This window comes from Pleurodeles waltl, chromosome 11 (genome assembly GCF_031143425.1).
Source record: "Pleurodeles waltl isolate 20211129_DDA chromosome 11, aPleWal1.hap1.20221129, whole genome shotgun sequence".
Classification (NCBI taxonomy): Eukaryota; Metazoa; Chordata; class Amphibia; order Caudata; family Salamandridae; genus Pleurodeles; species Pleurodeles waltl.
In genome coordinates this window covers 495,611,304-495,899,661 of record NC_090450.1, presented here as the reverse complement: position 1 = coordinate 495,899,661, position 288,358 = coordinate 495,611,304, and the positions used below count along the sequence as shown (strand labels likewise).

Below are 288,358 nucleotides of genomic sequence, written 5' to 3'. Positions count from 1 at the left end.
TTTAACTGGTAAAATGGTCATTAAATTTCTTTCCATATTTTTAAAGAAACATGTTTTAGTAACACAGTTGTCATCAGTTTTTCACAAAAATACAAAAAATAAATAAAAAATCAGCAATTATAAACAACATAACTCTTTACAATATCAATAAAAACGATTACTTAATCACAAAAGAGTTCTATCCATTCTAAACCATGGAGTTAACATTGTCTGAACATTGGTTTCCTCTGGTTCTTGATAAAATAGAATCAAAAATCATAATCAACAATCAGATACTTCGTCCAATTTGGCACTTTCAGGTTGACTTCCCAGATTAAATACTGCCTTGAGTAACATATATGAAAAATATTAACTGGTAACATTCTATGATCAGAAGATATAGGTATGATGAGTTTACGGCATGCCACAATTTCTGCAAAGGATAGTTGACAACAATACGTCGTTCAATATCTCTAATTAGATCTATATAACCAACACAACCTCCTGGATGTACACTCAGATCAGGCCACAAAAATCCCATGGAATGAAAAGACATCTAGTCACATGATCATCAACATATGACTGGCACTGGGGTATGGTCCCAGAATACCTATTTCAGCAATATCCTGCACCAAGAACATTATTTTAAATACAGTGACAACCAAAATATATACATGTTAAATATACATCGGTAAAACAGGATTAGGCATAACTCTAAAAAACCTCAATTGCCTTGAACCTCTACACAATTCCCAAACATTAGAGACAATAATAATAATAATAATAATAATACAGATAAAGTCCAGGAAACATATTTTACTGATTAGGTTCCTTTCACCGAGGCCATTCACACATAGAGCGTGATCTAGTAGTGAATGGTAACAGAAATCTTCCAATTTCTAGAGAAAATGCAAAAGGCACTTAAAAATGCACCCTTAGAAATTCCACCTGTGTGCTTTCATACTGAATGAAATACCACCTGAGGATTCCTTGGAGGAAATTCCACCTGTGTGTTTTTATATGGAAGGAAACACCACCTGAGCATTCCTATGATGGAGGAAATTTCAACTATGTTTACCACTTCTCTAAAAATCATACGGTTTTCCATTCCTACCCAACTTCAGGACACCTTTAGTGGTCAAAGTAAAATAAATATTATTTTCTTGCTTTTGTGGCATATCCATCCTTGGTGTCCTGTATGACTTTTGCAACATACTGGATAGGGATAGTCTTCATATTCTCTGTTTCTCCATGTACTGGCTTCAAGGTTAATTTCTCAGGCGCTCTATGAGTAAAACAACAGCACTTTTACTTCCCAACTAACATTTCATGTGAATGGAATGTGAAAGAATTGACATGTTAGCAGTAAAAGAAAACAATTTTTCCACATTCATGAGGTCTGAGGTCAAGCAGCCCAACAGGACAAATGTAAGCAGAATAAAAATGGCACACTTTATTCAGATTAATGAAAACATATAAACTTCTCAAATACAAAACTATTAGCAGTCTTTTTTGTTTAACTTCATGTTACAGTAAATGCAAAACTAAATAACATATTAGTATTCATTCATTCATTTTTACTTTATTTCGGTAAGTAAAAACATACCATAAAAGTACAATACACAACAAATTGTGAAAAAACACTAAGAATAGAAGCGCAATAAAATGGATAAAAAATTGCAAAAAAGTTAAAATCATGGCAAAATAAACATAGAGTATTTTTCTCCAGTAATAAAAAGTTCCTCTCAACAGGTGACCAATTCCCAAAATCCATTAATAATCAATAATGTGGAAAAGCAGTGCCTATAATGCCACACAATGTCAACTAATATCATGCATCAGAGTTCAATAAATATGCATAAATAGATCTAAAAATCAGCTACCCAATCTTGTTCTTTAAAATTGCTAATCTAAGACGCCAGATTGATTCAAAGAATTTTGCCACTGGATAGACTATGTAAACGGATGGATCAGATTTAAGAACTCTCTCAGCATGTAAACAGGTCCTAACACCTATTCGTTTACATAGAGGACTAATCCAAAGGGCTCTTTGTTTATTATATGCACGACAGTGGAAAAGAACATGTGAAACAGACTACGTATTAGTACATGTCAGTAAATATGGCGAGGTACTACACTTTTCATCGTTAACGCTTGACGTTTATCTATTTTTGTTATTAAATTAATTAATGTTTCTGGTATAATTACTCTCTGTAAATGTCAGGATCAATATAAAATCAAATCAATGTTTAAATTTCAATTAATATAGTTATACTGCATACATTTAAACTCTTACTATGGTGAATGCACCTCGATATGGACTTTTAAGTGCATCACGTCAATTGTTGTGTTGTAACTTTATACATTGATAGGTCAATATGGTCACATACAGATCCATATTTGTGACATCAATGGTAGCTGCTGCTCTGGTCCCCCAACACAAATTAGATTACAATCTCTCATATCAATGCGACAGACCACAAACTCTGTGGTTGATCCAGGTAAGGTCTTCTGGACTCCTCTAACTGCTCAATGTAAGTGTAATATATTTTTCACCTATTTTCAAGTTCTATTTCCTCTTTTCTTCTCCCATTCTCTACTCTCTTCACTTTCACTCTTTGGTATAGCTTGAAAGATCTAAATACAGATTTTGGTGTATTTTTTTAACATTTCTAGGCTAGGAAAACCCTTTTTAAAAAAAGCATGTTCTGATGTAAGTGGAGGTGGGGACCGTTTAATCATTTCTGCTAATTTCTCATGTTTCAGGACCTCATCCCTGGTGTGATGCTGCTACATTCAAGTAACCAGAAGACGTGCCAGGGCCATTAAAAGGCAATCCATTGAAGCACAGATGGTCATCATGCACAAATTGAGACCCATATTTACCAAGCTTTTGCTCTGCCCATGCACCACGCAAGCGATGCAAGGGCAATGCAAAACCTAAATGAGATTTATCAAGCCACACAATGCACCCCTGTGTGACCTGATAAATCTAGAGTAATGCAAGGCAGCGCAAATCACTCTGCAGCAGGGAGGCATGCCATTGGTGGAGCATGGGTGTTCCCACATGTCCACCCATGCATTCTGACACATTCCCAGATTTAACAACACTGGTAGATCTGGGAATGCGTCTGAATTGTATGTCTCCCCACCAGAGGCGCAACAAGGGAAATATATCTATTAGTCTTTGTTTTCACTTTCTAATTGTGCTGTATACTGCAGCAAACTTAGAATGAGGAAAATGCGTCTGAGGACAGTTTTTGTGCAGGAAGGTGCCCCTTCTAGCACAAAAACAATCTTTATGCACCAGCGCAGGCAGGGATCAGGAATCCGCCATATATAATGAAGTATATGGTGCATTCCAGCCTTCTCTCTTTCACGCAGCACAGCAAGGTGGCTTGCTGCATTGCGTGAATATTGATAAGTATGAAAAATAGTTTTGAAGAGTGGGGAGTTCTTAATTGTCAACTATGAGACAAGTATCACAAGAGTTTGCTTCAATGTAACCTAAGATCTCTGTCTCCATGACTGGCTGAGTCATAGTGCTTTTCTGCATTGTGGGAGGTTGGAGGCAACACAAAGAGAGGGTGGCTCATCAGGCAACATGGGCAGAGGCTAAGTCAAAGGGCAAAACAGGAAACAGAGAGTTGGAGGGAGGGGCTTGGAGCAAGCGCCCAATGGAGAGTGAGAAGGACAGGCTGGGGCAAGCAGACAGACAAGAGAGAGACAGAGGGGCAGGAGGGAGGGGCTGGGCACATGCAGACAGACAGCGGAGCATTGGTGGATGGGAGGAGCATTGAGTATGGCATGTACATGAAGGAACCAGCTCAAAATGACAGTGGTCCTGATGTAGAACTCGGCGAACGGGTTACTCCATTTCAATGGTAATGGATATCCCTTCCTCCGAAATCTAAATCCCATAGGACATAATAGGATTTAGACTTCTTGCGGATGGGATGTCTGTCACCGTTGTGATGGAGAAACACGTCTGCCAAGTTCTAAATTGGGCCCACAGTCTTGAGGGGTGCTTAAACATAAATAAACAGTTGCACCGAAAATAATGATCAGTGTGAGGACGCAAGTAATGCATCCATGCTCCAGAGCCGTAGTGCTCAAAGTACAGCCCGGGGTCACATGCATCCCTGCTGACCTTCATATGTGCGCCCGGCTAAAAGACTGCAATGGGCTGCTGTTTTCTTCAGAAAGCAAGAACATTCAAAAGTATGCCAAATACACGGGAAAGTGTTTATTTAAAGGCTAACTTACGAAAAAGAAAAGCAAATAAGGTGCCCTGCAAAACGTAACTATAGCAACACAGTAATTTTTTAATGCATCTTGCAACAAATGTGTAAAAATATAAATATGTTAAAGTCTCTTCGATATTCAAAAATTGTGTTTCATTTACACGGAGAAGTGCCACATCTTAATACAGCAGAATAAATAAGTGTGTTCAGGAGTATTTTATTTAAAACTCACCCTTTTCAAAAATGAGTGTAGAAATATTTCTGCAGCTTCACACCCTCAATGCAATGCCAATAGTGAACCAAGAGGCAAGTCAGTTGCCACATGGATCCCTCTGGGTGGTCAGGGTTGTTAATATACATGGACAACATTATAGTTTATTAAAACAAACACAAGAGATTTGTAGAGCATATATTATGAACTCAAGTATTTCAAGGTGCACTTACATGTCATAATGAAGAAAAAGGAGGCATAATGAAATTAGGCATTTGCCTAAGAGCAAACAATTAGGTCAAATGGGGAAGCTGGGATTGACCCTAGATCTTCTGGTTTCACATTGTTCAATTCTATTTTATATCAATTCAGTTCAATTAGCAAGTTGCCTCCTTTTTACACTTGCCTTGCCCAAGGTAGCAGCAGCAACCAGAAAGGCATCTCCCTAGGTGGGGTAGAGGGATAGTGATTCAAATTCAGAATAACACAGCATTGTCAAATCTATGGCTCTTCTAGAGACTAGAGGCTTAATTTAGAAGGTGATATAAAAAGAAAGTTTCAAAATAACTCCATGACTCATTGGCCGCACTATCTATGTGATTTGCATCCCCGAAGCCCACTTTAACCCTCCACAAAGCCCCACTCCCACCGTGCTGCCATTAATGAGGCCCATGGACACACCACAGACCATGGCTTGTAACCCCTCTGGAATTATTTGGGAGTACCTTTGCCCCAGAGGAAGGAGAAGCACATGAATAGGAAGGAAGCCTACAGCGGATGACCAATAAGAAGCAAGAATATGGGTTTGGCAATGAAGCCAACCAATGATAAGTCATTGGTGAACTCCAAGCCCTCTATTATAAAACAAAGAGGTTTTGAAGAGACAGTGAATGCACTACCTACATGAGACTGAAAGGTGATGAATAGAATGCCTTAGCCAATTACTATTAATCATCCTCTTAACCACTGTCTTTATTGTTTAGTTAATAAAAACCAGAACAATCTTACAAAATCAATATATTCTTCAAAATCATACATACTAATTCATCATAAAAAAAACTGAAATCAGCCAATAGAATAAATGAAACCAGTCTCTAGTAAAATGACCATACATAGTACTCTTGCTTACGATTCAGAGTCTTTATTAAATGGGGACATTTAATAGACATCATGATGCCATGGACCATCATTGTAGCTGTTCCAGCAGTTCATTTTCTGTTTTTGTTATACCTTTTTACTATTCTCGACCTTTACATCTGCAACTGAGCTTGTTCCAATTACCTGAGCTCACCATATAAACTGTCCAAGAGCCTTGTTTCAGTTATTCCTGCTTGATTTTCAGGGCCTTTTTGTGTATCAGAAATAATTTAATCAGTTTGCAGTTTAATTGAGTGCTGTCCAGTCTCAGCTCACGGGTATTAGAAGAGGTAGCGTAGGGCACGGGGGATCAGAGGGGAGTTGGAAATAGTAATTATAGTTTTAAAAAATGTGAAAATAAACTTACCTGCGCGCCGTGCTCGTCCGCCACTCCTCCGTCTTCTGCTGCAGGCACAGGCTCAAAGCCTGCCTGCCTGCTGCCAATCCTGGCACTGCTCAAAGCAGCATCAGGATTGGCTGGGAGCGCCAGCCAGGGCACTCCCAGGCAGACTGTGAGCCTGTGCAAGCTCTCTCTAGCCTGGCAACTGTGTTGCTGGGCTGGAGAAAGCCTACTACGCATGTGTGTTTGACCGGCCCGAGAAGGCCAGCTAAACGTATATATGCAGTGAGGGGGAGTGCTGTACACTCCCCCTCACTGCTCGGCACCCCCGTGCCCCCCACCTCCTTTAAAAGAAAACCATAATAAACAAAGTTTATTATGGTTTTCTTTTAAAGGTTGTGCAGCTACCCCTGCCGCAGCTGGCGGGGAGACAACACTCCTCCGCCCTAATGGAGGAGCCGCCCCTGATGTTGTCTGCATTGAGGCTTTTGATTACTTCCGACCTACAAGTCTGTATACCTCTGGCCAAAAAGCTTTTTTTAAGTAAGTTGACCTGGGCTTGCATTAGCAGTGGGCAGATGCAGATTAGGTGTATACACCACTGGAAAATCCTTTCAGTAACAATCCATTGCATCATTCTCAAGATTTTGTATGCCATTACAAGACAGGACCAAACAATTTAACAATGAGGCCACACAAGAACACAGAGATTGCTGATGCATTTTTGGTTTAGCTTCAGTGACTATGCAAAGTAAGGTCAGACCGATATTTAGGAGTACATGAGACACAAGGAAACAAGCACAAAGTGATGCATGAAAATTATCTGGGGTTGTTGGTACTCATGCAACAGAAAGGAAACAAGCAATTTTGAATTGACTACTCCTTTATGAGGTTAGGTGTCAAGACTGACTTGCACCTGGTAGCTCCATAACGGAACAGACATGCTTAAAAACAATAGATTAGAATGCTACTCGGAGGAGTTCCTTATGGTTAAAAAGCATTTAATTAAACACATCCTTCCATCATTTTTTAGTAGTTTTTGAGGTGTCTCTACGGTGCCTGCTGGCATCAAGTAGATGAGTAAGGGCATCTGCAGTGGGAGAAATTTACTAATGGATTTAAGACTCCAACCCATGGTAGCATCGTCTATTCAAGAGTTAAAAACATGTAATGACTCTAATTACACAAATTATTTTATAAGGTTTGCTCAATCTTTTCACACGTGTGAACCTTCCAGAGTCTGCAATTCGTTGCAAATTGGCTTGTAGTTTGTCACTAACATTTGATGGCTAGAAGGAAAAGAATCGGTAGAGCTTTCTCCACAAATGGAAATGTATCCGTTTGCAGAGTTGGATTGTGGCCGCAATTAGGCCCAGGCAGTCAAAAGAGTGGGCCACATTCACAGATTGCAATCTTTCACAAAAGACTGTTTAGTTAGGAGCATGGACTTAATGTTGGTACACATTTGCAGTACTAAAAGTATTTGAAACTTTATAGGGCCAGTAACTTTTGTCAAGACTGACTGGAAACAAAATTATTCTACATTATTCTCTTGCGTGCTCTTGGAACATTTCTCACCCAAAGATCCCCTGAGAGCCCTCTTAATCTTTAGGCCTTTTACACTCACCCATTGCATTTTAGATATGCACAGTACTTGTACACTACTTGAGAGGTCCTGTAGTGTTCAGAGACTGGCGAAAGACGCATCATTATTTTTGTTTTCCTTCCAGGCAGTATTGTGCATAAGTTCAAACAAATGGAATGATGTCACTGTGTAAATGAAAAAAATAAATGTACATGGTGTCACTTTCCACACATACATGCAGTTTTATACAGCATAAACCTGACCCAGGAGTGTTGGAGAGCTTTACAAGAGCACCAGATAACATTACTTTCTTTGGAGGCTCAGGTGAATTATGTGATTTGCCCAGGATCACAGAATGCTGAGCTGATGCTGGGACTTAAACCTGGTTTCCCAGTTTCAAAGTCTGCTAAGGCCACAACCTCTCCCTGTTGACTGCAGGAACGGATATGAGGCAGGCAAAGAAGAACAGCAGAGACTAATTTATCCCACCCTGTTCCATGGAGCGGAGCGGACAAAAATCAACTGCGAAGTTCCCTCTCTGCCTCTCACCAACTCTCACCACACAACTCTCACGTCCTCTCCCCTGCCCCAGTCCTCTGCAAAGCAAGTGATAACTGCATCCCATCTGGAGCTCTGTCACACCTGGAGAGAGTCGGAGTGGGCATGCTGTGACAGCTGGAGCAGCCCCATTGTCATTCTGACTCTGACAATTATCCGGGTGCCCTGACTTCATTTGCATGGAGACAGATTCAGTATATGTATATGAAAGCTATTATAAAAGCCTTTCACGCTGTTCACTTGGGTGTGCCTGAGAGGGCCAAAGCAGGCTTCATTAATAGACTGAAAAAATGGCCCATTAACTGACCTTAGGCACAGGCTATCGGCAGATGCCCGATTGCCTGCCTTGTCAATCCAAGGCTGTCTGTTTGCTTAATTAGTAATGACTGAGTTGGTGACTTAGGCCCTTATTAGGAGTTTGGCGGGCGGAAAAGGCTGCCCGCCAAATTCCCGCAGGTCAGGATACCACCAGTGCAGTCTCCTTCCTGCTGGCCCTATTATGAGTTTTCCCCTGGGCCAGCTGGCGGAAACACAGTTTCCACCCCATGGCCCAGGGGGAAACGCACAACATTGATGTAGGCTTGTAATACAGCCGGCGGAAATGCTGTTGTGCATCGGGTGCACCAGCACTCGTCGCGCAAATCGATTTGCGCAATGGGCCTGGCCTGGGGTTCCATATACTGGCCATGCCAAGTGCCCCCGGCACCCCGTCTCCGACCACCCTTTACATGGTGATGAAACTGCCATGTAAACGCCGGTGGAGAGAGGGGTCGTAATCCCCAGTTCAGCGCTGCTTTCAGCACGTCCCTGGCAGATTCGGACCACTGGCAGTCAGGCCGTCTGGTGGCCGAAAAGTGGGGGAACCGGCAGTCTGACTGTGGTGCTTTCGCAATGGTCATAATGTTGCGGCCAGACCGCCGCTTCAGCAGCACTCCGACCGCAACCGTGACCCTGGCGGTTTGGTGACCGGCAGGGTCATAATGAGACCCTTAATGTGTCCATATTTAGGCCCAGAATTAGAAAGCTCTAACACCATATTAGCACCATTTTTTTAAGCTAATGTGGCATTAGGCTTCAAAAATCGCTGCGTCATATTCACAATGTGGCACCACTTTGAGTCCCTTTGCACCACATTATGCATGTGCTGTGCATAATGTATGCAAAGGGGGCATGACCCCCTTGGGGCGACCTCAAAAATAAGCAGTGGAATCTAGGAGATTCCACTATGTCATTTTTTGAGGCTACTTTTAACTTCTTCTCAGAGCAGGCATTAAAAGGAAGCACACCATTGGTTACGGTGGGCCCCTATGTACTGTTCAGGGTTAGCGCCAAAATTTTAGCACTAACCCTGAACAGTACATCAATAGAGTAAAAAAAAAAAATTGGCACTATTGTCCCCTACCCTGCGTCAGGGTGTGTCATATTTTTAAATACAACACACATATGGTGGGGGTAGGGAGAACTAAGGGGTGCAAGAAAAGTGGCCCAGCACTGGGTGCAGCGCCACTTTTCTTAAATCTTCCCTGATTCTCTTCCCTTATCTCAGTGTTTCTCCCTAATTTCGCGTAAGGTCCTACGACTCCCATCATCCCTCCCACGTGTTTCGAAGTCTTTTCAGGGAGACATGAGGAGCACCCTAAATAACCGTGTAAAACGACTTAAACATTTGTTATTTCCATGCAATGATTGATACCATGCATACGTTTGCATTAATTCATAACATATGGCTCTACGTATTCATCAGAAACTTGTTTTGCAAACACATTTGATTATGTTTCACTGAACATCATTTAGTTAATTTCTTTGTTAAACCTACACTTCTATATTTTTATGCTCCGGAAAGCAGGATTTGCAGGTTGCTTTAGTGAAACCCAAATTGTGCCGAAATCGCATGCAGTCCTTTTACCGGAAATATCATTTTCCAAGCCTTTTCGAATTTAAACTTCAGTTTAAAGCTTCTTCGACTGGGCTCCAGTTCTTTGCAACATCGTTGTCAGATGTCCTGCTTAAAGCTAAATGACACTAGAATACTCCAATTGGGGTGACTGTTTCATCTTAAAACCTTCTCGTCTGACTTTCATAGCAATAAGAATCGGTGGACAAGCAGGCCTGACTTAAAATCCCCTCGCCTCAGGTGACCACCAGTAGGAGCCAAGATCACCAACCTTGAAGTTAGGAAGTGCTAAAAGAGAAATCCAAGAGTTAAGCCTTCTCCTTCCATACATCAGGGTGTGGAGTGACACCAGGAAAGTGTGAAACTACAAAATCGAATGCACCGCTGGCACGGCTTTTGGTAAAAATAAAATCAGCCATAGTATGGAGCCTCGTGTAACAATGGGAATTTTTTCACTGATGGTGAGGGCCATGAGCTCATTGCCACTGCTGAGAAACCGCTCACCTTCTACCCACATCCACCGGAAGTCCTGTAGTTTAGAGCAGGACCTTTGGAGATCAGGAAATTGATAGACCAAGACTACATACAGCACACGCTGGAAGTTCCTACCCTTACTACATTACATTTTGGAGGTGGAAAGCCCGATGATCTAATAAAACTCCAGATATGCAACATGTTTGAGTGCCATAGGTTGGCAGATTCTACTGTTGTCTTTCTCTTATGCATGTTGCGTCCGTGAATATTAAATCATCTCTTATTTCTACATATTTCTGTAAAAAGACCGGGACATCCTCATTAATTTCTCTATATGTGATCCATAGATCAATGATAGGCATCCAGTGAGTAAATGGATGCCAGTGTAGCACCGATAGTGCTGGATTCGTGATCCTACTGATGTACATGTAATATAAGTCTTGTCATATTCTCTTTACATTAGGTGTGACAGTGCTACTTGGCGTAACCCAATTGCATTGTTCAGTTTAGAAAGATGTAGAGCAACCCAGGATTATGAGCAACCTGTATGGAAGTTTCAATGTACAAAGCGAAGATATGACTACCAATTTGATCTGTGGCACGAGAGAAGGGCTCCAGTATAACTCTGAATTATGGGCTAGTAACTGGCTGGTATTTGTGCATAACTTGGATCTAGCAATCAATTCAAAACACGCTGCGCTGAACTCTAGTCCTCATAAAAACTTTGGAGGCTTTAGGTTTTGAATGAATCACATTTGTCAAGCTTTCAAATGCAAGTAATTGTTGACATAGGGAGCAGACATTGACATCATCAGGATATTTTGAGCCTGAGGAGAATTTGGGCTTCATCCGCATTGTTGTAGCAGTACAGCTGAATAAGTTGATGATCACTTGCAGAGGCTAAGTTAATCTTTAAACAGTAGGGTCCATATTTATGAAAGGTTTTCATCAACTTATGGCTGTATTTATAGGCCCTTAGCACCACCAGAGCGTCTCTTTTAGTGACGTTCCAGTGGCGCTAAGCACAGCGCCATATTACAAGGTGGTGTTAAGCCACTTTTTGTGGCTTAATGCCACCTTGAAAATACAGCCCCTTCCCACGCAGCACTGTGCGTGGAAGGGGTGTGCAATGGGTGTTGCTGTGTGTTTGCCACAGCAACATCCATTGTTTTTTGATGCTGCCTCAGATTTATGAACTCTCATAAACCTGAGGCATCACCAAAATCTAACGCCACCCCCAAGGGTGGTGTTAGCAAGGCGCAACGAGGAGGAATACTTTTATTTCTCGTAGTTTTTTTGCTTTTTCTATCCGTGCGTTATTTTATGACGCAAAAGGGGCGCAAGCTTACAAAATATAATTGTATTTTGTAAGTTTGCACCGTTTTTGCGTCAAAAAATGATGCAAATGTGGTGCTAAAAAGTATAAATATGGGCCTTTGTGACTTTCAAGTGAGATAGGATATGACCCAGGCCAAATTCAATTTTTGGATTTCCTTTAGACACAGCCTTTTGGTAAGGATACTGAGAGGCCCAGTAACATCAAAGGATATTTTCAAATTGTTTCACCTTGTTACAGGGATTGGTTGCTTGGATAACTCAAGGAAAAACCTCTAATTAATGGGAATTAAAGCTTTTCAAGCTAGGTTGAACCTTTGAGAAATACATGTCTTTCACACTTTTCAAGGTTGAATCTATGTGAGGAAGATTTTTCAATGATCTTGCATTTTTGACACACATAGCTCTTGCACTTTCACTCAATTCCTTTGTCCTGAGAAGCCACATGAGTTGATGTTAAAAGTGAACCTAGTTAGAATCTCAGTTTTAAACCTGGAATCGTTCACCCTGACAATCTTAATAATTTTCAGTGAGTCTCACTCAGTAGCAATGCCATAAACAGATGTTAAATGCTTTTCATGTTTCATTTGATCTTAAACCATCTGGCATTGAGAATGTTTTGAAATCCTTCCCATTTCTGCAGGCCCCCACCCTCTAGGACAATAAATGGGAATCTTATCAAGACTGAAATGTTTGTGAGACTCTAGTAATCTCGATAATCTCTACTTTGTTTTTGTGAATTACAGTGCTCAGTAGCTTATGAAGCTGTTGCAAGCCGTAAATGGCTGATGTAGCCACAGACGAATGATAGAATGGGAAGCAGCAGGGAAATCTTCAATGAATGCACCACAGATGTGCTTTAGGTTTAGCTGCGGGAACAAAAGCAAACAAACACAAATGATGGACAGATCTGAGAACCAATCAAACATTCACCCCCAGTCACAAATCTTGGCTTGATCCATCAATTCTTTTGCTCACTAGGCCACTCCAGTTATATGCAAATCAGTCTTGACCATTTTCCAGAGGAACAATCCAGCCCGAACTGCCAGGCCAGATCCTCCCTGGACCAAAAACAAGCATTCTGGAACCAGTTGAAGCCTATCACACTTCATCAGCCAGACTAGCTTGCACCCAGTATCATAGTTAGCCTGGGACCCACATCTGGGCATACTCGGCGCACTTAGGGCTACATAAAAAAAACACACACAAATTATGGAGGGAATGCTGAACCAATCAAACAATCCCCCCAGTCATAAATCTTGGTTTTATCCCTCAATTCTTTTGCTCACTCCATCAACCTTGATTGGACCCAGCCATATTCAAATCAGTCTTGACGCTGTTCCCCATGAGAACATTCCAACACAAAGTGCCAGACCAGGTCCTCCCTGGAGCAGAAACAAGCATCCTGGGACTAGTTTCAGGGTATCAGCCTTCATCAGCCAGAATAGATTAAATCCAGGTGCATTATGAGCCCGGGACCAATGTCTGGTCGTACCCAGTGTACTTAGGGCAACAAAGGCAAACAAACACAAATGATGAACAGAATGTCGAACCAGTGAAACATTCATTCCCAGTCATAGATGTGGTTTAATCCATGAATTCTTTTGCTCACCACGGCACCCCAGTTGGGACCCAGCCATATGCAAATCAGTCTCGACCTATTTCCAATGGGAACAGTCCAGCCCAAACTGCCAGGCCATGTCCTCCCTGAACCAGCACCAAGCATCCTGGGTCTGGTCTCAGATTATCACTGTTCATGAGCCAGCCTAGCTTGAATCCAGTGACATAGTGAGCCCGGGACTCACGTCTGGACATATCCAGCAGATTTAGGACCATATTTATACTTTTTTTGTGCCACATTTGCATCATTTTCTGACACAAAAGCGATGCAAACTTACAAAATATAATTGTATTTTGTAAGTTTGTGCCGCTTTTGCGTCAAAAAATGATGCAAATGCGGCACAAAAAAGTATAAATATGGGCCTTAGGGTGACAAAAGCAAACAAACACAAATGATGGACGGAATGCTGAAACAATCAAATATTTTTCTCCCAAGTCACAGATCTGGGTGTAATCCAACAATTCTTTTGCTCACCAACCCACCTGAGGTTGGACCCAGCCATACATAAATCAATCTTGACCCTGGTCCCTATGGGAATAGTCCATTCCAAACTGCCTGGCCAGGTCCTCTCTGGACTGGAAACAAGCCTTCTAAGACTAGTGTCAAGGTATTACCCTTCATCTGCCGGGCTAGCTTGAATCCAGTGGCATAGTGCGCCGGGACCCACGTCTAGGAATACCTGACACACTTAGGGCAACAAAAGCAAACAAACACAATTGATAGACGGAATGCGGAACCAATCAAACAGTCATCTCCACTCACAGATCTGGGTTTAATCCATCAATTCTTTTGCTCACCATGCCACCCAAGCTTGAACCCAACAATATACAAAGCACTCTTGACTCAATTCCCCATGGCTCTGTGGAAACAGTCCAGCCCAAACTGCCAGAGCAGGTCCTCCCTTGACCAAAAACAAGTTTCCTGGGATCAGTTTCAGAATACACACTCTTCATCAGTCAAGCTATCTTGAATCCAGTGGCATAGTAGGCACGGGACCCACGTCTAGGCATACCCGGCACATTTTGGATGACAAAAACAAGCAAACACAAATGATGGACAGAATGCTGAACTAATCAAACATTCACCCCCAGTCACAGATCTAGGTTTAATCCTTCAGTTCTTTTGCTCATCTGGTCACCACAGTTTCGACCCAGCCATATGCAAATTATTTTTGATTCTGTTCCCCATGAGATTAATCCAGCCCAAACTGCCAGGCCAAGTTCTCCATAGATCAGAAATGAACATCCTGGGACCGTTTTCAGAGTATCATCCTTCATCACCCAGGCTAGCTTGAATTCAGTGGCATAGTGGGTCCGAGACCCACGTCTGGGTATATCTGGCGCACTTAGGGTGACAAAAGCAAACAAACACAAATGATGGATGGAGCACTAAAACAATCAAACATTTTTCTCCTCAGTCACAGATCTGGGTTTAATCCATCATTTTTTTTGCTCATCACACCACCCCAGTTTGGACCAAGACATTTGCAAATCAGTCTTGACCCTGTTTTCTGTGGGAACAGTCCAGCCCAAACTGCCAGGCCAGGTCTGCCCTGGACTGGAAACATGCATCTTCGGCCTGGTTTTAGGATATCATTCATCATCAGCTAGGCTCGCTTGAATCTAGTGGTACAGTGAGCCCTGGACCCACAACTGGGCATACCCGGTACACTTAGGGTGACAAAAGCAAACAAACACATATGATGGACGGAATTCTGAACCAATCAAACATTTAACCCCAGTCACAGATCTCGGTTTAATCCATCAATTGTTTTGCTCAGCAAAGCACCCCCAGTTTGGACCCAGTCATATGCAAAAAAAAAAACAGTCTTGATCCTGTCCCCCAGGAGAACAGTCCAGCCTAAACTGCCAGGACAGGTCTTCCCTGGACCGGAAACAAGCATCCTGGGACCAGTTTCCGGCTATCACCCTTCATCAGTGATGCTAGCTTAAATACAATGTCATAGTGAGCAAGGGACCCACGTCTGGGCATATCCAGTACACTTAGGGTGACAAAAACAAACAAACACAAATGATGGATGGAACACTAAAACAATCAAATATTTTTCTCCCCGGTCACAGAGATATGCTTAATCCATCAATCAATTATTTTGCTCACCACATCACCCTAGTTTGGAATCAGCCTTATGCACATCAGTCTTGACCGTATTCCCTATGGGAACAGCCTAGCCCAAACTGCCAGGCCAAGTCCACCCTGGACCAGAAACAACCAACCTGTGACAGGATTCAGGGTATCACCCTTCTTCAACCAGTTTAATTTGAATCCAGTGGCATAGTGAGCCCGGGACCCCGTCTGGGTATACTCGGCGCACTTAGGGTGACAAAAGCAAACAAACACAAATGATGGATGGAGCGCTAAAACAATCAAACATTTTTCTCCCCAGTCACAGATCTGGGTTTAATTCATCAATTCATTTTGCTCATCACACCAACCCAGTTTGGATCCAGCATATGTAAATCAGTCTTGTCCCTGTTTTCTATGAGAAAAGGCCAGCCCAAACTGCCAGACCATGTCCTCACTGCACTGTAAACAAACATTCTGGGTCTGGTTTCAGGGTATCACCCTTCATCAGCCATGCTAGCTTGAACCCAGTGGCATAGTGAACCTGGGACCCACATCTGGGTATACCTGGTACACTGAGGGCAACAAAAGCAAACAAACACAAATGATGGACAGAGTGTAAAAATCAATCAAAATGTCACCCCCAGTAAGAGATCTGAGTTCAATCTATCATTTTTTTTGCTCACCACATCACCCCAGTTTGGACCCAGCCATATGCACATCAGCCTTGACCCTATTCCCCATGTGAACAGTTCAGCTGAAACTGCCAGGCCAGGTCAGCCTTAGACCGGAAACATGCACATTAGGCCTGGTTACAGAATATCACCCTTCATCAGCTAGTCTAGCGTGAATCCAGTGGTACAGTGACCCCGGGACCCACGACTGGGTATACCCGGTACACTTAGGGTGACAAAAGCAAACAAACACATATGATGGACGGAATGCTGAACCAATCAGACATTCACCCCCAGTCACAGATCTGGGTTTAATCCATTAATTTTTTTGCTAAGCAAAGCACCCCCATTTTGGACCCAGCCACATGCAAAACAGTGTTGATCCTGTCCCCCAGGAGAACAGTCCAGCCTAAACTGCCAGGACAGGTCTTCCCCGGACCGGAATCAAGCATCTTGGGCCCAGTTTCAGGCTATCACCCTTCATCAGTGATGATAGTTTAACTACAATGGCATAGTGAGCAAGGCACCCATGTCTGGGAATACCCAGTACACCTAGGATGACAAAAGCAAACAAACACATATGATGGATGGAATGCGGAACTAATCAAACCTTCACCCCAGTCACAGATCTGGGTTTAATCTACCAATTTTTTGGTCACAACGCCACCCTAGTTTTGACCCTGTTCCCTATGAGAACAGACCAGCCTAAATTGTCAGGCCAAATCCTCCCCGAACCAGAAACAAGCATCCCGAAACAGGTTTCAGGGTATCACCCTTCTTCAACCAGGCTAGCTTGAATCCAATGGCATGGTGAGCCCGGGACCCACATCTGGGCACACCCAGCGCAGTTAGGATGACTAAAGCAAACAAATGCAAATGATGAACAGAATGCCAAACAAACCAAACATTCAACCCCAGTAAAACATATGGGTCTAATCATCCAATTCATTTGCTCACCATGCACCCCAGTTTGGACCCAGCCAGATGCAAAACAATCTTAACCCTGTTCTTCATGAGAACAGTCCAGCTCAAACTGCTAGGCGAGATCTCCCCAAGAACATTGGGTCTGGTTTCAGATTATTATTGTTCATGAGCAGGACTATCTTGAATCCAGTAGTATAGTGAGCAAGAGACCCATGTCTGGGCATACCCTGCACACTTAGGGTGACAAAAGCAAACAAACACAAATGATGGATGTAACGCTGAAACAATCAAATATGTATATCCCCAGTCACAGATCTGGGATTAATCCATCAATCAATTCTTTTGCTCACCACATCACCACAGTTTGGACCCAGCCATATCCAAATCAGTCTTGACCCTGTTCCCCGTGGGAACAATCCAGCCCAAATTTCCAGGTCACGTCCGCCCTGGACTGGAAACATGCATCCGGGGCCCGGTTTCAGGGTATCATCCTTATTCAGCCACGCTACCTTGAATCCATTCGCATAGAGAGCCCGATACCCATGTCTGGGCATACCCCGTACACTTAGGGCAACAAAAGCAAACAAACACATGTGATGGACAGAACGCTGAACCAAAAAAAAAGTCACCCCCAGTCAGAGATCTTAGCTTAAACCATCAATTTATTTGCTCAACACACCACCCCCAGTTTGGACCCAGCCATTTACACATCAGTTTTGACCCTGTTCCCTCGGGGAACAGCTCAGCCCAAACTGCCAGGTCAAGTCCTCCCTAGACCAAAAACAAGCATCCTGTGACAGGTTTCAGAGTATCACCTTCTTCAGCCAGGCTATCTTGAATCCAGTGACATAGTGAGCCCAGGACCCACGTCTGGGTGTACCCAGTGCACTTAGGGTGACAAAAGCAAACAAACACAAACAATGGACGGAGCACCAAAACAAACAAACATTTTTCACCCCAATCACAGATCTGGGGTTAATCCATCAATTCTTTTGCTCATCACACCACCCCAGTTTGGACCCAGGAATATGTGAATCAGTTTTGATCCTGTTTTCTATGGGAACAGTCCAGCCCAAACTGCCAGGCCAGGCCCTACCTGGGCCGGAAACAAACATTCAGGGTCTGGTTTCAGGGAATCACCCTTCCTCAACCATGCTAGCTTGAATCCAGGGGCATAGTGAGCCCGGGACCCACGTCTGGGTATACTAGGCACACTTAGGATAAAAGCAAACAAGCACAACTGATGGACGGGATGCAAAACCAATCAAAATTTCACACCCATTAAGAGATCTGGGTTTAATCTATCAATTGTTTTGCTCACCACATCAACCCAAGTTGGTCTCAGGCATATGCAAATCGGTCTTGACCCTGTTCCCCGTGGGAACATTCCAGCCGCAACTGCCAGGCCAGGTCCACCCTGGACTTGAAACATGCATTCTGGGCCTGGTTTCAGGGTATCACTCTTCATCAGCCAGGCTAGCTTGAATCCAGTGGTACAGTGAGCCTGGAACCCACGACTGGGCATACCATGGAACACTTAGGGTGACAAAAGCAAACAAACACATATGATGGACAGAATACTGAAACAGTCAAACATTCACCCCCCATTCACAGATCTGGGTTTAATCCATAAATTCTTCTTCTCACCACACCACCCCAGTTTAGACTCAGCCATTTGCACATGAGTCTTGACCCTTTTCCGTATGGGAGCAGCCCAGCCCAAAATACTAGGCCAAGTCCTCTCTGGAACATAAACAAGCATCCTGGAGCAGACTTTAGGGCATCACCCTTCTTCAGCCAGGCTAAGTTGAATTCAGTGGCATGGTGAGCACGGGACACACGTCTGGGCGTACCCAGCACACTTATGGTGACAAAAGCAAACAAACACAAATGATGAATAGAATTCCAAACCAATCAAACATTCACCCCAGTCACAGATCTGGGGTTAATCCATGTGTTATTTTGCTCACCTACCAGTAAGAGATCTGGGTTTAGACCATCAATTATTTTGCTCACCACATCACCCCATTTTGGATCCAGCCATATGCAAATCAGTCTTGACCCTGTTCTCCTGTGGGAACAGATCAGCAGAAACTGGCAGGCCAGGTCCACCCTGGACTGGAAAAATGCACCTGGAACTTAGATTCAGGGTATAACCTTTCATCAGCAATGCTAGTTTGAATCCAGTGGCATAGTGAGCCCGGGACCTAAGTCTGGCCATACCCAGTACACTTAGGGTGACAAAAGCAAACAAACACATGTGATGGATGGAATACTGAACCAATCAAACATTCCTCCCCAGTCACAGAACTGGGCTTCATCCTTTTAATTTGTTTGCTCACCATGCAACCCCAGTTTGGACACAGTCATATGCAAATCAATCTTGACTCTGTCCCCCATGGGAACAGTCCAGCCCAAAACACCAGGCCAGGTCCTCCCTGAACTTGAATCAAGCACCCGGGGACTGATTTCAGATGTTCACCGTTCATCAGCCAGGCTAGCTTAAATCCAATAGCATAGTGAGTCCGAGACCCACTTCTGGGCATACCAGACGCACTTAGGGGAACAAAAGCAAACAAACACAATTGATGGATTGAATGCAGGACCAATCAAACATTAACCCCACCACAGATCTGGGTTTAATGCATCAATTATTTTGCTCACCATGCCCCTCCCCTCCCAGTTTGGACCTAGCCATATGCAAATCAGTCTTGACTCTGTTCCCCATCAGTCCAAACTGCCAGGCTAGGTCCACCCTGGGCCTGAAACAAGCATCCTGGGACCAGTTTCAGGGTATCACCCTTCATCAGCCAGGCTAGCTTGAGTCCAGTGCCGGAATGAGCCCGGGACCCACATATGGGCTTAATTCTGAAATGTATTCTTTGTTTGGTTAGCGTGTTTTTTTCTTTTCGGTGCATTTCAAGGCATTGGTAGCTAAGACAATGCAATATAAAATATTAATTTTACCGATAGTAAGGCCTGAGAAGAGAAAATCTTTGCATGAATGTGTAGATTTAATGAGCAGCTGAAGACTTCTATTCATTTAGTACCCGAACTCTCAAGGTCGCTGAGACTGTTTGAGTTCTGTGGGATAGAAAACATGGGTGATGATACAGTTTACGAGATGGACCCGACAATCATTGGTCACTTGAGAAAAGGGAGCAATACCATCATAACATTGATGTTGAAGGTTCTGTTCATGTTAAATAATGCTTGCATTGTTAGAAGCTGGCGGATTCCCTTTGAGTTTCAAGGGATATAGACCTCTCTGCATTCTTTACTCTTGCAAATTGTAAGGCTTTATGCTAAACACTTATTCCTTTTGGAAGGCTTCTAATGATGTATTAACTATGCTGACACCTTCTCTCATTCCCAACCTGCCCTTAGAAACTCTTCCAATTGCCTTGAGCTTTTAGTCCAACCATCGTCAAGATTTTTTACCAAACCATCCTCATTTTTTTCTTAGAACACTGATTAGATGCCTTTAGAATTATTTTGTGTTTAAGAAGGAGAGACAATTTCTTTATGGAGCTTCTGTTTCCAAATCTCAGCTTCTGTATTGCTGTGCTTGTCATTGCTCTATATCTCAATCAATTGAGACTGAACCTAATCAATCAATCAATCAATCACGATATTTATAAAGCGCGCTATGTACCCGTCAGGGTTTCGAGGCGCTGGGGGGAAGGGGGGGGGTGTCGGTGTGCTGCAGTTAGCGGTCGAAGAGCCAGGTTTTGAGGAGTCTCCTGAAGGCGAGGAGGTCCTGGGTCTGGCGTAGAGATGTGGGGAGAGAGTTCCAGGACTTGGCGGCGAGGAAGGAGAAGGATCTGCCGCCGCAGGTCTTGCGCTGGATTCGGGGGGCGACGGCGAGGGCGAGGTTGGCGGATCGAAGTTGACGTGTGGGAGCGTAGAAATTGAGTCTGGAGTTGAGGTAGGAGGGTCCGGCGTTGTGAAGTGCCTTGTGAGCGTGGGTGAGGAGTTTAAAGGTGATCCTCTTCTCCACCGGGAGCTAGTGGAGTTCCCTCAGGTGAGGGGAGATGTGACATCGGCGGGGTATGTCGAGGATCAGTCGGGCGGAGGCATTTTGGATACGCTGGAGTCGTTTGATGTCTTTGGTTGGGATGCCTGTGTAGAGTGAGTTGCCGTAGTCAAGTCTGCTGCTGACGAGGGCTTGGGTCACCATCTTTCTGGTCTCTGTTGGAATCCACTTGAAGATTCTGCGGAGCATGCGGAGGGTGTTGAAACAGGAGGAGGAGACGGTGCTGACCTGTTTGGACATGGTGAGTGCAGAGTCCAGGATGAAGCCGAGGTTTCTTGCGTGGCTGGCAAGGGTGGGTGGGGGTCCGAGGTCGGCGGGCCACCATGAGTCGTTCCAGGCCGAAGGAGAGCGCCCGAGGATGAGGATTTCCGTCTTGTCGGAGTTGAGTTTCAGGCGACTGTTGTTCATCCATTCGGCGATGGATTTTAGTCCTTCGTGGAGGTATGTTTTGGCGGTGAGTGGGTCTTTGGTCAGGGAGAGGATGAGCTGGGTGTCGTCGGCGTAGGAGATGATGCTGAGGTGATGCTGGCGGGCCAGTTTTGCGAGGGGGGCCATGTAGACATTGAACAAAGTAGGGCTGAGGGAGGATCCTTGGGGGACGCCGCAGATGAGGTTGGTGGCTTTGGAGCGAAAGGGGGAGAGTCGGACTTTCTGAGTTCTGTCGGAGAGAAAGGATGAGATCCAGTGGAGGGCTTTGTCTTGGATGCCGGCTTCCTGGAGGCGGGTCAGTAGGGTGCGGTGGCAGACTGTGTCAAAAGCGGCTGATAGGTCGAGGAGGATGAGGGCCGAGGTTTCGCCGTTGTCCATTTGATGTCTGATGTCATCTGTGGCGGCGAGGAGAGCAGTCTCCGTGCTGTGGTTTCGTCTGAATCCGGATTGTGAGGGGTCCAGGATGGAGTTGTCTTCGAGGAAGTGGGTGAGTTGTGTGTTGACGATCTTCTCGATGACTTTTGCTGGAAAAGGGAGGAGAGAGATCGGACGGAAGTTTTTGAGATCGTTGGGGTCGGCCTTGGGTTTCTTGAGGAGGGGTTGGATTTCAGCGTGTTTCCAGCTGTCCGGGAAGGTGGCGGAAGTGAAGGAGAGGTTGATGATCTTGCGGAGTTTGGGGGCGATGGTGGCGTTGGCTGTGTTGAAAACATGATGAGGGCATGAGTCCGTGGGGGAGCCTGAGTGGATGGTGTTCATGGTTGCCATGGTTTCTGCGTCGTCCACGTGGGTCCAGGCGGTGAGGCGGCAGTCGCGGTTGGAGACGTCGGGGGGGGGATCTGGCGGTGGGTTGGTGTTGAAGCTGTTGTGGATGGTAGCGATTTTCTGGTGGAAGAAGGTGGAGAGGTCGTCGCAGAGTTTCTGGGAGGGCGGGATGTCGTTGGCGTTGGCTTTTGGATTTGAGAGTTCTTTCACGATGCCGAAGAGTTCTTTGCAGTCGTGGGCGTTGTTCGTGATGCGTTCGGTGAAGTGGGCGCGCTTGGCGACGCGGATCCGTTGGTGGTGTTCACGGTTTGCGTCTTTGAGGGAGGCGAGGTTGTCGGGCGTGCGTTCTAGGATCCATTTCTTTTTGAGCTTCTGACAACGGCTTTTGGAGGTGGTCAGTTCGTCTGTGAACCAGGCTGGTTTTTTCTTTCCTTGGTTGGCGGTGGGCTTCTTGAGTGGGGCTAAGGTGTTGGCGCAGTCGAGGATCCATTGATGGAGGTTGATGGCGGCTGTGCTCGGGTCGGTCGCGTCGGGTGGAGGGTTTTTAACGAGGGTGCTGGTCAGTTGGTCTTGGGTGACTTTGCCCCAGCGGCGGTAGGGGGGTAGATGGATGCGGTGCTGCTCGGTAATTTTCTTATAGGAGAAATGGACGCAGTGATGGTCGGTCCAGTGGAGTTCGGAGGTGTGGCTGAAAGAGATGTGGTTGTTTGAGGTGAAGAGGGGGTCGAGGGTGTGTCCAGCGATGTGGGTGGGAGTGTTGACCAGCTGGCGGAGTCCGAGGTTGAGGAGGTTGGAGGTCAGTGCTGCGGTGTTGACGTTGTTGTTATTTTCCATGTGGTAGTTTAGGTCTCCCAGGAGGATATAATCCGGGGAAGCGAGGGCGTGGGTGCTTGCGAGGTCGGCGATGGTGTCGCTGAAGGGGGCTCTTGGTCCTGGAGGGCGGTATATGAGGGTTCCTCTGAGGGTCGTGTTGGGGTCTGTGTGGATCTGGAAGTGGAGGTGTTCGGCTGTCTTGAGGGTGTCGTCAGTGTGGGTGTGGATTTTGAGGGTAGCTTTGTGAGCGATGGCTATTCCGCCACCGATTCCGTTGGTTCGGTCTCTTCTGGTGATTTTGTAACCGTCCGGTATGGCGATGGCGATGTCCGGAGCCGAGGAGTCGTTCCACCAGGTTTCGGTCAGGAAGGCCACGTCGGGTGCAGTGGAGTCGAGCAAATCCCAGAGCTCGATGGCGTGTTTTCGTGCGGAGCGGGTGTTGATGAGGATGCAGTTCAGGTGGTTGGGGTTGAGTGATTCTATTGTTGGTTTTGTCATTCTGATGCAGGAGAAGTTGCAGGAGCGGCAGGAAAAAGGTCCTTTAGTGTGCTTCGGGGACGCCAGGAAGCACTCCGTGGAGGAGCCGGTGTTGAAAGCGCGGAGTTCGTTGGCTGAGTAGCGGACGCGGGGGCGCGAGGACCAGGGGGGGTGGCGCTGGGCGCAGTCCAGGCGCGGACGGGCGCAGACGGCCTTGCCTCTGGCGCGCCTCTGGCGCGCCAGCGGCGCGGACGCGCAGCGCCAGCCATTAAGAAGGGAGGGGGGAGGGAGGAGCAGCTGGGAGACGGGAGGCGGGAGGGAGCGGCAAATGGGGGCGCGAGGGGGGCGGGGCCGCAGGGAGGCAGCGGCAGGGATCGGGGAGCGCACAAGGGGCAAAAACACAGAAAACAAGCAAAATTAAAGGCAGTCACAATAAGAAAACCACACAATCAGAAATACAATAATGGCACAATACACGATCGGGGAGACAGCAATCAGGGGGGCACAATGGGGGCAGAAGCGCCGGCGGCGAGGCGCAGAAAAAGCAAAAAAACAACTTACAGGACGGCGGAAGCGGCACACGGGTCAAGTGAGCCCACTAGCCACCAGGGATGAGGCGCAGGAGGATGCCTGGGGGTGGAGGAGGGCCTCAAACACGCAAACGGCAGCGTGGACGGGGGACACAGGCAGGAGGCAGCAGGTTGGTGCTGCGGTCGTGGGGGGCGAGCTCAGGACCTGAAACAGGTCACAGTTCGCTCACTCGCGACGCGCAGCGCCAGCCATTAAGAAGGGAGGGGGGAGGGAGGAGCAGCTGGGAGGCGGGAGGCGGGAGGGAGCGGCAAATGGGGGCGCGAGGGGGGCGGGCCGCAGGGAGGCAGCGGCAGGGATCGGGGAGCGCACAAGGGGCAAAAACACAGAAAACGAGCAAAATTAAAGGCAGTCACAATAAGAAAACAACACAATCAGAAATACAATAATGGCACAATACACGATCGGGGAGACAGCAATCAGGGGGGCACAATGGGGGCAGAAGCGCCGGTGGCGAGGCGCAGAAAAAGCGAAAAAACAACTTACAGGACGGCGGAAGCCACACACGGGTCAAGTGAGCCCACTAGCCACCAGGGATGAGGCAACCTATAGCGATATTTCAGCTTGCCAGCTGCATTCTTGTGCCTTTTTAATATTTGAATGACATGCATATATAGTCAAATGATTATTGATTTGGAATAAGTCAACCTAATCGAAAATTCTGATTTCTGGCCCTTATTGTCGGGACAAATGAGCTTCACTGTAAATTAAATTGTTTGCTATTGTAACACTCATGTGCATCTTGACCAAAGAAAAAGGTCTGCCGGACAAGAGTGTAAATTCATGCCCCTGCGCACTCTCAGGCTTTAGGGGCCTTGCGCTGATTCACTAATTCTGACTGTGGTCTTAAACATAGATTACACCCTAAAATAGGCAGATCTAAATTTGATGCATTCATTAAAACTCCTATGGTGTGATAAATAATTAATCAGCTATTGGAGGTGGCAGAGTAATGTCAAAAGAGGAGAGTATACTTTCTACTTTTCCAGGCACTGCTAAACTTACTGCATAGATCATGATCTTATTAGTGCTCCTCTGATTAATAATACACTAAACATACAATATAAGTACAAACACCATCTAGGTTATGTGGACTTACACATTAGTGAATCACTGGAAGCCAAAGGCATTCAGAGAAGGTAGGGTGGCAGTGAGAGTCAGTCATCTCTCATGAAGGGATATATGTTTTATTGGAATTAACATACAAAGTGTGACAGGCCTAATTGTTCCTATACAGATACATACATATGACCTACAGTTTGAAAGTTTATTTTTTATTGAAACGGTTAATTGAAACCATCGCAATTCCAAAATACATAATGACATAAAACTTTGCCTTCTCATTATGTTAATGGAGACCCGTAAAAACATAAAAGCTTAAAACTAAAACATGGCATGATAAAGAGTTGTGCATAACTAAAATGTTCTCCACTGATTCCCAAACTTGGTCTTAAACTTAACTTTAGGACTTTCTTGCTACACTGCGAACACTATAATAATAGATGAGTGAAGCTGAGCGAGTATCTTAAATATTGCCTAGGGCTGTTTCCTGGCTGGAACAAAGCTTTCGGAGCTTTACTAATCATAAAATGATGGCCCTTGCACACTCGGCTTCAACTTTGTTCACTAATTCTTACTGGGCTTGTACCATGAATTTGGTCCCTGAACAAGAAAACGGGATTGAGAGTCCGCTGAGCCAGCTAACAATGGCCGGTCTACATGAGCGTAAGTTCAGTGTCTTAAAAATGTTTTTCAGATAAAATGTCCTGTGGTTTTGCAAGGCAGGGCACACACAAAAAATATGTTCTAAAGACTCTTTAGTGTACCCACACAGTCGACAGGAGTGTGGCAGGTCCTGCTGTTTCCATGAAGGGACCATATCCTTTGTTTCCATCATCCCAAAGCGGAAATGCATGAACTGATGTTTCAGCGACTGGTTGAAGGTTGCTGCTAGATATTCCTGTGCCCGTAAAGTTTTGTATGATGTTATTGTAGTCCAGGCGTGCTGTCTACTTGCCAGTTTTTGTTTGTCCGAATTTAAAGATTTCTTCTTAGTGACAGCGTTTGCCTTTCGAAAAAACTCCTTTTTGTCCGAGTTCAGGTCCCAGGCTTCTAGCAAACCTAGTGCTAAAATGCAGTTATTTAAGTGATGACCCCAGGTGCTTTTATCATTATGACACTGTTGCTCCTCAATTTCCATCCAACATAGGTTGTTTAGTGTACCTGTCTCAGCTGCGCGCATCCTCCAGCATAGTTTAATGAAGGCACATCTACTCTGAAATTCATAGTTTTTCAGACCCAATTCTAAACAAACCTGAGCTGGCGATACTGGTCGTGGTATCCGAAAGACTGTTTTGTAAGCTTTCGTCTGGACTCGATTGATAAAAACTGCCTCCTTCCTCAACATGATTTCGGCGCCATAAGTGATGGTGGGCATTAGCCGCGCTGCCATGACAGAAAGCAGGTGAGTGTATGAGGGGCAGCTCAGTTTTTGTTTTAGAACTTTAAAGCCATAGGTCAATGAGAGAGCTTTCACTTGAGCGTCAGCAAGCTGCGGCTTGATAGACAAGAGACGGTCCATGGTGAATCCCAAGTACTTACATGTGGGTGCAACCTCCACCCGGGATCCATTTCTGAACCATGAAGCAGATTTAAACTTCCTGTCAACTAGGCGGACAACCTTAGTTTTACTCAAATTCAATTCTAGGCTTTGTATTGTTATGTAAGTGTAAAATGCATCAATGCTATGCGGTAGCCCAACAGGTGTTTGGCTGAGTAGAACTGTCGTCTGCATACTGTAGCCATGCGATTCCTTTCTTGGCCAACACTGGCGGATGGCTATTTACGGGAGTTAGAGCCTCGGCTAGCTCTGCAAGATATAAGTTGAACAGCGTGGGAGCCAATACACACCCCTGTTCTCTCATGAAGGAAGAAGTGAAACCTTTCTGTTTAATGAAACATCCCTAAATGTGAATGGGTCTGGAAATTCAGTACACAATAATTAGGGGATTGCCTTGGAATATTCAATAGAATGGAAAATTATGATAGACAACATTTTAAAACAGCTAAATAAACAATCCTTGCAGATTGAAACCAAATTAGTACGGTCAAAAGATTACCCTTTCACATGAAAAATCTGACTACACAGCAGCATTTCTGGAGACAAGATAAATGAAACCAGCTGAGCCATAAAGTATGAAGAATGATAACATTGTTAGCTTGGCAATTAAGAACCAACTAAGCTGAAAATAGGATGTGTCAAGATTTAAGCAAGGAATAGATTATTTAATAAGTAAACAGGAAGAAATGACAAGTAATATTATTCACAAACTATATAGACACAGCAGGTGAGAAGAGGATATATGAGTATCTTTGTCACTTGGAAGTTTGCAGAGTGGACTCAAGTGGAAATATCTGAATCAGAAATTAGTTCACTGTTTAAAAAAGCACATTAAATCTCCTGGATCTGATGAGAGTAATATTGGATTCAGTAAAGTTAATAAAGATCTATGGGTACTTAAATTAAAAGCTCAATTTAATAAAGTACTGTTGACTGACGGGAAGAAAGCCAAAGAGCTGGTAAAAATCTGCACACTCATTTTGAAGGTAGGAAAATATCAATGATGTCTTTATCTGTAATGCTTAATTCATTATTGAAAGAAGGTATGATTTTTTTAAAATTAAACCTCCCAGCATATTCCTCATGTCACTACATATCTACATTAATACAATCTACCATTTTAGAAAGACAGTCAATCACCAACCTTTTTAGGGCACTCATGTAAGCGCTTTGACCTGTTGTAAGTATTGTGTGCGTTTAACCACGCCCATCACTTTCACTCATTCTTGGGCTTGCCTTTCAAAAATCCTTTATCATCATTAGTAAATGCTTTATGTTTATCCCTCCTTAGGTGGTTTTGTTACCGCCTTGCATATTGCTCCGTTACATGGATAATTGCATGATTACCGAAACTTTTGACTCCTTCGCGCTCATCCTCATGGCAGCCATGGTGCTTTGAATCAGCTCGCTTATGTCAACTGTTTTACTTTTCATTTTCAATTTATGTGGCAAGAAAAGTCCAGTTAGGAATTTACAACACTAATAGCACTAAATTGAGCAAATGCGAGACCCATTACATTGTAAATGCTTGTCTTTATGTGCAGTTCGATTTTTGCAATTCTGGAAAAAAACACCCTATTTCTGCTAACATGTTTGGCATATTTGTGGGATTGGAGAGAGACTATTTAAAGAACTGATACAATAGGAAACATCCTATTATTTTTGCACCACCACAGTTAAAGACTTTACTTGAAAACCAGGTAGAAGACATTTTTGGTCAGCTGGGTGGCATGATCTCACTTGGGCAGTTGTGGCAATGAACATGGGTATGCAACTAGAAAAAAGGTAGGAGCGGCTCAATAGGTCTTCTTGTGTAACAAAAATGAAAAAACAATTGTGAGTATCTTGTATTTTGTAAAAACCAGATGTGATGACACAGTTGACTTGGTTATATTGGGACATCTATGGGTCTTTCAGGGTTTAGGTCTCAATTTCATTGACACAATCAAAACTTTGAACAGTGCAGCAGAGGCAAGAAACTTCACAAAAGGGGACACATCAGACATGTTTGAAATAAAATGAAGCATAAAAGAGTAATACCCTTTGCCAATCTTCCTCCTTCATGTATTGTGAGCCTCTTGCCCATTTGCTTTTAGAGGATAATTCCTTCCCTGTTTGTGCTTAACGATTTGGGTCTTGTATGTGAACGATGTAGTAAGCATCTATATCATTAATTATTTGCCTTTTACATACTGGTATTATTACTCTTAACCTTACCTCCGTCATTACTCTAAATTTTTCCTTTATCCTTTATCTAACTCTTACCTCGACCCTTACCTTTACACTAATCCTAAAACCTCCTTTCCACCTTCTTTTGGCACTGCTTAAACCATAAACTATCCCTTGTATCACCCTTAACTTAAACCTAGGTGCAGCCCTTACCAAGACACTTACCCCAAATATATCCCTTAACTTTACCCTCAGAATAATCCTAATCCTATCCCGTATTGCAACCTTTGTCCTAAACTTAAACCTTCCTCTCAACTTCATGGTAGTAGTCCACTTACCCATTAATCTTATGTGCTTTATTTTATTTCACCCTAGTTAACGTTATAGATAGGGCTATGGTGTTGAGGTGAAAGTAAGGCCTGAGGAGAAATTGAGAAGGTAAAAGTGCACCAGTGCATTATAAATTAGGAAATGCTTTACTAACATGTACTAAATCCAAACTCTTAGTGAAGTATGGAAAGCTCTCTGGCTATGTGAAGTTGATGAGGTGAAACCAGGAGGACTGTACTGTAATGCACCTGCAACATCCATTTACGATAGATTCAGTAGATAGCTGTATATCTATATTACAAAAGCCCCAAATGTGAAGGACAGTTATGAAATAATCTATTCGGACAGCATGAGAAGTTTGAGGACTTGACAAAATCGTCCTTTAGCCCTACTTGCCGACTGCACTCTACTATGTAATTCTATTTTTGGTACAAACACTCATTAGACTTGCAAATTGAAGCATTTTGTACATATTGCAAATCATGGGGCAAATATTGCTCAATTCCAATGTGTACACACAGTAAAAGGTGCAAACCTTCACACATTTTGCACCACTCCCCAAGACCAACTTGAAATGGGGTGTAGTTCTGCACCATAATTAACAGTCCACACGCTAACACCAATTAGTGGATAAACAATTTGTGCCTGTCAAATGAAAATTAATCTCAATTGACCACAAGTAGTTATAAGTGGTGTAAGTAAATTGTTGAGTCTTTATCTGTTTCATTTTTGTTCCATTCCTCAATTCATGCAACTCAAAGTCATTTTAAGGTCTAGGCTTTGACAACTGAGCTGCCAAACAGACCTTTTGTAACAGTATACATAAAATGGGCTTTGTTTCCACCTCATTCAATCATTGGCTTTCTTCAACCATCTTCTTGCAGCCGTTGCCTCGAGAGTTTGTCAATCGTGCCTTGGCTCAGCTCAGTGGAGTATTAATTTGTCATTTAATGCTATTGGCTGCTTGGGTGTATCCTTCCACATCCATTCGTTTGCATGAGGATCTCCTTTACAGCTGATGCCATCTCCGTCCTCTCTGCTCGTTCCCACACGTATCTCTGTCTAATATGCTAATGTTGCAGGCATTAGCCTATTAAACCCAGACTTATTGACTTTGCCAGTTCTTGCTTTACCTGTTTGTAGGAATGTCCTCCTTTTTGCCCTGGTCACCCCCACACTTTTTGGACAGGTACTGGCGGTTAGTGACTCTTGGCTGTGCCCTGGGTACTGCTTACCAGTCCCAGGGCCAGTGCTCTGTGTAAAGTGGATATGCAAATTAGGCTAATTATAGTTGGCTAAGTTAACCTACCTATAAGCCCCTAGTATATGGTAGGGCTTGTAGGTTTAGGGACCACAGCATAGGTAGTGCACCCATAGGTGCGCTACTGAGGTGCCCAGGGTCATTTTAAAGGCAGGCCTGCCTTGCTGGCTGCTTTTAAATTAAAGTTATATGCAAATTCGACTTTGGAATTAAAAGTAGTTTTCCAAAGTCTTAAACTACCTTATTTTTACATGTCACCCCTAAGGTGTGCCCTCTGTGCCCCTAGGGCTGGGTGCCATGTAACTATAAGCAGGGACCTTATAAAAGTAGTTTTATAAGCCCTGGTGAGGTCAAAACAGCCAAATTCGTTTTTCCCTCCTTGTAGTGAATGGCCTTCATAGGCTAGAATTATTTTAATTTTAATTTTAAAAGTCCCCTTAAATGACAGGTACAAAGAGTTTGGTATCAAATTAATTGTTATAATAAATCCCACATCTTCCAGTTGTTGGATTTAATATAACTTGTTCAGGTAAAAAGTTTTAAACTTTACCTAAAAAGTTGCCAATTTCAGCCCTGCATTGTTTTTGCTGCTGTGCCCTGATTGGCCAGTCTCTTGCAGCCTGGCCAGGCTGCTTTGATGAGGTGTGAAGTGGCCTGGCTTCACACAAAGGGATGTGCCTGTGGGAGGGAATCTCCCCTCAGCAGATGGTGAGGCAGGAAGGGGGAGGGCTGCCAAACTGGTCTTCAAAGGCAGAGAAGGACATTTGGAGCAACCCAGCAACACCCCCACATCCTGCAACCCCAGACAACTAGGTGCCCCCTTGATTAGATTAGGAGAGGGCAGGAGAGGGGTGTGTTTATGATTTTTAGCCACACCAGTGGGTGGGCTCAGACAGATGTAACCTCCAAAAATCATTTTCAGCCATGATGGATTTTTGAAGAATGTTGCCTCCTGGGATTGATTTTTGCCACACTTCCCAGGAAGTGGTCATCACAGGGGGAAGGACCCTGCACCTGATTGGAGAATCAGGACCCCCCTGTTTTTCACCCAGGCGCAAGGATAAAACTGGCAGACCTGCACCCACACCTCAGATCCCCATCAGATTCCAACAAGGAAGAACCAAAGGAGAAGAAGGACTGCCCTGCTGGATCCCTGGCCTGCACCTGGAACCTGCACTCAGAAGGACTGCACCAGCTGCACACTTGGGCTTCACCACAAGAAGGACTTTGCCTGGCTTCAACTGGTTCCAGGAGGGACTCCCTATTTGCTACAGGTGGAAAATTGCTAACCAGAGTCCCCTGCTCCAGCTCCTGAAGAAGTCAACCAGCTGACCACTGCCCAGTGGCCAAAAAGGAGTTTGTGCCAGGTGCATTCTGGGAGTTGTAGTCCACACCCCCAAGGATCATCTCAGAGCTTCTGGACCCTTGGAGTGAGCTGTGGACCCCAAAAGAACCTTAAAAGAACATCTGGGAGAAGACACAGAAGTTTGGAGAAGTTTGGAGAACTTTTGAAAAAAAGCTCCATAGAGAGACCGACCCGCCACGGCAACTCTAGCCGGCTTGCCTCAACCGCGACCCGGCCTGATTTGCAGGTTCGTCCCGGTGAAGAAAAATCTCCAAAAAAAAGACTAAGTCCGACCGTACAAAGATGACCGGGACCTCCCAGCCGGCGTATCCGAGGAGGGCTCCAAGGACGTCGGATCAAGATCCAGGTTTACCCCGGTCGAAGGATTTTCACCTCGAAAAAACGACTAAGTCCGAAGGTAAAAATCTCCACCGAGGATTCCCGCGACGCGTATCCGGAGAAGGGTTCCAGGAGGTCGGATTGGACTGGCAGGTTTGTCCCACTGAAGAAAATCTTCAGAAAAACGACTAAGGGCCAGATGTAGCAAGGGTTTTGCGAGTCGCAAACGGCGAAAAACGCCGTTTGCGACTCGCAAAAGCCACTTTGCTATGTTGAAATGCATTTTGCGAGTCGGATCCGACTCACAAAATGCATTTCCGAATCGCAAATAGGAAGGGGTGTTCCCTTCCTATTTGCGATTCGCAATGGTATGCAATTCCATTTGTGACCGCGTATGCGGTCGCAAATGGAGTCGCAGTTACCATCCACTTGAAGTGGATGGTAACCCATTCGCAAACGGGAAGGGGTCCCCAGGGGTCCAAGGGACCACTCCCTGCCCTGAAAAAACCGAAACAAAAGGTTTCGGATTTTTTGAAATGCAGCTCGTTTTCCCTTAGGGAAAACGGGCTACATTTAAAAAAAAAAAAAAAACTGCTTTATTTAAAAGCAGGTCGCTAACATGGAGGCCTGCTGACTACAGCAGGCCTCCATGTTAGCGAGTGCCTATACTCGCAATGGGGTCGCAAACTGCGACCCACCTCATAAATATTTATGAGGTGGGTCTTTGCGACCCCATTGCGAGTTGCAGAAGGTGTCTGAGACACCTTTCTGCATAGCAAATTGCGACTTGCAATTTGCGAGTCGCACGGACTCGCAAATTGCAAGTCGCAATTTGCTTTCTTCCTGCATCTGGCCCTAAGTGCGAAGGTAAAATTTTGACCGAGGCCTCCTGCGGCCTGTAGCCGAGCCGGGCTCCATCGCGGTCAGCCTTAAACTTTGACTTTGCCCAAGTCGAGGTGCAACCAGATGACCCGATTGGCGCTTTTTGTTTCTAGGCGCTAAAAAAACAATATTTCTTTAGAAATTCGTATCTCCGGTTCCCCTTATCCGATTTTATTTGTTTTTGTGTCATTTTAAAGATAAAAATATAATCTATTTTTATGAATTATTTTATTGATTTTTAAACTCTTTCCTCTGTTTTCTGTAATTACTGTTTTGTGATATTTGAATGCTTTACACTCTGTCTCCTAAGTTAAGCCTTGACGCTCGTTGCCAAGCTACCAAGGGTTGAGCTGGGTTTAATTTACTGAGACCTAACTGGACCTAAGTGGAGGTTAGTGGCCTATTGCTAAGTGTAGGTACCTGCCTGCCCTTACCAATACCCCATTTTCCAACACTGTTATTCCAGTTCAAATCGTTTGTTTCTTCTGGGTAAAGTTAAATAGTCATCTAAAAGAAACCTGCAAAAGTAAGCTGAAATGAATTTAATATCTTCTGTACTTTAGGAAATGTATCGTTTTTCATGTCTATTTGAAACAAAATGTTTCCTTTATAGATTAAAGTGATTGACACATAACATTTTAAAGCAAACAAATTTATAGACAGTTTGTTCTGAAATGTCGACTCAGATATGCGTTTGATTACATTATGATTCCCTTCATTTGTGATTTTTTATCTCTATTGCATTTCTCACGTTTTCTCAGCTTCTTAACACAATTGGACTTGGGTGATTTAAAGGTCAATCACTAAACATTGGAACGTAGCCAGTTCAGAAAAGAGACGAGCTCTTCCTTTAGTAGGTTTAGATATGTTCAGATCTGGTCCATGATCCTTGATGTATCGTATGGTAACATTTGGATAGCACTTCATACTACTGATAAGGCCACAAAGTTCTTCGATTTGATATGGGAGCTATTCGGAGAACATGGGTGCATAGATGACACGAGGCATTTTTCATATAAGTAATCAGTATCGGAAAAACACATCCCACTTTCCATCGGGACTGTCCTAACTCTGCTCTAATTTAGGAAAGCGTTAACTACACACCTCGTCAAACAACACTGCAACACGATGCGTTAATAGTAGACTTTTGCTCCTCAAAACAGATACTTACACAAGCATTCTTACCTTCTATTCTGTAAAGCTCTTTGCTGCCTTTTCGGGCAACTTCATGCTATAGAAATACCACATACACACATACATGCATACATACATACATTCATACATACTTGCATAGTGTATTGATTGAAGTATGACCCTAAGGTTCATAAATATATTTTAAACATGATGCAGTGAACATCAGAGCAAATACGCATAAAGTGCTGCAGATAGTATGAGATAAGACAAAGCTGTGCATATATAAAATTTTTAGAAGCAGCCAATATCCTATATTCATTGCCACTGTAACATGCTTAACTTGTGGCTAAGGGTGAGTCCATAAACAGGTCTGCTATTTGGAGACCACCCAGAAGCAAAAGAAGCCTATTCTCCAGTATATACATTTAAGCAAACGAGGAATATATCATCATGTGGAGTTCACCCAAATGTAACTGAGTCCCAAACCTCTGTATGCAGTGTTAAGCAAACAAGCTATGGACTTTATATGATCCACCCAGAGGCGGCTGCGTCCCATCCAATCCTGATGCACTACTAAGCAACCAAGATAATATGAGTAAATTACAAGGATTTAGAAGTACAGCAGAATAGTAATCGCAAAGCCTAAAGAGCTTGCCTCGGTTCATCCCAGTTTATGCGTTGGTGGTTCTACCCAGAGGTGGCAGGATGGGATCAGTGTAGATGGTTTAAGAGGAGGACCAAACCAGTCCTCATTAATCAGTTACCCTGTGGGAAAATTGTATTTAGCTTTGTAAAGGGGGGCAGGGCAGATCACCAAGAAAGGACCACAGTGGAAATCTCACAGTTCAGTTTCAGGTCCAGGGCTTTTTCAAAGACTGACAGGCAGGTCCAAATAGGGAACATGCCACAGGTGGGCTTTGAAGCTAAAGAGAAGTTATGAAGTGATGACGTGGGAGAGGGTGGAGTGCCCAACTCAAGATGATGCAGGGAAGGGAGAGAAGTCAAAGGATAAGTGAGGAAAAAGATTAGAGGAAGGCCTCCATCACGTACTCGCTCCAGCAGAGCCCTCATCAGCCTAAAAGTTTAAGAAACCTCTGGGAGGGTAAGTTGCATATGATACAAATGCAAGCAACAACCCAACCGGTAAAAGAGTTCAATAACAAAGAGTCCCATTGGCAAATATCCGGAGGAGCAGTCAGCTCTGATGTGCAACCTGGAGCATGGACTTGATGGAGAAGAGAATAATATTAAAGGACTTCATTAGAGAAAAAGTGAACCTTAAAAATATTAAGGCTGAGGTAATCTTTAAATCCAGTCAGTGTTTAAGTTCTGTAATGCCCCGACTGAAACCATTAGGGCTGAGTACTCGTGAGCAATAAATAGTCAGACAATATGTATTATTCTGCCACAATATTTTGAGTGGAGCAATGGTACAATGTCTACAGAGCTTATAATGCAAGAAAGAAAGATGTGCACAGAACATGCAGTTTTGGCAAGCTAAATGTATGTATATGTAAGTCACGTGTTCACAAATAGCAAAATATTGGTCAAAAGTGGGAGCAATTATGAAGTGATATTTAAACACTGGGTAAATGTGAGTCCTCTAGTGATAGTTTCGAGTACCATAGTGGCCAGTATTATTTTATATATGATCATTTTTGCCTGGATGTTCCAATTAAAATGATGCTCTCAGAAAAATAAGCTAAAGTTATACTTTTTTGGGGGAACTCACTGGTACTGTGAACGTAAGGTTGGCATAGGTGTGTGCAGAAGGTATCTGCATATACAAATAAGAGTGTAAAACTATAGATTGTTTATTGATTATAACATTACCACGGGGAAATGTATACTTCACTTTGGATAAAGTAATTGCCGTAGAAGGGTTTGCCTGGGATCCTAGTGCAGCCTCATTTGAGTGGAGGAGACGAGTTGAAATTGAAAGCCCATTGGTTCCTTTAGCTTCTGATAAGGTATTGAAAAGTGATACGCATATTTTTAAACACATCTGCTACACAATGGATTAACATCACCAGCTAATTCACAATCAGAGGGCTAACTGATGATAAAGAGTTTTGATTGCAATCAATGTTTTGTTATTATTGAACATTCTTGTATAGCACACAGCCACATAAGGATCAAGTATATAAAACAAGCTAAGCGAATAAAAGATTTGGGGCCAGATGTAGGAAGCAGTTTGCACGTCGCAAACAGAGAATTTCACTGTTTGCGATGTGCAAAATGCACTTTGCAATGCACAAAATCCGTTTTGTGATTCGGTAACCTGGTTACCGAATCGCAAAACGGGTTTGGGAGTCGCAATTAGGAAGGGGTGTCCCCTTCCTAATTGCGAGTCGCAGTGCAATGCAGGATTGCTTTGTGACCACGAACGCGGTTGCAAGCCAATCGCAGTTTGCACCCTTTTGAATGGCACTGCAAACATTTTTTCAGAGCAGGGAATGGTCCTATGGACCACACCCTGCTCTGAAAAAATGAAACAAAAACGTTTCATTTTTCGTTTTTGTAATGCATCTCGTTTTCCTCTAAGGAAAACGGGCTGTATTACAAAAAAAAAAAAAACTGCTTTATTAAAAAGCAGTCACAGACATGGTGGTCTGCTGTCCGCAGCAGGCCACCATCCCTGTGAATGCCGCCACTCGCAAGGGGGTCGCAAATTGTGACCCACCTCATGAATATTCATGAGGTGGGCCTTTGCGACCCCCTTGTGAGTCGCAGATGGTGCCAGGGACACCATCCAACATTCCGAATTGCGACTCGCAAATTGCGAGTCGCTCTGACTCGCAATTTGCGGGTCGCAATTCGGAATATTGCTACATCTGGCCCCCGAATGAATAATAGTCAACATCAATGAACAGAATGAGGGATGGATATATTTGAGAGAAGAGTGAAGAAAGAGAGATATTGGATGAAACGAAAGGTAAATGTTTTTGTTACTTTCACTGATGTAACTCTGGAAATATTCTCCCATCTTCACTTCCGCAATATGCTTAAGGAGCGGCATAATTAAGTCCTCGCCCCTTTCATATGCAACATATATACTTAAGGTGTGTTTAACGGTTTTCAGATGTGTGCAATTTATTAAACATTTGCAGTAAGTGGTTGCATATTTCCTTTTAATGTGAGACACTTTTATATTTAGCTTGTTGGGAAGGGGATTATTGGTAAGGGCAGGTAAGTACCTACACTTAGCAATAGGCCACTAACCCCTACTAGGTCCATTTAGGTCTCAATAAATTAACCCCAGCTCAACCCTTGGTAGACTGGCAATGAGCAACAAGGCTTTTCTTAGGAGACAGAGGCCCTCATTACAACCCTGGCGGTCCAAGACTGCCAGGGCTGTTCTGGAGGAAGCACCGTCAACAGGCAGGCGGTGCTTCCCAGGGCATTACGACGAGGCGAAAGCGCCGCAGTCGCACTCCCGGGGCTGGCGGTTTTCCGCCACAATGGCCCCGGCGGATGTAATCCGCCAGGGCAGCGCTGCTTGCAGCGCTGCCCAGGGGATTACGAGTCCCCCTACCGCCAGCCTTTTCCTGGCGGTTTGAACCGCCAGGAAAAGGCTGGCGGTACGGGGAGTCGCAGGGCCCAGTGCAGCTTTTCACTGTCTGCTATTTTCACTGTCTGCACCCAACACACGGCCGCAATACCGCTGGCTCCATTTGGAGTCCACTCCTGTGTTGCAGCCGAGATCCCCGCTGGGCCGGCGGGCGGAAGCTAGGTTTCCGCTCAGCGGGATCTCCAAATTGCCGCGGCCAGAGTGTGTAAAGCATTCAAATATCACAAAACAATAATAAAATAAAACACAGGAAATAGTTTAAAAATCCAAAATCAATTTATAAATATAGAAAATATTTTTATCTTTAATTTCACATGAAAATGAATAAAATCGGATAAGGGGAACTGGAGATATGAATTCTTAAAGAATAAATGTTGTTTGCACCTAGAAACTGGAAGCGCCACTTGGGATATCTGGTCACACCTCGACCGAGGAAAGTCAAAATTTGAGGCCAACTGCGATGGAGCCCTGCTTGGCTGCAGCAAGCGGGAAACCTCAATCAAAAGTTTACCTTTGGACTTAGGGCCTGATTACAACTTTGGAGGACGGTGTTAAACCGTCCCAAAAGTGACGGATATACCACCTACCGTATTACGAGTTCCATAGGATATAATGGACTCGTAATACGGTAGGTGGTATATCCGCCACTTTTGGGACGGTTTAACACCGTCCTCCAAAGTTGTAATCAGGCCCTTAGTCTTTTTTTCAGGACGAGTTTCTCACCGGGACGAAGTCGCAGATTGGATCCAACCTTCCTGGAGTTCTCTTCGGATATGTGTTGCAGGAGACCCCGGTGAAGAATTCTACCTTCAGACTTAGTTGATTTTTTAAGACAGAAATCCTCATCCAGGTCGAAATTGAAATTGGATCTGACATCCCTGGAGCCCTCCTCGGATACGCTGCGTGGAAAGTCTTGGTCAACTTTTTACGTTTGAACGTTGTCACTTTTATTGAGCTTTTTCTCTCTGACGTCAGACAACCTTTCACAGCAAGCCGATTTCAAGTCGATGTCGTTGGATTGCCTTTCCAGGAGCCACTGGTTAAATCCTTGATGACTGGGGCTCTGTAGCTTTTCAGCAGTACGATCCTACAAGTCAGGCCCAGTTGCGGTCGATGTAAGCTCGCTTGATTTACGACGTCCGTTCGGTCACTTTAGGGAGCTTTTTTCTAAAAGTTGGCCAATCTTCTCCAAACTTCTGAATCTTCTTCCAGAATGTCTTTGACGTGCTGTTAGTTCACAGCTCACCCCAAGGGTCCAGAAGCTCAGATTTTCTCTTTGAGGGTTAAACTCCAACTTCCAGAATGCACCTGGCTCAAATCCAAAAAATGACCACTGGACAGTGGTCAGCTGATCGGTTTCTTCAGATTTTGATGCAAGGAACTCTGGGTATCTTTTTTCTATCTGTAGCAAACAAGGAGTCCTTTCTTGAAACAGTTGAAGCCAGGCAAAGTCCTTTTTGTGGCGAAGCCCAAGTGTGCAGCTGGTGCAGCCCTTCAGAGTGCAGTGTCCAGGTGCAGATCAGGTGTCCAGAAGGGAAGTCCTTCTTCTTCTTGTCTTGTCCCTGGTAGGGATCTGGGGTGTGGGTGCAGCTCTGCCATATTTATACTTGCTCCTGGGGTGGAAAGCGGGGGGGGGACCTCTTGACCAATCACGCGCAAGCCATCACCCTCTTAGATGACCACTTCCTGGGAAATGTGGCAAAAATCAATCTCAGGGAGCAACATTCCTCAAAAATCCAAAATGGCAGAAATTCAATTTTGGAGGTTTGGTCTGGCTGAGCCCACCCACTTGTGTGGCCCTTAACACATTCCTCTCCAGCGCTCTCCTAATCTTATCAGGGTGGCACCTAGCTGTCTGGGTTTGCAGGAAATGGGGGAGGTCCAGAGCTGCCCCAAATGTCTTTCCCTCCTTTGAAGTCCAGTTTGGCTGCTCTCCCCCGTCCTGTTTCACCATCTGCTGAGGCAGATCTCTTTCCCCAGGCACTTACTTTGTCCTCAGCCCAGGCCACTTCACACCCCATCGAGACAGCCTGGCCATGCGTCCACCTCCTGTGCAGCAATAGAGGATAGTCCTGCAACCCTTCCCTCCTTTTATTGGCCAACTCTGAAAACAGCAGCATCCTCTTGCTGAGGAAAGTGCACTTTTTCATGAAAATGAGAAGCTCAGAATGATCTTTAAAATGTAAAATAAACCATAAACTGGACAAGACGTCCACGGACTATGAAGGAAATCCAGCCTCATTGATAGGTGTGCCAAGTCCACAGTCTCATGAGAAAGAACTTGAAATTGGTGGGCTAAAAAAAGGTACGTTTGTCTCAAGAACACTTTTAATTTTAATGTGGTGCGAGGAACCACCTAAGTGGGCTATTTTATGTTGAGAAAGTTTCAATTTTTAAATATATGCAACCCCAAAATGGGTCGGTTGTCTGTGAAATATTTGGTGAGGCAGCATTCTCTGCAGAACTCAAATGCTACCAATATTCAGTGGCTATGACAATTAGGCCAAGGGCTCGATACTTTGAAGAACATAGACCTTATTGTGTCCTTTTCAACAGTTTGCATAAGCCTCAAACCATGGGCCACAAACGTATGGGGGTCCATGCTTTTTATGGTCGGCAGACCACTCAACGAGTTAGCAGACCTTGCAACAGAGACATTTGTTTTACTTTTCTAGGGGGATCCCTTGGGAGTCCCATCTCTTAATCCTGGGGGTAAAGGTGTATTTATCTTTCTCCTACATATCGTCATTCTGTAATGGTGGAAACAAAATATTTTTTTCTCTTGCAGCCAGACAATCAGACAGCTCTGGTCCGTTTTGAGCCCACAGACCCGAATTGGACAGCGGGATCTCCTTCATCCAATGAGGTTTATTTGATTTTTAAAATTTAGGTCTCTGGACGATCACTGAACCTAAGTTCGAGGACCTTCTGTAAACTAATGGTTCAGATATCTCTAACTTGATTGAGAAGTAGACTCAATTCGAGGACTTCAAAAACTAATTTCCTTAAACTTACTGAATGGACTTACACCAATACAAGCAAATGCATTTCCATGAGTAAAGTTTTACTTTCATGTCAAGTTCAGTGTAATTCCATTCAACTGCTTTTTTTGTAGCTCTATCAAAAGCTTCCTGGGAGATTTGAAATGGAAATGCCACTTTTTTGACTGTGCCTCTTTTTCTGTCCACCGTTTGACGAATCTGCATGAAACTTACAATGTCAAACCCAAATCAGAGGAGTACTTTTTATGAAAGTATTATGCAAATTCATTAGAAGGCGCCAAAGTTAATAGCAACATAAAAAATGGCTTTCCAACGTAAAGTCAGACCTAACCATAACTACAAAGGCACTATCATCGCTTGAGTGTATATATAAGGAGAATAGAGAAGCAAAAGTGTCTTTACTCCCAAGAATGATTTTAACATCTTGGCATTCATTTCGAGTGAACCTTTATTTGTGATGAGGCTGGTAACAGGAGTTACCAAACCATTGGAATTCTGGCTTTATCAGAAAAAGCACTGCTCAGTGGAATTTTACCGAAAGATTTTTGTATTGCTTCAGAACTTCAATAGCAACGCATCTGAAAATAAAACTCTTCAATTGTTAGGCCTGAAAGTAAATATACTGAAAAATGAACAATTCTCACAGTGTTTGTTCTAAAATATATTGACTTAAGGACAGAGTGAAAGTAGTTAAAGAGTTAATGGTCTGTAGTACCTTTACAGGGCAAAGTGATTAGGAGTATGGGAACATGGACTAAGGGCATAGGGTTTAGGGTCTAGCTTTAAGGATTAAGGGTCAGAGGAACAGGGTAGTGGATCTGAGGGATAGGCATTACGATTTTAACAGTAAATGTTTAGGAATTAATGATTAAAGTATAATTTAAGAATAGATTTTTTTAATTGTATGGTGATACAAGTTATGAATAAGAGAAAAGTGTTAAATGCATAGGTATTAGGCTATAGGGTATAGAGTAAAGGGTTTGGTTAATGGGGTACGTAAGGGTTATGGATTAGGGGTATGGTGTTAAGGGTTTGGGGTACAGGATTATGGGTTTGGAGCATAGAGTTAAGTGTTAAACATGTGGGAAATAGTGTTAAAGGTTCTGGGTACAGGTTAAGGTTGAAGGTTTTGGACTAGGGGGTTAAGGGTGGAGTGGTCAAGGGTTATGGTTATGGGTATGGGGCTAGCAGTTAGGTCATGGAGATTTGTTTGTGGTAAAGGTTGTAAGGTTATAGAGTTAAGGGTTTCGGAATAGGAGTATGGATTAAGGGTAAATTGTGTAGGGTTATAGTTTAGGGGTAGAGAATTAGTGTTTTGGTATAAAGGGTTACAATTTACTGGTTTTAGGGCATAGGACATAGGGTTTATGGAGTTATCGGTTTGGGGTTTGGGGTTTAGCATTAAGGGTATACGGGTTAAACCTATGAGTTTAGAAGTTAAAAGACCGGTGTAAAGGCCTAAGGGTGCAGAGTTAAGAGTTTGCGAAATTAGGTTGTTTCAGAGGTTAATGGTTAAGTGTATAGGGTTAACACCTTTGATATCATTTGTTTAATGTAGATGTGCTGAGGTTTACAGTTATTTTATCCTCCCAAAATAAATTGAAGTGTTGCTTTTCATAGTAACAGCTAAATGTAGTTAATGTAAATTAAATGCACATCAGTTTAGAAGTGGTGTAATTAGAAGTTTGACAAATGAACTGATGCCATTTTACAGTAAAAAAATGATTTAAAAAGGTACAAAGAGATTTCACCTGCTGATAGCCGGAAAAGCCTCCAGGGGAACAGCAAGTAAAACGTGCAAATCAGCACAGTTATTCAGATTTCTGCATGTTTTTCCCTGAATGCTCATCATTTAGGGCCAGATGTAGCAAACATTTGCGAGTCGCAAATTGCCCGAATCGCAATTTGCGACCCCGCAAAAGTGGAAATGGGAGGCAAAAATCCCATTTCCGACTCACAAAATGTGACGCGAGCCATTACCGACTCGCAAAAATAGCGACCCCATTTTGCGAGTCGCAAATAGGAAGTCGCAATTTGCGAGTCGCAAACCAAATGCAATAGCCACTCGCAAATTGCGACCAGTCGCAAAAAGACCGTTTTGCACTTCCAATTTACCACTAACTCAGAGCAGGTGGTAACCAGAACCAAAGTATAAAAGGAGACCCAGAAGGAATCTGGGTTACTCAAGATGGCAGAGATATATGTGATAGGAATGGGGAGGAGAGCCCACGCTGCATAGCAGAGGAGGAGGAGGAGCCAGAGACAGGAGAAGATATACAGAACCAGGCAGACACTTTTCCAACAAACAGAGGAGGAGATATATGATAAATATAGACTCAGCAGTGCAGCAATACTAGATTTAATAGATTTACTAAATCCGCAGCTTCAACGCCAGACTGTGCGCGGCTGCGCCATCCCTACGCATGTGCAAGTGCTTTGCTCATTGCACCTCTTGGCCTCGGGTAGCTATCAGGGGGTCATTGCTGTGGCAGGTGGGGTATCCCAAAGTGCACTATCACAGTTCTTTAGAGCATTCCTAGATGCCTTACTCACACACATGTCCAGATACATATACCTACCCAGGAATGAGGCAGAAATCAACAGCACCAAGTTGGAATTCTACAGGATTGCCAACTTCCCCCATGTCATAGGGTGTGTGGACGGGACACATGTACAGATCTGCCCTCCTGCAAATCTCGAATATCTGTTCCGCAACAGGAAGTGTACCCACTCACTGAACATTCAGGTGGTATGTGACGCCCATTATGTTATCACTGACATGGTTGCCGAATTTCCAGGGAGTACACATGACTCATACATTTTCAGGCACAGTGGGATACACCAACGCCTAGAACGTGGGGAGTTTGGAGACGGATATCTCCTAGGTATAGCTGAATACACCTTGCAGACATACACACAGGTCAATGTGGAACGCATCTATGCCCAGCTAACATTGTACATTTTGTGCCAAACAGGTGACAGTGCATATGCACTACGACCATGGATACTCACCCCGTACTTAACACCCAGCAATGAGACAGAGAGGCGATACAACAATGCCCATAGGAGGACCCGAAATATCATCGAGAGGACCTTTGGACTGCTGAAGTCAAGATTCCGATGCATCCACAGAAGTGGAGGTGCCCTCCAGTATAACCCATTAACAGCATTCAAGATAGTTGGCGCATGCGCTATCCTGCACAACATTGCAACCAGACGTGGGCTACCTCTCACCCCAGAAGACCCTGATTCGGAGGATGAAGAGCAAGAGCTACCACATCGCCATCATGGGAATAGAAGCATTGCAAATCAAGGCAGACTGAGACGGGACCACATTGCAAACCAATACTTTGGAAGGTACGTGCTAACTGTCACCACACTCACTAATGTCACACACAAAGAGTCCAGGTGTGAAGTGGAACTAACAAGTGATTTAATTATGTGCACCAAACAAAACTATATACATTAACAACAGTTCAGGGGCTGTAAAAGTCCACCTGGCATGAGGACACATTGAACTCATGTGCCTCTACCCCAGGACAGTGTGGAGCTCATATTCTACGCCGGCCTCGGCCAGCATGGCTGGTGCCTGGTGTGTCAACAGTGCCCTGCCTTGCGCTTCCACTGGGCAACACCCTGGTGTCACTGGCTGAGACACTGCTGATGGTGGAGCCCTCCTCGCTGTCCTGCGACGTGTCAGCCGCGCCCCTAGCCACCTGCCGTGCCTCCATGATATCTACAGCGTGGCTGAGACGTCCCAGTCCACGTGCCACATCACTGGCAAAGTGGCCCATGTCTACTTGGAGGCTGACCGTGCGCCTTGAAAGGCCAGTAGTGTTCACTGCCAGCCTGACGATGGAGGCAGACATGCGGTCCAGCCGGTTCAGTAGCTGCCTGTCACGACGCCTTGCACCCTCTCTCTCAGTTATGAGTTCTGCCACCAGTTGTCTCATTGAGAGTGCAAGGTCGCCGACATGTGTGTTGAGTTGTTGCAGCTCTGTGTGTACCAGCTGCATACCACTGTTTTGGTTTTGCTCCATGCGCCGCATTGCCACTGATATTCTCCTTATTTCCCGTGTTTGCAGGCGCTGACCCCGTAGGAGTGCGGCCTCGGCGGGCGACATGGAGGTGTCCCCTGACTCAGCCTGCAGCTCTGGTGGTATATTTACACGTCGCCTGCGATGCAGTGGAGGCTCCGTGTCATCTACAGTGGCACTGTGGCTGGGACCAGGTGCTGGCTCACTCACCAGTATGGCAACTGGTACATCATGAGGGGACTGTGTGTGGGTGGTGCAGGTCTCTGTGGTGGCTGGTCCTGACTCCTCTGCAGGCTGGTGGCTGACCTGTGGCCCCTGGATGCTTTGGTTGGCGGTGGTGTCGTGTGGGAGACCTGTGGGACATAGGGAACACACTGTCAGTATCTACCATCTGTTATATGCTTCCTAATAAACTGTTGCCTAGCAGCTGCCTACTTGACTACATTGCCCATAATGCACCATTCTGGTTGTTGCTACTCTGAAATGGAGCAATTTTGGCTGTGCATGCTACTGTGTACAAGGTGGGTGGGGGTATGGCATATTTGGGTGTACATGCATGTCTCATGGTACTCACCGGTTGATGGTACTGGCTCTGAAGTATCCAGCTCTCCCATCCCGCACACTGCCTCTGGCTCCAAGGTCTCCTCAACTCTTTCCTCCAGGGGTGTGGGTGGCGGTACTGTGGACGGTCCCCCTCAAGTGTCCCTCATCTCCCGGAGCCGCTCTGCCGCCCTCTCCTTGGTCCGGGAGCACAGGTCATACCACCGTTTCTTTAACTCTTCTATGCTCCGGTGGCTGACACCCAGGGAGTTCACCTTGTCTTGGATTTCCGTCCAGATTCTTCGCTTCTCCACCTCTGGCACACTGAGGGCTGCCCTCCCAAAAAGTTGTTCATGGTGCTGGCAGCACTCCTCTGTCAGCACCTCCAGCTCTTTCTCTGCAAATTTCAATTTGCGCTTCCTTGGTGTCTCAGCCATGGTAGCTGCTGTTCTCTCTGTTTGCAGTGAAGCAGTTGAAAATGGGTGTGGTCCTCCCTCCTCCCAGGTGTATTTGTAAACTTCCTGGCTGTGATGTCATCATCAGGAGCCAGGAAGTGTTTTCCAGAGTGTTCTGCTGCACCTGCATTCAATTTCCAGCACAGTCGCAATTTGCGACACCCACTCGCAAATTGTGTGTTCGTTTTTAGCGCGGTCGCAAAAAGCGACCTCGCAAACAGCGGACTCGCAATCTGCGGTGCGACTTCATTTGCGAGTCGCAAATTGAAGTCGCTTTTTCTTCTTGCATGCCATTTAGCGAGTCGGAAATTGCGAGCCGCAACGACTCGCAATTTCCGACTCGCTAAATTTTTCCTTGGCCCTTATTTCGCCCCTCTGAGATTACTGGAGTCCCAGGTAATGGTAAATTTGGAGGTGGGTAAGACACACTCATAAAAAGGCACGCTCTCCTCTGGTTCACCTTCACTTAAAATGAGAGTACCTCACCTTTAGTCATACGACCATCCATCCAATAGAGCAGCTCGGGATAGAACTCTGCATCATGTACTGTTAACACCTACTGAGAATTTAGGCCATGAACTGACGGCCTCGGTGTTAGTACTTTACTCCATTTTCTGTAAACAAGCCGATCTTCACTCTCATTTGTTCTGCAAGTGAACATTGACATTCATGCACCATCAGTTTGAACCCAATCAGGACCCTTCACTCTGACATTTTTTTAGTGTCCATTCAATCTAGAACACAAAAGGCTGTCTCCAGTGCGGACACAAGATAACCCAGCTCTGTTAAGCAGGATGCATTTCGATCAATAATTAATTTCTACGCTCTGAGCTATACATTACTTTAAGGGGACAGTTCTGATGACTTTCACCCTCATATAAACATAATGGTTAGTGAGTCCCTGCAACATCAAAACGTGCCTTGATGTAAATTTTATTTTCCTGCTGAGAGCCAGGGCAGAGGTCTCATGACAGACACATTATTCCGTTCAGTCCCCGACCCTTCACAATGCCCACCGGTAATCAATACACACGTACCCTCGACTGCGCAGCGCCGCATTCTCCAGGATAGGCAAATGTTTCCTATTAGCTATTTTTTTCTTCCTTTTAGTGGAAACAACCCAAGATTGTTTAAGTTGGCGGGCAGTACAGCAACAATCAAGGCTCAGAAAAAAAGCAATGCAATGGAACATGGCCATATCGTTTTCCTTCAATTAGGAAAAGGCAGCCGAACCAGATGAACCCGCTTTCAATTAAAACATTTCGTGTGTTTGCAAATATTTCCAGCAGAACTCTCAAGTGTTTCCTATTTCAGCGAGGTTGTATTTTTTTGTTTGTATTACATTGTAAGCTGTGCTGGGATTCTGTTTTAACTGTGGTAAACACACAGCAATCACGCAGTCAACAAATGCAATACGGAGAGGAAGTTTATTTCAGAAAACAATTTCCTGCATCTTCGGCCTACTCTGCTTTCTCTGTGTATCTTATTCTTTTTATGTAGTTAGGGTTTAACTCTCCCCTGACCCACTGCCCTTTCTCACCAGAGGTTTGTGCAATAAGGCATATCTCTGGTGACCTCGGACACAGTGGGATTTGTATACATCTGACCAAGAATCAAACTTTCTTCCCAGACTGGCTCAGATGGCACTGTGGAAATCTTAGAATGCTGGATGCAGAATTATGCTATTAACAACCTTTGTACCATGCCACGTTTATGGGTTCTGTCTCTTGAGAATTATTAAACGAAGACAAAATGGCACTAAATGTTTGGAGGTTTACTTAAAGAGAAGTATTTAAACGAAATTATTTTCTTCCAGGCTGTTCTACTAGGGGTTTCTTCTAAATATTTTCATGGTACTTGGCAGACCATAATCTAAATAAACTTATTTGTAAATATAAAATTGCCTTAAGAAACAATACAACTGGACAAAACAACTGTGAAATGTCACACAATGGAAATTTGACGGATGTGCCTACCAACAAATAGGATGCCAGAGATTTGACCAGCCCCAAATTGCAAAAAGTGAGCAAAGTCATTCAGTCTAACATTGTCCATGGAGGTTCAACGAGGTTCTCCTCCAATACAAATTTTGTTAAAATGGGGCAAAATTATGCATTTTAAGGTACCACTGTTGGATAAAATTGTTAAAAGTAAATGGATTAAGAGTCAGTTTTGAAGGAGCACAAAAACATCTTCCAGAAATTTCAATGAGTTGAAAAGCAAGCCCGATCTCCTGTGTTTATTTGAAAAAATAAAAAATAAAAAATAAATAAAAGTGCTGGGTCCAAAGTTTTGCTCAGAAGCCTGCATACAGCGCCATTGATGGTTGGCTGCAGAATATCAAGGCTGTGTACTCCTGCATCCACCTTTTCTCTTTAATCCAACACACCACTCTTGCTATTTCTTTTTGACCCTGTTTTCTCCCTTTGTACTGCTATTCATATTTCTCTTTCTCCTCTTGTCCCTCTTTTTGTTTTTCTCTCAATTGCTGTGGATCAAAATCTGCTGAGGAAAATTAAGTACTGGTCCCCACAAATGAGTGCTGGTGGGCCCCACCTCAAAGTGAGCACAGCAGATCTCATCCAGAGGAGTGGAGATGTTTCATATCCCCCAACAGTGTTTAAACATAGAGGCGAAATCACGTATCATGTGAGCAAGTTCCCTAAAAAGACTGACTAAAAGCCATAACATTTAGGCTCAGTTCAAGTAATCCAGATGTGCTAATCAAAATGGTCTCTTATCATTTTTAACATCTATAAAGCATCTTTTGTTAATTTATGTTCCCTTCTTGATCCTTGCAAGAAGCTTGTTAATCATATGTTAAAACTGACAATCTACTTATAAGGGGCAGGATGATAAATTAAATGAAAAAAACATTGATCTCACAATCTCAGTCTGTAGAGAGAAGAGGTATTCTACAGGATATACAATTCATATAAACAAAGCTACCACTAATTTTCCCTAGACTTTCCATATTCAGACAATATACATTACCCATTAGGTTAAGAAAATATTACACAGTCAGCCTTCATCGAACACTGGTGTTAACAACGGCATAAACACTATCAATAAAGATCATAGAGGGCCACATGTACGAAAGGATTTAGCAGTCACAAACAGCGAATTGGGCTATTTGTGACTGCTACCTGGCCTTCCCACATAAATCAATCCTATTTTGCGAGTCAGTAACCTATTACCGACTCACAAATTAGGGTTTGCGACTCAGTATTAGGAAGGGGCGCGTTAATGTTTTGGAACCGGGATGCAGTCTCAAAACATTAGCAGTTTACCACCAATTTCAATTTGTGGTAAGCCATTTGCAAATGGGAAGGGGTTCCCAAGTGATCCTGTCCCTCAATCGCAAACAAGAAGGGGTCCTCAAGGAACTCCTTCCACTTTGTAAATGGGGGCTCCAAAATTTTTTCATACAAGGCAGTTGTCCCATGGACCACTGCCTACTCTTAAAAAATGAAAATAAACCTTTCCATTTTTGTTTTTGAAATGCACCCCATTTCCCTTTAAGGAAAGCAGACTGCATTTCAAAACAAAATTGCTTTATTTAAAAAGAAGTCACAGACAGGGTGGTCTGTTGACCGCAGCAGGCCATCATCCTGGTGAGTGCAGGCCATTCCCAATGGATTACAAATTGCGACCTGCCTCATGAATACCGATGAGGCAGGTCCCTTGCAACCCATTTGGGAATCGCAAACAGTGTCTCAGACACTGTTGTACTCGCATTGTACAACTTCATAATTGCGATTCACCAAAAGTCGCAATTAGGAAGTCGTAAATTTCAGCAATAGTACATGTGGCCTACAATGTTTTCCAATGGTCATGAAATACACATATAACAAAAGGGCCCTCTGTACATCCGTTATCAGGTTTGGGCACCATTTGTGGGTCAGATCTGTCCACCTTGTGCCACAGATGTCCTCCAGCAGCTAGGAGTGGGCACCAGGTATAGGAAGTACCCACCAGAAACAACAGGTAACCTGTAGAAACTAGGGCTTGCCACTTGATGTCTGGAGTAGCGCCATCACTCCAAGGACACTCACTGATGTCAGGGACAGTCACCGCATTTTTAGGTAGCCACCACAGTGAAGAGCTGCCCACCAGGGTTTCACTTGTGGACTCAAAATAATGGGTAGCAACCCGTGTTTAGGAAGCCCTCCTTAAGCCAAAGGTGCCCATTTTGTGCCAAGGGTGCCCATGAGAAGTAATGCATGCCCGACAGATGCCAAGGAAGGCTACTAGAAGTCACAGTTCTCAAACAGATGTGAGCGTTACCTTGCCACATTCAAGAGAAGTATCCACAATGCACACTACACATCTAGATATCCACACCCCAATACTGAGGCATATGAAGATGCACATGCAGATGTCCTTGAACAACCAGAGAATGACAGATGGTTACTTGTGAGTACAAACTCACTAACACACATGCTAACTCTTCTCTTATGTTTACACATGATTTCAATCACTGCCCACCATTTACTTGCCCACCCTGTGCTGATGGCCTAGAGGCCCTAATCATTTATTATTAAAAGTGATTTTTTCAGCTACATTATCATGTTCATTGTATGAAAACATGTTGCTTATGGTGCATGCATTAGGATAGTGTGCCTTTCTTTATATATTCATATCATGTAGAGCGTTTCACTCTTTAAGATGCCCCATTTTCTGACCCTGCCTTACAATATCTCTGCAAGAGAGAAAGGGCCAGATCAGCGGCATGGTGTGGCGCTGTGCAGCCTTTTGTGGCTCAAGAGTCAGAGGACCTACAAGCTGCAACACACTTCATTCTGACCCAAGGGAATGGTGTCACTCCAGAACACAAATGTGGACAGGCACAGAGGGACAGGCCAACAGATGAAGAGGACATGAAGCAGCGATCATGGCAGGGACAGGCACGGGCAGTGATGGCTATCTCACACTCATAACTGTCTTGTCTCAGTCTCCAGTTCTCTCCTTTTGGCTGAGCTACTCTCACAAGGGAAGTGATATGAACTTGGGAGGGGAGCTGTGATGAGCTCTTTCCAATGCTCAGGGTGAAATACTTCAACACCATGGGTACAGGCCAAATTGATGGAGTTAGAGGGGTCTCTGGCCTTGGACACAGACACTAAGCACATGAATCTGTGATGTGAATGAAGGTGTCCAACACTCACATGCTCAGCATGTGCTTGTCTGTGTGTGTGGGTGTGTCCACCACCCTTTGTATCTTTACAACTATTGTCCATCTGTCAGACTCAGCAGTGAGAGTGCAGCAGGTGCAGTGTGGTTACCTCATTTCCTCTATCTCTCCCAGTGGGATTTTAACCCAAATGTCTATCGGAAGAGTTGCCCATATGAACATCATGCTGCTGACTTCCCCACTCCATCTCTCACTCTCCCACTGAACCACAGAGGAAAAGGCACATACAGTCAAAAGCTTTAATTCACTCAGCCTCAGTGGAGACATCCGATTCCACACTGATAACATCCAAGTGTTAACATTAAACAAAAACAAAACAAACACCCTTATTTGGAGTTTGGCGGATGGGATACTCCATCACCAACTTGGCATGGCAGTTGTCCTGTCACCATATTACAAGGGCATTTTAGTCTATGATGCTTATAATACGGTAGATGGCATATCTGACACGTTTACAATGGAGTATCCTGTCCGCCAATCTCTAAATAGAGAACCAATTTGCCTCCAGTCAGAACCTAGAGCAGCATTTCAAACATATTCCCCCCTAACACACTCACTATAACCAGAGGCCACCCGAATTATGCAATTATGGTGCTAATGCATTTCTCGTGAAATGATGATTTTACCGACTCGCCCACCTGCAGCAGAATATGCCAATTTCACCTAAAAATGTTTCTTGCTCCAACGTGTAACAATTTACTACAATAAATGTGCCTCACATGATGCAGGCAGTAGCAAGCAATTAACAAATGTGAACTATTGGTGACAACTGTATTGAGGTAATAAAGTGGTTCTAACAGGTTAAAACCTTTTCCCCAGTTTGATGGCCTGATTAATGCCTGATTAATGCCTGATCTTCAGCATGAGGAAAACGTATATATCAAATGTAATTCAGACAGAGTGAAAATAATGATTATTTTGAATCATGAAAATGTTTTGCTCCATTATTCATCTAAGTTCATACTATGCCACATAGACTGTTCTCTAAAAACAGGTATTTCTAGAGTAAATTCAAAATGCAGATAGATTCAAAACAATTGTTTTTATGGTCCGATATATTTAACCTTCCAGTGCTTTCTACCGAGGCACTTATTTTTATAGATATAGAGTGTGAAATTCTGTTCTACGAGGTCGTTTATTAAAGGAAAGATTTTCTTCTAAAGACAATTGAAAGAGACACAGAATTAACTTAGCATGGAAGACCGGATCGGGGCAGAATAATAGAAGCGCACAGTTCATTACAAGTACTGTACACCTATAAGCGTGCTTTGAGTAAGGAGGGACACGTGTTGATAAAACAGGGTTCCTATGCCTCAATGCAAGAAAAAATCATTTTTTGTTAGTGAACAACATCTGCAATAGGATTTTGTGCATGCCTATACTTTTCTTTTTTAAGAACCCTTTGAATTCTATATGCAGGGCCCTGGAATTATGCGTCAGGAAAGGGTCAAATTATGCAGCAGGACTGAGTGAATTATGTGACAAGAAAAGGCAAATTATGTGGCATAATATGGCACATTTTGTAATAGTACTACTTCATAATGTCATAATTTTTTAACTTTGCAAACTTAATAATGCTGTCCACCAATTGGTTGCACCTCATTAGTACCAGTTTATCACCCAAATATAACAAGCAACAGAAAGGTGACCAGTATGGCTTTATATAGTGCCTCCCACAGCGCTGCAACGAGTGTCGCTGCTTCTTTAGTATTTTTTTAATTGTTTGAGCTATAAACAATTTTTTTTAAAAAAATTGTAGATTATGCGGCACACGATTGATTATGTGACAAGTGCAGCAAATGTATAATTATGCGAAAATCGCCTCACAGTCACATTGTTCCAGTGGCCCTAGTTATTGCACTTACTAAAAATATGAGTTAAAATGACAAAAGCATCACATACTAATGCCACAGAATGTGCCATGTAATGCTGCTTAACTTGTCTTTTCTTGCCTTTTAGTTTGTCCATTGCCACATAATTTCAGTGACCCTGAGCATAGCAAATATCAAGACCAGATTTGATGGTTCCGATAACTTATTGTTCCACTGAAGGGATCTGTGTTTGACCCCTTGGCCACAGGTTGGACCCCCAATGAATCAATTGATCCTTTCGACCACCATGGGTTGACAACATGAGTACAATTGAGTTGGCTAACAATAAACATATCTTATTCAGCACGATGGACTCAACAGCGTCATGGTCTCTAATGGAATGAAGGCTTGTATGCCCATTTATCTCCTGGTTTCAAATTAAAAACAGATAACTATCATGGTGTAGTGGACCTTGGTGTCACTGCACCTCCTCCACCATTGACAGATCGTCACAAAGGTACCCAAGGGTGAAGGTATGTTTACAAATACAAATGTTTTGTTATGTCATCAAACCGAAAACAAAGGAAACATGGAGGCGGTGGTTCTGATTTCAAGCTGAACATGGAAGGAAGCCGTAGGGTTTGATACCACGGTGGTCAAAAATCGGCAAGAACCTGTCAATGAGAGTAATGAGAGGAAAGTCCATCATTGGAGAAAAACGCAATTTTGTTAACACACTTTTCATCAGGTTTCTCAATAAGCTGAATACTTGACTCCTGAAAACTCAAAAATAGACCGCCAGAGACTCACGTGGCAGACTTACTTCATTAGCACTTTCCCGATAATGGTAGTGTCTACTTGGAACTAAATTGCAACTAAATTACCAAGCAGTATCCATCAATCCTACCTCCTGATGGAAAATTCAATAAGTTAACTTCAGTTTGTAGAAAACTGTGGTAATAGAAACTAGAATAAACATCTCCCCGGACACGATTTAGAACTCATCCGACTATACCCTGATCCCGCTATCCTCTAAGCCTAAGGACAGGTGAGAACGAAGACAATTAAGCAGGAAAGACGCCTGTCCAGATGCTGGCAGCACAATACAGAAGGTAAAACTGTAAAACAAAAAATACACATTTAAACTAGGCGGCAATAGTAAAACCACGGATACCATATGGTTTCAGATGCGTAGAAGTATTACATTGCCCAAACTCACACGCACCATGATTAATTTGTGCAAGAGGTCTGCACTCATATGGGGACCTGGACTTGGTTTTTAACATCAAACTGTGGCTCGGAATAAAGGAGAGAGGGCAACAAAGTGAAAAAGAAGCAGGAAGAGAATGCTAGAAAAGTAGGGCAAAAGAGAGAAAGCAGTAATGAAAATAAAAATTAAAAGAGCCCTGGAGTGCATGGTGGGTTAAGAAACTGTCATGACGATTGATCTACACTCGAGGGTACCTTGTATTCGGCAGCTTCAGCGCTCGGCAGTGTGACAAGACAAACAATGAGACTCTCCACTTATCTTTTTTGTACCCGTTTAGCATCGACACACACCTGAAAATCACTTCGTTAAATGAGGCGGGAAATGCTGGCATATGACACGTCTGAGAACTGATGGATTTACAAACTATTCCCATCACATTTTACCTCCGAGAGTCTGCATGTTTTTATGCTTCTTCCAAAGGTTGAGTTTATAGCTTCAGCTTTAGCAAGGAAGATATGGGGCATATTTATACTCCGTTTGCGCCGAATTTGCGTCGTTTTTTTCGACGCAAATTCGGCGCACAACTAACGCCATATTTATACTTTGGCGTTAGACGCGTCTAGCGCCAAAGTATGAGGAATGAGCGTCATTTTTTTGCGTGAACGCCTTCCTTGCGTTAATGAGATGCAAGGTAGGCGTTCCCGTCTAAAAAAATGACTGCGACGCAAATGCGTCGTATTTATACTCCCGGGCAAAAATCACGCCCGGGAGTGGGCGGGGCAAAAAACCCCGCATTTGCGCCTCTTTTTAACGCCTGGGTCAGGGCAGGCGTTAAGGGACCTGTGGGCTCAAAATGAGCCCACAGCTGCCCTCCCATGCCCCCAGGGACCCCCCCTGCCACCCTTGCCCACCCCAGGAGGACACCCAAGGATGGAGGGACCCATCCCAGGGCCATTAAGGTAAGTTCAGGTAAGTATAATTTTTTTTTTTTTTATAATTTTTTTTGGCATAGGGGGGCCTGATTTGTGCCCCCCTACATGCCACAATGCCCAATGACCATGCACAGGGGACATAAGTCCCCTGGGCATGGCCATTAGGCAAGGGGGCATGACTCCTGTCTTTACTAAGACAGGAGTCATGTAAATGGCATCTGGGCGTCGTTAAAAATGGCGCAAATCGGGTGGAGGTGATTTTTTTGCCTCAACCTGACTTGCCCCATTTAAGACGCCCTAACGCCATTTTCCCCAACGCCGGCGCTGCCTGGTGTACGTGTTTTTTTTCCACGCACACCAGGCAGCGCCGGTCTGCTAGCGCCGGCTAACGCCATTCAATAAATACGGCGCCCGCATGGCGCTTCAGAATGGCGTTAGCCGGCGCTAATCTTTTTGGCGCAAAACTGCGATAGCGCAGTTTTGCGTCAAAAAGTATAAATATGGCCCTATATTGTGCTCCATCTCGGTTTGAAGTCCAGACTTCCTCCCAGGCACACTCAATTGCAGACACTATGGGCCGTATCAAATAAAGTGAGCATTGGTGGCAGCCATCGTTTTGGGCTGACTGGTGTCTTAAGTGGTTGAAGAACTGGAGCGACCTATTTTACCCCTTTAAAATGCTTCGCACACGAAGAGGCATCTTAGAGGCCCCTAGCGCCAGCTTGCGCCACCCTAGCATTATTTTATTTACGCTACGGAGGCATTAAGGAGGTCTTTCTCACATGCCATACTTACAAAGTGGCACAATCCTTGTATTGAGCCACTTTGTAAACACTTGCCCAACATTAAGCCTATGCCAGACATAATGTATGGAAGGGGGCGTCCTAATGCAGGGAGGTCAGATAAAATGGCACAATGAAATTCACAGCAGGCGTTAAAATGATGCAACCATTTTAACTAATGGGCCTTCATGTGCTTTGCTGCACTAGCTTCAACACTTTTGACGCTAGTGCAGCAAAGTCCCACAATAGCGTAAATGTTGATGCTAATTTCCCAACGACCACCATGGTGCGCCGTATTGTAAATATGGTGCAACCATGGTGTCGTTAGATGGGGCAAGTGCGACGAAAGAAAAGTGGAGCATCGGGACCAATGCACCACTTTCTTTTAACTACGCCCATTACTTTCAAGGTATAGGAGTCTTTGGGCTGGAAATATACTTGTTGACATATCTAAAATAAACAAGTATAAAAAGAACACAGTAACATACACAGAGCAACATAACACCACAATTTAATCATAACATAGTACATCACAACAAAACAGTCAAAACAGTACACAGCACAAAAACTGCACCCCAACAAAACAAAATCACATAGTAATAATGGGGCAGAAAAAAAGCAGCACAAAAAACAAAAGAACACACCACTGGCACAACAATATGCAACAGTGTAAATGTGCACAAACATTTTTGTCGCAATTTAACACCACTAGAATCCTATTTTCCTCATAATGTGGAAAAGGTGTTTTAAAGGACATTTCTTTAATACAGCCAGTCAAGAATGTTTTGTGACCTGGCCCTAAAGCTAACTTTGCAATTGACTCTACGATTGTAAACGATATCTATAAATAAAGTTCTATAAAGACTTGCGAATTAGTAAATTATGCTTTTTAAAATTTCCTATTTTTCCTCTAATTCACTGAAGGAACTGAATTCCTCATTTAGGCCTCTATTATAGTCTGTCCTGGCAGTCACAATTATTCTTACATGGAACACCCTGCCCCTACCCCTCAGTCAGTCACCATCACTGCATCAGTTCAGGAAGTACCTTAAAACCTGGATCTTCAACTGAAGCAAAGAGAACAAACTGCCTCAGCGCCTTGAGAAGCTTACTGGTGAGTAGCTACACTTTATAAATATTGATTTGATTTGATTGGATTCTTGTAGCCTTTGCAGGTGTTAATGAAAAATTGGTGTGTTAGATATCCATAAACAAATGTAGCAGTTTTGCACACGTACAAATACACTGTCCTCAGGTACACTGAATAACTGCACCTATTATTCTTTATCCTAAAGTCACAACAACTTTTCTTTCATATATCTTTCCAAAATGTTTAGGGATGATGTGCATGCTCTACAATGAAAACCTACTATGTAGAATTGAGGCAATAAGCATTTGCAAAACAGATAGCTTGCTGTGCTTGTCCCCCACATAGCCACTGTCTTGTGCATACAAGCACGTGGCTGTCATTGAATGGATTTACTTTTCTTTCAAAGAAAAACATTAAAAGTTTGCTGCTGCCCCTGGATGTGTATGCACAATGATAATTTTTGGATGGTTTTCTTATTAATTCATTCAAAGATTGTCCTCACAACTACACACACGTGTGAGATCAATCTTTAAATAAATGTTCTCAACGTTGAAGAAAAAAATTCAAATAACATGGCTTTGCGTACATGCACATGCACGGTAGCCATATTTCAATGGTTTCTCTGTTGTTAAAAAGAATTCAAAGATGGCAACTGTGAGTATGCGAACATGCACAGCGGCAATCCTTGAACTATTTGTGTGTCTGAAAAAGCCCTTTTATAGAAGAGTTCCATAATGTACATGCACCAGAGTCAGTCAACAAGCATGTGCAGTGGCTATCTTCAAGTAGTTATTCGAAAAGAAAATTAATCAAAATTATTTTAAGAGGGCAATTCGCCGATATTGCGGCAGTTGGCATTCAGTGCTGAGGGATATGAAGGGGGTTAGAGGGCTTAAGGGGCAATAGGTTGTATTAAGGATAGAGGAGGGTAAAGAGGTGAGGGGAATAGGGAGCAGAGAGAGAAAATAACCCCTCATATACAATGCTGGGCCAGACATCAGTAGTGGAAGCAGGCCTGCCGCTCAGTCAAAACACGCTGAGCCCAAAATATCTTTATGTGAGGCAAACACAAGAATAGGGAGGAAAGACATCAAATCAAGACCAAGGTAATGTGAGCAAGTGGCTAACCTAAACTATATGCTGTGCATTGTATTGTTCACAACAGTTAACACTGTCCGTAGGCCAGAACTAAAAAAACAAAAAATAGCACCACTCAACACTCCACATCCATTTTTTCTTGCCTTTATATGAATTGTCAATTTCCATAATGGCACTTTGAATTTTGAAATCAGTTCTAAGATAATGTCTTGGTCCCTTCAGCTGTTCACTAAATATATTTTAAGATTTAAACTCCACTGTTATCTAACACGTTTTTTAACTAGCACAGTATCTACAAGATGCATGACCTCTTCATGTTATGAGCCATGGAGTTATCAGTGTATTAACTGACACTTGTGTGTATCATCATGGGGGGGGGGGCGGAAGAGCATGTGGAGTGGGTCAGTTCTTCAGATAATCCCCACCCTCAATCGTGCATGCATTGTGATTTCTGGTTACAAACCATGTGTATTCAAGGCATATATCTCTCCTACTGAAATTACTTCTGTCTCATGTCTGTAACTCCGTGCCGCATTGTCAGACTCCATTTCTTTCTTTTCGACTATCCTGGTCTACCTCTCCCAACATCAATGTCCATGTCTTTATGTCCTTTCATTGACATTTGTATTTACTTTTCCCTGTGTTGGTTTCTCACTGTTCAACAGTGTAAGAAATTGCCCTCTCTGCAGGGTCACCCCCAAACCTTTTGCCTCTTCCCCTCTTCTGCTTGTAGATTCATTTTTGTTGGCTTAGGATTCTGGGCACATTACCACTGCTAACCAGTGCTAAAGTGCATGTGGTCACTCCCCTTAATCACGGTACAATTGGTGTATCCACAATTGGCATATTTAATTTACTTGTAAGTCCCTAGTAAAGTGCACTATGTGTGTCTAGGACCTGTAATTTAAACACTACTGTGAATTGAAAATGAAGTGTAAAACAGTTGACAGAAGCAAGCCAATTCAAAGCACCACCGCTGCCAAGAGCGCAAGAGTTATTAGCTCGCTGCCTGAACATCTAGAAAGGATCACAGCTGGGTTGTAAGGCAAACCAAAACTAAAAGAGGGGCCATCACACGCTGTAACAGGAGGAAGCATGACAAAGTGGGTTGCCAACAGAAATGTTCAGGAATGGTCCCTTAGTTAATACGCCAGGGGAGGGAACTCAGCAGACAAAGGAGAGACATTTCACAAAATGCACCAATAAAAATGAAGCATTTAAGACACGTTCAACAAAGAATTAATAGCAAGCGTAGTCATGGTTAAAAGCCCACCAAGGGATTACAACAGTCTCTAAAGCACTTACGTGCTCGACCCTGAAAATGGCAAACAGCGCCATGTGTACAAAGATTTGCCACTGCTTTATTCTCTCCTTGTGCTTTCAATTTTTGGACCTCATTATGACCCTGGTTGCAGTGGCAGTCTGACCACTGCCAGAGTGGTGGTCTCACTGCTTTGGCAGAGGTCTGACTGCCACATTATAACTGTGGCGGTTGCGCCACAGTTGGACCACCAACACCATCAGTTTACCTCCGCTGGAGGGACTGGAGGTGCTGGTGGTCCTAATCCTCCCCCTCTCCGCCCGCTTTTACATGGCGCTAGCACTGCCATGTAAAGTCTGGCCCCATGTGGGCCCCTGCACTGCCCATGCACTTGGCATGGGAGTGCAGGGGCTCCCATGGCCAGCCCGTTGCGCCGTTCGCTGTCTGTCTGCAAATATGAGCCGGTGTCAATGTTGTAGGCTGTTCTCCGCTGGGCCAGTGGGCGGAAACACCATTGCCAGACACCTACCCAGTGGGGAACTTGTAATGGGGCTTGCAGACTGGGGCACTGGTGGCAACCTGACTGCTGGAGTTTGGCAGACAGCCTTTTCCGTCGGCCAAACTCATAATGACCCCCTTTATGTTAACATGACCCAACACAAACATTTGCCCTTGTGCAAGGGTGTGCGTATTCTGGTAAGCATAGGTTTTTCACAGGAAAGGTACCCTTCCAGTACAAAATGCTATGCGTAGACATAGTTTAACACTTTTCACACTTTGTGTGCGTGCTTTACAGTTCAGCATGCATGCAAAGATGGAAAATCCTGGAGAAAAAAACATTTCTCCAAGTCAAAGCCACCCTCAAGAATGTGTTTTTTTCCGTTCAAAGCCCTGTCCACAAATGTTAATGTAGAGCTTTGCATTAAAAACCATAGGTGGGTGCATGGGAACGCCCATGTACAATTCACTGTGCTCTGCCTTGACCGAAAGCAGTGCTACACTACTTGTGTTACTTTAGGCCTTGTAACAAATAAAGTTTTGCACTAGGAAGTAAACCGCAAATCAATTGTTTGCATTGGTTAGTGTCTCTTTTGTAATGCCAACCAAGTGTAAAAGTGTTAATAAATATGCCCTATGTTTCCAGATAAAAACAAGTGCAGTAAAAATATATATTTTAGTAACACACAATCAGCCAGTACCTTGTGTAAACTTTTTTTTATCAGATTTTAATAAAAGGACTCACTCCAGAATGGAGCTGATAACATCCTTACATTACATCTCAAAAACAATAAACCTTTCAAATGCCACCATGAATTAGCCTTTAGATTTGCTGATTACTCAACTGTGCATATTTACATTTCCTTCAGGTAGCTGGCACTCTGGCGTATAGGTTTGATTTTCCTGTTGCTACGTGGATCTCACTTTGCTTAACAGAACAGGAGATCTTCCCCCACTCGTTTTCTTTCACTCTGAGTCACCAGAAGGTGGTATTCATTTTTCAATGGTTGTTCTTATCTCTTTAAAAAGCATGTAAACTTGTTGTAAGAACTATATAAGGGTGGAAATGCCATTCCCAATAACACCAACCCACTTCAACTACTGAGTTCGCTTAAAATGCATTTACTGGTTGAGGAGGTGTTGTTTGTTTTTCATTGCTGCTCAAGGTGTTGCCCTCTCTCTGCCTACTCAGTCCACGTACAAGATGCCTATAAATGTTATTGACCCTGATTGGAAACTGTACAGAGCAGGATTCCCATTTAGAGACCCACTCAACACAATTATAAAAGTCCAATAAATGTGGGTAAAGGAACACCAAATCCAATTTTCAGACCAGAAAATTCTGCAGCTAAAATTACCGTCGGGAAAGGATGCATTGCAGCCAGGATCCTTCCTATGCCCCTTTCTCAAACCTCAGATAAGGCACAAGACCCCTGCCTGCCAGCATTCTCCAATCCTTCCTTCACCCTTCAAACTACCTCAGTTTGCCCCTGCCTTAAAACAGCCCACTGCACACTTTTACCACAACACCCTGTACGCTTTTGCTACTTCCTGTAAGCAATTGGTAAATGTGTGCATTAAACCCAACTGAAAAGGGGACGCAACACACACCATCATCAGGTGAATTTGGGTCCTAATAGCAATTTCCCACTCTGTGAGGTTTAACTTGTAATAGCATGACATGGGCGCGTTGTTACCACCCAGTACTCATAATTACTGATTGTGGAGTTTTCACAGCACAGTACATTACAAATTGTGATTGGGGCTATGTTGGACTACATTAAGTGCATGTGGATCGATCAGTAGGGTTAAAAGGCCTAGTTATCACATACCACCACATCTACAAAAATACAGTAGGATAATTCAGCACACAATAACTTCAACAAGAGACAGTGAATACAAGATTCCATAATATCTTGCATTTCTAGTTTTTTACATTTATTTTAGTGATTGTCTTCAGGCACTAAACACATGGCTGGTGGCAAACTCTAAAAGAAATCATGCAAAAATTATGGGTTGTGGCCTTTTTTGTAGATGGCTCGTTCTTATTGAAGGGATATCTCAGCTGACGGGCTTCTGATCTATGGCTATACTGGGAGATAGCTCAGCTATGTGAAGCCTAAACCTATCATTTATGTCTAATGAGAGGCATACCTCTCCCACCTAAAGAAACACCTCCGTGATCAGTTTCTCAGGGTGCATTGCAAGACAGATGTACAATTTGGTTTACTATATGGTTTGTGTGTTTTTTTCTCCAGGATGGTGCCAGTGCAGAGGAAGTACACTAGCACCCCCTGTGTGTAGAGTTAGCATTACTGTGTCCTGTCTCTTCAAACTAGTGTAGCTTGGCAGCAAAATGTTTGTGAAATCTTATTCTGCTGTCACAGTAAGCTTTGGTCCTTCAAAAGCAGCATACATCAGACATTGGGTTTAATAACACCCATGGAACCAGACAGAATCCAATGAATTTGCAGATTTACAAGTCTGGGAATGTGTCAAATTTCTATGCCACCTCAGGGGTGGCGTAAGAGTGACGCAACCGGGAGAAATATCTTTATTTCGCCCCATTTCTTCCTCTTTCTATCTATCCTGCATTCTAACACAAATTACAAGTAGTACTAGGCATACCAAAGGTGAGATAAACAAGACAATTACAGACAGGCTGAACACCCTTAAAGTATACAAATTCTAATTTTCTGACGATTTTCTTGAGACCCAGTCCTATAACAATTCTGTTTCTTGGGCTTGATTTATAAAAATCATTTGAAAGAGCATAACGGCTGTGCCATTATGAGTTTCAGAAATGACATGAGAATGTAATCAGTGACATATATAGTGTGTGTTCAAATGTATTCATGTAAACGTGGTGCACCAGGAAGTCATATAATGGAACGCACTGATAAGTAGAAATGTAAAAAAGTCATATGCATGTTCTGTGATTACATTTATGGATTGAAGAAATACACATGTATGCAGTATTATTCAAATATAATAATGCTATCTTGGTTAAGTGATATAGTTTCATAGTTATTCATCATTTATTGTGAAATGTGTGTATAATCATGTATTCAAATGTGCATTGAGTTCTATGTCAAGTTGGCTGTAGTTAAGGCCTGAAATGTTTTTCTGTGCTTAGCCTTCAACGTGAAGTATTGCTCCTGTTGTATATTTCTTTATTCGCATGTGCTTCTGCACAAGTCTCACATAAATGAAGATCTTATTGTTAGTCCTAGATAAACAGGTGTGGGAAGATGGGGTGCCAAGTGTGTTAACGAGGAGCCATTAATAAGAACTCCCCTCTGGATTCCTGGATTCAGGAGTGATCCAAGGTTATCCTGATGCTTGGTTGGAGAGATGAAAGGCTAATGGGAGTTGCAAATGCAAACTGTGCTCGAAAAGTGGGAAGTTACTGCTGTTGATGTCAGCTACTGAAAGTTCTGCAGAGAGTAAAGTAGTGTTTGGCTAGTTAGAAAGGCAGACTCATTTTATCCTTTGCCTAGAACATTTCAGAGGTACAGACCTCTTTAAATTACTTTGGCTGATGAGGCCTTATGCTACACACATCTTTCTTCTGTGTTCTGTAGAAGATCTACTGAGGTTTCTGTGATGCTGACACTTTTGATTCATTTCTTATTTCCACACTTTCAACATTTCTTAGGTTTCCTCTAGTCTTATTAGAATAGTTAGTTAGGTTAGGCAGGAAAATCAAGGCTTGGATTCAGAACATATCTTTAGTATTGGCACTACAAATGTTTTGTATGTCTTATGTCCTGTTTGATTTAATCTGATTCAAAGCTATAACTCACCTTTGGTGATTCTGTATTTTTGAGACTCATTTACACAAGTCTGGCTTTGGATTTGTAATAAATTGTCTGAATTTTATTACGCCTCTGAGATTTAATCTGTGGCCAAATAGGTTACATTGCAAATTGATGGAACTGTAGTAACGAGTCTCTTCTTATCACTCCTAAAAAGAGTCAGCAGACCTAGAAAATTAGTGAATGGGTTAGAAGCTTGATCACTTTCATAAGTGATATAATCCTTTCAGCCCGATTTCTTAAGACACAGTCCTCTCACAATTCTATTTCTTGGCATTGATTTATTCAGAATTTTCATAATTGATATTGTCCTTGATATCAGTTAACCTGTGTTTCTTCTACGTGTCTTTCCTCCTTCAGCAATTTGTGAGGGCTGAGATTAACAATTATACCTGAACTAATATTGTTTCATAACGATTAATAGTAATGTAACTGAATATATTCCATACAATACACCACACTGGGTTTTTAATTTCTCTTAATTCAGGGTATTTGACCAAGTAGCTCAAGTGCGACTGAGTAATTTTAAAATAGCTCCATTAATGTGGAAATTCTTGTTCAACATAAATAACTCTTTTATAAAATGTATGTACTTATTTTATACAGCATATTGTTTTTCTTCTCCAAACCGGCCAGCCAACAAAAACAATAAAAAGGTCCTGTGTTCACTTTCAAATCTGGGGAGCAGGATTAAGGTCGGATGGCAGAGGTAAACTCCTCTGCCACTCTCACTGCCTTTACTCCCTCAGCCAAACTTTACATCACACCCTGAGGCTCCACGGGGTTACCAGTAGTTGTTTGAATGTGTAATCTTCTGTTAATCAGATCAAATAAGATCACTCTGATTTCCTATGCATCCAATACTGTTAAGGTCTGTTATCAAGATTTCCTAGACAACATGTGGGAACAACCAGAGAGAACTATTAGAGTAACGCATCATCTCTCTTAGCTTACTTTCCACAGACTTTTCCACCCTGTATGATGTCACAGGAGAGCCTTCAACATTGCACAAACATTAAGGACAGTACTAGAGAGAAGAGAATTGGCAATGCACCTTGAAACCCAACTATGATTCCATTCCTTGCTTAATCTATTTAAGTAAATTCCCAAATTCAGCTCTTTAAGTATAACGCATGGTCAACAAGGTGCTTAACTGCTAACGCAGTTTTACATGTAATATAAATCAGGGCCAAGTACACAAAGCGATAGAGGGAACTCTTGCATTTTTGACAACTATTGGGAAATACTCTAGGCTGCATTCTCTTCCAAGTCAAACACTGACATTCGAATGGAAATGTAACTTTTTGCTCAAATTCAATCAAATTGCTTTGAAAACGGGCTTTGATTAGAAAAAACAGAAAGTATATAAGATCACGAGACACTGAGCACAAGCAGTAGTCACCTAACTCTGCAACTTCCGTAGGGGCGCTGTATTACATAAAGCAGGTCCCGTGAGTGCCGAGTTTAGACTTAGGGCCTGATTTAGAGTTTGGTGGAGGGGTTACTCATCACAACAGTGATGGATATCCCATCCATCAAAATCTAAATCCCGTTATACGCGCGGAATTTAGATTTTGGTTCATGAGATATCTGTCACCATTGTGACGGAGTAACCCTTTCACAAAACTCCAAATCAGGCCCTCAGTCTCTGCCACAGTTTGGTGCTGACAGATGCTTTCAGAAGTGCTTTAAATGTAAGTACAGAAGTGCTGACACTCTCTAGTCAGAGAACTGATATATTCCTGAGAAGTGCTGGTACTCTCACATTAACTCTAGTTCAGTAGAGCTGAAAAGTGCAGGTGCTCTCCCTTTCAAATTGAAGATGTGCAGATATGCAATACCGGACAGTACCTGCTCATTTGAAGCACTGGTCTTTAGCAACTACAGGGCATGAGCAGTGCTGTTTTACCACCTTAGACAGTGTTAAATGGTCGCTTGCCAAGGGAACATTAAATTAATGTGATGCTTTTAGCTGGAAATTTAGCTGCATTTGTTGATATATCTAAAAAACAACAGAACATAACACAATAAAATACACAAATCAGGATAGCAAGGCATTTAAGAGAAGATTTTGCCACTTTTCTTGCGCCCTAGTGCCCCCCTAACGCTATCATGTGTGTATTTAAAATGCGACGTACCATGGAGGTTGTCAGGGGTACTAGCGTCATAATTGTTGACACTAGTCGGTAGCTTTGCAGGATTAGCGTCAAAAAATTTGACACTAATCCTGCAAAGCACCTAGAGGACAACTGAAACCAATGTAAGACTCCTTTTAACGCCTGCTCTGAGCAAGCGTTAAAAGGGCTGAAAAAATGGTGCAAGGAAATCTATTAGATTTCCTTGTGCCATTTGTTTGCTCCCGCGTAACGAGGAAAGCCCCCTTTGCATACATTATGCCTGGTGCAGGCATAATGTGACGCAAAGAGTCACAAAGTGGCGCAATGCATGCTTTGTGCCACTTTGTATTTAATATGGCACAGCGTTTTTGGCCTTCTTATGCCACATTAGCCTAAAAAAAATGATGCTAATGTGCCATTAGAGTGGCGCAAGGCCCTCTTAAATCTGGGCCTTAATATATAAGAGGGCACATCACAGCAAAACAGTCAACATAGAAACCAACACAACTACTGCAGCACAATACAACAAAATCACTTCACAGTGATACACCACAAAAACACAGCAGCATAAAAACAACAGAACACATCACCTCAAAATCACACAATAAACATGCAGAAATGCCGTTTCCGCACATTACGACTTCCAGAATCCTGATATCATAATACGGTGGTAAACGTTGTTTAGAACAAGGACTGCCTTAACTTATGGCAAGGACATGAAATAGCGCCAATTAAAAATGTTTTATGATTCGGCCTAGTATTTCTTGTGCACGGCTGCCTGCTGTTTACAAGCATTTTACAGAATGAAAACAAATTGGGACTGTCTCCGAGGAGCATTACTTATCCAGTAAAAGTCCAATGTCAATCAGCTAATTAAGCTAAGGGTACTCGGTCACCCACTACTGATTAATTTTGGTAGGTTGCAATTGATTTTAACTGATTCAGCTCCACCCACTTTTCCTCCTAATTAAAAAAAACGGGCATGGAGCATGAGCAACATTTCAGATCTCAAACTAATGAATTACAAATCTCAGTCTTGTTTGGTGGGGACACTCTCCAATCGCTTATGAAGAATCACTAGCAACCTTATAAAGAACAATAAGTTGGAAAGCTACGTTGAGTGATTGCCATTGGTTAGACTTACTGCAAGCATTCCTCATCACCTTTTTTGTGTTTAGCGTTATACATACATCAGTGGTGTAATAATTGGTCCAGAAATACATAGCAAGTGGTGAGACACTTTCAGCCAGTCTTTGGATACCTTGTCACTCCAAAGTGCAGAAACGATGCCTCTCAAGGTGTGTAGGTGCCTTAGATAAGGTACATTTTTTAAAACATTTTTAACATCTCCCTTTGCTTTTGGCACTGTGTTCATGACTGGCGTCTTCAAGCAGCATGGACTATAAATCATAACCAATGTGGTTTATCCTTAAAATTGATCCTAAACAGTATAAGCTATTTCCTGTCTTGGGTTTTCATTTTACAAAACACCGCTTTTCTGAACCATTTAGACTAACACACCTGAAAAGTATGATCTGAAAATGGAAAGTCCAGGGATGGAGAAGGCTGTCTTAATGACATGAATTTAACAAAGTGGCTGGCTAAAGATGTCACATGAAACACATGTCTTCATGGCAAAATAAGGCCCTGATCATGAGTTCCGAGTTGGGTGTTATTAAATACAATCACTGGGTATGTAAAATAGTTCACTCTCATACTTCATTAAATTTCAACAGGTCAAGATTTCCAAAGCTGAACAGGGGCAATGTGTACAGTATTTACCAATTCATGCACATTTTGGTGTGTTAAGCACCAAAACCCACATGTTAATCCTCAAAAACACAAACAAAGTGTATCTTATCGCACATAAGATGGGGGATCATTATTTATGAGGTGTAATAAATAGCACCTCGATCCCAATGAACTTGGAAGCAGGGCCTAATATTGATGAAATCAATATAACCTCAGGCACAGATGTTCAATCAGCACATATATTTTCAACGTGAATGTTGTGACAAGGCATGGCACTGTTAAGCATGTTATTATAACTGTGATTGATTATATTTCTGACTTGCAAACGCCCTGTATTGGTACCTAAAAACATGTTCCAGATTAAGGGCCTGATATCCCATCTGCTGAAACATAAGTCTCATTATGTCCTATGGGATTTATATTTGGACAGACAGGATATCCATCACCATTGTGACAGAGTAACCCCTCCTTCACCAGAATCTAAATCAGGCCCTAAATCTTCTGCAAAGCTCCACAGTTTTCCATCTACCTGTATGAGTAGCTGATCCAGACTTGTAGTCCTGATTGTATAATCAGATCAACAGGATTACATGTCCCAGAATGCAAAGAAAAAACAGGGGACCGGATGAGCTGCTCACACCCTGAATTGTGAAACTTGGAATTTTTTCTGCAACGCCTTCTTGTCTCCACTATCCTTATTCCCCTTGGGAGATCAAAGATTTCCAGCTAAATAACTCCATAAAAAATCAAACAAATAGGCTTGTAATAATTTTGCCCCCTTCTTTTTTTTGTACAAATGAAGGCTTTTCAAGTCCTATTGGTTCAGTTGTGTGACAGGTCTTTCAGGATGTTATTTTATGTTATACAGTATTAAAATGTATACAGCGTACCTTCACCCTAAGTTTTTTTTGGCGGTAATAGGTAACAACAGTGAATGCTGGGGTGAGCGTTGCTTTACTCATTTACAGATGGAAAGCTGGTTTAAATAACCAAGTTTCTAAATCTTTCCTAAACCTCATGAAGTCATTGGTAAGGCGGTGCATGAGAGAAAGAGAGTTTCTTTTTTAAAAGTTGGAATATTCAGCATATTGGATGAAGAAGAACATTGTAATTGAGCAGGAATATAACTCTTGATTCTAGTTCGACAATTTGGAGGCTCAGATAATGAGGTGTCTTAAAGGTAATGCAGCAGACTTTGAATATAAGCCTGTTACACCGCAAGCCAGTGGAGGTCCAAAAAAGTGAGGTCCAGGTTGATTAAAAATAAGTCTGGCTGCTTGATTCTGCATAGCATAGTCTGCAAACTACTCACTTGAGTTTTCTTGGAACACTCAAGTAAAAAGAATTGGCCTAGTCCTGAAGGGATGTAATTAAAGCCATCACAACCATGATAAGCACAACATTGGTCAGGATCCCTAGTTATCTTCTTAATGTTCCAAACCATAAAGGCACAGTTGGAAATCATAGATCCTATATGGGGTTATAAAATACAACTCGTTGTCTATAATCACTCACAGACGTTTTGCAGATTGTTTTGGGGAGGGAGGCACCCTCCTTACTGATGGCCAGCTGGAAGAAGTCCAGAAATCCGCTTTGCTGTTCAATAGAACAATTTCAGTTTTTTCTGCATTATGTTTTAGAAAGTTGCTGCTCATCCAATTCCAGATGAAACACATTATGGAAAGCAAGAGAGCCATCATGTCTGGCAATGAGCTGACAATCTTCAGCGTAGTTGTAGATTCTGCTGTTCAGAAGACCCAGGGCCTGAATAAGAACTTTAAGATAAGTATTAAACTAGTGGGGAGAAAAAGAAGAGCCCTGAGAGGCCCCATACTCCAGCCATGACGCATAGGCTTTAAAAGAAACCAAATAGACTTACTGCATGCATATGGTTCCTCAGGAAAGATGTAATTCCGTCAAGAACAGAACCTCGGAGGCCAAAAGCTTCCATCTGGTCCACTAACAGGATGACCACAACTTCGTTCTTTTTCTCAGTTGCAAGTTGTGTTTCGCGGGGATCAACTAATGAGAAATAATGCTATTCAATTCATTAAAAGTCTTGTCCCTGCAGTTTTATTTGCTAGGTGACAACTTATCTTTTCACTTGACTTGATTTTACTTGCTAGGAATCCCACTACCAACACTTTGGTTTTGTCTTCAAACTTTCTAGTCCCGCAACTTGTAAATTTATTCAAAACACATTAAGGACTGTCATATAAGCATTAATTTATCAGAATGTTCGATATTGTCCAATCTCAAGAGAGGTTTATTGCAAATGTGGCAAAATGTGTAATTCCCCGTAATGTCCCCAGTAACTGTTTACAAAGCCACGGTGATACAAACAGTTCAGAAACTGCAATTTCATATTTTTTCATAACATCTTAATTTACCACTATATTTAAGTTCCACAAATCTAAAAATCTCAGGCCACAGCCAAAAGAACAATTCATTTTTTAGTGAGCTAACGTGACTGATTTTGCTCATGTTATGCAGATCTTCAGAATCAGGAATTAGACTGGCTACTTCAGTCGTATCGGCCGCAATTATCAGTCAGACAACTTGTATGGAATAATTTCATCCGCTAGCATCATCAGTCAGTTTATGAAAATACACATTTTTCTATGAAAGGCAAGATTTTCATTTTGAAAGATGTAAACCAATTCTACACAAAAGCTTGTCATTCTCAGTAAAAAGTAAAATTATTGTGCAGCATTCTATTTTTAGTAAACACATGTTTGGGGTCCAACTTGTTATTTTCAAACTCACATGTACTACTGCAACACATTGACTGATTGTGGCTTTCAAGCCCAGTTATCACTATTTTATGTCCGTGATTCTCTGAATATGCCGAAAATTTACACCACTATGAAAGGGCCAGCATTATTGTGTGGTTGGGCAGAATCATACTAAGGTTACTCACAATATGGCAATTATTATCACCATTATGCCTAGGACAGTGCAGAAAGTCACCTTTTCCTGCATTGTCATCCCAGATTTTTCCCCTTTTGCTGGACCGTATATTTGTGGTGGCTTTAGAACTCTGTATACTTTACCACTGCCAACCAGTGGTAGAGTGCCTGTGTTTCCTCTTTAATCATGGTCAAATAAACTTATACCTTATTTACACATTTAACTTGCCAGTACATCCCTAGTATACTGTGTAAAATGTGCACTCAGGGCCTTGATGTTAAGTGCCACTTCTGGACTGTAGCACCTATTGTGCCATCCCTATTGTGGCAGGGCAAACATGGTTTCACGTCTATCCCTAGTAACCTGACTGTTGCTGTGAAAACATGCACTGCGCCCTGTGAAAATAAACCCTTTTGTCAGATAAAGATCTCACTTTTAATTATTACTAAGTCACCCCTTGTAACCCATAAGGTGGAGTGCATGGCCCTTAAAAGAGGGACATGTAGAAAGTTAATGGTACATGGTACCATGTCCCTACAGTGACAAGACCCTAAATGATATTTTCAAATGAAAATACTAGTTATGTAACTCAGGAATGGAACTCACTAGAAAAACATTTAACCCAGTATCTTTAATAGTAATAAAAAGTCCCATTTAATGACAAAGTCTGATTTTTAATAAATGTTAAGATAAAGTAACGTTTAGAATGGTACCCTTTACCGGACTGAACTGTCAGAAGGATAATTAGCATAAGTCTCAGACACCTCGCAGCCTGTGCTCAGCCTTGAAAAGATGTGAAAAATGTTTGAAATGCCTCACAAGAGCAACAAATGGGCTGACCTGAATGGGTAAAGGTGGCCCCTCTGAACTCCATTGAATATCTAGGGTGGGGGTTGTGGGAATAATTGTTCACACTACAATGTCAAATCTTGCTTGACAGGTCTGTTGACCCACCCATAACACTTGGGACACACATGGAAGGGGTGGAACAGGGAGCCAAGACTATTTTAGTGTACCCACTGACTGATTGCTGGATGACCCTGATTTCTTAGTATCAGAATTCTGTCTCTAGATTTGCTGTGAGTACAGTGCCTCACTCAAACTGGATTTTGGCATTAGATGTGTGAGGACACAAGGATTACCATAATATACTCCCCACACACAGTCCCAGCCCCAGAGCCCAGGTTGAGTGTGGCAGAAAACGTTCGCCATTGTGAAAATGATTTGACACTTGGTATTTTCTGAAAATTTATTTGCAGTAGGGCAAAATGACCTATTTACAAAGTAACTAGGGTTGGCCCCAGGAGCTTTTAACCAATTGGATATGGCCTATCCAGGAGTCACGATTCATCTCTGGCGGGTTCCAGGCATAAATGTAGTACTTATAGGCACCCACTTCAGAACACTTTCTGGACCTACAGAAGATCAGAAGTGGACTCGGCCTGCTATCTGTGACCTGAAAGGAGCCTGAAGGATTCAACCAGCTCCCTCAAGCATCCAGGACAAAGTAAGGGTCAGTTGGCTGACCTTCTGTGTGGTGGCAGAGGAGACAATAGGCTGCAAGAGTCTATTTCCTGAAAGAATCCAGCTGACCAGTGGCAACTGGACCTACAGTTAGAAATGTACTCCTGCAGTGGATTGGGACTTAATCTTTGACCATGCCAAACCTGGTTGATGTACCCTTACTGCACTCAATCACTGTCAAGCTGATAGTGTGCCTAGGTCCCAGTATACCGCAACAGCTGACTATCATTGGAGCTCTCTGTTTTTTGGTTTTATTTCTACTTAAAACTTAAAAAAATTATACATTTGATTCCCATAGTTGGATTTTTGTCATTTTGATGCAACTTTGTTTATCTAAGTTAAGGCTGTCTTCTATGTGCCATAGTTTGTAAGGGGTTGAGCTCAGGTTAATTTAGTGACTTTGACCGTTTACCCTGATAAGGGTTGTGATTATTCCTTAAGGTGGCTAGACCCCACCCCAAATAATACTCTAATTTCTTATAGAGAGTAAAGGCACTGTTATGCTAGGATTAGGGATCCTCATGACATGAATGACCAGCATTATTCCATGGCTGCAAGTATACCAGGGAAATGCACCACGTTGCTATGAAGTCCCACAGCATGTCAAGAATTATCTTCATTATTCAAGTACTGCCCTCATACCAGACACCCACAATAATACATGGGTTACCAGCATTATTGTACCAGCATTACTGTACCAAGGTTGGGCATCACCACGCATGATCACAAAAATATGCCAGAAATTATCAAAATTACATAAGGGTCTGCATTATTTATATCTAACATAGGCACCATCATAAAACAAAATACCTGCAATATGCACCAGAAGTGGGTTTTCATCTCACACAGCAGTATATAGGTATACACACAAATGCACACACACGCACAGACATATCTACACATTCATATATATATATACACATATATGTAAAAAGCAGTGCAAAGTGGTGTCATATCTGCAAAGGATTTACTTTCCAGCGGAAACAGTATTTTGTGTTGGAAAGATGCCCTTTTGTCAGCACAGATTTTGCTGCACCACTTTGCAGCAATGTGGCTTAATATAGCTCGTGCTTGGGTGAATGAGTTGAAGGACCCAGATCTTTTGATACAAAGACCTTCAAAAGTCTTGAGACTGGGCTTTGCATCAAAAATAACACCTCCATAAAGCATATGCAAAGTTGTAGCAATATTTAATTTCTCACGACCTTCCACTCACTTCATGTGTGCTGCACCATACAACATACATCCAATACATGAAATGTGATTTTGTAGCAGAAGGGTATGCTTACAGAACAAGACCAATGCTAGACATCACATACACACACCTTTTCACAATGGCACTGCTTTCTCCTCCTAGCTCACCACAGCAGAGTAACTTTGGCTGCGGTCTTGTGTTGAGCTAAACCTTACTAAATCTGCCCACTGTGTGATTGGCAGTGCAGGGAACATGTTCTGTAGTCAAGACTGTTATCGCGTTTTTATCCTTCACAGGAATCAATGCTCTCCTAGATGGAGGAAATAAAGTTAAAAATGCATTACAAACCCAAGTTCAAAGTCTTGTAGACAATGCACAAAACAAAATTATAAAGATACCCAGGCCCTCATTATGAACTTGGCAGCAAACACCACCGACCGCCGTGCTGACAGCCAACAAAAGACTGCCAGTGGCAGTGGATTGCACACCGCAGTATAATGATGCCAAAAAGACATACCACCAAAAAATTGACAACCTCCACCCACCGCCAAGGCCAACGATGGCAGAAATACAGGACACATCACCCCGCCTCCACCACACATACAAACCCCCTGCCCACCAAAAAATGATGCACAAATCAGCGCAGAGGTCAGTCAATGTCGAACGACCATTGGCTGTACCGCCCACCGCGGTCAGCAATGGGAACCGCCAACAACAAATGCACACATTGGCAAATTTGAAGAGCACACACCTGACACACACCCACACCATTATAAAACAAACACATACACACCCCACAATCCTTTGCAACGCCAATAGCACAACAGATATTGACACCACAATACACATACACTGAACTAACCATCACACAAGTCACACACACAAAACCACCACCAAAATTCAAACACTGCACACCCACCATCACAAACCACAGTCTCAACCACACAACAGCACCGTCACCAACTCACCTATAACACTCCACCAACAACACACACCATGGAATCCCCTATCCAGCCCGCTTCACCAACAAGGAGCTATGGACCATGGTGTATAAAATACTCAGGGTCGAGCCACTGCTATTTAGGGCATAGGTGCAGCAGACACCCTTGGCCAAGAAGATGGAGCTATGGCACAGGATAGTCAACAAGGTCAATGCTGTGGAAAACCATCCACACACAAGGGATGACATCAGGAAGAGATGGAACAACCTGCGGGAGAAAGTGCATTCCATGCCATCACGACACAACATCGTGGTACAGAAGACTGGCAGTGGTCCCCCACCTCCTCCCCCCGAATACACCAACAGGGAGGAGAGGGATTTTGGCTGTCCTGCACCAGGAGGGCCTCACTGGACTCCCTGGAGGACTGGAATCAGGTAAGTCAACTACAATACCCTAACAGTCACCTCACCTGTAATGCCTGTATCACCCCACCCCTCTCACTACCACCATGCCCCCACCCGCTACCCAGCCCATAACACCCAGACACTCCTATCCATGTTTCCTGCATGCCCGCAACCCCCAATACAAATCACTATCCAGCCCCCTGTGCAGAGTCACCAACCCATGCATGTAATGTCAGGAGCACTACAACACCCAGAATGCACCACCATCCCCTCACTAAATGCATCAAAAAGAACACAAAGGGGCCCTGCATGTTGCTACCTGGGAATGTAACCACCAATTACTGGTGACCAGTGTTGCAAGGGACAAGAAAGTGTAGGACACCCATATCTCTATTCTCTCACACACAGGCACCACCACCCATGCCACGCAGACGGAGACGTCAAGGTATGCCAGTCCTCCACCTGAAGACAAAGGACCCACTCAGCAGAGTGCAGAGGGATGTCTGGACACAAAGAAAATCCCTGGGCCATCCCACAGTCGGAAACAGTCACCCTCCAGAAGCACCACCCAGGGCACTACTGACACCCCTAAAACTCAGCCACCACCATCTTCTGTAGCCCAAGGCCCCACACCAGTGTCTCCAGGCCATGGACTCGCTGCTCACATGTACAGAGTCCAGAGTCTCCACCCACCACCAGGCAGGATGATGAAGGGCCCAATGCCAGTGGGACTGCCAGACTTCTTCAGGGGACACAGGTACAGGTGGCTAGGGCCAGTGGGAGGGTATCAGTGGCACAGGGAGGTGGCACAAGGAGGGATGCTGATTCCCAGAAGGTCATTGATGAGATCCTGGGAGCATTCCACCATTCCCAAGACAGAATGAGCCAGATCCTGGCCACATTGGAGGAGAATCAGGGGCTGCAGGTAGCACTCCACCAGGAGGCCATGGAGCAATGGAAACAGCTCAATGTTACCATGGCCTCCATTGCACGGGTGCTGCAGCATCCAGCTTGGGTTTTCCACCCACCTGCAGGCCCCTTCCACTAGCCAGGACACTGCCCTGCCATCTATATCTGCAGCAGCTAGTGGACTGGTGGCACTGCCAGAGGACTCACAGGACACCAGCACCCCTTCCGCTGCAGCCCCTCGCAAACGTTGCCTCAGACCCAGACATCCCAGTGAAACACCAACCAAGACCAAGACCAATGCCAGGAAGTGACTCTGCCCTGAAGTGTGTCCTTTGTGTGCCACTGAGCTACATTGTTGACATGCCGCTGCCATTTCACCATCTTCCAATGGACCCATGGACTATGCCCCTGTGCTACCAACAGCTGTGGAAATGTACCTCAGTAGTTCACCATGTGCCCACTCCCTTCCACTGATACATCACTCATGTATTATCTTCAAATAAATAAACTTGTACACACACAATATCTGTCCTTATTTAATATAAGCAATCAAATGTTAATGTGTATGTATTAGCCAGTTTCCATCATAATGCCACTTATATTGCAGGGGGGCATCTAACAGACTGTAGTGTTTGAAGTATATCACACTATACATCCCATTGCTGTAACACACATTTGTTTCTTCATTCATAAAGTTGCCACATCACTGGTAAGGGACACCACAGCACCTAGTACAGACGTCACCCTGAAACAATGCAGTAAACCCATTTGCATAATAGAAAATGTACCTGAGAGTCACTGGAAGTATAGCCGGATTAGCTGGGTTCTGGAGTTGATGTCTTCTCCCTCTTCTTCTCCATCTCTCTCATCCATCCTCTGATGTGGCAGGGGTGGTTGGACAGCATCCTCCTCTTCCAGAAGTGGGATAGCTTTCCTCATAGCCACATTGTGCAGCATGCAGAAGGCCACCACTCTTTGACACTCCTTTGCAGGGACATAGCACAGGGACCCTCCAGAGAGATGCTGGCAACAAAATCTTGCCTTCAGGAGTCCTATGGTCCGTTCAGTCATCCTCCTAGTGCAACCATGTGCCTCATTATAACGGATATCTGCATCTGTCCTGGGATTTCTCACAGGTGTCAGGAGCCATTGCATGTTTGGGTAGCAAGAATCCCCTGGAAAGATGGGTGAAACAGGGTTAAAACACACACTTTCTGCTTGCATACAGCCTGCCTGCTGGTTCTCAGGACAAAGGAATCATGGACTCATCCTGGGAACCTTGGATTGACAATAGAAATGGACTGATCAGCAGATCACACCAATTAGACATTCATGGAGTGAAAGTTTTTACGATTCCTGAACACCTGTTCATTTACCCTTGGGGATATGGGGGCTATGTGGGTACCATCAATGGCACCTATCACATAGGGGATATTTGCAAAAGCATAGAATCCTGATTTGATGGTGGTAAGATCAGCCCTTTGGGGAAACTGGAAATAACTTTGCAGGTGTTGCACGAATGAATTAAAAATAATAGACAGGATGTGGCTGAACATTGGCTGAGATACACCGGCTGCCATGCTCACTGTCACTTGGAATGAGCCTGTGGTCACAAAATGTAGCTCAGATAGTACTTGCACAGTTGTAGGTATGGCATGGGGATTCCTATTAGCTGGCATCAGAACAGGTTCCTATTGTGCACAGAGTTCCAGGATTGTGGATCGATTCAGGTGGTAATTGATGATAATGTGATGTTCCTCCATGGTGGCCAGATCTACCAGGGGTCTGTAAACAGATGGGGCCCTCCCTCGCCACATGGGTCTGTTCCTATGGGGGAGGAGTAGAGACACATTAAGTTGGGACATACACTTCCATAACAAGGTTCCACTATTCATGTTGTACATGCAACACAATTGTCCCTCACACAGACACAAATAACGTGATAATCCTGTGAGGGTAATGTGTGGTGAGGTGTGTATGTTTTATTGCATCACAGTGTAGGCACACTTCCCACCATGATTCTATGAGGAGGACCAGTAATCATAACAGTACTCGACGAAGGGGAGAGGGAATGGAGCCATGGACTAGGACCCCGGCCAGACTTTAAAGGTGTGGTGGATACAAAATGGCAGCCCCCTGCCCTACAGGTAGTGTAGTGTAGGAAGTGAACTCATTCCGCTGGCGTTAGTGGTCATGGCGGTAGGCGGTGTTCACCACCGTGCACCTGATCATTGGATAACATTGCTGTCAATGGTGAAGCAGGGCTAATCATGATCACCGCCAGCGGTAACGGTGCGTAACGGTGCACACCGCCACGATATATACCGCCATTTTGCCATGCCCTTGCCACTTGACTCTTGCACCTCGGGAAGGGAAGAACTCCACTGTCTCTGCTGCTATGTCCTGACTCTGATCCTTGAGATGGCACGTGCTACAGGGGAACGAGCCCCGGCCTTCATCAAGGAGGAGCTGGAGAAGCTGGTGGACCGGGTCCTACCCCTGTATGCAAAGTTGTGTGGGTGACCAGAGGCTCAGGTGAGTTACTATGTGTCCTCCTTGAATGTGTGTGAATGTGGCGGATGCTTGTAGGTGTTTTTGTTGGCTGTGTGAATGCTTACCCGTAGTGTGTCTGGCAGTTTTTGGCTTGGCTATCGTCTATATGTATGTCTCCATGGGCTATGTCAGGTTGAACTGGCATGACATTTGTTAATGAGGCACCCACGCTGTAATCTGTATCTTTATTCTGTGTGTCCCATGCAGGTCAGTGCCCATCAGAAGAAAGGATTGTGGCAAGCCATCGCCAAGGAAGTGCCAACTTTGGGGGTCTACAACCGGCAATACACCCACTGCAGGAAGCAGTGGGAGGAACTTTGGTGCTGGGCCATGAAGACCAGAGAGGCCCAGCTGGGGACGGCCTCCCAACAAGGGAGGAATGCCCCTCAGACCCTGATCCCCCTAATGGCCCGCATTCTGGCAGTGACCTATCCAGATTTGGATGGGCGCTTGAAGGCAGCACAGCAGCCACAAAGGGGTGAGTACCAACACTGTTGTGATGCTACTATGATGAGTGCAGTTAGGTGCTATGGGGTGCATGCATTGTAGTGGCAGGCCCATAGACAGGGGTGTCCCTCCAGTCCTGCCCCCCTCTACGTCTGTGGAATAGTGTCCTTAAGCAGATATGTCTGGGAATGTAGACCTGTGAGGAGTCCCCTGTTTGGGTTATTGGTTTTAATGTAGCCTCATGGATTTGTAGATTTTTTTGTATTGGCATTGTCTCTCATTGTTTCCCATTGCAAAGTGTAGCAGAGTAGAGGGCCAGGATGGTAATGTAGTGTACTGTGGGATCATGCCTACCTGTCAAGGGCACATTCATATCATATATTGTGTCTGCTGAGGGTTAGTGCCTGAGATCGGTGGGAGTGTCTGTGTCCCAACAATATTTTTCCTTGAATTTACATACTTCCTTTGTCCCCCGTGCTCTTGTGTCCTTGTGTGCTTTAGCATCATCTGGCGAGGGAGCTGAGGCACCAGCGAGTGGGGATGCTGCAGCCCACAGGACCCAGGAGGCAGAGTCCACCGACGCCAAGGGGACCAGTGGGTTGGAGGTCAAGGGGAGTACAACGGGGAGAAAACTACCACTGGAGGGAGTGACTCCGACACCTCCTCTGATGGCAGCTCCTTAGTGGTGGCGGACCCTATGGGGCCCACCCATTCTTTGCCATCTTTTGCCACCCCCCATACCATCACTGCCCTCCCGGTAGCTCCGCACCGAGTTGCCCATGCCCGCTCACCCTGGAGGGTGGGCGTCTCCTTAGCCCCAGGCACCTCTTCTCCTGTCCCAGTCAGCCCTGCTGCCCTCACTGAGGAGGCTATTGACCTCTTGAGAAACATCACTGTAGGTCAAACAACCATTGTAAATGCCATCCAGGGGCTGGCATCTGAGATGCAGCAATGCAATGCATTCCTGGAAGGCATTCAGGGTGCCATGTCTGGCCTACAGAGATCCTTTCAGACTTTGGCCTGCTCTTTGATGGCAGCCAGAGTCCCTGGTCTTTCTGTCCCACTTCCCACCACCTCTACCCCTTCCAGCACCCCACTCCTTTCACCCATCCCAAGCACACATACAAACAGCCATGCACCCAAATCAACACACAAGAAGCACACTGAGATACACAAGCACCACATGTCCCACCACATGCAGGCACACACCCAACATACTAAAGCAGACACACCAACATCCACCTCACCCCCTATGTCCACCCCCCTCCTCCCAAAACACAGAAACGCCACACACATCCACCAAACACGTGCACACTAAACAGGCACCTGCATCCAAATCCAGCACACTAACACCTCGTACCACAACTCCCTCAACATCCACTCCCAAACCTGTCTCCAAATCCCGTCTAGCTGCACCTAGAAAGCTTTGCCTCTCCTGTGTTGACCTGTTTGAACTCACTGGCCCACCCCGGCTTGTCGCAAAACGGTCCCTTGGCCTCCAAAAGCCCTCTCCTTCCTCTTAAAAGTCCTCCCCAGTCCACCCTACCAATTCCCATGCCCCTTCCCCAGGGAGGAAGAAGGCCTGTGTTGCTCCTGGTCCCTCTGACACCCCCCAAGTCCAGGCCCACTCCTCCTCCTTTGAAGGGAAAGCCCAATCCCCGCCACCCCCTGGTCCTCATCCCTGAGGCACCTGGCTGCCCTATTGATGCCCCTTCTCAGTGGAGGTTTTATTTCATGGTGGGAGTCAAGTGTGGGCTATATTTTCCCTTCCGGAACTTGAATATGGACCTTTGGCCTTGTTTGGACATTTATTATTATTTCTTATAAATACATTTTAGTGCCCAGCAGACCTGTTGGTGCTATATTGAACTGTTGTGAAGCATTTCACTGTGGGGGTGTGGTGTGCACAGGTGTGTGCATTGGTGCAGGTATTTCTTGGCTTGTGGCTGGTAAGTACATTTTGTTAGGGTATGTACTGTATGGCTTGGGGTGGTAGGAGGCGTTGGGTGTGTGTTGCGTTGTGGGTGGAGTGGGTAGGTGTGTAATTGTGCCTTTTCCTCCCATGTGTGCTAGGCTGCGGTACTTACCGTCATCGTCTTCATCGGCGGTCACGGTCCTGGAGACATATGGCAAGGAGAAGCACTGGCATTAGTTCCAACTCTCTGTCCATGTCGGCGTCGGGGTGTTCTGTGTGCCTCTGCTGAGTGTTTCCCTTTATATGGGTCATCTCCGCCAAGCTTTGCATGGCGGTGGTTCCCGCTCTGGAACTGATGGCGGTGTGGTGTTTCAATATATGGTGGGCAGATATAGCCTTTCTGTCAGGCTGAAGATGTCCTCCGCCACCGGCGTCGGTGCCACCAAGATGGTGGTGAGTTGATGGGCCGCTGGCTGTTTCTCATCTGCTTCATTATGTGGCGGTCTAGACTGCCAACCAGTTGGCTGTAGTTGTCGCAACTGCCGGCGGGGTGGTCTTTCTCGCCAGGTTCATAATGAACACCATAGTCACCAAGAGCTGCCCTAGGCGTCGAAATAGATGTAGGTGAACTAACAATAATACAACTAAACATTAAAAAAGAATAATGCATATCATCAACAAGAATATCAGAGTTACAGAGATAATGCGTTGCTAATAGTTAATAATCATCAGTCAATTCAAATTAGCAGAGTCAAAAATCTTTAGTGATCCTACAAATTAGCAGAGTCAGAAATCTTTAGTCAACCCTACAGCTAACCAGTTCAGGGAAATACATGTGTGGGGAGAGACACATGCAGGCACAATACAAGAAGCATAAAAAGGGCAAAAATAATTTGGAAAGAGATAATCTCAGACTGCAGGTCACTAACTATGTTAAGCAAAAGAGCATTTCAAAGGTAAAGGCAGAGAGGAAGATACCTTCCCAAGGGTACAGCATTTGGGGAATATTCATCAGCAAAGCATCAGGATCAGCAAGATGTCTGCAAGTATCAAGAGCTATCTGCAAGCTGCTAGGAACTGGGGTACTGCTCCAAAGTTCAAGTGTCCATCGATATTTTAGAATTCCCAAAACATTCTGATTCAACACAGGTATAAATTCATGTCACGTTGAATTGGCAGCATCCAGTAGCAGTTGAACACCGGATCCCAGGTTGTAACAGTCCAATTCTTTCCCAGGTCTGTCATGGGAACATCTTCCATCTGTTCTGAATCCACACAGGATTGAAACAGTTGTATACAATACCAGTCTATGTTCCACAATGTTCTTCCTTCAAGGACACTATGCTACATCCTCTCTGTACTTAAACAATGGAGTCTTTTACCAACTACCTAAGCTTCTTATGAGAACATAACCTAAAAGAAAGTTCACGTTAGGAAATGAATCAACATTTCCAACAGAGTCTCAAATTACAAGCTTCAACAAGCCTCACCCATGCTAACACAAGGAAATTATAAAAATGCATTTAAGTAATATGTTTAGTAAATATATGTAATATGCAAACTTATAAATTCAGCATTATTAGTAATTCATTAATATGAAAAATAAATTTCATTTCAAACAGGAAAACTTTGTTACTGCATTTCATTAAGTACCAGAGAGAATTGCATTTTTCTCACTTTTGCACATATTTTAAACTCATGCATCATTTATTAATCTAGGAAAATTCAATATCATTTCTATATGCACCATTGGTCTACTGTCCAAATTACATTATAATATACATTTTATCCCTCTAACATCTGTTTTAATTCAAATGCCACCTACGTTGCTCTGAAATTCAAGCAAGTGTACATTTAAAATACGTCAGTGCAACTTTCTAAGTTTAGCCATTAAAACTGCTATTAACATATAACATAAACTGTCACACTCTGATGATCTTTAGGACACAAGGGGCTCTACTAAAGGTAAGACTACATCAAGACATTACCTCCCACTCTCTCACTTTCATGCGTATTAATCAGCTGTGTTACAGAGTGTACACTGTCAATCAGATGGTAAATGTGAACACAAAGCCTGTAATTGGTTTTGGAACATGGGCAAACTGTGTTCTGCTGGAGAACTGAGGGGTGTCAATTCAGGTTCAGGTTCTATAAATGAACTGTAACACACCCACAAACCACAAGAATACAAACTCTGAAAAACACCATCCCAACATTACCCTTTCCTCTCTTTCCCTCTCCTTCAACCACCAAGCAAAACAACGTTTACTCCTACCTATTAACTTCACACAATTAACCAGCAACATTGCACTCCTTCTTTTTCCTGTCTTACCTAAAACTCACAAATAAATGATGGGAATTGCTTTATGTTTACATGTCTCTCTCTGTGGCCCACAGGTTGGTGTAATTTCCCTCACCCTCTTTGAGCCTTTTCTTTGTGTGTTTCTGTCATTCTTTTATTGTGTCCCCACCTGGCCCAATTTTCAGCTTTTCGTCTATGACTTACAAACACGTTTCTCTTCTTTCTCTCCACTTGTGGTAGACATTCTTGTGTTATCATACCACTTCATTTGTAAACCATCCTTTCCTACTAAATTCTTACTGCTTAGTAGGAAAACAATAATTTATGAGCACCCTCATTCTTTTTGCTCCCACTTTATTTGCTGCCCCACTAAACTCTTTAATGACTAATAACAACTCTTTTTTATGCTCAGATATTTCCATTTGGTGGCAAATGGAAACTTGCCAAATGCCAAAAGAAGCTTCCCAGCAAGGGTACATGAGGACTGGAATTAGAAAGGTGAAAATATTGTGCATCTTTAGGTCGAGGGTGCAAGCGCTTTGCCCTGTTGTAAGTATTGTGGGCATTTATCCACACTCACCTCATGCCCATCACTTTCACTCTTTCATGGGCTTGCCTTTCAAAAATCCCTTGATTTCATTGGTATTTGCTTTACATTTGTCCCTCCTTGGGGCGGTTTTGTTACCGCCTTATAGACTGACCCTGTTACATGGATAAGTGCACGATTTCCAAAATACTTCAGCGTGAGTGAACTATTTTATTGTTTGTAACATCCTTATTGTCAGCCTGTTAGCTCTGAAAAAGTGTAATGCATTACTCCTTCAAGGGGCTAAATATATGGTTACACTGCAATACTTTCAGTCATTTTCTTTTTATGTTGTTATGCCCACTAGGGACCAACTATATGCTAACATTACCATGCTTCTTACAAATGCTATTTTCATTGTGGTGTCCTCTAGGGCCTGTTCTGAGCATTACAGTCTAATGCAAACGTTTACTTCTGATAAAGGTTTTTATTGTGTTTATATGATAATTGTATATGCTTTATTAATCTCTCCTTATTGCAATTATGACCATGATTCACGCCAACCTGCCATCCTTATTCCTCTATGACTGTTCGAACACTCTTGATATGTTTGGCTGACCCTTCTAGTTTATTTCTCTTGCTAATTGTTAGAAATGGGGTTTCTAGTTGGCTAGAGTATGCACCTCAGCCAGGCAGAACTTACCCACTCTAGTCAGGGCAAGGGAGTTACACGTCCAAGATAACCCCTGCTCACCCCCGTGGTAGCTTGGCATGAGCAGTCAGGCTTAACCCAGAGGCAATGTGTAAAGCGTTTGCACAACACACACAACACACGTGATGCAACATCCCCACCACAAACGAAACACAACACCAGATTATATGAAAATATACTGTATTGTACACCAGCCAATTATCAGACCAAACATCACATATCAGTACTATCCTGCTACCTTAGCAGTTGTCAGAACGTTACACATTAGTTACTCTGCAAACTAGCAGTAGTCACACATAACACACAGGTTACTCAGTATTCTGCAACATAAGCAGTAGCCAGGAAAACACGTATTACATCACAGCACTTGTCATAAGAATATCATAAAATGCCCATAGTAGGAACATTAGAAAACATATGGCAAGTTAGAAAAACATGTTAGCAAGCTTGTCCATAAAAGGAACATTTGCATACACATATGTAAAAACATCAAACGCAGGTAGGTAATATATGAATCAAACAAAAGTCTGTAGAAAGAACTTTGGATTGCAACTATATTGGTCCTTTAAACAGTACCTGGTTGGATGAAGGCACCTCTAGTGCCTAGAAGGCGAACAATGGTGCCCCCGGCGCTCCTATGCCCAAAACGGGGGCCTCCCTTATACTCTGGGGTCAGAGGAGGGTGACATATACCTCCTTTCTTTTATAGACAGGCCCCTCTGGGGACTGTGATTACTGGGGGCCCCCCAGGGCCTCAACCGGCCCTCACGAGGGGGGCCAAAGCCAGCAAAAACAACTTAGGGCAGGAGGGGGGCACCACGCACCCCCTCCGGTTTAATGACAGGCCCCACCCGGGAGCTTGCGATATCTGGGGGCCCCCCGGGCCTCCACTGAACCTTCCACAAAGGGGGGCCCACAATAGTGCCTGTTTTACCTAACAGCAGAAAAGGAGCGTCCTGCTCCTAACGCAGAGGCCAGGGGGAAGGGGGCACTCCCCGTGCCTTCCCCTGGTCCTGCTGTGAAGCCACAAGAAGATCGGACCCCTCCTGGGGCCCGGGCAGACACTTGCCTGCACCCGATGCGGTGCACGAGTGTTCTTCCAGCTTCCCGGGCCGCTGGGGTGATCTTATTTAAATGGGCACAATGCAGCAAGGAGACTACGAGCTCCCAAGGCTCCATAAGCACGCTGCAATCATCGCTATGGCAGCCGCAACGACGGAGAAGCACCCCTCGTGAAGAAATGGATGCAGGGTCAGGGGCCACAGCACCCTGCCCCTGGGGAGCAGAATCTTAAGACAAGGTCCTCAGGTGGAGGGCCCAGCTACAGGCCAGCACAAGGGAAAGGCAGCAAGTGGCAAGTCCTTCACAGTGACCAGGCAGGTCACAGGTCAGCACAGCAGCAGCAGTCCATGGCGGTTCCTGGTGAGTCCTTTCAGCCTTTGGTGTCCAGTTCCAAGATGATTCCAAGAGTCTCCAAATTGTGGGGAAAATTCCCCTGTACTTATAGTCAGTTCTTACAGTGTTTTACAAGGGTAGGGAGAGGAGGTTCCAGGCAGTTACAACTGGTTCTGGGAGTGCCCCCTCTCTCCTTTCAGCACAGGCTCCAAACATCAGTAGGTGGTTAACGACCCTATTGTGTGAGGCCAGGGCACAGTCTTTACAAATGCAGGTGTGCCCCGCCTCTCCCTTCTCTCAGCCCAGGAAGACTATTCAGTATGCAGATGCACCTCTGTGACACCTCCACCCTCCCTGTGTATAGGCTGTCTGAAAAGTATGCACAAAGCCCCAACTGTCACTCTGCCCAGACGTGGATTGGAGTCAAGCTGCAAAACACCAGAGTCATAAGCACAGATAAATGTGCACTTTCTAGAAGTGGCATATCTGTGATAGTAATAAAAAATACACCCACACCAGTAAGCAACATTTATTATCACCATCACAACCATACCAAACACGCCTATGCTACCCCTCATAAATCAGACAATACCCCTTACACATAAGGCAGGGCATTTCTAATGCAATCCTATGAGAAGGCAGCACTCACAGCAGTGAGACACCAAGTTAGGCTGTTTGTCACTACTAGGACAGGCCATGCAATATGGCACATGTCCTGCCTTTCTACATACATGGCACCCTGCCCATAGGGCTAGCTACGACGTACCTCAGGGGTGACATACATGTAGTAAAAGGGGAGTTCTGGGCCTGGCAAGTAAATTTAGATGCCAGGTCCCTGTGGCAGAAAACTGTGCACACAGGCCCTGCGCTAGCAGGCCTGAGACAGGTTTGAAAGTCTACTTCAGTGAGTGGCGCAAGCAGCGCGCAGGCCCATTAGTAATATTTAATTTACAGGCCCTGGGTATAGAGATACCACTGTACAAGGGACTTATAGGTAAATTAAATATGCTAATTAGGTATAAGCCAATCATCCCAACTTTAGATGGGAGAGCACCTGCACTTTAGCACTGGTCAGCAGTGATAAAGTGCTCAGAGTCCTAGAGCCAACAGCGAGAGGTCAGAAAAACCAGGAGGAAGGAGGCAAAAAGACTGGGGATGACCCTGCGTAAGGCAAAAAGTCAAACACTAATCCTCAGTGGCTGTCTTGTTTTGGGAAGTGTGTTAGCCAGCCAGCAACTCTGATGGTGGAATGGTGAAAGTGGTATTCTCTTGGAATTAGCATGGCATATTTTAATTAGGATGCTAAAAGGCAAAATTTTCATTTTTGGCTGCAGATAGAGGAAGAAGGTAAATGGCAGTGCTTTATTATATGAAGGGCCACTGGACTTATTTGGCAGGAAAAGACCAAATTATGAGGCAGAGTTGACACATAGCATTTTTCTAGTAACAAATGGGGCGATTCATGGAATTGGCCCATTTGCTACTTGAAAAATGCTTTTTGGGATGTAAAAAGCCCAAGTTACGAATCAGTAACATTCGTAATGTGGATTTTGCAGTTCGGTATTAGGAAGGAGAGTGTTCATAGTGTCCCTTCCTAATATTGAATCTGAATAGTATGTATGATTGTTTGAGACCATGAATGCAGCTGCAAAACAATCGTAGTTAACACCAATTTCAAATTAGTGGTAACCCATTCGCAAACGGGAAGGGGTCCCCACAGGACCTCTTCCCTTTTGTGAATGGTAGTGAAAATATTTTTTTAGAGCAGGCAGTAGTCCTATGGACCACGGTCTACTCTGAAAAAAATAAAATAAATCTTACAATTTTTCTTTTAGAAATGCATCCCGTTTCCTTTAAGAAAAATGGGCTGCATTTTTACAAAACTGCTTTATTCAAAAGCAGTCACAGACATGGTGGTCTGCTGTTCCCAAGAGGCCACCATCCCTGTGTGTGCTGGCCATTCCCAATGGGGTCGCAAGATGTGACCTACCTTATGAATATTAATGAGTTACGTCATCTGTGACCCCATTAGGAATAGCTAAATGTGCCTGAGACACATTTCTACATTTCATTTTGCGAATCTCTAATTGTGATTCGCAATTAATCACATTTAGAAACTCGCAAAATGAAATGGTCGTACAGCTAGGCCCTAAAGTCCTGTAAGATTGCACCTTCAGTTGGTGATTTCAGAAGACTTCAGGTGGCCATGCAGTCACCTTCAAGTAACCATTTTAGAGTCAGATACGGGGACCCTGAAAAATTCTTGAAACAAAGTCTTTTTTCATGTGCTGCAATACCAATTGATCGTTCATTTTGATAGTTCCTTGCAGTTGGTAGAGAGTCTTTTCTAAGATTAAAAACATCATATTATTGACCTGTATGAAAGGATTTCGTTAGCTACATTTAAATGTGGGTTTGGCATCTGAAGCCTGCACAATGGCATGTACTTGGATGAAGCTAAGAGCAAGGAGGAATTCCTCTTCTTTCTTTTCCCTTTTGTTAGTTTTGACCTGGGTCATGGCCATAAGTATAACATTTCATGACGCAAAGGCCCTATAGCAACAAACAACTGAATAGAGAGAATATTAGTGCTTTGTTTCATGACCATTTGACCCATGAAAAGTATTAATGCAAGTTAGAGTAATCTGTAAACTGTGTCTTCATGAATAAGGCTTTGGTAGAAAGGTGTGTAAGAGTGGAAATTATATCTTAAAATTTCTTTGAGTCCACTAAACTGTTCTTTATCCCATAGATGTTTACCTATGGGAAGAAGCTTGAATGTTTCATTGCTGATTCAAAAGCAGTTAAATGTATCACATATGTAGAATGTTCTTTGTTAAAACTTGCCATATTGACTGAAGAGGTCCTGTTGATATGAAAATTCCAAGAGATGATTCTCCAGAGTTGAAGATTATCTACAAATACTTTTCAACTTGTTTATTTATAAATTGTTATAAAAGAGTGCTCCCAGACTATGATAGGGGCAGAGTTAGAAAGTTTGCATAGACAGACCCTACTTCCAGGATCACTTTTCTTCTAATTGCAGACACTTTTGACACGTTTTGCTTATTCTATTTGCTGGTGTCTTAGATTCAATCTGAGACTGACTTTATCCAGCTTGAACTTATTACTGAGAGACTCTACTAAACTTCTCAGTGAGATATTTTGACTATTATTATATGCTTTCACATCTGAAACGAAAACCCTTAAAGAGTTTTACTGAGATATATTTTCCTGAAACTAGATGAGAATAGGGATTACATCTCTACAGGGCACACTATTTGCATTGTTACATAATTTGTTATTGATTTTAATTGATTTGATAATGAAGATATTGATTAACTAATGATTTAATAAGAAGATTTAAAATGGGATCCAAAACTCTCAATATTGACTCTTAAAAAGAAAATGTTATTGAATAAATGAGAATATTTGATGTTTTGATTTGCAGCTCTTCTCTTCTTACTTACCTCAAAGGTTCATTGCCTACAGTCCAGTACTAAGCAGACATTTTAAATGAGACAAATTAATACATTATTGATTCTAAGTCTCCGTTATAACACAGTTCTACGATGTAAAATAATACCTCATGTATTGCAATGAAAGCATGCCTTAGGATGTGGAATGAGACACCAAACTGCCAATAGAAGGAGGCAGGAGATATTTATACCTTTTGAGTCCAATATAAATGTATTGCTTTAGAAGAGTTGTAACAAACGTTCTGACAGACAGCAAAGGCCGTCAAGCCAACATTATGAAGTCAACAGCAACCCTTGAATAATAAGCTAGCATACAGATAGGTGGGACATGCATGTTTCTGAAATCTGTACCAGACAAAAACAAGAAGATTCGTAATCAGAAAATAATGACACTTACTTTTTCCTTGGTTCCTTTCTACTTGTATTCCGGTGAGGATGTTGAATGCAGCATGAAATAAGGAACAGCATATTTAATCATGCAAAAAACTAAAAAAACATGAAAGGCATCGCATGAAAGATACTCTTCAAGTGATTCACAGCATCACCAAGATACCAGGGAAAATCCAATACAGAAGAATTATGGTAACTTTGATGTGATGTTTTCAATGCCTTGTACTGTGACAAGATCCAGCCACCATGTTGAATAAGTAACTACTTGCTTTTTGTTTTTTTGATTGAATAGGGGAGACACATATGCACCTCTGCTAACATCAACTTTATTCACCTCCTGCAAGGCTTGCAAAAAGGGGTACTTAAATCACTTTCCCAAACTTGCAGCATCCCTTTCACCAGGTCGAATTGGGAACAAGTGTAAAAGCACAGTTAGAACAGACTGCAGAGGTTTGTGACTACTCAAAGTTATGTTGTTTTAGGTGATCTTCCATTGTCATTGATTATCTAATGACACTGTTGTGGTAACACGCATCCTCACCCCTAGTTGTCAGCTACAGTACTAGAAACATCTTCACATATTGATGATCTTTTGCAGTCATAACTAACACGGATCCTAACTTTGTGTTTGAGGATATGGATTTAATGTACATAATTGGTATTTTATTCTGCATGAAGAAGACTTCTGGATAGATCTGCATTATGTTTTGTGACTTAAGTCTACAGTTATCAACTGGCACAACTCCTAATTCAATGAGGGACTGAGTCTTTCAAACCAGGGATGTCCTTATTTTACCAGGACAGTTGGATCTATGCCAGATTTTGCAGACGTCTCATACGGTTAAAGGTACACATAGTGTAAATGAAAATCCCTTACATAGTAGGTGAGTGTCACAAAAATTGTGAATGAATTTGACCATTCTGGACATTTAGGGGCAGATTTATAAAATGTGGCGCTGCACTTACTGCAGCGCCACTTTTCTTGCACCTGTTAGCTCCCCCTAACGCCACCATGTGAGCACCGTATTTAAAATACGGCACAGCATGGTGGTAGTCAGTGGTACTAGCGTCATAATTTTAGACACTAGTTTGGAGTTTTGCATGATTAGTGTAAAAAATGTTGACACTTATCCTGCAAACCACCCAGTGGCCCATTGAAAACAAAGGGAGTCTCCTTTTAACGCCTGCTCTAAGCAGGTGTTAAAAATGCTGATAAAAATGACACAAAGAAATCTCTTTGATTTCTTTGAGCCATTTTTTCGATGCCCCTAGCACTGGAATGCCCCTTTGCATACATGGAACAAGGGCTTACAAAGTGGCGCAATGCAAGCATTCGCGCCACTTTGTAAATATGGCGCAACATTTTTGGCCTTCCAACGTCACATTAGCATCAAGAAACGTATGCTAATGTGGCGCTGGAATGGCGCTGGGCCCTCTTAAATCTGGGCCTTAATTTTCTTCATTGTATTCCGATCATAAGAGTTCCCAATAATATGAGAGGGGCTAAATAATGGTGCCAAGCGTGCTTGGCACCATTATTTAACACCTGAGTCAGACCAGGCGCTAGGGGACCTGGGGACCCATTTCCAAGGTTAAACACCATTGAATGGGTCCACAGGTACCCTGCTCAAGCCCCAGGACAGCCCCACCCACACCAGAGGGACACCAGGGGATGGGGCACCCCATCCCAGGTAAGCAGGGTAAGTAGAGGTAAGTATTTTTTTTATTTATTAAAGTGCCATCGGGGGCCCAACTTGGGGCCCCTGCATGGCACAGGGTGCTATGGCCATGCCCATGCCCAAGGGACACTGGTCCCCTGTGCTGGCCATTGGAGTGGTGGGCATGACGCCTGTCTTTTCTAAGACAGGAGTCATGTAGTATGGATGGTTTTGTGTCAGAAAATGACGCTCGACTGGTTAGAGGCATTTATTTTTGCCTCTAACCAGCCTAACGTCATTTTGTGGTGCAAAAGCCCCTTTCCCCATACTGCCACCCCCACCTGGCTAGCGTCATTTTTTTAATGCTAGCCTACCATTTGCACCGGCTTGCGCCATTCCATAAATATGGTACCTGCCTGGCGCTCAGGAATGGCGCAAGCCGGTGCTAAAGTATAAATATGCCCCTTAAAGTTATTGAAAAAACCTCCCCGACGCCTCGCCAGGGGTAGGAAAGAGTTTTAGAAATACCAATACAATATTGATAGTCATGAGGCACTGGGCTGATCTCTAGCACGTGTGCAGCCTTACTGGAAGAACTGGGCAATACCTGCCTCAGGGCATTCTACTCCCAGCAGTGCTGTTATAAGACTCAACAAATATTTATATTTGTCGTAAATCAAATTTGCAAAAATTGACTTTCCAACTCCTATGTAAACATGTCAAAAGCGTGTTAGCTGCCTATTACCAGATCACTAGAGTCAGGTAATGCCCTGTGAATAAACTCTCCGAGGGGAAAGGGAAAAAATCGCTAAGGTCATGACCTCGACTGCAGCCACAGCCTTCATTGCCGTGTTCATTTACAATAGGCTATGAATTTCTTATTGCCAACATCAATTTACCTTATTCTTAGTGTGACGTTGAAGGACTGGGAGCAAGTCAGCTTTCATCTCAGCTCCAGCAAACGGTTTTCTCTGGTGGCAACTAGCCAGACAAATAGAGAACACACTAACAAGGCATACGCACAATAGTCTGAGGGAATGTTTTTCTAAAATTAGGGACTCTAAACTTCAAATATGCATTGAATGAAATGTTGATTGGACGTTTTCTATTTCAAGAATGGCAACAGGTGAATAAAATCATTTTAATATAATGAATGTATTCGTATGGGACGCTTAAATTATCAAGTTATTTTAACACGTGGATGATATGACACCGGTTCCCGAACAGTGCAATTATTAAAATATGATTTGAAATACGAACACAAATTATGCTCTTAAAACTGTATCTGATAATCATCCCCAACGTTCCACTGGGCAAATAAATATTTCCCTTTCTTAACTATGTATTACTATTCACAGTGTGAAGTCTGTAGTAGTAAATTTTACCCTTCCAGCAAAACCTTACAGCATGTGGTAGCACCATGGTCCAATAAATCACACCATGATACAATAGTGAAGGGTAGATAATCTCTTTAAAAAATCCATGTAGAAATTAATTTGTCCCTAACTCTTGGTCACCAAACAATCCAGTTTTATGACAAAAACCATACAAACTTAGAGGCTGATTTATTAACATTATGCAAGCGCGCCTGGTCCTTAGTAAGTAAACTTACAAGGGGACGCGTATAGGCGGAAGAACCTTTCGGATCAAATGGATTATCCTAGCTATGTAGTAATCGATGAACATCAATTATCAATGTAAACGATCAACAACCACTAAGAGAATCATTATGCATGAGACAATAAATCAACTTTTCATGAATAACCACAACTCAATTATACGTTTTATGAATTTTTGTTTCCCTATTAGTTACAATACTAAGTCATCAGGTTAGATCAAATTTTATTCAATCCACTCAGAATTAGTTAATTAATGACCACAAATAACATAATCTAATCAGAACTTGAGAAAACATATGCTCGAATGTTTTAGCATAAGCCAACAAAAATTAATATAACAGCATTAATAGTAGAGTTCAGCAATCAGTCCGTCAATCATTTGTCACTGTCAGCGTCACCCAAAGAACCCTTACCTAACCCAGATTAGCATTTAGCATTTAGCATGTGGGACTTCATGCAAATACAATTTTGAAAACGTGAATTTAGAAAACATCTAGCTAAGAGAAAAACTATATAACAGCACAGTTGGTACATAGAAAGAAAGGCATAAAAGTTAATCAGTCACATTGTCATAGCTACCTATCCACGAAATGGATCAGCAACAAAGTCAGTCTTTGTCCTCAGGTCATCAATCGATCAGCAACGCATCAGGCTCACAAGAGCATGAGCTCAATAACAGAATCTCGAACCATGTCTCTTGACGTCATCAATTCTCTCCTCGCATCTGCCCTCGCCTCTGCCTCAATTCTCCCCCATCTGAAGTTTTAGCCCCTTGTCATGACTTTTTATTAGAGTTTTTCAGTCCATCCCCCTAATTCCAAATTGGTCAGTCAATCAGCAGATATGACGCTAACCTATAATATTAATTTTACAAATCTATGAGTTCTAATATTTCTCATCCCCAATTAGTTGATTGGTTCGTTGTACGATGCCCTCATCATCCGGCTCATCAGGTATCAAAAATGTTGCATCTTCTTCTCCAGTCAGTGCTTTTATTGCTCGAGTCCTGGGAAAGTACATCTCGTCTACTCTTCACATAATTGTTTCAATTTGATTCCATTATCTCCTGTCCGACGGTACATTGCAGAAAATTCTAGCTAAGCATATTTTAACACTGGGTGGTTCAAGGTCAGTCTATCCTCTCGACTTCTCCTTAGTATGCTCTAATAATTTAGCTTCTGCATGACGCCTGGAAAAAATCGGCAACAACTTTGGCTAAGTTAATTCTACAAATTAATGTAAAACATAGGTTATACATCTCAATATGACATATTACTACATTATTCTATTACATTTTCATTACTTCAAACATTTTTTGTTCTTTTAGTACAAGTTCGTATAAGTGGCTGACATACCCTGTGGGCACATTTTCAAAACATACACATTAATTTTTCTCTACGATTAATTTCTCCATGAACTTTTGTAAATCATAACATATAAGCATTTATTAATAATTTCTAATTAGCATATCTGCGTCAACAGTAGATAATCTGTTAAAAATATCCATGTAGAAATTAATTTGTCCCTACCTCTTGGTCACCAAACAATCCAGTTTTATGACAAAAACCATTCATACTTAGGGGCTGATTTATTAACATTATGTCCCAGGCTTACAGCACAAAAGAGACATCAGTGTTAATTTCTCATTTGGGATTTACTCCCCACCTCTAAATGGTATTTGTACTGGAAATTAGCCCTAAAGTAAGGCAAATTAGAGCTGTGGCTGCTTTGCATTGCTTTGCAGCAAGGGGGTGTACCAGGAAACAGTGGCATTCTCATGCAACCACCCATGGTTTCAGATGCAAAGTCTTCTCTACTGACATTTGTAGACAGGGCTTTATGCCAAAAAATGACACCTCTTTTACAAAAAGAGAAATGTTTCTGACTTTGCATGTGAGGTGCACATTATGTACTACACATTCAAAGATGGAAGTTTTAAAGCTTGTCCAGGCATAGTATTTTGGACTTGAACCGTAAAAACATTTAATAGACATGATGCGGACACCTTTGCACATTAGTGCAAAAGTGTGTGCAAGTTGCTAGGCAGCCTGATTGAGTGCCAGTACTTGAGAGGAGAGCAGCAGCAAAGAGCCATTTTAGATAATCACAATGTGGTTCTCTCCCTTTCACACAGCTTTGGTTGCTGCAGGGTATTGGGTGAAGTATAAGCAAACTGCCCCTTGGTGTGGTATATGTCACAGACCTCATATACGTCCATTTGTTCAAAGTAAGGCAGATCTTACAATCAATACCACCCTTCACTAGATTTAGCTGGCTGCCATGTTGATGAAAGAGCTGAAGCCACAGAATCCCAGGTCAGATCCACGGTATGAGGGTTTAAAGACAATCGGGATGTCCTTGTACAGTCCAACGTTTGAGACTTAAATGAACAGCACTCTACTTCAAAAAAGGTGCCCACTCTAGAGTGTTTGAGATGAGTTCTAGATGAAAATGTTTTTATGCTATTGGCCATCATCCCTGATCCACGATATGTAGCTTGCTTCCTCATTGGACTTGCTCCTTGTGCAACTGAACATCCACTTTGAGTTATGAAAAATAAACAGTGGTTACTCAGGTGTGTTCGTTTGAGTGGGGGAAACCAGCCTCTTCTCACTACCTGTCATGGAACCTCTGTCACTTTCTCACCTACCCTAAGTATCCATGTAGAGAATCATGATGTACACTTTTCTGACATCACCAACTGTGGCCTAACTAGAATTGTGTGAGCGTAGGAAAATGACAACTTTATTCTGTCCTCCCACACACAAGATTAAATCCATCTCTGGGGCACATGTTAATCGACTGCTTTCTAATAAATTATTGACACGTTTCCGAAAAATTTCCTGTAATTTCAGCCGGTCATGCTTGTGAGGTAATAAAAAAAAGACAGATCCCGAGTGGTGGTGCCACAATAAGACCATTAGGTAACACGCAATTTGCAAAAACCGATATCTCAATCACTTCAATTCGTTGTTTGCTGCACTGAAGGAAATTACCCATATCACTAACATCTGTTACAACTGAATTAGTCAGTCAATACTTTCTTAAAAAAAGAAAAGGGGAAAGTGATCAGATTTAAACATCTGCAATTACTCTCAAACCTGCCCACAATTGAAATCGGACTAAAATGAGAGGAAAAATATGTTATCTATAAACAAAAATAAGCTCTCTTCTTAGTTCTCAAAAGTGTTTCTGTTCTCACTTTATTAGGTCATCAAGTAAACAAGGAATAATTTCCTATTATACAGAGGTTTAAAAAACAAGGCGAAAATCCCAACATATAATATTGATAAACATGACTATTAAGAAATCTTAAGGTATCTCATCTCTTTAAGAATTCTAAGTTCTTCTCGATACTGTGTGAGACCTAGTTGCAGCAGCGTGCCTCATCTAGATCCAAAGCTGTATCCGAATGCATTGGGAGAGCTGAGTGTTTTTTATACCCATAGCTTGGAAACCTAGAGCACTTCAATAGGTGCAGATATGGACCACACCACAGATTTACGAGCTTTGATGTGTTCATATATAATCCTGGAAGGGATTACCTTCATGCGCTGCCGCAAAGGTTTTTTTTGTCATAGGATGTCAAGCCCCACCAATATCTAATGATCATTCCCCCACGTATTTTGCATTAGGTAGACTTGAGACTAGAAGTGCTGATACCTGTATCATGTAGGTTGAAGGTAATCTCAGACCTGCAAGGGTAACGATCAAAATAGGCACATGTAATCGAAGTGTTGCTCACACCCATGATGACAATGGCTGGTATGTTTTTGAGATGACTCTAAATCAAGATAACATATCTGCACTGGGAATTCCGAACAAAAAAAAGAAGTCTTGTCAAAGGGAGGGCAGAATAAATGCATATGCTGTACGTGATGTTATAATAGTATATAGCAGGATTCTCTAAATTACTTAAGGGATGCATGGGGAAGTGACTGACTGATAGGGGTTCCTTGACAATACTGATGAGAAGGTTTGGCCAGTCAGGTGAATGGACTTGATTAGCAGCACAAAAGGATGATGGACAGAGTGCTGAACAATGCAAACACTCACTTCCAGTCACAGATCTGAGTTTAATCCATCGTTATTTTGCTCGCCATGTCACCCCGGTTTGGACCCAGTCATATGCAAATCAGTCTTGATCCTGTTCCCCATGGGAACACTCCAGCCCAAACTGATGGGCCAGAGAGTGAGTGTTTGCATTGTTCAGCACTCCGTCCATCATCCTTTTGTGTTGCTAAAGTTGCCCTAAATGGGAAGGGTATGCCCAGATGTGGGTCCCGTGCTCACTGTGCCACTGGATTCAAGCTAGCCTGACTGATGAAGGGTGATACCCTGAAAACGGTCCCAGGTTGCTTGTTTCTGGTCCAGGGAGGACCTGGCTTGGAAGTTCGGGCTGGACTGTTCCTATGAGGAACAGGGTCAAGACTGATTTGCATATGGATGGTCCAAACTGGGGTGGCATGGTGAGCAAAAGAATGATGGATTAAACCCAGATCTGTGACTGGGGGTGAGTGTTTGCATTGTTCAGCACTCCGTCCATCATCCTTTTGTGTTGCTAAAGTTGCCCTAAGTGGGAAGGGTATGCCCAGACGTGGGTCCTCGTTTCCGGTCCAGGGGGGACCTGGCTTGGTATTTCGGGCTAGACTGTTCCGAGGGGGAACAGGGTCAAGACTGATTTGCATATGGCTGGGTCCAAACTCGGGTGATGGGGCAAGCTAAATAATGATGGATTAAACCCAGATCTGTGACTGGGGGTGAGAGTTTGAAAAGTTTCAACACTCCATCCATCATTTTGTTTTGTGATGTTGCTTTGTGTGCCCTAAGTGGCAGGGGTATGCCCAGACGTGGGTCCTTTGCTCGCTGCGCCACTGGATTCAAGCTAGCCTGGCTGATGAAGGGTGATACCCTGAAACCGGTCCCAGGATGCTTGTTTCCCGTTCAGGAGGACCTGGCCTAGCAGTTGGGGGCTGGACTGTTCCCATGGGGAACAGGGTCAAGACTGATTTGCATATGGCTGGGTCCAAACTGGGGTGACGTGGTGAGCAAAATAACAATGGATTAAACCCAGATCTGTGACTGGGGGTGAATGTTTGAAAAGTTTCAATACTCCGTCCATCATTTTATTTTGTTTTGTGATGTTGAATGGACTTGATTAGCCATCTTTATTTAACCTTTAACAACTTATAGGTGATGCCCAGTTGCACAAGGAGTGACCCAGTGATGAAGCATACTATAAGTCATGGGTGAGAGCTTGAATTCCTAAAACCCAAAACCCGTTCTTCTTAAGACTCACATCACAAACTCTAGGAAGGGATTTTTTAGGGTTCCAGAGGTAGTGTGCTAGTAGCACTATGTACACATGTAACACACCCTCATTTTTTTGGTTGGTTAGGTTATCTTCTGCACCTTATTTGTCCTCTTGTCCTCCTCTCCTTACACACCATTGGTTGCCTGCTTGAAGGAGATAAAATTTTATTTTGTGTGACATTTCAAGGATACTTATTGCTGTTGGTGTGATATGTGCTAAGTGATTGTACTTCACTGTCAAAGAAAATTCCTTACTGAGGATTAAGCAAAGGAATCAGAAGTCACCTGAAAAGGAAAACAACACATGAGCAAATTAACACAATTATCTAAACAGTGAAGGCATGTCTGAATCAAGCAAACATCATTTAATGCCTCTGTCTGCGAAGTAGCAAAGGTAACTGTAACATGCAGTAAAATATACACAAGCCCACGCAGGGCCCCAAGTACTTGGGGCCATATTTATACTTTAAAAATTAGCGCTGGCTAACGCCATTCTGAAGCACCATGCGGGCGCCGTATTTAATCAATGACGTTAGCCGGCGTTAGCCGCCGGCGCTGCCTGGTGTGCGTGGAAAAAAACAACGTACACCAGGCAGCGCCGGCGTAGGGGGATATGGAGCTTGGGCGCCAAAAAATGGGGCAAGTCAGGCTGAGGCAAATTTTTCGCCTCAACACGATTTGCGCCATTTTTTTCGACTCCCAACCCCCATAGAAATGACTCCTGTCTTAGCAAAGACAGGAGTCATGCCCCCTTGCCCAATGGCCATGCCCAGGGGACTTCTGTCCCCTGGGCATGGTCATTGGGCATAGTGGCATGTAGGGGGGCACAAATCAGGCCCCCCTATGCCACAAAAAAAAAAAAAAACACTTACCTGAACTTACCTCAATGTCCCTGGGATGGGTCCCTCCATCCTTAGGCGTCCTCCTGGGGTGGGCAAGGGTGACAGGGGGTTCCCTGGGGGCATGGGAGGGCATGGGAGGGCACCTCTGGGCTCCTTCCGAGCCCACAGGTCCCTTAACGCCTGCCCTGAGCAGGCGCTAAAAAACGGCGCAAAAGCGGCCGTACGTCATTTTTTTTGACCCGCCCACTCCCGGGCGTGAATTTTGCCCGGGACTGTAAATACGGCGCACATGCCTCGGAGTAACTTTTTTAGATGGGAATGCCTACCTTGCATATCATTAACGCAAAGTAGGTGTCCACGCTAAAAAATGACGCAAACTCCATGGACCTCGGCGCTAGACGCGTCTAATGCCAAAGTATAAATATGGAGTTAGTTTTGCGTCGGAATTGCGTAAAAAAAAACGACGCAATTCCGGCGCAAACAGAGTATAAATATGCCCCTTGGTTCTTTCCCCAGGAGTGCACTCCCTTTTCATGGTATCTTTGTAGAATGATAAAGGTCTATCGAATTGCAGATAGATCTGAGATAGGTTGTACAGTTTATGGCCTCCAGCAGTGCCTCAGTCTGTATAATGTTACAGACAGAGGGTCAGAAAATCCTCAATGAAAGGGTAAAGAATGGTTCAAAGTGTTGGCTTTGGCAGTTGTCAATAAAAGCAGAACATTTTAGACTTAGTAGAAGCAGAGGCACCCCTCCAGAAAGCATGTGGGAAACTAACAGTCTTGCAGTTCTAGAAGTTCATGACAGCTGGCCTCTGTTGAAATGGTGTAGAGTCAATTTGTGCAGCTATGACACCAAGTAATGTGGCATTGATGGTCTCCAGGTTCACACCTTGGAAGCCCAAAATGGCACCCGTAAATGATGTTGGCTGCTGCATATGGCAAGTCCTAGCCAGACATTGCAAGCACCAAAGCAGTGACTCTTCACTCCAGATGTACAAGCTGGAAAGTGTGAGACCCTTCTCATTAGAGTTCTCACATACCTTCCACTACCCAAGGATGACTGTCAGCAAGAATAGCCAGTCCGAGGGAAAGGAAGATATTTAAATCCAAAGGCAGTATGAGCACAACAAACATCTCTATCCTCCATCAAGAGTACATTGGGTTGTACAAACCACCCAAAATCAAGGCATAGTAATGACTGCTGTTCTTGCTCTCACATCCAATCCTGAGCAAGCAGCCAGTTTTACTTCTATGTCCATATATCCATATAAAGCTTGTAATAAAGTTTTTAGTCCATCCAAGATGCACAAGTCAATTATTAAACATCTGTAGACCATCCAGTTAGCTCTCCATGAATGGATGTTTTCCAGTCTCATTAGAACAGTGGACCTGTACAGAGTGCACATACCTTCCTTCTGTAAATTATGCAGACTCATCAGTTTCTCAAAGCCCTGCCTTGGACAGGGGCAAAGGAATCCAGGTTCTGTACAGGAGGATTAATCCTAGCCCGTACAGCAACATCAAAGGTAGGGCATGAAAATAAACTAGTTCTGAGAGACTGATGCTATCCATAGACTTTATAGGTATGCCATTCTACTTTAGGGACCCTAGGGTCCCCTTGTAAGTGCTTCTCTTATGTGCAACTTTCATTTCCCAGTTGCATCTCTTCCAATTGATTTTCCTTTCCTGGTATCAATCAGCACACAGCACAAATTTCGCCGTGTCACATCTTTTCCAACTTTCACATTAACCCACGAACATCACCTTTTGCTGCTCTCTCTTGCATTCTCCATGTCATCCCCCTTGCATAGGTCTTCCTTCTCCCTTGGCATCCTTTTTGGGGGTTTTTCACACCTCCCTCCTCTTTGGTCTGCTTACCCCTGTTTTACCTTTGCCAGTGACATGGAGTCATCAAAATGTGAGGGACAGTGAAAGCAACATCACCCACTCATATTGAGCAGATGATACACTAAGTTCATCCTTTTCCCACCCTTCAAGGGTCCCCTGTGAGCTATAGAGGAACTGGGGGACTAACAAGTAGTAAATCTACAGAAAGTAAACAGGACTTCTAGACTCCTAACATCCCAATTATTCTCTGATATTCCCTGCTTTCCCGAGTCCAGGGATCAGTGGTACCAAGGGGTGTAGCAGATATACTAATTGGCAGACCAAGAAAAAGTAGATGATACCCCTTAATTCCCATAACTAATCTACATCACATTTCTCTTCATTCAGGTTTTGCTTCCTGCTATCTGTCCTGATATCTCCCAAAGGCCTCTCCTCTAGTTGTGCAGCCCACCTTCCCCTGTCCTACGTCCGTTTTCCATGCTCCATGTTAACACTCCACATGACCAGTCCTCGTTCAGCACTCTCCTGGTTATGATATGACTCCAACCACAGTCCTCCCATTTTCTCTCACATCTTCTCATGTATCTCCTCTTTTAAATATACCACTTGCAAGTCTCCATTGCATCACATATCCAAACTGTTTCTTCTCTTCCCTACACGCTTATCCTCCCAAAGTGCTACTCACCATACTTCTAATGACTTCTTAACCTGCAAAATTGACTCTCCCAATACTTCTTTTCCAGCTGTGTTCCCTTTTCCACAACATCTTTCATCCTAGATCCCTCTAATTTTTCTTCCCCCAACCCTTGTACCTCTCATCTCCCTGAAGAATTCTCTGCAGCCTTCTCTTTGTCCCTTTCCCCTTCAACTGTGTTCTTTCTTTCACAAATCATTCTAGGGCTATCCCTTATTTCTATAACTTTTCTTCCTGCAGCTCTGCCTTCTACATCTCACCAGGATGCTTTTTTCTCCTTCTCACATGACTTCCTGCGGACCTCCTTAATTCCTATTGCATTTTATCATAAAGCATGGAGCTGCTATGTGGTGAACAGTTCCTGGAGGACTGAGAGCTAGGGTTTAGCTTTGGGGTGCATGTACCATAGTCTGCGTTCCTCTTCTCTAACCTGACTTGTGGTTGGACACAGTTGAAGCTTTCTGCAAGCAATAAAAACACAATCCGAAGCAGGTATCTCTAGGCCTAGCTTCTTTGATATAATAAAGAGATAAATAATCTTAACAAAAAAAATGCTAGAATCCAAACATTACTGTACTAAACATAAATCACAAAAACACAAATATCAACTCCAAAAATATAGTTGTTGAAATGCATTGAAAATAACAATCTATGAAAAGAAAAATAATGAAATACACACTTGAATTAACACAAAAAAAACTACTTCACCAAGCACACAAAGACAAAATACAGTCATCCAAAATATCGCTAAAAACGAATATTGAAAATATATGTTCATTTAACACATATTTAAAATATATATATATTAAATATATACCAATACCAACAAAAACATAATTAGCAGATGAGGTTGACATTTTTTAAATGAGAAAACTGATTACTATCCTTCAAAAAATATAAATGAAGCTAAAAAATTGTGAGCAAATAGAAAACACTTTCCCAACCGAAAAATAGTGTGAAAATGAACAAACTCACTGCTGCATAAGAAGTCATCATTGCTGAAAAGGGTCACTCTCCTTGACTGAAGCAGCAGATACAAAGGCTGAAACACTCTAAAAAATATAAAGCCCTTACAATTACAAGATAAATACTGAAGAATACCATAACTTAAATTTACCTGCAAATATAGTTTCAATATTTTGCTATGCACAAAAAAGTAAAAATTATTGAAATTAAAATTATGGCCCTCATAATGAACATGGCGGTCTGGACCGCCACACCAGCGGTGGCGGTAATTCCTGCCAACAACCTGGCGGTCCGGACCGTTAAATTACGAACGTGGCTGACCCGCCACAGTTGAAACACCGCCACCACCAGGCTCCCACCACCAGGCAGCCTGGTGGTGGCGGCGTTTCAGATCCAACAGGGCAGCGCTGCACTCCGGATAATGCATCAAATTCCACCAGCCTTTCCCTGGCGGTTTACATCACCAGGGAAAGGCTGGCAGAATGAGTGACTCGGGCCACCCCTGAGGGCCCCTGCACTGTCCATGCACTTGGCATGAGCAGTGCAAGGGCCCCCATGCACAGCACTGTTGCGCATTTCACTGCCCAAATTATGGGCAGTGAAATTTGCGACAGGTGCTGCTGCACCCGCCGCACTACCACATTGTTCAGGCCCTGTTTCCAGCTCGTCCGGCGGGCGGAAACAAAGTTCGCGCTGGCGGTCTTCTTTCGGTTTCCCCACCGAGATCGTAATGACCACCTATATCTCTGAAATGTAGATGCCAAGACTAACAATAAAACATCAAACACCACAAACAGAAGACCAAGCCACAGACTTATAGAAAAACAATATTACTAAGGAGACAAAAGTAACCGTAAGGTTAATAAATACAAAACACAAAACATCACCCTTAAAATAAATTAATAACAAAACATCTTAAAAATGGCCCATAAAATATAAAGAAACAATTATACTGCTATAATAAAAAAACATTAATACTTCTTAGTAGTAAATAGAACAGCCCTCCAACAAATGCAAAATCCAAACAACATCTAAAGAAGAAATTCCCCAAAAGTAGGTAAATATTGCAAAACATGTCATAAAAATTCCACATATTCTTTTATTTTAATAGCACTGTTACCCACAGATATAATGTTGGAAACTGTAATATGTATTAAATCACATAAAGGGAGATTATTTTTAAGTTATAGGGGATACAGCTATAGCAACAAAATAATTTCTAGTGAAACAAAATATTGGAAATGTATTAATATACTACAATTCACTTTATGGTAGAGCCAACACCAAGAAGATATTATTGAAAGAGTAAAGGATCACAATCACCCTCAACAATCACTGAAATTCAAGTTAGGAATTCCATACAGGAATTAAGCGAAGCAACCACAAACTGACAAGAGCCCATAGGAGCTATTCTAATAACATATTTCTCCAAGCTACTGAAGAAGTGACTTGACAACATGCTGCTATAGACAATATAAGAACACTATACATAGACCAAGGAGGATTATCAAGGAAGCACCAAGAGCCCCCTGCACATATGAAGAAATACAAATCCCCAGAATTTAACAATACCACCTACTGAGAGTTGTTACTGCACAAAAACAATGAAAAAAAAATCTGTGTACATGCAACTAATTGAATATTCTAATCCTAACACAATGTAATACATGGATGATGATCGGGACATTTAAAATATATCCATCCCCCCTCCACAGGAGAAGTGTGGCTCAATGGTTAGAGCGGCAGACCCTGATGCCGAACTCTGTCCCAGGACCAGGGTTCAATTCCTACCTTGGCAGGTCTTGGGCTCAATTTCCTCAGACCTGATAATTCTCACATTGGTGCCTAATCTAATTCATGGGTCCCTCTCTGTAACTCTGGGCAATAGCTTGCTTAATCTCCACAACGGCCCCAACAGCACTAGGATTCCTGGCTTCACCTTGGAGGCTGCCCAGGAGTGGGCACCTCACAAGGAAAAGCCAGGAGGGGTTCCACAGCAGTATGCATACAGCACCTTGAGACCCTAACGGGTGAGTAGTGCGCTACACAAGTATGAAGTTTACAGTTTTACACAAATGGACAATACCATATAACAAATGTACCTTTTGTATATGCAGTACTGGCAAACAGCAAAGTGCAAATTGTACCAAACACTTAACACAAATCATACAAAAAAGCAAACAAATAACATCCCAAAGAAAGCACCACTGACCGTCACAATTCTAAATGTGTAGTATGCACAGCAATACAAGGGTGCTAATACCATTTCTTCAAAGTATTTTTTATTTATATTTTTACTATTTTTCCACAAGAGGAGCACAATTTAATTACACCCTACATTAAATAAGAGTTACACAAAAAACAGCAGAAAAATAAATCACCTAATACAATATATTATAAAGGCTTAACTCATAACATATAATTAAGGATCCCATTTTTTAGTTTTTACTGATTTTTATAGATAAATGCAGACAGAAAACAATGTATTTTCTGTCTGTATTTATTTTTTAAAGTGGAAAACTACTGACAACTGTTCCTCAAGTGAGTGAGTTTCCATGCTGTGTGTTGTTCTAAGACAACATATGAGCAGATAGACATCATGGGGAGCTAACAAATTAAGATATCTTTTCATATAGCCATATGTTATCAAGTATACATGTGTAGTAAATTTCTAATATGTACCTGTGGGTGTTTTGTTTTGCTATATTTGGCTGTTGAATTTGCTAAAACGCGACAGGCATCAAACTATGAGTGCATGTTTATCAGCTAAATGTGGAAATGTACCCACTTATTCGCAAACCACAAAATAAGCATGGATTAATACTAATAAAATGGTTAAAAAATAAATATGGATAAATGCAGATGGAAATGTTACAAAAATAAATACCATAAAACCGGAAGCCCACCATATAATTCATTATTTCAGAGCTGGTTTCAAAACTTATAACCATAAGCCATATAGAAAACCAGAAGTGGTCTGTATTCTGTCAAGCCACTGGAGGAGTATGTTGTTGACGAGCCTACCTAATAGTGGTCCTCCTAGCCTTCAACTGGGTGGATGAGTCAAGAGATTTGCAGAGACGGTACTCCATCACTGTTTCAAAAGATTGCCCTCTCTAGCAAACTTTACATCAGCTCTAAAGACTAGAACAATTCCTAACACAATTGAAAACAAAAATATTCAAGCAAACTAAAGGAATACCAGAAATGCTAGCAAGCAAAGAACAATTATTTACTAATAATCACGGTCTACCCTACTTTGAAACCATAACCATAGGGCTAAAATAAGAATATTGCAAGACAATACTGAAGCTAAAACTGACTTCAGAAAATTAATCAATAACAACAGCCTAAATGATTTTATTAATAATACATTATTAGTTCCTTTTGTCACTTTGAGTAAATAAGTACAAGCCATTAATTCAGAAAGATAAATACATTACAATAATTATTATTTGTAAAAACTCTTTTATAAAAATAAAGCTACACACTAATATATAGCACAAATGGTTACAAAGTAGCAAAATGTGATAAATATGATACATACTATCCCCAACAATTAAAATAGATTTACCATTTTGTAGCTGAAGTCTTCCGTAGACAATATGCCATCGAGAAAAACACATAATCCATCCAAAATGTGTTGCAAATGTTGCCCAGAATATGTAAATAAACAATATTATCCATCCACTATGACCCTACAAAATGTAAAGACTAAATTTATGAAATGGGACATGTAAAAACATGTAATCTAAGTGCATGTAAAATTGTATGGAATACTGAAAAACTGTATATACATATGCATCAAAATATACATTTTCTATTTACACATTGATGCAAACTTTAAAAATGTTTGTTAAATAGCACGTTTTTCAATAAATATTGTTTAAATAAACTGTGTTACATTTTAATGACAAAACAAATGTGAAATAAATATGAACAATTGTGAAACATATTAAAAACATGTAAATTAACTATTTTTAAAATTAAATTAAATATAAATACTATTACCTCAAAAGTAACCCACTTCAACCAATTTAAACATTTTTTTTAGATAAATATAGTTATGATTTCCACTTCAAACCATCCCTTTTGGGGAAAGTTTTGGACTTTGTGTGAGGGTTTTTGATTTACTATTCCACTCCAAATTGTGAAACATGTTTGACTTTCCAGTTATTCATTTTCCTATTCCAGCCCCACACTCAGCCACTTTGAGGAAAGGCATGGGACTTTGTGGGGGTTAGATATAGTATACCCACTGCAAATGTAACCACATTTTGAAATGAGATGGACTTTGGAAGTGTTAGATTTACGATTTCCAAACCAGCATTAGCCACATTGGGAAAGTGTTGGACTCTGAGGTGTTTACTAATCCTACTAAAAATGCAGCCACATTGATGCCAGTGTTGCACTTTGAGGGAGTTGGAGTTTATATTCCCACTACAAACTTAGCCACATTGGGGAAAGTGTAGGACTTTGGGGTGGAGGTAGGTTTACTATTCCTATTCCAAGCTTAGCAACATTTAATGTTTTTGACTGGGGAGGTAAGGTCAACCTACTATTCATAATCCAAACTTGACTATGTTAGGGAATGGGTTGGAATTTAGTGGGGGTTAGATTTACAAAGCCCACTCCAAACTTAAGGAGAGAATTCCACTTTGGGGAGTATATATTTAGTATTCCCACTCTTGGGTGTGTTGGATTTGCTATACAAACACCAAACCTAACCATATTGGGAACCCTACTGTATTTGATGGGTTTGGATCTACTATCCCCATTCCAAATTTAGCCACATTGAGGCCAGTTCTACACTTTCAGGGAGTTTAAATGTAATATTCACCTTTCCAAAGTTAACCACATTGAAGAAAGCATTGGACTTTGAGGGGTTTGAATTTACCAATCTGATTCCAAATTTAGGGGCTGATTAACAGTTTGGCTGCCGGAAACCCCCATCCACCAAACTTCAGACTGGTGGTTGCCGCCATGCGGTCAACCTCCTTGCCGGCCCCATTATGATTTTCCTATTGTGCTGACCATCAGAAACCAAGGTTTCCACCGGTCAGCCCAGTAGGAAAGGGGCGGCAGCATTGTAGCCAGCTCATAATAGAGCTGGCAGCAATGCTTCCACAAGCAGGGAGCACCATCACCCTCGAAATGTGCACTGTCTGCAGGCAATGTGCATTTCGGGGATGCTGGGCAGGAGGGCCCCTGCACTGCCCATGCCACAGGCCTGGGCAATGCATGGCCCCACTATGGGGCCCTGCATCGGTTCTTCGCCAGCCATTTCATGGCTGTACCACCGCCATGAAAAGGCTGGTGGACAACAAGGTTGTAATCAGCAGGGTGGTGCTGAGTTCGGCACCACCCTAGCTGATTACTACCAGCCCAGCCATAGGCCCGTCAGGATCTGAGATCCTGGCAGGGATGGCGGGAGGTTGGCGGGTCTTAGCACCAACCTAGTACTGTGGCGATCGGACCGCCACAACTGCAGTGGTACGACAGCCACCACGAGGCTGGCAGTCTTTGGACCTCCAGCCTCGTAATCTGGCCCTTAGCCAGAATGAGACCAGTGTTTGACCCTGAGTTGTTAAGATTTATTATTCCTACTCCAAACTTAGCCCCACTGGGGAAAGTGTTAACATTTGGAGTTACAGTTACCATGCCTACAACAAATCTAACTACATTATGAAAAAATTATGAACTTTGGGAGGGAGTCATACTTACAATATCTACAAAACATTTAACCACTTTCTTAAAAATGTTGAATTCTGGCTGACTTACTTTGAATAAAAACATCACTTGGTAACCAACAAAAATAACATAAGCCTTACATTTTAACAAATAATGAAAAAACAAATATAAATATTTATTTAAAATAAATATATCCAAATATTTAATTTTAAAACAAATCCAAAACAACAACAATAGAGGGATAATAGTTTTGAATTTAAGAAAAAGAAAAATGAAAAATGTAATTGAAAAGAATTTAAATTTTAAATAAAATCTTAATTTTAAACTATTGTTTTAAAATGTATTATTTATACACATATTCCAACAACGATAAACATTACATCAAACATGTTAAAACTTACAGATGAATTCAAAATTAAAACATAATTTTAAAATCTATTTTAGAGATATTTTTTAAAAAGGTATTCAAAGAAGAGTTAGGTAACATTTTTGCTTAAGTTATATATGTTTAATTTACAAAATATCCCCCAGTATTTATGCCATCACAATATAACTGCAACAATATTATAGACTGTCTATAATTTTGATACAATTTTAAAGTAGCACATCTAGGCCCAGTTTGAGTGGGGTTGCAACTTGGCCCAATTTTCATTGAGCCTTTAATGATTATGACTACAAGAATGAATTAAACTATTAAATGAAAACCCAACTTTAGAAACATAGCATAAAACTAATTTCCACCGTCTCTTTGGAGCTGCTGTTGTCAAATGTATATCTTATCTAATTCTTCCACTGAGAGTTCAATTTAGAAAAATAAGGACAGGGACCAATAGTTTTCCATTGGAAGCTGTTATCTGCTCTGCTAAAAGCAAAGGGTGTTGAACACCAAGACTGGCTAGACTTGATTTAACCTCATGCTTCTCACTTCCACAATTCACCCAAATGCGTAGTGGTAAATACAGCGCATGATAACACTGACTCTAGTAGAAAGTCTTTAGTATTCATCATTGTTGGTGCAGCCAGTGCTGTTGACCTCTATACATGTATTACAGGATACTTGTCCTCTTTCCCTTGAAAGTAACCACTTCAGTTTGGGGGTGCAGGCAATGCTGCTCACAGTCGTCTCACTTTTCTCTACCCCTCTCAGAGCGCAGAAGCATCCCAGCGCTTGACAGCTCAATAAGGTCCAATCACAAAAGTGTGGAGGTGTATCCCATCCCAGAGCTTCTCAGCTCATTACCTAAACAATCAGCCAATCACATAAGGGGGAGTGAGCACTTTGCCTGGCGTTCAAGAAGGGCTGGACTGGGAACCCAAAGCAGCCCTGGCAAATTATGTCAGAGCAGCCCCCACAGGGTGAAGAGTGAGCAAGCTTGACCACTACAATTGGGCTTGCCCCTCTCTCACATGTATTTCATTTGGTTTATAGCACCTCTCTTACCTGCGTATGGTGTTGGAGCACTTTACATCACACACAGAAACAATAAATCATACATGTGTACATCAGTGTATGGAAAATGTTGACATAGGGGACTAGTAGGTGAAGGATTCACATGCCATTGATACTGGTAGGGATTTTTTAAGAGCGATTGGCCGTTGGAAGCATAAACTCAGGATTTAGAGCATAACACAGTGGCTAAGGTGGACATTACTAATAATTTATTTCCACCCAAACAATCACTTTTTAGCAAAATTAGGATAATCAAAGGCTGGGAAAAAATAACTTTCTAACCTGTACCATGCAGTTTGAATGCAGCTCTTTGATGGCAGTTCATAGTTCACTGTTTTATATTGCGATTGTAGCTTAAGAACTGCACAGTAACATAAAGAGCTCTGTGTCAAAAGCAGTATTCCCCTGAGCTATGCACATAAAATACTGTTCTGTGACCTGCATAGTACACGTTCTTTGCAGCAGGCATATTAACCCTCTGTGCTACCTTAGATAAGTCAAAACTCCCATTAGACAAAACCCCATCTCTTCGAATAGGTGCAATAATCACAAGAGTTATCTTGGCACTGTTATTGTTGCCTGAAAACTGTTGGAAATACAATGACCTCTGCAATGATTTTAAAAATGCTGCAAAACCAGCCCCCAGTAACAAACACAGTCCCCCACCCTTCCAGCCTCCCAGGGAAATGCCCGATGCTTGGTACAGCCAGTCCAGCCTTGTGTAAAAGCACACAATTTGCCCAGACACATTATGGTAAATGCGGTGCATGATAACACTGACTTTAGTTGAAAATATTTGCTATTCATCATTTTTGGTGCTGCCAGTGCTACCTATCTCAAGACATGTTTCAGAATATTTGTCCTTCTTCAGTGGAGAGGAACAACTTCAATTTGCTGTGCTGGTAATCCTTCTCACAGTCTTCTAAGGTTTCTGTACCACTTCCAGAGCAAAGGTGCACCCCAGAGCTTGTCAGCTCAACAACTGAACATGGAGCAAATCACAAAGGGACAGAGGGGACACATTGCTTGGCATACCAGCACAAAATCCGCCCAGATGCATTGTGGTAAATGCAGTGCATGTTTACACTTGAGAGGTTTAAGTATTTACACTTGTTGGTGCAACCAGTGCTGTGTATCTCTAGACATGTGATTCAGGATATTTGTCTTTATTAAGGAGTAACAACTTCAATTTGGGGAGGTTGACAGTGCTGCTCACAGACTTCTCAGCTTTCTCTACCACTCCCAGAGTGCAGGTACATCCCAGAGCTCAACAGCTTAATAAGGGGCCAATCACAAAAGGGGGAAGGCGCGCACTGATAGGCATACCAGCACTCACTTTAGTGAAAAGTATTTGGTATTCACAATTTTTGGTTCAGCCAGTGCTGTTTATCTGTTGATACGTGTTTCAGGATACTTGTTCATCTTGAGGAGAGTGAGAATTTCAATTTGGGGGTGCTGACAAGTAATTACATATCATTTTCTTTATGTTTGGTGAAAGTTCAAGAAAATATTATGCAATTTCGCACACTCTAACAACTACCCAACATCAAAGAAACCTAGGCCTCTTAAATAGTAGTATTGCAATATTATTGCTCATCCTCAGGCAGTGCTTCGTTTGTAAAACAATAAGGGGCATATTTATGAAAAGTGGGGCTGCACCTATAGCAGCACCACTTTTCGTGTGCCTTTTAGCGCCCCCTAGCACCACCATGGTTGAGCCATATTTACAATATGGCGCACCATGGCGGAAGTAAGGGTGACTACCGTCATACGTTTTTTACACTAGTCTGGGGCTTTTCAGGATTAGCGTCAAACATTATGACGCTAATCCTGCAAAGCACCCAGAGGCCCATTGTAATCAATGGAAGCCTCTTTTAATGCCTGCACTTAGCAGGCATTAAAAAATCTAAATAAAAATGCCATAAAGGAATCTCTCAGATTTCTTTGCACCATTTTTACAGGCCCCCTTGCGCTAGAAGGCCCCCCTTGCATACATTATGCATGGCACAGGCATATTGAGGTGTAAGAAGTTACAAAGTGGCGCAAAACAAGCATCGCGCTGCTTTGTAAATATGGGTGCTGTTTTTCCCTTCCAATACCACATTAGCGTAAACAAAAATGACGCTATTGTGGCATTGGAATGGCGCAAGCCCTCCATAAATCTCGCCCTAAGTGCCAGAGCCCTCGTCAAGAGGCCACCACAGTTTGCACCGCACATTCCCTTTGCCAGCATTGCCAGTGACAACACCTACAAAACTACTAACCATCAAACTGCTACAAATGTGACTGTTCAGACGTTGAGGCCCCCAAAGCTATAAGAATGGCATGGGTGGTTGTTATTAATTGTTTTTCATGTATATTGAATGAATAAGCAACTGTTGTTCTGCTCCTCTTTAAATTATAGAGACAGCACCACCATGAGACAGCTGCCAAAAGTCCCAAGTACCAGAAACTACTGTCTCAAATTAAGCACTGTCCTCAGGGCAATGGCAATTCACAATGGGGGTTTAAGGAACAATTGTTCATGGAAATGAAATCAAACTGCTAGAAATTCCTTCACTGGATTGCATGGAATGACGACATGTTGTCCACGAACCCGTTTTAATTCTGAGTTTTGGATTTGAGAAACTAGTGACTGGGGCGCCAGTGAGCGCTTCAATTACCTTGTGACTTCTCGCACTTTGATGGGGACATTATTCTACACTTGGTCTGTTGAATTTAATCAATATTTTCAAAGACAACTTGAAAACAATTTGAGTTGATCGAAAGTGGGCGAACAGGACAGGGTGAGCCAACAAATACAATCACTGGCAAAACAATCCTATCATAAATTATAGGCTGAGCGCAGCTAAGAAAACAGAAAGGTGGTTCAGACCTGCTTCAAATGCAAGAAAACAGGGCTTGACTAACAATGTTTTTTTCTTTGGACCATGTATAGTTTACTCCCAGAATTCAGACCTAATTTAATCATGTGAGTACATTTTAAGCCATTATCATTGTCACTTCCAGCTGCATAAATCTGAGGCACCGTTTTGTATGCGTGCACAACGGAATAACTCATCGAAATGGCAGTTAATTCCCACAAGGACCTCTTCTGAAAAACTTTCGTTCAGATTTAATAAAATTCACGAAATGATGCGTAATAATCTGCAAGGCTGCATTGCAAGAAGGATGAAACAACAAGTCCTATCATGTTTACAAAGACTGGAAAAGCTGATGTCATTGGCAGTGCTCACAGAAAGAAAGAAAAACTACTCTACTGCACAAATACGAACTAACGGTGTTTTATAATGGATTTGTTTTCTATGGACACTCTTGCTGCAAATTGCCACGAACAGAAAACAGCCCTGAGATAAATTGTGTCACTCGTAAATTCACAGAAATTACATGTTATTGCAAAGTGATGTTGCCTTGCGCTCTTGTCAACATATTTGGTGCAAGATAAACTTTTTATTAGCAAGTTTATCGATTTTGCACCACTTCGCATCTTCTAACGCTGCTTACCTTCTAACACGCACCATCACAAATGAAAAGCAAATCTGGGCCTTTAAGTCATGAAGCTCAGTAGCAAATTAATTCTGATAACGTGAACTACACAGGTGTTGTATGTACATCAAAACAACAAGGTTGTAGCCCTCTAGGGGCATATTTACAAGAAAGTCGTGCATCGGTCCCGATGCGCCACTTTTCTTGTGCCGCCCCTGCCCACCTAATGACACTATGGTTGCGCCGTATTTTCAATACGGCCGACAATGGCGGTCGTTAGGACAGTAGTGTCAAAATGTTTGAAGCTATTGTGGTGCTTTGCTGCACTAGCGTCAAAAATGTTGACGCTAGTGCAGCAAAGCACAGGGAGGCCCATTGATTAAAATGAGTGTGTCATTTTAACTCCTGCTCAGAGCAGGCGTTAAAAGTGAAAGAAAAAAATACACAATGAAATGTAGTAAATTTTACTGTGCCATTTTTTTGGGGGCTCCCTGCTTTGGAACATCCCTTCCGTACATTATGTGTGGCACGAGGGGTTGCAACGTGGTGAAATGCAAGCATTGAGCCACTTTGTAAATTTGGAGCGGGGAAAAACCACCTTAGCATCGCCTTAGCGTAAAACAAATGATGCTATAGCAGCGTAAGGTGGCTTTAGGGTCTAGAAAATATGCCCCCTAGTTCCCTAACGCAAACATGCTTTCCTGAAAATGAAGATGTTTTCTTTTGTCAGCTAACCTAAACTGACTTGGTGCCCAAAACTAGCTCCAGTTCACCCAAAATGACATTGACTCCAGCTCTTTCTTTAATCACCGAAATTTTCCCTACCTCTCACGTTAGCTGCACCTGCTAGCTCAGTAAAAGCAGCAGCAACAACCCTAAAGCAAGAGCTCTTCTGTGAAACTCCAGGAGTCTGAACAAGCTTTCTTATTCCAATCAGGGAAAAGTAAGAGCTCTTACATATCTTGGACAGATTACAAATGATTTTCGACTGGTTGTTAAAAACATGATTCTAGAGGTGATATTATGTGTCAAGATTTGTTCATATATCCTTGTGGAATTTTGTGGTAGTGATGTGTTCTGTTGTTTTTTAGTGCTGTGTTTTTGTGCTGCTTTACTAGAGTGTGGCTTTGTTGTGTTATGCTGCAGTTGTTGAGTTGTGTTATGTACTAGTCTGTTGTGATATGCAATGTTATGTTTAGGTCGAACATAAGCATATGGCCTCTTGTGTATTTTTAGTATACTTACCTCTGTGGACTTAAAACCATTTCATTTGTTCGTTTCAGTGTTGTTTAAAAATCCTTGCTTGCTAGTGGTCATTCATGCCCCTTTGTCCCTCCTTTTTCTCTCAGTGAGCAGGGACTTACTATTGTATAATTACGCTTTGCCATATTTAGCTGTTCTTTGGGTGACTGTTTTTTTCTTGGTTTCCTGCTCCTGTGAGTCAATGTGCTTACAATGCTGTGCTCGTGGGCACTGTACAAGCACCCTACTGCCTCATCGATAGTGCTTATATCGCACTCCCCCACACCGTATTCTTGCTTGTCCCACCACCCAATCACCCTTCTTCCACTGTTGCTTGTTAACTCCGCTTGCCCCATACACCTTTGTATTCTATTTTCTTTTGCCTCGCCGCTTTGCGCTTATGGCGGTATGTTGTTTCTTCCTCTTCCTTGTTTTCGGGCATCTTGCTGTTTCTTTGCAGTGTCTACAGGGTCTTTTTTATTTTATTGTTTTTGCAGTTTTATGTAGCACAAACTATACACAAAGGCATTGGAGCGCTTTATTTTTTTTGCAGATTTATATAGAGCAAACTTGATACAAAGGTATTACAGCACTTTACATAAGCAACGGTTACATTACACAATAACAAATTAATTTTTAGTAGCAAGGGGAGATTAAGTGATTTGCCCAGAATTAAACGATGTTGAGCCAGGGCAGACACTTGACCCATGTTCCCCAGCTCCAAAGTGAGTAGCTATGGCCCTTTACGCCACATCCTCTCCCCTAGGGTTCTTTGTCTGGTGCGTGTTTGGACAATCTGGGAATAACTATCTTTTTTTATATATCCCTTGGTAATACAGGTTCTGCCATTTTATAGCGCTCCAAAGCAGGTGCCATTCTTAACAAAATCGCTATAATTCATTTGCATCGACTTTGCAGAGACGGAGAGGTGAAAAAGCTATGTCAGGATTGTAATCTGTGACATTCTCGTTCTGTCAAGTCCTATGCAGTGGGTGCATTAACCAACTTACTTGAGTAGAGCTTAAAACTAGGTGATAGTAAGTGCTCATGATAATCTCCAGAGGGTCACCAACCAGGCACACAGGTTAGTTCTACGCAAGAAGTTGGCGAAAGGTGTTGTTTCCAAAATGGTGGAAATAGAGTTGTGACTTCAGACCCAAGCACCTCACGTCCTCAAGCTTGATAGCATAAAAAACCCCATATAGCCTTTGGATGTAAATTGGGCCACAGTGATGGGAGATGCGTATCATAGGGCACAAAAGTGAAGCAAACTCCATCACTCCCTCCTCTCAGAATTCACTGGTGTCATGGGTTTGATGACCTCACAGCTACTGCGACCTTGCAAATGCCACTTCCAGAAGAACTCTCTAAAACAGCGCTCGAATAGCACGGCTTCCTGTTTGAAGACCACCTTGAATACCCCCCTCAGTCACTGTCACAGGTGCAGAGCTCTTCCCCTTCACCCTCCCCTTCACCCTCTGGACTCCTGTCTATAATGATCCACGCATGGTATGTCACAGTCCAGAACTTTTTAACCTGCTCTCTTCTCTTCAATCCCAGGCTTCATGTAACCACTCCACTAAGTTCCAATGCATCATTTGATGTAAACTCTATGCATTATTTCTGATTGTCGTGGTTACCAAGTACATGTCAAGAAAATATCTTTCTGACCCTATCAAGAGGACCTTTTCTCACTCCTGCTTCTACTGGTGTTCCTCTCAGTGCTTCACCACGCCTCCTCGTGTCTATAGGAATATACATGTTTGTTTATATTGGTACTCACCCCAAGGACTACATCTCAAAGTCAAACCTGGACAGTAACAGTAAATACACCATGGGAGAACTGTTGTTTCACACCCTGTGGCCATTAGAATCAGCCACTGCTTGTACCTATGTAACCCAAATGTGTTGTTGTGACTGAAGTCTTTTTTTGTATAAGACAACAATCAGTCAGGATCCATGCCAGGCTTACAGGGTAACCACTGTGTAAATAATTTTTATATAGTTTATCTAATGTTGGTATCAAGAAACTCTGACATGATTCTGGACCTACCTTCGATTCCCAAAAAAAACATACATTTGAATCCTTTCCATTGCTCAAACAAATGCCAATGAACTAGCCCCGTAGGAGCCTCACTGGGCACACTGGTCAAGGTGGAAGAACACTCTATTTTCCAAACCCAGGCTTCCCGCTCTTCTCTGAGGGGTCCGGATGGCAAGGCCCAGACTTAAATTTTGAGTAGCCACCCCAACAGAGATAATGCTGACTTTAAAACCATTAGCCAGTGCACAAATGTATGCACTGAAAAGGCACCATCAAGGCCCAGGAGATTCAGGTACACGTATGTGTTCTACAGAGTCAAGTCCTGAGCTGAGGGCTGTCATAAGACTATTAACCCAAGGCAGTGCTTTAACTGAATACAGAGTACCGGCCCTTCTGTATTTCCATTTTCAAACACTGACCCAAGGTTGCACCTCTGGAACATATCCTGCCAGCCCATCTGCCACTGAAGCTCTGTTTCACTAATCTGCATCCATTTGAATCCACCTGTTCAGTTAAGCTGCCTAATTAAGAGTTATGGGGATGGGAAAGCCCATCTGCCAAACTCCCAACATGGTGGCCGCTCCCTTAGTGGAGACCACCCCGCCGGAATCATTAAGAGTTTCCCGCCAGGTTGGCGGGCGGAAACCGCAGTTTCCGCCCGCCAGCCTAGTGGCAAACAGGCTACAGCATTGTCTCTGCCTCGTAATCGAGCCAGTGGCAATGCTGTAGCCTGTAGGGTGCACCAGCACCCTCGCAATGTTCAAGCAGACAGTGAACATTGCTAGGGTGCAGGGCAGGGGGGCCACTGCACTGCCTATGCCAAGTTCATGGGCAGTGCAGGGGCCCCCTTGTGGCCCTCTGCACCTGTTACTGCCATGAAAAGGCTGGCAGAGAACAAGGCCATAATCCACAGGGCAGCGCTACCCTGACAGATTATAATCTCTGCCACCACCCGTCTGCCAGGATCATGGATCCTGGCGGTCAGACCACCAGGGTTTTAATGTGGCGGTCAGGCCACCACAAGTGTGCACAATTGAAAACAAAAATATCCAAACAAACTAAAGAAATACCAGAAATGCTAGCAAGCAAGTAACAATTATTTACTAATAATCAAGGCTCACCCTATTTTGAAACAATAGCCATTGTGCTACAGTAAAAAATATCACAAGACAATAACTGAAGCTAAAACTGACTTCAAAAAATTAAACAATAGTAACAGCCTAAACTATTTTATAAATAATACATTATTAGTTAATTTTGTCGCTCTGAATAAATAAATATAAGCCAATAATTCAAAAAGATAAATACATTACAATAATTATTATTTATAAAAAATATTTTCTTAAAATAATGCTACACACAATACTATATAGCACAAATAGTTAAAAACTCAACATAATGTAACAGAATAAAATTACACATATTTAAAAAGTAGCAAAATGTGATATATATGATAAATACTCTCGCCAACAAATAACATAGATTTACCATTTTGTAGCTGAAGTCTTCTGTAGACAATATGCCATGCAGAAAAACACATAATCCATCCAAAATGTGTTGCAAATGTTGCCCAGAATATGTAAATAAAAAATATTATTCATCCACTATGACCATACAAAATGTTAAGACTAAAAATATGAAATGGGAAATGTAAAAACGTGAAACACTAAACACATGTATCATTGTATGGAAAACTGAAAAAATTTACATACATATACATCAAAAAATACATTTTCTATTTATACATTGACACAAACTTAAAAAATGTTTGTAAAAAAAGCATGTTTTTCAATAACTATTGTTAAAATAAACTGTGTTACATTTTAATGACAAAATTAATGTGAAATAAAAACGAAAAAATGTGGAAGAGATTAAAAACATGTAAATTAACTCTTTTTGTTACTATATAAAATATAAATACTATTACCTCAAACGTAAACCACTTCAACTAATAGTTATCATTTCCACTTCAAACCACCAATTTTGGAGAAAGTTTTGGACTTTGTGTGAGGGTATTTGGTTTACTATTCCACTCCAAATTGTGAAAAATGTTTGACTTTCCAGGTATTAATTTTCCTATTCCAGTCCCAAACTCAGCCACTTTGAGGAAAGGCATGGGACTTTGTGGGTGTTAGATATACTATATCCACTCCAAATGTAACCACATTTTGAACCACATTTTTAAATGAGTTGGCCTTTGGAAGTATGAGATTTATCATTTCCACTCCTACGTTAGCCACACTGGGAAAGAGTTGGACTCTGAGGTGTTTACTAATCCTACTCAAAATGCAGCCACATTGAGGCCAGTGTTGCACTTTGAGTAGGTTAGAGTTATTACTCCCACTACAAACTTAGCCACATTGGGAAAATTGTAGGAATTTGGGGTGGATGTAGGTTTACAATTCCCAATCCAAGCTTAGCCACATTGAATGTTTTGACTGGGAAGGTAAGGTCAACCTTCTATTCATACTACAAACCTGACCACATTAGGGAATGTGTTAGACTTCGGTGGGGGTTAGATTTACAAAGCCCACTCCAAATGTAAGGAGAGATTTCCACTTTAGGGAGTATATATTTAGTTTTCCCACTCCAAATTTAACCAAATTGGGGAAAGTATTGACTTTCAGTGTGTTGGATTTGTTATTTGCTCTCCAAACCTAGCCATATTGGGGAGCGTGCTTTTATGGATCTACTGTCCCTATTCCATACTTAGCCATTTTTAGGCCAGTTCTACACTTTCAGGGAGTTTACATTTAGTATTCCCACTCCAAACTTAACCACATTGAGGAAAGCGTTGTACTTTGAGGGGTTTGAATTTAATAATCTGATTCCAAATTTAGGGACTGATTAACAGTTTGGCGGATTGAAACACCCTTCTGCCAAACTCCCGAAGGGGTGGTCGCCGCCATGCAGTTGACCTCTTCACCGGCCCAATAGCGACATTCCCACAGCGCTGACTACCAGAAACCAAGGTTTCCGCTGGTCAGCCCAGTAGGAAAGGGGTGGCATCATTGTTGCCGGCTCATAAGAGAGCAGGGGGCAACTAGCACACTCGAAATGCGCACTGTCAGCACCCCAGCACTGCCCATGCCAAGGATATGGGCAATGCATGGGCCCCCTGTGGCCCCCTTCACCTGTTCTCTACCAGCATTTTCATGGCTGTGGTACTGCCGTGAAAAGGCTGGTGGAGAACAAGGTTATAATCAGCAGGGCAGCGCAGAGTTCAGCTCCGCCATGGCTGATTACAACCAGCCCCGCCATCAGCCTGGCAGGATCTGAAATCCTGCCGGGAACAGGGGGAGGTTGGCGGGTCTGTCCCCCAACCTCGTACTGTGGCAATTGGACCGCCACAGCCGTGGCAGTCCGACAGCCACCGAGAGACTGGCGGTCTTCGGACCTCCAGCCTCATAATCTGGCCCTTAGCCACAATGAGGCCAGTGTTCGACCCTGAGTAGTTTAGATTCATTATTCCCGCTCTAAATTTAGCCCCATTGGGAAAAGTGTTAAACTTTGGAGGAGTTACAGTTACCATGCCTGCACCTAATCTAACTACATTATGGAAAATGATGAAGTTTGGGAAGGAGTCACATTTACAATATCTACAAAACATTTAACAACTTTCTTACAAATGTTGAATTCTGGCAGACTTACTTTTAAGAAGCAGATCACTTAATAACCCACAAAACTCACATTTTAACGAATAATTAGAAAAATATATAAATATTTATTTGAAGTAAATATATACAAATATGTAATTTTAAAATACATCCAAAACAATATCAATAAAGGGAAATTAGTTTTGAATTTAAGAAAATTAAAAACGTAATTGAAAAGAATTAAAAACTTTAATAAAATCTTAATTTTAAGCTATTCTTTTCAAATATATTATTTATACACATATTCCAACAATGATAAACATTACAGTAAATATGTTACAACTTACAGATAAATTCAAAATTAAAACAGAATTTTAAAACGTATTTTAGAGATATTTTTGAAAATGCATTCAAAGACTAGTTAGATAACATTGTTGCTAAAGTTATACAATTAAAATATTTAAATTAAAAATATCCCCTAGTATTTATATCATCACAATATAACTGCAACTATATTAAAGACTGACTATATTTTGACACTATATTAAGGCAGTACATCTAGGTCCACATGGAGTGGGGTTGCAACTTAGCTGAATTTTCATTGAATGCCTTTAATGATTATGAATACAAGAATGAATGAAAGTATTAAATGCCAACCCAACACTAGAAACGTAGCACAAAATTATTTTCCACTGTATCTTTGGAGCTGCTGTTGTCAAATGCATATCCACTGAGTGTTCAATTTGGAAAAATAAGGCCAAGGACCAATAGTTTTCATTTGGAAGATGCCATCCACTCTGCTAAAAGCTGAGGGTGCTGAACACCAAGACTGGCTAGTCTTGATTTCACCTCACGCCTCTTTCTTCCACAGTTCACCCAAATACTTTTTGGTAAATGCAGTGCATGATAACACTGACTCTAGTTGAAGGTCTTTAGTATTCATTACTGTTGGTGCAGCCATTGCTGTTGACCTCTGCACACGTATTACAGGATACTTGTCCTTTTTCTGTTGAGAGTAACCACTTCAATTTTGGCGTGCTGGCAATGCTGCTCACAGTCGTCTCACTTTTCTCTTCCCCTCTCAGAGTGCAGAAGCATTCCAGAACTTGACAGCTCAATAAGGTCCAATCACCAAAGGGTCGACGTGTATCCCAGAGCTTCTCAGCTCATTACCTAAACAATCAGACAATCACATAATGGGAAGTGAGCACAGTGCCTGGTGTTCAAGTAGGACTGGACTGGGAACTCATAGTAGCCCTGGCAAATTCTGTCAGACCATCCCCCACAGGGTGCAGAGCAAGCGAGCTTGACCACTACAATTGGGGGTCCCCCCAAGAACATTTTTCATTATATATTCAATTGTATTCCATTTAAAAGCATATTAAATGAATACCTTACAACGCACCAGAATACAGCAATCTTTATTGGGGTTCTTTAATTATTCCCTCACCATCACCCTCTAACAGCGCCTCTCATCTCTCCATAGCCCCTCTCTCACATGTATTTCGTTTGTTTTATGGCACCCCTCTTACCTGTGTATGGTGTTGGAGCACTTTACATCACACACACAGACAATGAATCACACATGTGTACATCATTGTATGGAAAATGTTGGCAAAGGGAACTAGTAGGTGAGGGACTCACATGTCATCTATACAGATAGGGATCTTTTAAGAGAGCTTGGCCTGGGGAAGCATTAACTCAGGCTTTAGAATATAACACAGTGGTTAAGGTTGACTAATAATTTATTTCCACCCAAACAATCCCTTTTTAGCAAAATTAGGATAATCAAACACTGGGAAAAAAATAACTTTCTAACCTGTACCATGCAGTTTGCATGCAGCTCTTTGATGGCAGTTCATAGATCACTGTTTTAGATTATGATTGTAACTTAAGAACCGCACAGTAACAAAAAGAGCTCTGTCAAAAGCAGTATTCCACTGATCTATGCACATAAAATACTGTTCTGTGACCTGCATAGTAAACGTTTTTTACAGCAGGCATATTAACCATCCGCGCTACAGCAGATAAGTCAAAACTCCCACTAGACAAAACCCCATCTCTTCGAGTAGGTGCAATAATCACAAGAGTTATCTTTGCACTGTTATTGTTTCCTGAAAACTGTTGGAAATACATTGACCTCTGCAGTGATTTTGAAACTGCTGCAAAACCGCCCCCCAGTAACAAACACAGTTCCCCATCCTTCCAGCCTCCCAGGGAAATGCCCAATGCCTCGTACGGCCAGTCCAGCCTTGTGTGAGAGCACGTAATTTGCCCAGACGCATTATGGTAAATGCAGTGCATGATAACACTGACTTTAGTTGAAAATCTTTGCTATTCAACATTTTTGGTGCTACCAGTGCTACCCATTTCAAGACCTATGTCAGAATATTTGTCTTTCAGTGGAGAGGAACAGTTTTCTAAGGTTTATGTACCTCTCCCAAAGCAAAGGTGCACCCTAGAGCTTGTCAGCTCAACAACTGAACGTGGAGCAAATCACAAAGGGGACATGGGGGACACATTGCCTGGCAAACCAGCACACAATTTGCTAAGATGCATTATGGTACATGCAGTGCATGTTAACACTTGAGAGGTTTTAATATTCACCCTTGTTGGTTCAGCCAGTGCTGTGTATCTCTAGACATGTGATTCAGGATATTTGTCTTTATTAAGGAGTAACAACTTCAATTTGTGGAGGTTGACAGTGCTGTTCACAGACTTCTCAGGTTTCTCTGCCACTCCCAGAGTGGGTACATCCAAGAGCTCAACAGCTTAATAAGGGGCCAATCACAAAAGGGGGAAGGCGCACACTGAAAGGCATACCAGCACTCACTCTAGTGAAAAGTATTTGGTATTCACAATTTTTGTTCAGCCAGTGCTGTTTATCTATAGATACATGTTTCAGGATACTTGTCTGTCTTGAGGAGAGGAACAACTTCAGTTTGGGATGCTGACAAGTAATTATGTATCATTTTCATTATGTTTGGTGAAATGTCAAGAAAATATTATGCAATTTTGCACACTGACAACTACCCAACATCAAAGAAACCTAGGCTTCTTAAATAGTGGTACATTACAATAGGATTGCTCGTCGTCAGGCAGTGCTTCATTTGTAAAATCGTCAGGTGGCCGCCACAGCTTGCACCGCCCATTGCCTTTGCCAGCATTGCCAATGACAGCACCTACAAAACTACTAACCATCACACTGCTACAAGTGTGACTATTCAGACTGATGCCCCCAAAGCTATAAGAATGGCTTGGATGGTTGTTATTAGTAGTTTTTCATATATATTGCATGAATAAACACCTGTTGTTCTGCTCCTCTTTGAATTACAGAGACAGCACCACTATGAGGCAGCTGCCAAAAGTGCCATGTACCAGAAACAACTGGCTCAAATTAAGCACTGTCCTCAGGGCAATGGGAGCTTACCAAGCAGTTGTTCATGGGAGTGAAATCAAACTGCTTGAAGTTCCTTCAGTTGATTGCATGGAGTGACGACATGTTATCCAGGAACCCGCTTTCATTCTGAGTTTTTGATTTGAGAAACTAGTGACTGGGGCGCCAGTGTGCACTTCAATTACCTTGTGACTTCTCGCACTTTGATGGGGACATTATTCTACACTTGGTCTGTTGAATTTAATCAGCATTTTCAAAGACAACTTGAAAACAATTTAAGTTGATCGAAAGTGGGCGAACAGGACAGGGTGAGCCAACAAATACAATCACTGGCAAAACAATCCTATCATAAATTATAGGCTGAGCGCAGCTAAGAAAACAGAAAGGTGGTTCAGACCTGCTTCAAATGAAAGAAAATAGGGTTTGACTAACAATGTTTTTTCTTTGGACCATGTATAGTTTACTACCAGAAATTCAAACCTAATTTAATCACGTGAGTACATTTTAAGCCATTCTCATTGTCACTTAAAGCTTCTAAAATCTGAGGTACCGTTTTGTATGCGTGCACCATGCAACAATTCATCGAGATGGCGATTGATTCCCACAGGCACCTCTTATGAAAAACTTTCGTCCAGATTTAATAAAATTCACGAAATGCTATGTAATAATCTGCAAGGCTGCATTGCGTGAAGGGCAAGAAGATCTACCATGTTTATACAAACTGACAAAGCTGATGTCATTGACAGTGCTCACAGAACGAAAAAAAACATTTTTTATGCGACAGTAAGAACAGCTCCACTGCACAAATACGAGATAACGGTGTTTTATAATGGATTTGTTTTCGATTGACACTCTTCAGTGCAAATTGCCACGTGCAGAAAACAGCCCTGGGATAAATTGTGTCAATCGTGAATTCACAGAAATTAAATGTTATTGCAAAGTGTTTTTGCCTTGCGCTCTTGTCAACATATTTGGTGCAAGATAAACTTTTTATTAGCAAAGTTTATCGATTTTGCACCACTTCGCATCTTCTAGCGCCGCTTACCTTCTCATGCGCACCATCAGAAATGAAAAGCAAATCTGGGTCTTCAAGTCATGACGCTGCGTAGCAAATTAATTGACTAACGTGAACTACACAGGTGTTGTAAGTACATCAAAACAACAATGTTGTAGCCCTCTAGGGGCATATTTACAAGAAAGTGGTGCATCAGTCCTGATGCGCCACTTTTCTTGTGCAGTCCCTGCCCACCTAGTGACACCATGGATTTATTTTCAATACGGCGCACCATGGCGGTCGTTAGGACAATAGTGACAAAATGTTTGAAGCCATTGTGGTGCTTTGCTGTACTAGAGTCCAAAAGTTTGACGTTAGTGCAGCAAAGCATAGGGAGGCCCATTAATTAAAATGGGTGTGTCATTTTAACGCCTGCTCGGAGCAGGTGTTAAAATTGATGGAAAAAATGGCACAGTGAAATGTTGTAAATTTCACTGCACCATTTTTTCGGGCCGCCCTGCATCGGTACGCCCCCTTCCATATATTATGCCTGATGCAGACATAATGTGGCACAAGAGGTTACAAAGTGGGGAAATGCAAGCATTGAACCACTTTTAAATATGGAGCAGGGGAAAAGCTACCTTAGCACCACCTTAGCGTTAAAAAAAAGGCTATCGTGGCCCAAGGTTTTTGCAGTTTTATGTATCGCAAACGCGACACGAAGGTATTGGATCGCTTTCTTTTTTTTTGCAGTTTTATATAGAGCAAACTTGATATAATGGTACCAGTGCTTCACGTGAGCAACGGTTACATTACACAAGAAGACATTCATTTTTAGTAGCAAGGCGAGAGTAAGGTGGTCATTACGAGTATGGCGGTCCCATGACCGACACGGTGGTGATGGCGGTCGCACTGCCAGCGGTCCGGCAGAGAAGACTGCCATATTATGAGCATAGCGATGTTCCCAACAGAACACAGCCAATACACCGCCAGTCCTGCCAGTGTGGATGGATCCTCGCGGCCGGCAGCAGGCATCTTCAGCCCGGCGGTGACCATGTTTCCACCGACTATATTCCGAGGTTGCACACCGCCAGGGTTTCCGGGGTGGATTCACAGTCGTGAAAAGCTTGGCGAAACGAACAACATAAAAGGAGACACTCGTCTTCAGGAATATAAACATGTCCACAGCCGCCAAGGAACCCAAACTTGAAGTCTTCCCACTGCTCCTGCTGGCCATACTACTCCAGAACCAGCGACAAAGACACCACTGTTAGTACACCCACCTAGCACACACTGGAGGGAAGGCGATCAGTACACACCCATACACAACACACAAGCCCGTCACGGCTACCTATGGTCACACACACATGCAAACATACACCCATGCCAACACACAAACACATCTACATACACACACCCACACACAAGTAACACACACCAAGGCCAACATACACTTGCCATACATACACCACACCACACACACACACCACCGCCACCGTCAAACACATCTACACACAACACCACTGAGTCACACAATGACAACACCATCATAACCACACACATAGTCAGAGAGGCCCATCGCACACCTCTAGAGGAAAACACATACTACAAGCAATATGTAACAACAGCACACAACCAATACAAACAATAACACTGCTAAGCGTGTCAGATCATGTCCACCCAACACACAAAGTACATCACAGCACACACACCACTACCACACAATGCCACAGAACACAAAGACAACACATCACAACAAATCCATATCACAACTCACCCACACAACTCATGCTGCTACACAAACACATCATATACAGAGAAGAAACACACCAAATCATGCATATACAATACATACATGTGGAAGGAAAGGCAGGATAAGTTAAACACCAATGATTAATTGGTGCAGATATAATAAAATATCTAAACTATTGGCAAAAAATTATATACAAAATGGGCCAAATGGCCAGTCCAATTGTTCTCAGTGCCCCAGGCACACCGGGCAATGTCTCTGGGCCCAACTTGACTCCTGACTGCAAAGTGGCCTCCACATGGCAGGGGCATCAATGAGGCAGGTAAGCACCTCAGGGGTGATGGAGGGGTGAGGTGGGGTTTGGGCTTGGGATGGGGGTCTTTTGGTTTTGGGTTGGTGAGGGAGGGACTTTGCCCTTAGACTTCAACTTAGGGAGAGGGCCCTTGGTTTTGGGTTTGAGAGGGGTCTCCTTCGCTTTTGTGGGGATCAAAGTCTTTGGTGTGGGAGAGGCATGGGCAGTACAAGTGGGGCCATGGGAGGACTGGGAGGTGGAAGGACTGGGTTTGGGGAGGGTAGCAGGGTGTTTGAGGGGTAACAGGGACTGGGTCAGTGGTAGAGAATAGGGCAAACTCATATAGGACACACAAGGATGTTCATGGGAAAAACATTTAGGAGTGGGGGAGAGGGAGTGCTTGAGAAGTGTGTACGTGTATGTGCCTTAGGTGCCGGTGCCGGTGCATGGGTGGATGCCATGTGTGTGCTGGGTGTCTGTTGGGTGGGTGAGTGTAGGCGTTTCAGTGTACTGTGAGGCGGGGGAGGAGATGTAGAAAGATGCCAGAGTGGATGTGTGAGTGTCAGTTAGGTTGGTGTCTGCAGGTAAGGTGGATGTACTGCATGTGGGGGTGTTGGTAGTCATGGTGAGTGCGCATGCAGTGTATGGGGTGGATATATGGTTGTCTGCTATTGTGGTGATGGTGGGCACGAGGGGACTGGTGGCTGGATCTGGGTGTGTTGATGTGGTGATAGCAGGTTTGAGTGGTGTAGTGTCTGTAAGGGAGGAGGTGATGGGTGAGTCTGTGTAGGGAGTGGATGTTGTTTTGTCTGCATGTGCCTTTTGTCTGTGTGTGTGGTGGTGGTGGGACTTGTGGTGGCCTTGTTTGTCTTTGCGAACCGTGTCTGTTGAGGTGGATGAATGGTGGTCTGACTGTGTGCTCTGGATGGGTATAGGGATAGGGGTGTGGGATTATAGCACAGGTAGCTGGAGGGGGGACAGAAGAGGAAGGAACACTGGCTGCAACCAATGAGGAGGCCAAAGCCTGAAAGGATCTCTGCAAGCAAGTCAGGGCACAGTGAATGCCTTCCAGGTAGGCATTCATCTGTTGCATCTGTGATGCCAGTCCCTGGATGGCATTCACAATGATTGACTGTCCCACAGAGATGGACCTCAGGAGGTCATTAGCCTCCTCATTGAGGGCAGCAGGGCTAACTGCGGCAGGGGCAGAGGCCGAGGTGCCTGCGGCAAAGGAGACGCCCACTGTCCTGGGTGAGCAGGCACAGGCAACTGGGTGGGGAGCTACAGGGAGGTTGGTGCCGGTAAGGGTGGTGGCAGATAAGGATGGTACTGAGGTGGCCCCAGATGGGTCCGCCGCCTCCATGGAGCGTCCATCGGAGGAGGACTCCAAAAAGAGTTGTTGATCTGGTCTCCCCGTGGCACTCCCCTCACCCTCCATCCCACTGGTCACCTCAGCTCCGCTGGTCTCAGCCTCCTGGGTCCCGTGGGCTACAGCTTCCCCCCTCACTGGTGCCCCTTCTCCTACACCTGATGATGCTGATGCATGCAAGGAGGAGAGGGAGGGAAGGTTGGAGAGAAAGAAAGGGTGCAAGGAGTCAATACCTACCCATGCATGGGTGGATGCCATGTGTGCTGGGTGTCTGTTGGGTGGGTGAGTGTAGGCATTTCATCATACACAGAGTAACAACCTACAAATCTGCTGGTGTGCCAGGCCATTGCATGATTTTAAATTGACATGCACATCTGGGTGAAATCATAGGGGAAACTGAAGCTATGCAGTGAAAACCTACTGATGTGGAAACATTGGTACACTTTGACTTGATGAAGGGTCATATAATGCTCAGTAGTACAGTACTTGCCACACTTCCATGGACATACCCTATACTCCTTACTAATATGATTCCTGAAGGCAAGGTAGCATGCCAACAAATCCATTAACAATGTGGGCAGTAATATCTTGGCCCCCTGCAGTCATCTACACCTACAGTATGAGGCAGCTGATTGAGGACTCGCCAATTTCCTCTGTCATAATGCAGACTATTATTGATGGCACTGCCCTGACACCTCAGGTATACTGACGCTGATGGAAGGAGCTGTAATGTGTCCAGACAAACTCAAACATGGGAGTAAGTCCCCTCATGAGTCACTGTCTGCATGGTATTGGCAGACATCATCGAGACAAATCCTGCCAAGGTGCTCATACCCATAGCCAACATGCAAGTACCAATGATCGACACTACATCTTACCACTAGTAGGCTACCTCAACCCATACATGCCTACCATTTGCGAGTTGTGAGTGTTTACTTAACCCCTTGTGGCTGCTGTGCTGCCCTCAAGTGTCCATCCACCTCAGGGTAGACCACCACCAAAATGTGGGCCATTAGGGGGGTCAGGGTCCGACGGGCACTCCTCCCTCTTTGGGAGGATGTCTCCATCTGGGCCTCAGCGGTCTTACGGGCCCAGCATCTCAGGTCCTCCCATTGCTTCCTGCACAGTCGGTGCTCTGCTGGGGATGGAACCCCAGGGTCTACCCTTGCTTGGCGATGGCACGCCAAATCCCCTTCTTCTAATGGGTGCTGACCTGCATGGGTGACACAGACAGAAGGAGAAAGTCATGTAGAGTGGCATCACAGCAACAGTAGTGGACTCCACACAGCAGACACATCTCATGACCACACATACAAGCACGTACAGCACTAACGGGCTAACTCCTTTGCCATCTGCATGCATTCACTCCTTGTGCATCATCCCAACACGTTTCAGACCCACACACATCATTATCAGACAGGACAGAAAAATTTGACTCACCTGCTGCTCTGGTGCCCCACACAACTGTCCATACAGGGGTAGGACCCCGTCGACTAGCTTCTCCAGCTCCTCCTGGGTGAAGGCAGGGGCCCAATCTCCTGCAGGACGTGGCATAGTGGCTTCCAGAGACAGAACACAGCAGTTCAAGCAGTGGAGGTCTTGTTTGCACAAGTGTCAGGAGTCAAGTGAGCTATGGTACAAAAAATGGTGGCCACGTCCGCCGTGTACATGACCCTTACCGCAGGCGGTGATCATCATTGGCCCCAGTCTCCCACAGCAACAATGTTAGCCAATGAGGAGTTGCACGGCGGCTGAGACAGCCTACCGCCATGACGACAAACGCTGTCGGAATTAGGTCACTTCCGTCTGACTGTGCTTACAGTACATGCGGCTGCCATTTGATAAGTATGTAGTGTATTATAGGTGAAGGATAAGTGCGTCATGGATGATTTTAGTGACATGTGATATATTACCTATGTTCACACATCAAAACATGGCTCACACATGTGATATTCATGGATAGTGCTGTTAGATGTACAGATAACTATGACACAACATGTGCAGTTTCTTGCTGGCTCATAGACGGGGTAACCATATCTATATGTTCATATTTCATATACACCTTATTACCTGAAGAAATAGGGTGTTGTTACTTGGAAGTGTCATATGTGTTGTGTCTGCCAAGCTGTCTGTCTGAGGCTGGTACTGTCATCAACGATGGCATACAGGGTCAGTCAACAGGGCCAAATGGATTCAGTGTACTTCAGCGTTATGTCCACACTAGTCTTGTGTGCTAAGTGTATTGTGTTCGGAGGCTTGTGAACTGACGACATCAGCTTGTGGCTATTCCTCTCTACTATTCCAAGATTCTGTGCAATAGTGAGAATGAGACATACACCAGTGTACTGGACCCTTGTCGATCTTGCTACCCTGGAAGAAAGACACATCATACAGACCTATCGTTTGAACCGTCAGACCACCATGGAACTGTGTACCTAGTTGGAACCAGATCTCTTGGCTGCCATACGTAATCCCTATGCAATCTCTCCAACAGTACAGGTGTTTTCTGTGCTACACTTCCTTGCCTCAGGCTCAATCCAGGTCACAGCGGGCTTGGCAGCAGGGATGTCACAGCCCATGTTCAGTCATATGTTGAAGGATGTATTGTGTGCTTTACTCAAACATTTGGACTGCTACATCAGGTTCCCCCAAAGTGAGGATTTCCCCAGTCTTAAAGCTGCCTTCTATGATATGGCACATATCCCTCGTGGATAGGGGCCATAGATGGTACCCACATTGCTTTGGTTCCTCCCAGGGCCAATAAACAACTGTACTGTATGTTCACTTTCTGTTTGGCAGACAGTGAACATTGCAAGGGTGCTGGGCCGGGGGGCCCCTGCGTTGCCTATGTCAAGTGCATGGGCAGTGCAGAGACCCCCTTGTGCCCCCTGCGCCTGTTCTCTGCCAGCCTTTTGATGGCAGTGTTACTTCCATTAAAAGGCTGGTGGAGAACAAGGTTGTAATCTGCAGGGCAGAGCTGCATGCAGCGTTGCCCTGACGGATTATGATTTCTGCCACCACCAGTCCGCCGGGATCATGGAACCTGGCAGTCAGACCACCAGGGTTTTAATGTGGTGGTCGGACCACCAGAAGAGCGGCAGTCCTGACCGCCACCGCAAAATGAGGCCCAAACTCTCTTCCACTCTCAAGACTAGTGATATGATGGTCAACATTGCATCTGCCTTGTGTGGCACAGCAACTGCTATCATGAGCAACAGCTAAGAGATAGTTGGCATATGAGACAATCGTCTATCGTGCCATGATTGTTCTGGATTTGTCAGCAACATTTGACAGTATCAACAAAGAAGTCATTCTTCATTTTCTCTTGTCAATATGCAGGTGCAGTTGGACCTAGTCTCTCCTAGTGTTCTTCATTCTTGTCAATTTCAAAACAATTGGAATCCCATATGACTGCACTCGTGCGTTGCCTCTTAAACATTTATCTGGCCCCACAGAGACAATATTACAGGGAGAACTCACTGCCCTGGTCTGCATTGTGGCCCACCTTTAACTGGATGTGCCATGTGCAGATAAGTCAATGCACCCTATTACAATAAATGCACTGTCCCTGGTGCAGCCACAAGGTTTCACCTGTTCTGGAGGTAGTGCATTAGTGAAAAGCACCCAGTGCAGCGCCACTTTTCGTGCGCCCCTTAGAGCCTCTCTAACGCCACCATGTGTGTGTTGTATCTAAGATCTGGTGTATCATGGCGGTAGTTAAGGAAACTAGCATCAAAATATTTGATGCTTGTTCATAGCTTTGCAGTTCTAGAATCAAGAATGTTGACGCTAATCCTGCAAAGCCCATCAAAGCCCATTGCGAACAAAGGTGTGACTCCTTTTAACACCTGTTCAGAGCAGGCATTAAAGGTGCAGGAAAAAATTACGCAAATAAAGCATACCTCATCATTTAACTACCCACAAAGCCCCACTCCTATCCTGCCAACATCAGTGGGGCCCTCAGGCTCACCACAGACCATATTTTGTGGCCCCTAGTAAAATGTTTGTGAGTATCTATGCACTAGTGGCTCTTAAATCTGCCCCTTGGTTGGGTATTATCGCAATCTATTCATTCTGAGAGAACTTAGCTGTAGTGTTGTCATCATCGGAACTACCTTTTTAGGTGTTTCAGTTTAGAGAGCTCGCATGCTGGGTAGATTGTTTTTAATTCTAGATAATTGATGTGGGATGTTCCCTCTAATTCAGACCAGTAAGTTAATGTTCTCAAATGAGCACTCCATTCCATATATGATGTTTTGCTGATGCTATGATTCTCTGAGTTTGCAATATCGAACTTTTGGATTATGGTTTGATCCCATATAGTTAATTTCTTCTTAGGTATAAAACTGTGTTTTTCTTCATTTATTAACTTTGTATTAACTTTCCTATTTCTATGTCCAACCTAGTGGACAGGATCTTAGCATACCTTGTGTCAAATTGAAGCACAAACTAGGGCAATATAATGAACACTGACAAGTATCTTTCCCATGGATTATTGAATACTGTGATCAGGGCTGAATACCAGTATTATGGTGCAACACCCGGAGAAAAGATCTTGTTAAAATATTAAGCAAACTGACAAATAATTCTGAGAGTATCTTGTAAGTTTCTACTACAATTCCATCAGGACCTGCCTCTTTCACACTACACTGTCTCATTAAGATCTGATACGTTTAAATAGAAGTTCAATCTTCAACCATCTTAGCTATGTCGAGTCATAATAAGTAGGTATTAATTATATCCCCTGATGTTTCCTGGTTTCTTATAGTTTTCTACAATATCCAAAAACTTTACAAAAAATGAATAATGACTGATAATATTTGCAAAACTGTTGGCTGCATTCTTAATTACTGCTCTAGCTGTTGTTGACTTTTCTTACTATAATCAAAAAGTCTAATGCATCTGGGCTGCCCCACAAAAGTGCCGCAAAAACTTTGAAAATCTCAGCCTAGTTACTGAATTGATGCCACTTGTTAGTATTTTAAAATTGATAATATACACTTTTCTGCATGGTTATCCCTAGACTTTTTGTCTTCCGCCTCCTATTCGTCTGACCTTCGGTTGCTTGCTTTAGGATTCTAGGCACTTCACCACTGCTAATCAGTGCTAAGTGCATGAGTTCTCTCCCCTAAAAAAGGATATGATTGGCTTTCACCTGTTTGACATATTTAATTTACCTGTAAGTCCCTTGTAAAGTGGTATACCATGTACACAGGGCCTGTCTATTAAATGCTATTAGTATGTCTGTAGCGCTGACTGCACCACCCATAGAAGTAGCTTTTCAAACTAGTCTCAGGCCTGTCACTGCAGGGCCTGTGTGCACAGTTTGCTGTTGCCTTGACTTGGTATTTCAAACTACTAACCAAGGCCTAAACTCATGTTCTGTTACACCTAAGTCACCCCTAAGGTTGCCCTATGGGCAGGATGCTGTGTATGTAAAAGGTAAAATATGTACTCTTATGTTTTGCATGTCCAAGTGGTGAAAAACAGCCTAATTTGTTTTTCACTACTGTGAGGGCTGCTCCTCTCATAGGTTAGCACTGGGAATTCTCATGTATACCTTTGAGTGGTAATTTCTGATCTGAATTGAGTAGCGTTGGCATGTTTGCAATGGTAGTGAGACATCCTGCGTTCTGGTGTAGTTAGATTTTACATTACTATTTTAGAAGTACCACTTTTGGAAAGTGGGCATTTCTCTGTGCTTAGGTTGTTCACACCTTGCATGTCAGTAGGTTGTGTCCTGCACTCACACAAAGGACTGATTTACCCCAAACTGATGTCTGGAGCCAGGGGTGGGCTGAAAGGGGTTTGTGTTACACTTGAAAGGATTACTTTGAAGTCACCCCTTATATTAAGGGCAATTTTGAGTATAATACAGGGGTTCTGGCCCCATGATTTAAGAGCACTTTCTGGATCTGGGACCAAATCTCTGTCAGAAGGTCTGCTGCGCTACTCAAGGACTCACCTGGAATGCTCTTCTGCTGTTGCCCTGTTGCCTGCTACTAGCTGGGTGGCTAAAGGGCTCACTGGATTGATATTCTCTTTGTTGCCCTGCTGCCATGTGCTCCCTGCCCCACCAAGGCACTGGGGTACTGCCAGAAGGAACCGCCACTTGAACCATTGGCTTTGTTGTGTCCTCCCCTGCCTGTCTGCAGTTCCCTACCTTTGGCCCAGCGTTCTCGAGGGCCTGGCTGGTTTGTCCCACCTGTTCATTAAGGAATCTCAGGGACATTAAAAGATTCCTTCTGAGACCTGTTTGCCTCCTCAATCTTTTAGCGTGTGGGAAGCATGTTATTACTTTACAGCACATGGTGAGTGCTGTTTCTGATGGCTCTGTGGTGATCAGGTTCTGCTTGAGAGGATTGCAGCACTGCCAGAGAGTTGTGGTCTCTGCCCGCTGTGATCCCTGTGCAGAGACTTCAGGGGTAGTGAGTGGAAGCTGCTCTGCATCCTGGACTGCCTTTATTGAGAGCAATCGGGCTTGCAAACCACTTCTGGGAGGTCTGATCCTGCTTTAGGGCTGGGCATGCAGGATTACAGAGTCCGCGCTTGCACCACAGACATCGGCACATGTGTGGCACTCCATCCTCCCCCTAAGTCACCAGGCAATGGAGATGCACTGGGTGCGCAGGAATTCGGAGCCGGGAGTACCAGATGACGGCATGGCTCCACCTGAAATTGGTAGCCGATGCTCCCTCACCAGTGACAGTCCGTGATCGCCACCTTCCACGTCTGGTTGGCTCTAAATTACCGTAATACTTGCTTCGGAGCGCATGGATGCCCCAAACCTGACAATCGCCCACAGATCATCACTCAGCTCCTTTTAGGATCTGACTAGGACAAATATCTTCAGAAGATCCGGATTTGACTTTGGCCATCAGGTTCAAAAGACAGACTTTGGAAATGGCAGGAAATGTCATATATATCATGGAGGTTCTTATCTTTCAAGGGAGTGGCACTGGCTAAGGGACTGGAGGAGATACTGTCTTTTATCATCTGTATTTTGTCGACGAAGACACAATTCAGATCATCGCCTAATTTTTTATATGGGAACACAGGTGCATTTGCTGTATCCAGATTGGATAGGTCAGTAACAATTCCAAAAATGTCTTTGATTTTATTCCCAGAATTATAAATTTCATTGGAGAAATTTGTAGATTTGGCCACCCAGATTAATTTTTTGTAAGCTTTTAGCTGCAAGACGCAGATATCCTTTTTTCAGGCAGATATGCATTTCGCCAATTGCGCTCTGACTGGCATAGCTCAAATTTAGCTTTCTTTAATTCGTCTGTTTACCATTTTGATGCCTCATGTCATCGAATCTATTTCGTTTTATGAAGGGAAGCATGTGTGTTGGCTGCTGTGAGCCAGTCCGATAGTGCATCTTCAAATCATGTAAGCTCTCGGTATGAGTAAGTAGAGACAGTGCCAGTGACTCACAAAGGGCGTTAAAGTTAGGTCGATTCCAATTCCTGGAAAAAGTATCTGGGCATATGGAGGATTTCATAGGTATTCGGTAATTTATGACAAATGTAATTAACTGGTGATCGGACCATGTGCATAGGAAACAATAAGATTGGATATAATTAAATTAGAAGGCCAAACCTGATCTAACATGTGGCCTTTGTTGAGTTTAGGTTCAAACACCTGTTGATCAAAATTCAAACTACTAAGAGTATCAATTAGGTTTGAAGAATGATGGCCACCATTTTTCTCATGTGCCCAGAAATTAGTATCTCCAAGAAGTAGAATGTTTGCATAATCAATAGCCAATGACGATAAGGAGTCACCTAAATGTTGGGCGAAATGATGCACGTGCCCTTGGGGATCTATACATAAGGACACATCAACGGGGAGGTGGGTGAGTCTAGTTTAACTAAAATATTATCAAATGTCGAATTGGTATAGAGGTAAGTTTAGTGAAGGTGAGATGTTTTTTGATAATTGCAACCACCCCTCCACCTTTTTCCACAGAGGTCAATTGGAATTGAGTCAATAGTAATGTAAAGGAAGGGCAGCTAAAATGTATAAGAATATTCACACATACCATTCCTGTTGGTGTGACTTCTTTCATTTCTCCTTTTCCTGCTGTGTGAATTCCTTTGTATGTCTGCCAATGTGGTTGTCGTGGTTGGAAGGCTTTTGATGCATTTATAGCATGTTTTTAATTAAGTGTAAACCCCAATTATCTTTGTTTATCAACTGCCTTACTTGTACAAAATAATTTAATCTACCCTGTATTGATGTTTTGTGTAGTAGGACGACCCTAGGGAATCATCAGATTGGAACTGTAGTGGCTAGAGCTTGTCCTCTTCCTTGCTCTCAACATTTATGCCGGGAGATCACTGCCACTGGCCATTGTCTAAATACGCTAAACCAGAATATTGGATTTCAAGTTGTGCGGTTTGAAATTGAGGATGACCTTGAACTCATCTACTGCTTGGAGTGCCTCTCCTAAAGAACCTTAGCGACAGTACATATTTTGAGCAAGACATTCACATTTGGGCCAAATAAGCACTGTCCAATAAAGAGCATGCCAAAGACATATGCCTGTACTTCTGGTTTGAAGCCCGACGTACAGATCCATGCATGTATGGACATTGCAGTTCCAGTAGATAGTTGCTTACTGACTGTATCAGACAGATTTAGTGATTACTTTAAACGTTTTAGTTGTGGTTGCCATCTTCTTACAATGTTTACCTTTCTTCTGGTACTCCTCTAATAAATACATACCCATCTTCATTTTCCTTCCACATTACAGGCGATATCTGTTTAGGAGTGGGTTTGCTTTTGAAATATTCCATTGTGAAGTGGCAGTCCTTTTCTACCAACTGTTTCAAGGCATGTGCTTCTCTTCGCAGGCGCTGCCGGGGTGCGTTGTCCTGGTCTTGATTAGACCTTCAAGCCGGCAGCGCTGCTTAAATCCCTTTACCTGTCCCCTGTCCCCCCCCTCTACTTTGATTCTATTGGTGGGTTTGTAACTAGAAAACCCCCCCAATTGGTGGCCACAGGATGGCCAAACCCCCCTGAGACCTTCCTGGGGGGAAGGGGGGTGCGTTGGCACCTATTTGGTGTGCGCCCCCCCAAACCGGTTTAACCGGTCCCTTCCGGGCCAAGGCGACCGTTAAGGCGCCGGCCCTCAATGCCCCCTGCGGTGGCGGCCTATGCATGTTTAGGAGTGGGTTTGCTTTTTAAATATTCCATTGTGAAGTGGCAGTCCTTTTCTACCAACTGTTTCAAGGCATGTGCTTCCTTTATCTGGGTGTGGTCCAGTTGAGACCAAAATCAAGTTTCACATTGGTTTTTATACATACGTTGCTGCTGTCGGTTTAGTGAAGACCTCTTTACATTGTTGTAATACACCAGACATCATATGTAGTAATTTACTGATTATTTGAATTGGGGGTAATATTTCCATTAAACATGAATGTTCAGGTTCTTCTTCTAGTTTAATGTGTTATGTGTCTGCAACTTCTTATCTACTGCCTGATAAATACTAATTGAGTATATATTTCATATTCCTCTTCTGGTGAGTCAGTGTTTACGCTCTCTCAGATTGAATCCTCCTCTTCTAGGAAGTGTTTTATGTCCTAAATAAAGTGTGGCTTGTGTGTGAAAAACACTTCTGAAAAAGAACCGTCCCCTTGAACCTCACTCTCCTCTACAATGTAGACCTACGTAGTCTATTTTCCCTCTTTGTTTTCACAGCGCATTCTCCCTTAGTCTTTTCTGCACTATTGGTCTTGGGTGTTTTCTTTTAACTTGGGAGCTTATTAATTCTTGTACTTGATGGCTCTTCGTTCCCTGTTTGAACTCAATCAGGGTTCACATTCAATTTAACAGTCTTTTCTGTTCCTTGTGTGCATCATTTGGTGCTTACCCAGAGAGAATGAATCTGGATGATTTATGGTGAAGATTATATATCTGATGCTTTAACCTTTTGTCCTCTGACATTGGTGTCTGCCTGACCACGTTTGAAGGGTCACAAGGCAGACAGGGTCTTGGATGCCAGTCTTGGCAGTTGAAGACTTTTGCCACTGGTGTCCTGGGGTCTGTCCTGCTATAGTTATGCATACAGCACCAAGTACAACCATTACTGCTCCTAGATTTCAAGTTAGTGAGAGTAAGCCTTCAAGTTAGTGATAGTAAGCCGTCAAAGGATTCTCAGGGAAGTAGTGTGTGGGCAAGATCCTGTCACCCATCAGCCAACCGAGACACAATAACGTAATGTCCAATCTACTGCTTATACTTATAGAAAACAGAGTACTGTAATCTCACAGCAGAACTAAATATTACACAATCTTATGTCTAAGATATACAGAGTTGCAATAAATTGCAATCCAACAGTAGGGGCACCACACCCACCCATTTCCCCAAACCCGCTCTTCCTCAAATGTCATCAAAATCCTTCTCCTGATAACCACAAATTGTGATGGGAGGATGCTCGAAATATGTCTAACCACTGGCAATTGCTTGGGTAGCATTCCAACCCAAAATTCTTTTGCCCACCATGCCACCTCAGATTAGACCCAGCTACATAGAAATCAATCTTGACCCTGCTCCAACAGGAATAGTTCAGCTTGAACTGCCAACGCAGGTCCTCTCTGGACCAGAACACAAGCAATCAGTGTCACCCTGATTGGGGCTCTTCAGTAGGGTGTAGCTTTGTTCCAGTGGCACAGTGAGCAAAGGACACATGTTTGGGCATATCCTTAGCCTGGCAGTTCGGGATGGACTGTTCTCATTGGAGAAGGGTCAAGACTGATTTGCATATGGCTGGGTCCAAACTAAGGTTGCATGGTGTGAAAAATAATGATGTACTGGGATGTGGCATGATTATTACGACTGGCAGAGACTAATTCAAGCATTCCTTCTGTCACTTTTTGTATATTCAAGATCCTTTTATTACCATTCCCAATACACTATGGGCTTAGACAGGAATTACGCTCAGGTGCAGATGGCTTACATGTTATCACTAGTTCAGAAGCGCCATTTTCTCATTCCTTTTAGCATATAGTCTTGAGTGAGCAACGGAGACTCGCCCATAAGCCTCAGTCTCTTGTCCTCAGGTGCAGGATAAGCACTGTCGTTTACCTGCTGGTCATTTGTGGGTTGCACTCCCACCCTCTAAGTGATGACTCTTCATTCACTTGGACTGTCAGAGTAGCTTCAATACAGAGTTTTTCAGGACAGACTCGGTGAAGTGCAACTGCACTTCAGTATGCGTATATGGCAGCAGTGGCTGCAGACAGGCTCTCGGCTGATCAGGATGCTTTGTTTTGGTGGTGATTTGTCCTTCCTCTCCTTGTCAGCAGTAGAAGCACCACTCTCCCCAGAAGCTGGGCTTGGCCAGAAGAATGGCTCAGGGATTGGAGATAATCTAATATTCTGCTCCATCTCTCAAGCAAATACCAAGATTTAGTTGTGGTATTCAGATATCTGCACTTTCATCTTTTGCTATTTGCACTATTGCAATATTGTATGGTATGTGCTATATGAAGATCTGTTGTTGCAATGATTTTCTATAGGATGGATTTATATATTAGGAAAACCTTTCTTGAACTTAAGATCATACTGCTTTTCTATTAATCATTATTTATGTATTGCATCTTGCTCCTGTCCCTCTTCTCCATTTTTAAATGCAATTAAAAAAAAGCAAACAAGCACCACTCTCTGAAGTCCACAGAAGGCTGCTCAGCAACACAGGAATGCATGCTTTGGTGCTGTCTTGACACTGTTCACTCATTATACACATTTTTTAGACAGGGGGTGTGGATCCATTATTTAAAACTTCATGATCCAGTTTGAGTTGGTCCTCTTTCAAATGTCATTTACGGTTGCTCTTCACACAGCTTTAGTGCAAAGTGATCTCTCGCACAGCAAGTAGCAAAGGGGTCACTTTCAAGCAGGAGTGCCCAAAATATGAGCACAATGAAGGGTAAGTTATCTGCACCTGGCTGTCCTCAACCTTCCTTAAGCAGTAATCAGAAACAGACAAAAGGGCAGGCCCTACATAGAAACTTAATCACCTTGAACAATGGAAACTCCAGTCCCACACCTCACTCCAAGTATCTACCAAATGGCAGAGCTCAGGAAGAACTAGTCAACAGTTCTTTGCTAGCAAGGACCTCATGACATTTCTAGATGTAGCCATGTGTCCATGCTGCTCACTTCAGTGACACAGTTTACACCTGGTAGTTGCAGGAATGCAGGCAATACACTTCCACTGTCTGGAGGAAGTTGCCCTTATCCTCCATCTATTGCAATACTAATCTAAGGGCCTTTAGAATGGATACCAGTGGCAGCAGGACTCAGATTAACACAACCTACATATATATACTACCATACATGACACACATTTACTGCAAATGCACACATTCAACATGCACATGGAATGTTAGTTCAAAGTTCTGGGTTTGACATCATAGTGGAACTTTACACAAGAGGGTACAGTAGACCATAATCTCACTGGCCCAGGAAAAAGGTCTGGTCACACTCAAGATTCAAAAACATGGTTTGATATCACCACTGCTTCACATGATACATTAAATAAAGGCATAATTGGTGCTCCGTTCCAGGTCAAAGAACAGTTCTTGGACCAAGCACTGCCAAAGACAAGCCTAGACTTCTGTGCATGTGCTAGATTAGCATGACACCATGGCAGCATAAAATCCAGGATACCAATTTCACTTGCAGCTGGACACTCAAGAAAGAAGTGCTGTTGAAAACGGGCTCCACGCTTTTAGTCTCCCAGGATGTTTCACATTTGTCTACCTAGTTTTTTTACTTTTACTGGGAGCAATTCTCAGTACTTGAGTCTCACCTATGGTAAATCCACAATAATTGGACTGGGAGTGTAACCACCATGTCCACCTTTTAGGTAAGGCCGCTGATGCGTAGCTATGATAAGAAGTGCTTGGCTAGCTGCATGCTAACACAGGGGCACACTTGTGTGCATATGTGTGCGGGCTGACTGTGTGAGACTACCGTCTTGTGCAGCCTGGTATGTGCATATAGGTAGTCTATCACAGAGGAGACTCTCCAAGGATTGGTGCTGACCTGGAAAAGGGCCAGATAATGTGAATGGGCATTCATAATGTAGGTCTGTAGTGCTTGCTGAAGGTATATGATGCTTACGTGGATTACACACTATAGGTGAAACCTGCAAGTACAGTGCAATTCCGCTCCTTATGGGCCTAAAGGGCCCAGTGAGGTATCAATATGTGGGTAAACATGCACCTCAAGTATAGATTCAGGGTTTCTAACATCATATCCACACTTCTTGTGACACTTTAAGAATTGTCATATTTCCCTGGTGCATTCCATAATCAGAATCTAGTCCTTGGTCACACCTACAGGGCCAAGTTAATTTATTTGCTTGATCAAAGCCATCCACACACAATAAAACAATAAAAAGTGCATAACCCAATTCTGGGAAATGGAAGGGCTGGGGAAGAAGCCTGCATCTATTAATTAGCTTGTCACACTACACCTGGAAGAGCCCAAGACCACAGAAACAAAGGATGAGGGCCAGGCTGCTGGAAAAGAAAGTTTTCAGAACTGGTGGACTACCTCTGAAAAAAAATTGTATTCCTCAATCAAAGTCTGTCCAAGGTTGATCATCTGTATCTGTCTCCCATTTTGTTGTCTGTGGTTCAGGTATCTCTGAAGTGAAACCTCTGCCCAGACAGGTGAGTAAAAATGGCAAAATAAGTAAGTAATACTAACTCAAAAATATACCACATTATGCTACATAATTTACCTTTTCTTGCCACATAATTTACTCAACCCTGCTGCAAAATGTGGTCCTTCCCTGCTGGATTACTCCAGTGGTCCTACCAGTACGAAAGAAATTGCGAGATGTGCATGAACTCAAAACATAAGCATATCATGTTACAGGGGCAGGGACACTGCAAATGGAAAGGCGGATAATTTGAGAGGAGTGAAGGATAGCTGAAATGCATGGGCATTGAGAACAAGGAGCTTCATTTGAGAATTTGGTACTACTTAAATGCAGGAAAGCAGAGATGGGTGTAAGTGTAGGTGGTGTGAGTGAGGGCCAGAGACCTGCCCATATCATGGTCCAGCAAGCGAGATGCAGCATGTGGGTGAGGCGCGCAGGCTCTTGCAATAACTTGTGCCCAAAAAATTATAGTGAAGAGGGCTGCCAGCCAGAAGGCCGTCTCTCGGCGGCATGCAAGCAAATTTAAGCATGATTTTCTGAAAACTGCACTATTCATCCACTTTTAGTTGATGTCCCACATATGCAGACAAACTGAACAAGCAAAGCACCAGATTCTTATTTTTACAGCAACTACTTTATTATTTTTTAAATGCAAATGCTTGCATTTAGTTTTCTATTTTACAATTTTACAAACTAGGTATAAAAGACCATAAATAAATGACATAAGTTATGTGTACCTAAAATTCAAGAAGGGTAAAATTACAAATTAAAACAAAATAGAAAATCTTATGTCTAACCCACAGAGAGTCCAAACATGAGCGAAGAAAGTATCTCTTATTTTTTTTCCAGCATGAACTAAATTATAATAAGCTTCATACATTCTAATTTTATCCACAGACCTTGCATATTCCAACATACTTGCAGTGATACAAAAAATAAATGCAATCTTTTTATTTGTTAGTGCTCAGGTGGTTGTTTCCTGATTATGAAATTTTTTTTAAGGGAAAGTCCTGCTTATTTTAGAAAACTGGTACTACCTAGCATTTTCCTTTTTACATGTATACATATGTAAATTTGCTTTCAATACATATATGCATCGCATACAGAACACAGCAAAAAATAAAAATAAAAACACTTGTGTAATAAAAAATATTTGTGAATGCAAAGAGGGCATTGAGCAAGAGAAGTTTCATCGATGGTATCTTCTGTAACTGAGAGACAATAGAAGCAAACACAGTGGAAAACTGTTTTTGAATCGAATTTTAAGTATCAGCTATTGCCATACACTCATTTTACTATCTAAATGTGCGTTATGTTCTTTCTTCGGGTGACTTCAGAAGCAGTACATTCATCTTTCTTTTATTTCTCAAATAGCAAATATATTCAGGGCACTGAGGAAGGAGTTGAGTTTCAAGTAATCATGGAATAATTAACTGTAGAACAGGAATAAAAAAATAAAGTCTGCTAGCACGGAGGTGAAACTTGGACACAGTCAGGTAAGCGTTAAATATATATGTAAATGCACAACGATCTAATTAATCCTGGCAGGATAACTCTCTGTAACCATCCATTTTGAAAGGAGGCGCAATAACGAATCACTTGTGTCCTCACCCCTCAAGAGATCAATAAATACAGTATTGACATATGCTGCGTCAATGATCTCCTCTAATGGAAGGTGCAGAACATAACTTCAAAATATCAGCAATAGTGCAATTAGTGGGCCAGATAATGGTAGTTGGCCTGGACAAAATGGTGTTCTTTTTGCATTTTTTGTTAAATCTTGACACAGCTCTTCAGAAGTATCTTCTAAGCAATACCGGACATATTTTGTCTACACTCAGTAGCTGATATGAAATGTTATATGTGTTATTACCCTATGCGCAAGGCATTAATAGTGGTTAATGCCCTCTCTTTGCGCCACAAATAAAGGCAATTAACATCTGCTGAAATAAGACAGCATGTAGGAATTAAGGCTATTAGTACCCGTCGCTTAACCGCAGCCAGTAGACGTGAATACGCCCACTGTCTCCATTTGAATCATGATCCTGACTCAACCTAGAGTGCAGAAAAGCAACATTAGTAAGAAACAGTTGTCCTTTCTACTCTGTTCTCAGAAAAAGGTAAAGTGTGCAAACTCTTGCACATGCCATCTCCTGAAACGGCAGCGTATTGTCAAATGATGCATTGGAGTGTCTCTACCGCTTAAGCATGTATGTTATGTTATGTTAAAACAAATTTGTAAAGCGCAGGTACACCAAATAAGGTTTCATGGCGCTACATTAAACCAGTAAATCAGTCTTCACCAACCTCACACATCAATACCAAAAGGTATATTTAGGGTTATAGCAAACAATGCCCATGCAGCCCAGAAAAAAGCTCGTTTAAGACCAGCTTTACATTTATTTAATAATGTCTCAATCCTAAACTGGGCTACAGACTGATACGTGGAGTCTGCTCTCCTGAAGGGGGAGCCAAGGTACACAATAATCAGTACACAATTATGTGTATACACAATTATGCTTAACATATTGTTAATGGGATTTATTGCAACAAGTGGTTTGCGCCAATATTTCAAGTATAAAACCAGGCTTGGTTAGTTGTTACAGAACAAACGTTTTCTCAGGTTGGCATATCAACCAATGAGCCGCTGTGATTTATTAAGAATTGCATATACTGTTCACATTCGCAAGTACTGTAATGTCTTAGTCTAAAGAAAGGCTACTTTAACTACTGTTAGAAATGATAACAGAAATAGCAGGTGTTGCCTTTCATTCAAGGGATCATAGTTTTCCTGGTTCTGGGCAGGCAATAATGTGAAGGAGCGTTAGCAAAAGGAATTGTATCATTCCTTATTGATACTATTAATAATGTGAACACCACGGCCTCAAGGGAAAAGTTGGTTGATTGAGCAGCACTCTAAGGTATTTTGGCAGTTTAAAAGTAAAACTCTAAAGTTTTAGAAGTTAGATCATTTCTATTTCTTTAACATTTTCTATGTCTTGGGGACCACATACAGGCTGACAACACTTTCTATTTTATCTTGGATCCTTTCAGCACATCAGCCAAGAGCCCCTAAAATAGCTGTCAGAAGACGAAAGATCAGGCTTATGATTGATGGGAACTTTTATACCCAAAGCACGTATTATGTTATCTGACAAAACACACCTCTGCATTTAAATACTCAGTACAACAATGGCACATTTTGTGTAGAAACTGACATGAGCTTCTCCGGGTAACTGACATGCATAAGGATCTTCACTGTGGGCCTGGATCTGGTGTAGACAGGCACACCAGCAACACTCTGTCCCTTAAAGTTAGATATACAGATGAAGCAGTGGCACACATTAATAGAAATGCAATGTTCATCAAGAAGAATAAAAAAGAACCAGAGAAAAAGAAAATAATAAAAGGTAGGGCTAACTGCTTGGATACAGAACATTCCTCAAACAACAATTTGAGAACTAGATGCCTTCATGTTGAGTCTTCATTTCATTTACGCAAAAGAGAAGCAGTTTGGGGTCCTTCAGTTGCCCAATATATATATATGAAAGTCTCTGCCAACTGTCTTGATGAAGGGCTACAACTTCAAGCTCGGCTCCTGCGATATCTTCTGGATTTTACCATAATCCCTTGAGAAGTGGATGAGGAAAAAGTAGATGTTGAATCTGAAAAAAGAAAACCAGAGAAGAATTTAGAAGTGATGAAGTCTTGTTCATAGCGGGACAGCTGAAATTCTTTAAAATGTGGTCATATGGTATGCAGTGCTAAAGAACAAACACTAAAATAAATTATAGCTTCAAGCACAGACATACAGGCCATGATACAAGGGTTTACGTACAGTGCCTACTCAGGATATGAATAATGTATATGCTCGAAGAACATAGTGTCACGTAGGCAGTTAAGTATATTTGTGATTACAGGTGGGAGATGATTCATGATTCAACTCCTCAAATTATCACTTATTCTATTTGTAAATATCCCTAATACATTCCGCGGGAGTCTAGAAAAGTTATGCATTAATTTCAAAATCAAGAAATTTGTTAAATGGGTGGAAAATAGAATGCAGTATTTAAAGAAATGCTGTTGGAAATGACGAAAAGGCACAGCTACAAAGGTAGCAAGGAGAGTGAAGGCCCTATATTACCTGCAACCAGGTCAGAACGAAGCATTAGGTAGTCTCATGAAGAAATTAATCTAGAGGTTGATCTAGGAAAACATCTCAATGTTGACTGCAAATATTTTGAAAGCACATCTGATGGCGCTGAATATATAACTGCAGTAACAACTAATTCCTCCAGGCAGCTGGATGGAATTATTCTTGAATGCACTTTTTGCCGCAGCATTCTTGCCTCACACTTCCTTAATGTGCTGTTGGTACCATTATTCCTGAATCAACTCTTTGTGTAGTCATACCTGTAGCTACTCTTGGTGATGTTGTTCCCGTCAGCCCTCTTAATGGCATCATCCTTACGCCCACTTTTTGTGTTTAATGTGTGTGACTTCTATGGTGTATATGATGGGTGCTTACAGCACAGAGGAGGAGGAGTTCGGCTATACCATCCAGGGGGGTTTGAATCAGTTCTGCAGGCACCTTTCGTTGTATAATAATTGCTTTGGGCACTCTGTTGGCATCAAACCTTCAAGCAATCTTGATGACATACATTCTCGAGGACCTCATGTCAGCATTCACTCTTGAGGGCATCATTTAAACAAATACAGGTAAAAACGCACTTCAGCATATACTCAGTATACATAAGTAGAGGCATAATTTCAGGGGACACACTTGGAAACATTAAACACAGGGTACAAGGTATCATTTCAGCATCTGCTCCTTTAGGCGCCATTTAAGAACGAGGCATGAATGAGGCAAACATTACATTGGAACAACTGGAAAGTAAGTTTTTTTCCGGGGTCTTGCTTTCAGAAAAAGCAGATACTGAATTGAAAGGAAAGTACCTAGAATACATGTTTATATAACAGGTAAAACTGAGTGTATTGCGGTTCGATTGCCAGTTTACAGGCCGTACATAACTACTCTACTGCTAGAGAAATGGCGAGTCATTCATGGGAGACCCATAAAAGGTTAATAGAGAAAGGGAAAGTAAGCCGTGCAGTGTTTCAAAAACCAGGGAGTAACACACACTATCCTTTTCTGGGCCTGTTTATATAGGTCAACCATCTCCACTTGATTACCACATTCAACGAAGGAATGCATTATACCTTTATTTCATCAAGACATTAGACAACAGGCTGCTGGTAAAGCCACTCAAAAAGATAAAGGTAAATGCAAGATCCTAATCCGCAACTGAATATGTGAAATAGTTATGAATCAGGCCTCTCTCTCTGATCACTGATTAACCACAGGCATTTGCTTGAACTCATCAACGGACTGCAAACACATTGCTAATCATTAAAACACAAACTTACCAAACCAATGCTCGGAACTAAACATCCGCCAGCAATAAAACGGAGAAAAATAAATAGGCTGAAAGCAGAGCTCTGTACTGGGTCTTTTTATGTGTGAAACAAAAATCAGGGGCTAGCAGGGGAGGTGGGTCAAGTATTCAATTAGGTTGAGAACTGGCCAATAATGAAGTTTCAACTTTTAAAGTCCAAAAGGAATGGAAATGCTCTAATGTGTTTTCAAATAAATCATATCGACCTATAAAAGATAAATAAAAAATCATTTTATTTAAGGGTGGAAAGAACAATTGAACGATGTGTGTAGGGTTGGGTTACGCGGGACAAGGAGAAGAAATTTAGACCTTACATAATGATTCAATTGTTGTCGATTGAGGGGATTTTAATGCTTTATTAATAATAAAAACAATAATATATTTTTTATGTTCTGAGCCACAGTTTGCCTTCTTTTGTAATCAATGATAGAATTGTACCAATTTGACTGACATTTCATTTTGGCTTCAGTGCAAGCAGTAAGACCTGCACCTCTAGAGCAGGAAAAGGGCCAAAGGTTCGTATCCTAACTGCGAGTGGATGGTTGTTTACCGACCTCCTCTGCAAATTTCTGTTTGCTCAGGGGTCGGAATTACGAGTTTGGTCGTATCTACCACATCTGATAATTTTCGAATTAGTTAAATTCCTCAATCTTCGTTAAGGGGAAAAGCAAACGATGAGTATACGATAATTGCATACGATAATGTCCCTATCATGCCCAAAGCCGCCCGTTATTCGTCAGAAACATGTAATGGGTGCTACTGATTGCGCCCCATAAATAAGGTACCCGTGGCGTCGTTATTTATCCGCTGCGATAAATATCACCTACACTCATAATCAGGGCCTAACCATTTATCAGCTGTCAAATTCTATATATTCTGCATTGCTAGACATGCACACAACTGCTAAACCTACAGCACTTGGGTAATGTTAAAGCAACATATGGCCCATTACTCGTGTGAACAAAAGAACTCTCAAAATGTCAATGTGTCCCCTCATCAAACGCTTAGTTCCACAGGGAATACTCCTAGGAGTCTGATGAGAGGGCCCTGCCTGACTCTGAATTAAACGATAACATTTATCTGCTTTGGATTTCTTAGAGCTGCCTTTCAAAATCACATAGATAGCACAAAGCATGTTCAATTCTGCAATCTTTTCTCTATCTACATTTCTTGGCCCTTGTGCGTTTTCAATCCCTCAGAGACGATGCAGGCCACAAGGACCGGCAGAGAATTCTCATGCTCACATCTGGTTGCACACAAGCACCAGGTACTATTATCCTTGAAGTGAAAAGACCACCTGACATCGAAGATTCCACCAACGTGGCACACTTAAAAGGTCGCACCGGGAACGCCATCGTCTACCCAGAGTTCCCTCGTGACATCATTTTTGAAGTGGAAGGAAGATGCATGCAAAGCATATACCTACAGGTGCCACTTCAAAAGTTTTTTTCTACGGATGTATCTCAGAATTTGATTTAGAGATATTACTGATGAAGAAAACACCAGCCGGGGAACAGTTGAGGCTGTGAAACAGTGCTCGGTAGTCTAACTTGAAGAAATAAAACATGCGGAAGATACTAGTACAATGTGAATATATTTCGAAATGATTAAGCTTTCCAAAATACCTCCACATATGTTTGATATGAGAATCCAGTTGCAAGGGAGTTTAAAGAGGAAAGGAAATTTGGGTGGGTTTGTGTTAACTTAATCTTATTCTTTGCAGCAGTGAGCAAATGCATCTGCAATTTGTCTGCACATGTAACTATACAAATCATCCAACCAGACAGCTTTTGTTTAGATGGGGAAAGGGTGAGATAGCTGCACATCCTGAAACCTCAAGCTTTTTAAAACTGAATCGACCTGATACTACCTTTTGGGGATTGTTATTTCGTGAGAGATCCAGAACCAAGTCATTAGTTCTTGGAACGTTCACCATCACTCATTAGATGAGATCTAATTTTTTTCTACAGCATAGCTAAAAGGCCTCGAAGGCAAAATGATCCAAAGCTTTTAAAGAAAAAAATGAAAAAAACATGTAGAATGGTCATTTTTTGTAATTAAAAAAGTTGATTTGTATGCACTTTTTCTTTTCCAAACAAATCATAAAAAGTGCAAGTCAGAATATGCTTGCATAATTAAGACAGGCAAGTTTTACTTGTACAAAGACACTAAGCCAGCAGCTCTGGGTGCTTAAGTAGTTGAAAAGGACTCCAGTTTCCACAAATCAGGCTCCAGCAGTGACTCCCGTAAGTGGCTTTCAGATGCGGTGCGAAAGAGATTCTTGCATCAGAGCGCCTCATCACAATCTAAGTGTCAGCAATATTTGGACACTTCTAATTCAAGATTATCAAATGTCTTGGCCAGACACCCCGTACCCAATGCCAAGAAAAACAGTGGTGCAATCCCTTAAAGAAAGAAATGGATCAGGGAAATGCAGTTTTCCCCGTCCACACTCAGATTGACTTTTCTGAACACTTTTCTTTGTTCTGGTGGAACTTTTAACTGAATTGAGAGAGGTGGGGTGGATCCACAGATTTATGGTATACCATTGGAAGTACCATAAAACACAAGGATTATAACTTCAAGTAATACAGCAACACCTGATCGAAGACAGCACGTTTTGTGGCAGATCTTTAAGTTATTGAAAAGATTACAGAGACATTTTTAACTACAACAAATGACTGAAAGACTGTTTACTCCAACTTACCTTTCTGTATTCTCTAACCAGCGAAACGTTTGTAAATAGAAAAACAGAGGTTCCTGGCAGTTCTACAGTTCACAATTGAATTTTCACAGCCCACTTTCTCCAAATGGATTGAGATTGTTTACAGTGAGTCTTGGAATGATGCATCCATGGTCAGCAGAAGAGCCCCTGTGACCTTTCCATTCACCACATTATAGAGCTACCCAAAAAGAAGTCACTGATTGGGAGGCACTGATAAACAGAGTAACTTGTCCATGATATTTCCTCGCTGCTATGCCAGCATTACTTTTTGAGCAGCGCCCAAGTCTCCATAACTTATCCTATTCAGATTTTTTATTCCAGTGAGACATCCCTGGACATGTACCCCAGTAAAAAAGATTTTATGCCTCTAATCCAGGGAGGCGGAATTGTAGCAGAAAAATTGATTCAGAAGCACAGCATCTGGCAGCGTACACAGCATCCAAACATTATTGTGGCTTATTTAGTAACACAGTTAGGGTTGTCTTAGCAGATCAACTGGGAAGAACTTTGTAACAAAACATCTTGCTCCAAGTATGGCTGAAAATGTTGTTGGTCATTTCGATTCCCTCTGCCAGCAGTCTAGCAATCTGTACAATGAGCGATGCTGCAGGTCTTCATTCCAACAAGGCGAGGATGATGTAAAAAAGTGCAGTTCTTCAATTAAAGTGCATGGATGAGGTAAACTAAGTTCGAGAGTCTTGAGTTTATTTAACACTGGCTCAGACGGGGACCATCCTGCCCTGCATCTGTTGCATTTGGGTCCGCATGCCTTGGACGCTGCTCAAGATCTTGTTCTGATGCGCAGCAGAAGCGATACCTATTCGTGATAGATCACTATGTCAAAGGGGAAATAAGAGAAAGAATGAGAACTCAGTTTCTGTGGCAGATGAAGTCAATCATTAATTAACCATGATGCACCATATACAAAGTATATTTAACGAATAAATGCAATGACATGCTGTAGGAGCAACTAAAAATATTCCTTAAATCAGAATGAGACACATGCACTTGGTTTGAAGCAAATGAAAACAACTAATTCAAAAGACCTTTACTGATCTTTATATGAAATAGCCACTGACTTACTCCTGATTCATATGTACCACTGCTTCCAAAGAGGTGAAGCCAGCAGCAGTGAAGTTATCCCTATACCGTTCCATCTTGATAGCTTGCAACCAATCGATGACAGTTACCACAGGAGAGAAGTCTGGGGAGCCAGGGTCCAGCAGGGCAGTGTTTGGTCTGTTTGAAAAAGATTTAACAACAAATATAAGTCTCATGTAAAACAAAAAAATGAGAGAAGAGCCCAAAAACACATGAATGCATAGCAACACAACCAAACTGCCACAGGAAGCCAGCTTTTAGTGTATGCAATAAAATTAAAATACAGCATGCATTAGAACTTCTAAACAATTGGGACAGATTTTTATGATATTTCTCTTCTGAAAAATGGCACCGCTCGTGTATCTGATCATGAGACCAGTAAACAATGTCCATTGCACCATGTTATGTTATATTTTTTTATAAAGAGCTACTAATACCCAAAGGTGTCCAAGTGCTAGGCTAAAAAGACTTCATAGTACTACCGAGCAGGGTGCCTACGGGCGAAAGTCCAGGGTCTCTTTGAAAAACCAAGTTTTTGTCACCAATGACGACCCCACACCCCTCAAGGAACACCTCAATTTCCAACTACATACGTATGCCAGGACCACATTAGGAGGCACCTTCTTCTACCGACCACCAGAAAGAACCCCATCCGGTCTTCTGCGACACCATACTCAACCTCATCGCCCCCCCCGGCATAGACTCCCAGCACTACCTTTTGCTCGGTGATCTCAACTTTCACAATGACAACCCCAAAGACATCAACACCACCACCCTCCTCGAGAACCTCAACAACATCGGATGCACCCAACTAGTCACCGCAATCAAGCACAAAGCTGGACACACACTCAACGCCATCTTCAGCTCCAGCAACAGAATCAAGATAACCGACACAACAGAGCTCACTTGATCTAATCATGCCATCGCCCACATCACCTTCGCATGCAAGCATCGACACACACCCACCACAATCGATGAGACCCGCTGCACCTGGGGGAAATCACCAAAACACAATGGACCCTATCCCTCAGCACCTCACAACCCGAAACCTCAGCAGATCTCAACCAAGCAGTCAGGAATTTCAACAACTGGATCTTCAACTGCGCCGACTAAATCCCCCACTAAAACCAGACAAATCCACCAGAACCACGAAACAAGCCAGCTGGTACACCTCAGATCTCAAAACTGTGAAGGACAGTTGCTACCTACTTGAGAAGCAACGGCGAGCCTCCAAAGACACCATTGACAAAGCCACATACAAGACAGCCATCAGCGAATACCACCGACACATCAAAGATGCCAATAAAGCAGCCATCACCAACCGCATCAACCCTGGGGCCAACCACACCAAGGACTCTTCAAGATCATCAAGGACTTCACAAACCCTCCTGTCACTGAGAATGCCATCCACCCCTCCCAGGAACAGGAACTTTGTGACTTCCCCTCTGACTACTCCCACAGCAAGATAAAAACTATCTACAACAAGTTCAATCCCCCACCCTCAGTCTCATCAACCACAAACAACCAGGAAACACCAACTGAATGCTCACCACCTAGACCCAGCTCACCACTCAGACCACCATGACCATCATGTCGTCCATCCAATCCGGAACCTGGACCAACCTCTGCCCCCACCATCTCTTCAACCTTGGAGCCAACCGTATCAGTTTAGAACTCACCAACATCCTCGACACCTTCATCGCCACAGCAACTTTCCCAGATGAATGGAACACGCAGAGGTCAGACTACTCCTGAAAAAGCCCTCAGCTGATCCCAGTGACCTCAAAACTACAGACCGATCTCCCTCCTCTGATTCCCCGCCAAAGTACTAGAGAAGGCCATTGACAAACAACTCATCGAATACCTGGAACACAACCAACTCCTTGACTCATCCCAATCTGGTTTCCATGCAAACCACAGCACAGAAAATGCGCTTATCACCAACCACAGGTGACACAGAGCTCTACTTGACCTTGGAGAAGGCGCTGCCCTGATCCTCCTCGACCTCTCAGCAGCGTTTGGCACCGTCTCCCACCACACCCTCATCAACAGACTCCACTCCATGGGCATACAGCAAAACACTCTCATATGGGTCACCTCCTTCCTATCTGGACGCTCACAGAGCATCCGACTGCTGCTCTTCTCCGCACCCAAGGACATCACCTGCGGCATAGGCCAGGGATCCTCCCTTAGCCCCACCCTGTTCAACATTACATGACCCTCCTTGCGGACATCGTCAGAATACACTGCCTCAACATAATCTCCTATGCTGATGATACCCAACTCATCTTCTCCCTCACCGGAGACTCCAATGCCAAAATCAGCTTCCTCAGGGCCTTGGCAGACGTTATCAATTGGATGAGAAACAGCTGCCTCAACTCAAAAAAACAAAGTACTGTTTTTTTGTAATAACCCCTCCACTTCGGATCACAGCTGGCGGTCAGCGGAACTTGGACCCACACCCACATCCCGGGCGCATAACCTCAGCATCATCCTGGACAGACAATTGACAATGAAACATCAAATCAACACAGTGATCTCCACATGCTTCTACACCCTCCACCTGCTCTGCAAGATCTTAAGATGGATCCCCACAGACTCCCGAAATACCGTCTTGCAGGCACTTGTCTCCAGCCTTCTTGACTACTGCAACGTCTCTACACCGGACTGCCCACCCCCCAACTCCTCCAAAGACTCCAGACCATTCAGACCACGGCAGCCAGGCTCATCCTGGACCTACCGAAAAGGACTGACATCACCCCCCACCTCAGACATCACCACTAGCTCCCCATCCGAAAGAGATGCCTGTTCAAAACCCTCACAGATGTCTAACAAAGCATTACATTAACAAGGACCATCCTATATCAACCACTGCTAAAACTTTCACAAGCCCAGAAGACACCTTCGCTCCGCCACACTGGCCCTCGCACACAACCTTCATCTGCCAATGCCGCACCAGAGGCCGATCTTTCACCTACACTGCTGCCAAGACCTGGAACTCCCTTCCGCTACATCTCCGAGCACACCAACCCTGACAGAGTTCCGGAAAAGGTCAAGACATGGTTTTTCAATGGAGACAAAGAACCAAAGCGCCCAGAGACCCTCAGTGCTTGCTCTACAAATGAACTGATTGATTGATTGATAGAAGAGAATGATTTTAGACTATCTGGTTCCCTTTCTTGTCTTTTTCTAACGTCTTTATGGTTAATAACATCCTTGTTTTACCTCAGTTGGATGGTGGTAAATCATCCGGCTTGCTTTCAGCACTGCAAGGTCAACAGTTTAGACTACATTATGCTGCATTTTATCTTTCTGGTTGGTTAACTGTCAGTTGGAGGTATTTTTAAAGCCTATGATCCAGCAATGCGTCTTTTTATTTGGTACCTTAACTCTGGACTCTGAAATTATTCTGTAATCTTCCTCTTTCTCTCACGCACTGCCTAATGCCCTCTGTTGGTGGTATGTTGCTTTGCAGGGTGTAAAGGCTGCTCTTTGGTTAACAGCCCTTGACTGAGCAATGATGTGATTTTCCAAGCGATACCTGAAGTTCAGGATTTCACTGGAGACCTGTTGGTTTTGTTTTAAAAATTATGATTCAAGAGCCCATAATCAATCTTAACTCTACTTTCCGCACTTCATTAAATGGATAAAATCAGGCACATAGGTAAACAAAATCCAATTAAGCCACGAAGCAGGGGGTCACATTTGGCAACATTCTATGATCAGAGTGTGGAATCCACGGGAACAGCCTTGCTGCTGTTTCTGGCTTCATTAATTACTTTAGCTGAACCCTGACTATGGTCTTCCACTAGCCATATACTCCAGCACATTCTTTGTGCCTTGAGATTTCTCAAAACTATCGGGCATGGATACACATGATTTTGAGTGAGTGATGCTCCACGGGATTTGACTGTAAATTATTAAACAGTTAGCGCTCTGACTTTCTGCTTTGCAAAGAATTGAACCCACGCGGATGGAAACACCCACCAGACCGCAACTGCAATTAAGAGCAATCTGGAGAAACGTGATTAGATATGCCCCAGAGAGCTAATAACCTGTCTATACAGTGTAAGCAATGAGCAATAGTCACTGAGGGATATGCTAGTTGAAAAGAATAACAGTCTGCACAGGGATGTTGGCCTGTCCCCAGCAACAGCTATCTGTTTAATAACTGCTCTGAGTCTGTGTGTGAGAGGAAAGTGCAGAGTGTCAAGCTATCCTGGAGCAGGGTTGGATTAGGCTGCATATGCTCAGGCCATCATTGCAATAATATTTGTTTAGCCTTAGCCTGAAAACTTGCAGATAATGTTTGTAAGTGTTCTGTCTGCCAGGACACCTAATGGTCCAGCACAACACTAAGTTATTTGTTTAGAGCTGGAAGAGGCAGGGCAGCTGCCAAAAAGAGGTGGATGTCCCATCTGCTGTATTTAGCACGCTGCTGACATCAAAGCGCTCGTAATAATTATCTGCATCCACCCATCTTTAAATAAGGCTCTATATCTTTAAACCTGGACATAGGCATGTACATACACACACCTTCTATAACAGGATGCCGAGAAATGCCTCGAATGGGCATTATTGATGTGAGTGTTAGTCAAAAAAATAGGAACGCTTTTTAGGATGCAATCTGCATTACAGATACAACACATTAGCATATAGTCGCCAATATCATATGTAGAAACACCCATCATCAATATAAGAAGAGGAACTGGACCCATTTGTGTGCCCTACAGACATACTAGACATGAAACTAATATTAACAAATAGAAATTAGAGCATACTTAAAAAATACACTGTACACTCAGGTAATTTTATCTCAGTTCAATATATAGTAACAAGAGAGATTCAAAGTGCCACAAATGACACAGGAGCATCGGCAATAATTTAGGAAAGCTGTTTCCTGAAAATTGCAAACTTCTCACTCCAACTGGGTTTTCAGATGAGTCACCCTCATGGGAAGAAATCGCAACATGTGCCGAGAAGAGAATCTGTTCGGTCTCGCCAGTGCTGTGACGCATGCTGCAATATGTGTCGAGAAGAGGAGATGGAATTGTGGCGTGTCTGTTGCCTCTGATTCTTCATCTCCTGCATCAACGCGAGCAAAGAATAACTAACCTGGGGCCCTCGAGACCTGTCCTCTTCAAACTGTTGGGGTTGCGGATGAGCTTGTCCAGCATGTTAACAATCTGTCCGAATTTCGGCCTGTCGCTGCGCTCTTTCTGCCAACAGTCGAGCATAAGCTGATGGAGGGAAATGGGGCAGTCCATGGGAGGAGGTAACCGGTAGCCTTCTTCAATGGCTTTGATGACCTATAAAGGAGAACAAACGCAGAGGGTTAACAATTTGTTGTACTCTGTATGAGGGACTCGAAAATAATCTAAGCGTTGTCAGAAGAAAGCGTTTACAATGTGAGGCCGAAGATAAACATATTAATGTTTTCATTTTGGTTAAAAGGCAAGTACCATATTGCAGCATGAAAGAGCAGATTGCTGTGTGCTCTGCACAGTCAGGGCATATATACTCCATGGTTATTTTCTAATGTGGCTATTGCAGTCACTACCAGAGTAGTAAATATTACTTACACCGCCATTCACATTTTTTAACTGTCAATCAAAAAGCAGAGGTAGTATAAGTAATACACCTTATATTGCACCAAGGACTTGCACGTATAAATGCAAAATACAAACATAATTATTTGCTTCGGAAAATGAGTCCTTGTCTAAAAAATGCACTCTGGTTAACAGTTAGGGTGTTAGTAACCCTGCGTTGTGAAACAATGCCAAAAGTCATTTTTTTCGCAACACATTAATAAGTGGCGTTATTTTTACAGCTTTACCTAATACTCATTTAATTGAACTTAGAAGGATCAATTTATAGCCTGATACAAAGGCATTTAACCCAGTGAGCTCTCTTGCCAGGCTCTGATGACTTCTATTCAAGCAATCTAATGCTTCTGAGTTAACACAATGACCACAGAGATCTCTTATTCAAGAGAAATGTATGCAATATATGACATTACAAAATATAGCAAAATTTTGTTCTAACCTTCAGGCCATGTCAGGGGATTAGATGTCTAGTTTGAAAAATCCTAAACCGACGTTTAAATAGTCCCTCCCAGAAAAGAGTTGACATGACCCTGAGACATTGTACAGTGCTCTGCCTATGCAGACCCCTTGCTGGTTGCCATTGAGTAATTGATGTTCTGTTCTACCTTAATTCAGGGGAGAGAGGCCTCTGAAAACACACACTAAGGGAACGTGCTCAATATTTCTGGTTGCACCTGGCTCTGGTGTACAAGCCTGGATGACTTCCTATTGACACAGCAGGACAAGAAGGCAAGATGCCAAATGAGGCATTCTATCTCAGCAGGAAATTAAATGTAAATCCTGGAAAAGGGGGATTAAATGACTTCCACATGTACACATGTTTGGATGGGTTCCAATACACATAAAGCCCAGCAGAGTCTGTAAAATATTAAAGAGATATTTGTTATAATTCAGGAACCTGTCGTTCCTTCTGATCTCAGCACGAAGGAGATTTCTTTATCATTCCACTGCATTTGCCTGAAAGGAGAGTTGTCTTTACAGAATCTTATAACAAAGGAAATTATGATCTAGGAAGGAGCCACTTTAACTTGAATGCATGTTCTGTTCTATCTCTTATTAGCCCTCGATCATAATTGATTCGTCTAACTGTAAGAGGCTCTTCAGAAATGACAGTGAGAGCGTGTACTCCCTCGTGGAATCGAATGAAGCAGCCCAGATGGTACAGTTAAGGGGATATGAATAATTTAAGGGGGGTCATTTAGTAAATCTTTCGTCTAAGGGTCCTCAAGGGACAGTTATCTATTGACTTGAGTTATAATTACAGTTGTTCAAGCATTAAACCATTTCATCTTGAGACAGTCTTCACCGCAAAGGCTTTAACATGTGCAGCATAACACAAAATTCATATTCTCCTTGTGTCGCACATTTGCACTTCGGTGTACGGGGAAAAAATGATGTGAATGAAGAAGACAAAAAAATGAATGCTCTCCTCTCCCCAAGGCAGGTTTATCTGGGGGACCGCAGGCTGTATCTGTGAGACAGGAGCCATTGTTTTTTAAATTACTAAATTGCTTTAGGGTTTTTCAGAGTGAGTAAGGCACCTTACATTTCCAGTAGGTTCAGAGTTTTTCACCCCTCCAGGTCACATCCCCATTAGTTAAAATTAGAACAGCATACAAGGGACTAACTTTTCTGCATATTCATTTTGGTTACTGGTAGTAGTAAGAGGGTTTTAAAGCTGCCAGTCTGCAAGAGAAAAATTACCTTCTTTGGAGGTAAGACATCCTGCAGGGGTTGCTAGGAAGGACAGAAAGGCAAAGTGGAGGACCAGATGTACGTGGGAGAGCTGACGAGCTTTTTTCATAGACTCTTTCAGATTTCTGACAACCGGCAGATCGTGGGCCCTTTTGACAAACTGAGGTGGAGTGCTAACAATGGCAGATAAAGACCAAGGACCTGATTTAGAGTCTGGTGGCCGCGTTACTCCCTCAGGAGTGTGACAGATATCCGGATACCCTGCCCACCTTTTTATCAGTGTCATAGGATATAATCACTTCTAATAAGATAGTGGTAGCAAAGCCAGATTTAGGCATCTTAAATATTGCACGAGGAATGACTGTCAGTCAACAAGACAGGGAGTGGAGCTTCTTCCACAACCCCTACTCTGTGAGTAGAGAACAAAGAGAGCGAAATAGACTGGTGTTCCACCTCAGTGATGGAGCTGGCTCTCTGCAGGTTCGATGCAAGTATAATAAGTGTTTTTTCAAGTCAAAAATATTTAACTATCAATCATTTCTAAAGAGGTACAGGCCGCTCAAAAGCATTTTTAGCAATGGTTGGCCCAAGGAAGCCAATCTCAGAAACAGAAAGAACACTTTTTAATGTACAATAATTTGCAAAATGTTTATAAAAATAATTGATGCACTTCTGTCATTATCAGAATAAATTTGTAATTCCTTATAAAGAACACATTCATTGTTTCCGATTCCATACATAAAAATAAAAAAAATAAAAATCCGAGCAAAGCAGGCAGATTATGAAACTCAGATACACCACAAAATCTTAACAGTTAACGGAAATATGGAGAAAAAAATTCCAATGTAATTTAAACTTACATCCTGATTAGACATGTCCCAATATGGCCTCTCGCCGTATGACATCACTTCCCACATCACAATGCCGTAGCTCCAGGCGTCACTGGCAGACGTGAATTTGCGGTAGGCGATGGCTTCTGGCGCAGTCCACCTGATCGGAATCTTGCCGCCCTTGGAAAAGAAACAAATAATTCATGCATTACAAGAGAGGGTTACCTCAATCTTGGCAGATACACATTTCATTTCACAAACTCGTTTCAGATTTAGCCTTGCAAATCTTCAAACGCACTCATCTGCTTATGCCTCCACGGTTGAAAAATCAAGATGGCTGTTTGATTTTAGACATCTGGATAGGTCCTGCTTGTCTCGCTAACATCTCAGTTACTCTGCATTTTGCTTTTATCCCTTCAAAAGCCAGCTACGAAAATTTAACAAATAACCCCACCGTGGGAGGAGTTTTGTAACAGTGTATCATGGACTTGTCATGCCCAATTCACTCACAGAGCAGAGTACTGTTACCCATCTGTTTCCTTTAGTCATAGTGATGTGAACCAGTAAATTGCCAAATGTATTTTCTCCTCTCTGGATGAGAAGCATGGGAAGTGCCCATAGGCTGTGTGTGTTAAACAAATAACTTCATGCTTCCTATGCAATACCTTGATTATTGTCATGCTTAGCTTCTGGGACCTGCCAATCCGGCCCCACGAAGGCAATGCCATAAACATTGGGTTCTGAAACAAACTGGACAGGTAATGGCTGCTCCTTTGTGCTTGCTTTTCTTCTCCTGCAATAGATAAGTCCCACACCTAGAAAAGATGCACCTGAAGGTCATAAATACCAGGGAAAAGGTGTGGACGTTAGTCCGCCTGCGGGCTGCCTGCAGCACCGCGGAAGTGTGTTGGGGGCGGAAAGAGGCTCTCCTGGAACAAGATGTCCGCCGAGAGCCTTCACTCGAGGCCGAGGCTCCTCGGCAGCTACAGCCCGGGCTGGAGCAGGCAGCACCCAAGCTTGTTGCCATCTTAGAAGCAGCTACTTTGATGTTTATCTAATCTCATATCACTTCGGGACGACTGTGCCAAGGGGCATTCAGGTATTTATGGCGATGAATAATGTGTTTCCGATGGCTGGCCCCTCCCAGGGAGGAGGGGAGAAGACAGAGTAGGGACTTTATGTTTGAATTGAGAGAGTGTTTAATGCCGAAGTGACTCAAACGGATTCCATCCCCTCCTGGCGCCCTTTGCTCAGCACTCCTTTGTGCACAAAATGAGCAACTTTTAAGAGTTTATTAAAGCAGAATTAGCAGCGGGCGCCTGTGGCTGGAATTTTGGCGAGTGGCGGGTTTACTCATGTGAGGCAAAACAATGTTAACGCCTGAAACAGCACAAAGGTAAAACAAAAAACATATTTGTAGACATTCTTTGTAGTAACTTTCTGAAGTTTCTGCCGTTGACATTCATTTGCCTCACATGCATAAACGCGCCATTTGCCGAAACACGAATGAACAACAGAGTAAGGGGAGTTCTTACGTTCTTAATGATCTAAGGGTAATTGAATAGCAAGTGATGTATTTTTTTGGCCACGTAAAGCTTACCATCACTGTGAGTGCTTTTGATTTATAATGTACGCAGAGAGGCATTCTTTAGACGTTGATGATGTCTTTGAAATGACCATTTACCATTCAGTTTTACACTATTAGGTCACTGAAATGCTGCTTCCACTTGCAGGCTGGTGGGGTAACGTGCAGAGGGTAGATGAACTGTTCATAGCTTTAAATAATGACGGAGGCCAATATTCGTTGAGTACCTCCATCAGAAGGGTTTCTGCTCTACAAAGGCTTCATGCTGGTGACTTTGCTAACCTGACAATGTTTGTGCTATGTGGCGGAAAGACATCTGAGGCTAGGCGTTTGCCCCCGAGGGAGGCTAGTGCTCTTCAGACTCCTGCTGGATGCCCCAGTTGACTTCAATGTGCCCTCCTGCCATCTAAACGCACCTGCGAGATACAGCGGGGCCACTAATGCACGTTTACGGGAAGAGCGGCGCCTCTGAGTGGCATCTCTCCATTTCTTTTCTCGAGGCCTACAGTTAAGGATGTGGACCATTCCCAGACCCCTAGAAATTATTCTTAAATTAAAACTGCTTTTGACATTCTGACAACGTAACAATCCGCATTTGCTGGCACACACGACCATGGAGAACATACATTTTAAAAGCAAAACACTTCAGTGACATGTGACGTGATGGAATGAATTAATGAATTAATTAGCATTTTGTACCTTAACAATATGAGTCCATTAAAAAAGTTATGACTCAGATTCCTTCTAAAATCATACGACATGGCGTATTCAATTTCATTACATTGTAATAAAATTATATTTTAAGCAACTTATTAAAAAAGGATGTGACGTGATGGGTGGAGAATGGACAGCACAGTGGCTTGGTCATTTTTCTTTATTAATCATATATTGCATTTCCCTATGTAGGATCTGGAACAGACGAGCATCATTTTGCCGTGAATGCTCTCAGCAAGAGGTTCTTTGTATACCTACCCTGGTGGTATATGCCGCTTCGGGGTCATCTTCGAGCACGCGGGACATCCCAAAATCGGACACCTTGCAAACCAGGTTGCTGTTGACCAGAATGTTGCGGGCAGCTAGATCACGGTGCACGTAGCTCATGTCAGACAGGTACTTCATTCCCGAGCCAATGCCTCGCAGCATTCCCACCAGCTGGATTACCGTAAATCTGGCGTCATTCTTCTGCGGAGAAGAGAACGGAAAGGAAAAGTGGCTTTTAGCTCAGAATGCACCTGAATCTCTTCACCATCCATTGCTTTTCTAAAATGAAATTCGCTGTCGTTCCCCCAACCTTTCCAACCAGAAGCAATAACTCATGGCTACGGTATGTGCTCAGAACCGAACTGTGGCTTCCTGTGATATATGGGATTCATTCAATTTTAATAAGACTGCGACATTACAAGGTGCTCAGAATGGATTGCATAAATCACACGTCCCCGAGCGCAGAAGAATTGCATTATATTATACTTCTTCCAACAGCTGAAGTCATGCATGTGTGCTTTAAAAGAAACTTTATATATTTGGACGACATGGAATAAAACAAGTAATCGGGAGGGGGTGCCGGGGATCTGACATACACATATTTATTGAGTGTTCACCTACCCTGAGGAACGCATCCAAGGAGCCATTCTCCATGTACTCGGTTATGATCATTACGGGTTTACCTGGAGTTTTCAGGGGGAAAAAACACAATTACTAGCTGTGACACCATTAATGAGTCAAAAAATAGACTGCACCTAATTTTATCACAGAAGACATCTGTCTTGAACCATTTAATTTAATTACACACACCATGGTGGAGCCTCAGCTGTAGAGAACTGGAAATTAAATATTTAAGGACAACTTCAGATTCCATCTGGAAGATTAACCTCTTGATTGACTTGTGTACAAGGTCATCTGAAAAATGGTTGAGGGTCTCCTGAGAAAGCAGACATGGATAAATGCTTTCTAGAGAAAGAGAGAAGCGAGACCAGTGCAATGCAGGGTCTTTTGACACCAGCCAGTTTAACCACAAGCAAATTCTGTTAAATATAACTATTTAAGATTCAGAACTGTGATAGGCATTGTGGAGCTCTTGGGAGCAGACAACAGATAACTAAATTATGGTTAGATTACCAACGAATTTAAAAGAGATTACTACTCGGGTTCAGTCCTTTAGTTCTCCAAACAGTACAGCAGACTAGCACCGTTCTCATACAGACTTGAGATTTAACCACAAACTGATTATTAGGATTACATTTGCAAACAGCAACATAACAGGGGGAATAATTAACATTTAATGCAATCAGATACTTTATAGGTAATTTACTTTCCGTTGGTGAGACCCGCTATCCGATTTTCAATAACACTGTGGTTAGCAGAAAATAAAACATTTTCATGACCTTAAAATTAAACAAAGCTGATGCCTTATTTCCTCAACCCCAAAAAATTGTGGGGTTCCGTGCACCATACCATGGAACATCACTCGCTCATCCCACAGTAAGCCAAGCAGTACATAAATAACACCATTTCGAACTCGCTGTCACACTCGATAATCAAAAACATACATTTTCCAGGTCATTTTTATCATTTTCTGAAACAAAGCTAGGGTCTAATTTTTCTGTATTAGTGCCCAGTATCTGCGTCGCAGCAGACAAGGAACAGCCACATTTTGGAAATCTTCCATGAGAATATTTCCAAAAGTATTTATTTTAGAGGCGATGGGTACAGCAAGATTTTTTTTTTAACTAAAGGTGGTGCTACCTAAACTAAAGACAAAGACATGCCTACAAGATGGCATTTTAAGAAGTTCTTGTTCAGAGTCTGCAGATTAAAAATGATCTATAAATATTTTTCTTTTATTTTACTTAATATATTTGCAATGTACATATGTGTTGTATTTTTAACCATAAAATTTTACTTAGATTTTCCTCAAAGCAGACAGACCACTAGAAATCCGATTGAAAGTTATTTTTTCTAAAAAGAAACAAATGATAACAAAGACACTGATTGAAGGAGTGGAAGGAAGGACTCCAAAACACTTACTAAAGGAGTCACCGAGTCCAGTCTACCTCTGCACCAGTAACTGGTAATTTAAGTGTTATTTTATAGTTCTGTAAGAGATGCAAGGCTACTATTTCAAAACGTTTGACTTCTCTTGGAAGTTTCAGATCAATCCTAAAAATAATGAGTGACTCCGATTTAAGGAAACATTAAGAAGCACTGAAAAGGCAATTATGCCAAAAATAAAAAAATAAGTAGGTAAAAATATACATGATTGAAGAAAAAAAATAAGGTGCTTGTGGCCAAGATTTTCATACTTCTGCAAATCTAATTTTGCATGGGCAAATCTCTGTTAAATGTGTAGGTTTTGCAGGTTTATTCCTCGTGAAACCTACCTTTTGCAACTTTTTTAAGCAACATTTTTCAATAAGATTTTTCAGCTTTTGGACGTTGGTGGCGTTGTATATCAGTAATCTGTTGATTCGAAGTTGTGTTAATTCTTACAATTCAGGATGAGGTCATACAACCTAAGGATAAACCTTAGGTCACGAAGAGCCCTAAGCATGACAATTTCCTTCCTTATTAAAAAAAACTCGGCTATGTGGAAGCTACTTCTCAATACTGACACACACGCCCAAAAGAGGAAAAGGATCATCAACAACCATTGAGAACTCAGAAGAGAAATAGAGATCTGAGATTTCCCGAGTTCTGGGCTCAAATGAGCACACACTGCTATCATGGGGAGGTTTGTATATGCTGCTTGCAATCCTATTCTCAAACTCCTTTACTTACACACTTAAGTATAAACCTCAGGTGCGTGCTGCTTTGCCAAGTGTGCTGCCCACTATCCAGGCCTTACCTATGACAACAAAACTCAACACTAATTGATGTGTCTACTGTCAACGCATTTTCCCATCCATTCATTACAGACGTAGCTGTCGAGCACACTGAGGCTCGACAAGGGGTAGCAAAAAGCTATCCACAGGCAAAAGTACGATATTTTTTCTACTTCTTGGTAATTCATTTTCTTCTTTAGAATCTTTTTTTCTTCCTAGCTTTTCTCATTTCCTCAAGCTAATGCATTTTCTGCGCTGTTCAAACTTTCTGAAAGGTAACTCAACATATACACCCTTTTCTTCTTCTTTGCCTGACAATCTGTTTTTTTGTTTGTTTTCATTTATCTTCAATCATCTGGTAGTACAAATCTTGTGTTTGTGAAGTATAATTTTTTCCAAATTTGTTTTCTGGAGATGTGCCACAGGCTAAGTGTTTATAAAACAAAGAGAAATATTGCTCAGATAATAAATTCTCTGAGAAATTAGAGATGCATATTTCTGCATCTCAACCAGTTACAGCAATATGTAACCACCACCACATGGTCACAGTTTTCAAATGGGCCGAAGATTGATTTACTTAATTTTACACGGTCATGTCTCATAAAGAATGCTGTAGCAGACGCGCTTCGATTTAAGAAAAGATGATGATTTGAGAACAGGTTGTAAAACAAAGAACATATCAAAATCTGACAACAAAAGAAATCCTACAGTATTTTAAATTATGAATACATGATAAGAGACATGACAGTTTTGCTATAAAAGTACTATAAGAAACTTCACTCTGTCGTTTTTTTGTTGTTGTTTTTTTTTAAATGCCACTAAATTCCACTTATTACCCCTCGACAATATTTGGAGATGGTCCAGGTTACTACATCTAGAGGAGGTTGGATCGCTGCCATGACAGAGGCTTTCACAGAAGCACCATCAGCGAAGCACTGCGGGAAGGCAGCACCTCGAAGCACATTTGGAACCACCTCCCTTCCTTTCAGTCACATTCACAGCGGAGCGCAGTTCATTTTGATTCGGAACAGCATTTTGGCCCCATAGATCATTTAATGTGTCAGTGAAAACGGAGTCTCCAAACAGCAGTGAAGGGACTTCCAAAACAGCATGCTGGAGACAGCGGCAGGAAAAAGAGCTGGCTGCATTGCAAGAAGTGTAGTATCGCTTGCAAAATTCACTCTTAGCAGCGCTCCGCGTAAAGCAGGAGATATTGACTTCCTTGCTAAGTGTTTAAAAATCTGCGACCATCTGCTGTTGCTCCCCTCTGACAATCGGCTCACTCCAGCACACACTTACAAGATGCCTTGGTATACACGGAATAAACGTCAGTTTTCATTTTTATACAAACTCTTGTGCAAGCTGCCAGGAGATAGGGTATCAGTGGAAAGCATAAACCCATTTACAGCTGTCAACAAGATTAATGACCTGCAGTGCACAGATTTCCTTCTATTAGCTGTCAGTGCACCACGCCCATCTGTCACTTCACAATGAAAACATGCTGGACGAAAGTTCTGGTTATTATTGGAATAAGGGAGACTCCGCTACCAAACAACTATGACTTACATTTGGTGACAACGCCTTCTAGGTGGATGATGTTGGGATGATCAAACTGGCCCATGATGCTGGCCTCGCTTAGAAAGTCTCTTCTCTGCTTGTCTGTGTATCCTGCTTTCAGGGTTTTAATGGCAACACAGATCTCTCGTTTGCCAGGCACTTTCAAACGTCCACTGCAGACCTCACCAAATTCCCCTGCAAAGCAAATGGAGCAGATTGTGGTCATAAGCATGGATTCCCCTTATTTTACCAGATACTGTCAAAATGCCGACATGTCCCCCATGTACTTTTACAGAAAAAAAGTAGGCACTGCTAGAAATCATTAAAGTGCTGTCTCAACTCTCAAAAGCTTCTCAGTGAAAACATTCCACTATCGCTTCACAGCCAAATAAAATTCCTGATCACAAGAGAGGTGAAATCTGTTTGGCCACTGCCTTATCTTCCATGACAAGGGGCTTCAGTATAAAGGACAACTGGATGGTTAAACACCCTTTGTTTCTATTTTTTCACTGTAATGTTACTTGGTGTGAACTCAGGAGGTCTTTTCTAAATGAGCAAGGAGATGCTGACCAAGGTCACAAAGAGAAGAGGAAACAAGATGAAGTATGAGGATGCCTTTGGCATTATAGGAGGTTATGGTGTGAAGCAGTGGCCCAAGGGATGCTTGCTGGTTACATTAGGTCCTGTGTGTTTGTTTCAAAAATGGATTTCTGTTCAGGGAAATGCACAATAAATGTCAATCAAATTATACAATCTATGGTAAAAAAGTGCCCCGAAGTAGCTCAGCATGTATGTGATGTTCAGGATTGCATAGCAGAACTTAGTGGTAATTCTGCCGCAATCACTTACCAACACCAATGACTTTCTCAATCTTGATACAAGAAGCATCAATTTCTTTGGCAAATTCCCGAACTGCTTGGTTGGGATCCTCATACATAAATGGGTCGACATATGTTTTCACACCTGTAAAGAAAATCATGCTCTCCAATTTAATTTCAATAAGAAAAACAGCTGGACACAAAGTTCATAAATTCAAAAGAGTCTAAGACTCAAGCGACACATGAACTACACCTCCATTGTTCTATACGAATTTCAAGGTGACTGAAGCGGGGGCGGACAAGGAAACAAACAGGGAAAAAACAACCCTAATGTTGTGTGAAGGCATTAAGGGCCAGATGTAGCAAAGGGTTTTTCCCATTCTGTGTCAATGGGAAAATGTGTTTGTACATATGGCCCTAAACTCTTACTACAAGGCACTCGACACAAACAGTAAATGTACCATGGAAAGGTTCAGAAGTCTGGAGACAATTAGAACTCTTAAGTCCCTCATCAGCACAACTTAAGTAAGGAAAGAAGCTCTTGCTGCGTGTCTATTATCCCATGTGTCATCAGTAAAAACTGAGAAGATTTTTTTAAACAATACCACAGTACTCAGTGTTTCATTAATAGTTTTTAATATTACTGGCGGCAGGGGGTGGCAGTATAATGAAAAGAACACTTTCCACTATGAACACATACTCAATAGTCCTGTCTCCTATGGAGCCAAAGGGTGTTTGGCTTTTTGATATTGATCCATGTTGACAGAATTCAGTAAGGCTCACAACATGGGTATTTTATGCTCGTGGGTCATTTGATTTTGTTTTAGTGGTTGTGTAAACTGTTGACAGTCAGTGGAGCCCGGGCTTTAAGTGGGCTGGGTCCCTTTGGGTCTCAGACATGCTTGTAATTAAATACAAATATAGGAATGGGTTCCTATATTCATGTCCTTAACTGTAGTAGTAGATAATACCGATCAATTTCTGAACAATTAATGTAAAAAACATTAAGGTGATCTATGTCAGCTATTTAATGTCTGTTTATATGCCACGTTTTACATAATCTTGCACCGAAAAACCGAATGGGTGGCATACCAAAGGGGCCACAAAAATGTAGCTGATATGTTTAGCCCATGCCCTTATTTACATAGTAAATACCCCTTTTAGAGACCACACCTAGTTTTTGCATCCCACTTAAATTCCTCAGTAAAACCACTTAAACCCACAGGAAATCACATGCAACCTTCCCACTAAAACACCAAAAATTTACAAAGCAAAATAAACTTTGCAAGCAAGATGCATGAGTGCAGGGACAACCACAACCAGAATCCCTGAGTATGCGGGCAAAGGGCCACCAGTATTGAGTATGATCAGGAACACGGAAATTATGTGATTCTGTAGTTGCTGTTTTTGTGCATAAATACAGATTTGCATCTGGTCATAATCGTTAGATTTTTTTTTTACATAAAAAAATTGTTTCTATCTCAAACGGATCAAAAGTTACTAAAAATGTGGCAACCTGTTTGAGTGCATATAAAGACTCTTCCCAAAGGTTAACTGGTCATCTTTCATTTGCTTCTTATATTTAGTTGTTACTAATGAGGTGAAATATTTGCCAAGACAGTATTACCATGTGGAAAAATAACATTGAATTAATGCTATAAAAAGTGCTGCATTACGCTGCATAATTGTCCTTTTCTTGCATAATTTAGTCAACCATGCAGATTTAATCAGATAACCCTGGTGACAGAGATAAGGGCTGCTGTATTGGGAGCTCCTCTGGGACTTACCTTGACTCATGTGCTTCTCTTCATCGGCTTCTTGCTTCGCTTTGCTGTACTTACTGCGCCTGGGAAGAGCGAAAATATATCGAATTAAAATTCTTTAAATGCAGGATATGCATGAGCCAAACCAAAACTGGCTGAACTGCTTATACATTTCAGAATTTCCGTTTCTCGAGTGGAGAGTTGTCATATTAGCAAGAGAAAGGCCTTGAGAAAAGTAACCTCCACCAAAAGCAGTTTGGCAAGGCGGGATACACGAAAGCTCAGATAAAACACATACTGAGACACTGGTAGATTGTGTAACGCAATTGTTTTAGTTTAGAAATCAGTCTGCGGGAAGTAACCCGCTAATGACTATTCGCACACTGTTTCTGCTTATTAGCCTTTAATAACACCTTCCAAGTGATAGGCTGACATCTAATTGCACCCATTGTGCTCTGCTGACTGCTCCTCCCACAGCTCAGCGAGGGCACTGGAGCTTGCATTGTCCAGGGCAGAAGATACTCAGTGGGGGCTTTGTTGTGGGCAGAGGAGGCAGGGGGTGGGCACTGTCACAGGCCAGCAGAGCGGCACTGTCTCCCCGGGAGGCTCACCTGCACCTCAGAAGCAAAGCTTTGTCCCAGGTTGAGCAGCGGGGAGGTGTGCAGGAAGGGGGAGGGCCAGTGAAGCGTTCACAGCTTCAGGTGAGGCGGGGAGATTAAGGCCGGCGCGAGCTTCTCCTCGAGGCGCCCCCTGCACGACAACAAAGGGAGGTGCGCGCGCGTATTCTCGTGGCGCAGTGTGCGCGCGCGCGGAACCTGCTGCTCCCTTGCACAAGCACACACAAAAGGAGGGATTACGAATGCGAGCTGTGATCACACCCAGGGTTTGGAGTGCTTGGGCTTGTCAGTCTCGCGTTCAGTTTCTAAAACAAGTAGGGGAAGAGATAGGCAATATATTACGGTTAATAAAAGGTTAAAAACACACAAGTAAAAGCCTTGAGGAAAGCTCAGCCTTCACTTCCGCAGCGGCCAGCAACCCACTGAAGCGAACTGATTTCAGCCCATCTAATCCGTTTAAAAGTGTCCAAGGTTTGTTTTACAAGCTGCCACCGACGCACAGAGCATGAAGAGATGGTATCAGGGGTGCACAGGGCTGAGGCAGGTGAGGCCGGGCTCAGACCACGCTTCAGTCCTGCATGTGGATGGATCCTCTACGTTTTACCTAGTGCTTGATTTGCAAACTAATAAGTGCACAGAAGCCCACAGCCGACGCTACTAATATCAGAGGTGCAAAGTAACAAGGCTTCAGTAGCATGTCAAGCCCCTTTTATCCACCACCAGACACTCCCTGCGTGTATATCACTCTTGCAGGTTCTGCTAAACCCTAGCTTTTTTCTCTTGTCATTGTTTTGCAATTTTTCGGTTCTCCTCTTAACCCTTTGTGTTTCTTTGTCTGTTGCTGTTACTGACAGTCTGATGTAGATAAATGAGTGCCGACCCCCAAAACGAGCGCCAGTGGGCTGCATCTGCAATCAATTGCAAAAGTAATCCAGGGCACTGAAGGGAGCTACTGTGCGAGTGGACGTGCTCCTTATGTAAGGGAGAATGGCATCACTCATAGTAAAGTTAGCCCATTGCTGCAGTGGTTTGACCCATTGCTCTGTGATGAAGTGGGTGGACGAAAAATGTCAATGACACAACAATAGACCAATGGATGATAAGCTCCTATATTTAAATATATAATATATATCATTTTAGTAAAAGAGGAGGCAGATCTGGCATGTTAAGTGGAGTTGCCTAGATTTGGGTAAAGCGCCCCCCCCCAACATGGGGGGGGGCGTCCCATTAAGGGACAGGGACGCCAAGGCCCGACACTCCCCTCCGCACTAGTTGTGCGATGGGCTGGCCGGGTACTTCTGCCGGAAGTTGGACAGGGTAGAAGAACGTTGCGGCTGAGTTAGCCGGTTCTAGCCGCCGCGCACCGGTGGGGGGCTATTCAAGAGCCCCCCAAGAAGGCTCGTCCTTCTTCTTTTGGTGACACGGGGGCTGGAGCTGACGGTGGCGTGCAGTTGTACAACTGCCTTTCAGTCGCGTGAGTTGTTTCAGCACGACTCACTCGAGTTGTCTTTTTTTTTTTTGTTCTGGGCCCCGGGAGGACACCAGGGATAGGATCCTGAAGTCCTGAGCCAACCTGTGGATGTACACACCAGATTAAGGGGTAAGGGAGCCCAGATCGCTGGGGGGGCCGTGGGGCTCCCGCTCTTGGCCACCCCGTTACACCCCAAGACAGACTGGTGTTTGGAGGGGGGGGGCGGAACCCTGAGCGTGAGGACAAGGAACAGTGTAGTCAGGGAAACCGGCCCTCCTAGTGATACAGGTGAGGTACGGTTCACTTGTGTGGTCCAATGGTGGTTCAGGACAGGAAGGGATCCTGCCAGAAAAATAATTATGGTTGCTGATTTGTATCTCATGTTTTGTAAATATTATTGAAGTTTTAAGTGAAGTGATTTATGACTTGATGTAATACTAAAAATTGTGATAATAAAAAGCTTCTTCCAACAAATAAGATTGTTGGTCTGCGTATAGCTGGTGGGGGGTGGGGGCTGTCTGACGGTCTCCGGATCCTAATGAATTTCTATTTATTGCACAATTTTGGCTATTGCGGTGTGTGGAAGGGTACCCACTGCAAACCCACACCTGTGTCAATCAAAGTGCACACTTTAAAGCATCCATCTCATTTCTTATACTCTTTTATTAATGTATGGCTCATTGAAATAATACTTATCACTGACATCTGTTGTAATCTAGAAGTCACAAGCTTGAATTCTGACAAAGACAACTTCTGAGACTAGTAAACTGAGTTCCATTACTCTGGGTAAGGTAAAACCATTTTGTTCACAACACTTGGAAATTGCAGGAGTAAATTTGTATATGGCATTTAAAAGGAAATTATTAGTTTAAGCAGTCATCAAAAAAATATTTTTTTGATACTGGGAGCAATAAGAACAATCTCAAAAAAGAATATCTGCTCAGTGATGACAGACTTGGCTGGGCTAAAGAGGTCTGCTAACAAAGTACAGCAGAGGGGTCAGACCCACAGCAACCTTTCTGAAGAGCAAAACAGTCTGGCCGATGGTCCTTCGTTAAGGCTGCTTCTCAGGTAATATCCGAACAGTCGATAGTAAGACTGTAAAACAAATAATATTGCTTCTGACAACTCCTTCCATTCTGTCTGCTCAACCTGCACCTTGCTGTGTGAGTATTTGTATATAACAAGATAGTGCTATAGCCAGGAAGCAATTAACAATTCCTCTCTTTTTAAGACATTCTATCTCACTGAAATTAGTTTCTTTGCAGAGTGGATGCATTTGAACCCATCAACGCCTCAATAACCTCTACCTCTGTTCCCAGAAGCACACTGGCCCTCCTTATCTCCCTCTCCCGCCCACCTGCTTCTGCATCTGTTCCTGATCTGTCCAATTTAAACACCTCCACACTCTGATAGCTAAGCAGACAGCCAATGTGGGCCATGGCAGCCTACCTGGCTCAGGGCGCACTTCTCTGACAGCTTTATAGCCAGTGCTAAAGTCGAATCAATACTAGGGCAAAGGGCTGACACTTCATTTTCTGAAAAGTGATCCATGGAGGGCCAATCAGCAGGCAGTGTTTATCAGTCACGGGAAGTGACATTCTCTATATGGAGGAAGCGGGGCGGGAGGAGGATGTACCCCGGATCACACGGCTGCTCTAGTCTTCAACGGATGAAACTCATAATTACAGAACCGATGCTTCCTGCTATCCATGCCATCCTAAATAATCAGGCAATCGATAAATGTAGAGAGGAGGTTAGGTCATGGCGCCTGACAAGGCTATTTTCTGCTGCAATCACTTTTCTTATGCCTGTCTTCCAGTACTGCTGTTCTATATGTGTTCTTTTTTACTGCCAGCTGGAGCACATTCAGTGCATTACCCACAGAAAGTCTCTAGAGCAAATTTCATAATTGTGCTGATAATTGTGCTGATTCCATTTTCCTGAATGCACACTGATGTGGGGAAACGAGTATCGAAAAACAAATGCCCAAACTTCTGCCAATGTCTGCGCAGTATGACCGGTGGGTTGGTAACACCCCGTGTTTTGGCCCTCATATGAAAGTGAGGGTGCTGTGTTCACTTAAAACATTGGATGCATGCCAGAATATATCATCCAACAGAAAGCTCATACACTAAACATCGTTTACAAAAATATTACTTCGCTGGGTCTATATTATTAACTTCAAACTCGAGACATTTTTGTAATTGTTGTAAAAGGAATTTAGGCCATTACTTTTCTGTCAGACAATATTTTGGTTATGATGTTCAGGTACAATATCAATAAATAGGTTTATTGTGCTCTAGTAAATGGCTTGGACCAGTCCACTAAATGCCAATCCCTTCCCATAAAGCATGCTTGCTGCGTTCTTTTGAGTGTTAGGACACAGAGTCAGTCCGTCAAGCACTTTCACGGCACACATTTATGAAGAAATGGCAATGGAGGTACCAATGAAGGCACCAAGGCAGGTACCTCGGTGGGAGTGCCAGTAGGAGAATCACACAAAGTATCAACAGAGGCACTCGTACCAAACAGTGCAAACTCTGAGGTTACAGTGTTCGTTTTGCTCATCGGTGGCAACTGGTAATAATAACTCAGCTCTCCAAACTGTCTCTCCTTGCTTCTGGTCGAACCCCCAAACCACACTGAGTCACGAGCGGCTAGTGCGGGCATTCATAAAGATGGCACTGGAATTAAAATATCAGACAAACCTCTAACTATGCTGTCGCTACCCAAAAACATAACTCACTGTTAACCCATCTGACAGAAGTATACCTGAGTAGTCACATGACACAGGGAATTCTCAGATAAAAACGAGAAAACACAGCAATCACTTAAACTTGCTCACACTGGAACCTATTCTCAAATCCGGGGTATGTAAGAACAAAAAATGTGAATCAAGCACATTGCCTTTTTCCAATTTTAGGCCATGACAGGAACAAACATACCCTTAGTGCCCAGTCATCAATCACTCTGTATTTACACCAAATAAGGAATGGGAGAACACACGAGAGATAGTAAGATGGAAGTCAGTGGTAAAAGGGCAAATACACTCAAGGCACAGTGAACAGAGGAGCATACATTCACTTCAGATGGAAGGCGTTAGGTTCTAAACCACAATGAAGGAAGTGTTATCGCCCAGTGAGTGTAGCTCACTGTGTTTATCGTCAACTTAACATGTGAATGGTGTGTCTTGCATGCGCTATCATCAGCGCTTTATAGGCGTCGTGGTAACAGCCCTGGGAAGATCAAAGGCCCAAGAACTGGGCCTTGTCATGCAAACGCTGGTGTTGGATGCTAATCAAAGAATTTGGCATTGTGGGGGTGAGACAAAAAAAGAGCGAACGTGAAAGGCCGTGGGCAGGAAGATTCTTACCTCCTGCTGATGACAAAGGCGGCGATGAGAATGACCACGAGGACAACACTGCCAGCGACAGAGACCAGGAGCACCGTGGGGTTGGCACCATCGCCAATCATGGCGGAGGGAACTGCAAGCAGAGGCAAATTCAGTCATTTTATCATTCATCATTGTGGCTGCATCTTTTATGCTGTACATTTCATGCGGTCAACATTTGTCCAATGTGAAAAAGGGAAGGTGCAAACTGCAACCTTACAAATGTAGTTAACATATGTCAACCCCCAATTGGTGTCTTTTTAGTTTACCACCATAAGCAACCATACATAATACAACTGTGCTCTATCATTTTAAGGTTAGCATTGCAGAACAAACACATGAACATGTGTGCAACTACTTAAGGAAACCTCATCCTTTTTTGTGACTCCCCATGCTGTTAATCTGCACCAGCACTGACATGTCAGTCATGATTGACAGCTTAGAGAGCCTCTCAAGAAAGGCCTTTAGGTATCTTCCGGTTTTTAACAATATCTACTGACAATAGAATGCGCGAGTTTCTGTCTGTGTTTATATGTAAAAATCAGCAAAAACAGAAAGCAACAGATTCAGGGCACTTCGTTCTAGCGCTCTGCGTAGCTGTTGAATACGAGTATCTCACAGATCATCGTTTCCATTCATTCAACGTGTTTAATGGGGCACACACACATTACACTCAAAGCATGCTCAATGAGCCTCAAGGTGAGTGAGCCTGGTTACGTACTGCAGCATATTTTTGACTGATAATCGCACAAAGCACACTTAAAAAAATATGAGCTTTTCCTTCAACATGAGTAATGAGGATTATTAAACAATTAAATATTCACAGCATGTTCCCTAGCGCTCAGTATGTTCTGCCGCAGTGCCTCCTTTGCACAATAAAAATCTTTGCTGGAACAGTTAAAGAGAGTGTGGCCATAAAACAATAATCTACCAGGAGGGCGCTAACCATTTCTTTAGGCACCACAATGGGCACCGACGGCTTCCAAACACAACATTAGAAACAGGTACCAACAATTATGGCAACGGAATACTAGTATCATTGTTGAAACTCCCTCTCTCTCAAGTGAAAGTGGATGCAGATAAAAAGAAAGCTATCTGGGCTAGGAGCCCAGCCCTAGTCCAGATGTGCGTTTCGCCCACACCTCGTCACTGCTGGATTTAGTGACTGCAGCCTGGGTTCTGCCTGGGCTTCGCACGGGAAATATTCAAGTCTAAGAACACATCTGCCCCCTACTAACCGACCCACGGGGTCCAAACACATATCAGTTGCCCACGATGACACCGCTTGGTTGCAAGCACAACAGAGTGAGTAAAATGTATCTATCACATTTTAGGTGTCACTCGAACTCTCACACATCCTGGTTCCTTGAGCCAATCACGACCTGTGGCTACCCTACAAAGTTCTTATGAATGAATTCCAGGTGAACCATTGTTTTGAGTATACACTGGCAAAAGGGCTGCTCTTGTCATATATAGCGTGGGGACAATAGAGGCCGAATATTCTTCAGGTGATAATCAGCACGACCTGGGTGTGAGTGATGTGCTTTCCAATGGTTTCTCTGTTGAGGGAGTGGCACTGTTTTGTGTTTTGTCGCTGCAGATTAAGCCCAAGGGAAGTGACGCTGGATGTGCAGTGACCTGATTCCCATGGACAGGTGCCTGTTGCCATTCCCTAATTGTGACAAGAGCATTTGTGAGGATAACTTGCAAGAAGACAGACCAGTGTGCAGGCCATCAGACACTCCAAAGTATTTGCAATTACGTTTGTGAAGGAGGGCACACTGATGCAGTGAGCCCTGTGCCCTCCACACGCCCCACAAGCACAATAGTGGTGATCACTACAATAGTAAAGGGAAACCAAAATGAAGTTGCACTGTTCGTGGCTGTTCTTTTGTAAACGCCATGAACATGCACAAAGCACTTCTAATTACTGGTATCTATTGAAAACATGGTGTGTTAAGGGCAACCGTCCATCGGAAGGTGTGTGAGACTTACTACAAGGGTGCATCAAGCTGTGGCACAGCATGTCATGCAGTATGGTGGATGGTCAAGGACCTTCAAGACAGTTCATATGAGATTCGCATCCTATAGAAGAGGGTGCAGCTTCTTTCCTTTAAATTCATTAGCTAAATTGTACATTCTAGTGTAAATATCAGGAAGCTATTTAGGGTCTGCCTGTCTAAATTTCTAGGACCCAATGAAGACATCACTTTCAAATGACCATGAAGCATGCTGCTTGTGCCGAAATCTGCATAACCTTAAAATATTCTAATAAATTTGATGCTCATTGTTACCCAATTGTTGTATGTTTGAATATCCCAACAGAAATATTGTCCAACATAAATATCATGTGATAAATATTGTTTACAAAAATTCATCCCATTGGGTGCAGTATTTCTATTATTAAACTCCAATGGAGAGATATTGTGTAGATATTTAGGATACAATATTATCTCAGAGGATATTCCGATAACACTATTCTGGTACCTTACCTATCCACTGAACATTAGTGATCATATTCTGTGAAACAAACATTTCATGCAATCTACCAGATTCAAGTCTTCACCGATGTTCTGGGATAAATAGCAACGGTACGCTCCTGTTACCTGTAGTAGTAAAGTAAGGGTACTGACTCCTCGGAGGGCACTATTTTCAGCTTCCCTAGATGCTATTTCTCTGATCGTAACCAAGCAAAGTGCTTCGCTTTTTCCATCCAGTGTTCTGCTGACTGTCAAATAATGGTTCTTTCCATTTGTGCTTCATTTAATTTCACAGAGCTTTGCTGCATATTGAGTTGCAGAGTTGCTATGTTTTATGCTTGTCACACTCTTGTAAACAACAATAAACAGGCAATCCACACCTTGGTATTAGCAAAGCTGTCATGTAGAAGGGAGGCTCTGGGAAGAATACATCTGCATAACTCTAATTAACATATGAAGAGACAGGAGCAGGGAGTCTGTTTTAATTCAGCAGAAAGGGTCTGCACACTCCAGTGGAAAAGCGCAACATTTGTTGTATGGAAACAATAAATAGTAAGTGACTCACCTGTGTTTGTTGAAAACTCAAAGGGTGCACTGAACTCTCCGTATCCTGCTGCGGTCCTGGCCCGTACGTGAAAGACGTAGGTAGTTAGTGGGTTGAGACCTTTGATATCTGCACCGCGGGACGTTGTTTTAACAATTCGATAGCTGCGCTCATTCTGATCCTGTACAAAAGATGAACAAAGTGATGAGTTATACATTGGCATGGACGTTCCCATGTAGGAGCACCATTCACAAAGAAAGCCATACTTCATATTTTACCACTGAAGACAACTGTGAATCGATGACCCTCAACGTACAGTGATATTATGGGGTCAATGCAGACAGAAACGCTAATTATTTTGCTAAACCACAAGTGTCTAGTCTAGCGAACATACCAAAAAGGTTGTTTTTTCCAGAATTACGTAGCATGTGTGCACAGAAGTAAATTTTGACACGGAGAGGACAAGTCTACCTCAGGCTTAAACACTTAAAAATATTGTCACCTTCACTTCTCAATCGACCGCCCCTTCAATGACAGCCCGAGACCCAGTTTTGCTGCTTTTGTTTCGAGATTCAGATCTGGGGATGTATTTATCTAAAATGGTTCACGCTGGGTTAACAAGGCGGCCGTCACTTCATGACCAGCTATTATTCTGTCCAAAGTGCTGCTTTGAATGTGTAAGTTAAGTGATGGTAGGGCTAAAGGCTTCCATAGAGTAAATGAAATTATGAACACAGCACGAAAGTATTCAGAAGGTGATGGGCAGAGAGTCCTGACATGTTGGTACTCTGGCCACAGTCCACATTGTATTATTTTATTTTCCAACACTGCAAATACCTTGGCAACTGAATACATTTGGATAAGAACTTGGGAGTTTGAATAAGATAATCAGGGCAGTGACAGTCATCAGGTAATTTAATTTTGGGAGGGTGGATCATTTCTTTGACATAAAGGTGATAGGCATTTAGTACATGTGGAAGATTGGTTGTTTGTTCTAATGCGCAGTAGATTATATACAGGTAATAAATATTGCCTGTCATCTTTAATTGGAGATAGGCTGCTAGTGTAGGAAATGGCTTCCCGGGTGATGAGTTCTCCTGCTGCTAGGAGAAGCCGTATTTTTGTTTAGATCAATGATACATTGGTTGTTCATTTAAGATTTGAAGTGTCTATTTTATACGAGAAGGGTGGGTGGCTTGGGTTTATTGATGTGCTGTCTGTAACACACGTGTATTGCCCACATTTGCAGGTGTTGTAAAAAGGATGGATTTATTTGTGATGGACAGCTTGCTCGTGTTGGGATTGGGTTTACAAGTTGCATGTTTTTTTGAGAGACAGAATTTTTGCTTTTATAGGTAAGTAGCTTGCTTGCACCTATGAAATGTAGGATGTTTAATGTATGGGAAAAGTCTAAAGAGATCCCATGGAAAAAATCCTTCTCGCTCATTGATTGGGGATACCTCGTTCTCATGAAGGAAGATTTCTTGTGTTTGCTTGGGTTTCGTGAAATTACATTTAAAGGATGGTGGAAACAATCTTACAAATGAACAGAAAGAGATGACCAAGTGACATTTCCTTTGTGTGGCTCTTTGATGAACAGCTAGGCACGAATCCCTTGGGAAATGTTGGCTTGGAAGACTGCCCATGAAAATGGTTTTCTTTACATGACTTCAGGGGAATGTTTCATAACGGGAAGCAAACTGTGTTCTGCGAAGATCCTGTACTTCTTGCTGCCCTTATTAGTATACAAGAAAGTAGCAGTTCATCTTCTAGAAAAGAGAAGGTAATTGCTGCTTGATAGGGGTATTTTTCTGCTATTTCAGAGTATAAATAGCTCCTTTTTTGCAGCCTAGCACATGAAATTGGAATGTGATTTGTAGAAACTATGCATTTACTGCCTGCGATGCACTGGCATGCAATTTTCCTTTCGGAAATTTCCTATTTTACAGGCAGTCTATTAACACCAATCAAGCCAACCTATCATAGTCAGTGAAAGCAGTAATAGTGGAAGCTGTACCACAGGTACCCCAGAACGGATAGGGAATTATAAGTTGGTTTGAGTTCCTTTGTGTTCCAGGTTCAATACGGTAATTCTGCACTCTGATAGGACAGTCTCCTCTGAAATTAAAGTCTGTATTATTCCGCACATACTTGAAAGGTTGTGGCATATAATCAGAAAGAAAGCTATTATAACTGTGTATTTGTGATGATAGATATGTCAATCTTCTAGCGGCACGTCGCTTACCTTCTCGTAATATTTAACTTCATATTCCAGGATGACTCCGTTGGGCCGCTCAGGCTCTGGCCAGGCCAAGGACACACTGTGTCTCGTGATCTCCTTTGTCTGGAGCAAGGTGACCGGAGAAGGAGCTGCCAAAACACAAGTTTATATTACTCTAGGAAACTAATGACATCGGGGCAAAGCCCCCAGGTATTATTAGCAGCGCTGTTTATACCAAACAAAAAGGCAGTATGTCACTCAGCGAGCCGTTATGGAAATAGGAAGAAAAACTGTTAGCACAACAGAGGAGGATGGAGGAAAACCACACTCCAGCGTGGGAATTGATCCATGGTTACTACGGAGACAAAATGTAACTACAATTTCCATTTTGGGCATTAATTGACTGAGGGAAAGGAGGGCTTCCAGACAATGTTATGGTAAGTAACATTATTCAAACCTGTATAACACTATTGGAATGCCATTGCAACACATTCGCCATTTAAGAACCCTTTCAAACTGATCTTGGAAGGCCATCAATTGAAAAGAGGAACCATCATTTGACAGTGTCTGTTATGTTCCTGGTGTTTGAATGTATGTGGCTAGTACAGTTTGTTGAGTTTTAAGTATCAAAACTGTGTGCGTTAGTGTGAAAGTAAAATGAGTGGGATCTAGTGATTCTGGAACTTTTCGAAGAAGATGGCAAAAGCTGGGTGATCCTAAAGTAAGGTTGCACTCTACAACTCTGACCTATGACTGTTTTTCCCAAAACTTCATGATGGACGCTTCACTGCTAAATCTCAACATCATTAATTCTTCTGTTTGGAGATGAGTTTTAAAAGTGGTGCCATTTTGTATTCTTAGATTTTGGAGCTGGGTGTGAAATAGCACAACTAATAGGGAACAATAATGCTCCGTAAGGCTCCTCCTTGACAGAGAAGCATGCTTGAAAACATCCACGATCGCAAGATGGAAACATTTGTTCAAGAGTTCAAGCTAAGTTGTGATGTAATAATTCTATGCTACAGCCCAACCTTAGCAAGCCACAGAAGAACTCTGATGTGAAGTCCTTTTTCATAAGAACTTTAGGTGCCAATGCTTCAGCGTGCCCTTTCCCGAGACGTCCATTTTATTGAACACAACTAAAAGGTTAATACTGTCCGTAATTCTCGTTCTAAAACTGCATTCATAAACAAATGTGGTAACTTGATCGAGAAGCAAAGACCAGGCAAAAAGGGTCACAGTGCACATACAGAACATGATACTTTTTCATCAAGTGCATTCAGAAGACTGCTTAGTAACAACCATAAAATGCTTTGGTATAATATTCAACATTCTTTGCAGCTATCAAAATGTATGCGCAAACTAGTTATTGCATCAACAAGGATCCATATTATAATTAATCTGTTTTCATCAGAGAACAGAACTTTTCGGAGATGTGTCTACATGGCCTACTCTCACATATTGCTAAAACAGTTTCCTGAGAACGTTATACTGTAGTTGCCACAGCGTGTAAAAATGGGAAGCATGGAGACAAAATAAGAAGCTTAAGAAATACTGTGAATACCAAACATAAGCCATGCAATGCTTTCAAGAAAATAATAAACGAAAAGCCCCTGAATTATTTAGTAGCACACCTTCAGTCAAAACCAGCTGAGTCAATTTGTTGGCTTGCTTGCTGTGATGGGACAAGTGGGCACATCCTTGGTGACCTTGATTTATTAAGACACAAATCTGGCGAATGAAGCCCAGAGTACCACAGATAGGTTTGACACCTGCCCAGAACAGAGCGCTTCAGACCAAAACATTCATCCATAGGAAAGATTGGCTTCTCTATCCAAGCATGTTCTGCAGGATTCTTAGTAAGACTACAATGGGTCCGATTCACACCAATTTTACTTTCACTTGCTATTGTAATACTTGGCTTACTCATGAATTCCAGAAGTACGCTCTAAGTACTCCTGGCTTACTTCTGGAATTCAGGTGTACGCTAGGAATAGTACAAGAGCGTGACACGCTAGTTATTTATATCAGATTCTTTGGAAAGGGACCCACGTGGGTGCTGATGGTCCACCACTCCATGGAATCAGTTTAGATTTGTACACTTCACACATTATATGTGGACAAATAAGACAATCCCATAAATTTATTGTTCACACAAAATCAGCACACAGATCTTTATAAATGTCCGTAGATTATTTACTGTCTTGAAATTGTGGCAAATAGATAGGAAAAGATTTGCTAAGGAAACAGTTGTTACAAAAGAAAGAGCCTGTCTAAAGTTAATAAAGAGCAGATGAATGAGTTTGGTAGTTTGAGTAGTAGTGTGGAGAAAATGGACGCCATATTTGTGGCAATGATAAAAACAGTTTTTCTTCAAATTTAGAGAATTTGGAGCTAGCAAAGAGCAGTGGGAAAATGCAGTTTAAATGGTTAAGGATTTGGATAACTGTAGCACTAGCTTGGAATCCAATAAGAAATGAAAAGACATCTATCCTTAGCGCTCATTAGTATTGACTCACCCTTTTCTGTTTTCATGCCAGATATTTTAGCCTGAATCTGCACACACTATATAATCTTCAAATCCATGTATACTATTTGGATAACAATAGGAATTTGTATAACAACTATGAAAAATATGTACAAAGTTGGACACTTCCAAAAATGCTTGCAGAATATGATGCCTTCTTTCAAACGAGGGAGTGGTAAGTGCCAAGTTGGAGCACCATGCACTGCTGCTCTGTGCAGATTTAAAACAAGCAACTGTGACACAAGCTAGAAGTTGAACCCTAGACTCTAAATCAGTATAAGTTAGAGAACTGTCACAATGGTATTCTCGTGTGTATTAGGGTACGTTTAACGGTAAGCCACTGAAGGCGAACACCTCATGCACCCAGGAGGGTGGTCAAATAGCCATAGCGACATTTCCGAAGACTAGGGCAGCAAAATGTTACAAACCCTTACACCGTCACTGACTGAAAGATCAATGTAATCATACCTTTTTGATCGAAAGAACAGGAGAATTCAAGTGAAAGGACTTTTAAATCCTTAGGGAAGGACCAACTGTACTGTTGCAGAAAAGGTTTTTTGCCCTAGCTGCGCATTTGGGGAAATGCTTTGATACATAAGGGCCGATATTATGATCTTGTTTTGGGGTGTGGCTGACATGAAGATGGAGCACTTGTTTCCTGCGACGGACAGACCGATTAATAAAGACACATCCAGAACTTCTAATAAATCCAAAGAATACTGCACTAAGGGGGAGGGGGCGGTGGCTCATAGACGTTTTGAAATGTAATAATTTGCTGGCGGCAGGGCACAGTGTTATGCCTTCATCCATACAGCACAATATGTATAGGTTTACGAAGAAGGCTGTTCCTCTCGTTCATGATTTCGAGCTGCTATGTGGGCAGGTCTGGAGCCAGCTGTTATCGAGTCTGCCAAGGCAACCAGGCCCTCCTATAAACCTGGGGGACGAAAACTGACATGCAGGGAATTTTTAGTTTGATGGCATGTGTAGCTCTAGATAACCATTGCTGTGCATAAACTTGTCATCTAGTTTTGGGTTCGGACTGTTATCGAGCCTTCCAAGGCTGAAAGCCAGGCCCTGCTATAAACCTGGTGGATGAAAACTGACATGCAGGGAATCTTTAATCTTATCTAACTATGTGATTGTGTATAGCCAGAGATTATATGCCTTCTTAATTGAAGGCGTCCTTTCTTGTTGCAAACAGGCTGAACAAGACCTATGAATAATATCCCAGGAGAATTAGCCAAAGAGAGGAACAGCTAGAACAGCAACACGACATCGCAAAATTTGTGATTTTGGAAACATGAGCAATCTTGTGGTTCCAAGGTCATGATTGACACCATGATCCAGTCTACGAGATGCCTTCTGGAACTTGCAGTTTCACCTTCAATATTGCAAATGAAGGCTGAAAAAATAAAAATGTTGTGGCAAAAAAGCCATGACATGGCGATATTTTGGCACTGGGTACATCATTTTGGCACCTGCCTTCTTCCACAAGTTAGAACCCTTTGCATCCAGCCCTTTTTAACATGTTTTTCAATTTTTTCTTGTTATGGCATTTACCAAATTAAAGTTACAGATGTTTCTAAACATGGATTTAGAACTTAAATGTGAGTATCTTTTACTGGTACCATATTTTCATTTCTTCAGCTTGCATGCTGGGGGAGCTCTCCTTGGCTGAAAAGTCCATCATTAAACATATAACTCGGGAGCGAGCATGACTTAGCATATTTTCAGAAGAGTTGGACTCTCTATCACTGAGCGGTACTGGTTGAGGTTTAGGATGAAAAAACAAGATTTGGGGATAATGTTTCAGGAGACGCTAAGAACATCAGCCTTCTAACCCTTCTTTAAGTATCCAACTTTAGAAATCTGCTCTCCCACATTAGCTTTCTTTATATCAGTATGTCTGCTGCCTGCTGCGCTTCAAACAGGGCAAAACAAAACTGTATTTGTGAAACATGTTTGAGAACTAAAGGTCTCTGATTCACATCTGAGACGTCTATTCCTTTAGATATCGGTATTATTCTAAACATTTGTTTACAATGTTTGAAGCAGGTAAGTGCCCATTTTCCAGTGAAAATGTTCACAGACACTGATTCTTAGCTGTGCAGTGACTCTCAGGAGAAACCCATAGATAAATAATACAATAGAAATTTGTGGTTTGAAGATTTTCATGGGCTGGGTTGGAGGATGTATATTTTCTACTGCACAGAATTGACTTTAAAAGGCAGTATAATTGCTGCAGAATAAGTAAAAAGTTAGTCACTTCAAGTTTTGTTGGTGTTGGGTTTTCGGTTCACACACTTTGTTACTTTTACCAACTTCGTATCACCAGTTGCGGGCAAGTCGAGGGTCTAGAACAGCATAACCCTGCCTGTCCTGCTCAGCCTCGCCAAAGCAAAAGCTTCAGTATGCTGCTGAGCAGCTACTACAACTTCTTAAGCAGTGGATGCAAACTTGAATAAATGATGTAAGAGCCTCCGGGAATCGGTACAAGTTCAATATAAATGCAAATCATTGCTGTTATTGAGGTCCCCAGTCAGCGACCTTCGTGGCTGTTAAATATGATTCGTAGAGTGGATTGGAAATACCCACCAGAATCACCACTGGGTGTCCTTCTGCCGTACAGATGAGATTTGATGCCTAGCTTTGATGTCTCCAGCTGCAGCCTCCGCGACACCAGCTGTTTCCCAACGTCACTATCACAGACAAGTGTCCAGTAAGAGACACGGGTTCAGCGCAGGGAAGCAGGACGGTCAAGGTATTGCGCCAGGTTGCATGACATTGCCACTGAGTCCTAGTAGCAAATGCTGTTCCACCTGCCTGCAGAATGTCTCTGACTGGAAGCTGGCTGCTCTCTCTTCAGCAGTGGTGACCTCACTGCTTGATGTATCTCATAGGAATCTGGTGTTTCTCCTTCAAGCACAGCAGATTCGGCCTAGCACACCCAAAGTGAAACGGCTGGGTTAATCAGTGCCACTCTGGGCAGATAGGCAATTTTCTCACAAGGGAATCTGTCAATTACTAAGATCTGACCCCGAGAACAGCGGATTATAGAAAAGTTAATTGCATGTGTCCCTTTCCATTTCTACCCCTTCTCAATACTCGCTCCATACACCAGATAAATTGCGTTGCACATGGTAGGCTGGCAGGGATCAGTGCACTAATACATAACATATCAACCGCGGGTTAGCTAAATGGTTCGAATCAGATATGTATCTTGATTGTATTGCTCTCATTAACTCAACATTAGCAGTTAAAAGTCTAGAATGACTTTTTCCACTGATAGGAGACAGCAGGTACGTACACAGCCAAAAACACTTGGAGGATCCATGATGTTGATTGAATAAACGAAATCTGTTTACTTCTATAGATTATTAATGCTTTTGAAACAATTCATTATAAAACACGGTCATAATTATGAGCCTCTGATGTTAAAGAGTCTGAAGTGAGCAATTAAACTTTATTTAGCCTTTACACAGTTGGCAAGTAAAAAAAATAAAGCCTTTTTGTAAAGTAAAAATGAACTACTTGTTTGGCAGCATCCAAATTTAATCATTTTACGAAGGAAAACTTATTTTTGGGTGCAAGGTCTCTGGACCACGCACACCCTGTGAACAGCATCCCTCGCTCTTCACACTCTGGCGACGACTTGTTTGTTTTTCGTGAGTGTTCTCATCAAAGAAAATGTTATTTTACAACGGGGAGAACGGAGGCAGCCCCTACAAAATCCTTTCTTCCCTGTCTCTCCCTTCACGTGAAGCGGCCATTTTGTTTCCGTTCACTTCCGCAATAACCTGCTATTAAACACCTAAGACTGAATTTATGGCCGCACTTCGAAAGGTCGTTGTTGCTGCCACACTGGGAGAACAGATGTGCTGTAAAAGGGCCCTCCAGATGCCATAAACTGGATTCCAAGGGCCGACACAAGCAGTGATTGAAGACAATGGCGGGGAGCTCAGAGGAACAGAGCTGTGGGGTGAATATTTCTTTACTGGCTTAATTTAAGATGGTTAAAAAAAAAAAACTGGAAATAAACAAATGCAATTTAAAAAAAGCCTCTGGGCAATCATGAGTGAAAACAGCTCCTGCACAATGCCACGGGTTTCAAAGAAGATGTCTTTACTTAATACAGCAGCAGGGTGGACTTCCCACTGACCCCACCAATATTTAAATTAAACCAATTAGAGTCGCACAGAGGACATTCCCTCACCGGAAAATTAGACCCACAATTTGTAGCTGACCTCCAACAAATCGAAACCAGCAGCCTGGGATATTCTCCTTTCAAGCTTTCCTTCTGCACTCGCCTTTAATTTTGGGATTCTGCTTCTGGCCTTTAAATGAAATGGTTGAAGTCACCAGTGGGGGTTAAAGCTAAGTACTGGTCCCCCAGGCCAGGTGATTAAATTGTTTCCCTTCATTCAGGCTAATTCAAAAGAAAACAGTTTTAATAACATCCTCTGCTACTACAAAGGACGTTGAACATTTGGAAACTTTATTTATTTTTAATAAATAAAAGCTCGCCTCAGATATCCAATTATTAACAAATTAAGTTGTACAGCAGTCTGTTTCTGTGTGTCCGTTCCCAAAAGCTAAATGACAAATAAAAAATAGCCATTCCTCTTCCGTGGAGATATGTTCGCTATTCGAAACTATGGCAAATCTGCAACAAACATGCCCCATCCCAAGGCATCTAAGAAAGCACAGGAGACGGGTGGATTGGTCATTTACTACCGGACATTATTTGTAGGGTGTGCATGAGGAGGCGTACACCACACATAAAGCTGGGGAGCAAAAACAGTGTTGTTTAGTAGTCTGCGCTAAGGACGTACCAAACTAGCATACCCCGGGTACAACTTGTTTGTGTGTTCTTTTATGCGTGTCATTCTGTTTCTGAACCATCATAAACGTGCTCAGTTCATTTCACTTGTAGCACTCACATGTAGCGCCACACTGCAAAGGACACTGAATATAATACAATGAAATGAAAAAGAAGCCATGAAATACCAAAAAAGGACTCGATACCTATTTAAATGCCTACGTTTAACGGACTGCAATAGTCCAAAAAAATGTAACCTTAAATTTGTCTGGTTTGGGTTTTATGCTCATAGCCCTAATGCTGAATCTTGTTCATTTTATCTGTATCCTTGTTCAAACACTTCCTGTCTCTCTGGTTAGGCTTCCTGGTTATCATTTTACCTCACAAGTAATAACATTTATCAGCTTCTTGACTCGAGGCAGAATAAGGTCTTTCAAATCTCACACAACATCCACTTAAGGCAATGTGGGGCAAAGTCTCACATTTCCAAGCATGCTATAAGGATTTATGCCAGGATTGATGACACTGGTGACTAACCAGACTGATTGTCGCACAGGAAAGTTGCTTGGGGCTGCTCAAAATGCACGCCATGCTCTTTTCCAGTACCAGAAATCAACATTCCTTCCCAGAACTCCATCTTTTCCTAATTCCAAGACATAATTCTACCACTGCTCGACTTGAAAGTTCCCTAAAGCGTTTTTATCTACGAGTACATTTAAAACATTTTAAAGGCACAAATCATGAACGAGGGGCAATTACGCAGTTTTTGTTGACTTTACCCTGAACAAGCAGGACTGGTCATCGCGCACACCTGTGACATTCCTCTTAACTATTTAAACAGGGATAATAGATCCAATCTCCGCCTCATATTAGGTTTGTTTCTGCCCCTGGATATGTTCTATAAACTTGTTTTCTTTAAATCACATTCCAGTGCATTTCGCTTCTTGTAATCCTGTTTTTCCTTCTGTTTTAGGAGGTGAACTACACCTCTGCTGGGCAAGGGATTAGCAAATCACATCTTAAGAAAACAAATCCCAGCTTTAAGCCCTAAATGTCTGGTTAGAGCACAGGATGATTTGGGTAGGTTTGTGGTGTGACTGGTTTTAATGACTATGGTGGCTAGGGTCGGGTGTGTGTGTGCGGTTGACTAAGGAATCACCCTTAAAATTGGTGTCTGCAGACATACTTTCATCTCTGCTCTGCCATATCCCTTCACGCTTGAAATGCAGTTCTAATTTGACAACGTGGCAATTTGGAAACAAGGGTACAGCAGATGCAGGCAAATGACATATTATTTTCATGCCTGCTTGCGGGCAGCAACACAACAGGAGTTGGTGTTGCCAGGTCATTTTGTAAACATGAAACCAAAAAGAGCTAAGGACTTCCAGCAAAACAATGGACAAGTGCAACAGGAAATAACACTTTTTTGGTGTTTGTAATATTTATCAATTACATGTATTGGGGCATTCTTATTATGCTAGGGGTACTTCAGAGTAGTGAGTGTCCATCGTTTGCTTGCCTTTTTGGCACATTTTAAGGGGATAGGGGTTAAATTAACAGTGAACTGCACCATACAGAGAACTGGATGAGAGGACTGGCAGTGACATAAATCTGGTGGTTTTCCACGAAGGGGTTCTTGAAACATCTCATCGGAAAGAAAGTTTCATGCTTCCTGTGAAGTCACTGCAACACACTGTATGAAGCAGTCATCTCTGTTTCGTATTATCTACTAGTCTGGGAGTGACTACAAATGGCATCCTTTGGATGTTCTCTGCAAACTGTTTGTCCCAGCAGTGCTTACGTCATGATCCACATGACCCTCAATGTCAACTTCAACTGGGCTGATCTTCTACATATTAAATGGCCACTACAGCTGTGATTTTTGAGCATGCGTACAATGCTTCTCTGCTGCATGCAGTGTCTTTGGGCTGATTAATGCACTGCTTTGATCTGAGCCCTTGGTGATGTAAAGCAAAATAAGGTTGGCCTTTTAAACATTTTCGTAAGGGAGCCCGAGGTTCCCATTGCAAACTGATTACCTACCAATCCACAGGTGTTCGTCACCTTCTCTCCACTTAAAAAGTATCAATTGTGGCTACATTGTGGTGTCTGCTGCCAGTGTCAGAGCCACTTGTAGGCCTGAGGGTGGGGGGTTCAACTTTGGTGCCCATAAGAAGTGGGACTCCCTGGGGCACAGGGACTGCTGGCACTTGTGATATGTTTATACTAAAGCCTTTCTGCAACCATGTATTGTGACACATTTAGTCAAGCAGCAGCGCCTGGTGCGTTTCTGATGTCAACGGAACCAAACAATTACATACATATCCAAGAAAAGGTTTCGGTATTTTTAGGCAATTCCACATATACATTGTGATATTAAAATAGTGGTGATTAACACTTCAGCGTACAATTTCACAGCAGACACTGTGGTATTACAGCGAACAAAAGTACATTGCCCTTTACCTACCCACAGAGCATTACACTTAATCATGACAAAACACAAAGTATCATTCCCCCAGGTCAGTCAGGAAACCAGCAAACGAGAAGGTAACAGACTGAGGTCCGCATCTAAACCTACTGCCAGTGTTTCTGTTAATGAATGTGAAGTGCAATAAGACAACACAAAGGCAGATAGGGATCTCAGCACCCATCCAGCTTGAAGTGTTTTCACTATGACTGAACGTGAAGCGAACCTGCTGCTCAGTGCAAGGGCTGCAACAGTAACAAGCCCAGTAACAACAAAAGCAGCAAAAAACTGAGAAACAATACAGTCTCTAAAGGAAGCATCAAGCTAGAAGATACAGAGGTGATCAACAACATGGATGGAATAAGCATTTGCAATGCAAAAGGTCTTGCATGTTTCGAACAAGTTAACTGTCATCTTTTGACAACAGCGCCTACGAGCAAAAACAAAAAGAAAACATGAAAGGAATCTAAGAAAAGACGACTTGGCAACATAAAATGAAGTTAGCTTTAAAAATAAAACTTTGAAATTTTGTGCCTGCTGGGCACGTTTTGTTCAGCCACAAGCCTTCTGTTTGCGGGGCACTCGAAGTTAAAAACAACAAATAGTTCTTCAAACAGGTCGGGAGCAGCGGACAGACACTAATTAAGTTGCATTAATCAGTGCTTGATCCCTGTGCCACACAGAGAAACGGAAGTGATGTCAGACGTGCCTTGACGAATTATGAGGCTGTAAAGAAGAGTGCCACGCAAACCAACAAATGGTGATTGACAGGCGGGCTCCAAGCCCTGTACTGAACACAGTAGTCTCTCGCAAGCGAGACACATGCGCAAGTGCATGCACTCACAGACTCGACCGTAAGTTATTTACATAGCATGGGCCTTGGCTCTGCCCAAAGAAGTATTTCTCACTCACCACATGCAACTGGTTGGTTGGTGTATTATTCCACTGACTACAGAGTGCTATGCTAGCCTTACAATACAAGAGAAATTATTTTACACTTTAACAGTACACTGAATCATCACACATTAAAATCTTTCCCCTCTTAGAGGCACAGGTCAGAAAAAACATTTTTGTTTTGTTTTTTTTCTATGCAGGAGGCATTTTAAAAGTATTTTAATCAAGACTCAAAAGGAAACCAGACCTACTGGCTTTGCCAATGCTTGTTAAATAACCTGTCTCTAAAATGAAGAGAAGAGTTAGTGTGATAATTTTTTGAGGAACTGTAGCTACTTTCTAAAGTTCACATTATCAAAGGGTCTGGGCCAGTTCACAATGGCAAAGCACAGAACCATACACAGGGAGGCCAGGCAGTGTTAGCCCACGTGGCTTGTTTTCTTTCTGATTATCGCAGATCCTGTTTTGTTTCACACAAGATAAATACCTACTAAAAACAGAAAATACCAGGAAACAGTGTAAGCTTCCTGAATGGAAGAATACACTGCAAAACAATGTTAAAAAAAGCTATTTAGGAACGCAACTGAAAAACTGTAACATTCTTTCCACAACTACAACACCGAGTGAAACGACTCCCACGATTACCAGATACTTTTTCTACAGTTAAAACGTAGAACATATCCTCCCTGCAAATGAACTAGAAAGCTTACATGTAAGTGCAATCGTTAAGCACACGCAAGCAGTTGCTATCACTGACCAGGAGGAAACCAGCAGCCACTACACACATCACCGTAACCATCTTTTCTGTGGTTCAGGGGTGTACTGCCTTTGACTTGCAGAAATTGAATGTTTTTTTGTTTGCAAAATCAGGTGATGTGCCCCTAATCGGAACAGGCGACGCAGATTAATCAGTAGGGGAGACAGGGAGAGTTGCCACACGGCACGCGGCCATGATGAAGGCGTCCAGTACTACTAACAGATACATATTCAGAAGAGACAGGGAGCCCCGCTTAATATGTGGGTGCGGGGTTTCTGCTAACCCTCAGATGACAGCCTTGAACTGAGGCTGCAGGTAGATGTTTCCTTGCTGGCAATAAAGACGAATGCTACAGGAGTTCGCTAAAACGCAATAATGAGGTTGCAGACAGCCACGGGGCCTGTACCACGGACTCCACGGGACCCAGCGGCAGCTTGTAAAGACCCTGCTCTTTCTGAAACTGCCTCCTTTGTACTTTCTATTGGCCTTTAATGGCTTCCTGAGGGGCTGGCGGTGAAAAGATGGGGTCTGCTTCCTGGGTTTTATGAATTCAGGGTTTTTTTCTGTGAAAATTTTCTTTAATATGTAATGTTTCCCGAGGCCTTTGACATCGACTAGCACTTCCAAAGGAATGTGTGAGTCTGGAAAATAGAGGTCATTCTCAAGGAACATTGTGAGGCAACTCTCTTTCCACAGCATGGTTTACCACAAGTGAAAGCACTATGTGGTCTTATACACCGGGCACGTGTAGTCCATCTTTATTCAGGGACAACGCAACGCACGCACCGAAAACGCAACCAGAAAGATGAAGGAGGAAATCAATGACATAAAATATCATCTAGAGAGATGAGTTTGTCAACATCCACATACAAACTGTTCTTAAACAAATTACACGAGTCACATTTCAGCAGCGATCACCAGACAAAAATAGGTGATGAGTTTGTATTAATTATTTCCAAGACAGGAAACAAAAAAACAGCTGCGTCTGTTCAGTTCAGCTTTAAGTCTTGCTGGAATATGAGAAGGACTCTGTATGGGACAGAGTGTCAGAAAGGGCCAGGACTTCAGGCTGCATAGTCCTAGCTGCAAAACAAATGATGGAATGATCAGACATGATTCTAACGACGAACTGACCGCAGTCTCCGGGTAATAGAACTGGAAATGCCCAACACGGAAGCCATTTACTCTTTTGTAGATGGCAACATCAGACATATTTTGGCTTCCTGGCCTCTATGCGACCCTATACAGCCTGCCCTTAGCCGCACTCTTGGACAATGAAACTCCTGGCCCTTAGTAACTCTTCTGTAAGACCACAGATCCTAATATACTTGAGAATGTTTTATTCAGACAGTGTGCCTGCTGCACTATTAACAAGTTCAAGAGCATGTGCAATACTATCAAGTTTAAACGGATACCAATGCAGAGTCAAAATTCTCCAGTTTTTAACTTGGTCCATCTGCAATTCTGAAATGTACTAAAAGGTTGATAGTTGTTCTCTATTGTTTCTTTAGCTTTCAAGTGCCAAAGACCATTGTCTATTTAACAGCTCTTTTATCATTTCAAAGTAATATATAAGTATTTGTGATTCTACAATATACCAGATCCTCTTTAACAGCAACATTTTAGTCTTCTCTGACTTTGTGCATAAAGTACAGATTGCTGTTACGAGTATCAAAGAGTGAGCATCATCCTCATTCCTTGTTCTTTTCTGCAGTGTACTAGTTTAGTTTTCAAAGATTTTTCAAGTATTTTAGAGAACAAAACTACTATAAACTTCCGCACAGCGACAGTCACGCAAAGGTGTCTCATCAACAAAAGTCACTGTCATCCATTGAAAATGGATTTATAGTTGTGACTAAAGAATTACTGCTGCTACCAGCAAATGGTGTCTGCTATGATCTGCCACCAAAGAAGAAGGAAGATATGGATCTGCAGAATCAACTGATTGCTCAACTTTTATGGGCAGCTCACGGTGTGGCACCCTAATGCTTCTGAAATGTTTTCTGATTACTTCTTATGTGAAATATGAATAAAGTGACCGCCTAAAATGAGGGCCTTGCCAATTTACTCCTGCCTCTTGTGGGTTCAGAAGCACAGGATGGACTTCAATTACAAAGGGGAAAGGGTCAAGCCATTCTCAGTCAAGACTGCTGCAAAGACACAGATCCCTTTAGCTAGTCATTTCTATCTTTAATTAGGAGATGGCAGCATGCAGGGGTAGACTGAATGATGAGAGAAAAATCCAAAATGGAAAATCCCACCTCACCTCTTCCAGGCCCTAGTCTGAAATTCCAAGAAGTTATCATGAGAGCAATTATCTCATGTTATCATGGAATTAAATGCAATTAGATTTCCATCGTGCAGATGGGGCCATTCAGGCAATTCCTCATGACAGCAGCATGCAATCAAGAGCATGTAACTTCTTTCTAATTTGTAGAAAAAAAGAAGGAAGGCTACAAAACTGACAAATATTCAGATAACTCAGGAGGATACGTGCCATGTGCTAAGTGTATGCTTGGTTCACTTGATCGCAGCTTTTAGTTGTGTACACAATTAGCTGAAAAGATTCCCCAAAAAGGGGAGGAATGAAGACTGAAGAATACGTGGACCACTGAGGAACAATAGAGGGAACCCAGGTGAGCAAGGCAGAATTATCTGTTGGAGTAGGATACATTTCATGAAGCGTGGCTTCTGTCTGGAGCTGGTTATATTACATTAGTTTGTAAGGAGCTATGGGATACCCAGGGACTGCTTCCATATAGCAGAGTGAGAAATACACTGCAATATAAAGCTGCGATATCTACAAGCAAACATCTGCTGGAAAACCAGTGTCACCATCCAGAACAAGACACGTGGAGAGAATACATATTAATATTGCCCCTTACTCACTCCCATCATTCTCCAAGATATATGTCACCTATTTATGTAAAGTGATTTGCAGCAAGGTTCTTAGATTTTAAGCATCTTGCTCAATTTCAAATAACACAAAAAATATCATAAGAATGTCACTTAAGAAAATACGGTTTGCACAGCTAAAAACGAGGAACATCACTCACTAATAGAAAATGAATGGCACTTCTAAACATCAATCCGCCATCTTAGGCTGGTAAATACCTTAACATATCTCTGCACTGGACCTTCTCGAAAAGGAGTGCTACAGCAGCATTCAATGTACAAAATCAATCGAGAGCTGATGTCTGCTTTTTGTCTTTTAGAAAATTGCTCAATTTGTGCACGTCTCTCCCAACACTGCACATTGCTGTGCAAAGTGGAGTGGTGTAAAATGTGAAGTGAAATGCTGTGGTAACTTCTGCATTTCCACATTATGCGATTGCCATGCAAGGCCAAAACACAGAACATATCACACGTTAGGTTTTTCACCAGAAGATAAAACAGAGCTGTGACATTCTTTGGATACTATTGAGATACTTAAGCAGAAAACACGGCTGTGTTTTTATCAACATTTGCAGGAGTATTCTCTTAGTATTTTAGCTGGTTTAAGTGGGCTGAAGAGGTTTGGGGTACAGATTATCCATCTCCCCTCCATATTTGCCGCCTGCTCACAGAGACAGGAGTAACGTGGGTGGATAGCATCCTCTCAAGGCAGCCCATCTGACCCTAAATCAGAATGTGCTTATTCCCATGGACTATCATTTAACCCACATCGGCAGCATATCTGAAGGGCTGACTGACCTTACAGTGTGTGTTTGCAGCCTGCTTCCTTTAGACTTCAAAAGCAATACCAGCCACAAACATTTCATGTTCTGATTAGTTATCACCTTCTCAGAACAAATTGCCCTTGGACAATCAACAAGTGTGCGTGTGCGCCATTCTAAAACTCTCTTTCACTGCGATAAGCTTGCAGTGTAGACTGTTCTAGATAAATGACATTAGTCAACGTGTGACGAGTTTCCACTTGGCATGTATGGAGACAAGTGCTTTTGGAGGCTAAAAGCCATAGGCTACATAGTCCCACTTCAGTACTGGGGTAATGGCTGCCCTAATTATTAAATGACTAATCCAATAAAGTGATTGTTTACAGTCTCCAGGGCAGTGTATTCTCACAAGACACAACAAGGCTAGAAAATCTAGTTCACCTGTTTAGACTGAAGGGTCCCAGGCAAACAATTGAAAATTACCTGCTCATATTTCAGCAAAGTCTAGGGCTCTGCTTTTTACAGATAAGTAGCAAACATACTAAGTATCACACGATGGCAGTCTGGATGGAGAAACGGGTAAGGCCTGGCTCAACTGGGCATTTTGAGGAATAGTTAACGTCACCAGCGTCTACCCCCATGTTATGGCTTACAACCTCACCTCTGTGGCCTGCTTTACGAACAATGGGATGAAACTGTATGAAAACTGTCTTTTAAAAGGAAGAATGCATCTAGCTTTTTCTCGTCTTAATCCCCGCTGTGTACTATCAATTGCTGTGTATTCACAATGAGGTGAACGTCAAACATGATGGAAGCCATTTTCAGGCGAGGAAGAGGAACAGAGGGCAGTTCCAGCTCCTCTCCCAATGCTCTTTAACTCATTTCCCAGAGGCACTAGACCACAAAAAGGTAATGTGAGTAGCACCTAAAACATGATTTTTTTTTTAAATCCTAAAGTAGTGACCAAAGTTCCTTTGTGTTCTACCAGAATATCGAGTCTTTAACATCGACCTACAAGAATATTGACTTCAGCATACCGACTACCACCATGGAATATGTAATTTACCGTTCTTAACTCCACATCTACTTACGATGATATCATCTATCAATGTGGGTCAAGAATGGCAAATCTGGACTTACTTACATATACTTAGTTTGATGAATAGTGTTAGACGATTGTCTACAGTTGATATTCTTAAAGGTAGATTTTTTTTATCTCGCTATCCTGTGACACAACCAAGCTCCTGTATATGGGGCCCAAACTCCAAGGTGAGGCACTAAGAAGCCAAACTGTTAAAAAACAGATATTGCAGATATAACAGGAGAGAAATGTTGGGTGTGCATAAGAAAATGGATTACTGGAAAAAAAAGTGATGTGTTCGTACCACTTTACATATCACTGATGAAAACCCACCATAAGCATTGCATCCAGTTCTGGATCCAAGATCTACAGAAGGAGAAAACCTGACTTTACAAGCTTCTCAGAACTGAAGAACAAAAAATGGACGATGTATAAAAAGCACAAGTCACCCAAGAATCCAGATAGATATGTATACATTTTATGAGAGGAAGGAAGCGGTGGGTTTGACAATAGGAATTTTCATAGCTAAAGGGAATGAATAATACAAGAGGCATGCATTTAGCTCTGCATATTATTCCTAGAAACAGAGGTCATGTTTTAATACTCCCGAATGCCCCAGATAACTTTAAAAAATACTGCTTCCTGAAATGGGTGCAGGGTAGTAGATATTCTAATGAAAAATAAAATACTAAATTATATAAATAGGTGTCGAGTGAATGATGTAACAAGGAAGAGAAAACATGGTGGTTTGTTAGTCAACTGCCGGCAGGGCAACGTTCTGGTCAGATTAGCACTAAAGTTTGTACCCTTCAGGAAAGCCCATGATTATTTTGTGTAAACTGAGTTATCGCCTTTACTACCTACTACAAGATATGATTGTATTTTCCCATTAGCAATGTGTCTGCTCCTGCAAACGTCTACCTCCAAGTACAAACCTGTGTAACACATACAGTAAGGTAATTTATTGCATACTACCAGGTACACTTCATATATAATAAATTAGCATACCACTATTTGATGAATTTAACAAAAAGAATTCGGCAAACCGAACTCCCTCCATTAATTCATAACCTGTTACCCGTTTAAAATATTTGCTCCACTCCTTATCTGGGGAAACAAAGGCACACAGTCAAGGTGCCCACAAATGCAGAATCATAAACAAAATACACAGGAGGTTTTCCAAGTGAATGTTTCGGCATTCGTCCCAGGGGCAATGCAGAGTGCTCCCCCTTCTGAGATCGGCATGCTCCATCACCCTTAGGCAAGAACTTGAGTGATGTTTTCTGAGGTAATCTTCCAAAATTCTGCTTCCGTCTTACCTGTCGCTTTTGATCAGCGGCGCGTAGCATTGAAACTGCACTCTGCGAGCAGGATCCATCAAGAGAACGAATTGTTCTTTGAACACAGCTGAGTGGCAAGGTAATAGCATCTCAAGCGCACACACCTCAGTGCAAACACCTCAAGGCCAAGATAAAAGCTGAATCCCTGAATGTATAACTGACCAATAGGGGGTCAGAAGCTATGAGAAATTGCTTACAGCCGGCAAAATATCCACAAAATGTGATAAGAGCTGGGGGGGGAGTCAGAGAGGGGCTTGGAGTGGCTGTCATGCTACCATACTCCCAATTTAAATTTGTAATTTTATTTTCTCCCCAGTGACTGCCACAGACCTAAGGATCCTTCTGTATATACCGCATGCGCAGTTCTCAATCCCCCTGCTAGGTTATCTTGTTTTTCTATTAAAAGGCAGCAAACCCTATTGAAGTCAAAGACAAAACATGGAATTGTATCTTCTCAAATCTCAACACCCATTGTGAGGAGAAAGATAAATCAGGGGTGTTTCACAAGACAGGGTCTTTCTAAAAAATAATCCAATATATTATCCAGACAAGTGCATTCTTCCCAGGGAGCCATTGTGTTTCACGCCAGCCTTCAGAAGGTCTCCTTTTTTATGTTTTTTTTTTTTTTGTGGGAAAGAAAAATGATTGCATGAACCATTCAAATGAGCCACAAGCAGACTGCACTTCTGTCAAACTGCGAGGAACCATGCCTGTCTGTTCCAGCACGGCCAGCCAAGCAGAGGGAGCGCTTTTCAACCACCATCTGTTAGTGCTTTGCAAAGTTCGGCTGAGAGGTGCAAGGCCGACGTCCGCACTCCAGCGGTCTCATTAGCAGATTGACATTTCTGCAACACAATGTCCAGACTACATAGGCTGCACAAACACCGAATCCATTTAGCACTGCTGCTGTGACCCAGAATTCAACTATTCGAGAAGGTAATGTAGTTTATGCACTTCTGAAGAGGTGGAAAAATCTGAGCAGCTCAGGCACTGGATGAATCCATTTCAACCGGAAATGTGCAACCAAAATTACACCCGTGCAATCTATGTAAGCTGTCCTCTGGTTCGGGATATTCATAATTACCCCCATTATTAAATGGGGGAAAACGAAGAGATTTGTTTGAGGGGGGTTTCTATATGTTAGTCAGCATGTGTTGAGAAGACTAAGCTTTAAGAGGGGGCAGACAAAAGTTATAAACAATGCCTGACTTGAATGGGCACTCTCTCCTTAAAGGTGGAAACTTAACAGCATACATGTAGACTTTTTTTTATTTCTGTAGCCTCTCACATGGTCTTGAACACAGGTAAGTTTATCACAAAAGTTAGAGGAAAACGCCTTGTATACTTATTCGGACCAGATTATTTCAGAGTGGCAGGGATAGATAGATAGATAGATCCTTCAAATAGCAATACAATTTGGACTAAACTGAGATACCGCAGGACAGAGAACTTGAGACCCATACTTTCAAATGGCAAGACTCAACAATCAAGCGAAGCCCCCATATGTGCATCTTGAGTCCCAAGACTCTTTTCAATGTCTCATGAGCTAATTCTGGAGTTTGTTCCAGATGGATGGGCTAAAGGGACTGATGGTTAGTTCTCCTATAAATATTTCACTTACAACTGTCAACCAAAAGAAAGCAACCCTTCCTGAATAGCCCCTGTGTAGCACACTTCATTACTGGATGCTCCTATCTCTTATTAGCCTCCTGCAAAGACAGAAAGATGTGCGGTGAGAGAGGACCCTCAAAGAAAATGGTGTCTCTCTTAGGGTTCTGTTAGCTCATTTTTGGGATCCAAGACTTATTTTTAATCATCACACTTTTACCCAAAACAAGAGAAAGTTAGGAAATGGAGAAACAAAGAGGAAGAGAGAGATAGGAAGATAGTGGCAAAAGAAGAGAGCAGAAGAGAAAAAAACCTGCAGGAAATAAAGAGACAATAAGGGTAGGATGGTGGATGAAAAAGGGAAAGTAAAATCATGACAATGCAGGCTTTCTATCTGGCAATCTGCATTTGTAGTTAAGAAAACCTTTGTACCCCTGCACCATATCTTTTTACAAATGAAGCACCAAGCGCCTGAAAAGTCAAGGACTTTGATTCTTTGAGAATACATAGACAGTGGTAGGAGATATTGTTGCATGTTTCATGATGGAAACCATATCAACATATGCACACCTTCAGAGAAAAAATAAACAAGTAGCTAAGTTTGGGCTACACTATTTTCCGCCTTGTTTTGAGGAATGGTGGGGGGGGGGTTGCGTGGCAGTTCGCTATTTCAGCATCTTGGTGGGAACACATGACATAGCAGAGTTTTGTGGTAGGCATGGCTCAGTTTCAACCTTCAAAGCGGGCAAAGTAACAAATAAAAATAATATGGACACATGCATCCAGGGTTGATGCTGTATTGGAAATGGCACAATACTGTAGATATGATGGGGATCTCTGAGCGATGCCTATTTCTGGGCATAGTAAAGGTGACACAACTTTATTGTAATATGGTTCTGATTCTGATCTATACTTAGAAACACTGAAACTAAAATTAAATGACCGTTGCTCACTGAAAATTTGCATATGCACGACTTTGGTCTGTGCTTTGGTTCTGGGGTAAATTCCTCGTTAAAGGGATACACAGGGATGCAAAGCGTTCTAGATCACCCAATGGAATATCTGACTTCTACTGCAAATCACAAAGGGTGGTTCCCCCATACTATTTTTATCACCATAGTATTGAGACTTTTGCATTAGCTACCTCAATTGGAAGAACACCCAGTCCAATTTGCACAGTTTACTACCCTGCATACTCTTCTGCGATTTAGATGTGGCCTTACACAGTAAGTGAATGCTGCTGGTTTCCCAAGCCAGCGAAGTGCTGACATGTCAAGCAGAATTTCATCTCCTTGAAAGGGACTCATGCAGGCGAGAGGGAGCTGAATGCATTCTCTCTTTGCGGTTCAATAGTACCTAAGTTCAAAGGAAACATCTGCCATATTTCTGATGCATATGGATGAGAAAATGCACACCTCGTGTCACAGTGGATGCGAAGTGACAGCTAAATCTATCAGCGGCAACAGCATGGGGCGCAGGTCGAGGCCGAAATGGCTGGGATTTGATGTGAAAGAAAAAAATGGTGTTATATTAGCCTCAGCACAGGGTTGTGGACCGGACAGTGATGCAGTGTGTTTGCTTTGAAAGTTAAGTGAAGCCTACATGGCACAAAGGGACGCACATTCTATTCCTTAATGTCTATGTTTATATCATGGCCCTTGGCATGCGTCTGCAGCTAGAATTAAGCAACCCAGGCAGTGGTTACTCCCCCCCCAAAAAATGAGACATGAATCCTTTCCCACTTATCCCTGATCAGCTTGTGCACTGCTACAAGTCTGACTTTGTGGTCTGGAAATTGTTAGAAATTCTCCAAATTGCACTACAGGGGCCTATATATATATATATATACATATATATATATATATATATATGTGTGTGTATATGTATATATATATGAGTGTGAGTGACTGCGCGCGTGTGCTGTAGTCTAACTGGCAATCCTACCTCCTTCCTTTTCAGTGAGCACGCAAGGGCCATGGAGAAGCCATGTCTTTGTGCTACTGCGGTTGGAACAATCCTCTTTTGGGACATCAGCAGGGAGCTAATGGAAGCTTTGATACAGCTCCCTAAATCCTATAATGGCGGCTCAGCTGGTAGTCTAGCTCTGGTGTCTTTCTGGCATCTCATAGCGTACACCGATTAATTTGGCCAGTTAAGGAAGATGGATGTATTGCTCAAAATTGTAGAATGCCCAAAGCAACATTTGAGACTTTTGCTTAGAGGCAAGCTTGCCAATGGGAAGATTTCTCAGCAGTTTTGTGCCTCTCAAAAGGCTCCAGCCTTCTGGGAAATGGAACACATGTTGTGCAGGACAATCTGCTTCCAACTTCAGCCTTCTTCACATGTACTGAGTATGCATGCTCATTTTGAACTTACATATATTCCCAACCCAATATAATGTGAATAAGCTTTCTAGCAACACTGCTGAAATCTCTGTTCACAAAAGTAAGGGCTCAACTGGTTGGGTAAGTAAGTGTTTGATATGTGGTCACCAGTTTGCACTGAGTTTAAAAGCCTTTCATTTTGATAGTAAACACAATTAATTTTTACCTGGTGGTTTGTTTTTTTGACCTGCTATTGAATCTATATTTCTGCCTTATTCCTAAACACCAGTACCACAAAACCTGCAAATGGGCGTACACCTCATATACATTGATAATAATACATGATAATTGCACTATTGATCTCAGTTTAATTACCAATGGGAGATAATTACAGCATAAAGAACACTTTTCACAGTAGGCATGAATGAACACCTTTCTTACCAGTCTCAGAAAAGAGGCATAAAGGTGAAAGAGCATTTAACTATATTTGCACTATTGAGTCTAGGCGAGGGCACCCAAGCAGGCAGAATCAGATGCCCCTCTGCTGCAATGGAGGCCAGTTTGCAGAGTTTGCCATCCAACTCCTTACAAGAATACAAACTTCACAGGCATGCCCAGAGGTTATAGTGTGCACCATACAAAGTCGCATATTTGCAGGCATCTAGTGGATTAGAAGAAAGAGGTGAACGCATCTTATAGTTATGGTTTCACCTTAATTATCACCTCCTGCTTTTTTTTAAAGCCAGTGCAATTTTTTTAGGACCAGGAATGATTTGTAACTATTACTAACTTTACGATTAACTTTAGTGAGGTATTTCCTGATGTCCAAAAGTTATCTAAGTAATTCTGTCAATAAGTCAATGACACGCGTCCCAGATTGGAGTGTGTTTGCAGTATGCTTTTTTCTCCGAGCTACAACTATGTCAGTTGCTCTTGATCCCCTTTTTTCTGCTTCGTCTTTTGGCCTCTATCCTTTCCCATTGTTGCATAGTCCCTAAACTGAAAAGCTGGGGCCTAAAAGCTGCAGTATGACCGCTAGTGTATCACTGTCTCCCAGTTTCTCATAAAAGCATATCTCAACTGTGGAGGCGAAATAACAAACCACCTACTAACGATTTGCAACAACACATGAATACATTTTCAAACTAAAATACCTTGAGCCATTCCAAATGTTCCCATATTCTACCACTTAACCCGGGCCCCTGCTATTTCATTTGAAACCCCTTGTGAATGGAACTGGAATACAAAAGCAGGTGAAGATCACAAACAATACTTTACTGTCAGACAGAAGGCCTCACAGTGTGTAATCAAACTCAGAAGAGAAACTGAGATCTGCATTTCTCAGCAAGCCCCTCTCAGCCCTTAGTAATAACCGTTGGATGCTGAGTATTAGGAGCTCAGTTTGCTATGCACGGTACAGAATAACTTCCATTTCTGGCAGAGCTTGTTGTTTACGTCTTCTGGGAAGGAAACGCGCCCAAACTTTTATTAAAATACTGCGATTACTTCTTGGCACTCTTTGACATGCTTATTGCACGAGCCGTCTGCTGAACCGTGAAGCTGGTTATATACTGACTTCTCTGTAAAAAGCTTTTCGATCTCCCCTGACTTGGACTCAGAGCACACACCATGCATACAAATTCACCAAAGTGGGTGGCATGTTGGCCTCCGCGTGGAAGAAAGCTGGTTATTTTATACCTTTTTTCTGCAACGCTGCAATTACCTCTCAGAAACAGCCGTCAAAGCTCACTCCGCCTACCACATTTTTGAAGAGGTGGTGGACTGAGATATATATTTGGTTGGAGGTCACCGACAACAGCTCTCCTGAAGATGCTTTAGATTTGTTACTCAGACGCCTGCAGTTAACAAACAAGGGAGCCTCGAGGATCAGTTTAACGCGGCATTAAGAAGGGCCATCTTGGCTAGGTACCCTCATGCTTATGGGCTGACTATTTTTGGGAGTGACTGCGACTTTTTATCTGCAGCCTGTCATTTAATTTTATTGAGAAGCCATTTCGAAAATTTAAATCACAACTAAATTACGTGGTTCAATTTTACTATTTTTTTAACTCAAAAGAATGGAAGACAGTGTCGACTCGCTGAGGAGTGGAAAGTGTGACCTTAAGGCTACACACAGATTTCATAAGGGATGTTCAACCCGCTAAGCTTACCACTTGATTGGTTTTCGGTCTGTCTCAGCCCAAAGTATTTTTTTTTTGTTTAAAGTCATCACCTGTCTTATATGCAGAAAAACTCATACTGGGCAGAAAAACAGAAGCACTTCTGCATCTCCTTTATTTGAGTTGGTATTTCAAAGCCAGTTTTCCACTTCCATCACAGGGATACCTGCTTACGCAGCCAATCAGAAACAACTATAAAATCTGACATCAGCTGTTTCTGAAATGTCCAATAGGAAGGGCAGGCACATCACGCTGTGGGAATGTGTACTTAAAAGTGCAGGACTACACAATGACTGGTTACAAAGCTTTTGTTGGCATATGGGACCAGCTATGCACCTCTGCTCGGAGTAGGCGAGTCTTTCCAGTGGAGCCGCTACATCGTTGACTAGCAAGTCAAGCTTTCATTTAATTCAAAGGTGCTGAAGACAATCCCATTATTTAATGAAATCAAATGCAACTGGATGAAACATGAATACAGATGATGTCCTCACAATCCCGGGTTTTCAACTTGCCTGAGCCGAGATCCAACAATCAGAACCCACAGAAGCAGGTGCTCTGAATTTAAATTCTATTTATTTATCTTGTAAAATTAGCAAGTAAAAAATAACAACTAAGGTTTCATTCTATATACTTAATAATGTATATAATCCAAACTAGCTCAATTATTAAATATCTTTCCCACGGTTGAAACAGACTTACTTTGTAGAACACTGGAGCTGTGGCAAGAAGGCTGTACGGCACTTTCTCACGGCATTGCCAATTGGGACTCTCACACTGCCACAAGGCACACTCACTAAGACTGTTCTGACAATCTTCTGATCATTCCAACCAGTCATTCAACAGCCAATGCTCAGATACCCTCATGATCAGTTTGAAGATTTTCAATAAAAGTCCACATGACATATACATTTGCTTCCTACAGGTAACACGTTTTATGAGTTGACTGGCCAACGTTTTCCTGGAATTGTTGGATTAAGAAGTAAACAAGACAAAATTGTAAAATTGCAAAAATAAAAAATACAGTATTGACTAAAAATCACCTAAAAAAATGGTGCTCCATATTATAAGGCATTTGAAAAAAAGAATGTGAAGCATGATTTAATACTATGATGCCAGATGTGTGATGCTAAGGGCTTCCGCACATTCTGAAATAGGTTTGTTCTACATCCAAATAGAATTTGAGTACTTCACCTTTCCAGTATGACTAGATACATTCAGTGGAACCACCTCACCCAACTGAGATCAGGCCTCTTTTCTCTGAGAGACATACTACAAGTGATGGACCACAAATGGTCCACATACAATATACAGCTCATCTACGTGCCCAATGGTGATCAAGCCAAAACTTTTTCAAGTAATGAAATGACCTGAATCAATATGGCTTACAAAAATGGTTAAAAAAAGTGTATACAACTTAAACTCTGTCTGCAGAAGGTTGCTGGCTGTCATCGTTAATGAAGTGCCTCTGAGACAGCACACGTTTCTTGGGTGACATTACCTGGCAGCCTATCGGGATGGAAGGTGGACAGAGGACGGTTAGGGTTCTGTTCTCTGCCACTGGCAGCTGCACACTACAACTATCAATGGAGGAAGGTGGCGCTACCTTCATTTATTTACACAGCGATTCTGCTCTAATTGGTGTATTCCGTATCCAACTGGCTCCAGTGGGCCACTGAAGCCAAATTTGGGTCTGGAAAGTTAACAACCCTACAAATCACCAGCCAGGTCTGTTTACGTCTGCACGGGCTGCCTTGTGTAATGCCTCTTTCTAAGAAAAAAAGGCAAACATTTAAGGGAGGGAAAAAAACTTCTTATGATCTACAAAAACTGAAAGAGTAAAGGGGGAGAAGGGTGAAGCGGCATAAAGATCTTTTCATTTGCAAGTCTGTCTGGCTTTCTTCTTCGGGTCTCTCGCGTGAAGTCTTTTGACGAGAACACACAAACACCCTTTGCTTGCCTCAGCGCCGCACACACAGGGCCCTGTTTCTCAAAGATGGTTCCCATGGGACGGGCGTTTTCAGAAGCGCTTTCAGACGAGGGCCCACGGAGTCCATATCCATCTTAACTGTCACAACCAAAGCTGCGATCTCCACTGAGTTAAATCTTTCCTAAAGATACGATTGTATATTCGGCTCAATAAAGCAGCGTGACTAAGCACTCTCCCCCAAGAGGTCGATTTATTAAGTAACATCTCTTTAAACCTCGAAAAAACTCTGCAGCGAAATTTTGATCTTTCGAACTGAAAATAAGGGCGCAGGGACTCTGCTCTGTTCGGCAAACGTCGCAGCTGGAAGGCGCCGCGAAGACTCATTAGAACAGTTTGGTGCAGAAAGGAAATGCGCAGCTCATCTCCTCCCCGCTGGCTTTTCTACTCCAGGTATAATGGATGAGCGTAGGCGCTGGGGGAACTAGGCCAGAATAATGATGGCTGCTGAAGCTGGGGTCAGAGTGGTGCAAAGAAAGAGAGGAGAAGGAAGGGTGAGAGAAAGAGCGGAAGTTGGAGAGAGGTGGACAGGCGCGAGTGATGGGGCGAGGAGGATGTACGAGAAAGATGGAAAAAAGCGGGGCGGCTGAGACAGAGAAGGGTAGAGAGAGCAGGTGGGGGCGAGAAAGGGTTGTAAGAGGGGAGAAAGAAGAGAAAGAAGGGGAGGGTGACGGAAGGAAACAGACAGAAGAATGGAGAGGGGGAATGGAATAGAGAAGAAAAGGAAGAGGGTGAAGAGCTCTTCCAGAGAGAGGCCGACAGGGAGCTCCGGGGCACAGGCGATGCAGGGGAGACGGGAAGAGAGCGGAGGTGGCATGAACATTAAAGCGGGAATTAGGGAAGGAAGAGGCAGCAAGAGAGAGAAGAGATGTAGAGAAAGGAAAGAAGAGGGATGGGCAGCGAGAGAATGAGTGGGAAAGGAAAGAAAAAGAAAGGAAGAAAAGACACGCATCAAGGAAAGAGTGAGGCAGGGCAAAAGGATGGTAAAGGAGAGAGAGTTACAGCAACTAAACCGGGAGGGGGGCTTAGGAAGCAAGAGAGGGAGACGGGGACACATTCATGTTTGAGAGGGAAAGACAGATGGAGACAAAGGTAAAATGAGAGGGTGGGGGTATTGAGTAGAGCAAAAGGTACAATGGAGGCATGTGTGCTCGCACCAAAAAGGGGGTCAGGGCTAGTCCATCTTTCAACAAACCAACTAGTCTTACATTCATAGCATAATCATTTGATGTGCTGTACTCTTCAGTGAAACCAATGTGATGTCCTGCTCTGGGAGACTTTCACCGGCCCAGTGTGGACTGGAGAACCAGAATGGCAGCTATGGCGAGCGCGAGAGAGCCGGACTGAGTGGACTCTATCCTGGGGCCCTCCTACGAAACCTAGCTGTACCACCCTTATACACAATGGCCTCGACTTTTCGAAAAGTAGGTAGTTTGTCCAAAATAAACCTGGCCTTTGTTTCCCCCACTTGAAATAACAACATTTGTTGGAAATGGCAAGTGCCAGTCTAGCTTAAGAGGGCAGGAAGGGCCAATGGCCGTGCCTTTGATGGCACAATGGGTTAGCACACAGGCATTGCAAGTGATATTTGCGAAGTTCAATTTCAAACAAATACATATTGCTTTGGGGATTTCTCACACCACATATTTCTGCCTCTCTATGTTTAGCCCGGGGTAGATACTTTGCCAGATTCGGAAGTGTGTTGTTTTCCTGGGAGCAGATCACTGCTGGAGACGCAAAGCTCTCGCCTCGAAGGACTGTAACTACAGGACTGCAAAGAGGCTCAGGCTCAGATTTGTGTATTCAAATAAGCCTTTCGGTTTGCATATGAAATCATAATTGAATGAATATTCACTCAGTAGATGCACTATTATTAGGTCCACCACCCATGCACACTTTCAGCTGCCTCTCAAAAACTTGTCACCTTGCCAGGCCTTTACTCGTTTCATTCATCCGCACTTAGGCTGGTATTTAAATCAAAGGGCGGAAGGCTTTCACACGATGCGTCTCCACCCAGGCCACATCAACTGTCCTACATTACACGGCCGTGTTTGGATCCAAAGCGTGCATAGTGTGCCTGAGTCAAGCTGATGGGTAAACTTGGGCCATCGCCTGCAGTGCATTCTCTAAGCCTGTTATACCCAAACATGCTTCTCAAAACCATGATTCACATCCCGCTTAGGAAAGGGCTCTCTGGTTTCCGGCTGTGTGGACAAATCATAGCTGTGAGTGCTCAACCCTTAATCCAGAAAAATAGGTAGGGGTCCCTTATTACCGAGGGTGAGATATAAGAATTGCTGACTTTGCTAAGACACTTCATACTATTTTTAAGAGTGAATATAGGTTTAGAAGTGAAATACATTAGCTGCATGACGCGGGTCGCCCAAATCAACCAAGGATGATTTGTGCTCCCAGTACTGATCACAGGAGTCCATGATTTATTTATCTGTGATCCCAGGGATTTACTCCACCACCAGGATTTGCTCCACCAAAGTCCTTCTCCTGGGAGAAATAAGCATTCTCCCATTCTAGCCAAGAGGCTTCTGATGGTACTGTGCGCCTTATTGCGGTCAAAACATCGACCTTTACATCTTCTGGGAACTTTTTCTTGACCTCGAAATAGGGTGACACAGACAGGAGTGAATATAGTTAATATAGCTACACTTACCCTTGATGATATTTTGGGAGTGGACACCCTGGTTATATGTGTAGGTTGATACTGTGGAAAGCGATAATGTGAGATACAACCCTTCTGAATCACTTAGGCATAACGGACAAATTCCTACCCAAGTAAATTCTGCCTTGATAAACCCAGGACAGATCAATATCAAGGCCTCACTGGAGGCTGCATAGGGAGGTTAAGAATGCAAGGGTCAACATGCAACATTGTGTTTTAAAGACAGCATTTGTTTTGAAGGTGCTAACCTCTCCCCTACTGAGGTCCTACTAACTCAATAGCCCTACAAAGTCAATAGGTCCCATCTTTTGCCCAAGTGCCTAATTCATAATGTGTGAGTTTGGGCACAAGAACTGTTGCCTTTAATTCTTCTCTGACAGAAGACAATGTCATAGGCACCTTGAACTTGATTCATATACTGCGTGTATGCCAGCCTGCTTTTATTTTATATTTTATTTTACTAAACTGCTTTTATGATCTTCTTAACTGAGCAGGATGGTGAAGTTTCTTCGTAAAGGACCTTAATCATGGACCTTGTTATTCTTGCATGCCACCAATTTGGTACATACAGTTTTCCCACACCAGCAGTTTTGCCATCACCTCTCTGAGTGACTATAAGCATTTATTTCAAATAAAGCTGATGAACATTTAGTAAACTTTACACTACGGCACACATGACAGGTACTATAACTACAGCCCCATAGTGCTTACGAGAATGAAGAGATAAGTGTGGGGAGAATTCTTACCTGCTTGATTGGTGGTGACTGTGACGGAGACCGCCTGCTCCTTACTAGGATTCTGCTTGGACACACCATTCACCGCCCAGATCTCGAATGTGTAGTTGGTATGGGCCTGGAGGTCAGTGATGGACACCTTGGTGCTTGCGAGGCTGCTCTGTTGAGGAGTGTAGTGCACACCACTGCCGCAAGGACGGCAATGGCTCAGGTCGGCCCCACACCTCTTGCACACCACATTGTACGAGATGTCATGACGGCCCCCTGTATTTTGGGGAGTGCTCCACTCCAGGTTCACAGAAGTCTCGTTGACATTGGAAATCAGATTCAGTGGCGAGGATGGGGGTCCTTAAAAAAAACACAGAATTCCACCAATAGGAAAATGTTGTCAATACAGGTGTGTTAAGAATGGAAGCACACAGCATACATATTTAAAACAACATACACTTATAACAAAAATCTGCCAGCTGTAGGCACACGGCAGACAGCAGTAATTCTATATTGCCAAGCACCCTGAGTAAGTAGCACTCCTCCCACCTACCATATATTTTACAATGTACCCAGGCCCTTCATTAAGAATATACCTGAACCGTTTCCACCTTGATCGTAAACTATAATTTGCTCTGGCTCCAGTTAAACTTATATAAAAACCTCAATAAGTCTTGCAAAAGTTTTATGGGCAATGCTTTAGCTAAACATTCACATGGCAGCCTATACTTGGCTTTCAGGAAAGTTCACAAATTTAGTTTTAATACTGTACGCACAAGTTGCGTTCTTAATGACAGAAAAATATTAAAACTTCCTAGACGCTAAGTTATTTGTTAGCTAGATATTCTGTATACCAAGTTTAGGGCGTCTCGCTTAAATGGTTTCTAAATTTTTGATACAGGTGGTAAAACATAAACGGATTCTGGCTCATATGTGCCCGACGGTTATTTTCAAAAAGAAAAACACATTTTAAAACTGCGGAATCCAATTGAACAGAGGGCAAATACTAAATCATGCCCTTGTTTAATATGTCTGCAAATTTTGCCGGAAATTGAGGGCGTTATTAATAAGCAAACTGCAAGGTCAGCATCGGCATGAACTCCATTCGCAGATGCCTTTCATTAAAAAGACATAAGGACTCCAGTATTTCACTGTGACTGAGCAGTGATATTGGCATCTAAGAACATCCGCAGTGTAACAGAGAACACAGTGGGACTACTCGGATTATGCCATTCAGATGTATTTCCGCATAACTGTAGATGTATTGAACTTGCCACATAATACATATTCTGCTGCATAACTTGCAGATTTCAATGCCAATGGATCAAAAGCTACTGGGAGAAACTCTGCAAGTGGTGCCCTGCTGAGGCAAATCATAGGCAAAGGCTGTTCTCGATGTCAAACTGGTACTATTCAGGTTATACTTTTTCTTGGGGAGGATGAAATGCGTGTAGGGATGAAACAAAAGGCGAAATAATACTGCCACAAATGTGTCACATTATGCTGCATAATTTGCTTTTTCTTGCTTCGTATTCTATCAACGTGCCACATAATTTGATACTTACTATGTGCATAGTACTAGAGGCCCTGATGCACAGAGCATCAAATGTTCATCACTGGGGTTGGTTCACTTTCAGCTAAACACATAAAAACCTACAATCACATTATTTGTTTCCTATTATTTCACCGGTTGGGTGAAAAGGTGAGCCCTGCTAGAAATTGCAGAAAGCACACAATCTTTCTTGAATTTCCTGCAAAACGCGAGCCGCGGAGTTCCCATGTTACATGAAATGTAGTTCCCTTGCTGGCAGCATTTCTTGACATTATTTTCTTTTCCGCACATTCCAGAATGAAGGTTTGAGTTAGTCTAAAGTTTCTTGGGTTTATTTAGTAACAATTTAATGGTTTCGTCCCTCGTTTCACGTGGGAAAAAAAAGTGCGGCAGTGAATCAAGGACCCTGGAAGCTAAGCCACTAATCAGTATGTGGGACGAGCGTGGCAGTGTCCACACAGGGAAGCAGCCGAGTGGAAAACTAGGCAGGGAGCAGATGCCGGCGGGTCAGCGAGATGATCCGCGGCCGTCCTCCCCCCCCCCCACCCCCGTATGTAAGGGATGAGGGTTCCGGGGCCCATGCCAAGTGGCCATCCCGCAGCCAGGCAGGGGCAAAGCAACTTCCTTTCCTGGAGGCAGGGAGCCCAGGGAGGAGAGGGCAACACCACACTTGGCATATTCATGTCTACTTTAATTATGTAAAAGTGACAACTCTTCCATCCCCCGCGATGAACGGGGCTGATCGAGCAAACCCCGGAAGAGGAGACTAAAAGATAGATGGAAGGGGATTGGGAGAGGGGTTGTGGTCCATTGTCCGTGGATGGCCACACTGAGCTGGTGTTTAAGGAAGACGCCCATCCCATTAATACTCCACCTAGACAGAACTATTTCTCGAAAACTTTCACTTCACGGTGGGCTGATAAATAAGAACCTTTGTCCAGATAAAAATTGTGCCAAATAAAAATATTAATTTTATACAACAAATGTCACGAGAGGAGAAGTGAGTATTTTTATTCGCGGACCCTCAAATTGATGTAACTCCTGCCCTTGCAACCCAAAAGCAAAAAATATACATTTATGTCCATATATATTATTCACAATACTGATACTTTATTTTGACGCAAACAGAAAGCTACAACTGCTGCATAAGCATAACATCCTAGCTCGAGGGGCACATATTCAGAGATCTTTCTATTATTGACTGGTACGTATTTTTTCACCCTAAAATGAAAACCTGTATCGAGGGAACTGTATTCTCTACCAGACGCCTCTACACATAAAATAAAACAACACAGGCCCAAATGTACTAAACTCCACACTGTGTTGCATGAAATTAATCAGGACTGCGTTGTGCAAATGGTAAAAAAACACGATGTCACTGTAGCCCTTGCTCTAGAAATTCATTTTAGTGTTAGACTAGAGAGGAAAGGCGACTCAGCACTGTCTCACATGAGATTTGTACTTGATGTACACTCTCCGGTGCAAATTTCAAAATAAGTAAAATCATCCATGTGTAAAGGCACGTTCAATGTGACATTTTGCTATAATTACGCATTTTATGCCTAGGAACTTTAAGAAAGTTTCACGTGGGAACTTTAAGAAAGAACTTTAAGAAAGTTTCCACCTACTCCTTTTTTGAGTCTGTTTCATGTGGTGTTAGGGTTTCTCAAAACACCACAACAGGTCATTCTCCTTTAGTAGATCTGGCTCTGCATGAGAAAGGACAGGTACAATTCCCACCATGTTTCACGTCAAAACTGCGCTAAATGGCAGTAAATGTGAACAGCGATGAGAGATATTTTCGGCTCTGCAAAATTCCCTGCTGATATGTATGACTTTTAATGTGAGGTATACTATACCCTTGAGTGAAAATTTCACACAAGCTTCAATCAACCCACACCAAACTGAAGACCAGCCTTGCGAACCCGCCCATCCCATCATGCAACACTAAATTCTGATTTGTGCTAATTCTCACGCTGAGAAGCAGTCCTGTTCAAGAGCTGCTGCCCATGTTCCTTGTCTGCTTAGTCAGATCGTTTCATGTGCATTCCTGGCTGGGTGTAGAAGGGAGACGAGACTATTCATGGTACATTCAATTGCTATTTACCAGTGCTGGCCAGTTATACAAGCTTGGGCTGAGACAAACTCACCTCAACTCTAGATCAAGGGAGTTTGTTATTAGAAGGTGTGGCGAACAATATAATTGGAGGTGAAAGTTTCAGAAACATAAAAGATCCATTGGCGGCAGGATGGGTTTTCTTCAGTTCTGAGAAGGGAACATCAGCTCAGTGCACAAAAAGCATCAGCTCACCCCTTGACCTGGATTCGAACTAAAATACTCCATCCTTGCTATGACATTTTCATAAGACGTGCAATAATTAAATAATACTCACTTTTCATATTTATAACTTTTACCAATTATATTATATTGTTGGTATTGTTTTAATAACATTTTATGAGTTTTTATTCTTTGATATACTGTTTGTTTTTGCAGCTTACATTTTTTATCTTTTTCTAAGATGTGCACTATTTCTTCCTATGCATATATCTCAATCCTTAACTTTACTGTTCCAATTTTTTTTTCTCTTTCCCTATAACACTATTATTACTAATTCTCCTTCTAATCTTCCCTTTCTCTTTCCCTAGTTAGAATTTCCTTTCTCACTTTAACTTGCTACACGTTTTATCACTTTCGTTTTGATTTTGGTTTACTCATATTATTATAATCAACTAGTGTTTGTATTCATTATCCTGTTGTAAGCCACAATTGCTATCATAAGTATGGATTATAAACATACTCATAATAAACTTTAATACTTAAATAACACTCACCAGATTTAAGATATTATCATGCAAAATTTTGCACTTTGACATTTCATGTCATTTTATGCATAAGGCTGCTTCGAGCAGAACGCAACATATACATTTTCTGCTCTAATAAGCCCCCTGCTGGCATTGCAGGACTTTTTTAAGTGAGGTATGCCCATGTGCAAAAATGTAATTCTAGGTACTAGCAATTTTAGTAAAATTTTACAGGAAAAAAATCACGATTTTTCATACTCTTACCTTCGGTATCTTAATAAAATTAGTAACACTAATATTAATATAAGCAAGAACACTTCTGCCACTCGGCATACTTCTATGAATGATCACATCCCATTCCGCACCTCCAGTGACATTACAGTGCTCATTTGTTCCATAGCAAAGTTAGCACCATGTCAGTGTACCAGTTTTTTACCCATTTATTAAACCACTTTCTGTTCTGCAGGTGCACAACACTGTTAACAAATAGTTCAATGGTACTGAGCAGAGCCACTGAGTTTCAAACCGCTTCCCTATAGGCTGACAAGAAGGTGAAAGGGCCTATCACACTGCTGTGGGCCTATACGTTGCACCCTGTAGTGGGTTGACACAATGGCATTGGGTAAGGTAGTTATAGACAGCTTCCCTGCCAGGCAGCACACACGACTAACAGCGGAGACACTGAATTTTATGTTCTATAGCACTTATGGTTTGTTGCGATCTGTAAGCAGGACCTGGTGTCTGATACAGTCATACCGGCAAGTGTAATGCATGTCTATAACTATGCACAAACACATACCAAGTACTGCAGCCAACATATACATATATATATATATATATATATATATATATATATATATATATATATATATATATATATATACACACATATACACAAACCAGCAAGCATTCAAATCAATGCTATCTCTTTAATAACTAATTCTAGTACTAAACGAATCAGTGATGTTATTCTCTCGGGCTGGACTAGAAAAGTTGCTAAGACTCTCTGGTGGAGCGCGGGCACCTAACGCTATGTCCAGCAGCTGGAGAGTGACCCCCACACTGATTGGCACACTTCGAACTTACTGTGACAGAAAAATCGTTTTTACAAAGGATAAGATTTCAAAGTAAGTGACTAAGCTGAGGATCTCAAATAATCTGTCCCAGATCACACAGTAGGAATCAGGATATGAAGTTGGAATTCTCCACTCGCACCAGACGCCTTAGTCACTGGCTCACACCATCTTCCTTAATCACTTGATTGCAAAACGTGTTTTTCCTGCCGTTGCTGCATCACTTAGTCAGGATATTTTTAATTCATTATTTTATCTCAGAGTCTGAGACAGCACACAGTTTGCAGCTGTAAAACAATGAATAAACCTGCCAGTGCACCTCAACAGACTTCAGAAAATCTCATACATGTCAACAGTAACCTTTCTCAGTGTCAGCCACCCTTACTACCTCCATTGTGAGGATCGATCTCGCAGCTTGGGCCTGACTGGGGTGAGCTAAAAAGGGGGCGATGATGGATGCAGAAGCCCCAGTGATGTGCCTTCCGGGTCCAAGCACAGTAAATTAAATTACAATGCAGGTGTCAGGATTTATAAGCGCAGAGGACCATGAACAAACATTGCTAGAAAAACGTCTTGAAAAGTGTTTGTTTTGCTTGACTGTATGTAATTTGTGTGTGGACCTGCCTCTATGCAGAAGCCATGACCACATAAACTGAATTCAAGAACTCCAGGGACAGACAAACAGCAGGTCGTAGTACAGAGAAAGTAAAGGTGACCTGGAAACTGTGCAAGGTCTCTGAGGCCGAAGGTGGGTAGGCCAGACAGGTCCTGTAGCGAATAAGTGACATTCATTAACGTTTGCCACAGGGTGTTTGCATGCATGGGTTCCAGCGCAAATGTGGTTGAATTCTGCGCTGAAAGTACAATGAATTGAGAGGCTTGTTAATAGAGGTTGCTTTTGCACTGAGAACTTCTGCACACTAACTTAAAATTAATGGTGCCTTCAGAGATATGTCCTTGTTTGGTTTGTTCTTGTAATTGTCCATTCCTATTTCAGCTCACAATACTAACCATGCAAGTTTCCTGAAGTACATTAGGTTTTGCATTGTGCAACTCCATTTAAAATGACATCAGATCTTTAAAGTCCCTTGACTGCTACACGTTCCCTAACTGCTCCTTGTTCTTGGGTCACACTCCTTTTTATTTTCTTCCACTTCGATGTCTTTGACTTACTAACTATATTTTTTTTTTTCGACAGTCTCATGTCAGACCTAAAGGGTTCTCAAATGCAGGGAGGATCAAGGTACCAATGACCTTTCCATCACATTAGTTTTTATAAATGAAGCATAGAGAACAATTCAAGTGTAGAGAGAGAATAGGAAAATTGCCAGCTGGTACTCCCGTTCTTGGTTTCAGCTGAGCAGAGAAGCTTCTTCTTTTGCAGAATCTGATATGTCAGACAGCTGAGTCACTCCCGTTTCTTGGGATCAGGGGGTGGGTGGACCACCACACCCACTCTGTATTAATAGAGTAAACTCAGGCTCTGGTGAAGCCTGCCTCATACACCAGCAGCCTGGTGGTCTTGGCAAGAATTGCAGAAGCCAACTTTTTCGCTCAAGGCTGAATTTCGTCTGCAAAGTTCTGACAACAAAAAGGCTACACTTAGATTTCAATGTGAATGTTCACTTTTATAAGAGGTAAACTGGTGTAAGCAGAAACTCAGACACTGCACGTTTTGGAAATGAATTTCTAGGAGACCACACAGAAGGGTTACTAGCTCACTCATGTCATTTACCTTTGCTAAAAATGTGTCTCACACTCTCAGTGAGCAATGCATTTGACGAGATAGAGGTTTTTGGTATCTATTGTTAATATACGTTGGGAAATTTCCATGAATTTAAAGTATATTGGGCTTGAAAAGGGAGACTGATTTACTTTCAGCACAACTTGCTTTTTTCAGACTGACAAAGGCAGTACAAAAGGTAGGCCAAGGCTCCTTCTGCTTTGCCCTGTTTAAGATTAATATTAGTTTTTAGAAACATAAATCTTTATGCCACCATATTGTACCATGTACAGGATTCAAAACAGTAAGTTTTATAGCTACAGTGTCCTATAAGGATCATTTATCATCCTTAGAAAGATTAACGTTTTACATCAATTGTCCAAAACACATAACCCGGTGCATTAGTCCAGTGGGTCCTTTTTCTAGGAATGAACAAAACTCAGCACCGTTTTCTAATGTTTTTTGAGAGACAACATCTGCGCTGCCAGTCGCACTGATGCACTTTGCAGAGCGCTAACACTTAAATGCAATGTATAAAATGCTAAAATAGTTTTGTTAAAAAGCAAATTATATATGTATGTGGCAACATACTACTAATAGCATATCAATAGAAATTCCCTCATCAACAGTACCACTGGCTCTAATCACATTTACCAAATGGCGTATCGTAGCTGTCCACCTCTTGGCTCTCGAGTGAGGCTGAGGCCAAGTGTTTAAGAGGGTAATCCCGTTACTGTGAATAGAGGTAAAAACAATGACCAGTGATGCAGGTTTGAAAAGCGGGCAGCCGTACTGTAATACATAAGGAGGCACATTATTTTTAGGGAGGGTATCACCGAAAGCGCGTGGCACCCGTAAAATGAGGGTGAGTTGACGGGTATATTGTGGTATAATGCCAAACACACCTAACTGCATGGGTTCCATTCTGCCGCACAGTCCCAGCCTGCTCATGCATACTTCTCATGACATGCCACAACATGACGGGCTCAAATATAACCCCAGGTAAAGTGAGGTGCGCAGCCTTCCACATGCAACTCTCGCAGCCATAAAATGGCGGCCTGCGGTTGATGCGCCGCCACCTCAGCGCGCGGGTGATGTGCGCATCCAGGTCCTCGGTGGTGCGGGACGGCGGGCCGTGACCCTGCGGGCCCGGATGCTTCATTAATCATGTACATCTCCGGACCTGTCAATAGGGCTTCACGTGTGAAGCAGAGGAGCCCTCGCGCTAATCTCTCCCCGGCTGGAAGACGGGTCAGCAGCAGTGTACGCACCGGGGATGTGGACGGTTTTGACTCGGAAATAAAGCCCGCGCTTTCCCCTGACAGTTGTGTGCGCTGCTGACGCCACTAATTGCTTTCGTTCAGCGGCCCGGCCACAGGCAGGTTTACATAAGTCCTAGCATATCCCAGGCTGGATCGCTTGTGTGTCCAATCGAGGTCGTTTATCATCGTAGCTGATGTATTTTTACAAGTGTCAGTTCCAAAATCAACAGTCCCGGTAAATGCAGCAGCCACTTGAAATGCTAGTCATCTGTTCCTTCCCTTTCCCTCCGTGCCTGACTTGGAAGAGACTGCACTCTTCGTTCCAAGTTAAGAGCAATTCATTGTTCGGCCAGTAACATGAGTTACCAGTCAATTTGGGGCTTTTGAATGATGCAGCATCACCGAGTGCGGTAATACCTTAGGGTGTTTAAAAGATATACTCATAGCCACATTCGTCCATGAAACAGGCCTAATAATGGGGACCTTCTTGTGGAAATCGGCGTGGGAACACCGGTTTCCCCAGTAATTCCACATTCTGAAGTGATCATTCAGATTTGTTAAGAAATTCTGCATCCCAAAATTACTGATCCCTGTCAGAACAAAATTACCTGATCAGGAATTTCGTAGCGCTCGTAATGAGAGCTTAACTGCAACCTTCTGTGCAGGTTAACTGGACAGTAACAACTGCTAATGCTGTACTTTCTGTCGTCTCGACCTCCGCAGTATGTTACGCGGTAATACTCTGGGCTGGCGCTCACTGAATGACTCTACCTCAGTCTGTACTTTCTCAGTCCTATCGAACTTTCCATTTTTCGATACTGAAGACTTCTATCATCGGGTCACTAATTGCCTCTCCTTGATCCCTGCAGCCCCAGGAGGCCTCGAACTTCTGTGGACTTAGAAGGCCCATGTTCTAAAAAAAGACAAGCATCCTTCTCATTTTAACCCCCCCTTCCACAGCCAGTAGCCAACTGTTACCAGTTCGAATTGGGGAAATAATATTTACATAGTCGTCTGTCAATGCACAGCTCTTGGTGTCTACAAAGCGCCCTCTAATGAGGCTCATTACTGCTGCACTCGGTGTGACTGTTGGCGCTCAGAGCTTTAAGAATTTTACTACAACTGGCAAAGCATGGAATCATATTTACAGCCCAGCGGACGTTTCCAGTTCTCAAAACATACATAAAAGCTGTAACTTTTATCTGGTACCTTTGCCTTGTTACTGGAGGGCGTGTGGAATATCTCTCGGAAGAAAAAGGCCTAGTACTAAATACTGAGCAACGGCAAAGAAAGGCAAACCAGGAATCTGAGAACGGAAAGTGACCAACAGGCAGAAGCATTAAATACAGTCCACTCTAACTACGCAGACCTCCTGTTTAGTCTCCAACTTTGATCTAGTTTCCTTACAATCACTCCCCAGTTGTCCGTCCCTGGCCTTTCCGAATTCAATTACATGTTTCTTTCCCCCACTCCTGCCACGAGGCAGTACCACTCATGCCTGACCCTTTTTAAAAGCAAAGGAAATTAAGTTGTGAAAAAGAGTAACAGTAACAACACATGCGCTGTCAAGATTCAGAGGACTGATGTACTGCAGACAACTCCAGCACTTTGGCTCCATTTGGTCATTCATGACCACGAATAAGTATGATGACTGTGGAATTACATCATATCCCTTGGGTCAGTGGGAGTTTAGACAACTCTGCTTTGACCTCCAGAAGCTATAATGAACCTAGAGTAAAGTGTTACTACACTTTGCAAAGCCACTTGGAGCATACAAACACAGATCTCTACCCTACCATGTAAGGAGTCATTACACATTTGTAGTTCTCAGTTTCTATTGCTTTCTGCAGAGTGATGGTGAATATGGAGCACTCTGCTCTACCCCCATCAAAGCTAAGGAGAACACACCAAAGTCCTCTCTGAATTTATGCTCTGTTCCACTAGACTCGCAGTGAAGCATGTATACCCTCATGCAATACACTGAGTCAACTGTCCAACCATAGGCCCAGGAGGGCCAGCGCATGCTACAATTGCACTATGTATACCCACATTTCTGATTTTGAAATTGTGATAATCAACGCTCCTGGATCCACACTGGTTACCTGCGGTTATGTTCTCCTAATGTTTGAGAAACTCTGCAGAATTCTTCTCTACTCTGTCTCTCAGGAGTAACATTTATTTGGGCATATTCAAAGTGCTCCCTGTCAACCCTTGGCATCTTGTGGCACTCCTGAAATAACTGAGGACACCCCCGGCATATGTTTGGCTTATTTAGTGTATGGTGGCAATATATATATGCATATAATGCCAAGATCAAAATGTCAGTATTTGATAAAAATGACAAACGGCGGGTACATTCTAAAAAAAAAAATGAAATGGTGGTATTTCAGGACTAAACTGTTTATTTTCTTAAAAATTACAAGTTTTTGGCTCATTGAGTATTTTGATAAAAACTGATTAGCTTGTATTTAAAAATAAAATGTGAGTATTTTCATCATCCGTAATGACAAAGCCTTTATGGCATTATAACCCAGGCTATCTGAGATACAATCCATTAAGTTGAGGACCTACCTAAGTGGTAACACTCCTGTATGAGCCTCTAGTAACTGTCTAGTGGTGCTGTCTGTGCAACCTTTATGTTGTCCATCCGTCCTGACACGACTGAAAATATCCTTGGAAAGGGCAGGATGAAAAACATGAAGTGGCATACTTTAACGGCAGGATAACAGTGCAAGGTACAGGACAATACAGATGACCACTGGAAGAATTCCGTGGATTTTACAGAAGTGAGATGGTGACTGTCTGATGCTAGTTAGTACAAAGATGTATTATGAAGAGCCTGTCCTTTCCTGTGGGTAACAATGTATCCACATTGAACTACAATCGTACAAATGTGTTTTTGTCTGCACTTTTACCATTATTTCGAACTGGGCACACAATTTTCACAAATGCACATGCATCATTCACTGTTATCGAGGAACAGTATTCCTTGTCCCTGAGGGGGACTCCATATTAATTGTTCCCTTGGCCTCCTTCAGTAGTGCTATGAAATCCATGCCACTATTGCCAAGTTATTTGTGAACAATTATTGTAAAATGCAAAGTTTTAATAACATTTTCACATTTTTCTTGGGAGGATAACTCCACCAAAGCCCCCTAGAGGTGAGGACTGGTATGAACCTATCTGGAACGGTTCTTTCAGATTTTTATTGTTGCCCTGCCAGGATGGAGGGGAGGATTTGTCCCGGTGTCAGGCACAAAAAAATCGCCATATAAAGGTATGAAGTTAACAGGATTAACGATTTTATTAACTGAAAAGTGTCTCTTTAACCTTTGACCTTGGAAAAGGGTAAAGCTTAGCGTTCTGATAATCTGCATTCTACTTTTAACAGCACAACAGCAACGAGCCACTACCCAGCTTCCACCACAGAATGCTCATCGTTTCATTATGGTTCATTAGGTGGATAACTGTCAGGAAGCATTAGAGCCAGAGGCCTTGAGCGATAGGGCAGGAATGGTAATTCAAAAACAATATACTTTCTGGAGGAAATACAGCAGAGCAGTAAATCCAATTAGAAAAGCCCTATATACAGACAAAGTAAGTGAAGTCAATTGCATGGCTTGTTTTTGTTTTTTTTGAGAAATTTGAAAGCTGAAGAAAAACCTTTATAAATCAGCCACATTCCTCCTAACATCTCGTCGTTTTTGTGCTTTTAATAACTGTAGTCTTCTTCTGTAATAAATATCCGAAAAGGTACATATTTTTCCAGTGGCCTCCGACCTAATTATGTTTGTGTGGCAGAGGAGAGTAATTAATTCGTGTCTTTTAATCTGAGTGAAACTAAGCACTTTACAGTCTGTTAATTAGAACTAAGCAAATTGCGGAAATCATAGCAGGTCATGCCAGGCACAAGCAATCAACCTGCAGAGAGAAAATAACTGAATATGAAATTATTTAATTTAGAAAATCCATAGTGTAACTGTTTTAGTCTGCTATCTTGTGGATTTTCTCAATATGCTGAGCCAATGGAATGTATTTTAATATGTATAAACATTTAAATTCTGCTTTACACAGTTTACGTTTTGGAAAAATAGTGATCTTCGAAAGCCTGTCCGACCTTCAAAATACACCGCTATCTGCGATTACTGCTCAAAGCTACTCATTAGTGTGTCCTCCTCAGAGAAATGTCTGCATATTATAAATAACTCTTTCACAGCACTGAGAATCACAAAGGTCAATGTAAACACGAAAGGTTCAATATGATTTTAAACGATAAGGGTCCTTTTTGATAACATGTGCCAAAAGTAATCCCTCCCTGCCTCAAGGGGAGGAAAAAGGCAAATCTACCTTTCCCCACCCATAATACAATTTCCATTTGGTGCTGTGCAGGAAACTGACTCTCCTCAAATGAGGGGAGCCTGCAATATCTCTGTTCCTTCCTCAGTAAGGGGCCTATAAAGCTCTCCCCATATGAGTGGATAGCATCCACGCTTTTTTCGAAGTCTGTTTTGCACGAGGCACCACTCAGGTTTAAACCAGGTACAAGTGTGTCTTAATTTAGCCAATTTTTACTAATATAGCACTACAGAGCATTTTTTTCCTATTCACTGCTTGCATTATAAGCAGTGCCGACCGCCGCCATGGACGGCCGGAGGGGTGGCGGGGGGAGGGAAGATAATGAAGAAATAACAACACAAAACACTCACCTGCGCTCCCAGACGCTGCCTCGGTGCTCCCACCGCCTTTGTACTTCTCTGCTCCTCTCCTCACACAATCCAGAAGCTTCTCTCCTGTTGTTATACAGCATAACAGAAGTGCCGAGATTGGCCTGAGCGGGCTGAAATGCCGCTCAGGGGCGGAGTAAGAGCCTGTTCTTGGTCTTCACCCAGCTGTAAAATACAGCTTGGGTGGAGAGTTCTAAGTGCGCATGTCAGTTTTTTTGGCCTCAGATGGCTGGCCAAACTGACAGGCACACTGAGAGCATCAACAAGGGGGTTGCTGGCCTCGCCCTACAGTCTGCGGAAAAATATAATGATAATAAAGTACTTTTATTGTAATTTTATTTTTCTGCCTTTCAGCAGTGGGGCGATGCTCCTCCGCCATAGCGGAGGTGCAGCCCCTATTTAAAAGGAGACAGTCTGTATACACTTAGGACCCATCCCTATGCAAATGTGCCAGGCACAGTTCCACTGTGAGCTGAGCACTATGTTCCCAAGCAAGCTCACCACTTCTCTCTCCCAGAAGTAGTGCTATGGGCAGTGTCTGCTGCCATGCGGAAGGATTGGCTACTGCAGGGCGGTAGAATTCATGTATTTGTTTAATGTCAGAAGCACTGAGGGACAAGACACCACATGTTTATCATACATTATTTGAGGTAATATTTTCACTCATATATGTATTCCCAATGTGCGGAGGAAGACATAACCCACATTAAATTCACACTTTCACACTAATTAAGCAATTGGTCAAAAGATGAGGCTTATTTTGTAACGCAATATAATGTTAAGTTACTTTTGAGGATTGAGAACTCTGACTTTTTCCTGCCCTATTTTTTAGGATTGATAGCTTACTGTCAAGTGGTTACTCTAAACTGTTGAAGTAATGGAAGGAACAAACTGATTCCACGCACATGAATCTGTAGGAGACACAATCTGTGCTGCCCCCTCCAGACTAGTCTTGTTACAACGAAGGTTTTGATGAGAGACAACTGGTGAAATAGTACAGTAGGTAGAGCTTCAGTTGCAAAGCCATCCGTGTCAACTGCAAGTCATAGGATTTGGATTCTGGTGTGGCTGCATTAGTCAGCATTTTTCTGAAGTCCAAAACATGACCACCAATGTAGTTCATTCCTTTAAATTACAAAAATATTGTTTTATTGAAAACCATCTCAGATCATCTGCTGGACCTTACAGCAAAATCAAAGAAAAAGTATCAGTAAAAGGATTTGTTTCAGAGCAACTGCAGATAATCAGAACAATGAAACCAGACCCTTCAACAACATTCAGCTTTAGGACATATTGTTTACTGGTACTTTCCTACCATGCACTATCAATGCAGTTAACAATGTTTGCATATTTTACTGAATGAAATCTAAAAATTGTTTCCTTTCGTGAATGGGCTTTTATTTCTTATATTTTTGTATTTTTATTTATTGGCTGTTCGAGCAATAGCAGCAACCCCTTCCTGCTCCCCCCTCTTCAGCACCTTGAGACCATCAAGGGTGAATAGTGCGCTTTACAAATGCTATGATTGATTGATTGACTGATTTCAAAATACAGTCTCCTGTTTTGATCCTACCCTATACCGGGCCTGAGGTTTTGCTTAAGAAAGTAGTATATTTTTCAAATCAATCCTGAAATGTGATATACAATCTTCGCCTGTTTCTTTGTTAGGACAGTGCTTGAAATGGAACCACTGAAGTGCATCTTCTCGGTATCTTGGCTTCTGACAGGTGACAGCACTCCCCCATTAAATGGGTGGCACCAGTGACCAGAAGTGCACAAACTCTCCCTTTCACCGTAAAGAAGCCTGGGTACTGAGTACCTGACAGCACCTGCCCATTTAAAGCACCTACGGGGATGGAAGACTAGTTTGCCTACAGAACCGATCAGATCCTAGCTGTTCCTATAGCCTTGCAGTGAGTAGGCATGATGCCAGGGGCCACGAATCCACGGACGCTACTGCAAGGATGCCCGGCCCGCCTGCCACACTATCCCTGCAGTCAGAAAAGTACAATTATAGGAAATCATTGCTGCAAGAGTGACACAGCGACAGCAAAGCTGCGCTTTAAACCCTTTCCAGCGCAACACAAGGTAGAGCTCGGGTAGCATGGCGAGACAGGCCTCAATCATGGGGGTGCAGTTGTTTTTTTTTATGAACAGAAATCCGAAGACTTCATCTTTCGAAACAATGAGGGGGAACAAACAGCCAGTCTTCCATCACAGGTGGTGGGCCCAAACCCTCCAAATGATACTTTCGTTCATCTGAACTAATAACAGGTCTCCTGGTAAACAGAAATCTGATTTTACAGGCCACTGGAGCAGAGTGTATCTCTGGCGAGAAGAATAGATCTCAAACGCTGTGTTTTATTTCTTCATTAGCGCGCCGTCACGCTGGCCGAGTACTAAACGCAGGCTCGATGGGAACTGCAGGGCTAAAGGGAGCATAATGAACAAAGGAGGTGCCTTCTAATTATGGCCCCGGTGCCGCGGAATGGAGACTGTCACCTGGCTTAGGCAACTGGCAAGAACTGATGGGTACCTGAAAGAAGCACGGTGTGGTTTGTAGTACCACCAGCCTTCCCTTTGACAGCATGGCTCAGCGAGTTGAACGCTCGCTGCTGCGGCATGTCATCATTAGCAGATGATCAGAGTGACCCAGCCTGTCATTTTCAAAGGTCAGTAAACTAAGCACGATTACATTAGGTATTAGTAACAGCTGATGTTTACAGCATTTAGAAACCTCGGAAGTGAATTAAGACAAGTCACAATAAAACAAAGTTTAAAAAAAATATTTTTTAGATTCGCTGACAACTTCCGAGCTTCCTTAGACATTAGTATATATTTCACCTACTCTAAATAGTTCCAGTTCATGCGGTTTATTGACTGACAATCCACAATTATATACACAAACGGAGCTACAGTTCTGCTGTGACTTCACTCGTGATGTGCAGGGACCTGGTAAGGAGATCAAGGTGCCTTGGCTTGCTCTGGTCAACACTCAGCCTGGCACATCCTGCTGAAAAAACACTGGTGATGGACAAAGACAAGGCTTGGGCACACAGCGGGAGGGGGACAGGCCTCCGTCCCCAGCAGTATGTTTGTGTGAGAGAGAGGAGGGGGGTAAACAGGCAAATCAAACGGTAAATGAGGAAAAGCAATCTCTAGGCCACCCCATGTTTGAAGACTCAAGACAAGCAAGAGTAATCCCATGTGAGAATACCCTGTGACAATCAAAGCTGGCCTCAGGGACAATGGAACGGAATCCTAACACCCATTCTATGAAGACAACTTCACAAGGATGGCCCTGATTTTTAGAAAGCTGCTTTAGCATCCAGCACTAACAGACAAAAATGACAAACCAGAGATTTTAAACTACAAATAAAGGCAGAGCCTAGCACAGTATGCAACTCTAGGAAATCATCATTTCCACAAACATCACCAACTATAACGACCCTTTGCCGATGAACCTGGCTGAGCGATTCATAAAGTGGTAAACCCTCTGCCACCAGACTTCACACGGAGAAGACACGTCTTACTTCAGCATAATCTTCCCTGGGGTTAATGATTTCAACACTTAATTATTTTGTTGTCATTTCTGTAGGAAACCTGGTGGAAGGGGATAAAAACCAGGCTTGGCTTAAGGGCGAAAAAAGAATAACTTCCCATGTCTTAGTGTTCACAATGAGTTTAGAATTAATTAATGGATTCCCCATGAATATTCCTAAATGTCACATTTTCACACTTGTAGTCTCTGCATTTTTTTAACCAATCTTTTTGAAGCGTTTTCGATGTTGTTCTTTGTAAGAACAGATTCTGGTCAACACACAATAAATGTGAGCTGGATACTGCCCTCAAACTTGGACAGCAAAGGCCTCCTTCTCAGCGCTGTAACTTCTTCAGATATGGCCAAGTGTGAACTACAATTTTCATCAGAACGCCAGCCAAAATGAACGCATGGCAATTAACATGAGGCTAAAGTGCTGAAGCTAACCCTACATGAATTATATAACAACCTGTAATACTAGCAAGGGCTTCAAAGAAGCAGCGTTTCCGGATATTTTACATCCAAAATGGTGCCAAAATGCTTAAAAAGAGGAAAAAGTAACAGTGCTCTGACACGTTAAAGAACAGTGCATAAGAGAGGCTTAGAGGTGTACCCCTGCTTCCAATTGGTGGCAAAAATACAATTTTGATGTACTTGAAATACCAAGTACAACATACACTGTTTTAATAATAAGATGTATTTTGTTTGCATAAACATGTTCGAATTTGGAATGAGAATTACTATTTTTACTCCAACAGAAATCTATTTACGACCAACTTCCATAAAAAGGGACTAGAATGTTCCCTCTTCGGAATCGCATCCAGAGCCCTGAGTCTGACAGTAAGCTTTGAGGAAGACCCCCGTGGTCTCACTTTTACGGTTCTCTGCTGTCACACTGATGACTTTGAATGGAAGCTGTTTTACACATAACTGGAAATGATCTCCAAGTCCGTGTTCAGACCTGTGACAAGCCAAATAAAAAGCAGGGGACACTGCACACAGAAGGAAACACCCCTCATTAAGGTTTGGTTCTGTGAAAAGAGTTGCTAGTGCAACACAGTCTGGCTTTCGGGGTTAGAACGCAGGTTCATTTCTTGCAGTTACTATAAAAGCCAACTTACGAGTGCAAGGCATGGAGGCCGGGTCGTTTTCGGCTCTGAAATAGCCGCGGTCACAGGTGCAGGACTTGGAGCCTTCGCGGAGGGAGAAGCTGTGCGGAGGGCATTTGGCACAGATGGTGTCTGCTGAGTGGGCCTTGTAGTATCCGATTTTACAGGCTGGAAAGACAAGAGGAATGGAAGGCGTTATTTACACAGCACACAACATTAAAAGCAGACCACGACATATCAACTACAGCAAGAGGTGAGACAACTAAAATGTTATCAATCAGTGTCCTTTTAATAATGAGGGAGAAATGGGCCTACTACAAACAAATCGCAAGTGTCTTTGTTCCGCTTCAAGAGCTTTAGACACTCAGTTGAACAAATTCATAGCTTTGTGTGCAGGGAGGGACATGTGTACACTGATTCTGGGTCTGAGTAATAGATGCAAACCTCAGAACAAGATGGCGTCTGCTGATATAGGTTTCCCTCCTATAGCAGCCGGTATACAACATGGAAAATGAATTTCTGTTTCGGAGCAGAGCCTAAGGTGAAATGTAAGCTGAACATGCTTCCCAAGAAAACAATATGTCAAGAAAACAGCAAGCCTTCCACCTGAAGACGGACCGCACCAAGCTGAATCGCCTGACATTCAATCTTTGACCAGAAAATCGATATTGATTTTTTGTCGGTGTCCATAAGGCCCACCGCGAGCAAACGTTGATGAACGTTTTAGAGAGTGCAAGAGAAGCACTGCTCAATGAAACAGAAAATTGCCTTTGTTGTGCCATGACACAATGTGTGAAAACCACATTTGGCAAGGATAGAAAATATATCATGCAGGGCTTGGCAACTTTTTAGGATAACATGCAAATACTGAGGACGGCAAGAAAGGGTCTCCATAGCAATCGAAACACGTAATTTATAACTTTTACAGGGCTGAAAATTATGATCTGGTGTAGTTCCCGTCTCATGAATTGAGAAGCCAAATTGTCATCTGGTGTGTCAGCTGCCATTCAACAGATGGTGTGGCAATACTGGTGCACCCTGAGCATGCTATCAAAGAAAATTCGTTTGGTCAGTTGATATCTTCTTGCTCATTGGTTTCAGTATCTCGCTGATCCTTTGGACAGCTTTAGAACCGTTGTTTTGTTGACAATTCCCTTTTTATAAGCAAGTCTCATCCTGGCACTTCTATGCCTTACGGACCATGTTTGGTGATTCACCAAAGTACCTGAGGTTGAGGAAGTACAAGCATCTCCCTTCAGAATCCCAGACACATCACAGGATGGACCCCCTAGTCCCAGTTTTAGTTTCGCAATAGCTCCAAATTTGCTATTAAGGGGTGTGGAGGAAGGGAAAGACATTATAAAATTACATTCAGCAAACATGGCTCATTGAACCATGCCCACTTTATGATCCTGATGGTGACTTCAAACCCCCTGAGGCAGGGATAGCAAGGAAAGTGCCAAAGGATAGTCTACCCCCTAACAGACGTTCATGTTCCTAACCTTGTCTTATGATCCAGACAGGCAGGCCTCTAGCAACTGAAGTCTGTTTCTAAAAGCAGCAGTCTGCCTAAAATACCCTTGGCACACATGTACCAATGTAATATTACTGTATTACAGCCAACATAACATGCAGTCTACCCATCTCTCCTTTATATAACTGGATGGTACATGAGAGAAGAGGGCAACTGGGATTACAGAATCTTCATCTCACCTCCCTACCACCTTCCTGCAGGGTGGATGGTAAACAGGCGCTACAAAACCCTACTGCAGGACTTCGGCTGCTACACTCATCTTCTTCTGCAGCAGAAATGTGTCTCCAGTGATTGAGTGATTCCCTGCTGGAAGCCAGGATGCTCCACTGTGAGAACATGTGGCTTGCAGGACACTCTTCACAGCCTCTATCCATTACCAGAAGCATGGGTAGCCAGGCCTCAGATGGGCGTGCACTAACCACATGCTCAGCAAACAGATCAGATGACAGAGGAAGAAGAGCCGTCAACACAGCAGGAACAATTCTGAGTTTAAGTGTCCACGATAAAACAGCTGGTGAACCAGGCAATTAATCAGGAGCAGAAGGCGGTTTCTGATGTCAAGCTATGAAACATGTCTAGCCTGTTTTCTACATGCTACCCTCTCAGAAAAAGACAAAGCGGTGTTGATCAGATTGGACAGTAACCGCCTCATTTGTCTAGTGTGTCTTACAAAAGCATACACTGAAACATAAGAAGTATGAGGCATCTTTAGATCACAACTTTCAGCTTCTTCTGTCAAATGCAGTTTGTCAATCCCGCTGTTCTACCACCTTATACCGCTATATCATGCTCGAAATATTGACCTACAGGAATACTGCATTCACTACATCAACTACCGCTATATCGTCATGGTACCTTGCGGTTGAGTTAAAGCTAGTAAATATATACTTACCTTGAGGCATAGTGGCATGCGATGCAGGGGCTGCATTCTTTTTGTGGGTCAATATTTCTAACACAGTATAGTGACACACAACCGTAAAAAAAAATGCACCTTCTATTGTTTGTTTTGCTGCCCAAGTATTGAAGACCTTTCAGCACAGCTCGTGCTTTCCTAAACTCTGATATCACTTTGCATATTCCTCATGCCAAGATCCTACCATCTTCCTGCAATGCTCTACCCTTAGCAGAACACCAGCTCACAGTCAAAGGGCGACTCGGTGTCAACACCCTCTTTTTAACTTTCAGCTGATTGATCAGAGGCTGGCTATTCCCAATATTATTATAAAGCGGAATATTATTCTAAGGTGTCATCCAACCATGCTATATCTCGCTCCTCCCCCTTCTTCTGAGCCCCCCTCCTTTGTATGGTTATTTCAAACATACGCTCTCCCTCCACAGTGGGCTTCTTCCCGAATTCACGCACCCAACATGTGGTTTGCCACAGACATGGCCACCGTGACTGAACACAAACCCACAACCGGGATCACATACATGGGCTGTACAGCCAACACCGCAGAGCTCTGTGGTGGAGAAGATCTTACACCAGCTATTAACTGTATTGGAAAAGCAGATATTGTCGTAAATCCAACATACATGTGATAACAATGAAAATGCATTAAAGGCATGAGTGTTGAAATGTGTGCAAACTGCATTTTCGCCTATTTAACACGTATTCCAATTAGGTGATGAACACACTCTGTGCTCACTCCTGTTTTCAGAGCAATTGCCACCTAATGAGCCTAACTGCCTATGCAAAACATGAGCAAAATCTATCTCTGTACGCCATTCCCCATTTTTTTGCAAACACTCCTGATAAGCATTGCAAATGTTATTCGTGCCATTGTCTTTTTGCACGTTATTACATAAAGTTCTAAATGACTAAATGGCCTGTGCAGGCACAAGCAGGCCTGAAGGAAATGTATATGCAGTACAGTATTTTCACTGCATTATATACTTCAGGAAACATGAAGTGGCATCTATGCAGTGCTTAATTTGTAAATAAAGAGGTGCCGGTGCCCAAAGCCCTCCTCTTAAACATGCAGCTGCTGCAATTAAATGTGTGAACACGGAATACTGAGGCGCAGTAATCCTCAAGCCACCTCGGGCCTCTTCAATCCATATAAAGCTACTGCCTGCCCCTTCAGCTCACTCCTGCAACTTTCTACTTTCTCCCTTTGTGACGCTTTTTAGTTTTTCCCGTCCTCCGTCTTCCCCATATGTGTCTTTTGCTCGCAGCATATGCCTGAGGCAGAAGGCTAAGCCCCGGCCCTCAAAAATAAGTGCCGGTGCTCAGCACCGGAAAACACAAGCACAAATTAAGCACTGCATCTATGTATAGCACAAACATATAGACATTACACAATGTACAAGTTTGTAAACATGTTCTATAAACTATAACTTGTTAACAATCAGTTCTGACCAGTAGAATGCCTCTCACCTTGCAAGACCTGTACAGTTCGCACAAGAAGCTCCGCTCTCACTTTCCTTGACTGTACAGATAAACCTTGCACTGAACACGTTTTAACTAATATTTACGCATAGCATGTGAATCCAGAATAGATTCACGCAGCAAAACACACAATTAGATTAGATTCAGTTTCAGGGGCAGCTCCTTCAAAATAGCAGAGGAACGTCACCCCCCCCACTGCTCAGAGTTAAGCAGCAACAAATAAAATGATAATAAAATAATTTGATTACTGTTTTATTTGTCACTGTCTGACTAAGCTGATGGAGTATAGAGTGGGGCTAAGTCATGGAAGGGAGGGGGAGTGGTGGGCACTGTGAGGTGTGCAATTGGGTTTTTCCAGCCGTTTTAGGACAGCCAAACCAACATGCGCACTTACATTTCTCCACCCAGCTGTGTTTCACAGCTGGGTGGAGAAATGGCACAGGCTCCCTTGTGCCTGAGCGAGTGTCAGACCAGCCAGCTGAGACCAACTCCAGCGATTCTCTCATGCTTGGTATAGCATGAGAGCAGCGTCTCTATTAGGAGCCTGTGCTTGTGCCCCAGTGACTGCCAAGAGGATGAGGAGCACCAAGGTGGCTGGGACCAGAGCGGCAGGAGAGATTTATTGTATTACCTTTTAAACAACCCCCCCCCAGACAGTACCCCCACCACTACCATTAATTGGTGGCAGCCACCACTGTTTAGCTTGCACGGTGGTGCCGGCTTCACATGCAGAAGGCTTGGGGGTTTTGATTAAAATCAGACACCGAAGCACAGCAGAAAAGACACACTCGGGTCAAGCCCAGAATTCCCCACACTAAACCCAATAAGTCCTCAACACAAATACTACAGCTTTCGCTGCAGGTCGAAACTCTTTTCAACTACAGTGAACAAACGCAGCTTGTGTAAAATGGGCAACACTCAAGCAGGCCTGTCAAAAATCAGGAGAATGGTGCCCTGCATCTGCGTCGCAGAATTCAAAGAAAAGCTTTGCAAACTCTTTATGTTCCGGAGTTTGAAATATGCTTTGTTTTATGAAAATACAAAAACTGCCTGTCTTCAAAAGAAAGGGAAAAAAGTAACTATACAAGCATCTTCAAAGGTTAGGTGTCCGAGGCAGCAAGTTTTAAATCAGAAACGCATGTAAAGTGGAAGAATTTGCTAAAAAGAATAAGGGTTCATCTGGAACTGATGCAGTTCAAATTAATAGAAAATTTGTATCAAAGAGGGCTGAAACGTGTTTGTCAGTTTATACGTCCTTATTGTTTCCTAAAGAGGAACACATGAGGGGATTACAACAGATAGCTTGGAAGCGCTTTGATTTTGCACATTCATCTTACTCCGGCTACCTAGTCTACAGTGCTTGATCTCTGATCAAAGGCTCGTGTCCTAGACAGCAGTGTCTGATCACGGCCCCACATCTAGCACCCAAAAGAGCAATGTCTGATCCGAGCCAAACTTTGTGTCATCCAATGAGCAGTGGCTGAGTGGATTCGGAGTTCTTTTAACCAACAGAGCAATGTGTGTCTGCGCCATCTCATAACTCACCGCAGGTATGTTCGTCATGGAATCTTCAAGCACTAATGTCTTCCCCATCGTCTCCTGCTGTGCACAAATGCCACTGAGTCCTTAGGGTTGCGTGTTGGTTTGATGGCAACAAATCCATTGTCTGCGGACCTTGACTTCGAGCCATGTGACATTAATGCTAAAAACAGACACAAACTGTTTGCAAGATCTGCCACCATCTGGTGAGAACAGGGCACAGGTAAAAAAAAAGGGAGGAGGTAAGGGTTTAGTCTGCCTCTGTGTCACTCCACACCTTGTCATGAAGAGGCTGAAACTCGGCTCCTCTGATCGTCCTCTAATAAGCACATCTTTCAGCCAGCTGCTTCTTGATTCTGGTGGACCTCCGCTATGCACCCTAGTGGCCCTCGTAAACATACTCCTGCCGAGCATGCAACTAACAAGGTGATGGAAGGACTGCTTGAACTCTTCTCAGCCACTAGCCACATTCAAACCCATCGTTTCTCACTCACTTTGTCTCTCCAGACAGAGACACCCATATGCAAAGCAGCCTTGGTCCTGTCAAAGTACGAGCAGCCCAGCCAGAACCTCTAGGCCAAGTCCTTTCCAGGGAGAAGCATAAGGGACCCAGACAAGGCTGGGCCTCCTAAGGCCTGGTCAGCGAGGGACAGCTTGAGTCCGGTGCTGCAGTGTGTACTGGACCCACGTCTCACTTTATCTGTCGACTATGTAACGGATACTAATTCTGCTCTGTAAATATTCACACACAACATTCCCCCTCGAACCTTCGGGAGTTTTGTAAGCACATGATCACAGTTACTGTCAAATTTTGTAACTGAGACCTGTATTATCCCGCTCTGTGCTCACTTTTCTTACTTGACATATGTTAGAGTTGACCAGAAACTCGGACATAAAACTTTTAACTCCAGTAACAAGAATTAACAAAAAATATAGCTCACACACTTTTGGCTTGAAAATCTGAAGGTCAGGGCGTGTGAATGCTTCATGCATACGAAATGTAGGCAGTGGAGATCCAAGCTGAGATGGCCCTCCAGATAAAATGAACACGAAGAGATCTGTAGACCGGGGTGTGAATCTTCAACAGAATTATCACGAAGGAATTTTGTTGCCCCCCTCCCTCTCCCCTCCGATGGGGCAACCATGTCTTTGCAGCATACTTAAAGCAATCCTCCTTTCTCCTTTTCTGGTGGGGATTTGTTGGAGGGATGCCATTTGAATGGTACTCCTGCGCCGCTTTAGAAAGATGCCATTGTCAGAAGATTAGTTCACATGTGCAATATACTCTTTGAATCGGGTTTCTTAAGCTTTGCTTTAATTAGTTCTTTTTTTAAGTGCCCAGCCATCTTTTCAGCCCGCTTGGATCACGCACACACGCGGGTGTTTCGTTATTCAACTGGTCGAACAAAAAGTGCGTGTTCGCAAAAACGTTGTTTCAGGTTGATGGTTTATTTTTCGGACAGGAAGGAGTTCTTGTTCCATGACTCCACTGCGTTCTTCACATTGCTTCGACATTGTTAACGTTTCTCTCTGTTCCACAGAGTGGACATGTTGCTGCTGGTGTGAATTCACTTTACACCAAGAATTTGGATGCAGAAATGGTTCACCCTGACAACTTTTTATAGTTTTTGCATTTTGATTATTCCTTTAATTATCTAAGTGGGTGGACAGTGCATTGTAATTGTCAGTAGCTTTGAGATACCGAGTCATTCCACGCTTGTCCACTCCTCGCAGGGCACCGTGGGAAAAGTTCTGGCAGCCACAAGAACAACACATCCACATTCCTTACTGTTTCCTTCCTTTTGATGTCCTTGGGGTTGCTTCGGGACAGGATTTTCATGTGGTAATTATAGTTTGGAAACGTGTAGATAGGCACTTTGTAGAGCGCCCTGACCCACAGGCCGTGACCACACCAATGTCTTTCTATCTGCAGACCTCTGGCGCTCCAAATGTTGGTCCAGCTTGTCTAGTGGTCGGACAGTCGCCACAACCAGCATTTTTGACCGAGGAGTTGAAGAAAGGGGAATCTCTTTTCTGTGTGCCATGAATGACGTAAAGTCAGCCCTGGTTTCTTAACCTCGGAGGGGACAATGCAATTCCGGGTCACTGGTGGAACAAGTATAATTGCTTTGCCGGGCAAAGGGAGGGTGAAATAATAGGATTTTAAAAGCGGCATAAGCACGAGGTTTCTTCTGAAATAAAATTCCCTGTCCCGTTGTAATTATTCACGTCAGTGTCCCCTAACGGGTCACAAAATACAAGCAGGTCCCAGACACTGGAATACTGGAGGGGGTGGGGGCTTCTCAATAGTCATCCAGTCATTTATTAGAATACCGTGAAACACTTGGACCTCACAGTGTGAAGCCTTGTGCGGTTCTGATTAATGTGTATTTGGGTGCATGGCCCACCCTCTTCCTCTTTCACCCACCTCAGCAGACCTCCCGGAAGTCAAAGCCGCCACTGCTTTCGGCCATCGCTCTCACACCCACAGTCTTGCTCTAATGTTATTTTAAAATAAGCTGAGGTGACTGTAACTCCAATACTGAAGTATGTTTAGGCGATTTAGTTCTGCTCAATCTATTAAGTATTTGTTCAGGCCTGCAAAGGTGTGGGGAATCCTGTCTTTGAAAGGATATTTACTCCTCAATGTCCATTCTCCGACTGAATTAAAAACAAATTAATGGTTACTGGAGAGTCAAATATTCATCCTGACATTCCCCGGACACGCTTGATGCGGTCAGCAAACACAATAACCCCAGAGCTCTGGAAATAACACAGGAAACAGAATCTCCGACGGAGGCAGCACTGCCTTTGGAACGACTGGTTCACGACAGGGACAAACGGGGCCGTTTAGTCGCCGACAGCATCCAGTCCGTCTCCAGGCGCGCCACACACCGACAAGGGCGAAGCACGGTTATCTCGTCTGAATAGTGTCGCTGTTTGTTTGCGAACCACAAATACTGAAATACCTGTTGAACGCGCCTGTCAATGTCCCCAGAAGCGTGCTGCGCCAACTGATCAGGGATCGCACGGCCACACAATCAAATCACATAGCCCAGAGGCCAGCCACCACCGATCACTCACAAACCTGCGGAAAGCGCTGATGGAAACACAGATCTGTATCTTAACTCTGCTGCTCAGCGTGTCTGTCTGCAGCCCCTCCCTTCACTACCGAGGGATCATAGGAAAACATAACTTGCTTTATGCAGCAGTTCTGCGGCTTCTAAGTGCTGCAGATAACAGAAAATACTCATATCTAATTTAATGGAACTCAATATTCCCACCTCGGAAGGATGAAAGGCTGCAATGGCCTTGTCGTGATTTGGCACGTGACCGGCAGATGACTGCATGTCTCAGCAGCAAACGTTTTAACACACTGAGCCATTCTGCTAGCATACGAACATAGGCATTTGCTTTCCAAGCTTGTGGAGGTGGTGGGATTGGGGGGCGGCGGGGGGGGGGGGGGGGGTGCAGCGGGCAGTAGTGGTAGTGGACACTGCTTATACCCCAAAAAGAACAAGAGGGATAAGAGTCAAAGGCAAAGTGATGAAGGTAATTGATCCATCCTCAATAAAAGGGATTTAACTCCACAACCCAACAGTGCATCCATAACCCACTGCACCCCAGTGGGATCGCTGCCATTATCTAACAGATTCATACCCAAACCTACCACGTGATAATCATGGAAATGCTGGCTGGCATCAACTCATGTTTCAGGAAAAAGTCCCTTTAAGACATGCCACCGACAAGAAAATAGGAGCAAAGTCAATCTTTGAAAAAAACATTGCTAAATAATTCTCTGTGCAATAGCGTTTGCACTAATCGTACTGGTATCAGTAAACTTTTAATTGAAAATCACAGAAGTGTATAGAATATGCCCTGCCTCTAAATTTCTGATGATTTAAAATGGCGCTTTTGCACTCCTTCACTTCAATGCAATCTACCATGTGATTTCACAGTTCAAAACAAGTCTACTGATAATACCAATAAGCTAATGGTAACAGCTCAGTTGCCTCCTTGTAAAATGGTACCACGCCACTCAATACAATTTAAAATGGCTTTGTATTTCCTGGGGACTGCTTCTTTCCACCCCTTCTTTCAACTTCCCACACAATGCGACCGCCCTGTGAAATTGGGTGGTCTTTCAAGGAATGACCTGGGCGCGGGCCGGACTCATAATTCAGGCTGGCGTTTTTATGGTGGCCTTTTGCTTATTGATTACCAGGTTCCAAAATCTGCTACAACTGGCCACCCTGGCAACCTGGTTTAAGGAGAAAAAAGGCGCCCCATTAGAAAGGTTGCACAGGGCCAAAGTCCAGCTAAGACAAATAACACATTTCCACTGCCTATGCTGCGAAAAAATACACACTTAATCACTCGGGTTAACAGCTAGCCAAATCTCACAGCGAACTAGAGTACAGCCTTGTTGAAAACACTTTTTAGAAAATGGGTCAGCATATCTGCGAATAGTTCCTGCTCAGCATCTCAACAACAATCATTAATCCTTCTGGGAGTTTATTAATCAGAACTGGCTCCCACAAATCAGTCTCCATTAACAGCAGGCTTCTTAATTACCTCAAACAATTAGGTGTGAGCAAACATATTTGATAAGTTGTTTCCACTTGTGCTGGCCTCTGATGCAGCAGACAAAAGTATCGATTCATTCCATATCTGAAGATAATAGGCAATATCACAATTTAGTATAGCGTCACAAAATAATTCTGTTACTTCCCGCTGTTACGTTTCTATAAACTGAGCACCAGATTACATTACAAAAGGTGAGGTGATTTGCCCAGAATCTCAGGATATTGAGCCAAAGCTGGTACTCACGCTTTGATCCCCAGTTCCTAAATAGGCAACTTTGGCAATCAGGCCGCATTCCCCACCCATGTATGTGGTTAGTCTCCACAGTGTACTTAGTTATGTATTCCAGAGCCATGATGCGTTGTCTTTATTACATATTTATAAGATCTTATTTTAGGCCCTGTATGAATCATTGAACATAAAAGTACTCATTTGTTGATCAGGCATTAAAAACAAATTGTTTGGGATTCTGTAATAGAGCATAGCTTTCCGTCAGTTTTCATATGCTGGGAGAATACCTGCACTTTCAGAGCTGTTTTTGCATCTCCCCACTCAACCCATATTGCCTCCTCCAGAATCACCTATGTCCATCATCAAACTTAAGGAGGACCAGTACTTGGAGAGTGGGAAGTTAAGCTCCTGGGAGGGATCAACGAAAAGGTAGCTTTGGGAAAGAGGTGTCGACAAAAGACAGTCCCAAGAAGTAGGAAGGTACCTTGCTGCTGGAAAAAAGAGTAGGAATGCGTTTGTTTTCATGGAATGAGAACTGAAGAGACAGAGGTCCAGATCTGGGATTATTAAGGGAGATTTGAACATGAAAGATATGGTGAGGGGATGAAATAATTTGAAGATTAATATGGGGTGCTTCAATCAACTTAAGAGAACTTTAGAAAACTGTGGTTCTGTAATCGAAGGAGATTAATATTGTGGAGCACGCTGGAACATTGTGAGGAGTTCTAAGACAGAATAGAGAATGTTTGACCTTTGAATGAAAGGTCATCACGGTATACACATATTAAGAAGATTTTGCAAATGTGATCATTTTGAGGGTTAGATGTAAGAGGAGATAAGCAATTAGGCGTGGACTGACATCAGTGCTACAAAAAGTAACTACCGAAGAAAACAACAAGGAATATGGCAAAGGTCTTGTGTCTCAAAACCAATCACAGTTAACATGGTAACAAAGACACTCATGGGGGCAGTGGCTACAGCACCCTTTTCCAGAGAACTGTCTCTCGAGTTCCTATCACTTGGCAAGTTCCTAACCTAATTTACCAACATTACTTCCATCCCAAGCCTGTTCAGCTTGTTTACAATTCTTCTGTGTGGAAGAGTAACAAAGGCAACACTGAAGTCTATAGAGATCCCATCCATCACTCTTCTATTATATAAACTTCTAGTCAATCAATCAAAAGGTCCAATTTGATCTGTCTGGTGTGACTTTTCCTTTGTGTACAAGAAAAGGTGGACAACTACAGTGCAGAGAAAAATCATTATCCTTATTTACAGACTACACCCACATTAATGTTTTGTGCTGCAATTTAGAGATGAATTTCTCAACTAAATAATAGGCTTGCAATGTTTTGATACACCAGTGTTTTGAAGTGAGTGAGCCTCAGGGCATCCATGCTATTTTGCATTCCCTTGCTGAGAATAAAGCATTCCACTCATTTTAATGATCAGAATTTGGCAGATCACACATAGCTGACGATCTACAGACTCATGAACCTTTTGTGGTCACTAACTTCTCAGTGACTTATAATGTACGAGTTGGGAAAATCTCTGGACTCATAAATTAACTGGAGACATTTGGGCGTATCCTGAAGGTAACAGGTTTGAACACTCGAAATTCTGCTGAGCTTCTCAACCTTCTAAAGTTGATAAAATGAGTACTGCACATTTGCACAATAATAACACTTTCTTCACACATGGCGATAGGTATGTGCAGTAGTTGCTATTAGTTCCATAAACACTATAATACATTTCTTATATAAGGAGTTAGTGGAGTTTCTTTTTTCCCCAGAAATTGTAAATAAGAAATACAGAAGTGCCCTCTTGGCGGAAACATCAGGTCTGCGTCAAGATGCTCTCTACAGAGAGTGCTGCAGAGCTTTGGCATGTTTAAGCCGATAGTATTGTGCTAGAACACAAAGCTTGAGGGAGCTGTCAACAGAGGAAATAAAGTAAGAAATCAGATGTGCTTCCATATTCATGAGCCGGATATGAGCCCTGACAGTGTCAAATCCCTGCGAGGCGGCATGTCTGGTTCGCTTCGCGGAGGGCGCGGGCACTTTGTCATGGAGACATTAAACTCTCCACCTGGGGGTGCAGTGCTCGGTTACAGGTTCAGTGTACTTTGGCAGCCCTCTGCATTCTGTGTCGTGCTTCTGGTGCTTGGGAAAAGGCGGTGCGCCAGAAAGGCTTGCAGGTATATTCCGCAGCCCTTTCAAGTTTGCTTGATTTACACTGATGACTTGTGTGAGTGTGAATCTCTCTACTGGTGAGATTATTGATGAGGTCTGTGAATCCCCTAGCATGGCTGACTTATAACTCACCTTTGGCGGAGCTGATGGGTAATCATGCCGCATGAGAAGATTCTCCCTTCCCACTGACAATACTTGATGCCACATAGACACAATGGATGCTGTGAGGTTATCCAGTGGGATCTGCATCTCTGATGCTGGGAGACACAATTTACCATGAGATGAAACATGCAAGAATAAAAATCTGCAGGATAAATATATCGCTCTCTAGAATTGGAGGAATGAAGAGAGAATGAGGCTCGCCTCCATAACCGAGCAGGTCAGCACAACTAGACACAACTAACTTTCCTTGCATCTCTGTGAGCAACTCATTGGGTTCTTTCATGTTGAAGAACCAGTTGCGCTGAAGGCATTTACAGGGTATGTCCACCCCACCTCGGTTCTGCTTTTCAGGCATGCTTTGAGGGATTTCCTTCCAACAGTGCTCTACGAAAAAAGCAATGATTGTGGATTAAAGTGAAACAATAATGGCAGCATACTCTGAAAAATACATTGCGAGAAGGGTGGGCAGGGTCAGGCAGAGGTCAGAAGACGACATTCGAAGTAAAATTTAAAGAAAAAAAATCTATTTTAAATACGGCGCATGAAATAATCTGTTACACCATGTGCCAGGCTGGAGAAAATCAGTGCTGTAGCAAGTGTCTCAGGGGGTCATTCCTACATTGGCGGGCGGCGGTCGCCTCCCGCCAAGCGGGAACCGCCGAATGACCGCACCGCGGTCAAAAGACCGCAGCGGCCATTCTGGCTTTCCCGCTGGGCCGGCGGGCGACCGCCAGAAGGCCGCCCGCCGGACCAGCGGGAAACCCCCTTCTACGAGGATGCCGGCTCCGAATGGAGCCGGCGGAGTCGAAGGGGTGCGACGGGTGCAGTGGCACCCGTCGCGATTTTCAGTGTCTGCAAAGCAGACACTGAAAATCTTTATGGGGCCCTGTGAGGGGGCCCCACGACACCCGTTCCCGCCATCCTGTTCCTGGCGGTAAGAACCGCCAGGAACAGGATGGCGGGAAGGGGGTCGGAATCCCCATGGCGGCGCTGCTTGCAGCGCCGCCATGGAGGATTCCTATGGCCAGGGGAAAACTGGCGGGAAACCGCCGGTTTCCCTTTTCTGACCACGGCTTTACCGCCGCGGTCAGAATTGGCCAGGAAGCACCGCCAGCCTGTTGGCGGTGCTTCCGCAGTCGTTGGCCCTGGCGGTCCATGACCGCCAGGGTCAGAATGACCCCCTCAATGTGGTCAATGCCTACAGAGAGTACGTGTGGCAAACTTAAAGGTCTCTAAGGAGCGACAACTTTCATAGGATGGCATGGTCACAACAATACAAGAAGCCCTTCTGTAAATCAGTGACAAATTAAAAATTGCAACTAGAGGAACAATTTTTTGAGATGCACCGTGCTAGGGTGATTGCTTCCTGAACTTTCCACTTACAGTTGGTGTCTAGAGCACGGAGAACCGAATGATAAAATCTATTCCTTTTATTTTATAAGTCGATTTCCAAACAGGCAAGATACTTCTCATGTTGCGAAACACTCCATGTACTATTTGAATTTAGTTTTGGTCCTCCGGTAAGTAATCTGCCGTCCATACTGGCAAACCCAGCGAAAGCTACTCTCTAATATTCTCAAGCTCAGCTTGGCCAAACACTGTGCCGTATAACATTTATTTGCTCTTCTCTAAAGGATTTGGCCTTCATCTGCTTCCTCAGACTATACCGACACGGGTATCGGAGAGGAGAGGGAAGACGAAGAAGACTGTACTGACTGCACTGCAAGTTTGTGCACCCTCGAACAGTTAACCTGGCTCCACTATCCTATTAACAATGGGCATCATCTTCAGGGCACAAACCTGCTGGCACATGGCCTGTGAGCTGCTGCATCTGTCCCAAGTAAACACCACAGAGCAATGAAGTCTTTTTGCAGAAACATGGGATGCCCAGTGCTTGCTGACTGGCAGCAAAGTGGAGGGAATCTTCTCAATGGTTCCACTAATAATATCCAGGCAATGGCTTATACAGAGCTGGGAGTGGCGGGAGGGGGGTTACCTGACTTGAAATAACTCAAAGGAAGGCAGGGTGGGTTCAATTAACCATTCACAGACTGGGCAATCTAATCAGAACCAGTGATGCAACAATACATGCAGGGTCGTATTAAGGGATTTAAGTAGGATGAAAAAAGTGATTGGGGGGGTTCTAAATTGAGGGTGAACTACATGATTAAGGGCGTGACTTAAACATGCAAACTAAGTGGCAGTGATTCCCATCGTGTGCCCCACAACCAGTATTTTGGTGTCTCTACGAGCCTTCTGTCATTGCATCAACCTATATAACACAACAACTGCGGTAACCCTGAAACCAGCCAGACCTATTGACTTTGTCGGTGATCGTTAGCTGTTGAAGATAAAGCGCTATACAAAAGCAATATGCTACATGGGAAAAATACAACAAAAAAAAACATTGTGGAAATAGTTAACACTCTTAGGGGATGCACGATTACAAGATTATGTAGAACATGACATACAAACAAGAGCTAACGTGGATTACCATAATGTTATTTACAAACATTGTTCAGAAATCGATCTGTGTTTACCAGTAAGGTTATGGACAATGATACAGACCCCGATAGTAACCCATTTCAATGTTCATTTTTAAGTACTATTGGGTCTGAGACCAGACGGACCCAGCCCACTTTAAGTCCTGGTCGTTCTTATTTTCCAGACTTCCCAAGCTCAAGGTTACCAATCCACCGTAGTGAACTCGATGCAGTTAACATTTTTATTTGCCTGCTGAAACTTTTCATTAGGCTAATTGTTTAGTTAATATTTCGACGGATGCATACGTATCCAAATATTACTTAGTTTCACTTAAAATATGATTGCAGGTGGCAATTTTGCAACAGCCTATATATGTGCAAAGCCTTTATAGTTTGCCAACACTGCCTCAATAGGGATTCGTGGAAAGGCATTTTTCTGCTTTTATAAAGTCACAAGGTTGTTTCTCTGGGCTAGCTACATTTTATCGTGCTGGTGTTTGTACATTCTCAGGCAATCTGAGAAAATGGTTTAAGTTAGAAAACACATGAAAAGATGTTCTATCGTTTTTTGTGCATCGTGTTTGGGTTCGATACTAAAACTATGATTTTGTTTTGGGTGGGTGGGGGGCTGTAGATTAAGGTTTCTCAGGAATGTCGCTCGACTACAAGACAAAGGATACAAAGGAGTCATTCACGTGCACTAACAGCTCTGCTGAACCTGTTTACAACACACACTCGCTTATCTCCATCTTAAAATGGACCAGGACACCCTCCTTTAGATGCATCCTCCTCCCCCCCACAGTATCCTTCCAGAGTGAAATGAGGGGCCTGGGGCCAATGCTGTGATCCTCAGCAAACCTGGGCTAGGCTATTTTAGGTGAGGATCTAAGCACACACGGACTCAGTGTGAGGCCCCCTTTCGGGTAATGCACACATTTAAATGCCTGAGCCTGTGGGTGCCTGTTGGCTTTAATGTGGCGTAAAATAAAGGAAATCCATTTGAGACAATAAGGTCAACGCCACTAGTCAAATGATCCTCCTCCGTGTTAATGGAATAATGTGTCACATTTGGGCCGAGACCTCTGTGTGCAACACTCCCCTTACGTTTTTGCACCACTACACGGTGCCAGTTGTGCTGTCTGGTTTCATAGGCGGTGTTTCACATAAAGAAGAATTGACTCGAGAGTTTGGGCGACACACACACGCCCATCTATAGTCAGGGTGTGAAATATACAAGAGCTGGTACCACTAACATGTCTGGCAAGTATTCCGCCATTACGCCCTCCTCGCCAGCAGTGTTGTAACACTGCACATTGCCACAAGAACCTCCCCCAGACTGCAGATCAGTATTTTTGCTGCAAAGAACCGTCTATGCATTGCTGCAATCACGGAAGATAATCTGTACTGCCACACGGTGCTGTGATGACACTCTGATTTGAAAATAAACTACATTTTGAATGTTGCCGAAATCGTTTTGAAATGAATTATGAGTTTATCTATACTGCATTGCAGGATCCATGTACAAAATAATGTAATATCTGATTTTCATTTAGAAGAATAAAGCAAATTGGGAGTGCACAGATACTTATTAAATTAATAGCTGCTGCCTACAATAAGTTAAAAGTATAAAAAAACGGTTTTCCTCCTTTGAAAGATTTTTTGAAAAATTGAAAATAGAATGGAAAAAACATTGTAAGTTGCACACGTTAGTTAACTAGAAGTCTTTTCCTTGGGCTGCCATTTTCTTGACAATCTGGAGCTAGCCCTGGTAATGGTAACAGTGAAGCAAGTGGCTTGCGCCCTAGAACCCTCACACGTGGTTCTCCAACAGGTGCAGGGGTCCAGCTAACAATAGTGCAGAAGCTGCAATGGCACCAGGGCCAGGCATAGGAAAGGTCCACTTCACCACAATTAGTGATTGTCTTTTACTACAAAATCAGTAGATGGGGCCTAAGTCCTTGATCTATTAGGGCCCGTGGCACCCTTGCCATGCCACGGAATAGTGGTAAAAGAAATGATCAACCTCAGAACTTGGTGGGGGCATTGTATTAAGATTTGAGAACATAATCTAAGACTATAATACCACCCCTACTCTTCCTTGTATTTACATCCAAACATTTTAAAGGAAGTATTCCCATTTAAGATAACAGAAGGACAGAACGGGTGCAGACACCATTATTGTTTTGATAGAATAACTAGTCTAATTATTTTCTAGAAAAAAGCAAACACGTATATTCTTGATGAACTAGGAACCTGTTTGCGGTTAAAGACTCTTAAGAGTTGGATGAACCTGGCAATTAGAAAGGTGTGTCCGGATGTCTGAGCGTCTCGCACAGGTCCCTGAATATGTTCTCTCTTGAGCGGGGGAGTATTGACACAGAAAAGTGAAATCATGTCAGCTGTTAATTAAATAAGAGATTAAAGTAAACACCAGTCTCATGTAAGTTTGCCGGGACATATAATGAAGAGTGAAACTGGCTTGAATTGAAGAGACAGAGTCAGGAAAAGGGACGAATTAAACAAATGGATTATGAGCTAACATAACATGCCCATAGCTGCACAGCCCTAAATATGCGTGGGCTGTCCTGCAGCACACAGCAGCAGAATAACTTTCTTTTACCTTCTCTGCCTTTCTTAACCAGCTGCTTCTGCTTTTATTAAACTGACACAAGAATTAAGAGTGTCAATTAAAAACCTTCAAATGTATTACCCTTGAACGTGCATATTAACAATTAATTTACACTTCCCATCATTTAACAATTTTTGCCGAACTTGCAAAAATGGCCCAGATGTTCTAGGTTCTAAAGTGGGCAACCATTTCTGCAGATGGGCAATCTTAAGTTTTAGGATCTACAAATAGGAAGAAGTTAACTTTGCTTTGGCGAAAATAGGTGCGTGGTCATATTTGACTTTGTTTCTTGACTATGATCTGATTGTCTTCCAAATGGAACTAGGGGCATTGCCTATGATGCAGGGTGAACCAGTGATCTAGTATGCTTGGTATCATTTGCGAACCACCCAACGTGGTGAATCACTAGTTGGTCTAAAGTTCTGAAGCAGAAGTCTCCTCATCAAACCATAATGTTGCGATTTAATAGAAGGAACATTTTGGATACCCCATTCCCAGATTTAAGCGTATAGCCTATTGGTCGTTGACCTCCTACACATGATGCATCTGTAGCGATTCGTGCCCTTGTGCCAATTGCTGATCTAGAGGTGTGCTACCTCATTTTGAATGCTTTGGCACCTACAAAGCCATAACACACACTGCCAAGTAACAACAGACAATGAGAGACCACCGCTCTTTGTTAAATCGACAGCAGAAATTGAGCCAGCAACATCAACAGGGGCAGTTTGGAACATTTGTGGGTTAATACGCTACAGTCCCATTTCAGCTCTCCAGAATGAGAAGTAGTAGGAAATCCACTGAAATTACTCTCGCCCTCTAGCGGGCTAATGTGCTTCCTTGCTTGCGTTTTTGATGATAATTAGAGAGTTCTCCAACAGGCAATTAACTTCTCAAATCCAATTTCAATTTACATTTTAAATGCGTATGGTGAGCTTCCAGCATTGTCGCAGCCTCATGAAGTATGGGATCACCCTGAAAAATATTCATATTTTTCCCAATATGCCAACGTTTGAAGATGTCACACTTGAAATTCCAAGTTTCACGTGTTATTTGGTAAGGCTGGCTGAACTTGCGTACAAATGTTGCCACAGTTCAACATGCGCACAAAAAAACACTACATATTCGCATCTCTAGCTGGTGGCATTATCTGGTAATGGAAATCTATTGACAATGCAACCATGGCTATTCTTAGTGTATGTCCACCATTGTACTGTGTAGACTGTGATAGATGCTACGTCATATGCATAGAACCAATGCTTGTAACAATGCTGGGCAACCACTATGTACCTCAAACCACTTTAAGCTAGACTGTACAGAAATGTAACAATTAAAAGAAAGAATTGCGACTAAAGGACCTGTTGTGCAAATCCTTGGTGTTCTACCATTGTACAATGTGACAATGCACAAACTTGAGGGGAGACTGTTTCCCTCAGTGCTTGCCTGACTTTTGAAAATGCAAGCAATGTCTGCGCCTTAAACAGGTATCCTCCCAGCGGGCCCGAGGAACAATCCCAGTGTGTTCGCAAGGTGAATTCCAAACACTGACCGATTGTCTGCTCCGATCTGAATGGTCCTCTTGAAAGATGGAACAAAGTGATGGACTCCGATTCGAGAATCCTACCCCACCATCAGATGCCTCGTTCTGTCTGCCATGATCTCTTAACCTCCCAGCTACGGTTGGCACACAGGAATGCTTTAAAAATTAACTGGATTCTTTGTGGACGTCAATCACCAAGTAACTTCATTTTCCACTTCAGAAATGAAGCGGCCCTGCTTTCTCCCACCCGGGAGTCTTCGGTACCGTTCCTGTATCTAAAATGAAGGTAAATAGCGGCATTCGCTTCTCTAATCTACCATCAACCATCAGCACACTCAGCTTCTTACCCAGGATGTCAACTGCATTTCCAATGTCAGGAAAACTGGGATTTAACAAGCAAACAGGCATGAAACTGACATGGCCTCTGGCTCAGACCAGGCTTTAATTTATTTGTACAAAATGCAACCAGGATAGCAAACCTTAAATTGATCCCCACTCATGTGCCTGTCTAGATCCAGGCTGCTTCCAGGCTTAACGACACTTCAGCACTGGTGTGCATCCCGACTCCTGGGTACACACTATTATTTTTGCGAAGAGCAAGAACATGTGTGCAGAAATGACTCCTATAACAAGCAATAAACGCAGTGAATACAGTAGGGCCTTTCATATGTTACTATCCAGGCCAAACTGTACTGAAGGTCCTTACTGTAATATTGCATGATGGCAAGATGACTTATGGTTTAAAGGTCACTGTCACGAATCACCATTTACCCTTTATTCGTGATACCCTCAAGGCTTAGCTGAAGTGCTTTCCTCTTTAGTGGCAGTTTAAGAAACTCAACTTTAGAAAGCATTGGATCTGCAGCTAGGAAGAAGGCTGCTGTTGTTCTTTAGGGGGAGGCATTCAGTATATTTTTCATACTGATAGCAAACATTAGTTCACATGCACTGCCTCGGAGCAAAAGGCAGTCTGTGGTCGTTAGGCCCCATGGCTGGTTAATTTCCTTCTCTGGCTCAGTGTCTCTGGAGGCAAGATGAACAAGAGTATTTGAATACATAAGTGCTACATTTTTATGAATGTGCTTTGGTTAAAAACACACGATTGTGTTCCAGCGCCACACAACTATGCAGAACATCATCGCTATGCCACTTATGGTGTAACAGAGTAAGGTAATTAAAGTGCAGTATAAATATATCCAGTGGCGGGTCTACTGAACCCCTATTCTTTTTAATGTATCTCTGTTGTCATACATGCACTAGGTAAACAAAGACCAGACTATAGATGTTTCATCTACAACCAACCAGGTTTGGGCATTTTGTTTTCCTTGTCTGCGGTACACGGATGCAAACCACAGCTGAAATCCACCACTTTACCCAAGTCCACTTCCGCCCAAAACAAGAGAAAAAGACCCAAATGTGGGTGTTTATTTCACAGTGGACCACAAACAGCAGCAAAATTACTGGGTTGTAGAAGCTTAGGTACTATACGAACTTTCTGCTACAAAGGAGCACGTTTCTTTAGCTCACCTGCGGAGTAGCTTTGAGCAGATTTTGTTAGCACAAGTTTGCTCCACAGGAGGAATAAAGAACACACAGCCTATTTCACCCAATTTATTTTCGACTAATTTCTTCACCAAGCCCAACAAATAACTTGTGATAAAGCTCCATCGTACATCATCTACATCAGCACACTTGTCCTTTCAGTGAGTTGTAGGTTTATTGTGATGACTACTGCAACTATGGGTATTCTTGCTGCACACTCACTAGGTCCTGGTTCTCACACATATCAGTGGTTCATTACACAACTGGGAGTGAACACGGCCGTTTACGATCACGTGATTCCACTTCTCAGGGAACCAAGAGCAAACCGTACCACTATTAGCTCCTGGAACTGGCCAATCAGACTGGACATCCAGAATTGTCAGAGATTTACGCCTGTCTAATTGAATAATCTTCTGGACTTGTCAGTGCGAAGACAACCTAACAAAATCACTGTTCACCAAATCCTCATGACAGATATAATTAATCGTGTTCCTTGGCTCTTGCTGAAACCCCTCACGCAGTACATGATGGAGGGGGGCAGGTTGGCGCATTTCATCTGGTTTAATAGATCCATAGAGAATACAGCGTAACCTGCAGGGTTTAAATTTGACATATATACGGCGTTGTAATGCAGTGACAAAAAACAGCCCACTGCAGGAAAATGTACATTAACAGCATGTGTGAGGAATCAATGTGGTGTTAGTGGTTACGGAGAAGATAAAATGGCTGCTTGACTTTACGCTTTATGCCTCACCACAGCTCAATATCATGGATCCGGCTGGCAAGATAAAGTACCACATCTTGTTTGTTTTGGAAAAGCCATGGTAGAATATGAACTTTTGACATAATATTTAGTGCTTTCATGTGAGCTACGGGGAGATTCAATCCCATCAATAAAGAGCAAATTAGCACTGAGTGTTTCGTACAGTATAGGGGATGTTATCCTTCTTTAAAGAAAGGCAGGTACATTTCACCAGAGGTGGGTGAGCCAAGACCCGTGATTCTGGCCCAAAGTTGGGGTCCCACTAAAGGATGATGCACAGATTACCCAGGGCATGGGACCCTTCCCCCCATTAACGCATCTTGGTCAGGGCCACTGCAATTATGCCAATTTTGCAGCTGTAGCACTTTTCCCATTAATATGGATTTGCTTCATTTGCCACATAGGGCATAATCTGCTGCATAATTTACAAATGTTAACAAAAAAGATTAGTTTTGATCTCAAACGGATCAAACGTTATTAAAACAAAGCATGTTGCCGAGCAGTGGAAGTCTCTTCGTGAAGGTTGACTGGTCAGGTTTCAGTAGCTTGTTGCTGTGTTTGAGTGTTAAAGTGGTACTGGTCAAGTGAATCCTTCACTAAGGCGGTATTAACATGGGTATAAGTGACGAAATTACGGAGTAATACTGTCATGAGATGTAAAGCATTGTGTCGCATAATCTACCTTTTCTTGCTGCATAATTTAGTTAACTGCCACACTAATTGATCCTCTCATGCCACCTAATTCCATTGGGCCTGGCCTTGGCGCAAGAGAAATTTAAGTAAATGCAGAACAAGAAAGTGAAATGTCTGGCAGACGTGATGGATCTTTTCATGGCTCAGGTTGTCCTATGGCTCTTAGGGCCAACCCTGGCACCATGACTCAGCTCCTCCCACAGACTTACTAGCAAGCCCACTTTTACTGCTTATTTGGGCAATTTTATGCAGCCTACATATGACTGTGTAGTTTTGGCAGTTTCTAAGCGCTATAAATAAGAGGTGTTACTACTAATCAATCTACTTGTACTCAAATCAGTGACCGTGGATGGATGGAAGGGTGAGCTGGCCTTATTATCGTGCAAACTTGTGACATGCAGACCACATCAGGCGTCAGTAGAGAGCTCCTAACTAACAGAGAGTAACAGACACAAGCTTTACGGTGACCTGCACAGAATTCACATACAAGTTAAAACAATTGTCATTAGCAAGATTTTAGGCCTTGTAGGACCAAACAGCGATGCCAGTGATCAAATGTAGGTGTCTTTCCTGCAGAGTAGACATTATCCCTGGGACAGTAGATACACTGTCCTAAAAATCTGGAGAGGGATCTCGGTTATCAGATCATAGAAACATCATGTGTACTCCTTTTACCACATATTGAACACAAACAAGCCACAACATTGGTGATGTGTGCATTTTCTAAAAATAGTTGTTTTTACAATATAGAGTTCTCTCAGATCAAAGCTTAAAAATTCAAATAAAAACAAAAACCTTACATCTAGGGCTATATCCATGAGACTATAAGAGTCTGTTGTCCTATGAAGCAAACTGTGCGATTGACATCAGAAAAATCATGTAATTCGATGCACTTTTATCACTAAACACAGATTTATGGTGTTAAGTTTGTTGAAGCTGTGATGTGTTCTTTAGGAAGCTATTAGCAACGAGAACAGAATGATTGTCGTTAAAGAGCCTTTTCAAACCTCGAAGCATGACCATCATTTCATTGATCAGAGGGAACAGGTGCCCGCCTGCGGTGCTTGTGGACCTCTCGGTTTTAGAGGCAGGCCTGGTGTGAAAACGTCAAGCTCGCCTCTGACAGTCGAGTGAAGGGCCCGACTCTTTAATCCCTTTAAGCTTGTTTTGCTCTTGTACAGTCAAACCATATCTCGTTGCCCGGCTCTCGCTGTGATCTACCTTTTAATTGTGCAGCTGGAGCTCTTGGTGCTTCGCACATCTGTCGCGCAAAGATCAGCTGGACCACAACAGTCTGGGAATCCGGGCTAGAGAGTCCACACACCTATTTATACCAGCCTTTGATACAATGTTTGCATTTGGCTCGGCCATTCCAAGTAATCCTGGAATATACATAGGCTGCTGCATGCCCTAATAGGCATGTTTCGGTCCCCCACTACTTCGTCAGTGAGCAATAGTCATGTTTCTGTAGACCTTTACTTTAGACTCAATGCCAATTACATCCTTTGACTAGACCCAGTGTGTACGAGGCACCAAATTCAGAGCAACGACTGCGCTGTTTAATAGAAATCGAAGGCCCCCACGTTTCGCAGTAGGAAAATGACAACCCCTCTTACTCACTGAGTGCTTTCGAAGCCGCTCAGATTTCTTTGCTATACATGCATGGAGCCTGCTCTCACAGACGGCAATGGATTTTGATGAGAAAGATGTAAAGCATGTATAGCTCCAAGCCAACGAGAGGAGTGATTAGGCTCTACAAACCCAATGTCAGCTACACAGATGCCATTTGAAGAGTATTAGGGGCAAAGCTCCCTTTGTGGAGACCATATTGATTATAGAGTGTGATTCCCTTTAGCAACAGATAAGACACATGAAAACATAAGCCTTTGTTGCACAGCAGTAAAATATGTTGCCATCTTTGATCCCGTCTAATCAGCTTCTGGCACGCCTCCACCTATGAAGATTTATTAGGGGTGCAAGAATGGAACTGCGTTTGATGATGTCGGCCTGTTTCCCTAGTACTGCGGTTATGACTATAGCATGGTTCATTTTGCAGTCCGTCCCAGCACTCGAGCCGGCAGCCAGATTGCCACTTTGGCTGCAGGACAAGTTGCCGTCACTCACAGCCGCACAAGTACCCAGTCAACAAAGCGGTAATTAATCAGCAGGCCCCATTGCACAGGGGTCCTCGGTTTTTAATAAAGGCGTAACCACATCGTCTCCAGGGGTCATCCAGAAATTAGAACTGGAGCCACGAAAATGACTCCAAATGTATTTGAACTAAGATGGACAAATAAGTCTCGCTGTTTAGATGGAGGTCGGTACCCAGGTTTCCCTGCACTCTGAGCAAACAGGGCTAGACGAAGAGGTTTAATAAATATAGCTTGCTTTTCAATTGTGCCTTTGCTTAAATGCTTCACAGAGCTAAGGATCTGCATTGATGTTTTGTAGAGGTGCCTGAGCGTTCAGTGCTGCAGGAATCAAAGCCTCTTTTATTTCGAGACCGACAGAGAGCATGATAGCAGATGCTCTGTACGATGTCTTAAAGGGGATGGCCATCAACGACACGGCTTCAGTGGGAGGCAGAGGCGGAAGGCCTCAGCCTGGCCTACTCTTCAAGTGAAATGTTGCTCTCCGTGATCTGGCGTTCGATAGTGTTCTCACCTAGACTCCCATTAACTGCAACACTTTGACTAATGAGCTGACTGCGTAGAACACAAAAGGCCGGCTAATGACTTGAAGGATTGGCTAGCTGGAACAGGTTCTTTGCTACGATCTGTACAGGAAATGACCAAACACTAAGGGAAAAAAAGAGCCAATTTATCTGCTAGTAATCAATTGAAAAAATAGACCATTTGAGCGCCCTTCAAAAGTTTAAGGCCATACACGACCTAGTCAAACTAGCCATGAGAATGAACTTCAGAGCACGTGGACTCTTTCCTAGCTCTGGATTACTTGTTGCAGAAACTCTGCTACACGATGCCCCACATAATGAACCGCATCGTCAGTGTTAAGACTGAATCAGGTAGAAAAAAACGTGTCATCTGACTGTAAGGGCAGGAATCTGTGACAGAGGAAACCTCGTGTAGGGAACAGTGTCCTCTGGCTGCAAATGCGGGGATATTAGACGTACGGACCCTCGTGCAGGAAGCAACATAATCTGATGATAAGTGAAGGGGTCTGATGCAAAGGGGACCTCATGCATGGAAAGTATAATCTGACTCGAACTGTAGAGATCTGAGACAAAGGAGATCTCATGCAGCAAGAAGTCTAATCTGGTCATAATTGCAGGGATTTGAGACAGAGTGGGCCTAATCCATGGAAGGTGTAATCTGATTATAAGTGTAGAGATCTCAGACAGAGGGAATCTCATGCAGTAAAAAGTGTAATCCAGCTACAAATGCTAGGGTCTGAGACAAAGGGGACCTCGTGCAGTGGAAAACGTAAACTGGATAAGTGCAAGGATCTTGACAGAGGTGCCCTTGTGCAATGAAAAGGGTGCTCTGGTTGTAAATTGAAGGGATCGGAAACAGAAGGGACCTGATGCAGTGAAAAGTGTACGTGAGGGGATCTGTGCCGGGGGACCTCATTCATGAGCCAAAATATAACCATGTGAAGTGTTGCATCTAAAAGCCTGCTTTCTCCTTAAGCTATTTAGACATGATGGTTCAGAAGCCCCCAACAACTGGCAGAGCCATGTTGTGATAATTCGCTAAGGACCGATCCTCCACTGTCCTCAATTAAGCTTAAAGACAGTGACGGGGGAACACAATACAAGCATAATGAGGACTAAAGATCATGTTACACAAAGTTATCATGTTCTAAACATGGCTTTCAAAAGAACTACAGAACTGAATTTAGTAACAGAAAACCTATGCACAATGGAATTATATTTTTGTAAGCAATATTTAAGACAAAATATTTAGGTCAACCAATATTTTTGCTAACGTTAGTCAGAGATCAACAGGGAGCTGCTTGCTAATGTCTGGAAAATGGGAGCTACATAGTGACAAAAGGTTCCAGGGGGATACCTTTTTGCCGCCTTAGCTGCAGAATCATGTCTGATGTCGGCAAGTCTGCAGAGGAACATTCATTTGTAAATTGCACAGTATTTTGTTGCCTGCAGCATACAGTGACTGGCATGACAAGTGTCAGTAGTGGAGGGAACTCCACAAAAGACAAGATGGCTGGAGCATGCACGCACGGTACTGCTTTTGATATAATATTTCACAAAAGGTTCTGGTGTCCTGCCAATAGCATTGAAGTGTGTTGCCCAAAGCACCACACCAAAAATGGAGTAAACTAATATTCCAAAGGGTTTTGCAAAATGGATGAACAGGCTGCACCAGTTGATTTCACAACCATACAATGTTTCTAATACTAGAGCATAAGATAAGATAGAGATGCTGCTGCCGGGTTATCCATCAAATGAGCTCAGCCTAAATGAATCGGACAGAGCTATACATTGATTATGCACTTTCTGTAATTGTACACTCTTGCATGGTATACCGATTTAATGTAACTATCGACAAATGTCAGCGAATGGAGTTACCCAGTGATCAAAGAAGCATCTCGGACTTCAAGACAGGCATGGTGGGAGGAGGTTTTGGCTTGAAAGGCCTTCTTAAGCTGTGCTGAAGAATGCAGGCAGGAATGCAGGAATGTACAGGTATGGAAGAGGCTGTGACATGAAAGCAGTAGAAGCACAATTACAGTGCAACATAATAATGCACTCAGAGTTATCTTCTTGCAGAGCAAAGAAAAATATGCTGGATGAAAAGCCATTCCCCTGCCATCACTGCTAAAAATCTAAGCATGCCTTACGCCTCTAGGCACAGGCTATACAAAAATATATACACTGAACGAATAATACACGTACCAAGGCAGCAGATATCTTTCATTTCTGAAATCTCACCGTATTTGTTGGTTCCTCGGAAGTCTAGATGCCACAGAATACTTTGGGTGATCTAAAAACCTAGACTTCACCGTTGTTTTTGCTATTATTCTGATGTTCAAGCAAAAGCAACATTCATGTGTGTAGCAGTTGCCCAGTACCCAGAAGATAGGCTTATTCCACGCCTGCTCTCATATACGCCTGCTCTCATATTGATCTACATTCCTTCTAATCTTCTCTGTAATTACGTGAGCTATCAAGCTTTTCATATCTGTCAAATGCCTTTAAGGCCACTTTTGAAGGCAAAGAACCAAGCTATGCTTCTGATGAAGCTATTCTGGCGACCGTATACAAAAAAGCCCACAACCCCGGCTCGGCGGCGTGGGTAGCAGGAGAGAGGGAAGGGCTGGAGAGAGGAAGACAGAGGGGAAATAAAGCAAGTATTGACCCAAATCCTTTAACATGCTAATGTGCTTGGTGGTGGCTACGATCATTGTCTGGCAGGCACACTTCAAAAGGGACTGCTTTCAAACAGAGATGTCTTGTTTCAACCATACAACACACTTAGCACATGACAAATGAATTCAGGCTTCAAGTTCACACAGGCCAGGACAACGCAGTCCTACTAAGCTCGAGCCAAATATGTTTTATTTATGGGTGGCAGAAGAATCATTAATTAATGGCTGTTACAATCAGCCCTGTAGGATGAACAGTTTTTTTTAGTTCCCTTAAATTCTAAAAAAACACACAAGACGAATACAGAGAGCGGCTTCTTTTAGTCCCATCTGGCTGAAGCGCCCCGCTAATCTTCACCCAACCACCTGTTCTTACAGAACGAAGAATGCAAATAAGCTGCAATTAAGCTTCTGCAATGTATTGGTAGACACAGCCACTAATCACAGAGAAGCTGCTCATGGGCAAGCTGGTAACAACGCAATTCCATCCCAAATAGCTATTTCAAACAAGTTATGAGTGGCAGGTATTTTCGTACACCAGAGATATGTCAATGTTCTATGAAAACAGCCTAAGGTTTTAAGCTCATCTTTCTTGGCCAAATATAATTTGAATTACAATGTAAGTCAACATCGGTGGTGCTACGCTTACAGCCACAGCTACTTTCAAATGTATTGTTAGGCCAGTTTGTGGTACTTCTACATTAATATAACAAAGTGTTGACGAAGAAGGGTCTCTAGAAATATATCCATTCAAACGTTCTTCAGCCTTCAGTATGTGATGTCAAATTTTGTGAACTTCGGTTCCCTCTGTCAGTCATGGGATTTCTTATTTTCGCCAATAAGGTATCCATCCAGACACACACACCTCAGTAAAAAAACATGCCTTCTTATAATTTAAGAGTTCTTGGAACATTTCTGTCACTTGTTGCATAATCGGCCCATCGCCTGGATATTGTCAGTTACAATTTGCAAGCAGCATGGGAACAGCACTATATCAGCAAGCACAAATTGGACTTTAACTACATCTTCTTTAAGGTGGATTGAACAATAGTGACTCCACCTTGGTAAAAACCACCATGGATTTTATTTGACGGCAATAACAGTTTCATGAAGAACTACCATGACGATGGCTTCTCTGATGCCGAAAGCTCACCCAAAAACATATCTGGCATTAGCAAAAGCTGCTTCATGAAGCACTCAGTCATAGCTAATAAATGATCCAGTAAATCAACCACATACAAGAGACACTCCACTAATATCCTATAATTCTATCCCTTTAAAGCTAATGTCTAAATCTTTCTTTTTCCTCTTTTTCACAAAACTGTGGCAGATCTTGGTGGATCTGGCACATCCCGCAATACCTAACCAAATGTGCTACAGTGACTTGTTACAGGTAATGCGAGGAGATGAGTATTCTATTGACCTTTGGCTCTTCTCCCTTCCTCACTCTTTGGAACAAGACAAAGAGACTTATCTGGAGGCTAGTTGGGTGTAGCCAAATAGAAAACCGCAGGGAATCAATTGTGAAGAAAATTATTTGCTAGGAGAGAGACATCTTCCATGGGCCTCTCTGTTGTACGCGGAGAAGAGCCATGGAAACATAACACCATAAAATATGAACAAAATGGAAGGCGCTTCCTCGCCATTAAATTAACTTTATGGGACTTCAAGCTGAACAGCGTGAATAAAATCCAATTTGCTAAGAAGTGTATTAGTATGTCTAACATACTACTTATTGTTTACGCATTTGTCTCGTGTTAAGAACAGAAGCCTGGTGCTTTATGGCTTAGGAATACAATTTACTACTGCACATGTAAGAGACATTACCAAAAAAAGTTTACTTGGGGTGTGATTGAGAATTTGCAGGGAGGCTTTGTTTGGGTTCCGCAGAAAAATTATGTACACATTAGAGAAGGACTGTTGTCAATGAGCCATCCCAAGGCCTATTGTAAAAAAGCGACCAAAAGGTGCATAACTTGGTAAAGCTAATGAGGCCATTTTCAAAGGTATTTTTGGTTCTGGAGGTAGATACCTCCATTTGCACATCTCAAAAGTGTACAAAAAAGGATTCTTGGCAGACATAAATGGCTTTACTCCTGTGGATTTCTCAAGTGTGCAGAAAGGTGAAGTAGTAAATCCCAGGCAAAGGGTGGAAAGTGGGCAGTGCAAAATGTGGTATGTTGGTGGGCGTTCCCACGCACCGATCCAAAACCTTCCCAGCCTGGAAATGGCCAGACATTCACTCCATCCAAAACCACCCCTACACATACAGGAGCAGCAGGGGTAGGATCTTCTCTGTGTGCACAAATGTCACCACCGCCCACCCCAATGGGTTTGCACCTTGGGCTGCATAACTCTACACTATACAGAATTAGGCCCAGGAGAAGCAGGGGCCCAGTGGATTTGTCTGTCACATGGCACTCCCAGCAGTGCGCCTGGTGACCTGCGCCTGGTGACCTGCACTTGGCGCAGCTTTCCAAGCCTAGGACTGGGAATGCCGTGACATGGAGAAATAGTAAATATGCACCTGTAACACCTGTAAGTCGGCGTGCCTCTAAGTGTGCATATTTACTTTTTTGTGAATCAACCTCCGTGTTGCCAGGTGGCTTCGGGGATTTACTTGATCAGTTCAGACGTTTTGCTGAGACTACATATTGATAAAACGTTGTTGCTGCTCGGTGACCTGCTCACAAACTGCCCGCATACATACCAAGGAAACAGTCCCTTCCTCTCTTATCCGATCAAGACAGTCCACCCCCACCAGGCTTTGAACCGCGGCATCGGCTGGTGTCAGGTGTTTCACACGGGTACAAACTCACCTTATCAGTGCACCTTGAAACACTCTGACTTGAATTACAGGGCCAAACTAGGCAATCTGCGACTCAAATTACAAGATGCGTTGAAGAGCTATAGATCTGGACAAGAGCCACAGCAAACAGCTGACAAAACACACTTCCGACTACCTCTGGGAATCCCCCCCAAAAAACTATGAACAAAATCATAAGTATGCACTGATGCTTTCCGATTGAATGTTTCAAAACCTCATTGAAATACTACAGACAAGCACAGCATATCAGCTACAGCAACAATACCTATTGTTATAAGATATCATTGCTGTGAAATAACCAAGTTAAATAAAACGTGCCAAGGTACCGATGTGAACATTTCGATAATCTGCAAAACATACAAGTCTCTCATTCCCTTTTATAATTTGCACACCCCAAAACCCTCAGTCACCCTAATAACATACACTCAAGACAGTCCCATCCAAAAGAAAATCAACGTATACAATCAACAACTACACCACTATCATATATACACTAAACATCTCCACCTCGCCGGTAATCAACCGGACAAGAAACCACCAACTACCCAGTCATAATTCTGCACAATGTACAACCCACCTTTGTAAAAACTGCACCCTATACAAATCCACAACTGATCTGCTAATCTTGAAATACACGAGGCACACTTACCCCTTTGATAATATAAAAGCCTCTAAACCTCCACTCTTTAAATGCCTCTAGTTTACACAATGTAAACCACAAGCCTCAGCACTAATTGTCTTAATTTACACATCTTACAACGTATATATCATGATACACTACATGCTAAAAGTCACCAATATTGCCACATTTCAGTAACTCACGCAAAACCATCCCAGTCAAAAAGTATTTCCATGCATACTGTCAATATTGTCAAAATCTGTGCACCATCCAGTTCAACTACTGATAATCTACATACATAACACCTTCACCACTGGAGTAACATACAGCCACATTCCCCTCCTGCATTTACATACATAAAGCTGTAACAATACACAAACTGCACTATCATCAAACCCACCATCGTATAATATTCTACACACCCTAGAACTCTACCCAAACTTAGTGACAATCAACATAATTTCAACCAGCAGCCGCCTACTTATGATAACCTACCCATTGTAAAGCTACCAAACAGCCTCCAACCTCACGAACATAAACCACACACGTGAGACTGTGACATACACCCTACAACCACCAAACCGACCAATGTGTTCACTTAAACACGTTTCTACCCCAATTTAGAACTCAAGAAGCCTTGTATCCAAAGATGTTAATCACTTCAGAACCACTGAGCAAGTAGAAGCCGTTCAACGAACGAGAGAAGAGCATACCCCAAAACTACAGCAGGAGATTTTGATCCAGTAAATCAACTTTCCACAAAGGAGGTTGTTACAATGTGTCCAGTAAAAAAAAAAAAAAACTCTCCCTTCATCATCCACAAAACGAACTGAATTTCAGTTCAGATTTTTTTGTAAATTGTAGGCTTTCCTTTCTGGCTAATGCAGTTGATTTTGTTTTATTTCAATAGTGCATTTTCCATGCCTCCCCCCATGTGAGGGGAAATTGAAAGTCACCTCCGCCGGTTCTTTTTGGAAAAATGTCAGCAGAACCTCTGCGAGGAACTAAAAGAACGCTAAAAGCCGGCAACCTCCGCCACAAAGAAAGCAGTCAACAGCGGCATTCTGAGGGGCTGTAAACTGTGGGCAGCAGGACTCAAGCAGAAACAGTTCAACCCCAGCATTAAAACCAAGGAACAGGGACAAAGTGCGGCATGCAGATACGGCACTTCTGTGTCTCTTAAACAAAGGCCTAAATCAAAACACAAATAATTTGCATGGAATCGAAATCAGCGGGCTGTCCATAAACAGAAGGGGATTTGGCTTGGGCCTCCAAAAAGGAAGCTCCTGCTTTCTTTGTGCCACGGGGAAGTGGGTGTGCTATTTTGCATGAGGGTGTATACAAAATATGCAAATGAAAATACTGCTGCTGGCAGGAAGGGAAACAAGCCAGACAGCTGACAATCCCCATTCAGTGAAGAAAGCCTCACTGGCTCCAGAGGGAAAGGGAGGAAAGGGAAACAACGTGTTTGCTTCCCACAGAGGAGAACCGGGCCCTGAATATTCATAAAAAAGGCCATTTAGTCATGGGAGTGTTAATTGTTCTCCAGTCCTGCGAGTGTGTCAACCCCGAGCCCCTTCAGAGGAGACACGGCATGAAAAGCAATGCGGAGTCTCATGAAGCTAGGCTGATGGCAGGGGTAAGGTTAGGGACAGATTGCCTCAAACTTTTACTCAAAACTAGAATTTTAATGTCCATTCGACTTTTGCCCCAGATCTAAGCATTCTGAATTTTATGCAATACCACCAAAAGCCACACTGATGACCATGGGTCTTTGACAGGTCTAAACAAAAAGAACACAACCTACAAACACCGCAGTACATGCTACATGCTAGTCACCAGCAACACACTCTCATGCAGCTGACTCAGTGGCAAAAGTCACCCAGATGGCAACAGCATCGAACCTAATCAGGACATCTCACGCCTACAGAACAATGTGAACGACAGGAGACACAGCACAGAATCACTGCAACAGCAACGGACGCAGCAACACAACACTATAAACAGGACACACCAACACCACACTCCCCTGCGGCCAACACCACTGAACATTCATACAGGTGGCAATGTTTCACTCAACCACAGCACTAAACACAACCAGAATCCAACAGCATCTACGGAAAAATATGAAAGATAGAAGACAGAGCAAATTCACTCCTACATAACAAATAGAGCATACACAACACTACATGCCAGACACAACTCCATGCAGTTAACAAAGAGGCAAAAATCATATATGTGCCAATGGTTCACTTGTCAGCAGCACAAAACAAAACTAGAATGCCTCAACATCTACAAAGCAATTTGGAAGAGACACATGGCAAAGTACCGCTCTCTTAGCAAACAATGCAACAACCACTTCAAGTGTGAAGAACCAGCACCACCGTTCCTGCAGATGACACCACAAAAACCTATACACATGTCAAAGAAGTCGCTTGCCAACAGCTGCGGAAACCTGTTGGCAGATTACATGTAGGTCAGAGGCAGAAGACACGTAGTTTGCACTTCAGCTGCCCCACGCCTTATGCCAATAGGGATCTTGCAAAGTTAAGGTAACTATCCCAAAATTATTCCAGTAAGGTTAAGTAGGCTCACTTCAAAACACATTATGTGGCAGCATTTTTGACAGTGTAAAGCTAAAAGTGGTCCCCAGTGAATTCAGACTTGCAGAGTGGGACTTTCTAGAGCTGGCAGTATCACCCCTGAAATACCGCAGCCCCAATGCATGTGGGACAAGGATCTGCCCTTGTCACTATAATGTGATAGGAAATCTATAGACAGATTTTAGAGCAGATCTTTATTTCTCAGGCTGTGACATTTAGGGTTATCATTTACAACACTGTAAGCTGTTAAGGAACAATTAGGGACCTTTTGAGTTTCCATTTGATAAAAGTCCAGAATTCAAATGTGCTCACACAATGTACCCCAAAGGTACAAGACACCAATGTGTGTCACAAATTAAACTAACAACACAGGACTATGCCTTGCTTATTAAACAGCTTTCTTTCATTATCTGTATTCTTTTGTGCCACTGGCTTGCGTCACTCTTTCATAAAGACAGATTTCTGCAGCTCGCACTTTGTAGGTTGAGGATCTGTGTCTAATCATACTGCATAATATCAAGGTCTGTGTAGAGCAACCTTGTGTACTGTGGAGGTCTGTGTAGTGCAGCCTGCTGTAATGTGGAGTTCTGTGGAGAGCAGCCTGTTGTTCTGTGAAGGTCTGTGGAGTGCAGCCTTACTGTGGAGGTCTGAGGAGAGCAGCCTGGCGTGCTGTGGAGGTCTGTGTAGAGCAGCCTGGTGTTCTGTGGAGGTCTGTGGAGAGCAGCCTGGTGTTCTGTGGAGGTCTGTGGAGAGCAGCCTGGTGTACTGTGGAGGTCTGTGGAGAGCAGCCTGGTGTTCTGTGGAGGTCTGTGGAGAGCAGCCTGGTGTATTGTGGAGGTCTGTGTAGAGCAGCCTGGTGTTCTGTGGAGGTCTGTGGAGAGCAGCCTGGTGTTCTGTGGAGGTCTGTGGAGAGCAGCCTGGTGTACTGTGGAGGTCTGTGGAGAGCAGCCTGGTGTACTGTGGAGGTCTGAGGAGAGCAGCCTGGCGTGCTGTGGAGGTCTGTGGACAGCTGCCTGGTGTATTGTGGAGGTCTGTGTAGAGCAGCCTGGTGTTCTGTGGAGGTCTGTGGAGAGCAGCCTGGTATACTGTGGAAGTCTGTGTAGGGCAGCCTGGTGTTCTGTGGAGGTCTGTGGAGAGCAGCCTTACTGTGGAGGTCTGAGGAGAGCAGCCTGGCGTGCTGTGGAGGTCTGTGGACAGCTGCCTGGTGTATTGTGGAGGTCTGTGGAGAGCAGCCTGGTGTTCTGTGGAGGTCTGTGGAGAGCAGCCTAGTGTACTGTGGAGGTCTGTCGAGAGTAGCCATGAGTAGTATGAATATCTTCGGCACACCAGGCATGTATTATGTAGATCTGTGCAGTGAAACCATGTGTACTAAAGAGCTTTATGACAAGCAGACGTGTAGAATGTAGTGCTTGCAAAGCATCTTTTTGTAGCAGGAGGAGCTGTGCATAATCAATCTGGACAGTAACTTAGTCAGTGAGAAACCATCCCATCTAGTTCGTCGATTGAATATGTGGATAATGGTAATGTTATGCTTTAAAAAAATCAAAGAAATGTTAACGACAAATATAACAGAATCAGAACATGTTAGAAGTAAATAAAAAAACTTGAACGAGAAAGTGTAATTCAGTATGAATAGCTCATGTTGATAAATACGTTTTTGATTAAACCGAAGCAAGGTTAAAACTAAGAGAGTCATTGAAAGATGAACTAAAATGGGAACATTTTGTTCTGTCCTGTAGCTGTCCTTCCAACACTTGAGGGACAGAAAACCAAATAAAAACTGCTGTGCAAAGGAGTCAGAGTACTTCAACAAAATCTGAGTTGTCTCTCGGGTCTTAATAGATAGGTGTTAGTATATTAGAGGCCTTTGGTTGCCCTGTCAGGCACTACCTTTCAAGACACTTAAAACACATGTGCATGTAATAACCAAATGCATAGAACGCAGCAAAAATTGTGGGGGGCGGTAAATCTGGAAACATTCCAGTGGGAGGGAACACTACTGCTAAGTCTCTCGATGAATTGTGGTCCAAGGGATCTGTCTACCACCGTCAAGGGTTAGCCAAATCTTTAGAGCCCCGCGAGACTGTTTTAGCCTATTCATTTTGAAGATCCTAAACGAAGGGCTCAGTGCTCTCCTCCTGTGATAAGCCTGATGCCCCTTCACCCCACCTCTCCTCTGTGCAATCCTGCCTTCATATATTTCTGAAAAGATGTTAGCAAGACAATGTTTTCCAGAAAATGGAAGGGGAGCTAAGGCTGAGTTTTCCCGCCTGATAAGAAAAGAGTTGCTCCTCTCCCTGATCGCAGCCAGCCTTCAAAGAAATAAAGATAAAAGCATTGGCCTCATTCAAGTGATGGCTTCTTTAAGCCACTGTTATCAAAGGAGGAGCGAATAATTCCAAACATGGCAAAGACGGGGAAAGGCAGTGAGTCGCGCCAAGGGTTTACCGCTGACAGGTGCTCGAGTGCCTCTCTCGCACCAGCCATACCGAGGTGTCCATGGATATAAAATGACCCAATATCTCATCCAAGCCTCGGTCAGATCAGATCATTGAAAAGGGCCTTCTTTTTGTCGCCTGGCTAATACAGTTGGACATTACAAAGGAGAAATCAGCAATGAATCTCTTTCTTATGTCGAGTGTGAAGCACAAAGTGGCTTTTTAGGTCAATTACTGCAGTTGCTGGATTTGCACTTGAAACAAATGCACACAAACATAGCACTGAACAAAGAAAAATGACCAAGCCTTCGAGTTCTCGTGACATCATCAGTCATCGGTGCTGCAACGGCCAAATAAGCTGTGTAGCCAAATAAATTGTATACTTCGATGTCTTTCCTGCTGATATCAAAAACGATGTTTCATATTCTTGCACATGCCTTGCTTTGTTTTTAAAACGTAGTCTCCGAGAACGCCCACGTTGTCACATAACACAATGGAGACACTTGGAGATTGTCATAGTCAGAACGTAGCCAGCAGATAACATCTCCTCAGCACAGCCAAAGTACCGTAGTAATATTACTGATCCAACACTTGAAGGGAGAATTGGGCGACTCAATGATCATTTATCTGTTGTTTTCTAGAGACAGCAGTTAGTGTACGGCTCTCATTATAGGGGAGTTTTGCGTCATCCTACTTGGAAGGCCAGTTGTGCTTCAGTTCACTTTAAAGAGGGATGTCTTTATGAGTGTCTGGAAGGAGAGTGAATTGGTCTCGGAGCATCAGGCCATATAAAAATCCTGCCCGGACTGCTACAAAGCACTTATTTCAGTTTACTTCTTTCAGTACAATTGTTCGACTAATACTTATCGCTCAGAGCTGGTGCTTGAGTGTGTATGGGTTGATTTTTTATTGTTGCTTCAGGTAGCATGATGTGTTATAGTGTGTGATTTTCTGGACGAGTGTGGCAGCTTTTAATGTAGCCCCTGATTCTACTTTTAGCCAGAGGAGCAGATGATAGGGAATTTTCTGCATTCTGTAACTGTCCTAGCAGCTGCCTTGTGGGACCTACCACGTGTGGTTATCTTATTTTTTAAGACTTACTTTCCACCGTGTCTTTCCCTTTAGCTCATGCTGTACTGTGCTCACCTTTTTACCAACTCGTCTACTTGCCCCCCGTGGTTTTTCAGTGTAAGTTTCAGGCACATTAGGAGGAACATGTCCAAATTTAATTATAATAATATTTTTAATTCTTGATAAATAATGGATTACAAACCACAAATTTTGATCTAAATGGATTACGGAATTCTAGATATTTAGCTGAGTCGAACTGTGCAACAAATATATTACCTGTACTTCGAGAGAGGATCGGCAGCTACATGCATGGAGCATATCACCACCGTTTATCATGATTTTGCGGCTTAAAACTAAGTTAAGCGTGATTACAGGCTGCCTACTGTGCCCAGATAATACTTGTAAAATTCACGTATTTGCTAAACTGTAGAGCATTTTGAGTTGAAATGTATGTTTTTTTTATGTAAAGTGTGACTTATAACCCTATTGCTTATTTCTTAGTCAATGGATATGTGCATGTGTAGAGGATCACACCGAGTATGCCAATCCTCAGTCAGAATCAGCACCCCTACTTGCTACCTGTCAATCAATAATGCTCACTAAAGGATAGAGTTGCAGAAACCGTGGTCACCAAGGGAGTTTATATTGTTTTTATGGTAACTGGCAGCTCTGAGTTAACGAGAGGGCTTGGAGACATCCTGTTAAGGGGGATCTTAGCCCTCAACCTAGCAACTGTATTTTGCCAGACACAGGCATGTCTCTTACCCATTGAAATATTTTTCCACTCTTTCCCTCGAGTTATTTTCCCACACTTCTATTAGCACTGATGATGTGGTGTCGATTTAATTTATTGTAATGTTTGTACAAAATAACAGAGAATAAACACAATAAATGCGCGTATGCTACTGTAAATGCCTAATGTATATTTGTTATCTTTTATTTCTTACATTCTTACATTTCTGGTTTTGTTGGCACATGCATCTTCAGATGGACATCCTGAAGTCAGTCACATTGCTGAGTGCCCGGGGCAGCCCATGGCATGTTCTCTAGACATGTGGGATCATGCCAGTGGCGAGCAGAGTTGGCTAATTAAGAGGTAAAAAGTGAAATGAACTTGCAGCTGTCGTTGGGCGGGTCCCGCTCTGCGACCTTGTAGACTCTAACACGGCTTCTTATTCTTGGCGTCATTAGCATGTGGTGCTGGAGGTGAGGGGGCGAGAGGAAGTGTCAGCCCGTCCCCTGTGTGGGCACACTGGCCAGAGGCTCCGCGAGTGACCAGTGCAGGACCCTGGGCAACAGCAGGCCTCTGCCGCTCGCCCCCGCACTCCCAGCCAGGCCAGCTCGGCCCACCGAGCCTTTGTCCAGCTTGAGGTCTTAATCAGCCTCCGGTGACCTCGAAGTGACAGGAGGAAGATGGATGAGGAAGTGCGCGACCCCTGACCTGCCCGTGTATTTGTCCGGCCGGGGTGGGACAATGGGGGCGCGCCCGGCTCGGACTCCCCCGCCTAGGCTGGTGCTCCTTTGTAGCCTTTGAAAGATGCGGGCTCCTGGCCCTTGAGGCGGGCTAGCTTCACTTCCCATGATATAGATGTCATTCAATCCGGCTTACCGACCGGCAGCCACTGCGGCTAGATCCAGGGAAAGGGAATGCTGTGTTTACAGAAAGCGAGAAGGCCTTGTGAGTGTGACGATGAAAGATTTGGCGTTTGTGGTACAATCTGTGAGGGATGAGGCAAATAAGGAAAACTGGTTAACTGGAGAATGTGTCTATACCATGAAGTGCGCAGCCAGTGGGTCTACTCGGCCTCTCATGATTTGGAGGATGATAAAACGAGTACCAGTGAATTGGCAGCAATACTGGAGCCACTCCCCTTTGTGAAATGCCCTGTGCACGCGCACTATTGAGGTGTCCGGTTTACAATCATTTGCAGCTGTATTGATCATAAGAGCTCCGAAGACACTGTGGGCAGACGCACCGGAAATTAACACCCAGGGAGACATTGTAAAGCTGCAGGAACAGGCAACGGACAGTGTGTGTGGCGCACATCATCTGTAACAACTCTTAAAGCTGTAAATACTACATCAGACTAGAGAGAGCAGTTAGTGTACAGCTCATATTATAGGGGAGTTTTGCGTCATTCGTCAGTGGAGCTATAGGGCTCCCATAAAATGCCTCTCCTGGGCTCTGTAGTTAAAGTAATTGGAAAATAATCCATAATCTGCCCCACAAAGTAAAAACAAGCATTGGTAAAGCCACCAGGACTGGCATTCGCAGCCTCGTTTTTGGCTTTGTTAATGTTTGATTTGTTAAGGGATTTGAAAAAACTTTATGGTAGGGAAGCTGCTGGGCCTCGTCAATCCAAAAAAAAGTGGGTAAATGCAATAATATATTTGGTCTCAAATGCATCCATTGCTGTAGTGGCCACTGGCACTGAAGAACCACTTTGTGTGTGAATGTGCTTCTTGTGAAAGAGTAGCCTGCTCTAAGCCATAGTGGAATTAACCAATGGCTTAAGTGGGAGAACTTACTCCTCCAAGCTTTGGTGGGAAAAATAAAAATGCGAATGACAACATAACTGACCAACCGATGAAGACAGCTTACTGAAATCTCCTCTAAGTATATTATACACTAAATTTTAGTAAAGGCCTTGGATAACTCCTGGGCTAATGAGGTTATCCGTGTCCTTTCTGTTGGACAGCGAGGTATCGATCAGTGGACCACCTGCTAACCACAAACAGAAAACTGAGTTTAAATCCACGGCCCACACTGATTGCCTTTCCTCTAAGTATAATCATTTCTATCTCAGTGTTAGCTTTATAGCGTAGCACAGACCCAATCAGAGGCCCACACACATCTGAACTCCCAACACGACACTTAATGAGCTGGAGCACGCTAGACTACAAACAGCAGAGGAGAAACTTATACTAGACTACTGGGGTCTGAGGCACAGCTGGCAGACCATCGGCCTAATGCTTATTGGATATTTTCAATTGACCATTTAATGTATGTTTTCAATGTGCTACCATCACACAAGGATCCTATGTTGTTTGAACCAACTGGTATCGACCCCTGAGTCAAAGCTGGCGGCCGGCTCCATGATGGAACATGCTCTACTGCTCTCTTCACAATGGTTAATAACGATTAAAGATATTTGCCTCACAGCACCTGAACATATCCATCAGAGCACATCGGCACTTCATTATAACATTCTTCAAGGGCTGTACCTTTAATTATCACTAACGTTTATAGGTAGGACATGAGACAGAGACAGCGCTCACGGGCTACACTCACTCTTACGGTACATTAATGAGGCACTTAGGGCATCCTTAGAATAGACTTATCCAGCTCCCACATCTCTTCCAACCCAGATAACATATTTGCTCTCACTCTTCATGACTTGTGATATATTCTGTATGTTTCTATTCACCGATGATGAACAGGAACAGTATTTCTATACAAAAAGTGAGTTTTAAATATGTAAATGTAGGTATGCTAGATGGTCCAATAAAGTAAATGACTGGGCTACAATACCATGAAGGCCACCACCACTTGTCTGAGCAAAAATGCTCAAATGACTCACAATCCTTGGCATGCAAGGGGGACATAAGTGTAAAAACGGAAGCCCAGTAAAACACACAATCTCCTAACTTCACTGATGGGCTGAACACTTTTATATAGAGGACGTACATCTGACCATACCAGTGGCAGATGTGTGCTGTTCATTTCTTAACAACATACTATAACGTCTGGCACGTTATGTTGATGCCAACACGTTTATGGGCTAATAAGGCTCACACTATTGTTTTACAAGGGTAGACAGTTATTGTCTGGCCCATCAGGCTTCCTTTCGTATGACATCCGATGGTCACTTCATGTGAGTAGTGAGAGGTTAGTGGTGTCTCGCAGTACATTTAGGTAATGTCTGGTCCCGCCACAGCCAAAACTAAAACCCCAAAGTGTTCTCGTGGGGACTCTACAAGGAAGGAGAAAAGGCAGGAGTAACACACTGCACGTTTGTAGAAAACGACCGCAGAAAAATAGCTTCAACTGTGCTTAACAACATTTCATGAATACGTTCACTTGAGCCTCCATCAATAAGAGGCCGGACCACAATGTAATGTAGGATGCACAATTCTTTGGGCCCTTGCTGTATTCCACTTTCTCATTTTTTATTTAAATGCCACTGCAATTTCGCACCAGCAAGACGAGCTGGGGGTTGCATGGTTGCAATGAGAACATCACAATGAGGAGGAATTCTTGAAGGTGCCTCATTTCCAAACTTAAAGCACTCAATGATATACTGATTGCACTTTGCAGGTAAACATATTAGTGGTGACTGTGGTGCCACCTAAAGACGGCCAGAGTTGGGATGCAAAGCAGTAAAATCTGGAATGTGTAATTCATTGTTGATTATGTTAGTTTAAATTAAACTGCAGCTCAAGGAGACAGAAAAAGGCAATTATCCAAAAAAATCCAATCAAATCAGAAGACTTAGCGGCTTTTCCAGAATGTCGGCTCCATCATACTTGGACTCATGAAAGCACAGGTTTAATTTGGAGTGCGATTTACCAATAAAGTTGCAAAGACCTGTGGGTGTGGGCCTTGAAAAGTAGCCAGGGTGGAATGACTCTGAATGTAGGCCTTCTGTTAAATTTCTTCTCTGTAATTACAGAGCAGACAAGAGATGGAAAACAGACTTCCCTGGCCCACCCCAACACACAATGAAGACACGTTTCAGCCATGAAGATCACATTATGATTGGAGTAGATGGAAAGACACTTAACAGTCCAGCTCCAAATGAAGATTAATTACAAGGACAAACATGTGCAACCAATTACGCCCTCCGAGAAGTTCGTGGCCTTTGTGAGATGATAAATCTCGACTTCGACATATATGAACACTTAAACATTGCATAAATGTCTACGAATTGAGCTCTCCGCAAAAGCCGGGAGGGTTATGGTTGCAGCTTACTGGAAGCAAACTAGTGGGCAACTCTAAAACATGCCCATCTTACTTTGTGTGATGCAAGACAATTATTCTTCACTCCTCCAATCATGTGAACTAATGTACTGTCTTCTAACAAAGCACCTTCTACAAAAGGTATGCAAACTTTCCACACATTGACCAAAATAGCAGGAAAATATGAATATCAAGCCGAGATTCACCATTGGGTGGATAGGACAAATGTTGGCCGAAAAACACACTATCCCATCTCGCATACCTTCAAGAATGCCAGCACCCACACTGGCGGCACTAAGTTAATTGCCTACATCTATGCGTTTTACCAGCCAAAAATACACGTCCACCTTCAACTGCTCTGTAAAGATTCACTGTAGTGGTTATTTCATCCTCCTTTTACAAAAACTGGATTACATAGGAAAGTACTGCATAAACCCATACAAATTCAAGGCATGGTGAAGATGTGGGTGGGGATAGCGAGAAGTGAGTTCCAAATTGTGGCTAGTGATTGCTGTGGATCAGTTGTGCCAACACTGTCGTAGTAGGGGGCTGAGGAATGTTTGGAGAATGGGACAAGATGGCGCGTTTGAGTACAATGCAAAGAAGTTGGGAGAAAGTATGTACGCTAGTGGTTGGTGAAGAGTTGAAGAGGGGATGGAGAGAAAACTACAATTTACAGAGGAAACAAACACATCCACTAAAGTTTGAATAAATGTATTAGAGTTTGAGTTGCAGCTGCGTATAACCCACCAGATCAACGCAACATAAAACAAATCATAAAGGATAATCAAATTCACATTGTGCCTTCATTTAACGAGACGTTAGATTTAGCAATGAAACCTCACAACTATGCTCAAAATGTGAAAACGTTAATTCGAGCGAGAACATTCAGTCCAGATTTGCCTCATATTTCAAAGATAGGAGACAGATGGATGCATGAACCACCTGTTTCTGCATCTTTACTTAATGTGTGCGTGGTTTCTGTACAGTGTTCTGAATCCAGCCAATACTAATGTAAAAGCATGCTACGCCAATGCCACTCGCCTTCTGCCGACTACAGTGGCATCATTTGTGTTGTCAGAATTACACATGGCTAGGCCTGGCCACCTGGAGCTCTTGGACCTGCTCATTGGACCTCTCTGTCCAACCTGATCCTCTAGAGGCTCTTCATTACTGGCTTGTGGCCATTTGGTGTCATCTATAATTCTATTAATTACATGCTCGGAGCGCTAATGAAAAGTACAATGTGTATTTTCCTACCTTGGCACTCTCCGTTTCGCTCTTCGTAGCCAGCATTGCACAAACAGTTGCCAATCGGTACGAGCCATTCACCATCTGCCCCACAGTACATTTTTGGCACATCTTTCTCTTCCGAGTTGTTGACACAGGAGCCACGGACTTCGACGAGTGAAGAGGTGTCGGCCCCGGTGATGGTGTCTGGAAACTGAGCCAGGTTGCGCACAGTCAAGGGGCACTTCTTGTAGAAGACACGAACAGACACCAGAGCAATGCAGGCCCCCACATCCTGGAATGCCAAGTAAAACCCCTTCTTGCTAAGTGGTCCTACATCCCGAACCTCTGTGTTTAGCTTCATGATTCGGTCTCCGATGTCCACCTGCGTGAAGCTCTCATCGGCTGCAATGGTGTCAATCTTGCCGAACTGGCTTTCACGAATGTATCGGTCCTTGTCATTGTTGGATTCACAGTAATAGAGGTTGAAGGTCTCCTTACACGTTCCCATGACACCAGGTAAGCTGTTGCAGTCCCTGAGCGTGAATTTGATTTCAATGTAGACTCTCTGTGCCCCCTCCCGCGGAATCCAGTCAGTCCGTAACCAGTTGTTTTGACTCGGCTCCATCACATTGCACACTTGATAGGTACGTATTGGTGTGTTCTTCTCATCCATAATGCTGACTTCTTCCCACTGGTGGAAATAGACATAAAGGTTATCAATGAGATGTAGTTTCTATTTGCCTCATTTTAAAGAGAATTGTATGTGTTAATAGCAACAAAGAATCCTTATAAATGGATCACAAGCTATCCTGGACAACCAATAAGGCTCTTCAAAGTGAACTACCTTGTTTTTACGGCGCACAACCAAATCATCAATAGTGTTATAAGCTCCGTAATAGGTGGCAACATTTTAAAAACACAGCTATTGAAAATGTGAAACAAGACCATGTTGATCCTTAATTGCATAAAAGACTAATGTCCCCCCAAGCCCTTCAAATTCATATTACTGCTTTCATTCTAAGGAAGTACACAAGGGCATTCGCAGATTTAGCTTTCAATCATTATTCTGGGCTGGCCTAATGTAATCACAGAAAATATTCAAAATAGTTTCCTCTGACAATTTGCAGACTAGATTCTCTGTGTTATTTGTTACATTTAATGTTTACCTGATAATGAAATACAACGAAAAACAGGTACAACCACATGACACTGTAAATCATGTGACACAAGTGGCCACATAATTTTGATTCAAAGTTTTTATTTGCTCTCGGGGCGCTTTATGCAAGATCGTCTCCCTGCCCGCTACACTTGTGCATGCTTATGCCTGCTCGATAAATCAAAATAGGCCTAGTTGTGGCCTGCAAATTACGCAAAACACAATCAATATCTGGTGTGTTGCCGGGTCGCTCAGACAAGGAAAACACATCTGTTAACCTTTCAATGGACGGTATTAAATATTTACCAGGGACTGGGTGGGGGTGTTGGCTTCAGTTTGCAACAGCGGTGTTACGGGTTCTGCTTCATGATCAATATGAGCAAGTCCGAGTTGGATGCTATTTTACCACCTTCTAGCAGCTCTTGTGTCTGGCACAGCACATCACAAGGCTGATCAGTACAAGTTCTATTGCTGTGTTTCTGCAATCAGGGGCCATTAGGAGCATGAGTGCTCACTGTTTTCTTACATTTCAAATGTAAGAATTTTACCGCCGTGCTGGCAGCAAAAATATACCAAGATGCTTCCAACTGGTCAAGTTGCACCTTTCCTTCTGACTGTCTGAAGGAAATTCCAAACAAAAAGTCTTTGTCATATAATGTTAAGACCCCTTTTTTGCCGATGGTCACCTAACTGAAACTCCCTCTGTGGTAAAAACACTGGCACACCAAGGATGCACCAAAAACTGCCAGCGTTGATGATAATTAACTCTTACAATCCAGGCCTGTCTGGGGGAGACGCTGGTAGTTAAAGCCCCCTTAGGTGCTCTGCTGCACTTTTCATGCCCCAAAGCTTTGCACCCAACTGTAAAATTTGAGGTAAAACATTAATTTGCTTAATTGTGCAATAGCAGCCATCCTTTGGGCTTAGGTTGGTTCCTGTGTACCAGCTAGTCCTCTGCTTTCATATATCCAGCTCACTGCAGGGCATAGAAGGACTCTGCATTAAAGAGTGTCCAAGTATGAACTGAAAAAAAGTGAGTGTGCGTAATGGAGGTGCCGTCCTTCGAATTACACACAATGCACAACAAGCCCACAAGAGGCAGACCTCTTTACACAGAAAAAACACACCAGACAGGTAATCCACTACCGGAAAAGGGAGTGTTTAATATTGTTCTACGTAAATATTTTCACCAGAATATTGACTTCCAGAATCTAAAGGTTACTATAGATCTAACCATTCTTTACGCCATATGGACTGTGTGTGTGTGTGTGTGCGTATCTTAAAGATATGTATATATGGAGTTAAGAATACCTACACTACTACAACAAATACTTCCCACTGAAACGAGATTGAGAAATTACAAGAAGAGTACAATCTTGGCTAGTGGAGTGACAGCCATTTCAATTAGTGGTCGGTATGATTGTTCATCTATTGATGACCGGATCGGAATAAGCTGTGACTGCACGACTAGCCCTCGGTGAAATGTGAGTGAGGCATTCTTAATGAGTCTTCCATGGATGTGGGATTAACTGGGGTGCCTGGAAGACAAAACTCTCGCTGCATGCATGTCAAAGGACGAGGTCGCTTGTCGACAATGGGCAGTGAGTATGCACTCACTGCACCCGCCTGCCAATCACAGTGACTTGGGCGTAAAAGGTGCCTTAGCAACAGCACACTTGTGAGAAACCATCATGTTCAAGCCCAACAGCAGCCTGGATCAGCCCTTCTTGCTGTAGTGGTATAGTTAATCCATGGGGTTTGTACGATCCAAGAACACAAGCAATTCTATGGTTTTTCATTGAAACATTAGCTTTTCCAACTCAAGTTCCCGCACCAGCTCTGTTACAAATGAGAAAATCTATAAGAGCCTAGTTGTGTCTTGCAAGTGGCTGCACAAAGGAACACCAAAACTTATTTCTATGTGTCCACTGTGCACAAGGCAGGACGGTGAATCCTAGGTAGATTACTTCATACGTCTTCAGCTTTACTATAACATGGTCAAATTCGATGTATTTCGACATCTAATTCAGTGATTTAATGCGATTGAGCAGATGTGTCGATTGAGGACTGTCTTAAGTGTGTGTTTGGCCTGCTGACTTTAGCCAACAAAGTACTTTTGAAATGAAATTGGCTTTAGTTATGTTTGGCTGCAATTCTCCCCCACCTAGCCTTCAACACATAATGACACTTCTATTAGAAAAAAACTACTAATCTGAACATCAGCATAGGCTGCCTTCTTACAGGAAGCCAGAAATTATTTAAGCTTGAGCACTTTTTCTCTACAGAGCTGTTACCTATGGCAGTCCATCTTTGTTGATAAAAATATATAACTCTTATTAAACACAAATGCATTTCCTTTTGCGCGACCATTTCATGAAAAAAGAAACCTCAGAACAGATGAACAGTTTGTTCCAATCTTGTGCCGGGTTCGGATACCCCAATTACAGGTGCAGATTCTGGTTGGTACACTGGATCACATTTCCCCACTGCTTTATTTTATCCTTAAAGGGGCATGCAAGAGAGGTCTCAGCCGGCCTCTCATTTCCAGGTCCACTCTTGCCCTTTTTGGTACTTGGTCTTCCATGACAAGGGCCATCCCTTGGGAGTGTAGGGTTTCTCCCACAAAGACTAATTCACTTCATGGGGCCCTGGCGGAAATCTGACCTGCCCACCACAATCAACAATAATCGAGCCATTAGAACTCTCCAGAAGTGCACTAATCATTCCATTTCACTGTTTGATTGCATCAGACTTACCCCTCCTTCAAGCGGACTGGCAATCCAACCGAGCTCGCCCTGCACCGATCTTGAATCCAGGAGCGTCACTGTAAAGGAAAATGAAAGAGTATATAACTACCACTTCTCATGATGGACAGTCTTCCATGGCGGGTGGAGCGGTCTAGTACACGAGCGTCCAGCATAGGCCAAGGAGGGACAGGACCATTCAAGATTGTCAGGATAGGCATAGAAGGTAAACCTGCACACAATTATTGTAAACGAAACTCATTCACAGAGTCTGAGGTTATTCTGAAAAGCTGGCATGGGACTGACATTCACGGATTCCTAGTTTATTGGATAAGCTGGTGGTCTTTGAACCTGGAGTCTTTGGTTTTAAAGTCACCTTTGGAGCTAGAGTAAACACTTCTAAGTCTAGGCAGATCACTTTAATTCCCTGTTCCCGAAAGTACAAGTATGCCTAGTGTTTAAAAGGGGCCAATATGTGTAAGGTAAAGAGCATGCAATGTGTTGTGATTATATTGTCCTAGTCATCACCTGCACGACTGCTCTATGTAACCTCGATCCAACACACTGCACTGCCTTGTTACCATGTGCAGTGTTCCTTGCAGAACTGCATCATCTGTAAACTGATACATTTTTTCTGACTAGAGGGGCTCAAGTTATGTTTACAATGAATATTTAGTAGGCCTGGCAAATGTTTTAGATACACACAAAATCTACCATGTGCCAAAATATATATCTGACGGCGTTTTCTAATAAAGGAATAAACCTGTGACCACACAAACAGGCCAGAAGGGAAAATAGGGGAAGCCTGGGGCCAGTTCTGTACCCTGGCAGTTGCATTTTGCAGCACGTTCTCTGCTTGCACATGACTCAAAGAGCCTCTTTCTCAAAAGTAGTTGCAGGGCAAACCCTTTGAAGGGACTATTTGCAATAGTCATTACCAATACCTACATATCAAGGCAGGATAAGGCCTGCGAGCTAATGTACCGTCCCTGAACTACTGCAGCAGCACAGCTCCCCTCCCAGTTACACATTTACTCTTGCATTACATTTACATCACAGACGCACTATTGTTTTGCACTTTTATTTATTATGAGCCTGCGCACAATTTTTTCACGATGTATGACCTTGTGAGATTGATTTGACTATAAAACGTCTCGCAAAGTAAAGTTTTCTTCCTTCACATTTCAGTGTAAGGTACACCCTGACAGAGAAAAGTTACTAGAGATACCTGTGAAAATAATTTCGTCAAATGTATAATTATTTTGTAAAAGTTGTACTTATTTGAAAAAAAAACTGCTAATTTCGCACGCTCCAAATTTGGTGGCATTTGAAGCTTAATGCATTATACGAGAACACGCATTTTAATTTACAGTCCCTATCCTGAGACGTGCTCTAACAAACCGCTGAGGTAAATCTGAAAGTGCAGAACGCTCTATTCTCTGAAATGAGCTCAGAAATGTGAATCCCCAGCTCTGCTTATTACCTGCATCTTTTTTTGACATGTGTGCTGCGCCTTCAGGGCCTGAAAACAACCAGAAGGCTGAGTCTGGAATCAGCACTCTCACTTGATAAACTAGCCGATGTACAGCACCTATCAAAGGGGAATTAGTCAAGCAGAACAGTGACTGAAAATCATTACACGGGACCTCGGGCCAGAAACACATTTCTTCCACCTGCGAGGACGTGTCAGGTTATTTCTCCCAGGAGCTGTGTGGCGCGGAGGAGGTGGGTGCCAGCAGGGAGACGTCTATATCCGCCTCCCACCCCCCGCCGAGCGCCCTTCGTTGGCTTTCAATTTAAGGGGGACAAGGGAGACAAAGGCCACAATGAGGCCCCATTCATGAGATGGGGAGAAGGAAGAAAAGAGGACGTGAGGCGAATGAAAAAAAGCAATAAGGTGCGGGCTCTTCAGCCCAGGGGGCGCTGAGCAGTGACACTTATGGGAGCAATCCCCTCCTAGAGAACATGGCCACTCGTAGCAGAAGGCCCGGCCACAGGAACATGCTCACTCATAGGAGCAGCGCAAACGGCTCATAGCACCAGGGAAAACCGAGAGAAGGTGCCACTCGTAGCAGCATGGCCACCCTAAAGACCAGACCACTCATAGCAGCAGGACCGTCCTAGAGACCAGACCACTCATAGCAGCAGGACCGTCTGAGAAATGTATCACTTATAGCAAAGGGGTCCCCCTAGAGACCAAACCACTCATAGCAGCAGGGCCGTCTGAGAAATGTATCACTTATGGCAACAGGGTCCTCCTAGAGACCAAACCACTCATAGCAGCAGGGCCGTCTGAGAAATGTATCACTTATGGCAACAGGGTCCTCCTAGAGACCAAATCACTCAATGCAGCACGGCAGTCTGAGATAATGTATCACTTACGGCAGCAGGCTCCTTCCAGAGAACAAACTACTCACAGCTACAGGGCCTTTCTGCAAAACAAACCACTCACAGCAAAAGGGCAGTCTGAGATAATACGTCACTCATAGTAGCAAAGTCCACCTTGAGGACAACCCCCTCATAACAACTGTGCTCTCAGACAGAACAAACTAATCATAAGAACATGGCCCTCATCACAGGAGTACTCTCTCTGAGAACAAACCATCTCATAAACACAGGACCTGCTGAAAGAACGTGGTCTCTCGTGTAGCAGGGTCCCCCTACAGCATAAACAGCTTATAGCAGCAGGAAAATCCAAAAGAACAGGTCTCTTATGGCAGCTGGACCCTCTTAGCGAACAAAACAGTCATACCACAGGTGCTTCCTCGAGAATAAACCACTCACAGCAGTAGGTGGGGCCCACCTAGAGGACAAACCATTCATAGCAGTACTGGCCTCCAGGAAAATGTGTCACTCAGGAAAGCAGTGCCCTCCTGGAGAACAAAATACTTGTAGAACCTGGGCAATCCAAGAAAATATGCCACCACAGCAGACAAACACCAGTAGATAGAAAAAAAGACAGTATGTCATCAGGGCCCTCCTCAAGAACAAACTAATCCTTGCCACAGGGCCATCCAAAGAACAGTGCCCTCGTAGCAACAGCACCATCACCGCGTAGGATCCTCACAGAAAATACAGCCTCTCATGTTAGCAGGGACCTCTGAGGTAACGATCCACTCCTAGCATGTGGTTCACTAAGGTAGCAGAGATTTTCTGCGGGACTTTGTTACTCATGGTTGTAGTGCCATCCCAGAGAACACGGACTAAGCCAGCAGACCCCTCCAGGAGATCCCAGTCACCATAGGGCCTCCCATTGCATAGGACCACGCTAGAAAACAGCATCACTCAACTCGGGACATTCCTGATACCAGAAACTCATGACCACAGAGAACACCACCATCCATTACAGCAAGACCACCACAGAAATAGCCCTCCTGCCTATGACAGCAGGACAGACCCATGCATGGCAAAGAAAGTAAATGAACTAAGCACGGCGCCGTAAGGGGCAGGACCGTGAAAATGAGAATGAAAAAAGGCTGTTTGGAACGATAGCACGACTGTGGTTCACTCTGTCGTCCATGACACGCCACGCAATTGCACAGTTCACTGCCACCTGGCTCTGGGCATTATGGCCATCCCAGACAACAAAGAAATGTTCTACCAGAATAACATGGGTTAAATACTGACAACCAAAAAACGTCCAAGAGGGTATATAAAGGTACGAACAGAGGTACTTATTTGATATACTTAACTCCACAAAGCCTGGTGATATATATATATATATTTTTTTTTTTCACAGTACATGCACGTAGAGTCTATAATACCAAAGCTACGCTTAACTACACATAATTTCCCATCACAATATTTCAGTGCTTGATATTTAGTCCACTGCATTTTTGCATCACAACATTTCTGCCCACAATATTCTGGGTACAGTTTGTTGGGTAATTACCCGTGGCTCTCTTTACTCAAACAAAGGGGTGCTAGCTGCTGTTTAAAATAATAAAAATCCCTACCCCCAGCCCCCTTCCACCGCCCCAATATAAGGGAATTTTATGGTTCTTGTTTTCATATTATAGCAACACTTTATCACTGAGCAAGCTGGTGCCAGGAGATACTCTTGGCTTTCCACAACAAATGGTGCCATAAAGATGACACGATTCCCCAACCCCTCCATTACATCTGAGTCGGCCATTTGGGGACTGCAGTGAAGATAAAGAGCCTATTGGAATCTATCTGATCACTATTTTCAACAACAGTCTAAAAGAGATAAGGGAGTAAAAAAATGGATGAAAGGTTTAAATGTAGAGGGTGCAAATAATCATTTCTCCAATGCATAATTTTAAGAATGTAATAATACAATGGCTATTACCCCCACCCCCCGACCGCATCCCAACAAGATTTTTTTTGTCACTTAGTACTGTGGATAGTTCACTAGTTTCAGCGACCTGAGCGGGCGGAAAGACGGCGCCTAATTAAATAGAAAACGGCTGCCTGCAGCCTGCAAGTAGATCGTTACGAGAGTTGCATTAACCCGCTTAGCTATCTTACTTGTGCCTCACAGTACGGCTCCAACGTTGGAGCGGCGAAGTAAAGGAATTTAGTAGCAAAGCGCTTTGCCAGTAATACAATAGCGTTGAAACGATGACATTGGGGTCTCTTTTGTGGAAGTTAGATCCGTACCAGGTATTGTTGGTGGATTGAAATTACATTAAGTTTAGCTTTTTTGCATGATTAATAAAAAAGACATTGCAGCTGGGTTTCGGAAAGAAACATAACTATATGCGTTAAGTGCATAGAAGTGGAGAAACGTTGAGGCCACTGAAAGACACTAGAAGTGCAGTTCATCAGTGATTGACCTGGTCAAAATCCTACAGAAGGCACTGCTTCCGTTTATTGCGGTGAGGAACAAGGGGTAACGGGGTGTGCGCCACCTCGCTATGCAGGTCCTGGCACCATACCTTCTGAAATCATCCCTCCACAAGGGCTGAAGTGCATATCCTCCTTCATTGGTAGCACAATGAGATGCTTAAGTGCGGTGCGTTTAGGGATTCAACAAAATTGTCCTCAAGTTATTGTTGATGGGAATGGTGGTTTGAATATATTGTCATGTCTCTTTAACTACTTCCAAAACATTCGACCTAGCGCCTAAATTCTTTGGACGCTTTAAAGCCGGGATTCATCTCGCCACAACCAGAGTGCGCAGCTCTGAAGATCATCTCAGCAAGTTGTTGTCAGTGTTGCTTGTTCACAACTCGTGTACGCGCGTGCGTGCGGAGGAATTCGTGCGGCAACACCGCAACGGTGCACTTTTTGGTCCCATTGCAAAGCTGCATACGTTTAAACAAGAACACGTGAGCTCTACTCCCGGCTTCTCCAGTTGGCCGAAATAGCTCGACCCTGGACAAAGCTAGGGTCATAGTTCCATGCACACTTTTAAACTTGCCAACTATCAGTCAATACAGGAGCGACGCGATCTCAACTCGGGCAGTTTACGCCCTCTTCAAAGCGCCTACAAGTGATTCAGGTGGCGTGGTCCTAAAGAAGGCTTCTTGTTTACTTCACACACGAACAATACAAAAAGGACGTTGCACGCCCTGAATAAAATACCCTTTGCAGAGTGCCGAGAAGACCATTGCACACCGTTCTGCTTTTGCTAGTACAACTCCTCATCAGTTCTTAGTAAGCGCTACATAAATACAATTACAACAAAACAGGAACAGTAACACCAGATCTGTAACGGTGACCCGGTGCACACACCGTAACCCTGGCGAGGCAAGGCAGACATTGGCATCTGCCTGGAATTGGGCTGTGGTGTGCTCCGGCTGCATATGACACGAATCGGGGAAACCCCTGCCTGTCTGCCAGAGTCCTCCCAACACCACCACCTGGAACCCTCCGAGGATAGCGCCTGCAACGTAGACTTGTTTTCAATATAAACACGAAGGATACACCGAAATAATAATTAGTATTTGTAGACAGGAGCGGCCTAGGGCCACCACAACAGCAGCAACGCCGTGTGCCAAGTTCGGTACATTTACCTAGCAGTGCACCGAGGGCCACGGGCTCTCAGAGACAGTCGCCGGAGAGGCCAACGGGGTCCCAAGACTTTCTGGGGCACGACGGACCCGGCCACTTTCAGCCTTTGAGGCCTGTAGTAGTAGTTCTGGCTTGGGCATTAGTTTACGCACTTGTATAAGGTCCTTGCTCAATGACCTCTTAACCCGTTCTATGGGGGGTTGGGGGGGCTTCTGAGGGCCACATCGACCAGGGAAGCTGTCCACGCTAGAGATGATCTCCGTGTGTGCGGTGAGGCCAGTCCGACTCTCATGGAGAACAGGGGTTACCTGACCATGGCAGGCTAACTGAGAGATTAAAGCAGGTCACCAAAAAGCACAAAACATAAACATACTCAACCAGAAACCATCCCACACTCACCCCAAAATATAGCACCCTCGCCCACAAACCAGATCGCCTTCGCTCAAAAAACGTATCACCTGAATCGCAAACCTTACCATACGTACTCGAAAAAAAAAACAACCGACAGCCAAAAGGATCACCACAGGTATCAAAAACAGGGGAACCCCGAATTACCCCACCTCCATCAAAATATCGACTACCCCACCCAGAATCATTACCCTCGCCACAAGCCCTATCAATTTAATGTAAAAAAATCGCCTTAATCAAAAATATGATACCCCTCCAAAAATTAGATCGCAATCACTCAGAAAAGATACCAACTCACACAATAACTACAACCTTAACGCAAAACCTGAACCCTCTCTCCTCTTCCTCTCTCTACAGCTATGGCTCGATAATAGTCATCCAAAAGTATGGTCCTGAAAAACATATCACAAAACCTTATCATAAATCTCGCAAAAACAGACCACCAAAGACCTGGCCACAAACCGCCCACAAGCCTAGCAGAGAAGACAGGGCATAGGAGCACAACCAGTCTCACACCACTTGAGGGCTGTGATAGCAAATTGACACATTTTAAGTTAAATCATAATTTTAGCGCCCAATTCGGAACATGGCTCCAGATACAACTCTGATCCAGCTCTCTTAAACCACGCACATAGTGCCTGCATCCTGTAAAGCAAATGTATAGAAACCAGGCCATCTTGCGCCAAAAGAGTGCACGAAGCTTTCAACCACCTGACTGACTGCCTCACACCGAAAATGCTGACACGGTGCAGGTTCACAGCAAAAACCTTACCACCATCACAGAACTTCAAAAAAAAAACGGACGATGAAGCATCCGGAAGATGTCCAGAGAGTACCAAGCAAATTTGGAGAAGCCGAGAACATCACGGATATTCGACATTGGGAGGTGTTTACGTGACGTAGCCAAGGAAGGGCACGAGATACCTCTGTATTAGATAAAGACGTGAGACAAGGACAAAAAGGCGAGATGGACAAGGGTGGCAAAAAGAAGGAGAAAGGAAAAGAAAGAATACGCAGGAAGAAAATTAATGCCCCGTGGTATCTGTGCCCATCTGAAGGAGGAGGTTGCAGCACAGGTGCCCGCAAGCCAGGTTGGTACCATCCATGCCCAGTCCCTCTGCTATCAATCCACACAGCCTTGGTTCCCGTTCGCGGATCCCACACGCAAGTTGCTGTCGCGCAGCTGAACTTTATCCTCCAGAGAGAGACCTCCTGTGGGTCCCCGTGTCGGGCCCCGTCCAGAGCCCTTACCTTCGCTGGCAGGGTAGACACGCGAACCGGTGACGGCGAGGCAGGGCCTGCAGAGGGCGGCCAGGAGGAGCAGGGTGTTGAGGGTGCGGGACATGTCTGCTGGAGTCGGAGCTGCTGCTGCTCCAGTCGCTTCTATCCCAGTGGAATCAATGCTCGCGCTCTGTCCAGGGCTCGCGGCACTGTCGCCAGGGGCGGGGCTTGGAGCAGGATGTCACGCGTCACTCAAGCCTCTAACCAGTTACAGAGAGGCTGATCTGCGTCGTCCCGCCCCTTCTGTACCTGGTCTGGCTTAGCAAGTCCGTCGGGGGGGGGGGGGGGGGGGGGTGCTCGCGAGATGACGGGCGCCGCTCACTGAGGCTGCAATGTATAATAGCCCCTTGTCCCCGCAGACCAGGAGGTAAAGTCCAGCTAGTTAGACTTACCTCTATGACGGACCAAGAGGTGACGTGCATGTACTTACCCCGCCTCCCACAATCCATGATGCACACAAGTAGATGTAGTTACGCCTACGACATCGCAGTAGTTAAAGTCCGTGCATCTCCCCGTTCGGCAGACCAGGCGGTAAAATACAGCTATTTACCTCTAAGTTGGACTGGGAGGTAAACTAGATCTAGTTAGCCGTAAACCGAACTAGGGTCACACTACAGCTACCTACCCCCGAGGCAGACCATAACTCCGTGTCACCAAACGGAGAAGCGGGCTCCACGTTGTTTACTGTAACTTTCATCGGGCACTGCGTTTTCAACCATTTTGACAGCTTTGCCACCGTTCTTTTTTACAGTTAAAGCAAACCTTTTTTACAAGTGACATTGAGGATATCTTTGTAGCTGATTGTTACACTGACTCTCCTGTTAAACTGGGCCACATGAAAACAGTAATTTATTTGTTTCACACACGGAGACAAAGTACAAAAAATACAGTGTACGATGAACCTCTCTGCTAACCTTCCCCAGACCATCCTGTCTTTCGTAACTAATCCCCTGCTTACTGGTTACCCCCGTTTCCTCTACAATTCAATCTCTGCGCAGTTCATTGCTTGTGAGAAACTGCAGGGCTTCAGACCGATATAGTGAAGAAGTATTGGCAAAGCCAATAGGTCTCACCTGTGCAGGAGCTCTTGGATTGCCAATGGGTTTTAGCCATGTAGTTCACCAGTGAGGCTGCAGTTCAAGATGGCTAAAAGACAGTGGCATTGAGGAGAGTGGTGTTGAGTGTCGTAGAGTGGAATGGCAAAGAGTGGAATGGCTGAGAGTATCATGTATTGGAATGGCATAGTGTTGTGTAGAATGGCACACACTGGTGTGGCTGAGAGAGAGGACTGGTGTAGAGTGCATTGGCAGATAGTGTTGCAGAGTACAGTGGCGTAGAGTACAGTGGCATTGAATTCAAGGCCATACAATGCTGTGTTTTAGAATACAATGGTGCAGAATAGAGTGGCACAGAGTGGAGTGGTGCAGAGTAGAGTTCAGTGGCATAGAGTGCAGTGCTGTAGGGTGCAGTGGCACAGAGTAGAGTGGCGTAGAGAGGTACAGATTGGAGTGGCATAAAGTTGAGTGATACAGAGGGCAGTGGCGTAGGGTAGAGTTGAGTGGCATAGAGTGTAGTGCGTAGAGTGCAGAGTTGAGTCGAATGGCATAGAGTGCAGTGGTGTAAAGAGGTGTAGTGTAGAGTAACATAAAGTGGTGCAGAGTAGAGTATAGTGCCATAGAATGCAGTGGCATACAGTGCAGTGGCATAGAGTGGACTAGTGCAGATTATAGTGGCATATAGCTTAATGGCATAGAGCCAAGTGTTGCAGAGTAGAGTGCCAGAGTACAATGGTGTAGAGTGGAGTAGAGTGGCTTAGAGAGCAGTGGCATATAGTACAGTGATGCAGAGTAGAGTGCAGTAAAACAGAGTGCAGTTGTGTAGAGTGCATTGGCATAGAATGCAGTGGTTAAGAGTAGAGTGGCATAGAGTGGAGTGGTGCACAGTATAGTAGAGTGGAATAGAGTGCATTGGCGTAGGTTAGAGTGTTTCAGAGTACAGTGAAGTCATGTACAGTGAAATGGTGCAAAGAAGACTCTAGTGCGTGGAGTGGCATTGAGTGTAATGGTGTAAAGTGCAGTGGCATAGAGTGCAGTGATGCAGAGTAGATTAGAGTAGCATACCGCAGATTGGCGTAGAGTGCAGGGGCAAAGAGGTGAGTGTTACAGAGTAAAGTGCATTGGCATAGAGTGCAGTGGCATAGAGTGCAGTGTTGCAGAGCAGTATAAAGTACAATGGCACAGAGTGGAGTTGTGCAGAATACATTGGTATGGCCTAGACTGGAGTGGTATAGAGTGCAGTGGCGAAGAGTGCAGTAAAGTCGAGTAGCGTGGCGAAGAATGCATTGGCATAGAACAGAGTGGTACAGGGTAGAGTAGAGAAGCGTAGGGTGAAGTGGCATAGAGTGCAGTGGCTTAGAGTGGAGTGTTGCAGAGTACAGTGGCACGGAGTAGTGTAAAGTGGAGTGGTGCCGAGTAGAGTGCAGTGGTGTGAAGTGGCGCTGAGTAAAGTGGAGTGGCACTGAGTGGAATATTCATGGTGTGGTAGCACACTGGCATTACAGACAACACATTTTCATTTAAAATGACCATTACATTGGCAAAGGCATACTGTTTTACTAATAAAACTATACAGTGCATATACGAAAATGTGTAAAAGCTGCAGCACCTAGTTTAATGATTCATTTTGATCACATTATGGTACTTGTTTCCAAAACACTTCAGAAATAACAAAACATTTGCATCATTTGTGCATTCATAATTCTGATATATTCTGAAATACTTACACAGTTCATTTAAGTGTTGTGGTGTGCTAGGAAAAAAACTCTTTCATTCCCCCAGTATTCAGCAAGATTGTCACATAAATCCTCGCACTTTGAAATCAGAGAAAGAAAAGTTCCCTTGGAAGATAACATATGATATTTGACCTTAATCTTTGAATGTACAGCAAATGTGATGAGATAAGAACAAGATTTAAAGTCCTGTTAACAGTAAGCAAGTTTGTGGAAAAATACAGAACACATGATTTAGATAACAAGAGGGGTAAACTGTACCTCAAGAGCCTAAAGCAAATAAAGCCAGCAAATGGAAAGCCAGAAAGTGTGAGTTACAAACCACAAAGCCAATAGTAATCATCAATTGGAATGTGTTCCTAGCTCAACTTTCTGAAAGTCACGAAGATGTCGTTAGCATATCAGACAGCTGTGCTGTCCTGTAGGCTGTGACCTAAAATGGACATAATTCTATGCCTCTGAGCAGACAGGCCATAGCGCCAACATTTTTAGGGTTCAGCTCAACACATCTGAAAGTAAAAGTCCACACCTCTGAGTGTATGGCTTAATTCCTCTGAAGTGACAGCTCTGCTCCTCTGAAGGTACAGCTCCACGCCTCAGAGGGTACAGCTCCACTTGGATACAGCTCCACATCCTAAAGATAACATTCTACCATGCTTCCAAGTCACAGCAAGATACCTCTGAAGTACCAACTCCACTCATTTAAGGGTACAGCTCCGCACCTCTGAAAGTAAAACTCCACACCTATGAGGGTACAGCTCTATTACTTTAAGCAGACAGATTGCTCCTCTATGCTGAGAAGGGAGGCTGCATCCTCACACCTTTGAGGAGGCAGGCAAAAGCTCCTCACCTTTAAGGACACAACTTTACACATCTAAGAAAACAGCTCATGCATCTAAGGACACAACTCGGTACCTCTGAGAAGACATACTGTGGTTCTACACCACTGCAAAAACAGCTCCACATGTCTGAAAACAACAACTTCATAACTTTCCAATAGGACATTCAAAACTTGGTATCTCCCAGAAAGCATGGCACCACCAGTGGTGTAACGCAAAATGATGGGGCCTCCCTGTGGAATGTATGAAGGGGGCCTGAGTCTCCCATTCTCCCATATCTCACAGATATGGGGTGACTGGCATTCTCCTTGAACGGTTCACGCTCCCTGGAGGGTTAACCCCCCCCCCAGCCCACGCCGCAGGGACTTCAGGATCCAACATAATGCATCAGGCACTCTATACATTGCAAGAGAAAGATCATAGCCATACCTGTCAGACTGACACAGCTGTACTCCATAAATGTGATTTCACAGGGTGCAGTACCATATTCCAGAGGAGACAAGGCAAAACACAATCTCCTATGAGGGGATTGTGAACATGTCTATAGCTCAGAGGATAGATATTTCCCCTATAGGAGACAGTGCATGGCTGCATACCTTTCAAAAACTGTAGCATAGCCCCATACTACATATGTGCTAGAGGGCCGTGTCTGTGAGGCAGCGTGAGTGTACAAAACAACAATAACATAAACAGCCCCTACCAGGCTGGAGGGACTAGCGGGGCACATGGTACACATGGAGGGAGGGTGCCACCGTGGTAAGACTCTTGCTCACCACAGGCAGACTGTCAGGACCAGTCTGAACGCTGGTGGAGTCTCAGAGACCAAAGGCATTTAGCTACTTGTAATGGGAGATTTAACCCCTCCATATTGGTGGAGGAGCATTCTGCAGCTTGTTGCATTTTAAAATGCAAGACCCTGCTGACCACAACCTGACTCCATCAAGACTGCACCTACACACCTGAGCTTCTGGACACTGATGAGTACTGCCCCACTGCCACAATCTGGGGCAGGGCACTTGAGGAAAGACTGAAACACTACTGCCACACCCGCCCTAACCCTACCACCAAAGAAGAGTTAGAATCCACGGTTCCACAGGGTCTGCAGGGGACTGCATCAAGCCCCTGGACTTATTTCAATATAGAAAGGTTGTGACTTATAACACTGAGCCCTTCGTGGGTGGCTCTAAACTAGCTGTTAGTAACTGGTGTCCAGGGAGAACCATGCTACGATGTCGCAGCATTTCTTTTTTTCTTTGTTATTAAATTTTAATTCGCTTTTATTGTTTGAATTTATTTTTTATTTAAACGTTTTCTCAGAATGTCTGCACTGTTTAACTTGATGCCCTGAGTGATAAATGGACGAGCCTCTTCTAGGCAATTTCTCCAAATACACCCTTGACTAATGTGTTATACTTTCCACATTTAATGTTGCCCACAGTGACTGAACGCAGCACTCATTCTGACCTGAGGCATGGGTTTAGCTATCTATAGTGCACTGGCACAGGGTAGGCAGAGAAGTGAAGGCCCTACGCCACCATAAATGCAGATGTTTTTCTTCCTAACCAAGGGATTGGATCCAATAACACGAATGCGGGGGGCAGGGAACAGCGAATTGAAGAACTAGAAAGAAAGGAACCAAGAGCATCACCACTGACCTGCAATTTGTGGAGGGGCCTTGGGGGAGCCCAAAGGGAGGTGAGCCGTTGCTGCATTTGTTTCTAACTATAGCAAAGCATGCCTCTTGAGACAGAGACAGAACGAGAGAATGTCTCCTTTTAAAGCACCCGCTGGTGCTGAAGGCGCTTGGATGTATTATCTGCCAATTTGAATGCACTGGGCAAATGAAGCCTCTTTGGAAGACAATTGAAAAGGGTGTGCCTCCAATGGATGTTTTTAGAGCTCGGAGGAGCTGCTCCTTCCCGCCAGGCGCAGTTGGAAGCCCAGCATGCCGTTCACGCATGCGTACCTGCTAGTTCCCTAAGGGAGGGTCCTCTTAGGCAAGCTTGTTGATACGTCCCAGGTTTCAATTTGCTTTTTCTCTCCCAGTGTGAGCACACGGGCAGATAATTGTAGTCCTGCGCGGCGTGCAGCTAAGAGTTATTGGAGTGTTTAGTTTCGAGGAAACAGGCATGTAAATGAATTGTATTTTTCTTTTTTATGTAACTGTTCGGCTTATCGCACAGCTAAGCGACAAAAAGCACTACAGAAATAGGTCAATATTCTGAAGCTGCCTAGAAGATTCGCCACCTAGCTCATGTGTCAGTGGCACCGTTTCTTCAGTCCTGGGCTGTTCTGTTGCAAATCACTGTTTTCAGTTGTGCAAATTGTTTGTTTCAATCCAGCAAGCCAGACTCCAACTCCCAGAATACATTGGCTGTCACATGAAGGCTAATGTCTGCAATCATTGTGTCCGTGTGGCATGGCGGGGAGGTGCAAGCGTAACTCTCAACTCACCCTCGCTTGGCTTGAACTCATCGTTATACTCCAAAAATAGACATGGTCTCAATTGAGGGTCACGAACCCCGGAAACCTTCCTCGCGACCCGTAAATTCATATTTTCATCCCCATTCCATTAAATAGCTTGTCCTCCAAAATCACTTGAACCCATTCTCATTGAAGTGAAAGGGTTTAAAGGCGCATCAGAAAACCGCAGTTAACACAAACTGGAATTGCGCCACTGTGTGTCATGAGATGGTGGCAATCCCTTAGCTGCAGAGACTCTCAGAAGGTGGCAAACGTTATTTACGTATGTTTTAGTCGTAAATGTCGTTTTTTGTTCTCAAACTCTTCCAGGTCCTAATTCAGTCCCATATATTTAACGGAAACATCCGCGAGGTCCAGCACTAGGAGGAGACTTATTAAAACGTTGAAAGCTTGCAAAGTTTTACAGCGTTTTCTTGTGCTCTATCACGACCGGAAGTGTATTTGGTTAATTGTTTGAACACTCGAGCCCCGGAACCCCGCAGTAAATGGAAACGTTAGTTCCCTGTGCTAACAGATAGCCCCGGCATATCTACCGCTACCTGGGGACCCCGTATTTACTCCTCAAACACTGAGCGCTCATCGGCGCGGGGATGTGTATTCCTGGGCACTTCCGCCCCTATCGTGTGTCTGGGGGTGGGAGCTGCAGCGGGTGAGGTGAGGGGCAAACAAAACACGTGCGCAAAAAACAATCAGGTGCCCTCCATATGCAGCCTCAGAGCCGTCGCAGGAAGCAGCGACTTTCCGCAGTGTAACGCGAAAAGATGAGCAATGTGTGAAGTCTGGGAATGAGGGGATTCCGAGACAAACAGTCCAGGGCCGGTTGTGGGGGTAGAGGGGGAAGGAACGTATGTGGATTTAAGACACAGAACCTACGATTTGGAACAACTGAAGATGTGTCGATGTGAGTGAGCAGTGATCATAGCTGGAACTGTGCAGAAGCACCATGCGTGACCAGGAGTGAGGGGGTGAGAGCAGGCCTGCCTTGCCAGCCATCGGACACTCGGCTGAGCATGCCAACAGGGACTGGCGGGAGTCTGAGCTGCGGACTTTAAAACTGAGGAATCTCTTCGAGTCTTGGCATCGGTTCAAAACCGTGTGATCCTGGGCAGATCGTTTTAAAAAACAACGTGGTCTCGTGAAATGTGAGTGGTGCTCCTGTATAGGACTGCAATACATTCGGGTTGAGTTCGCGCCATATAAAACTGCAAAAAAATATATATTATTCCAGGGGGGACACTATGCCAGCATTGTCTTAAACACAGCAGCAATCTGAGATGTGACAGTAAAAAATGAATGGAAAGTATAAACTGAGGCGTCGACTCAATATGCAAGTTGCAGTCTGCAAATGAAAGAAGCAGTCGTGATTGGTCACGACGCACGACAAGGGCTAGAACGGTGTACCTATGCCCGCCTGGAAGCCTTGCCAGACGTAGTCTAGCCGCTGTGTGGAACTGGGAGACTGTTGCAGTTGACTGGAAATCCTTGCAGGCACCGCAACAATAGTCTAAACGTGTTAGCAGGCGCACTGGAGTTTTTTTTTTTTTAAGAGAGATGCTATTGCTCGCATCGAATAACGTCAGCAGGTAAAGGTATGTAGAGCGCAGCAGGCAGACGAGGAATGCGAGCAATGCAGAGCGTAAGCAATCACCTTGTCTGCAGACCTGCTGTTGAAGAGATATGCGCGAGAACGCCGTCTGGATTTTGTTTTGCACGCACCGCGAGGCTCCAAAACGGAATTGTTAGCATGCACATTTACAGCACTCTGATGCACAGTTACAGCGGCCTGATAATGTTAGCATACACTGTGACATCGGGCTAGACACGCTAAAATCGGGACTTTTTTGT

General features: G+C 43.2%; 1 protein-coding gene across 1 annotated transcript; it reads right to left on the bottom strand.

Annotated features, from left to right (window-relative positions):
- Nucleotides 1-141,565: 141,565 nt before the first annotated feature.
- On the bottom strand, nucleotides 141,566-280,532 carry EPHA4 (EPH receptor A4). The gene is made up of 18 exons (XM_069213877.1): nucleotides 280,373-280,532; nucleotides 272,747-272,814; nucleotides 268,862-269,525; nucleotides 225,469-225,624; nucleotides 207,695-208,030; nucleotides 178,656-178,780; nucleotides 176,432-176,591; nucleotides 173,369-173,480; nucleotides 167,929-167,987; nucleotides 166,173-166,286; nucleotides 165,333-165,518; nucleotides 161,551-161,612; nucleotides 160,921-161,130; nucleotides 158,394-158,543; nucleotides 155,348-155,541; nucleotides 150,215-150,370; nucleotides 149,114-149,965; nucleotides 141,566-144,615 (listed from the first exon to the last, which is right to left on the bottom strand). Exons 1-17 carry the CDS (start codon nucleotides 280,464-280,466, stop codon nucleotides 149,851-149,853), a joined length of 2,961 nt encoding a protein of 986 aa, XP_069069978.1. The 5' UTR covers nucleotides 280,467-280,532; the 3' UTR covers nucleotides 141,566-144,615; nucleotides 149,114-149,850.
- Between the last annotated feature and the right edge of the window lie 7,826 nt (nucleotides 280,533-288,358).

Coding starts and splice junctions, on each gene's coding strand:
- EPHA4 (XM_069213877.1), bottom strand. CDS start 280,466: ATGTCCCGCACCCTCAACACCCTGCTCCTCCTGGCCGCCCTCTGCAGG. Junction 272,815..280,372: donor TGTCTACCCTGCCAGCGAAG/GTAAGGGCTCTG, acceptor TTTCCTTTACAG/TGACGCTCCTGGATTCAAGA. Junction 173,481..176,431: donor TGAGTTTTCAACAAACACAG/GTGAGTCACTTA, acceptor CTCTGCTTGCAG/TTCCCTCCGCCATGATTGGC.